We start from the raw sequence: 288,358 nt of genomic DNA on the forward strand, positions 1-288,358 counted from the left end.
GTTTTGCGGGAGAAGAAAAATTGTGCACGCCCCTTTTTTTTTCTCCACTAAATCCAGAAAGCTACCGTATTTCCGATGCATTCCATTCAAGGCAATGGGATCCTTCGGCACCCGGTGGTGTCACAACAGCAATGTGAACCTAGCCTCAGGGTACGTTCACACGCGCAGATTTTTTTAGCGGGTTTTCCGATGCGTATTTGAAAGTGGGCGGGCTCACAGTCCCTACTGACTTCAATGGGGATTGCGGCGGATTTTCCGCAGTGTACATTCCGCCGCTGAAAATCTGCTGTGGACAGCCGAGAAGAGCCCGCCCACTTTCAAATATGCAGCGGAAAACCTGCTAAAAAATCCGCGCGTGTGAACGAACCCTTAGGTATTTAGTCAAGTGGTTTGCAGAAATCTCTAATTCACAGCAAAATGTCATTGTACATGTTGGTCTGGTCCAATAAACGTAACTATTTAATGTCACAGAGTGTTTATCACAGAATGTTTTATAAATTTATCAATGGCTTTTATTTAGCTTGTGGCGAAAAGTTTTAGTTCATTTTTGAACAATTACTTACCGTGTTTCTCCGAAAATAAGACCGGGTCTTATATTAATTTTAGTCACAAAAAACACACTAGGGCTTATTTTCAGGGTAGGGCTTATTTATTTACGGTATGTACATTGAACAACATTTAACGATATTTACCCCCCCATCATCATCATCATGTGATGGGTGCAATCTCTTAATATTTGCAGCCCGGGCATTGCCTAGGTCAGTGGTCTTCAACCTGCGGACCTCCAGATGTTGCAAAACTACAACTCCCAGCATGCCCGGACAGCCAACGGCTGTCCGGGCATGCTGGGAGTTGTAGTTTTGCAACATCTGGAGGTCCGCAAGTTGAAGATCAATGGCCTAGGTCTTATTTTGGGGGTAGGGCTTATATTGCAGCCCACCCCGATAATCCAGCTAGGGCTTATTTTCGGGGTAGGGTGTATTTTTGGGGAAACAGGGTAGTTGTGCAAAAATTAGCATTTTTGATGAAAGCCTTGATGAAATTCCCCCCAAAGTGTAACCACCTCTGGCCAAAATTTGGAGTAATACGTTCAAGAAGAGCTACTGGCATTAAACACCAAAACTCAGTTGTACAATGTAAAATATTTTTATTTGCTTATGCAAAATACAAAAGCAGAAAAAGTTGCAGTTGAATCAACGCATGTACATCTTACAGCCAAAGAACAGTTCCAGTGTAGAGAACATTCTAGAACAGAAACACAAAAAATAAACTGCAGTTGCGTAACGCAATCCAAACAGATACGAAACACTTTCAGAAACCCGGCCACGTTTTAATGCGCAATGTAAAAGACGTTTTGCCAAAGGCACAATAGTAAACAAAAAGTACATATCATGGCAGTCCAGCGATGACAAACCAAATAAAATAAAGCGATATACCATTCTATACATAGTAATTTATACACCTCAGCACAGAAGAAAACAAAATGTAACCAAGTAGTTTCCCGGGGCAACTTTTCTGCCATAAGTGTTTATACATTACAGGTTCTTCCTGGTATTGCGCGTGTGTAGGAGAAACAAGTCAAAAGGATGAAAACGTTTCATGGTTTTATTATGTAAATTTGTGCCATATTTAGGTTTGATGTTTGCAGCTATCCTCAGTACAGGTCATCAGTGTTAGATTAGTAGGGGTTTATCTCCCGGCACCACCACCAACCTATCCTCAGTACAGGACATCAGTATTAGATTAGTAGGGGTTTATCTCCCGGCACCACCACCAACCTATCCTCAGTACAGGCAATCAGTATTAGACCGGCAGGGGTTTATCTCCCGGCACGACCAACCTATGCTCCGGACAGGCCATCAGTATTAGATCGGCAGGGGTTTATCTCCCGGCACCTCCACCAACATATCCTCAGTACAGGCCATCAATGTTAAACCCCTACCAATCTATCTCCCAGCACCGCCAACCTATCCTCAGTACAGGCCATCAGTATGAGATCGGCAGGAGTTTATCTCCCGGTGTGACGAACCTATGCTCATGACAGGTCATGAATATTAGATCGGCAGGGGTTTATCTCCCGGCACCACCAACCTATCCTCAGTACAGGCCATCAGTATTAGATCGGCAGGGGTTTATCTCCCGGCACGACCAACCTATGCTCAGGACAAGCCATGAATATTAGATCGGCAGAGGTTTATCTCCCGGCACCACCAACCTATCCTCAGTACAGGCCATCAGTATTAGATCGGCAGGGGTTTATCTCCCGGCACGACCAACCTATGCTCAGGACAAGCCATGAATATTAGATCGCAGAGGTTTATCTCCCGGCACCACCAACCTATCCTCAGTACAGGCCATCAGTATTAGATCGGCAGGGGTTTATCTCCCGCCACCACCAACCTATGCTCAGGACAGGCCATGAATATTAGATCGGCAGGGGTTTATCTCCCGCCACCACCAACCTATGCTCAGGACAGGCCATGAATATTAGATCGGCAGGGGTTTATCTCCCGGCACGACCAACTTATGATCAGGACAGGCCATGAATATTAGATCAGCAGGGGTTTATTTCCCGGCACCACCACCAAAGATAGGCCATCAAAATTAGATTGACAGGGTATTATCTTATCCGGCACCACCACCACCAACCTATCCTCAGGACAGGCCATCAATACTAGATCAGCAGGGGTTTATCTGCCGGCACCACCACCAATAAGCTGTTTTAAAGGCGCACTTGGGCAAGCGCCATTGTTTTTTCACTGTTCACCGACACTCCTACCAGCATCAGTAGCGGTAGTGCAAGTTACTGCGGTGTTGTCCTGTTCACTTAAATGGGACGACACAATCCGTATGCTGCACTGTTGCTACTAGTAATATGGCGATGCACTGAAGAAAATGTGACGCTTGTATGAGCACCCAGCCCCCTTTCATCGATGAATACCATCCTTTAACTATGGTCCGTCATTATTGGCCGCACCTTCCATTTTTTGAAAAACTCTGTATAACCCCCTCTAAAAGGGGTTGTCCAGGATTAAAAATTCACTGCTTGCTTTTTTGCAGAAACAGCACAGTACAGCAACTCAAGTCCCATTCACTTCAATGGAGCTGAGCTGCAATACCACACACAACCTGTGCACAGGAGTGGCGCTGTTTTTGCAAGTTGGAAGCAGCAGGTTGTTTTTTTGTTTCCTTTTTTTTCCAATCCCAAACAACCCAGTTAACTGGGGTATGTTCACGTGACAGAATTTCCAAGCGGAATTCACCGGAAAAATTCCACTTAGAAATTTCACTGCTTTTAAGTCAATTCTTTCAGGGAATTTCACTTGGAAATGCATTGTCGTCTATGGAGGTGGCGCATTTCTGAGTGGTCCTAGCTCCGGCGAAACATGTCCACCTCTGTTTTCCGGGCAGACATTCTGCAAGTTTTCTGCTTCAGAAATCCTGATTCTGCACTGTGCCGAAATAATTGACTTGCTCGGAAAGGCATTGTCGTCAATGGAGGTGGCGCATTTCTGAGTGGTCCCAGCACTGGCGGAACATTCTCTTTGCGGAATGTCTGCCTGTGTTTTTTGGGCCGACATTCTGCAAATTTTCCACCATGTAAACATACCCTAAATGTTGGCTTAACTTGAACATTGGAGGAGATTTATCGAAACCCGTGTAGAAGAAAAAGTTGACCAGTTGCCCATAGCAACCAATCAGATCGCTTCTTTTATTTTTAAAAAAGCCTCTAAAAAATAAAAGAAGCGATCTGATTGGTTGCTACGGCCAACTGTCCATTGAACCTACTTTTCCGAACCACCAGAAGTAAAAGCTTCATCTGTCCGCACGTGTAACAAAGCGGAAAAAAAACAAAAAAAAAAAAAGGAAAAAAACAAAAACAGTGGTCTGGATCTGTGTAACAGTGAAAATTGACAATCACAGTAAGAAAAATCGGTCACTAATAACCAATAGTTTCCATCGACCTGCTCACCACCCTGAAGATTGGCGCTATTTTATGCTCAGTTTATTTCCCCTGCCAGTTGCCAAACTACAACGCTCGCCGTACCCCCCGTCGGAAAAGCCACAGGTTGGGGAATATGGGGGTAGATGGTAGAAACCGGTCACTATATTTTATATTTTTCATATTTCTAGGGCGAGGTCAGAAATAAATATCGAGTTGGCGGCACAGCTTCATGTGCGCAAAACGGAAATGTACTATAAAAAAGTTACATTACGCTGATATTTACGTAAACGTCACATTTTTATACAAGCGTTGGTATGACGTGTGTCTACGTTTTCCGCCGGTATACTGCATTTCAGTAAATGGTGACAACCAGGAGTTGTCCACGGCAGGTCCGACTCAATTGGGAATGGAGTTCCTGCACTTTTTCCCACATAGCAACCAATTAGATTACTACTTTCATTTTTAAAGAGGCCTGTGAAAATGAAAGAAGCCATCTGATTGGTTGCCATGGGCAATGGTGCCACTCTTCATGTACACCAGAGGGGGGAGATTTATGAAAACCTGTGTAGAGGGAAAGTGGTGCAGTTGCCCATAGCAACCAATCAGATGGCTTCTTTCATTTTCAAAGAGGCATGTGAAAAATGAAAGAAGCTATCTGATTGGTTGCTATGGGCAACTGCACCAGTCTTCGTGTAAACAGGTTTTGATAAATCTCCCCCTCTGGGGGAGATTTATCAAAACCTGTGTACATGAAGACTGCTGTAGTTGCCCATAGCAACCAATCAGATTGTTGCTTTCATTTTTAAAGAGGCCTGGGGGAGGTTTATCAAAACCAACATAAAGACTGGTGCAGTCGCCCATAGCAACCAATCAGATGGCTTCTTTCATTTTTCACATACCTCTTAAAAATTGAAAGAAGCCATCTGATTGGTTGCCATGTGGAAAAAGTGCAAGAACTCTTGATATATTATTTCAGCACGGATTTAGCTAAGAATTTCACGCCAAACTCAAGCAGCGGAGAGGCGCAGTCCCATGTCAACACCAAGAGAGAATCACAGTACAGTGTAAACACGGTACGGGCTCTATACGCGCTTTATCCGTGGAATAATATACACTTTCCAGGGCGATGTAGGTAACAGTGCCCTCATCTGCTCTAGAGATTGGTAGATTACCAGTTTTATAGACGGAGCACCCATTTTTTTTTTTTTACAGTAAAAAAAAAAAAATTTTTTTTAAATGTACGGTAAGTAAAAAAGAATAATAAATAAAAAAAAAAAATACTATGGAAAGGGATAGGTGTTTGCGGTGGCAATAAAAGTGGTGCTTTCTTTTCACAAAAAGCTATTTAGTAACAGACTGCAATAAAGTCGTATGTTCTGAATCCCAGTCGCCAAGTCCGTCTTAGTAACGCACATCTAAGCGGCCCGGGGGGATTCAGAAGAAACCAAAATATGAAATATGCAGTGATTGGGTTTTTTACCTGTCAATGGGGAAAACAGGATATTAAATAAAATAAAAATAATAATAATAATAATGCTAAAAAAAAAAAAAAAAGAAAAAAAAAAAAGACCATGAACAAAACCATATATTACCATATGTAGTATTATGTGCCAGACTGTGTAAATGATACATTGCCTTTGCTTCTAACTAGAGTGCCTCCAGCTGTTGCAAAACTACAACTCCCAGCATGCCTGGACAGCCTTCGACTGTCCAGGCATGCTGGGAGTTGTAGTTTTGCAACAGCTGGAGGCACACTTGTTGGAAGACACTGTCTTAGAAGGAACCTATGACATGGAAATTTGTCACCTTGAAATCCTTTTTGTAAGTAACATGTTATACAGCAGGGGGAGCTGCATATGTTGAGATATATATATATATATATATATATATATATATGTGCTTGTGTGTGTGTGTATATATATATATATATATATATATATATATATATATAAAATGTATAGAGAGAGGTGTGTGTATGTGTGTGAGTATATATACTGTATGTATGTGTGTGTGTATATATATATATATATATATATATATATATATATATATGCACACATACACACACCTCTCTCTCTATACATTATATATATAATGTATCTTTATATATACATTAGAGAGAGATAGAGGTGTATATGTATATATATATATACACACACATACATACAGTATATATTCTCACACACATACACACACATCTCTCTCTCGCTACATATACATATATATACACACACACATACACACACCTCTCTCTAATGTATATATAACTATACATTATAATATGACATAATTATTGACTCTTATATTACCAAAATAATTAATCATTTCAACTCCTCTTGCTATATAACAGAACTATTTCTGCAGAAAGTACTGCATTTTTCAATATGAGAGGTTTACTTTAAAGGGGTTATCTACATTATTTATTTATTTTATTAAATTTTATTAAATTTTTTAACTGCCTCAAGCCCAATAAAAAATAAAACAATCCATACTTACCTGTCTGATCAAGTGCTGATCCTCCATACAAGCTCCGGATGAGAAGCGAATGACACATGACCGGTTTCAGCCAATTAATTGCCACAGGGGTCACATGCTATCCTCCTGGAGTCATGTTGCCCATCACTGAGTGGTGTTGCCAGGAGTCTGAAACATGAGGAAGCCTCTGAAACAGTCATGTGTCATCCGCTTCACGAAAAGACTAAGCCCGGACCGGAGTGAGTATGGATTATTTTATTTTTTTTTATCACTTTTGGGGCCATAAAAAAAAAAAAAAAAATTATAAAAAAATTAAAACATGAATAACCCCTTTGAGTGTCAAATTAATTCCTTTTAGATCCTGTACTACAGGAATTACGGTACATAGAAAAGCCATGACAATACCTGGGATGGCGGGTCGTTAAATAGTGTTTACTCTTATGGTCACACACAATATGTGTGTAGTTTTTTCTTTTTTTTTTTAAGTTTCATGTTGCAATTAATAGTAAAACAGTGAAATATTAATTTACATTGGAAAAAAAAAGAAACCTATTCAAGTTTGCGACGGCCACTTCACGCTTCTGAAGCGGAAAGGACTCGTTCGTGGATTAAAAAGCTTGACATATTGTAATGTAGGTTCACGGTGCTCAGCACAAGCTCGGACGTAGCGGAGCTCGGACGGAGAGCTTAAAACAAAATTAAAATATCAACATAATAAAATAAAAAAAAATTAAAATTATGCAAAATATATTAAAAGGTCCGGTCCCTCCAAAGAGATACAAACACATTATAAAGAGCTTTGATAGCTTAAAGGGGTATTCCAGGAAAAAACTTTTATATATATCTATATCAACTGGCTCCAGAAAGTTAAAACAGATTTGTAAATTACTTCTATTAAAAAAATATGAATCCTTTCAGTACTTATGAGCTTCTGAAGTTAAGGTTGTTCTTTTCTGTCTAAATCCTCTCTGATGACACCTGTCTCGGGAAACACCCAGTTTAAAAGAGGTTTCTATGGGGATTTGCTTCTAAACTGGGCATTTCCCGAGACAGGTGTCATCAGAGAGCACTTAATCAGAAAAGAACAACCATAAAGGGGTACTCCGCCCCTAGACATCTTATCCCCTATCCAAAGGATAGGGGATAAGATGTTAAATCACCGCGGTCCCGCTGCTGTGGACCCCGGGGATCGCCGCTGCAGCACCCCGCTATCATTACTGCGAGATTGCTCTGCACGTAATGACGGGCAATGCAGGGGCCGGAGCATCGTTACGTCATGGCTCCGCCCCCTCATGACATCATGGCCCGCCCCGTCAATACAAGTCTATGGGAGGGGGCGTGAAGGTAGTTACGCCCCCTGCCATAGACTTGCATTAAGGGGACGGGCCGTGATGTCACGAGGGGCGGAGCCATGACGTCACGCTGCTCCGGCCCCTGCATTGCCCGTCATTACGTGCAGAGCAATCTCGCTCTGCGCAGTAATGATAGCAGGGTGCTGCAGCGGCGATCCCCGGGGTCCCCAGCAGCGGGACCGCGGTGATCTAACAACTTATCCCCTATCCTTTGGATAGGGGATAAGATGCCAGGGGCGGAGTACCCCTTTAACATAAGTACTCATAAGTACTGAAAGGATTAAGATTTTTTAATAGAAGTCATTTACAAATCTGTTTAACTTTCTGGAGCCAATATATATATATATAAAAGTTTTTTCTTGGATAACCCCTTTAATATTTAACTCTTTTTTTTTCTTTTTTAGTCTTTCTTTCATACGTCTCTGGAGGAGACTTTCATACAATGAACCATTCACTGTAAGAACAAAGAAAAGACCAGGGCTATTGTTTTTTCCCACCGCTACGGAGCAGACATGTCTTTACTAGTTCTCCCAACACTTCGGATGAAGTCATTTTAAAGGGGTATTCCAGGAAAAAACTTTTTTTATATATATATCAACTGGCTCCAGAAAGTTAAACAGATTTGTAAATGACTTCTATTAAAAAAATCTTAATCCTTTCCGTACTTATGAGCTTCTGAAGTTAAGGTTGTTTTTTTCTGTCTAAATCCTCTCTGATGACACCTGTCTCGGGAACCGCCCAGTTTAGAAGCAAATCCCCATAGCAAACCTCTTCTAAACTGGGCGGTTCCCGAGACAGGTGTCATCAGAGAGGATTTAGACAGAAAAGAAGAACCTTAACTTCAGAAGCTCATAAGTACTGAAAGGATTAAGATTTTTTAATAGAAGTAATTTACAAATCTGTTTAACTTTCTGGAGCCAGTTGATATATATATATATATGTAAGTTTTTTTCCTGGAATACCCCTTTGGCACTCACGGCCTCCACAAAAAGAGCTGGAGATACCGGGACACTCTAGAACAGTGGTCTCCAACCTGCGGACCTCCAGATGTTGCAAAACTACAACTCCCAGCATGCCCGGACAGCCGTTGGCTGTCCGGGCATGCTGGGAGTTGTAGTTTTGCAACATCTGGAGGTCCGCAGGTTGGAGTCCACTGCTCTAAAATATATGAACCTTCTTGGAGGGACCGCACCATATTCTCTTAAAAAAACAAAAAAAAAAACAAAAAGACAATTGTGATATATACAAGTAACAGGCGGACGTTTTTCACCCTCACAGCAAACCCCTAACAAAAGACGTGTCCAGGTGGACAATCAGCATCCTCAGAAAAGACATCTCCTTTCGGGTGTTCTCGAAAATAATTCTGGGGTCATCTGACTGACAACGGAGACAGTTTGGGGCCATGACCATGGCGAGATTGTTGACATCCATCTTTGTTGTGCCCACATTGGAAGGTTGAGAGAAAATCTGTTCAAGGGGAATAGAAAATTACATATTTTTGTTATTATTAAATATTTTTTTATTTTCTTAAAAGTTTTATCTTTTGATAGACAGCAGTGAAATAAAGTCACAAATCCCACCGGGCCATCAATATACACCATATAGGGTCTTTTAATGCAGTATGGATGAAAAGAGAGAAATGCTTGTCTGTTACTCTGCCAGTTACTCTGCTGTTCACCAGCTCATCTTAAAGGGGTATTCTAGTATCAGAAATTTGTATTTACATAAAAATATATCACAAAATGTGCTGGCATCAGTGTGCTTTTGCTTAAAAATACCCGCGACAGGAAGTTGTGTAGTCCTCTCATTGTCAGTGTGGTGTTGTCGCAGCAGTTCCCCCGGCTCCTCCCTCCTAATTGGTTTTTATTTCATATTATTGTATATTATTATTTGGGGGCAGCCATTTTGCCTGAGCGTTTTTTTTAACAGCATTTCGTGATATGCTTTACAGCAAGCCCCATGGACATAGAGGACAATAGAGTGGAGCTGTCCCATTTGCATTGAGAAACGTGTCTGGGAGCGTGCTTGGTGACCTTTAAAGGAGTTCTCCAACTGAAATCTTTTATCCCCCCCGCTGTGCCCGGGCTGTAAAACTATACATAATAAACTTTCACTTACCTGCCTACGATCCCCCGTTGTTCCGATATCGCCACCCGTGCTCCGGTCCCTGTCAGCTTCCTCTTCCTGCGGGTTGGTGACTTCACTCTGCGCTCAGCCTATCAGCGGCCGCGACGGGACATTGCTGCGGCCGCTGATAGGCTGAGCGCAGAGTGAAGTCACTGACCCGCAGGAAGTAGAAGAGACCGGGACCGGAGAACGGGACGGCGATATCGAAACAACGAGGGATCGTAGGAAGGTAAGTGAAAGTTTATTATGTATAGTTTTACAGCCCAGGCACAGCGGGGATTTGACAGAGAGAGGGAGGCTGATCTGTGAGCATCATCTATTGTCTCATCTATCTATCTGATTGTGTCACCTTTCGCTGTACTGATCTCTTTCCAGCGTCCTCCGTCTTATCAAGACAGGACAGGAAGTGTCAGCTTAGTTTTAGCCCTCTGCCTCTCCCTCTCACCCAAGATGTCGCATCATCCTCTGCTCTGTCTCGTAAGGTGTGGCTGGATCTTGCTTTTGAGCTGTAACCCCACCCCCTGAGTGATGTCATTGCTTCTGTCCAACCCCCTACAGCATTCATCACCATCTCCTTGTCATATACATATTTATCTTTATTGGGACATTGAGAGAAGAATGCTACCTTGTGTTTAACAATGCCACAGAGCAGAGGAGCAGACCGTTTATGAATACAGCAGGTGCTGCAAACTCACTGAATGTGTAATAGTCTACTTTGTAGATCAAACTTCTGCAGCAGCTCTGGGTGGAGAACTGGCAGAAGTGCTGTGAAGGGACTGGGATTAAGAACGGAGTAAAAAATGGTGCAATATGGGAATTGTAGTATTAAGTACTGCTTAACCAGAAAGTAGTGAATTGCATACTGCTTAAAGGGATACTCCTCCCCTAGACATCTTATCCCCTATAAGATGTCTGATCGCAGGGGTCCTGCCACTGGGGACCCCCCACGATCTCCCTGCTGCACCCGGGGTTCGTGTAGAGATTCGGGTGCAGCACCGGAGGCTCGTGACGTAACGTTCACACCCCGTTTGTGACATCACGACCGCGCCCCCTCCCATAGACTTGTGGGCATGGTGGTGACCTCATGAGCGGGTGTGGACGTAACATCATGAGCCTCCACCCCACATCGCCAGTCATCCGGCACGAAGCAAAGTTTGCTCCATGCACCGGATGTCTGGGGTGACACAGCCGAGACTGTGGGGGGTCCACAGCGGCGGGAACCCCGCGATCAGGCATCTTATCCAAAGGATAGGGGATAAGATGCCTGATCGCGGGGGTCCCACTGCTGGGGACGCCCACAATCTAGCATGCAGCACCCACCTGTGAGCACTGCAGGAAGTGCTGGAGGCTCCAAGTCTTATACCTCCTAACCACGGGGACGGAGTATTGTGATGTAACGCCCCGCCCCCTCAATGCAAGTCTATGGGAGGGGGCGTGATGAGGACGTCACATGTGGGCGGAGTCGTGACGTCACAATACTCTGTCCCCGTGGTCGGGAGGCATAAGACTTGGAGCCTCCAGCGTTTCCTGCAGTGCTTACAGGTGGGTGCTGCATGCTAGATTGCGGGGGTCCCCAGTGGTGGGACCCCCGCGATCAGACATCTTATCCCCTATCCTTTGGATAGGGGATAAGATGTTTTGTGTCGGAGTACCCCTTTAACCAGAATTTCACCTGATGTTGGAGTACCACTTTAAATCGCAACAAGCAACCCCCAATCCATACAGGCTAGTGATGTATTTGGAAGAGAACTGCAAATGATAGGATCACCTACCTGGAGGAAGTGGATGAGGTAACACAGCACCAGCCGGTTCAGTTCAGGAAGCTGCTGCACAACGGACACTGCTGCATCGGGGTTTTCATAGTTACTAATGCACTGCTTGTAGAATTGTTGCGGGATGAGCGGCTCCTCCAGCTCTCGATACCAAAGCTTCAAAAGGGATGCTAAAGATGTAAAAAATAATATATATATGTAAATGATGTACCATGAACCCATACTGGCTACAGCGGTGGTCTACAAACATGGGGGTTGCAGTTTTGCGCATCTCAAAGTCAACAGTTTGGAGACCACTGGGCTAATGGATGTTAAAGAAGATGTCCAGTGCTAAGTAATTTATCCCCTATCCTGGGACCGACCACTGGGACCACCCGCAATCACCCGTACAGGGACCCGGCTAAGCTGCTGTGTGTGACGTTACGCACACAGCAGGTCAGTTGGTACAAACACTCCCCCTCCATTCATCTCTATGGGAGAGGCGGAGACACAGCGTGTCTCCGCCTCTTCCATAGAGATGAATGGAGGGGGCGTGTCTCAACCACCTGACATGCTGGATACGAAACAAGCTCTAGCAGCGCAGAGCCTGGGCCAAACCGGGGCCCTGTATAGGAGATTGTAGGTGGTCCCAACAATTGGACCCCCGCAATCAGACCTTAATCCCCTTTTCCTGCGGATAGGGGATACATTTCTTAGCACGGGACATCTTCTTTAATCTTTGGCGAGAATAATTTTAAAGTGAACCTGTCACAATGAAAATGCAGTCCGGTCCGCACACACCAAATATAAATAAATAAATATAATAATAATAAAAAAATTATATATATATGGAGAAGAAAAAGCAAATGGAGCGGCACATGGAGCGGTCCGTTAGTAGCAGGGGGTGCAAGCGGAGACAAGCCCAGGTCAGGAGCCCTTACTAGATCCAGACAGCAAACAAAAGCCGCAGCACACCAGGTAAACGTGAAGTGGTTGTTTATTCCAACAAACGGAGCAACGTTTCAGACGCCCGTGCGTCCTTTCTCAAGCATATTTGTTACATATATATGTATATTTGAAGGAACTAGTAATTTAGTCATTAGAATTTCTACTCATTCTGGGTTTTAGAGTCCAGTCTACACACACCAAAAAAAAATAAAAATAAGAAAAGATTAAAGGGGTATTCCAGGAAAAAATTTACTTTTTATATATATATCAACTGGCTACAGAAAGTTAAACAGATTTGTAAATTACTTCCATTAAAAAATCTTAATCCTTCTAACAATTATTAGCTGCTGAAGTTGAGTTGTTCTTTTCTGTCTGACGACAGTGCTCTCTGCTGACATCTCTGTCCGTCTCGGGAACGGAGGTTTGCTATGGGGATTTGCTTCTACTCTGGACAATTCCCGAGACAGGTGTCATCAGAGAGCACTTAGACAGAAAATAACAACTCAACTTCAGCAGCTCATAAGTACTGAAAGGATTAAGATTTTTTTTTTATAGAAGTAATTTACAAATCTGTTTAACTTTCTGGAGCCAGTTGATATATACAAAAAAGTTTTTTCCTGGATAACCCCTTTAGCACACACACACACACACACACACAGTTACATTTCTACTCATTCTGGGTTTTGGAGTCCAGTTTGATTGATAGCCCTTCTCCTATGAGTGAGCAAACAGAGATAACTGTCAATCAGTGAGTAAGACCGCCCACTGGACTCCTAAACCCAGAAGAAGCTGGCATTTAGAGCAATAAATCACAGGTAAAGGCTCATTCACACTACTGAATCTCCATCCAGATGCCATCTGTAGCAGGCGACAGCAAAATCTTAATCCTTCCAGTACTTATCAGCTGCAGTATGCTCCAGAGGAAGTTGTGTAGCTCTTTTCTGTCTGACCGCAGAGCTCTCTGCTGACACCTCTGTCCATGTCAGGAACTGTCCAGAGCAGGATAGGTTTTCTATGGGGATTTGCTCCTACTCTGGACAATTCCTGACACAGACAGAGGTGTCAGCAGAGAGCACTGTGGTCAGACGTTTTAACCAGTGTGCGGCTTCCAGCAATTGTCCGTCTCATATGGACCCTAGTGCGCTGCTGTATCCAGGTTTACTAGATAACATGTAAGTCCCTTGTATCCATAGCACAGATTCCTGAGGCTGCTGTGAACATTCTCCATTTACCACGTATCCTACTCATGCACCGGGAATGGCGCCACCTGTCATCACCATCTCACGTTTCCGTATAAGAATGTACTTGATAACAGCTAGCCTCAACACAAGCATCAAAGAGGATAGGCATTTTTCTGACCTCATTCCATACTATATAAGCCAGTGTTTCCCAAACAGGGTGCCTCCAGCTGTTGTAAAACTACAACTCCCAGCATGCCTGGACAGCCGGAGGCACAGCTGGAGGCACCCTGGTTGGGAAACACTGATTTAATTAGTAAGAAATACAGCTGCAAATAATAGAATACTATTAAGTACTATAAGGGGTACTTGAAACATGTTCTTTTTTTCCCCAAACTGTTTATAATTTATGTAATTTTTTTTATTTCATATTAGTGTATATTATCATTTGGGGGCAGTCATTTTGCCTGAGCATTTTTTTTTTAACAGCATTTTGTGATGTGCTTTACAGCAAGCCCCATGGACATAGGGGACAATAGAGTGGAGCTGCCCCACTGCCCCATTCACATTGAGAAATGTGTCTGGGAGCGTGCTTGGTGACCTTTAAAGGGGTACTCCGACGCTTAGACATCTTATCCCCTATCCAAAGGATAGGGGATAAGATGCCTGATCGCGGGGGTCCCGCCGCTGGGAACCCCCGTGATCTTGCACTCCGCTAAATTCAGTCCCCGGAGCGTGTTCGCTACGGGTCTGATTACTGTTGATCACGGGGCCGGAGCGTTGTGACGTCAAGGCTCCGCCCCGTGTGACGTCACGCTCTACCCCCTCAATGCAAGCCTATGGATAGGGGATAAGATGTCTAAGCGCCGGAGTACCCCTTTAAAGAGGACATTTGACAAGAAGAGGGAGGCTGATCTGTGAGCATCATCTATCGTCTTATCTATCTGCTTGTGTCCCCTTTCGCTGTACTGATCACTTTCCAGCATCCTCCTCCTTATCAAGACAGGCAGGACAGGACGTCTCAGCTTAGTTTTAGCCCTAGTGGCCAAAATGAAAACTGCAAGATTTCAGGATTATTTCAAAATTATAAAAAAAACATCACCAAAAATTAAACAATAGGTAGTTTTAAAATGAAACGGCTACGAAAAATGGGTGTACCTACCAGGAACGGTGGGGTCAGACAGATTGTCTGGGATTCTCCACTGCTCTACCTGCAGCTTCAGAGCGTTTACTTCATCGATATCGCCAGGGACTCTACACCGAAGAAATAAGACAAAAAGACAACTAAATAAAATATGTTCTGCACCAAGTCCATCCAACTACAGTGACCCCTCGACCTACGATGGCCCCGACATACGATCATTTCAACATACGATGGCCTCTCAGAGGCAGCATCAACATACGATGCTTTTGTATGTCGGGGCCATCGCATAAACGGTTATCCGGCAGCGCAGACTGCTTCAGCTGCCACCGGATAGCCGTTTACGGTGCCCCGTGTGGTCCGCTGATGATCACTTACCTGTCCTCGGGGCTCCGGCGCATCCTCTTCGGGATCCCCTGCATCGCCGGCGCTCTCCTTCATAGTCATCACGTCCCTGCGCACGCCGTCCCGTCATCCAATAGGAGCGGCGTGCGTAGCGACGTGATGGCGGCGACGGAGAGCGAGGATGCCGGGGAAGCAGAGGCCTTGCCGGAGCGTCGGGGACACCCCGGGGACGCGGCGACAGCGATGGAAGGCGACATCCAGGGCAGCGGTGACGAGCGGTGACGGTCCGGAGCGGCGGGGACAGGTGAGTACAACTTCCCCTAACCGTGGTCTACAACCTGCAGACCTCCAGATGTTGCAAAACTACAACACCCAGCATGCCCGGACAGCCAACGGCTGTCCGGGCATGCTGGGAGTTGTAGTTTTGCAACATCTGGAGGTCCGCACGTTGAAGACCACTGGTATTGGAGGTTATACTCGTGTGTCCCCGCCGCTCCGGACCGTCACTGCTACCCTGGATGTCGCCTTCCATCGCTGTCGCCGCGTTCCCGACGTGTCCCCGACGCTCCGGCAAAGCCTCTGCTTCCCCGGCATCCTCGCTCTCCGTCGCCGCCATCACGTCGCTACGCACGCCGCTCCTATTGGATGGCGTGCGCAGCGACGTGATGACGACGATGGAGAGCGCCGAAGGGGATCCCGAAGAGGACGCGCCGGAGCCCCGAGGACAGGTAAGTGATCGTGCTGTCCGGGCATGCTGGGTGTTGTAGTTTTGCAACATCTGGAGGTCCGCAGGTTGTAGACCACTGTCCTATACTTTACATTGCACGGATCCCTCAACATGCGATGGTTTCAACAAACGATGGTCCGAGGGACCACTGTATATGGTTGCAGGAAAAAATAAGGCCACGTTCTCGTGGCAGTATTTTCGGTCAGTACTTTGCATTTCTGAGATGAAAACTAGAGAAGAACCCACAGGAAAAAACAAAAACGTGTAATGGGAAGACTTATCTTCTGAAGAGAGAATAGAAACGTAGCGCTCACTAGGTCAGTAGTTGCTTTATATCCTTTTGTAGATACAGAGGGGTCAAAAAAAGTATTTAGTCAGCCACTAATTGTGCAAGTTCTCCCCCTTATAAAGATGAGGCTGTAATTTTCATCATAGGTTATAACCTCAACTATGAGAGACAGAATGAGAAAAAAAATCCATAAAATCACATTGTCTGATTTTTAAAGAATTTATTTGCAAATTATGGTGGAAAATGAGTATTTGGTCAATAACAAAAGTTCATCTCAATACTTTGTGATATCCCCTTTGTTGGCAATGACAGAGGTCACATGTTTTCTGTCTTCACAAGTTTTTCACACACTGTTACTGGCATTTTGGCCTATTCCTCCATGCAGATCTCCTCTAGAGCAGTGATTTTTTGGGGCTGTTGCTGGGCAACTCCCTCCAAAGGTTTTCTATGGGGTTGAGATCTGGAGACTGGCTAGGTCACTCCAGGACCTTGAAATGCTTCTTACGAAGCCACTCCTTCATTGCCCGGGCGGTGTGTTTGGGATCATTGTCATGATGAAAGCCACGTTTCATCTTCAATGCCCTTACTGATGGAAGGAGGTTTTCACTCAGTCTCACGATACATGCTCCCATTCATTCTTTCCTTTACAAAAGGCCCCAAAGCATGATGTTTCCACCCCATGCTTCACAGTAGGTATGGTATTTTTTGGGATGCAACTCAGCATTCTTTCTCCTCCAAACACGACGAGTTGAGTTTTTACCAAAAAGTTCTACTTTGGTTTAATCTGAACATATGACATTCTCCCAATACTCCTCTGGATCATCCAAATGTAGCAAACTTCAGACTGGCCCAGACATGTACTGGCTTAAGCAGGGGGACACATCTGGCACTGCATGATTTGAGTCCCTGGCGGTGTAGTGTGTTACTGATGGTAGCCTTTGTTACTTTGGTCCCAGCTCTCTGCAGGTCATTCACTAGGTCCCCCCGTGTGGTTCTGGGATTTTTGCTCGCCGTTCTTGTGATCATTTTGACACCACGGGGTGAGATCTTGCATGGAGCCCCAGATCAAGGGAGATTATCAGTGTCTTGTATGTCTTCCATTTTCTAATAATTGCTCCCACAGTTGATTTCTTCACACCAAGCTGCTTGCCTATTGCAGATTCAGTCTTCCCAGCCTGGTGCAGGTCTACAATATTGTTTCTGGTGTCCTTCGACAACTCTTTGGTCTTGGCCATAGTGGAGTTTGGAGTGTGACTGTTTGAGGCTGTGGACAGGTGTCAAACAGGAGCCATGAATTCAGGTAACAAGTGGAGGACAGAGGAGACTCTTAAAGAAGAAGTTACAGGTCTGTGAGAGACAGAAATCTTGCTTGTTTGTAGGTGACCAAATACTTATTTTCCACCATAATCTGCAAATAAATTCTTTAAAAATCAGACAATGTGATTTTATGGATTTTTTTTTCTCATTCTGTCTCTCATAGTTGAGGTTATAACCTATGATGAAAATTACAGCCTATCATCTTTTTAAGTGGGAGAACTTGCACAATTGGTGGCTGACTAAATACTTTTTTTGCCCCACTTTACATGCTGTATACAAAACGGAGTGAACTCAACTTGGGCGCTGGGGGGTGGAGGGGTTGAGGTGCCAGGGCGTAACAGAGGCTACAGCTGTTTCATGTGCTCTAAAGCTTTTTCTGGCCACTGAACATGTACTGGGCTTTTATTGTGCAAGAAAAGTAGGCTCAAACTTATCTTCTCAAGAATGGGATACATGGAGGGGGGGTGTTGGCCGCCACGTCTTGCCGCAGCCTGTTCAGGAGATCGTGAGAGGTCCCTGTGGTAGGACCACCCCGTGATCTATAACTTATCCCCTATTCTTCGAATAGAACAGTGTTTCCCAACCTGAGTGCCTCCAGGTGTTGCAAAACTACAACTCCCAGAATGCCTGGGCTGCCAATGGCTGTCCAGGCATGCTGGGAGTTGTAGTTTTGCAACATCTGGAGCCACTCTGGCTGAGAAACACTGGGATAGAGGATACGTTATATTCCACTTCAGTACTCCTTTAAACTTATCTTCTCAAGAACGGTTACAGCTGATTTTACGTGCTGTGATGCTTCTTCTGACCTCAGGGGCTGTGAGAAGCATCACAGCACGTGAAGCAGCTGTAGCCTTTCTTAAGACCATAAATTTAAAAGTGTATTTCTGCATACAAGGCCAGTACGTGTTCAAACAGAAATACACTCTTAACTTATCTTCTCAAGAAAGGCTACAGCTGTTTCACATGCTGTGGTGCTTCTTCCAGCCTCAGAGGCCAGAAGAAGCGTCACAGCATGTGAAACAGCTGTAGCCTTTCTTGAGAAGATAGGTTTAAGAGTGTCTCTTTGTTTTACTTATAAGCACCACCAGAGTCGATTTGGCTTTAAAGGGGTACTCCTGTGGAAACCTTTTTTTTTATTAATTTTTTTTAAATCAACTGGTGCCAGAAAGTTAAACAGATTTGTAAATCACTTCTATTAAAAAATCTTAATCCGTCCAGTACTTTTTAGGGGCTGTATACTAACGAGAAATCTAAAAAAAGAAATGCATTTCCTCTGATGTCATGACCACAGTGCTCTCTTCTGACCTCTGCTGTCCATTTTAGGAACTGTCCAGAGCAGGAGAAAGAAAATCCCCATAGCAAACATATGCTGTTCTGTACAATTCCTAAAATGGACAGCAGAGGTCAGCAGAGAGCACTGTGGTCATGACATCAGAGGAAATGCATTTCTTTTTTTGGATTTCTCTTTAGTATACAGCCCCTAAAAAGTACTGGAAGGATTAAGATTTTTTTTTATAGAAGTGATTTACAAATCTGTTTAACTTTCTGGCACCAGTTGATTTAAAAAAAAAAAAAAAAAGTTTTCCACGGGAGTACCCCTTTAAGTGGCAACACAGAACCTGTATAGTATACGGCATAAATGCAGCGCCAAAGTTTATTGCTTGTATAATGGAAAGATTCGTTCCATCTGTGCTATGGCTTATAAAAACGAAGGCAAAATACTAACAAAAACATTACTACATTAAAAGTCGTCTTGGCATGAAACATACCTGAATATTCCTTCTGTTCTTTCCCCTCCCAGTGCTAACACTTGCAGCGAGAGTTGGGTCTGCACCCAAGGCAGCCGCCGGTCAGGATACACGTCTCGCTGCCTCTCCATAATCTCCTCCAGAGAGCTCCCGAACAGGGAAGGGGTGAGTATAGCTTGTCGAGCTTGCTCTATTTCCTCCAGTGTCGGCTTCCTCAAACCCTAACAATAATAATAATAAAAAATAATAATAGATATTAAAGGGGTATTCCAGGAAAAAACTTTTTTTTATATATATCAACTGGTTCCAGAAAGTTAAACAGATTTGTAAATTACTTCTATTAAAAAATCTTAATCCTTTCAGTACTTATGAACTTCTGAAGTTAAGGTTGTTCTTTTCTGTCTAAGTGCTCTCTGATGCCACCTGTCTCGGGAAACGCCCAGTTTAGAAGCAAATTCCCATAGCAAACCTCTTCTAAACTGGGCGGTTCCCAAGACAGGTGTCATCAGAGACTACTTAAGACAGAAAAGAACAACCTTAACTTCAGAAGCTCATAAGTACTGAAAGGATTAAGATTTTTTAATAGAAGTAATTTACAAATCTGTTTAACTTTCTGGAGCCAGTTGATATATATATATATATATATATATATATATATATATATAAAAAGTTTTTTCCTGGATAACCCCTTTAACCTCCCAGCATGTATAGTGATACAACAGTAAATAGAAATATAAGCAAAAATACAGTAAAAAAGTAAAAATATCCTCGTGCCGTATATACAAGCTGAACTGATGGCTGCTTTATTCAGTATATTTAGACACCATTTTTGCACATCTTAAAGGGGTACTCCCGTGGAAAACTTTTTTTTTTTTTTTTTTAAATCAACTGGTGCCAGAAAGTTAAACAGATTTGTAAATTACTTCTATATAAAAATCTTAATCCTTCCAGTACTTTTTAGGGGCTGTATACTACAGAGGAAATGCTTTTATTTTTGTATTTCTCTTCTGTCACGACCACAGTGCTTTCTGCTGACCTCTGCTGTCCATTATAGGAACTGTCCAGAGCAGGAGAAAATCCCCATAGCAAACATATGCTGCTCTGGACAATTCCTAAAATGGACAGCAGAGGTCAGCAGAGAGCACTGTGGTCGTGACAGAAGAGAAATCCAAAAAGAGAAGCATTTCCTCTGTAGTATATAGCCGCTAAAACGTACGGGAAGGATTAAGATTTTTTAATAGAAGTAATTTACAAATCTGTTTAACTTTCTGGCACCAGTTGATTTGAAAAAAAAAAAAAGGTTTTCCAAGAGAGTACCCCTTTAATGTTTGTATTTGGTGTCCTTAAAGGGGTACTCTGCCCCTAGACATCTTATCCCCTACTTAAAGACGCTCTGTGGCACCCCAGACATCTGGTGCACGGAGTGAAATTCGCTCTGTGCCAGATGACTGGCGAGCAGGGCGGAGGCTCTTGACATCACGGCCACGCCCCCTCAATGCAAGTCTATGGGAGGGGGCGTGACGTCCGTCACGCCCCCTCCCATAGACTTGCATTGAGGGGGCTTGGCCGTGAAGTCACGAGCCTTCAACGCTGCACTCGACGCTCTAAACGAACACCGGGAGCAGGGATATAAGATGGATGGATAGGGGATAAGATGTCTAAGGGTAGAGTACCCCTTTAAGTTCTACCAGTTTCCTATATTGTAGGACCCATAATCGTCAATGTTGAGTACAATCTCTATCCATAGCCAGGACTGCGGGGTATTGTAATCAGCTCATCTTACCTTGTAAAAAGTGGACAACCCCTTTAATGGTTACTGTTTGTTTTGTTTAACTTTCCTCCATGTGATCGTCTCTGTCATTTCTAACATATACTGTATGTAGATCATATTTGACTCTAAAGCTCTAAAGACTTGGCCACCAGGTGTCTCACTTCTCTGCAAACTGCTGTCCACTGCCTGTTGTTAGGGTAAATCTGTCTTTAGTAAGAGTCAGACAAGGAGGGGACACAGGAGGTGGAAGCAGGGCTTAGATAGTGCTGTCAAGGGGGAGAATGAAGTGGCATGAGGAGGAAGGGAGGGGATGAAGTGGCAAAGGGGAGTGATAAAGAGGGGAGGGGGTAATTAAGTGGTGAAGGGGGGGGGTTAAGGTGATAGGTTGGGGGATCGGGGAAGGGTGAAGTGGCACAGCTGGGGATCAAGGGGGAGAATTATGTTACACAGGGGGTGATCAAGGCGGGAGTGATGGAAAAAGACAGGGTTAGAAAGGGGGGGGGGGGGTGAGATGGCACAGGAAGGGGGGGGGGGGGTTGGGTCATATGGGGGTCAAGAGGGGGTGAAGTCACACAACTGGGGATGAAGTGGGAGAATGAAGTGACACGGGGGGGGGGGGGGGACAAGGCACACAGTAAGAGATCAGGGGGTAATGAAATAACACAGTGGGGTGATAAGGGGGGGATGAAATGGCACAAGGGGTGATAAAGTGACATGATGGGGTAAAGAGGGTGATGATAATGACACAGGGTATTCAAGGGGGTGATGAAATGGCACAGGGGGTGATCAAGGGAGGGGTAATGAAATGGTGCAGGTGGCAGCAGCCACATTTGTAATGCTAAAACCGGTATCACGTTGTGCATTATAGGCCTTGCAACGTGAAACGTGCAGTTTGCGGTACAGCAAGGAATGTGTCAAATGTCTTTTTATTTTATTATAGTATTGTATCTTTTTTGTTCTATTCTATCTAAATAAGGTACAGTCATATCCCTGCAGAATAAAAGAGGATACCCAACACCACTGGATCCTTTTCGAGAAACCCCTTTACGGACCAGTAACGTGAGGACACGGAGTAGTAAACACATTGCGCAGTGCAGGGTCTCCTCTCTAATGTGTGTGTATTTTCATCCTCTGGTTTATTTTGCTGGTGACAGACGCACTTCTCCATTTGGCAGGAAATGCTGGGAAACGTGTCCCACCCCCCGCTGTGATTTAATGGTATGTCCTTACATGGGGATGTTAAAATCCACAAACAAACCCCCCCAGCAGAGTAAATCAAATGAACCAAACCGCAGCTCGTGCAGACGGCCGGGGCTCAGCGGAGGTGACTCCAGGAGACAACGTCCCCCGGAACTTCAGTGGAACGTAATATATATATTTACTGAGACTTTTCTGAACAGACTGGAGGCCAAACATTGTGTCCCCATCCAAACAGAATACTTTGTATACACCTATGTGTTAAAGGGCGTCCAATTCAATCTGCATGTAGACCAGTGGTCTCAAACTGTGACCAGCATGCCTGGTCAGCCAAAAGCCTGTCTGCCTTCTCCAAAGGATCTACACCGTCCCTGAAAGGTAAATCAAGGCTTCCCTCTTACTTAGGCACAAATCGTGGTGTGAAAGAGGTCGTATTTGTATGTCCTGCAGGATGTCAGAGTATTTCTCCTAGTCCCATACAAGTAAAATATCTCAATACATACTAATACATGTAGACTCACGCTTACTTTTTGGTAAGACCGGCCGATGTTAAAAATCATGCCCCGGGATACGGAAAACAGCACTGTACAAATGTTTATAAGGCCCTTGTGTTTGGTCCATACAGCACAATATTGGGGGAGATTTATCAAAACCTGTGGAGAGGCAAAATTGCCCAGTTGCCCATAGCAACCAATCAGATCGCTGCTTTCATTTTGTTAAAAATGAAAGAAGAAATCTGATTGGTTGCTATTAGAAATGAGCGAACTCACAGTAAATTCGATTCGTCACGAACTTCTCGGCTCGGCGGTTGCTGACTTTTCCTGCATAAATTAGTTCAGCTTTCAGGTGCTCCCGTGGGCTGGAAAAGGTGGATACAGTCCTCGGAGACTCTTCCTTAGGACTGTATCCACCTTTTCCAGCCCACCGGAGCACCGGAAAGCTGAACTAATTTATGCAGGAAAAGTCAGCAACCGCCGAGCTGAGAAGTTAGTGACGAATCGAATTTACTGTAAGTTCGCTCATCTCTAGTTGCTATGGGCAACTTTTCCTCTGCACAGGTTTTGATAAATCTCCCCCTTTGGGGGAGATTTATCAAAACCTGTGCAGAGGAAAAGTTGCTTAGTTGCCCATAGCAACCAATCAGATCGCTGCTTTCACTTTTGAAAAAGGCCTCTGCAAAATGAAAGCAGCGATCTGATTGGTTGCTATGGGCAACTTTGCCTCTCCACAGGTTTTCATAAACCTCCTACAATAATCCTATTTGAACACACACACATATCCATATATATATATAGCTTTTTTGGTAGGCAGCACTTCCGAAAAAATGAATATGGTGCAAGCAGTCTAGGGGCCCTGGTCTTGGGTCCAATTCATACAAAACATAAAGGATGACCGCAGCACTCAATAGTAGTGAAAATATCAAAAAAGTGGCTTTATTCCAAAAGCAAACAGCAGCGACGTTTCGGTGTTCTCACAACACCATTCTCAAGCTAAATAACAGTGATCACAGCGCAGTATATATAGAGGGTGAAATAAATCAATCATAATTACAAACAATTATAGATATGTAAACATTCATAAAGTGCCAGTGCATACAGTGCATCAAAAAAATATTAGGGGATGTACAATAGTCATCCAGATACAAGTGAGTGATATTAAAAACATTTCTATGCAGATCTTATACATAGGTAAAACAGAGAATGGTATAAAATATAAAAACAGTAAAGTATATAAACAAACAACTTAAATACCATAGGGATTCAGGGCAGGTGTGTGGCGTCACTCACCGAGGAAGCGTGTCCCATGTGTAACAAGTGTAATGGCGGCGAACGCCAGTATAGCGATACAGCCAGTGTCATGGCGACGGACGCCAGTGTGTGTATAAATAAAGTTGTAAAGGAACGGACCAATCACTCAAATGGAACCAGAGCACATGACTATCGATGTAGTATCAGTATGTTGGCCGGAGGCGCATGCGCACCGCTGCAAATCGCATAGCGGTGGCCATCTTACTATAGGGCAATGCTGTATAAAGTGTTGGCAAGGCGCTAGTCGGCGCAGTATCTATGGTAAAGAAACTGTACTATAGTCCCCACTTAGTGGACACTTAGTGGGGACTATAGTACAGTTTCTTTACCATAGATACTGCGCCGACTAGCGCCTTGCCAACACTTTATACAGCATTGCCCTATAGTAAGATGGCCACCGCTATGCGATTTGCAGCGGTGCGCATGCGCCTCCGGCCAACATACTGATACTACATCGATAGTCATGTGCTCTGGTTCCATTTGAGTGATTGGTCCGTTCCTTTACAACTTTATTTATACACACACTGGCGTCCGTCGCCATGACACTGGCTGTATCGCTATACTGGCGTTCGCCGCCATTACACTTGTTACACATGGGACACGCTTCCTCGGTGAGTGACGCCACACACCTGCCCTGAATCCCTATGGTATTTAAGTTGTTTGTTTATATACTTTACTGTTTTTATATTTTATACCATTCTCTGTTTTACCTATGTATAAGATCTGCATAGAAATGTTTTTAATATCACTCACTTGTATCTGGATGACTATTGTACATCCCCTAATATTTTTTTGATGCACTGTATGCACTGGCACTTTATGAATGTTTACATATCTATAATTGTTTGTAATTATGATTGATTTATTTCACCCTCTATATATACTGCGCTGTGATCACTGTTATTTAGCTTGAGAATGGTGTTGTGAGAACACCGAAACGTCGCTGCTGTTTGCTTTTGGAATAAAGCCACTTTTTTGATATTTTCACTACTATTGAGTGCTGCGGTCATCCTTTATGTTTCATATATATATATATATATATATATATATATATATATATATATATATATTCATACATTACCTTAAAAGGGGTACTCCAGTGGAAAACAAATGTTTTCAAATCAACTGGTGCTAGAAAGTTATACAGATTTGTAAATGACTTCTATATAAAAAATCTTAATCCTTCCAGTGCTTATCAGCTGCTAAATACTACAGAGGAAGTTGTGTAGTTCTTTCCAGTCTGACCACAGTGCTCTCTGCTGACACCTCTGTCCATCTCGGGAACTGTCCAGAGCAGGAGAGGTTTGCTATAGGGATTTGCTTCTACTCTGGACAGTTCCTAAATTGGACAGAGGAGTCAGCAGAGAGCACTGTGGTCAGACTGGAAAGAACTACACAACTTCCTGTGAAGCATACAGCAGCTGATAAGTACTGGAAGGATAAAAAATTTTTTAATAGAAGTCATTTACAAATCTGTTTCACTTTCTGGCACCAGTTGATTTGAAAACCTTTGTTTTCCACCGGAGTACCCCTTTAAAGTTCCACAATGGTTGTCATAAATGCACAATAGAAAACCAGCAAACAAAAATCCACCGTTTCTTACCTTCTTTCCTCCAGTAACCGCGACTTTTTGCAGTTTGCGGTAACAATATTTAGCATAGGTGCTGATGGGAAGACCTGCAATGTAAACAGCGATAAGGGCTGTCAATAAAGTTTTTATCAGGTTATAATTAACTAGTAAAATACCCCTAACATTCGGAAGACAGTACTGAGTGCGCAAATAGTACGCCGAATTGCTGCCGGATAATTTTTCGATTTATGTGCGCCATTGTTGCTGCATTTTTGTCTATTGTGTTTTTGCATCCTTGCCTTCCAAGGGTTAAGCTGTAATTAATTTACCATCAGGGGCGGAGCTATAGGGGGTGCAGAGGTAGCAGTCACATCGGGGCCCTGGTGCCTATGGGGTCCCCGAAGCACATCTGCCCCATAAGAGACCAGTTGGAGATTTTGCATCAGGGCTCAAAAGCTACAAGTCACACCTCTGTTTACTATATAATAATAATATAATAATAATAAAATAATATAATAATATAATAATAATAATATAATAAAATAATAATAATATAATAATATAATAATAATAATATAATAATAAAATAATAACAATAATAATAATAATATAAATAATAAAATAATAATATAATAATAATAAAATAATAATATAATAATAATATAATAATAATATAATAATAATATGATAATAATATAATAAAATAATAATAATAATATAATAATAAAATAATAACAATAATAATAATATAATAATAATAAAATAATAATATAATAATAATAAAATAATAATAATAATAATAATATAATAATAATATAATAATAATAATAGAACTATTATTGTGACAACTTTTTTCCCCTCTATGTGGCCGTGTGATGAGCCGTCTTTTTAATTGATACCAGTTTAGGGTAAATATAAACTTTTGATCACCTTTTATTGTTATTTTCTTTTCGGGAGGAGTCAAGGCAACTAAAAAGCAGGAATGTGGGATCATTTTGATATAATATATTATAAAATAATGTGATATTTTAATATCTCAGTCTTTTGCGTAGGGGAGGATACCAGCTCTATAGTTTATTCATTGTGCATTTATTTTTTTATTTTATTCTTATTCTCTTTTAACTTTTTAAAACTTTTGTAACAATTTTTTTTAACTTTATTTTATATATATATATTTTTTAACTACAGTGGTCCCTCAAGTTACAATGTTAATCGGTTCTGGGACGACCATTGTATGTTGAAACCATTGTATGTTGAGACCAGAACTAATTGGTTCTAAAGATCCAAAATGTCATCCAAAAATAGGAAAAAGTGAGAATTAAAGAAAAATAAGTAGATAACGAATAGAGATAAAGCAAATCCTTATATATAAAAGTAATAAAGATCTGCTGGGAGCTGTAATCACTGTCTATGTCAGTGTTTTCCAAACCGGGAGCCTTCAGCTGTTGCAAAACTACAACTCCCAGCATGCCCGGACAGCCAAAGGCTGTCCGGGCATGCTGGGAGTTGTAGTTTTGCAACAGCTGGGGCACCCTGCTTGGGAAACACTGGTCTATGTAGAGGACAGGAGCTTCTTCAGGGTCCTGTACAGTACAGGCAATGTCCTAAAAAGTAACATGGAGTCGCCCTCACCTGGTGTCCAGAGGAGCAGGTAACCCTGGTACAGGTAAAGAGTACAGAACATGTAATACCACCCTGTACTGTAGGGGGCGCTACCAGACACCAGTCAGTGCATACACTTCAGTAATACAGGTAAAGAGTACAGAACATGTAATACCTCCCTGTAATGTAGGGGGCGCTACCAGACACCAGTCAGTGCATACACTTCAGTAATACAGGTAAAGAGTACAGAACATGTAATACCTCCCTGTACTGTAGGAGGCGCTACCAGACACCAGTCAGTGCATGCACTTCAGTAATACAGGTAAAGAGTAGTACAGAACATGTAATACCTTCCTGTACTGTAGGGGGCGCTACCAGACAGCCAGTCAGTGCATGCACTTCAGTAATACAGGTAAAGAGTACAGAACATGTAATACCTCCCTGTACTGTAGGGGGCGCTACCAGACACCAGTCAGTGCATACGCTTCAGTAATACAGGAGTTTTACCAGTGAAATATCCATTCTGATTGGTAAGTTCTTCCAGCTATTGACAAGTTTCACAGATCTGGACTGTCTGTACATTGTATGTTGAGTCTGGTTTCAACTTACAATGGTCCAGAAAAGACCATTGTATGTTGAAACTATTGTATGTTGAGGCCATTGTAAGTTGAGGGATCACTGTATTAGAATAGTTGACCACCAGGGGGCATGGCCACCTTTTTATGCCTTTTCAGATTTTTATGCAGGTCGTGATACCAGAATAAATATTTATATGTATATACATTTATATATTTTTTATTTTGATGTATTGTTTTCATTGTTTTTATTATCATCATTCTTATTTCACTTTTTTGCCTTTTAAAAGTTTCAAAAAGTTATGTAAGTATTTTTTTTTTACTCGATTTTTTATTTTATTTAACCCTGTAAGAATCTGCCCACTAGGGGGCATGACAGCCTTTTATGCCTTTTCAAACTTTTACACGTGTAACACATTTGTTTTTTTCTTTTTTTAAACTACGGTACTTTTAACTTTTTAAAACTTTCAAAACTTTTTTTGTACTTCTTTTATATCCTTTTGAACTTTTATGTAGAATCTTTTATTTTTAACACTGTAAGGATGCATTCCCACTATGCAATTCCCGTGGAATTCCGCGGGCGAAATTACGCATGGTGAACTTTTACATCAGTGTGAATGGGTTTCCACAAGACTTCCGCAGCTGAAATAGTTCCGCACAGAGAATGAACAGGTTCATTCTTTGTTCGGAATTCCGCGAGCACTGCATAACCATCAATGGAGAGGACGCAGTACCGCGAGGTCATACCGCCAACGGTGGCTGCCAGGCTGAATCTCCGCTTGCTGAATTCCATGAGCGGAGATTCAGCGTTCATTCCGTAGTGTGAACGCACCCTAAGGGTCTATTCACACGGCAGAATTCCGCCTCAATTTATAGCCCATAGACTTCTATGGGAATCCACACTCCTATTCACACCTCTGAATTACAGCTTGCAGAATTCCATAGAAGTCCATGGGCTTTAATTTGAGGCAGAATTCCGCAAGCAGAAGTTCTGACATGCCAATAGACCCTTAAAGGGGTACTCCGGTGGAAAACCTTTTTTTTTTTTTTTTAAATCAACTGGTGTCAGAAAGTTAAACATATTTGTAAATGACTTCTATTAAAACATCTTTAACCTTCCAGTACTTTTTAGCAGCTGTATGCTACAGAGGAAATTCTTTTCTTTTTGAATTTATTTTTTGTCTTGTCCACAGTGCTCTCTGCTGACACCTGATGTCCGTATCAGGAACTGTGCAGAGCAGGAGAAAATCCCCATACCAAACCTATGCTGCTCTGGACAGTGCCTGACACGGACAGAGGTGTCAGCAGAGAGCACTGTGGACAAGACAAAAAAGAAATTCAAAAAGAAAATAATTTCCTCTGTTGCATACAGCAGCTAATAAGTACTTGAAGGGTAGAGATTTTTTTAATAGAAGTCATTTACAAATCTGTTTAACTTTCTGGCACCAGTTCATTTAAAAAAATAAATAAAACAATTATAATATTTCCACCGGAGTACCCCTTTAAGGATACACTAGGTGGTTATACCAGTTATGTATATTTTTTTTTCATTGTGAGCTTCTTCTATTTTCCTTTTAGTTATTTCTTTGTTTTCCTCTAAACTTTTTAAAACGTTGACGTAATTCTTTTTTTTTTTTACTCATACTTGACCACTAGGGGGTGTAACCATTAGTACAATACACTGCAATACTTTTATGCTGCAGTAACAGCTCTACTATTACACCGTGTACTATGTATACCAAGTTGGCAGGACTGGTGCAAAGATTTTTGCCATCCTAGACTAAAGCTTCTGACACACTGTAAGAAACCTCCTCCTCATGTAATCTCCTTACTACTGGGGTGACACACTGTAACAGACCTCCTCCTCATGTAATTTCCTTACTACTGGGGTGACACACTGTAACAGACCTCCTCCTCATGTAATTTCCTTACTACTGGGGTGACACACTGTAAGAAACCTCCTCCTCATGTAATCACCTTACTACTGGGGTGACACACTGTAAGAAACCTCCTCCTCATGTAATCACCTTACTACTGGGGTGACACACTGTAACAAACCTCCTCCTCATGTAATCTCCTTACTACTGGGGTGACACACTGTAAGAAACCCCCTCCTCATGTAATCTCCTTACTACTGGGGTGACACACTGTAAGAAACCTCCTCCTCATGTAATCTCCTTACTACTGGGGTGACACACTGTAACAAAACTCCTCTGTAATCTCCTTACTACTGGGGTGACACACTGTAACAAACCTTCTCATGTAATCTCCTTACTACTGGGGTGACACACTGTAACAAACCTCCTCCTCATGTAATCATCTTACTACTGGGTGACACACTGTAATAAACCCCCTCCTCATGTAATCTCCTTACTACTGGGGTGACACACTGTAACAAGCCTCCTCCTCATGTAATCAGCTTACCACTGGGGTGACACACTGTAACAAACCTCCTCACTACTGGGGTGACACACTATAACAAGCCCCCTCCTCATGTAATCTCCTTACTACTGGGGTGACAAACTGTAACAAACCTCCTCCTCATGTAATCTCCTTACTACTGGGGTGACACACTGTAACAAACCTCCTCATGTAATCGCCTCACTACTGGGGTGACACACTGTAACAAACCTCCTCCTCATGTAATCTCCTTACTACTGGGGTGACACACTGTAACAAACCTCATCCTCATGCAATCTCCTCACTACTGGGGTGACACACTGTAACAAGTCCCCTCCTCATGTAATCTCCTTACTACTGGGGTGACACACTGTAACAAACCTCCTCCTCATGTAATCTCCTCACTACTGTGGTGACACACTGTAACAAACCTCCTCCTCATATAATCTCCTTACTACTGGGGTGACACACTGTAACAAACCCACTCCTCAAGCAACAGTGGTTCTGGCTAGGTGGGTGCTTTGGATGAGCAGCGGGTGCTTCAGATGCTGGCTGGTTGCTATCTTTCTTGCAGTGGGCAGAGCGGAGCCCCAATCAAGAGGTCGCTCTAGGCGGCAGCCTAATTGGCCCATAGGCAGAACCAGCCCTGCGAGTTGGCTGCCTCAGGGAACTTCGCTAGGCCCCCAGTTGCCATCTTGGCGCACCCCCAGTAGGTGGCAGTAACGCATGGAGTCCACCAGGGACAAGGATACTCTTTGTAACTGTTCTCTGCTCCAGCTGACTCATGAAAGTCCTGAATAAAAGACAGCCCCCCCCCCCCCCCCCCACACACACCTCTATTATCTCTGAATGCCCATAGAGGGTATATAAAAATATATTTTCTAAACCCGACAACATATAAATCCAATAACACAACGGGGGAGTGCGCAAAAATATTACAGAGAATAAATATTAGAGATGAGCGAACTTACAGTAAATTCGATTCGTCACGAACTTCTCGGCTCGGCAGTTGATGACTTATCCTGCGTAAATTAGTTCAGCTTTCAGGTGCTCCGGTGGGCTGGAAAAGGTGGATACATTCCTAGGAAAGAGTCTCCTAGGACTGTATCCACCTTTTTCAGCCCACCGGAGCACCTGAAAGCTGAACTAATTTACGCAGGAAAAGTCATCAACTGCCGAGCCGAGAAGTTCGTGACGAATCGAATTTACTGTAAGTTCGCTCATCTCTAATAAATATATCCAAACTATAGCAACAACAACAACCATAATATTAGTAAAAGGAAGTGTGACAACCGGTAATTCATTGGGATCTGCTGAATAGGTGTGTCAGCTACTGAAATAGATCCGTAAGGAACATTGGGATGAGCGTTGTGAGCGGACGCAACGAGCTGCTGCATTCCTGCGGGGTGAACTCACCGCCGAGATGCCCTGTGATACTGGGAGAACTGGGACACGGCTGACAACCACCTCAATAGGAAGGTGGTCTCTGGAAAAAAAACAAAAAAAAACAGGAAATATTTGCTTTTAACCGGGATCATGTTTCTGGTCACCATAAATGGCGGCCATGACAACACCAGAAACACAGGGCTACAGGAAGAAGGCCATGCATTTGTGGACGCCACTGTAAATTATACCCAGCGCAGTAAAAACCACAGTGTTATCTCCTAAAGAACGCAGTCGTGACGTATGGCGGGAAAAAAAACAGGAGGAGGGACGATATGTATATTGCGCATATCAGAGTAAAATTTTGCGTAAGACACAATCTTTAATGAAAAAACAAATAGGAAAGGAAATTGTTATTTCGTGGAAACAAGGAAATCCCAAACTAGGCTAAACACGGAATTTGTTTTAATGACTTGTTAATTATTAATTTATTTTTAATATTTGTGATTTCACACAGTCTTTTTGCTCCTGTTTAATGTATACGTAAAAAAAACTAAACATTTATATGTTAACGTATGTAGCAATGTGTATGGTGTTTTTTTTTAAGCAATGTTAAAGGGGTACTCTGCCCCTAGATATCTTATCCAAGATGTCTGATCGCGGAGGTGCCGTCGCTGGGGATCTCCCTGCTGCACCTGGCATTCATTTAGAGCGTCGGGTGCAGCGCCAGAGGCTCGTGACGCCACGGCCACGCCTCCTCAATGCAAATCTATGGGAGGGGGCGTGACGCCCCCTCCCATAGACTTGCATTGAGGGGGCGTGGCCGTGAGGTCACGAGCGGGCTTGACCCCGGTGTCACGAGCCTCCGCCCCCGCATCGCCAGTCATCCAGCACAGAGAGAAGTTCGCGCCGTGCACCGGTTGTCTGGGGTGCCACAGCTGAGATCGCACGGGTCCCTAGTGGTGGGACTCCCCCCCCCTCGATCAGACATTTTATCCCCTATCCTTTTGGATAGGGGATAAGATGTCTAGGGATGGAGTACCCCTTTAACCTAGATTTTTTGTATACAGCAAAATGAAACGGTTGTTGCCGTAAGTTATCGCTCCCGCGGTTCAGATATGACCTGTTCCCCTTTTCATGACATGCACAAATTTTTTAATAAATATGAACACCCCACGATGCAGGTGAGTGACATTCTTCATTGGATAAGCCCTTTCTCCATTTCTGCCCGAAAAAGAACGAAGGAACAATGGGGAAGATTTATCCAAACCTGTCCAGAGGAAAAGTTGCCCATAGCAACCAATCAGATCGCTGCTTTCACTTTTGAAAAGGCCTCTGAAAAATGAAAGTAGCGATCTGATTGGTTGCTATGGGCAACTCAGTAACTTTTCCTCTGCACAGGTTTGGATAAATCTCCCCCCATGTTTTCTGCCAAAGGACTATGGGGGAGATTTATCAAAACCTGTCAAAGGAAAAGTTACTGAGTTGCCCATAGCAACCAATCAGATCGCTGCTTTCATTTTTCAGAGGCCTTTTCAAAAGTGAAAGCAGCAATCTGATTGGTTGCTATGGGCAACTAAGCAGCTTTTTCTATGCACAGGTTTTGATAAATCTCCCCCTATGACTCAGGGGATTACAGAAGGTGGCCATTAAAGGGGTACTCCAGTGGAAAACTTGTTTTTTTTTTTAAATCAACTGGTGCCAGAAAGTTAAACAGATTTGTAAATTATTTCTATTAAAAAATCTTAATCCTTCCAGTACTTATCAGCTACTGAATACTACAGAGGAAATTCTTTTCTTTTTGGAACACAGAGCTCTCTGCTGACATCATGACCACAGTGCTCTCTGCTGACATCTCTGTCCATTTTAGGAACTGTCCAGAGTAGGAGAAAATCCCCATAGCAAACATATGCTGCTCTGGACAGTTCCTAAAATGGACAGAGATGTCAGCAGAGAGCACTGTGCTCGTGATGTCAGCAGAGAGCTCTGTGTTCCACAGAGAAATATTTACAAAGAAAATAATTTCCTCCGTAGTATTCAGCAGCTAATAAGTACTGGAAGGATTAAGATTTTTTTTTAATAGAAGGCATTTACAAATCTGTTTATCTTTCTGGCACCAGTTGATTTAAAAATAAATAAAGTTTTCCACCGGAGTACCCCTTTAACCTATTGACACAAGGCGTTTATAAGTCGCTGGCCTAGGCCTATCTATGGGGAATGTTTGTATGAATATATAAGATATACACGACTGTGGTCAATAGTCATCACATATCTTCAGTGTATGTAATTACATGCAATGTGAATAAGCCGAACCGTCCTGCCAAGCACAGAAAATTCCAGAGGGATTGTACTACACACCCATCCTTTACATACAGCATCTCCGCAGAACCCACGTGACAACAATAAATGTGGGCGACTAAAATTATCAGATGCGCAGGCCAGTTATTCAGGTTCAGAGCTCGTCTAATCCAAAAGTCAGGAATCCCAAATTTGGGATTAGTGAAGAATCATTGCCAGGGCACAGTACGCATACAGCCTAAATCAGGTCACCTACGAGCTTACGAAACATACTGTACATACTCACAATTCAAGAAGAAAGTAGGATGTGTGGTGTCCCGGTACAGGACCTTGTCCTGTCCCTTGTGTTAGGTCCCCTCAGCTAGAGTTCCTCCATCTCCACAGGGCTCTCCTGCAGGGCTGGCCCCTTGGTCGCCTCATATAATTGTGTTTATATGTATATTATTTAATGTATAGGTAAAATTAAAGTATAGGACCTTCCCAGGTCATGTGATCTACAGTTGTGAATGTATGGATGTTTAAGGACCTTCCTGGGTCATGTGATGTACCCAGAGTTCACTGGGTTCAGGACCTACAGGTTTGCCGGCCAATGAGCTTAGTCCAGCCTCCTTAGTATATAAGGGGCTGTAGTCTAAATACTCTCTCTTGGCTCTCTTAGTTCCGGACTATCAAGCAAGAACAAATCAGCATCAATCTCAATTCAACTAGGCCAAAGCCTAAGAATCCAGCAGCCACTAAAACCGTGAGTTACAAAGCTCAACCTACAAATCCTGTGTGACTACTATTCTACTCAAATCTTATAATTAGTAGCACAGTGGCCTATATAAAGCTCATTATTACCAGTCCCAGCAAAGCCTTTGAGGAACCTGCATCCCGGTTACCTCAAGAGAAACTGTTTAATTGTAAAGACTGTTGCATAAAAGTTCAAGTAAAAGTTTCCAGTTATCTCATAAATCCTGCTGTGGACATTCTGTTTATTATCCCTGCCGTTTGTGGGACGGTTGGCGGCAGGACCTTCAATATTAAGCAAACCTCACCCTGGCGTCATGACAATTAAGGGTTAAAGGGGTACTCCCGTGGAAAACTTAAATCAACTGGTGCCAGAAAGTTAAACAGATTTGTAAATCACTTCTATTAAAAAATCTTAATCCTTCCAGTACTTTTTAGGGACTGTATACTAAAGAGAAATCTAAAAAAAGAAATGCATTTCCTCTGATGTCATGACCACAGTGCTCTCTGCTGACCTCTGCTGTCCATTTTAGGAACTGTCCAGAGCAGGAGAAAATCCCCATAGCAAACAGTCTGTTGCTGCGAGGCTGCTCCTCTGCGTCTAGCCTCTGTACGATAATATTGGAAGTTGAATAAAGATTTCTACCAGCAAGAGATCCGGGTGAGTGCATCCTACTCTTGAATTGCGCGCCATTGCCTGTCTATTTAAAGAAGTGCATCCCCAAGAATGCTTCCCAGGTGTTAGTACTGGTGTCGTACATCCTAGAAGGGGCTCATTACGGACTGCAGTGCCGGGCTCACCTGCTTCTCTAGTTTTGGATTCGACATACTGTACATACTTGTATTAGCATTAAATTGTGAGCAAAGAACATTAGTCCACAACTTTTTCTGGTTGCATCCATATAGGAGAGAGCAATGTAAGGGCCCGGCCACTATATTCAATGGGATGTTCACAATGCCAAATTTCCATGGCGGGAAATCTCGTAGGGGAAATTCAAGAATGAAGAAATATAAACATGGTCATTCTTTGGGCAGAATTCTAGTGGACTGCGCTGCCGTCTACGGAGATAGCACATGTCCGCCTAGTCCTACCGCCAATTATTTCGGTGGCGCCTGCTGAAAACAGAATCTCCAACCTGGAATATATCCAGGGCAGAGATTCAGTGTTAAGAGGCCCTTAAAGGAGTACTGCGGTAGACCAGTGTCTGCTGCATAGGCCACCCCCCAACAACAACCAATAGTAAGGGGCGGGTGTGCGTGTCTGAGCCAATCACAGTGCTCCTCATGACTCAGTACTCTTGATCAGCTGTTCAGTCAAACGCGGCTTCAGGGCACTGTTTTTTTCACTACATCGGCTCTGGTCATGCGGGAGATCGCAGGGGGGTCCCAACAGTCGGACCTCCCGCGAGCTGACACGTATTCCCTATCCTTAGTATAAGGGATACATTTTTATATCCTGGAGTACTCCTTTAAAGGGGTTCTCCAGAAATAAAAAATCAGAGCTACTTTCTTCCAAAAACAGCACCACCCCTTGTCTCCAGGCTGTGTGTGGTATACAACTTACATTAACCCTTTGGGGGGTGAAACCCCCTTCTGGGGAAAGAACCCTGTTTCTAGGGTTCTTTCGCCAGAGGGGAGGGTTCACCCTCCAAAGGGTTATTGTAAATGGTATAATTACCCTGGGACTGACAGGGGATGAGTTGAGACTGGTATTACAACTTGTCTCCATTCCCCTGCATGGAACTAAGCTGCAATACCACACACAAAGTGAGGACAGGGGTGGTGCTGTTAACCTCTCTAACCTACCAATGCTCATAAGAGCAAAATCCATCAAACCCAACAATTTGGGCCTGCCGGATAAGGGTATGCTCGCATTTTAGATTTTCGGCATTGAATTTCCTTGAGAAAATTCCGCACAGATTCTAGGTGTAGCAGTCTCCTCCAGAATCCATGTGGACATTAATTGATGTTCCATACCATAGTGCCGTTCCATTCTTTTAATGGAATAAATTCCTCGTCGTAATGTCCGTACACGGAAGTTCCGCACGGTGCACAGATCAATGGGAAGCTGCTGCAAGTAGAACCTGCACTGAATTTACAAGTGTTAGGCCTATCAGGCTGTATTTGTGCGAGGGGCAGGAGTATTTTACACTTCTAGGTGGAATGTTGGGAGTTGTGTATAGGGGGGTGAGGGTATATAACGCCCCGGCACCTACTGGCTGGGCGTACGCGACGTTTTGCGGATCCCTCCCAACCCTCCCTTTTTTCTCAATTAATTTATTGTAGGGCGTACCCTCAGTCGCGGTTATGGGCACAAATCCGACCGCTTTGTTAAGTTTATGTTTTGCATACAGGTAGGTATGTATGCATCGTTGTAATCACAAGCACGAGAGTGGAGCCCCGAGCACAAGGAAATTCTGTAGTGTGAACTTACCCTAAGAACGGCCTGTGGCCTCTCCTGTCCTGTCTCTGTTTTAAAGGACTTTTACACTGTTATTGCCCCATGTAAAAGACCAAGGAATCAACCCTCAAATGAGAAATCATAAAAGGAGTAGTGCCGTGAAACATAACTCATCCCCTATCCAAAAGATAGGAGACAAGTTATAGATCGCAGGGGGTCCGACCGTTGGGACCCCCAGACCTCCCCCTGAGCGATCTCCTGAACGGGACCCCGGCAGTCTGCTTGAAGCAGCCATTTCAACCCCGCAGGGAGCCGCAGCCGACACGCCCCCTCCATGTATCTCTATGGGATGGGGCGTGAAGGGGGCATGTCAGCCGCCGCCCCATAGGGGGTTGGAGCGCCTCCTTTCAGCAGACTGCCTGGGTCCCGTTCAGGAGGTGGCGCCAAAACAGATGTTCTTTCATTGGAAATACAAGTATTTACTAAAACAGGCAGAACAGGAGAGGCGACTGGTTGCTTTAGTGTGTATGATCCCCTCTAGAATGACCCTCGATAGGAAATGTTGGGAAGATGAGCGATGAGGCATTATGGGTTTTACACTAGTTCTTTGTCATCAAAAGAGAGAAATCGTCTGGCAAAAGCTCATTCCCCCTCTCTTCATGGTAGCCCCCATATTAACCCAAAGTCTTAACACATGTGGCATTCCAGGGACATTCCAGCCTCTGTCCTTACTGGTCACCAAGGAGATTACTTGTAAGGATTACTCTAAGAATACTCCGTATGTTCGGGCTTCTAAGCTGTAATGACAAAGCAGCATTTTATGCCCAAAAGAGATTCCGCATTTTTCCCTGTAGTTGCTGCACTGTAGCTGTGTCTCCTAATGGCACATGAGACCATTTTTTAGTTTTGTCTTTCAATATACATGGTAGTTGTGTGGCTATTGTGACCGTGTAAAGATAAGGTCAGGCAACATTTTAGTAATATTTGTAAACTAGCAGAGTACCCGGCATTGCCCAGTCTTCCTACCTAAACCTTGTGGGAGAGGAAAAGCAGCAATGACTCTCTTCTCCTTATATCCAGACCTCCTTACCCCAACCTCCTTATCCCAACCACCTACCCCAACCTCCTTACCCCAACCTCCTTACCCCAACCTCCTTACCCCAACCTCCTTACCCCAACCTCCTTACCCCAACCTCCTTACCCCAACCTCCTTACCCCAACCTCCTAACCCCAACCTCCTTACCCCAACCTCCTTACCCCAACCTCCTTACCCCAACCTCAGGTGGGACTGAGCTGTGATGAAGAGAAATTGTATGAAGAAAATAGAAGGGGACGTGCCTTTGTGGAGTAAGGCTTTTGGGAATGGGTTTGGCTTACAAGCTAGACCCACTCTTCACCCGGAGATGCAAAGCTTGTGGAGTAACATTGGGGCTAAACTGTGGTGGAGAGATTGTGATTAAATGAGCTGTGATGTGGATGTATCAGGCAAAAATTGTGTTTTCAGCCTTTAGCCAAAACAAAAAAAGGACCGAAACTAGAAGGAGCGTGACTTGCAGGAGGGGATAGCTTGCACACCGGACTGACACACTCTCCAGGAATTGCGGAGCTTGTGGAGTAAGGTACTGGAAGTCCCTAAGACTTGCATGGGGCTTTAGATTAAAACCCTGTCCCTCGCAATGGAGGTGAGTTTGGGTTATTTTCCTATATTTTTAGTTGACATAAGTAACATGTGATCAAGTTTCATCAAACTATCTCCAGCCGTTTGAAAGTAATGCTGGAACATACATACATTTACTGTACACGTTAAGTTATATATACTGTACATAGATATCTCCAGAACATATCGCTGTGAAAGTACTGTTGGGTCGGTCACTTTATGTTTGGACATTAAAAGGAGTTTTGCAGTGAAATATAACTTATCCCCTAGGGGATAAGGATAGGGGATAAGTTATAGTTCGCGGGTCCAACCGCTGGGACCCCCCCCCCTTCTTCTGAACGAGGCCCTAGCAGTCTGCCGAAAGCGGCCGTTCCGACCCCCGCAGGAAGCTGCAACCGACACACCCCCTCCATGTATCTCTATGGTCCGCCGCTCCGTGTGGGAGTTCCAGTAGACTGCCAGTAGGGGCCCCCGTTCAGGATAAGGGATCATTTATATTTCACTACAGAGCTCCTTTAAAAACCAGTCTAAAAAAAAAAGTCCATTATGTATCCGACACAAGGACTCCTAATCTTTTGGGACACATAGGGAGCCCTGTTTCTTTAGCTTTTGACCTTCTTTTTCGGGATGAAGGTGCTTTTCACAATGGAGGAGGAAACATAAAACCGCACACAGCAGCACCAACCTCCGCACCTTCCTGTCTAAGGGCCTTGTGCGAACTGTGCCATTGTTTATCTCCGAGCTGTAAATATATACCACACCAAACGGCTGGCCACACAAATATTTACAGAAACCTCCATTGACCACCATACAGAAAATTTGAATGAGGAATCGGGAGTGATCGTTGTAACAATAAGCTATCACTCCCGATCCCGCTTTGGCCCCTAGATTATTTTGTTTTCTACAGGACTGTTTGCTTTTATATTATCAAAACATAAGAAAAAAAAACCCACAACAAATCACTTGAGAAACATCAAAACAGCAAATAAAATAAAAAATGTATAAATAAAAAAAGGCCTTATATATATTGTATTACTGGATTATTTAATACCGATAATCCAGTAATACAATATATATCAGGCCATTTTTTCTTTTCTTTTCTTTTGTCTATCCAGGACCGCTAACTTCCTAACTTTTATTGATGTGTTGTGTTGTGTTGAAACGACTAGGACCGAGCGCATGCAGTTACAAGTTAGTATCAAACAAAAAGAAAACAAAAAACAACACGAACCATACAACATATCAAAGTCCATTCCTGGTCCACACAACATACTAGTCACAGAGCAGGCATGGATTGAACTACATCACCCAGGTGACAGAGATGAACCTTTATGGGCTCCCTCTGTATTTTTTACCTTCTTCCTCATCCGCATTTTGCTTCCTCTTTTTCCGTGATTTCGAGTTCTTCTTCAATTTCAGTTCCTGAGCTTCCTGAATCCGCTGGTGAACTGAAAACAGAAACCATCAGTTTAGCTCCTGAACCACCGTCACCCACCCCGACCGAAACATGAGACCCAAGCGTGACCATCAATCAATTGACGACTACATAGTCTAAGGCCATCGCAACACACCACAATGCCCTCGGTATCTGCCGGCCATGTAAGCATCTCAGGCAGCCTACACAACAGATACAGTTTATCTGTAGAGTTTGTACGCAACTTTTCTGGCATAAAACAAGATACAATATAAGTGGGCAGAGCTTTGCATTGCCCGGCAGATATACTATAATTTACCCAGGAACTAGGAAAATTACAATATATTGGCATCAATTGTGCTTGAAATATATGTCAGCTTATACCCTGCAGGTAGAAGAAAGATGGTACCCAGCACTCACCAGTAATGCACAGGGAAGATTTATTTATGCCATAGTGTAGTACAAGGACGCCTTTCGGCATGGGAGCTTTCCTCAGCTGTCTGCCGTAGGCTCCCACGCCGAAACGCGTCCTTGTACTACACTATGGCATAATAAATCTTCACTGTGCATTACTGGTGAGTGCTGGGTATCATCTTTCTTCTACCTGTGGCTTTTTCCCCACATTGTGCACCACAGCAGATTCCACAGTAGTGCCACGCATTTCAGCGTGGGGGCCTTCCTCAGCTGTTTGCCGCCCAGGCTGAAACGCGTCCTTGTATTACACTGGGACATAATAAATCTTCACTGTGCATTACTGGTGAGTGCTGGGTATCATCTTTCTTCTATCTGTGGCTTTACCCTACCTTGTGCACCACCGCAGATTCCATGGAAGTGCAACGCATTTTGGCATGGGAGCCTTCCTCAGCTGTCTGCCCACGGCAGACAGCTGAGGAAGGCTCCCATGCCGAAACGCGTCTTTGTACTACACTATGGCATAATAAATCTTCATTGTGCATTACTGGTGAGTGCCGGGTATCATGTTTCTTCTACCTGTGGCTTTACCCTACGTTGTGCACCACAGCAGATTCCATGGAAGTGCCACGCATTTCAGCGTGGGAGCCTTCCTCAGCTGTCTGCCTACGGCAGACAGCTAAGAGGGTCTCCCACACCGAAAAGCGTCCTTGTACTACACTATGGCATAATAAATCTTCACTGTGCATTATTGGTGAGTGCCGGGTATCATCTTTCTTCTACCTGTGGCTTTACCCTACCTCGTGCACCACCACAGATTCCACGGAAGTGCTGACATATCCCTATATTGAACTAGCTTATACCCTGCGACTGCTGGCGCATGGACAAAGGAAGCGCCAAATATGATGAGAGTTGCACATTTTAAGGGATTTGGCACATCCTAAACCAGCACTCCCCCCCCCCCCCCCACGCTGTTACATCAACCTTGCAGATGTACCCAAAATGTTACTATCTGTTGTGCCATGTCTGCCAAGATCTTCTAAATCACAGAAGCATGAAGCCTCCACTAGACTGACACACGATGTTTAACTATGGCTGTATACATATAGGACTATATTGGGACAAAGTTTTGCTAAAAGTCATATCCTGTTGGGACTGAAAAAAAAAAAAAGCTATTACTTAAAGGGGTACTCCACTGGAAAACATTTTTTGCTCAATCAACTGGTGACAGAAAGTTAAACAGATTTGTAAATTAATTCTATTTAAAAATCTTAATCCTTCCAGTACTTAGCAGCTGCTGTATGCTCCTCCGGTAGCATTTATTTTCTGTCTGACCACAGTGCTCTCTGCTGACACCTCTGTCCATGTCAGGAACTGTCCAGAGCAGGAAAGGTTTGCTATGGGGATTTACTCCATAAATGGACAGAGGTGTCAGCAGAGAGACCTGTGGTCAGACAGAAAGGAAATTAAAAAAGAAAAGAACTTCCTGTGGAGCACACAGCAGCTGATAAGTACTGAAAGGATTAAGATTTTTAAATAGAAGTAATTTACAAATCTGCTTAACTTTGTGGCACCAGTTGATTTAGAATTTTTTTTTTCCAGTGGAGTGCCCCTTTAACTATAAAAAATCTATACATGCCTAAGTCCCCCACAGCTCCATTTGGTCCCCCAATCTTCTGTCTTCTTCTTAATTTCTAGACCTGCACTCGTTGCAGGACCTGCCAGCTCAGCCAATCAGTGGCCAAGACAGGCCACAGCAAGTGATTGGCTGAGCTGTTGGGTCATGCAACGAGTGCTCGTCTAGGAAGAAGACAGGAGCACTGAGGGACAGGACAGAGATGTGTAACGGGACCAGGGTTGGGTAAGTATAGTTTTTTTCTTCTTCTTTCTAGCCCCAGCAGGATATGAATTTTTGCAAAACACCAAATAATGCCTTTGAAGCGTCCCTGAAATGTATAAAAACGTTTGACATGTTGAAAGTTTTGATCGCTTGGGGAGTGTTGGTCACCAACCGATATCACAGGCTGGCTCATTCAGGTGGAAGGAGATCACGGCCGGATGGGGAGTGAAGTGGGCTACCGCTCGCTTTCCCCAGTGATATCCCAAGATCGTTAGGCATCTAAAGCCTTGGACCACGAGAGATCAAAACTTTAAAAGGGGTATTCCAGGATTTTTTCCCTTCACCCTTTTAGCCCATGAGGCCAAGTTATAAGACAGTGCAATTCTCTTCTGTTACCTCCCAGCATCACTTTGTCCCGTTTTCATGTACAGGACCCACACCCGAAAGTGCTGTAGGGCAAGTCTTTATTTTACTGTTGTCTCTGACCTTTCCCAGCATTCCGTGTGGCCATAGACAATAAGTCACATGGGCTCCAGGGAGCGTGGCTGTGCAGCAGTGGGTGGCTGGATAACATGGTGTAAGGGATTTACCGAAATAATGCTGTTCACCCACTGCAGCACAGGCGCGCTCCCTGGAGACCATGTGACTTATGACCTATGGCCACACGGAATGCTGGGAAAGGTCAGAGACAACAGTAAAATAAAGGCTTGCCCTACAGCACTTCCGGGTGTGGGTCCTGTGCATGAAAACGCGACAAAGTGGAGCAGAGAGTTCTGTGAGCCTTACCTTCTCATCCAGTGCTGGCAACAAAGGTAAGTTATCATACACATAATAATAACAGGTGACACCATGACCTCAAATCCACAAGACACTATGTTAAAACATCACAGCAAAGATCTATAACAAACGACTAAAATCACATTCAGGCACAGGCGGGGTTATAGGTTAGTTTAAATTCCCACAATTCAATATTACACAAAGGCCCTGATTTATCAAAAACATTTGTATTTTCTTTTTTTCCAAAAGAAATTTCTAGTTTGCTTTCCCTTATATTCTTGAATGTGTTTTTCAAATTTCCGGACCATGCGCCAAAAAGCACCTTTTTTTTGCGAAAAAGAAGGACTCCAAAAGCAAGATGGAACATTTAAAGTGATTATCCGGGAAAAAACTTTATATATCAATCAACTGGCTCCAGAAAGTTAAACAGATTTGTAAATTACTTTAATTAAAAAATCTTAATCCTTCCAGTACTTATGAGCTGTTGAAGTTGAGTTGCTCTTCTCTGTCTAAGTGCTCTCTGATGACACCTGTCTCGGGAACTGTCCAGAGTAGAAGAAAATCCCCAAAGCAAACCTCTTCTACTCCGTGCAGTTCCCGAGACAAGCAGAGGTGTCAGCAGAGAGCACTGTTGTCAGACAGAAAAGAACAACTCAACTTCAGCAGCTGATAATTATTGGAAGGATTAAGATTTTTTAATAGAAGAAATTTACAAATCTGTTTACCTTTCTGGAGCCAGTTAATATATATTTATATATATATATATATATATATATATATATATATATATAAAATAGTTTTTTTTCCTGGAAATTGGCGCATGTCTGGTGCACTTTGTTCATAAATAGAGTTAAATACATTTTCCGGTACTTTATTATTTTTTTTACTACAATTTATACGAAATCGCAATAGTAAATGAGGGCCAAAGTGTTAGATTCAAATGACTTATAGATCATGCAAATAAAGTCGGAGTCCCCATTGGTTCACATCACATTAACAATAAAAGAAAATATGCAATTTGATGGTAAACAGATTGTGCACTTTGTGAATCTTGTGGTTGAGTTTTGCATTTGTTCCCCGCACATCATGCTGTATTAGTGCAGGTTTTTTTGTTTTTGTTTATTTGTACCAAACAGCCCTGTATTTATTTGTACAGCTCAGATAATCGACCACGTTATTGTGTTTCAGTACGCAGTATGCAAATGTATTTGTCTGCATGTACATTTTGTTTAAGGGTAACTCTCATTAAAACAAATTTTTGCTATTGCACTAAAACATTTCTAATATACTTTGTTTAAAAAAAAAATGAAGTTTTCTATGTTTTATTTGTGCTTAATAAAGCTCAAGAGCACATTTCCCCCCATCTTATACACAGACTTAGGACCGAAGTCCAAAAACAGGAAGTGCAGCCTGGAGTGCTGAGGGGTGGGGGGGGGGGGGGGGTCCAGCCTCATCCAAACATAGCTCCTCTCACACTAAACTGCCATATGCTGTTGGTTCGACACGCCCCCTCAGCACTCCAGGCTGCACTTCCTGTGTTTGGACTTCGGTCCTAAGTCTGTGTATGAGATAGGGGAAAATGTGCTCTTGAGCTTTTTTTAAGCACAAATAAAACATAGAAAACTTAAAGGGGTTATCCAGGAAAAAACTTTTTTTTTATATATCAACTGGCTCCAGAAAGTTAAACAGATTTGTAAATTACTTCTATTAAAAAATCTTAATCCTTTCAGTACTTATGAGCTTCTGAAGTTTAGGTTGTTCTTTTCTGTCTAAGTAATCTCTGATGACACGTGTCTCGGGAACCGCCCAGTTTAGAAGAGGTTTGCTATGGGAATTTGCTTCTAAACTGGGCGTTTCCCGAGACAGGTGTCATCAGAGAGCACTTAGACAGAAAAGAACAACCTTAACTTCAGAAGCTCATAAGTACTGAAAGGATTAAGATTTTTTAATAGAAGTCATTTACAAATCTGTTTAACTTTCTGGAACCAGTTGATATATAAAATAGAAGACAGGAGAGCACTCACCATTCATCGGAGCTTTATTGAAGCATTCCAGTGGTACCGGGCAGGTACAGTGGTGGAGGCGGGGACGTAACCGAGACAGACTGTTTCACGCTCTCACGCTAGTGAAAGCGTGAAACAGTCTGTCTCGGTTACGTCCCCCGCCTCCACCACTGCACATGCCCGGTACTACTAGAATACTTCAATAAAGCTCCGATAAATGGTGAGTGCTCTACTGTCTTCTATTCATACCTTGTATTGTGAATTCTCCTGAACATTGCACCGCCTTAGTCTTGATAGTGCCGGACCACCCTACTCTCTTCTACCCACTAATGTTAGAATTTTTTTTTGCTAATATATCGCACGGCTCCCCGCCACAGCGGGTGCACGCAGGAGGTATACAGACGCCTTAAAGTGGTACACTGGGAAACATTTTTTTTTTTTTTTTAATCAACTGGTGCCAGAAATGTAAACAAATTTGTACATGACTTTTATTAAAAAAATCTTTCTCCTTCCAGTACTTTTTAGCAGCTGTATGCTCCACAGGAAATTCTTTTCTTTTTTCATTTCTTTTTTGTCTTGTCCACAGTGCTCTCTGCTGACACCTCTGTCCATGTCATTAACTGTCCAGAGCAGCATAAGTTTGCAATGGGGATTTTCTCCTGCTCTGGACAGTTCCTGATACGGACATCAGGTGTCAGCAAAGAGCACTGAGGACAAGACAAAATTTTTTTTTCAAAAAGAAAATAATTTCCTCTTTAGCATACAGCTACTAAAAAGTACTGGAAGGGTAAATATTTTTTAATAGAAATCATTTACAAATCTGTTTGACTTTCTGGCACCAGTTGATTTAAAAAAAATAAAAATAAAAGTTTTTTCACCGGAGTACCTTTTTAACCGACTTATCATGGTCTGGACGGTGATAGTCTCCATCAGTTGCAAGCCCTGCTCATGAATAGGTTGGAGCTTTTGGCGCTAGGATTGCTACGGTATATTACTGGAGCTTGTGACTGTATGGGCCGCGCTCTGCGTGTCTATATGTATTTATGCTGATACTAATCCATACACACCATGGTTAGCCCCTGATGAGGTCACAAACACTTGTGAACCGAAACACGTAGGAAAGGGAGAGGTTTGGTGTGCATTTTATGCGGTGCAGAGTATATTTAAGCACCCCTTTTGGATTACATATTTAACTGTGAATTATTTGGTAATGTGCGTCTATTATTGACATTTGACCGGGAACAGTCATCAATGTTTCCTGATTTTCAGTCAGTCTTTACAGGTGTTAATATTTTATCAAGTTGTATTAAAAGTTAAAGGAGTACTCCGCTGCCAAGCGTTCGGAACAAATTGTTCCGTGATGTCATAGCCCCGCCCCCTCATGACTTCATGCCCCCACCCATAAACTTGCATTGAGGGGGCGGAGGGCGTGACATCATGAGGGGGCGGGGCGTGACGTCACGAGCTCCCGCTGTCGGTCGCCGGCTCCAGCGTTGGGAAGTTTGTTCCAAATGCTGAGCAGCGGAGTACCCCTTTAAGTATTACTTCCCTCCCCCCCTCTTTATTATTGTATGATCTGACTGGAATCTCATTTATATATGGGTGGGTAGACATCTTTATTTTTCCACGCCTTTTCATAATATAGCAACAAATATGCTTTCAAGTATTATACTATTAGCAGCAACAACAACAACAACAATAATAATAAAAAAAAATAATAATAATAAAAAAATAAAAATAAAACTCCATAAGAAAATTAGAACCTTAAAGGGGTACTCCGGTAGAAAACGTATTATTTTTTTCTTTTTTTTTTTTAAATCTACTGATGCCAGAAAGTTAAACAGATTTGTACTGGAAGGATTAAGAATTTTTTATGGAAGTAATTTTCGAATCTGTTTAACTTTTTTGCATCAGTTGATTTAAAAATAAAAAATAAAAAAAGTTTTCCACCGGAGTACCCCTTAAAAAGGAGTCTTTTGAAAAGGCACTGAAAAAGCTCTTCCCGAACCTCTTAGGTGAGTGTTGGTGAATGTCTCCAGTTGGGCTTTGTCCGATTTGCCCACAAACACATACCCAAATTCCAGATGGTGTGGAGGAGAAAGCTATATCCAGAAAGAGAAATGGAGTTCAGTAATTTATTCCAGTCATGCAACGTTTCAACTATACTCCTAACCGTGCTTGATAAAGGCCGGAGGGGTAACTACAGCCGGAACGTTGCATCACTGGAGTCCATCTCTGGTTCTGAGTAAAGCTCTGTCCACCATCTGGAGGGTGTCGGGCAGCTCATTTTTAGGATACGAGCTGCAAACATGGGCAGATAGGTGACAAGGCATGCATGTGGTTGTTGCGATGGCTTTCTCATAACTTATAAAAATCATATTTTTGTCCAGGAGGCGGAGCCAGGTCAAAGAAGTATCTGACAGCTAAGAACAGTATTACCCTGAATGAATATCCGGAAACAAAGTGTTAATCAGCTCATCACCCTCCACAAGTCCTGCCACTGCACTGACAGGAAAGGACCTCAATTCCAGAGAGCACTTAGGTAAGGAAGGAAACAACCAGCGCTGCTTAAGCAGCGCTGGATGTTTCCTCCCTTACCTAAGTACCCTGTATGAATGGGGCAGTCCCTGTCCGCACTGCTGCTCCAACTTTTGGAGACTGCTGAAGATAGACAAAGCCGAAGATAGTCCTCATTTACAGTTTAATGGGGTTTACAAAAAAAAAAGTTATCCCCTATCCACAGGATAGGTGATAACTAGCTGATCGGTGGTAGTCTGACCACTGGAACCTCCACCTATCCCAAAAGCAAAGGACAATTGTCCACCAAGCTAATGAAGCGGAAGCATACATGCTCAGCCACCTCTCCAGTCATTCCCTATGGGGCTTTCAAACATAGCTGAGCTTAGCGCTCGGCAATGTCCAGAAGTCCCATACAGAATAAATAAAAGGGTAGTCAAGCATGTACGCTGCCACTCCATTCACTTGGTGAACATTTGGCCTCCGATCCTCCTCACTGGTGGGGACCCTAGAGGTCAGACACCCCCACCGATCACCTTGGGATATTACTTATAAAGGGGTTAACCAGCCATTAAAGGGGTACTCCGGTGGAAAACTTAACTGAAAGTTAAACAGATTTGTAAATGACTTCTATTAAAAAAATCTTAATCCTTCCAGTACTTTTTAGCTGCTGAATACTACAGAGGAAATTCTTTTTTTTTTTTTTGGAACACAGAGCTCTCTGCTGACATCATGACCACAGTGCTCTCTGCTGACATCTCTGTCCATTTTAAGAACTGTCCAGAGTAGGAGAAAATCCCCCATAACAAATCTCTCCTGCTCTGGACAGTTCCTAAAATAGAATGAGAGGTCAGCAGAGAGCACTGTGGTCGTGATGTCAGCAGAGAGCTCTGTGTTCCAAAAAGAAACTAATTTCCTCTGTGGTATTCAGCAGCTAATAAGTACTGGAAGGATTAAGATTTTTTAATAGAAGTAATTTACAAAGCTGTTTAACTTTCTGGCACCTGTTGATTTATAAAAAAAATAAAATAAGAAAATAAAAGTTTTCCACCGGGAGTACCCCTTTAAAATGTCATGGCCTCTCCTGTTTGGTGGGGGGGATCGGGCATCAATATTTATAGTATGGACAATACTAGCACCATCAAAATCAGAAGAAGACTGGGTCCGTCACATTCCCTTCTTTTATCGCTCTCTCTATATCAATTCATCTCAATGAGCAATGAACAAAAGCCGCAGAGCTCAGACCTTCCGGAATGTTCCCTCCCATATGTTTGCTCCAGATACAACGTTACTGTATCATTACAATGGTTATAAATAGTAAGAGACAATTTGTTGTGTATTCTTATCTAGTCTAGGTTATACCAGCACATATATTACAAGGGGGATGTGCTGCCTGATTATAGAGTCCACTGTCTACCAACAACTAATATTACCACCTGTGGTGCCAGAACATCTGCACCTTTTAATGTTAAAGGGGTACTCCACTGGAAAACTTTTATTTTTTATTTTTTTTAAATCGACTGGTGCCAGAAAGTTAAACAGGTTTGTAAATTAAAGGAATATGGATACCGCTCTCACCAGCTCCGGACACCTCCTGCACCTGTGCTGCGGACTGCCGGAACCGCCTCCGGCAACTCCTTATACTTGAAAGAACTCCGTCCGGCACCAAGGTATGAGGTAAAAAGGCTTGTCTTTATTTATTCCACAGCAGGATACATACAGATAAAGATGTCTGACGCGTTTCGCCCTTTGCAAAGGGCGAAACGCGTCAGACATCTTTATCTGTATGTATCCTGCTGTGGAATAAATAAAGACAAGCCTTTTTACCTCATACCTTGGTGCCGGACGGAGTTCTTTCAGGTTTGTAAATTACTTCTATTAAAAAATCAGGCAGAAATGAAAAGCACTTCCTGTGGATCATAACAGCAGCTGATAAGTACTGGAAGGATTAAGATTTTTTAATAGAAGTAATTTACAAATCTGTTTAACTTTCTAGCACCAGTTGATTTAAAAAAAAAAAAAAAAAAAACTTTTCCGGTAAAGTACCCCCTTAACCCCTTCAGGACCAAGCCCATTTTGGCCTTAAGGCCCGGAGCGTTTTTTGCACATCTGACCACTGTCACTTTAAACATTAATAACTCTGGAATGCTTTCAGTTATCAATCTGATTCCGAGATTGTTTTTTCGTGACATATTCTACTTTAACATAGTGGTAAATTTTTGTCGATACTTGCATCCTTTCTTGGTGAAAAATCCGTAAATTTGATGAAAAATTTGAAAATGTTGCATTTTTCTAACTTTGAAGCTTTCTGCTTGTAAGCAAAATGGATATTACGAATACATTTTTTTGGGTTCACATATACAATGTGTCTACTTTATGTTTGCATCATAAAATTGACGAGTTTTTACTTTTGGAAGACACCAGAGGGCTTCAAAGTTTAGCAGCAATTTTCCGATTTTTCACAAAATTTTCAAACTCGATATTTTTCATGGACCAGTTCAGGTTTGAAGTGGATTTGAAGGGTCTTCATATTAGAAATACCCCATAAATGACCCCATTATAAAAACTGCACCCCCCAAAGTATTCAAAATGACATTCAGTCAGCGTTTTAACCCTTTAGGTGTTTCACAGGAATAGCAGCAAAGTGAAGGAGAAAATTCACAATCTTAATTTTTTACACTCGCATTTTCTTGTAGACCCAATTTTTGAATTTTTACAAGGGGTAAAAGGAGAAAATGTATACTTGTATTTGTAGCCCAATTTCTCTCGAGTAAGCACATACCTCATATGTCTATGGAAAGTGTTCGGCGGGCGCAGTAGAGGGCTCAGAAGGGAAGGAGCGACAAGGGGATTTTGGAGAGTACGTTTTTCTGAAATGGTTTTTGGGGGGCATGTTGCATTTAGGAAGCCCTTATGGTGCCAGAGCAGCAAAAAAAAAAAAAAACACATGGCATACCATTTTGGAAACTAGACCCCTCAGGGAATGTAACATGGGATAAAGTGAGCCTTTATACCCCACAGGTGTTTCACGACTTTTGCAAATGTAAAAAAAAAATTAAAAATTTTACCTAAAATGCTTGCTTTCCCAAAAATGTTACATTTTTAAAAAGGGTAATAGCAGAAAATACCCCTAAAAATTTGAAGCCCAATTTCTCCCGATTCAGAAAACACCCCATATGGGGGTGAAAAGTGCTCTGCTGGCGCACTACAGGTCTCGGAAGAGAAGGAGTCACATTTGGCTTTATGAAAGCAAATTTTGCTCTGGGGGCATGCCGCATTTAGGAAGCCCCTATGGTGCCAGGACAGCAAAAAAAAAAAACCACATGGCATACCATTTTGGAAACTAGACCCCTCAGGGAACGTAACAAGGGGTTAAGTGAACCTTTATACCCCACAGGTGTTTCACGACTTTTGCATATGTAAAAAAAAATATTTTATTTTTTTTACCTAAAATGCTTGTTTTCCCAAAAATTTTACATTTTTAAAAAGGGTAAAAGCAGAAAATACCCCCCAAAATTTGTAACACAATTTCTCCCGAGTACGGCGATACCCCATATGTGACCCTTAACTGTTGCCTTGAAATACGACAGGGCTCCAAAGTGAGAGCGCCATGCGCATTTGAGGCCTGAATTAGGGACTTGCATAGGGGTGGACATTGGGAATCACTGGCGTAGAATTCCCCTAACAGGGTGCCTCCAGCTGTTGCAAAACTCCCAGCATGCCTGGATAGTCAACGGCTGTCCGACAATACTGGGAGTTGTTGTTTTGCAGCAGCTGGAGGCTCCGTTTTGGAAACAGTGGCATACCAGATGCTTTCATTTTTATTGGGGAGGGGGGCTGTGTAGGGGTATGTGTATGTGTAGTGTTTTTTACTTTTTATTTTATTGTGTGTTAGTGTAGTGTTTTTAGGGTACAGTCGCACGGGCGGGGGTTCACAGTAGTTTCTCGCTGGCAGTTTGAGCTGCGGCAGAAAATTTCCCACAGCTCAAACTTGCAGCCAGATACTTGCTGTAAACCTCCGCCCATGTGAGTGTACCCTGTACATTCACATTGGGGGGGGGGGGGGCTCTAATTTTTTCAAAAAGTAAAAATATGTCCATTTTATGATGCCAACATAAAGTGGACATATTGTATTTGTGAATAAAAATGAAATTTATTTGGAATATCCATTTTCCTTACAAGCAGAGAGCTTCAAAGTTAGAAAAATGCTAAATTTTCTAAATTTTCATGAAATTTGGGAATTTTTCACAAAAAAGGGGATGCAAGTAACGACGAAAATTTACCAACAAAATAAAGTAGAATATGTCACGAAAAAACAATCTCAGAATCAGAATATTCGGTAAAAGCATCTTAGAGTTATTAATGCTTAAAGTGACGGTGGTCAGATGTGCAAAAAACCCTCTGGTCCTAAGGTGTAAAATGGCCTGGTCCTTAAGGGGTTAAGGACTAACTCTTTTCTGCATGTAATGCATTGTATATGCTATACAGCCTTCTAGATCCAAGAAGATAAAAGTGAAAACCCGAGGAACACTTACTGTTCTGATCGCTGGCTTCTTCAAGATGTCTGTAGATGTATCCCTCCAAGTAGGACTGAAACTTTGGAGACGGGGAGAAAAACCCCAAACTGATGGCAATAAGTTCCCACCCTAAAGACAGGCTTCTGTAGGTCATGTTATTGGTGGTCTGTCTCACCAGCTGCATGTACAGTTCATCCCGCAAGCCTTGCACCGTCCAACACTTAGTCACCAACACTAAGGCCACCTGGTTTCGGTCTGTCCGGCCCTGACGGTCTCCCATGTAAACCTGGACCAGCTTGAACATCTCACAGGCCTCTTTCTTGATGACTCGATTGCTAGTGATCAGCATGGGCTTCTTGATGGACCCGCCATTCCAAGACAGCATGTTAGAGATGGAGATTCTCCTGCGGAAGATTCCCTGCGTGTGCATATTGAGGTTCTTCGAGGCCCAGTCGGCCATGCTGGTTTGGGAAAGTGGTTTCTTCAGGGTAGTATAAGGAAACTGGTAGCTAGATCCATAGTTTGTCTGCCCCCTACTTTCACACGTAGGATTCCCCTCCAAAGTTCCGCTCTGCAACGAGGAGAAATTAGTTCAATCAGTGTAAGGAATTTATTTTTTTCATATATTTGTACAAAACTTTATTAGCACTAAAAATAGGAGACATACTAGTGACAGGGATGACCCTTATCATTTTGATTACTGATCAATATATATATATTAAGAAATAGACATATATGCTAATATGCTGCAGAAAAAATATTATTTTCCTTATAACCCATATATCAGCTTGCTATTTGCTTGCAACTAAGATGGAGACCTTGGGATGATGCCAGGAGGCCCAAGATGAGACGTCAGAAGACAAAATATTTGAAGAAGATACAGGTTGTATAGAAGGACAGAGACATCTGGGATTTTCCAGTATGAAGAGCGAGAGAGCCGCATAAGGCTAAGTTTCCACTTGGTTTTTCTCCTGGCAGTTTTTGGAAAACTGCCACTGCAGTTTTTGAGCCAAAGCCAGAAATGTATTCAAAAGGAATAGGACATATAAAGGAAGGACTTACACTTCTCCTCCCTTATGGATCCACTTCTGACTTTGGCTCTAAAACTGCAGTGGCAGTTTTCCAAAAACTGCCAGAAAAAAAACAAGTGAAAACTTAGCCTAAGTGAACTCTGGCCAAGAAAGAAATAGATGCTTAAATATGCTAATATATACAGACACAAAGCTCAAATAACCAATCAAAATGTAACATGATGATTTTGACGTGATAACTAACCTCCCTTTTTTGTCAAATGTAAAAATGAATGCGCTTCCAAATAATAAACAGAACTCTCTCTGAGAACTCTCTGATAACACTTGGGAACTCTCTGAGTTTTCTTGCTGAGAAAGAGTTTTATACCAACATTTTGTCTGGTGTATATTACTTTATGTTGACACTCAGCAGTATACAGCAACAGTCACGCACACTTTAAGGCCTAAACAGCAGCCATCCTTGACACCAGCTAAACTAATAGAACCAGACACTAGAAGACAGAATTAGATCAGTGGGGAAACACATATAATGAAATCGTTAATCCCTAACATGATTTCCGAAGTGTTAACGGGAGTGCGAACTCCCATAGAAGTGTATTGGGCTTTAGTGATGAGCGGCATAGGACATATTCGAATTAACAATATTTCGTGAATATATGGACGAATATCCGTCCTATATTCGCGATATTCTCTATGTTCGTTCTCTCTTTTTTTCCATGCGAAAATTCGTAATGAAATTCGCATAGTGCGCATGAGCGATTATATCTTACACCTATAAGAAGGGAGGGATCAGTGTCCTCTGACTGGAAGTGTCGACATTTGCAGATATTTGCATATTTGCATATTCGTGAATATTTGCATATTCGCATATTTGAAAAAAAAATTGCGCTAAAAATTTGCATTTCGAATATTCGCGCTCAACACTATTGGGCTTTAATTTCAGGCGGATTTCTTCCGTGTGAATAGACCCTCAAGGTTTTGCCTTGGCCTCCAGTTCATAATTTTGCAGGTGCTCAAAAGGAACCCATCGGCAACTGGGGACGTGACATCACGCCACGCCCCCTCCATTCATGTCTACGGAACTGGAAATGCAGCAACCGCATAGAATGAGGGTTCTGCAGGGAGATCACGGGGGGTCTCAGCAGCGCGCCCCCCGCGATCAGACATCTTATCCCCTATCCTTTGGATAGGGGATAAAATGTTTTTGCCCGGAATACCCCTTTAACCTTTCAGTCTAACTAGTGTCTGTATTAAGCTGCTCTGTGGTTTGTGTCACCGCATGAAAAAATGTCTTAAGCGTTAAACAAAAGTGTAGAAAACTATTTGAGCGCATAACTAACAAATTCCTCAGTGATTTCCAACCAGTACGGAAAACTATGATGGGGCTCAAGCTTAGCCCTAAGGTTATGTTCACATCAGAAACTGCAGAACATCTCTGACATATGTCAAGAAACCCACAAAGAGCCATTCCAATGTGTACTGCAGTGAGCTCATTCACTTAAAGGGGTATTCCAGTAAAAAAAAATTTTTTTTATATATATCAACTGACTCCAGAAAGTTAAAACAGATATGTAAATTACTTCTATTAAAAAAATATGAATCCTTCCAGTACTTATCAGCTGTTGAAGTTGAGGGGCAGATAGATATAGGGCAAGGGTCTGCATGTATTAAAGGACCCAAACCCTGCCTGTGATAATAAGGATGATAAGGATAAGGAGAATGCCCAATGCAATCCCTACAGGAAGTGTTGTCTTATTATTAGGCTTAGTGGCCAGACTGAAAACATTAAGACTTAAAGGGGTAGTCCAGTGGTGAAAAACGTATCCCCTATCCTAAGGATAGGGGATAAGTTTGAGATCGCGGGGGGTCCGACCGCTGGGGCCCCCTGCGATCTCTCTGTACGGGGGCCAGGCTCTCCGGCCAGATAGCGGGTGTCGACGCCCGCACGAAGCGGCGCCCGACACGCCCCCTCAATACATCTCTATGGCAGAGCCGTAGATTGCCGAAGGCAGCGCTTCGGCTCTGCCATACAGTTGTATTGAGGGGGCGTGTCGGCCGCCGCATCGTCCGGAGGTCGACACGCCCCCTTCCCGCCGGCTGTCGGGGCTCCGTACAGGAGATCGCAGGGGGCCCCAGCGGTCGGACCCCCCGCAATCTCAAACTTAACACCTATCCTAAGGATAGGGGATAAGTTGTTCACCACTGGGTCACCACTGGACTACTCCTTTAATAAAATAAAATAAATCATATTGTGATACATACAATAGACAGAAGATTGTAATTGTAATACCAAATTCCTTTTCCTACAGTTTTTTTTTCCATTTTTTATTTATGTATTTTTTTTACATATGGCTGTAGCTATGCAGGATGAGCATGCAGAAGGCCGGACGGGAAGTCAGACTAAGGAAGTTCTGTACAAAGCCCAGAGAGGCATGGAAGGTCACCGCTGTGAACTCCACGTTATCACGACTGCCACCTCACAAAAGGGACATCTATCACTGTAACGGTTACTGGAGATTCAGCTTGTAGGTAAATAAAGCTTAATAATCAGATTATCCAAAGTTTTGTAAGTAATATACTGTCCATTCATATTTATAAACATGCTGGTAGTGAATGGAAACCATGTGTATATCCAGAACTAAAATAAATAAATAAATACTCTAGGTAAGTAAATTCATAAAAATCAAACAAATACTGTTAAAACTGTTCATTTAAGGAGATCTCCACAACAGAAAAACTTATCCCCTATTCCAAGGACAGGTCAACGGTCGGATCCCCCATGATTTTAAACATTTCCCCTGAAAATCTTTCACAGATAATCCAATCTCTCCTGAGAGGTTTCACTGTATTATTACTGTGTCACACTATCCTAGTGCTTTACGCCCCCTTTAATTTTGACCACATGCCAGTTTTAAAGGATAACTCCGAGATAGAAAAAATGTATCCCCCTATCTTAAGGATATGGGATAAGTGTCAGATCCTGGGGGTTCCGACTGGTAGTGAGAAGAAACATCCATATTTATATTCAGAACTTGAAAATATTAAATAAATAAATACATTTATTTACAGAGAGAAAAAGGAGATCTACGGGATAGAAAAACGTATCCCCTATCCTAAGTGTCAGATCTCAGGGGTCCGACTATTGGAACCCCCACGACCCCCGCCCGATGCCCTGGCTCTCCAACTGGATTGGGCATGTCGACCACTGCAAAAATTGATATCTGACACCCCCCCCCCCTGCATGGAGAGGGCATGTCGGCCATCACTTCTTCCGGTGGTCGACACGTTCCATTTAGAAGGAGAGTTGGGGCGCTGTGCCCAAGATTGAGGGGGGTCCCAACGGTCAGAACCCCCCGAGATCTGACACTTAGGATAAGTTTTTCTATCCCAGAGATCTCCTTTAATGAAAAGTTTTACCAGTATTGTTTGATTTTTATTCATTTACTTTATTTATGAAATTTTTTAATATATTTATTTATTTATTTTTAAAATGCATATAAACATGGTGTCCATCTGACACCTAGGATTGGGGACATGTTTTTTTTTTAACCCCAGAGATCTCTTTCAATGAACAGTTTTACCAGTATTGTTTGATTTTTGTTTATTTATTTTAAAGTTCTGAATATAAATATGGATGTTTCCATTCACTACCAGTCGGAGCCCCCGCGATCTGACACTTATTTCCTATCTTTTAGATAGGAGATGTGCTTTTCTATCCCGGAGATCTCCTTTAATGAAAAGTTTTAACAGTGTTGTTTGATTTTTATTCATTTACTTTATTTATTTAATTTTTTTCAATATATTTATTTATTTATTTATTTAAAAAATGCGTATAAACATGGTTTCCATTTGGCACTTCGGATTGGGGATATGTTTTTTTTTTTTATTTAACCCCAGAGATCTCCTTCAATGAACAGTTTTACCAGTATTGTTTGATTTTTATTTATTTATTTTAAAGTCCTGAATATAAATATGGATGTTTCCATTCACTACCAGTTGGACCCCCGCGATCTGACGCTTATTTCCTATCTTTTAGATAGGAGATGTGTTTTTCTATCCTGGAGATCTCCTTTAATGAAAAGTTTTAACAGTGTTGCTTGATTTTTATTCATTTACTTTATTTATTTAATTTTTTAAAATATATTTATTTCTTTATTTTAAAAATGCGTATAAACATGGTTTCCATCTGACACTTCGGATTGGGGATGCGTTTTTTTTATAATTTTTTTTACACTGGAGATCTCCTTTAATGAACAGTTTTAACAGTATTGTTTGATTTTTGTTTATTTATTTTAAAGTCCTGAATATAAATATGGATGTTTCCATTCACTACCAGTTGGACCCCCGCGATCTGACGCTTATTTCCTATCCTTTAGATAGGCAATACGTTTTTCTATCACAGAGTTCTCCTTTAAAACTGGCTTGTGGTCAAATTTATGTTGGGGGGCGTAGGAAGCTATGATAGGATGACACAGTAATAACACAATAAAAAAAAACTCTCCAAAAGACTGGATTTTCTGTGAAAAATTTTTTGTAGCTCATTGGGTAGGCCAGTATTTCCCAACCCGGGTTCCTCATGCTGCTGTAAACCTACAATTCCCAGCATGCCCGGACAGCCTACGGCTGTCCGGGCATGCTGGGATTTGTAGTTTTACAACAGCTGGAGGCACCTGTTTGGGAAACACTGGAATATGCATTTTTTTGGGAAGACCACCTGCTTACTAGGCCTTTTTCGCGTTATTTTGGGTGGTCATCTCAAAGAGGTTTCACTGTATGTTGAAAGCCTGTGTGACAAACAATGTCATTTTACGGATAACCGGCTTGACTTGCAGATCTTGTAGAGCCAAATCTGACTGTGACCGTATCGTAAACTACGAACACCTGAAGTATTCGGCCCGTCTCTTAAAGGGGTACTCTGGTGTAAAAAATATTTTTTTTTTTGTTTTTGTTTTTATGAACTGGTGCCAGAAAGTTAAACAGATTTGTAAATTACTTCTATTAAAAAAATCTTTATCCTTCCAGTACTTATTAGCAGCTGTATGCTACAGAGGAAATTCTTTGCTTTTTGAATTTCTTTTTTTGTCTTGTCCACAGTGCTCTCTGCTGGCACCTCTGTCCGTGTCAGGAACTGTCCAGAGCAGCAGCTATGAGGATTTCCTCCTGCTCTGGACAGTTCCTGATACGGGCATCAGGTGTCGGCAGAGAGCACTGTGGACAAGACAAAAGAGAAATTCAAAAAGAATACAATTTCCTCTGTAGCATACAGCTGCTAAAAAGTACTGGAAGGATTAAGATTTTTTTTAATAGAAGTAATTTACAAATCTGTTTAACTTTCTGGCATCAGTTGACTAAAAAATATATATAAAAAAATTATATTTTCCACCAGAGTACCCCTTTAAGCAGTGGAAAGTTAATGTCCGCACCTCAGGGGAAAAACAACTGCCCTATGGAACAAACAAGGTCAGCTACGGGACACATGAGACTACGTGTTTCCATCACTAAACACACATTCTAAGACTGACAGCGAACCATGTCCAAAAACGGTTGTATATTATTTACCCTACTGCAGATGGATACACCTGAGCTTTAGGAAACTTTTAACCCTAGAGCTCCACCTGAAAACCCAATTCCATACAGTCCTGTAGACCGGAACTCGTTTTAGGAGCCTATTGGCTTGACTATTGTACAGACAGGGCCACATGAACAATCACTGGATCCCTTATGATCACTTAAAGGGTACCTTTCATCAAAAAACTTTTTATATATTATAGTTTAATGTATGCAGAATAACTTTCCATTCGCATGTTATTAAAAAATGTGCTTCTTTCTATTTAATTTTCCACTTTGAAAAAATGACCACTAGAGGGCTCCCTAGAGGCAAGCAATTTTTATAGATCTAAATCTCAGACTGCAGCCGGGACACAGACAAGCTCAGCTGGCAGCTCTGAATCTTCTCCCCTCGTTTTACAACTGCAAGTGCAGAGAGAAGAAAGATCGGAGCTCAGATAGTAAAATGAATGAGGGCATGCTGTAAGGCAGAGTCAGGAGTATGCCCTGCTGTGCTATGAGCACAGTGCTGGCTCCTGCCTGTCTGATTGACAGGCAGGGAGCAGTGCTGAGCTTGTCTGTGTCTCGGCTGCAGTCTGAGATTTAGAACTCCACATGAGTGTGAAATTTATAAAAAAGGGCTTTTTAGCCAGGACTGGTAGGGAGACCCCAAGTGGAAAATTTTATAGAAAGAAGTATATTTTTTAATAACATGGAATTGAAAAGTTATTCTGCATACATTAATCTATAATATATCAAGAATCTTTTTGATGAAAGGTACCCTTTAAGAGACAATATGAGCCTTTTCAGCTGATTGTCGTCCTGTGTAATAGGCTCCTTAGTCTTAAAGGGGTACTCCGGTGAAAAACTATTTTTTTCAAAACAACTGGCTCCAGAAAGTTAAATAGATTTGTAAATTAATTCTATTAAAAAAAATTAATCCTACCAGTACTTATCAGTTGCTGTAGTTGAGTTGTTCTTTTTAGTCTGACCACAGTGCTTTCTGCTGACACCTCTGTCTGTCTCAGGAACTGTCCAGAGCAGGAGATGTTTGCTATGAGGATTTGCTCCTACTCTGGACAGTCCCTGACACAGACAGAGGAGTCAGCAGAGAGCTCTCTGGTTAGACGGAAAAGAACTACACAACTTCAGCAGCTGATAAGTACTGGTAGGATTAAGATTTTTTTTTTATAGAAGTAATTTACAAATCTGTTTAACTTTCTGGAGCTGGTTGATATGACAAAACATTTTTTCACCGGTATACCCCTTTAAGGGTCCTCGTACACTTTTGTCAAAAGTTGTCCAAACCTACCAACTTCAGCAGGACCGGCTGACTGGGCCTCCCAACTCTCCGCTGACAGAAGATGTCAAAAGAAGGGTCAGGCATGTTGGATTTAAACCACATGAACCATTGGACAAATAAGACCCCGCCTTAGGAGTATGACAGAATACTGAACAGGAAGTGTTGTACACCTGTCAGGTTTTGATGACAACACAGGCCTCGGGCCCTGTAACCTCTAGCAATGTTCCATATAGACTCTAAAGACAGACAAGGACTGGGGGCTGTCAAAATCACATTTTCCTTCATTGCTTGAGTATTTTTTTAGGGATAATAAATGGTTAAATTTGACAGTACCTGGGATACGGTTCTTGTCGATTCCGTTGACAGTAAGCTTATCTGACTCGTGACCTTCTTCTCCATGAAGTCCATCTTCTCGTAAGTCCGTTTCTGTCGTACCACTTCTGGTTGACCAGTTACTTCTCCTTTATATTCTCTCGCCTCTGGTCCAAGTCTATACAAGGACCGGCTGCTTGACGTGAGTTCGTCCCTTGACCCTCGGCCTACTCCTACAGAGTGTTTTAAGGAGTCCGTCTGAAAGCGCACCTTGTTATTGTCTGGGGCAATGTTTTCTATCATGTCCGTGTCCAGGCTAGTCTTGCTGCCCCTTACTGCAGTCGTTCTGCAGACTACTGACCGCATTTCTGCTATTAGTTTTTCATTTAGTGCATTGAGTTCGCTGCTGCTGCCCACCGAGCCAGGCCGAGTCTGAACAGTCCCTTGTCTTCTACCTTTCCGTTTTCTCAAGCTGGGTGAGGGGCCTGTAGAATAACCAGAGTCCTGTTGACTTACCACCGTGGGATAGTCTTGAGGAAGACTATGTTGCCTGTTATGGTGAGCCTCCATGTTTTTAAGAACATTAGCTTCCAAGACTCTCCAAGAATGTTTAAAGCTGTCTTTTAAGGCCAAAGGACCAGGTTGCTGTTTAGGAGGGGCATCAAGAGATCCAGTGGGAGAAATAGGCTGTTTGGAGGACTGGTCAACGTTGACCATGTGCTTTATGTACTCCCTGCCTGCTGGGCTGTATTCCGTAGCAGAAGGGTTCCTCTTGTGTTTGCTTGGATGACCTGGGTAGGGCAGAAGTTTTGGAGTCTGTGAATGACTCTGTAGACTATTGGTTGGAGATACAGGCGGTGAAATTGACTGTACAGTCATGCTTTCAAAGTCCATCTCTGAGGGAGGTTCATCGTAAATCGGGGAATCTAAAGATGGCTCATCATAAATGGGTGGTGGGGAGCCATACCTGGGGGAGGAGGGCTGCAGCGTCCCTGTAGGAGTTCTCTGCGGGGTTTGACATGTGGCCCCATTGGTCATGACGAGACAGAATACACCATTGTCCGTTTTCTTTATTTGCATTGATTGTTTTGTGTCTACTCCAGATTTTGCTTGCATAGAAGTGGGCTGAACATGGGCGTATCCGGCAACTCTGCCTAAAGAATTTTTATGGTTGCCACTTTGGAGGGGTGTACAGGCCGGAGACACTGGGACTTGTCTTAGACTATTCACTTTCACTAGCATGGCTGCCTTGGTTCCAGGAACAGGTTGCCACCTGTAGAAAATAGAACAAAGAAAAATGAGAATTAAATAAGTCAAATAAAAACATTTACAACCCCAGTTAATAAAAATAGCAGCAAAAAAACCTGGCTAAGGCTGGGTTCACACCACGTTTTGTTAAATGCGGCTCCCGTATACGGTTGGGAGGAGGGAGCGGGGCTTAATCGCGGCACCCGCACTCAACCGTATTCGGGAACCGTATTTAATGTATGTCTATGAGCCGACCGGAGTGAACCGCAGCCTCCGGTCGGCTTCGTTTTCGGCCGTATGCGGTTTCCCGACCGCAGGCAAAAACGTGGTCGACCACGTTTTTGCCTGCGGTCAGGAAACCGCATATGGCCGAAAACTAAGCCGACCGGAGGCTGCGGTTCACTCCGGTCGGCTCATAGACATACATTAAATACGGTTCCCGAATACGGCTGAGTGCGGGTGCCGCGATTAAGCCCCGCTCCCTCCTCCCAACCGTATACGGGAGCCGTATTTAACAAAACGTGGTGTGAACCCAGCCTTACATGATTTGCTTGATTTCCAAGACACTTTTAAAACATTTTTGCAACTCGTTCACCAGGGTAAAGGGTTTGCTAAAAAGTGGGCATGGCTAGAGTTTAAAGGTGCGTGCCTTATTTGCACCAAAAATACGCCACTTTTGGCATTAAACTAAGCCAACTACTACATATGTTGTAAACTACACAGTCTAAAAATGCACTCTGGAAGCCGGAAGAAGCACACCTTGCGCAAAACCGCCGGCTGTCACCTCTGAGCGCCCACACACTTCTGTGGTCCTGATCCCCCCGGCTGGTCCGAATAGGAGCTTCGAGTCCCAAACCGAGCGGTGAGTGCCGGATATTCTTTTTTGCTGCTATATACAGTTAATGCTAAGTTCTAGCCTGATCTTACGTCCTAGCACCTCCGTGGACTCATTGTATGTGTTGCGTACCTGCCGCGCTTCTACACGCCATTCCTACCTGTAGATTGATGAGAGTGCATTTCTAGTGGTGCCATCTCGTATCTTCCTACAGACACGTATACAATGAATCACAATCACACAAGGCATGACAGTACAATACACAGGAGAAAAATGAAAGAAGAATCCAGCTCCCCCAAAAATTGTAGAAAAAGTTATAAGTCCAAAATTTTATTAGTCCATATTAAAACCAAAAAAACAAAAACACCCTGTGTGGATAAAACCCCTACGCTTGGCGTAGGGGTTTTATCCACACAGGGTGTTTTTGGTTTTTTGGTTTTAATATGGACTAATTAAATTTTGGACTTTTAACATTTTCTTCAACTTTTTGGGGAGCTGGATTCTTCTTTAATTTTTCTCCTATCTACCGGGGTAACGGCCCGGCTTCATCCTGGCTTCCGAACCAACAACTACAAGTGCCCAGAGACTAAGCAACTACAAACGGTGAGCTGGCTACATTTTTTTTTTACTATAGTACAATACACAGCAAAGGTTCTCTAGAACCTCGAAAACTGCCAAGTGGAAAAAAAACACAGCCCAAAGCAACTTACTAGTAAACTCCTTGGACCTTACCCTTGGTCATATCAGTTGGTATCTTCTTCTGTAAGTTCTGATGCATCATCTCAGCCTCCGGTGGCTTCGCCCTCCATCCATGTGTGAAGGGGCCGGCTGTCTGGCTCACTTTATTAGCTATTGAATGGAGACGGGGGTTGGTTTTACTAATGATCTAAGACAGACAGCCAACCCCTTCATACAGGTCACCAACACCCGGTGAGGGGGAGGAAGCCCTCTGCCACCTGAGGCTATAAAAATGTGTCAAACTTTACAGGAGATGCTCCAAACTTCCAAGACCACATGGCCGTAGGGTGCTCCATTTTAGATTTCAACCCCCTTTAACCAAGTCAATACATGTTCACACATAGTACAAGATCAGAATAACATAATAGTTTTGAGTACCCGGGGACATAAGAGAGAGTTCCTATCCCGAAGGTAATGTTGGCGTTCTGTCGTACTTTAGAAACACAAGGGGAGTTATTTATCAATAATGGTCTTGGATAGATCATTTTAGTTGTTTGTCTGGATGCGTTTTTTTTTTTATGGTGGTGTTGCACCAAATTTATCAAAATTGTCGCAGTGGCCATGATAAATTTCGTGCAGATCCGCACATCCACTCCCAGATGATTTTCTAAATTGGCTTTATTTGTTTTAGTTTTAAGGCAAATTCATGTCTAAGGGTACGTTCACAAGCGCGGACCCACAGTGTATTTTACGCTGCAGATCCGTCGCTGAAGGACCGCTACATGGTTGCTTTACATGTCCCTGCTCGGAGCGGCAATAGGCCGCTATGAGCAGACACACTGTGATGTGCGAGTTGCCGCGCATGTGTGGTGTACTCACACACATCGCGGCTGCTCCCCCTGCTCCATGAGCTAAGCTGAGAGCTGGCGCCACGTGCGAGTGTACTGCGCATGCGCGCTGCGACTCGCACATCGCAGTGTGTCTGCTCGTAGCGGCATATTGCCGCTCCAAGAAGGCACATGTAAAGCCACCATGCAGGGGTCCTTCAGCGGCGGATCTGCAGTGTAAAATATGCAGTGGGTCCGCTCGTGTGAACGTACCCTAAAAGGAGGTCTGCAAAGAAAGTCTCCCTCACACTTGAATAGTGGTTTACCTTGCCGCAGTCCAGGAAAAAACAAAAAACATAAAAAACTTTATTGATCAAGCGATTTTTTTTACCTTTCACCTTTTTTAATTTTATTTTGTTATCATCACTTAGAACTTAGAAAAAAAAAATGCAAAAAAAAAACAACCTTCAAATACCGCAAAAAAAATACTTCAAGTACCGCAAAAAAACAAACAAAAAAAAAACTGCAATGCGCAAAATGTAGACCAAAAAAAGCACAAGAACACAATGATAAATTACCCCCAAGGTTCATTGAACTGATGAGATCAGGAAAAGCTACGGAGAGATTCCTAATGTCAGAAAAGCTCGGAGTCCTTCACACTTGTACCCTTTGTGTATCCGCTGTCAGATTATGGCAACAATGGGATTCTTGTCCTGTTCCCAACTCCATTCTCACACAATCGCCTGGCAGAAGCTGAGCAGGGTGGAACCGCACGAATGTGGACAACAGGAAATAGTAGCCTGATAAATGGAGTTGGGTTTAAGGGTGACAATTGGGCTTTTGTTATGATAAGTTTCTCGTAATGCCACTGACAATGAGACGGCGGGGGTAGGGAATACTGCCGGCTGAAAGGAGAGCAGAAAATAGGTAAAAACAAAAACTTTCTATGTGTTTGGATCCATCGTGTTACGATGAGGTCATAAATGTATATTGGGCACTAATGTAAGCATTTTGGTCTTCATATAGTTACATAGTTCATGAGGTTGAGTCCATCAAGTTCAACCTATAACCCCATGGTGTTGATCCAGAGGAAGGAAAAAAAAGCTCAGTTCCATTGAAGTGAATGGAGCCAAGTTGTAATACCGCACACAACCTGAGCACAGGGATGGTGCTGTTTTTGGAAGAAGTCATCTGTGTTTTTATTTATCCATGGATAACCCCTTTGTGAGATGATCCTCACGAGAGGATAACTCCTAGACACTTAGGCCGTCCGCCCAGGAAAAGGACATCCGGCAGACAGTGGGGCGGGATGTTTTGCCGGCGCTGGGACCGCTCGGAGATGCGCCGTCTCCATAGACGCCAATGCATTTCCGAGCGGATTCTGTAGAAAGAATTGACATGCTAGAATCGGAATTTCTGCGCCAGATGTTTCCTCCGCAGAAATTCCGCCGTGTGCGTGATCACATTGCTCTGGGACTCTAGGAATTTTTCTGCTTGGAAATTCCACCATGTGAACATACCCATACGAAGTATATACAGTGACCCCCGAACTACGATGGCCCCAACATACGATCATTTCAAGATACGATGGCCTCTCAGAGGCAGCATCAACATACGATGCTTTTGTATGTCGGGGCCATCGCATAAACGGCTATCCTCCAGCGCAGACTGCTTCAGCTGCCACCGGATAGCCGTTTACGGTGCCCCGTGTGGTCCGCTGACGATCACTTACCTGTCCTCGGGGCTCCGGCGCGTCCTCTTCGGGATCCCCTGCATCGCCGGCGCTCTCCTTCATAGTCATCACGTCGCCACGCACGCCGTCCCGTCTTCCAATAGGAGCGGCGTGCGTAGTGACGTGATGCGGCGACGGAGGAAGCAGAGATGTCCGGAGCGGCAGGGACACCCTGGGGACGCGGCGACAGTGATGGAGGGCGACATCCAGGGCAGCGGTGATATGCAGTGACGGTCCGGAGCGGCGGGGACAGGTGAGCGTTACGTCCTATACTTTACATTGCACGGATCCCTCAACATACGATGGTTTCAACAAACGATGGTTCATTTGGAACGGATTACCATCGTATGTTGAGGGACCACTGTAATGTCATTTAAAGGGGTATTCCAGGTTTATACATCCTTTGGATAGGGGATATGATGGCAGTGGTCCTGCCGTTGAGGACCCCCACGATCTCGGTGCAGCCCCCATATTCTGTGCCAGGTGCTGCTTCCGAGACAGGGACGCCCCCTCCATTCATGTCTATGGGAGGGGGCGTGACGGCAGTCACGCCCCCTCCCATAGACATGAATGGAGGGGGCGTGGAATGATGTCATGAGGGGGCGCGACCGTGGCGTCTCGGAAACAGAATGCCGGGGGCTGCAAAGAGATCGCGGGGGTCCCCTTTGGATAGGGGATAAGATGTATAAAGTGGGAATACCCCTTTAACAAAAAATTCCCATAAAAATACAATATTTTATTAAGAAAGTGTCAAGCACATTAATCTAATATATATAATACTAGTAGTAAAACTAAAAAAATAGTCAAAAAAAATACTAAAGTAATTAGAAAAACATGAAAAAGGATCACGAGAGCGTTCCATGGCGGCAGAATGATCCTCCGACCCGAGGGTGAGAAATTATATCAGGAAACAGAGAAAGAACAGGAAGATGGAATTAGGGAACTAAGTGGATATTTATAATCCTGCGGCTCCTCCTCGATGGTTTTATCCAATCCGCAGGATTTATCAGACTTTATTGACCGAGCTTTACTTCATCTGTGAATCATTCGAAAAAAGAAAAGTCCCCATTGTTGTCCCTAACAGAAAAGCATTACAGAGATTTACGGGGCCGCTGTGAAGGTCGTGACCTCTGGTCTTCATCCAGTCATCGTGGTCTCTGGTCACATTTTCCACCCAGAAAACTGAATAACACTTTTATTTTCTCCGCGCTTTATATAAAGTACAGGAAACAAAACTAGATGTTGTGAAATGCACCAAGGTTTCTTCAGAATTAAAGGGGTCCTCCGGTGGAAAACTTTTATTTTTATTTTTTTTATTAACTGGTGCCAGAAAGTTAAACAGATTTGTAAATTACTTCTATTTAAAAATCTTAATCCTTCCAGTACTTATTAGCTGCTGAATACTACAGAGGAAATTCTTTTCTTTTTGGAACACCGAGCTCTCTGCTGACATCACGAGCACAGTGCTCTCTGCTGACATCTCTGTCCATTTTGAGAACTGCCCAGAGTAGGAGAAAATCCCCATAGAAAACATATGCTGCTCTGGACAGTTCCTAAAATGGACAGAGATGTCAGCAGAGAGCACTGTGCTCGTGATGTCAGCAGAGAGCTTTGTGTTCCAAAAAGAAAATCATTTCCTCTGTAGTATTCAGCAGCTAATAAGTACTGGAAGGATTAGTTTTTTTTTTTTTTTTTATAGAAGTAATTTACAAATCTGTTTAACTTTCTGGCACCAGTTGATAAAAAAAAATAAAAAAAAAAGTTTTCCACCGGAGTACCCCTTTAACAAGATCTCCACTTCATTGATCCATACACAGTTTTCAGATCTCTGACTATTGGACTCTTCATAACTATAGGCCCGTTATATACAGTTTGTTGGCCCTACACACTTAAGGAAAAAAATATATGTAAAATATCATCAAAAGGAAAATAAATGTTTTTAAATCAGATTTGTAAATTACTTCTATGTAAAAATCTTAATCCTTCCAGTACTTATCAGCTGCTGTATGCTTCAGAGGAAGTTGTGTAGTTTTTTCCAGTCTGACCCCAGTGCTCTCTGCTGCCACCTCTGTCTGTGTCAGGAACTGTCCAGAGCAGGAGAGGTTATAGGGATTTGCTCCTGCTCTGGACAGTTCCTGTCAGACTGTGGACAAACTGGAAAGAACTACGCAACTTCCTCTGTGGTATACAGCAGCTGATAAGTACTGGAAGGATTAAGATTATTACATAACAGTAATTTAAAAAAATCGGTATAACTTTCTGGCACCGGTTAATTTAAAAAAATGTTTTTTTCCCCCCTCTGGAGTACCCTTTATGGTCTATTCCAATGTACAGTATTCTGTGCAGATTTGATGTGCAGGATTTTCTGCCGCAGATTTCAATGTAAACTGAATGACTGAGCGCAGCTTCAAATCCTGCGCATCAAATCTGAATACTGTACGTGTGAATAGACCTACTCCGGTGAAAAACTTTGTCCAGAGCAGGAGAGGTTCGCTATGGGGATTTTCTCCTACTCTGGACAGTTCTTAAAATGGACAGAGATGTCAGCAGAGAGCACTGTGCTCATGATGTCAGCAGAGAGCCCTGTGTTCCAAAAAGAAAATAATTTCCTCTGTAGTATTCAGCAGCTAATAAGTAGTGGAAGGATTAATATTTTAAAATAGAAGTAATTTACAAATCTGTTTAACTTTCTGGAGCCAGTTGATTTAAAAAATAAATAAATAAATAAATAAATGAAAAACATTCACACATAGTTCCATGGTTCAGTCCTTCTTACTCCCATAAGGGCAGCAAAAAAAAACCCAAACCTTCAGAATATAGAGTTAATGGGGGAGATTTACCAAAACGTGTGCAGAGGGAGAGTGGTGCAGTTGCCCATAGCAACCAATCAGATCACTGCTTTCATTTTCCAGAGACCCTTTCAGAAATGAAAGAAGCGATCTGATTGGTTGCTATGGGCAACTGGTCTACTTTTGCCAAAGGTTTGGATAAATCTCCCCCAATATATTGACGTAATGTTTAGTAATTCTGTATTACTCTTCTGCTTATAGGATGTTGCAGCTGACTTTGCTTTGAAGAGTCCTTTGGCGCAGTGCGTGGTTTTTGTCTTTGGAACGTCTTTATGAACGGATATGGAGGGGCAAGCTGTGCATAACTAGCTTGCCCCCTGACTGGTGAGCAGTTAAGGGGTTAAGAAATGTACAGGCAAGGTTTTTTAGCCCCCTCCCCCGCCTGTAAAACTTCCCAGTGGCTACAGTGGTATGTCCCATGGGTAGGGGGGAAGGAGTGCACCAATCAGGGGTGTAATAGTTTCCCGGGCTTTCAGAGGCCCTCCCCTGGGTATTTATAGCTGTGGTGCCTCCCTTCCCCCCTCAATCTGCCCAGGACCCGGAGTTTTGACTGCTGGCTGGTATGTGGCTTCCCCTTATTTATGGCCTGGATGGAGCAGGAGGGTGAGGGCTGGCATGCTCGCTTGTGGCTGAGTTGTCCTCCCCTCCTGTTGCACCCTGGCTGTTGCACCCTGGCGTTGGGTTTGGGAGGCTGGCGGACCTCTCACAGTCCCGCTCTCCTTCCCCCTGTCCTGCCCGTTCCTTTAATCCCCTTCCCTGTCCCGTTCCTTTCATCTCCTGCCCGTTCCGTTAATCTCCTGCCCGTTCCGTTAATCTCCTGCCCGTTCCGTTAATCTCCTGCCCCTTCCTTTCATCCTTTTCTCTGCCCGTTCCTTCAGTCCTCTTACCTGGCCCTGAGCCCCCTTCCCATGCGTGCTCCTTTTGAGCGCGCTTTGCCTCTTTCTCCCGTTACTGTCCCCTCCGCTGCAGTGGCGGCCCCCTGGGTGGCTGCTGCTGTTTTTTTTTTTTTTTTTGCGGGCTTGCGCAAATGGACGTTTATTAACGTCCATTTGCGTGTCCCTAGCTATTATGCGCGATCACAAGTTGAGCGCACATCATAGCCGCGGGGTCCCGGTTGCTATTAGCAACCAGGACCCATGCTAATGCCGGACATCGCCGATCGGGCAGATGTCCAGCATTACCTTTTTGGATGCGGCGATCAAAGTTGATCGCCGCATCTGAATGTGTATGGGAGTCCCGGCTGCTCAGTCGGGCTGATCGGGACCATCGCGATTAATCGCGATGTCCCGATCAGCTGGAACGCAGCAGGAGGGTCACTTACCTGCCTCCTGCGCGTCCGCTCGTGGATTGATTGCTCCAAGCCTGAAATTCAGGCTTGAGCAATCAATCACCGATGACCCAGATCATTGCCATGTTAACACATGGCAAGTGATCTGTGTTAGGTACTGTGTGTGCAGTGTTGTGGCTCCCTATGGGAGCTATAGCATTGCACACACACACACAAAAAAAAAAAAAAAAAAAAAAAAAAAAAAAAAATTATGAAGATCAATTTAACCCTTGCCATTAAACATTGGATCACTACTCCCCCCCCCCCCCCCGTACATAAAAAATAAATAAAAAATAAATAAATAAATAATAAAAAAAAAAATAAATAAATAAATAAATTACTAAATGACTGAATAAATAAAATAAAATGATTAAATAAAATATAAATATCTGTATTACATCAAGCATATACACCTATACGGTATCGCTGCTTGCGTACATGTCCGTACTATTTAAATATATCTTCGATTGCAGTACTCCTTCAATGGCGTACGCGCCAAAAAAAATAAATAAATAAATAAATAAATAAAAATTCATGAATAAATAAATGAATTAAAAAAAAAAAAAAAAAAATGTATAAATAAATAAATACATAAATAAAAAATTATAAATAATAAATTACAATGATATGAAAAAGTACAAACTATATAGATTTCAATGCACATACGCATGTGGTATCAAAGGCCACGTGCGTCAATGTCCGAACTATCAAGTTATACATCCTCATTTGATTGCATGGTTTGCGGTGTAAGCGCAAATTAATAATTACATATATATATTCTACAGTTCCATATAGCGTATTTTGGTCGCTTTTTATACGTAAAAAAATAAAATAAAAAAAGAATAAATAATCACTTTAATTGACACGACAATGGTACCGCTGTAAACTTCAGATCACGGCGCATGGTTCTTGCAGCCACTGCACCCCAAACCCTCTCCGCTGCTGTCCCTCTTCCTGAGTTCTCTGCTGCTGGTTTCCCGGCGCCATTCCGGGCGGCGGCAGAGTACCCGCAACCAGGTGGTCTCCAGCGTGCCTTTTCCCGCGCCTGCGGTGGTGAAGTGGTTCCTCCATCTTTTGTGCCTTCTCCATCTTCTGGACTTAGTGAGCGTTCTGTTGCGGGGGGCAGTGGTGGCTCTATTTTCGTGCCTGCTCTTGGGGTTTTGGCAGGCCAGTTGTCTTCAGCTGGCTAGGCTGGGTTGGTGCCCTCTCCTTCCCTGGTTAGTGTGCTTATGGCTGTTCAGGGTAGTATCCGCCTTTTGTTCCTGTGTGTTTGGTGGGTTTGGGTCTCGGATATAGGTGTATGTCTATGTTGGTCTCTGGTTGTGAGTTGGGTACGTCTCTTCTTGACGGGGTGCTTTGGTGTGGCTGGATGACCGGGTTTTGTGGGCTTAGCTCCTGAGGCTTGTTCCTTATCCTGAATCGGTGGCACCCAGTTACGGTTTTGTTTCTTTTGGTTTTCTCCCCCCTTGGTTTGGTGTTTCTCTCCGTCACTAGTTGTAGTCCCTCTCCGCTGCTCTGTTTGTCCTAGTGTATTGTCTGATGTTTTCTCCTGTTTTGCTCCCGATCTTTGGTAGGCATGGGACTCCTGTATGTCGTGCTGGGTGCTTTAGCTGATGTGGCGGTGGGTAGGTTTTGCTTGGGTTTCAGTTTGTCTTTCCTTGTGGGTTCTTCTGTTTGTGGTGGTTTTTCCAGAGGGGGATTCTCCTGTGCTCTACGCTTGTTGGGGTGTGGTTTGTTGTAGTCTTCCGCATGCCGTGTGGCGTTGGTCTGCAGTTTTCCTGTGTACGGGGAGTGTTTGCATGTTCTCTGTTTTGGTTTCCTCGGGGCTCGCTAGGTGCCCCTGTTCCGGTCCTTGCTGGTTTACTGTATGTTCCGCATGGATTATGGTTCTGGGCGGAGTTTTTTCCTGCAGGTTGTCTCTGGCCACCGAGGGTGTCTGGTATTTGTGCCCCCGCATATGTGCCCCTGGTACGCTATGGGCTGACATTTCGGTTGGTTGGGGTTTTTTCAGGAGTTGGGCAGTGGACTGGCCTGCTTTCAGTTCCCCATTGCAGCGCACGGGGAGCTCGCTCTGTTCTCTGTTGTGGCTGGTTGGGTCGGTTGTTGGTGTGGTGTTTGGTTTTCCAGTGGTGCTGCGGTGGGTTTCTGCCATGCTTGGGGTTTTGTTTGAGCTTTTCCCTTGGTGTTGGTTGTGGGACTTTGGGTGCTTGCTTCGGCAGCTCATGTTTTAGACTTGTAACGTTACTGTGTGGGTGGGCATGGCCCCTGTGCTTGGTTGCGCGCTACTTTTGTGATGCTTTTCTTCTTTTCTGGTGTGTGATTTGAGTGATCAGGGGGCGTGTTTTCTTCCTGTGCTCTGCCTGTTGCATCTAGTGCTTCGCTGTTTGGAGTTACGATTTCTTTCAGGGCTACGCTCCCTGGGGTCGGTATTGGGTGTTGACGTTTTGTCCCGTTTTCTCTGGCTGTAGTTCCGGAGGTTTGCTTGTGCGGCCGGCCCGTGGGTCCTTGGGGAGAGTGGTGTAATTCTTGGTCCGCTTTGGTGGCTCCTGCGGTTTGGTCGCACTCACGGTACGGCGCTTGCGAGTGGTTAGTGTTGGTGTGGAGGCAGGGATGTCTACAGTCGAGGAGGGTCCCGGAGGTTCCAGAGGGTCTGTGGACGGCGGATAAAAACTTAAAAAAAAATAAAAAAATTAAAAATTTTGGTTTCCATACCTGGAATGCCCCTTGATGTAACCTTATAAGGCTCTGATGTTTGATTTACTGTTTCGTTTTAATAGGATGTGATAACGGAAGTTATCTGCTGTGTCACCTCTCCTAGGAGTTTCGAGATTTGGGCAGTGTTCTCAGTGTATCCAAATAACATTCTGAGTATGTGATGCTGGGATCTTCACCTGTTAATGTGAATCACCTATTAAAAAATAAAAATAAAAAAAAAATAAAAAAAAAAAAAAATTTAAAAAAAAAAAATTAAAAAAATAAAAAAGTTGGTTGGCTTTCCCGCTGTGCTGCGATCCAGTGGGGTGCGGTTGCCGCACGGCACATGGCAGGGGGTGATTTTCTTTCTGCTTTGCAGGTGGTGTATACCTTGGGGCTGGGCCCACGAGTGGGTGGCCTTGCTGTCGGCGACCGGTTTTTTCCTATCATTTTTGGGTCGCTTGGTGGCGGCTGCGGGTCGGGTTTTTGGTTTTCGTTTTGCGTAATTTTTCTGATCCGAGATTTTGCGCTAGCTTTTTTCAGGGCTATGTGGTTGGGGCACTTTTTCTTTCTCCTCGTCTCCTTCCATGGGACTTGGGTGTCCGTGTTTTTGGGTGCCTATTTTTTGCGTTTCATGGAAAAAGTTTAAAATAAAAAAAAAAAAAAAAAAAGGCCCGTCGGTCCGAGACTGTTTAGGCGATCCGGGAGACGCAGCTCGTGCTCCATGACTGTTTTGTGAGTTCGGGGTTTGCTCTCTTTTTGTATCGGGGCCGGCGGAGGTGGATGGGGTTTCCGGAGAGGGTAGCGCTGCACGTGGGGCGCGGGCGTTCTGCATGTTATGTTGCTATTTTCGCCCAGTTTGATCTTTCCCATGTGTGTTTTTTGTTTTAAGAGCGGCTTTCCGCAAGGTGGTGCGAGTGCTGCAGCACTCTTCGGTGTATGGGCGAGTCTGAGAGAGAAGTTCACACGGGTTATTTAAAATAAAAAAATAAAAAAAAAAAAAATTAAAAAAATTAAAAATTAACAAAATGGTCCTGGTGGCAGGTACCTCGGATTTCCTGGAGAGGAAATGTGTTGAGCGGATTTCCTGGAGAGGAAATGTGTTGAGCGGATTTCCTGGAGAGGAAATGTGTTGAGCGGATTTCCTGGAGAGGAAATGTGTTGGGCGGATTTCCTGGAGAGGAAATGTTTTGGGTGTGCCGGGGGGCTGAGGTGGCCCCAGGTGTTGGCTATCCAGTTTCTCTTGGGTGGGGGTCGGAGCCCAGTGTAGGGCTAACTGGTCTCCTCCGTGGCGGTAAGAAGACGGTGAAAGCGGGGTCAACCCGGGGTAGACCTCCACACAGGACAGTGTGGCAGCACCTCTCGGGTTGGCAAGAAGCCAATCGGTGTCTTTGTTACAGTTAAATTGTTATTTATATAAGTAATTTTATAAATAAAGCTGTGGCCGATTCCCACCCACGGAAAAGTTAAATTGTTGTTGTATCAGTTATTATTTAATTAATTATTGTAATAAGGGGGAGGGGTAGTTATAGCCTGCTAGGAGCTAATTGTGTCTCAGCAGTCTAGGTCACGCACAAATTCAGCGCTTTTTACCCGTGAGAAAAAGACGGCAGAATTTTACTTTTGCTCAAATACATCTCAGCACATGTTCTGAAGGTCTACAAGTCTGGGCATGATGGTAATACTATGTCCTGCCCGCGCCAGGCTGGCAAGGAAGCTTGGTAGTTTAGTTCTGTAGCGTGAAGAAACAGCTCGTCCTGAAAAAACATATACAGTGGTCCCTTAAAGGAGCAGTGCAGCGAAAAATAACTTATAAAACTTATAGCTTGCGGGGGGTCCGAGCGCTGAGACCCCCCGCGATCTCCTGCAGTCTGCCGGAAGTGGCCATTCCGACCCCTGCAGGAAGCCGCGGCCGACACTCCCCCTCCATGTATCTCTATGGGATGCATGGGGGGGGGGAGGGGTCGGCTGGTTCTCCGTGCAGGGGTCGGCACGCCCCCTTCCAGCAGACTGCCGGGGCCCCAGAAGATCGCAGGGGGTCCCAGCGCTCGGACCCCCCACAATCTATAACTTATTCCCTATCCTTTGGATAGGGGCTAAGTTATTTTTCACTACAGATCTCCTTTAAAGGGGTACTCTGGTGGAAAACTTTTTTTTTCTTAATCAACTGGTGCCAGAAAGTTAAACAGATTTGTAAATTACTTCAATTAAAAAATCTTAATCCTTCCAGTACTTATGAGCTGCTGAATACTACAGAGGAAATTATTTTCTTTTTGGAACACAGTGCTCTCTGCTGACATCATGACCACAGTGCTCTCTGCTGACACCTCTGTCCATTTTAAGAACTGTCCAGAGTAGGAGAAAATCCCCATAGCAAATATATGCTGCTCTGGACAGTTCCTAAAATGGACAGAAATGTCAGCAGAGAGCACTGTGGTCATGATGTCAGCAGAGAGCTCTGTGTTCCAAAAAGAAAAGAATCTTCTCTGTAGTATTCAGCAGCTAATAAGTATTGGAAGGATAAAGATTTTTTAATAGAAGTAATTTACAAATCTGTTTAACTTTCTGGCACCAGTTGATAAAAAAAAAATAAAAAAAAAGTTTTCCACCGGAGTACCCCTTTAAAGGGGTACTCCGTTGCTCAGCATTCGGAACAAAATGTTCCGAACGCTAAGAGCTGGCGCCGGAGTCTCGTGACATCACGCCCTGCCCCCTCATGCCACCCCGCCCCCTCACTATAAGTCTGTGGGAGGGGGCGTGGCGGCCGCCACGTCCCCTCCCATAGACTTACAGTGAGGGAGCTGGGTGTGACGTCACGAGGGGGCCGCACCATGATCTAACGAGCCCCCGGCGCCAGCTCTAAGCATTCAGAACATTTTGTTCCCGAACACTGAGCAACGGAGTACCCCTTTAAGTTACAATATTCACTGGTTCCAGGATGACCAATGTAAGTGGAAACTATTGTATCCTGAGACCCAAAATTCTGTGGAATAGGATCAAGCCCTCAAAATGTCAACCCAAAATAAGAATTAAAAACATTTTAATTAAAGAAAATTCGGAAGATATCTAATACAGCTAAAGCAAATCCTTCTATATAAAAGTAAAATATAGCTGCTATAGGCTATACAACTTTTGGGGCTTCTTCAGGGTCCCATACAGCAGTGGTCCCCAACCCAGTCATCAAGGCTCACCAACATTCTAGGTATTTTTTTTTGGAATAGAACAGGGAACATTCTCAAATCCTGGACTGTTGGTGGCCTTGAGGACTGGGCCCGGGACCTCTGCCATACAGGTCAAACATTGTACCTGAAAAACAAAACTGCCCTCACCTGGTGTCCAAGGGACCAGCCCATCCCGAAACAGGTAAAAGGCAAGGTAGAACATGTAGTAGTGCATTATACTGTAGGGAGGGACGACTAGTCTGCCAATCAGTGCATGCCCTTCAGTCATACGGGTATGCACCCTCTCTGATTGGTCAGATCTTCCAGCCATTCATACATGCCGTGGATCTGGACTGCCTTTGGCATTGTTTGTTTGGTTTCAAGTTACAACCATCGTATGTCGAAAATATATAATAAAAAATATTGTATAACTTGAGGAGTCAATGTATAGAGACGACTCCTCACTCTTCAACATTTTAGTATTGAAATTCACAAAAACAATATAAGACTCTTTGGTCCTAGAATTATGGAAGTTCCTGGATAGACGCTGTATAGGACGTGCGGACTGTGCTGCGTATGCTGTGCAGAGTGTAGCATACGCAGCACAGTCTGCACATTCCACACAGCCTCCCAACGGCCCATATTTTTGTGGATTTCAATACTAATAAACATTACCTTACAGGCTTGAAAGCTGCGGAGTGCAGAGTCTTTATAAAGATTACGGGAAGCTCAGCTGCTCCGATTTATATACTTACCTGTCTCGGCGCTATAACATTCGGTAAACGTCCAGGTCGCCTTCTGCGCACCTTGCTGTGTCTTGTAAATTAAAGGTTACTATGAAACCAGCTTGGACTCCGTCGCTCACTTTATAAACTCTGCTTTCCTAACACACCTCTCCCTCTTACTCTCACTCCCTGGCTTCCAAAATAGGTTGGCCGCAGCTCTCCGGTATGATTTTCCCTACTGCCTGCTCCCCAGGATAGCTCTTCCTGTCATTGTCAGCCTTTAATTACATGTTTTATTATGTTCTGCCTTCAGGAAATAGAGCCCTAGCTGAAAAAAAAAAATGCCGCCCTATTTATAGTTGAGAAAACAAAACTTTCGGAATGCGACATGAGCCTACAGAGACCTTACCGATCGGTATAGACCGAGAAGATTCAGGTGTAACAAGAGATCAGAGACATGATCATGGCCGGTCATAGAGACAAAAAATCCTTACATAGCCAAAGATGCACAGTGAATCTGTGGTATCCTGGTACGGGACCTGGTCCTGTTCCTGTCTAAAGTCCCCTCAGCTAGAGTCCCTCCATTCCACAGGGCTCTCCTGCAGGGCTTGCCCCTTGGTCGCCTCATATAAATATATATTTGTATAGTGTACAAATGTATAGGACCTACCCAGGTCACCTGATATATTATTATGGTTGTACTATTGTTCAAGGACCTTCTAGGGTCATGTGATGTACCCAGAGTTCACTGGGTTCAGGACTTACAGGTTTGCTGATCAATGAGCTTAGTCCAGCCCCCTTATTATATAAAGGGCTGTAGCCACTAAATTAACTCTCTTAGTTCCTGCACTCTCTTAGTGCCGGACTATCAAGCAAGCACAATCAGCATATCTTCATTCATCTCAACTAGGCCAAAGCCTAAAGAACCAGCAGCCACTAAAACCGCGAGTTATAAAGCTCAACCTACAAATCCTGGGTGACTACTATTTCACTCAAATCTTATAATTAGTAGCACAGTGGCCTGCTCAAAGCTAAAGACTATCCGTCCCAGCAAAGCCTGTGAGGAACCTGCATCCCGGTTACCTCGAGAGAGACTGTATACCTGTAAAGACTGTTTGCATAAAAGTTCAAGTAAAAGTTTCCAGTTATCTCATAAAATCTGCTGTGGACATTCCGTTTATTATCCCTGCCGTTTGTGGGACGGTTGGCAGCAGGACCTCCAATACTAAGCAAACCTCACCCTGGCGTCACGACAAGTAAGGGTTAATACCACCAGACCCTGTAATATCATTGCAACACCCCAGACACCACAAATTCCACTATGTATAAGAGTACGCTCTGACCGGGTCACTTTATACGGCTGTAGAGATGGTGGCAATCAAACACGCATATTCAAAACACCAAAAGGCATTACATACAGTATATATTAATACTTTATCCTTATATACACTAATGTTAAAGGGAAACTCCGGTACATTACATCTTATCCCCTATCCACAGCATAGAGGATAAGTGTCTGATTGTGGGGGTTCGACCGCTGGGACCCCCCACTTTCTCCCATCCAGTGCCCCGATGTTCTAAAGCTTTGTTTTCAGAATACCAGCTCTTCTCTAGCTCGGAGAGGCCATGGTCAACATTAAAGGGGTACTCCGCTGCTCAACAAACTGTTCCGAGCACTGGGAGCTCGTGATGTCATAGCCCCGCCCTAGACCTCTTATCTTCAACTTGGGGACCCCCGCGATCTCTGTGCTGCACCCGGCGTTCGTTTACAACCGAAGGCTTGCGACATCACGGCCGAGCCCCGCTCCTGACGTCACGACCACGCCCCCTCAATGCAAGTCTATGGGAGGGGGCGTGACGGCTGTCACGCCCCCTCCCATAGACTTGCATTGAGGGGGGCGGGATGTGACATTATGAGTAGGCGGGGCTATGAAGTCACGAGCTCCAGCGTTTGGAACAGTTTGTTCCAAACGCTGAGCAGCGGAGTACCCCTTTAATCCCTGCACCGAACGGAGGTCGCGCCATGAATAAGTCAAACCCCCTGTAGATAGGGGATAAGATGTAATATACCGGAGTTCCCCTTTAAGTATTGTCATACTATGACACTTCACCATGCACACGATGAACCACCACAACCATTATTAGAATTGTTTTCGCTTTGTTTTCATTTGTGGCTTCTTGTGGTTGACCAAAAATCAGCCATGAAAACCTTCTTTGAAGCCACAATGGTCGTCAGGCGCTCATTCACGGTCCCTTCCACATTTTTACTCCAGTACATTAGCTGAAGCTTAAAGGGGTTATCCGGGAAAAAACTTTTTTTTTTTTAATATATCAACTGGCTCCAGAAAGTTAAACAGATTTGTAAATTACTTCTAATTAAATCTTAATCCTTTCAGTACTTATGAGCTGCTGAAGTTGAGTTGCTCTTTTCTGTCTAAGTGCTCTCTGATGACACCTGTCTCGGGAACTGTCCAGAGTAGAAGCAAATCCCCATAGCAAACCTCTCTTACTCTGTGCAGTTCCTGAGACAAGCAGAGATGTCAGCAGAGAGCACTGTTGCCAGACAGAAAAGAACAACAACTTCAGCAGCTGATAATTATTGTAAGGATTAAGATTTTTTAATAGAAGTAATTTACAAATCTGTATAACCTTCTGGAGTCAGTTGATTATATATATATATATATATATATATATATATATATATATATATATATATATAAAGTTTTTTCCTGGAATACCCCTTTAAGTCTCTTAATCTACCAATAATTGGGAATCATAAACCTCATCAGCTTAGTCCCATATATGCAGCCCCTATACACTTTGGCGGTGTACCGGACGACTGTGTAAGATGTATGTAGGGCCTTGGGGAGGGGAAAGATTTGAGCATATTGAATTTTAGCAGCTCGACCCTAGGTTTTTGAGACAAAAGCAACCCCTAGAGCAGTCTGGCAGAGGCTAACCCCTCCCCTGTCCGTCAAGAACACATGTCCGTCCACATGTATTGGCAGATAGTGATAGAAAGCTATCGTTTGGCAGACAACTATTGAAGGTGTACGGCCTTACGGTAGGTCATATCTTGGTCCCTTCTCTAGTAACACTTCTAAATGTAGCGAAGTATTTTTTAATTGTACACCGTTCCATAAAGTATTTTATAGCATTCATGCCTCATTGTTCACACAGCAGTAAACCAGAATATAATATAGGGTATAAAATCTCTCCATAACTTCTCTTGGCCACATCCTCTGGTACATACTGAAACCTAAGCTGCTGTTTAATTATTTCTATGTTTAGCACTGGATACATTGGCATTAAGGACAGGCTTGAGTGGCTGCCGGGGCCTTCCCAGAATTCGCACCATTCATCAGGAGCCGATGATTTATTTTTAGTGCAGAGAGTCAATATTTCCACTACAATGAATCCTGGTGTCCGCGGTGGACGCGTGTTCGGTGAGGTGCTAACAATTGTGGCCATTACTGGGGGGGTTGGAGGATTGGGGCTGTTGTCCTGATGGTGGTTCGTGGCAACATTCTTGTCTTGGGATCAATTTTACACAGTTGTCATCTCTAGGTTTACAATATCACTGGAGCCGATCTCATAACCAGTATTGGGATTCCAATTAAATAAATCAGGCCCTTTGACGCTCCACCTTACTACTGGGGTGACACACTGTAACAAACCTCCTCCTAATGTAATTTCCTTACTTCTGGGTTGACACACTGCAATAAACCTCCTCCTCATGCAATCACCTCACTACTGGGGTGACACACTGTAACAAACTTCCTCCTCATGTAATCTCCTTACTACTGGGGTGACACACTGTAACAAACCTCCTTCTCATGTAATCTCCTTACTACTGGGGTGACACACTGTAACAACCCCCCTCCTCATGTAATCTCCTTACTACTAGGGTGACACACTGTAACAAACTTCCTCCTCATGTAATCTCCTTACTACTGGGGGGACACACTGTAACAAACCTCCTCCTCATGTAATCTCCTTACTACTGGGGTGACACACTGTAATAAACCTCCTCCTCATGTAATCACCTTACTACTGGGGTGACACACTGTAACAAACCTCCTCCTCATGTAATCACCTTACTACTGGGGTGACACACTGTAATAAACCTCCTCCTCATGTAATCACCTTACTACTGGGGTGACACACTGTAACAAACTTCCTCCTCATGTAATCTCCTTACTACTGGGGTGACACACTGTAACAAACCTCCTCCTCATGTAATCTCCTTACTACTAGGGTGACACACTGTAACAAACCTCCTCCTCATGTAATCTCCTTACTACTGGGGTGACACACTGTAACAAACTTCCTCCTCATGTAATCTCCTTACTACTGGGGTGACACACTGTAACAAACCTCCTCAAGAGTATGCTCTAGGCGGCTGCCTATTTTGCCTATAGGCATAGCAGGCCCTGGAGATAATATAATGGGGGGCTCTTGCAGTCCTATGTAGCTTCCCTTTGCTAGTTCATAACTAGAAGTCAGATGGTATACCATGCATGGAGTTCTATGCTGGCATATGCCCCCCGTAAAATTCAATATTTAATGGGGTATCGGTTACAAGCGAAAATAAGAAAAGCGAATGTAATATATCTTATCAGAGAAAAGTCCTTTTTTTTTTCCCCCTCTTATGAAGCTTCTTTCCCCATCAATGAATCTTTCACTTACAAGATGGACTAGCGGCTCGCAGAGATCACATTACATGCTGCTCTTACAAGTCTATGGAGAGGGAAGATGAGAGGAGTGAGAAAAGAGGGGAGTGAATTTTGAAAGAGACAAACCAATTACAAAGGGGCTTCACATGTTAAAGGGGTACTCCGATGTTCCGGCCCCCTTGTGACATCACATCACTCCCCCTCCATTCATGTCTATGGGAGGGGGTGTGTCGGAGACACACCCCCTCCCATAGACATGAATGGAGGGGGGCGTGGTCATGAAGTCAACAGGGGGGGGCAGCAGCGGGAACCCCTCGATCACCCTTTGGATAGGGAAAACGATGTCTAGCAGCAGAGTCTTCCTTTAACTTATTAGATTTCCCCTCAGGGCTTGATTCACAGTTAGTGCTCTATAATGTCCACCATGCTGCTGCTTCTTTAGATATGTATGGAGAGCAGGATCCCATTCTATGTGTGTGCGCAGTGTATAGAAGCCATTATAGAGGCTATGCTCTACCCACTAACCCACAAACAAAATAACAATGGAGATGCAGCCTGCAGAGTAAAATTTGGTAAAAATAAAATAAATACCATATACAAATGATATAATGACCAGAACTAGTGATACTCCTGATGTACTTACACAGCGCAGCTTATTCCGAAAAAAAAACGTATCTGAGGTGCCAGGTACACTCAAAGTAAAAAGCAAATTATTACCTTAGGAAATGCATATTTTTAGAGCTTTCTTAGCTTTATGGTTGCACTTAGCGGGGGATTTGTCCGTTCCCACATAACATAATTAGTAAAATAACTGAGGTTAAACAGCTGAGGACTCTCTCGTACTGATTAGCAGAACAGGAAATCCAGCTTTTTAAGGTCACCCAGGACCAGGATTAAGTATTCTTAACATTAGCGCTAAGTAAACCCCAAAAGAATTTTCAAGTAAATAAAAAACTAGAAAATTAAAGGTTAAAACTACCATAAAAGGCGCATGTGTTCTGTGAAATAAGAAAAGAATAAGATGGTGGCGGCCGCTGCAAAACGTGTGGATTTTATTGGGATGCAAAGTGTCCTAATGCTTTTACTTTCCTGCTCGTAAAGAACAAATTGTGCATAGACCATACAGGATGTCTACAAGAGAGAGAGAATTAGAGAGTCACTGCGTGTGTGTGTGAGTGAGTGTGTGTGAGAGTGAGGATGTCTAAAAGAGAGAGAGAGAATTAGAGAGTCGCTGCGTGTGTGTGTGAGTGAGTGTGTGTGTGAGTGTGTGTGAGAGTGAGGATGTCTACAAGAGAGAGAGAATTAGAGAGTCACTGCGTGTGTGTGTGCGTGTGTGTGAGAGTGAGGATGTCTAAAAGAGAGAGAGAGAATTAGAGAGTCACTGCGTGTGTGTGTGTGTGAGTGTGTGTGAGAGTGAGGATGTCTACAAGAGAGAGAGAGAATTAGAGAGTCACTGCGTGTGTGAGTGTGTGAGTGTGTGTGAGAGTGAGGATGTCTAAAAGAGAGAGAGAGAATTAGAGAGTCACTGCGTGTGTGTGTGAGTGAGTGAGTGTGTGTGAGAGTGAGGATGTCTACAAGAGAGAGAGAATTAGAGAGTCACTGCGTGTGTGTGTGAGTGAGTGTGTGTGAGAGTGAGGATGTCTACAAGAGAGATAGAGAATTAGAGAGTCGCTGCGTGTGTGTGTGAGTGAGTGTGTGTGAGAGTGAGGATGTCTAAAAGAGAGAGAGAGAATTAGAGAGTCACTGCGTGCGTGTGTGTGTGTGAGTGAGTGTGTGTGAGAGTGAGGATGTCTAAAAGAGAGAGAGAATTAGAGAGTCACTGCGTGTGTGTGTGAGTGTGTGTGAGAGTGAGGATGTCTAAAAGAGAGAGAGAATTAGAGAGTCACTGCGTGTGTGTGTGTGTGTGTGTGAGTGTGTGAGAGTGTGTGTGAGAGTGAGGATGTCTACAAGAGAGAGAGAATTAGAGAGTCGCTGCGTGTGTGTGTGAGTGAGTGTGTGTGAGAGTGAGGATGTCTAAAAGAGAGAGAGAGAATTAGAGAGTCACTGCGTTTGTGTGTGTGAGTGAGTGTGTGTGAGAGTGAGGATGTCTAAAAGAGAGAGAGAATTAGAGAGTCACTGCGTGTGTGTGCGTGTGTGAGTGAGTGTGAGAGTGAGGATGTCTACAAGAGAGAGAGAATTAGAGAGTCACTGTGTGTGTGTGTGAGTGTGTGTGAGAGTGAGGATGTCTAAAAGAGAGAGAGAATTAGAGAGTCACTGCGTGTGTGTGTGAGAGTGAGGATGTCTAAAAGAGAGAGAGAATTAGAGAGTCACTGCGTGTGTGTGTGAGTGAGTGAGTGTGCGTGAGAGTGAGGATGTCTAAAAGAGAGAGAGAATTAGAGAGTCACTGCGTGTGTGTGTGTGTGAGAGTGAGGATGTCTAAAAGAGAGAGAGAGAATTAGAGAGTCACTGCGTGTGTGTGTGAGTGAGTGAGTGTGTGTGAGTGAGGATGTCTAAAAGAGAGAGAATTAGAGAGTCACTGCGTGTGTGTGTGAGTGTGTGTGAGTGAGTGAGTGTATGTGAGTGAGGATGTCTAAGAGAGAGAATTAGAGAGTCACTGCGTGTGTGTGTGTGTGTGTGTGAGTGTGTGTGAGAGTGAGGATGTCTACAAGAGAGAGAGAATTAGAGAATCACTGTGTGTGTGTGTGTGTGTGTGCGTAAGTATGTGAGTATGTGTGTGAGTGTGTATGTGAGTGTATGAGAGAGTGTGTAAAAATGAGAGAGATTGTGTGCATGCAAGTGTGTGAGAAAGTGAGTGGATGCGCGAGAGTGTGTTGTGTACTTTATATGTAAATGTGTGTTTGTGTGAGTGAATGTGTGAGAGTGTGTGAAAGAGACAGAGTGTATGTGAGTGTGGGAAAGTGAGCGTGCGACAGAGTGTGAGTGAGAGAGAAAATCTGATGAAGAGTCCGGTGTATACTAGAAACCCGTCCTGTCTGCTTTTTACAATAAATTATAATATAATTTAACAACCTCCCTTGTTGGAGATTTGACTGGGAGAAGCGCCATAACTTTAGATACTATTTTAAAACAACCAATAAATTTTATTACTGTAGATATATACTGCACAAGACACTGGAAATCCTGCCTATTCTCCTCTGTATTAGAAATCCTGCCTATTCTCCTCTGTATTAGAAATCCTGCCTATTCTCCTCTGTATTAGAAATCCTGCCTATTCTCCTCTGTATTAGAAATCCTGCCTATTCTCCTCTGTATTAGAAATCCTGCCTATTCTCCTCTGTATTAGAAATCCTGCCTATTCTCCTCTGTATTAGAAATCCTGCCTATTCTCCTCTGTATTAGAAATCCTGCCTATTCTCCTCTGTATTAGAAATCCTGCCTATTCTCCTCTGTATTAGAAATCCTGCCTATTCTCCTCTGTATTAGAAATCCTGCCTATTCTCCTCTGTATTAGAAATCCTGCCTATTCTCTGCTGTATTATAAATCCTGCCTATTCTCCTCTGTATTAGAAATTATGCCTATTTTCCTATGTATTAGAAATCCTGCCTATTCTCTACTGTATTAGAAATCCTGCCTATTCTCTACTGTATTAGAAATCCTGCCTATTCTCTACTGTATTAGGAATCCTGCCTATTCTCTACTGTATTAGGAATCCTGCCTATTCTCTACTGTATTAGGAATCCTGCCTATTCTCCTCTGTATTAGAAATCCTGCCTATTCTCCTCTGTATTAGAAATCCTGCCTATTCTCCTCTGTATTAGAAATCCTGCCTATTCTCCTCTGTATTAGAAATCCTGCCTATTCTCCTCTGTATTAGAAATCCTGCCTATTCTCCTCTGTATTAGAAATCCTGCCTATTCTCCTCTGTATTAGAAATCCTGCCTATTCTCCTCTGTATTAAAAATCCTTACTTTTCTCCTCTGTATTAGAAATCCTGCCTATTCTCCTCTGTATTAGAAATCCTGCCTATTCTCCTCTGTATTAGAAATCCTGCCTATTCTCCTCTGTATTAGAAATTATGCCTATTTTCCTATGTATTAGAAATCCTGCCTATTCTCTACTGTATTAGAAATCCTGCCTATTCTCTACTGTATTAGGAATCCTGCCTATTCTCCTCTGTATTAGAAATCCTGCCTATTCTCCTCTGTATTAGAAACCTTGCCTATTACAAACTTGGAAAAAAAAAAGTAATTTAAGGATTAAAACGAAAAAGGAAAAAGCAATGTATTCATCAGCCCAACCAATACATCTAGTATAACAAGTCCCTTGAGATGGGGGGGGGGGGTCACTTACTTTGGCCACACTGACCACTTATACAAAATTGCCTTCCCAGGGTCAAGTGTGAAAAGCCTAATAAATAGGGGGTCAATGGAGGATGGACAGTTCAGTAAATACGTCTTTGCACTCGGCTTCTTCATTGTTTTAGAGAAGTAAAGTCAAATGGACGTCAATGTCAGGCTGCCGTACGAGCTTACAGACTGATACGCCGTATCTCATCCACGTCTCGGACACATGATGGATTAGATACAGTTCACATGTAAATGGAGGCTCTAAGGAAAGAGGCCCGATGTGTATTGCTTCATGCGAATCCCAATTCTATAAACAGGAAGAGGAGAACTGTAAGTCTGTAAACCTATGTACATGATCATTTCCTGCAATACACAACTACTTCGCCTTATGTCTGTGGCCCCGCAGCTCAGCCAAGGGCCCTACATGGAGCAGATGGGCATCATCCATAAGGAATCCATCAGGACTTATGAACCCGCAAACTGTCAACCTGCACCACAGGCTAAAAAAGCTATAAAAAAATATAGCTATAGCTAACAAACAAATATTTGCTATAGCTAAAAAAAAAATATTTGCTATAGCTAAAAAAAAAATATTTGCTATAGCTAAAAAAAAAAAGCTATAAAAAGTTTCTAGAAAATTTTAATTAAGACAAATAAAAAATATTCTGGTCTTTTAGGCAAGTATTAGGCCAGTTTGGCAAATATTTTTTTTCCCCGTTGGGAAGAGGAATATTTAATAACTTTTAACATAGTAATCCCATAAAAGACAACATACAGAACTATCATTCCTAAGTGAAGTCCTCATTTAATTTTGTGCTTTTTTTGTTGTTGTTGTTGTTATTTTTGCATTTGAAAACCTGACCTATAGCCAGTATGGATGTTTAATCCGGCAGTCATACTTTATTGACCGTCATATTGCTGCAAAAAGTTAGGATATGGCCCCTTATGGTGAACTTACAGTATGCGGTCAAACTGCGCCCATCGTTGGTGGCCGAGGGCCGCATCATTTTTGTTGGTGAAACTGCCGCATTACTTGCAAAATCGTGACGCCATTGTCTGCAGACGGGACGAACATGTCGTAGTAACGGCAGGGAACTCTCGCATTTTTAACATTTCCTCATTTAAAGGGGTATTCCGGCTTATCCCCTATCCAAAGGGGTCCCGCCGCTGAGGACCCCCGCGATCTCAGTGCAGCCCCCGGCATTCTGTGCCGGACGCTGCCTCTGAGATGGGGATGTGACGTCACGCTACGTCCCTCCATTCATGTCTATGGGAGGGGGCGTGGCATCTGCCACGCCCCCTCCCATAGACATGAATGGAGGGGGCGTGGCAAAGAATGCCAGGGGCTGAATGTATTATTGCAGCGGGACCCCTGCAATAATACATGTTATCCTCTATCCTTTGGAGAGGGGATAAGATGTATAAAGCCGGAATACCCCTTGAAACCCTAATACGATATTACAGGAATATTACCATCTAAGGAAGTTATCTTCTAGGTGAATTGTTCTCTAGAATGAGAGGAGTGCACCACGCATGTGCAGCCAGTGCTCCATTCATTCTCTATGGGTCTTTTAAACATTGCCGAACACTGAGCTTGGCAATGCTAGGAAGCCACATAGAGAATGGATGGAGCACTGGCCGTGCATGCACAGTGCATTTCTTTCATTCCGGAGACAATTTTCTCCCCGTTCCTATGATTGAAGTATTTTCCTAGCAGACGGGCTCCCACCAATCAGCTTGTCCCCTATTCTGTGGATAGAGATAACGTGTGAAAAAACATCCATCCAGTGTAGCGTAACTTTAGGCTCATCAATAGAGCTTTTTTCTCATTGTAGTAGTTTATGGTCCTATTGTAGTGGTCTATGGTCCTATTGTAGTGGTCTATGGTCATATTGTAGTGGTCTATGGTCATATTGTAGTGGTCTATGGTCATATTGTAGTGGTCTATGGTCATATTGTAGTGGTCTATGGTCATATTGTAGTGGTCTATGGTCATATTGTAGTAGTCTATGGTCACATTGTAGTCGTCTATGGTCATATTGTAGTGGTCTATGGTCACATTGTAGTGGTCTATGGTCGTATTGTAGTGGTCTATGGTCATATTGTAGTAGTCTATGGTCATATTGTAGTAGTCTATGGTCATATTGTAGTAGTCTATGGTCATATTGTAGTGGTCTATGGTCATATTGTAGTGGTCTATGGTCATATTGTAGTGGTCTATGGTCATATTGTAGTAGTCTATGGTCATATTGTAGTAGTCTATGGTCATATTGTAGTAGTCTATGGTCATATTGTAGTGGTCTATGGTCATATTGTAGTAGTCTATGGTCATATTGTAGTGGTCTATGGTCATATTGTAGTAGTCTATGGTCATATTGTAGTAGTCTATGGTCATATTGTAGTGGTCTATGGTCATATTGTAGTGGTCTATGGTCATATTGTAGTAGTCTATGGTCATATTGTAGTGGTCTATGGTCATATTGTAGTGGTCTATGGTCATATTGTAGTAGTCTATGGTCATATTGTAGTGGTCTATGGTCATATTGTAGTAGTCTATGGTCATATTGTAGTAGTCTATGGTCACATTGTAGTCGTCTATGGTCATATTGTAGTGGTGTATGGTCACATTGTAGTGGTCTATGGTCGTATTGTAGTGGTCTATGGTCATATTGTAGTAGCCTATGGTCATATTGTAGTGGTCTATGGTCATATTGTAGTGGTCTATGGTCATATTGTAGTGGTCTATGGTCATATTGTAGTGGTCTATGGTCATATTGTAGTAGTCTATGGTCATATTGTAGTAGTCTATGGTCATATTGTAGTGGTCTATGGTCACATTGTAGTCGTCTATGGTCATATTGTAGTAGTCTATGGTCATATTGTAGTGGTCTATGGTCATATTGTAGTGGTCTATGGTCATATTGCAGTGGTCTGTGGTCACATTGTAGTGGTCTATGGTCATATTGTAGTGGTCTATGGTCATATTGCAGTGGTCTGTGGTCACATTGTAGTGGTCTATGGTCATATTGTAGTCGTCTATGGTCATATTGTAGTCGTTTTTGGTCATATTGGAGTCGTCTATGGTCATTTACATTCAGTTCAGTAGAACCACAGGAGGTGATGTAAATGGCCGTACACAGACTGTCCTCCGGATCGCGCAATTTCAGACGAGCAACTTATATAATGTATAGGGGCCTCCTGACTCTTCTAGGGGCCTCCTGAGGGCAGTTGTTGTATTTCAACAAGCATGATCATTCCTTTCTTAGGGATATAAGCTGCCTTGAATTATTTCTGGCAGCGGCTTTCTCCCCTCTGCTGAACAAGTTATCCTAAAATGTATAATCAGTTATAGGTAGATCTGCTGTACTGGAGTCGATGGAAGCTCTGCAGCATAATTAACAAAAAAATTGTAGAAAAAAAATTCAACTTTTTGTTTTCTCTATTTTATTTTCATTTGTTTAGATATTTTAGTTTTTTTGTTATAAATCACATTTGTATAAATTATTGTTACAATCAATCAGAATCGTCCACATTTGTAGCTGTCTGTATTGTCACAAAGCGATACAATAAATGCCTCCAAGTGATACTTTCAAAAAGATCACATGACACAAGAAGAGGCTCATGTCTAAACAAAACCAGGGGAAAGGTCATGTTCTCCTTTCTGGGAAAATTCAGACACAAAAAGAGCATGCAAACAAAACTTTCTTCTCACATGGCTTCCTCATTTAGTCTTACAACATAAATAAATAAAATAAATACATAAATAAATACATAAACAAAAATAGAAAAGCGCTTTGGGAAATTTTATAAAAACTAAAGTTGGGCAGACTAGTTGCCCCATCTACTAGTCAGGTCCATTGTGAAAGGACACTGTAATACGTCACTGAATAAAGGGGTTTATCCCGGAATAGAAAAACAGATAATTTCTACCAAAAACAGCACCACCCCTGTCCTCAGGTTGTGTGTGGTATTACAGCTTGGCTCCGTTCACTTCAGTGAAACTGAATTGCAATAATGCAAACATCCTGAGGACAGTGGTGGTGCTGTTTTTGAATGGGGCGTGACTGCTAATCTCAGACACTGTACAGGGGTTACTAGGGGTTATCCCAAGATTAAAAGTTATTATTACCTAACCACAGGAGAGAGGATAACTAACAGATTGCTGGGGGTCCAATGGCTGGAACCCCCAATCAATCATCAGAATAGAGATCAATTGTCCTCCCAGTGAATGGAGTACCAGCCCGTACACCTGTTCAATGTCTTGTTAACACAAATAGCTAATCAGCCAATGGCAGCAACTCAATGCATTTCGGCATGTAGATGTGGTCAAGACAACTTACTGAAGTTAAGTGTGATGTCATCATGTCTATAAGGAGAACTGTGTGATGTCATCATGTCTATATGGAGGAACTGTGTGATGTCATCATGTCCATATGGAAGAACTGTGTGATGTCATCATGTCCATATGGAGGAACTGTGTGATGTCATCATGTCCATATGGAAGAACTGTGTGATGTCATCATGTCCATATGGAGGAACTGTGTGATGTCATCATGTCTATATGGAAGAACTGTGTGATGTCATCATGTCCATATGGAGGAACTGTGTGATGTCATCATGTCCATATGGAAGAACTGTGTGATGTCATCATGTCCATATGGAGGAACTGTGTGATGTCATCATGTCTATATGGAAGAACTGTGTGATGTCATCATGTCCATATGGAATAACTGTGTGATGTCATCATGTCCATATAGAGGAACTGAGTGATGTCATCATGTCCATATAAGAGAACTGTGTGATGTCATCATGTCCATATGGAGGAACTGTGTGATGTCATCATGTCCATATGGAGGAACTGAGTGATGTCATCATGTCCATATGGAAGAACTGTGTGATGTCATCACATCCATATGGAAGAACTGTGTGATGTCATCATGTCCATATGGAGCAACTGTGTGATGTCATCATGTCCATATGGATGAACTGTGTGATGTCATCATGTCCATATGGAGGAACTGTGTGATGTCATCATGTCCATATGGAGGAACTGTGTGATGTCATCATGTCCATATGGAGGAACTGTGTGATGTCATCATGTCCATATAGAGGAACTGTGTAATGTCATCATGTCCATATGGAAGAACTGTGTGATGTCATCATGTCCATATGGAGGAACTGTGTGATGTCATCATGTCCATATGAAGGAACTGTGTGATGTCATCATGTCTATATGGAAGAACTGAGTGATGTCATCATGTCCGTATGGAGGAACTGTGTGATGTCATCATGTCCATATGGAGGAACTGTGTGATGTCATCATGTCCATATAGAGGAACTGTGTGATGTCATCATGTCCATATGGAGGAACTGTGTGATGTCATCATGTCCATATGGAAGAACTGTGTGATGTCATCTCCATATGGGGGAACTGTGTGATGTCATCATGTCCATATGGAGGAACTGTCTGATGTCATCATGTCCATATGGAGGAACTGTGTGATGTCATCATGTCCATATGGAGAACTGTGTGATGTCATGTCCATATGGGGGAACTGTGTGATGTCATCATGTCCATATGGAAGAACTGTGTGATGTCATCATATCCATATGGAGGAACTGTGTGATGTCATCATGTCCATATAGAGGAACTGTGTGATGTCATCATGTCCATATGGGGGAACTGTGTGATGTCATCATGTCTATATGGAGGAACTGTGTGATGTCATCATGTCCATATGGAATAACTGTGTGATGTCATCATGTCTATATGGAGGAACTGTGTGATGTCATCATATCTAAATGGAAGAACTGTGTGATGTCATCATGTCTATATGGAGGGACTGTGTGATGTCATCATGTCCATATGGAGAACTGTGTGATGTCATCATATCCATATGGAGGAACTGTGTGATGTCATCATGTCCATATGGAGGAACTGTGTGATGTCATCATGTCCATATGGAGGAACTGTGTGATGTCATCATGTCCATATGGAGGAACTGTGTGATGTCATCATGTATATATGGAGGCCATGAAGAATAAATAAAGTGGCAAGGATTTCATCTGAAATTAATATTATATCCCCAGACCATCTAGTTTTTGGGTAAAACATTCCTTGGTTTGGAACAAATATGGTGGAGAACTGGCACTAAATGCTGTGCTTGACAAAGGGGTTAATGTTAAATATTACAAATGTGATTAAAATAGTAAAATAAAAAAATAATAATGCAAATGTAATAAAATCTACGAAAGGGAAAAAACATGAAAACAAGTATTTGTCACCAGAGGGGTCATTCCATTGCCACCACATGCATTACCACATACACATATGGTCTCCTATCCCAAAAACATAACGTACATTACAGACGAGTCCAAGATGGCATCTCCACCAACAAATAACAGCTGTCGCTTCTGATTCATATTTCTCTTCATACTGAATTACTCAGCGCACCTGCTGCGCGCCTCTGTTAGGACACAGACCGGGGGCTATTTCTGTCCTCATGGTTCCTATCTGCCACCTGTCCTTTAAAGAGTAGATGGCGCACTGGAGTATACTAACAGACGTGACATATAACAAGGGTCGGGTTCACGCGGGGCACAGGGGTCAACGTGTGCCAACTACAGTGACCGGCTTACAAGCTCATGGAAAAGCCTCTTTAAGAAAATCATCCGTTACTACAGGTCATGTTTGTTTACTGGATGGAACAGTAAGAAGAACAGTAAAACGTAATAAAATGAAAAACCCCAAAAGGAAGTGAAAATCTAGCACAGAAAAATCTGGAACTGGTAATACATATGAACCGCTTTATGTTCTTGTATTACAGTTTCTCTTCCTATGTTCCACAAAGTTTCACAAAGTATGTGAATATCTACAATTCATTCCCCCCCCCCCCCCCGATGAAGTCACCTTAACAGGTGACAGAAACATGTTGGGAGTGCCAGGTCTGTGTCACGCTTTTTGAAGATTTATAGCGTGGTATGACCCAAATATCATTTATATGTTGACTTGCAGTTTTGTTGCCCGGACCCAGTATCGTTGATGAGGGTTCAGATTTAAAGGGGTACTCCGCTGCTCAACATTTGGAACAAACTGTTCCGAATGCTGGAGCCGGCGCCGAGAGCTCGTGACATCATAGCCCCGCCTGAGTCAGGACAAGCAAAACTGACTTCACAACAATGCTGCAAGTCAACCTCCTAACAATAATTTTGGGCGTACCACATATAAATCTCCAAATAAGCAGGACACAGACCTGTACTACCGACGTGTTTCTATCACCTAATATACAGTAACTCTACCCCCCCTCACCATAGACTTGCATTGAGGGGGCGTGGCCGTGATTAAGGTCACTGCATGGATCTGACGTGTTTCTGCCACCAGTGACCTCAATCATAGACCATGCGGGGTGAAGGCTTGTGACATCACGGCCACGCCCCCTCAATGCAAGTTTATACTAAACTTGCATTGAGGGGGCGTAGTCGTGATGTCACGAGGTGGGGGCGTGGCTGTGACATCACAAGCTTCCGGCGCTGCACCTGACGCTCTAAAACAAACGCCGGGTGCCGCAGGGAGATGGCAGGGGATAAGATGTCTAGGGGTGGAGTACCCCTTTAACTTAATGACATTAGTTCTTAGAATGTTCAGTCTTCTGGGCAGTCGGCACTGTGGATTGTCTTCTTGTGGGCAATGGGTTAGTGATGGTATCTGAGAAACATCTTGAGAAGTTCCCTCCAGAGTAGACAATGGCGCAGCTGTCTGTCCTCCCCTATGGATGGACTTTACAAAGCAGCTCATGAAAGAATCCATTGTAAGGCGTCCGGGAGATACACTTAGATCTGCTGACTGCACGGAATCCAGCAACAGCTGCTCTATTCAGCCAACGTTTTGTGTCTGCGCCAGCCCAGATAGCCGTGTATTTTGTGTGTGTGCGTACACGAGAACGACGACCACGAATATGCGTCTACGAGTGTGAAAAGCGAAGGCGCTCGACTACACGCCTGCACAGGAGCAAGGACCAGGATGTTTACATGCGGAGTTCCTTTACAATTTCCCCATTCACCGGAGATCAAACCCTTCACTTTTGGCACAATTAAGGTTAGATCTTGCTTGTTTTTCGCTCAGGCTCTTTTCTCTTCGTGCCAAGTGTCGCATTTCACAGTAATAAATGTCCTGCCAAAATGTGCTGCGAGTTGGTCCGTACAGGAAACAACTGTGATGGCAGGAATACCACAGGGACTCTGGTGCGCTCTCTAAAAAAGATCTACGAAGGGTTAGAAATAACAGCCTGGCATTAAAGGGGTACTCAGCCTTAAAACAACTTATCCCCTATCCAAAGGGATAAGATGTCTAATCGCAGGGGGACCTACCACTAGGAACCCCTATAATCTCCGGCGGCGTCTGGACCACAGAAGCATAGAGCTTCCGCGTTCTTGATGTCACGCCACGCCCCCTCCATTCATGTCTATCGGAGGGAGCGTGACAGCTAGTACATAGCCGTCACGCCTCCTCCCATAGACGTGAATGGAGGGGGCGTGTCGGCAGGCATTGCCAGTCATCGGGCACGGAGCGGAGTTCGCTCCGTGCACCGAATGGCAGGGGTGCAGCAGTGGAGACCTCGGCGGGACCCCCGCGACCTAACATTTTATCCCCTATCCAAAGATGTTTACAGCAGAGTACCCCTTTAAAGGAGTACTCCGGTGGAAAACCTTTTTTTTTTTTTTAAATGAACTGGTGCCAGAAAGTTAAACAGATTTGTAAATGACTTCTATTAAAAAAAATCTTAATCCTTTCAGTACTTTTTAGCAGCTGTATGCTACAGAGGAAATTCTTTTCTTTTTGAATTTCTTTTTTTATCTTGTCCACAGTGCTCTCTGCTGACACCTGATGCCCGTATCAGGAACTGTCCAGAGCAGGAGAAAACCCCCATAGCAAACCTATGCTGCTCTGGACAGTTCCTGACACGGACAGAGGTGTCAGCAGGGAGCACTGTGGACAAGACAAAAAAAAGAAATTCAAAAAGAAAATAATTTTCCACCGGAGTACCCCTTTAAGTAATCCTAAATGTCAAGGACATCACAACATTGTTTTTAAAACCTAGCAACAAAAGGTCATTTCCCACTGCTGCCAATGCTCTCTGTTGCCACCTCTGGACAGTTCCTGACACCGGCAGAGGTGTCAGCAGAGAGCACTGTGGTCAGACAGAAAAGAGCTACACAACTTCCTCTGGAGCATACAGCAGCTGATAAGTACTTGAAGGATTAAGATTTTTAAATCAAAGTAATTTTCAAATCTGTATAAACTTTCTGGCACCAGTGGATTTAAAAAAAAAAAAATGTTTTCCACCGGAGTACGCCTTTAAGAAGCAACTATTATGTCAGGGAGGAACATTGGCCACCATCTAAGAGCCTCGGAGAACGAGAAGATACCTATGTTCCTGCAGGAAGTCTTTCAATGGGGTTGGGCAGACAGAAAAGAAAAAAAGAAAAATAAAAAAATTAATTAATTAAAAAAAAAGGTGGAAAGAAGGTTTTTTCCCCTTGAAAACGAAAACACCCCCCAAAAATGAATAAAACGACCTGAAAAGACCTGTTAATCTATCTAAACGGACCTATTAAAATAGAAGTAGGAAGTATAAGCAGGACTTAAAGCCTAGACTAAGGTATTAGATGGCCCGAGCGCCGATTTCGTAGATTGCACAGATCGAGCACCATGCAAGGTCAGAATGATCAGCGGATGAACGAGCGTTCAGCTGATCATCACCTTAATACACAGGGCGATATTGTTTAGATGAACCAATCGGAACCGGTGCCCATGTAACCCAGTGTTTCCCAACCAGGGTGTTTCCGTCTGTTGCAAAACGACAACTCCCACCATGCCCGGACAGCCAACGGCTGTCCGGGCATTGTGGGAGTCGTCGTTTTGCAACAGCCGGAGACATGCTGGTTGGGAAACACTGGGTTAAATGGGCACTGTCACTGGGTTAAATGAACACCGGAGCCCCTACTGCGAAATCGTGCTAAAAACACTACACAATGAAACCAAAATGTGAAGACAGCCGCGAGAGCCTTTACACGGCCCAAGTATTGTACAGGCAGGGTTGCCCAAATGATGGGTGGATTGTTCATACCGCATTCTACTTCCCAAATTTGACAGCCACACATCCCATTATTACGTGATTGAGATATGTAGCCAAGGAACAAGGTTTTTTATATATTGTTTTTACCAACCAATGGTATTGACCTGGTGGGCCAATATTAGCCCAGTGTAATGGGGCCAAACACTTCTCAAAACCTGCCAGGATTGGCCTTCAACTCATCTGTTTGATTTCAACAATACTGACCCTTCTGTTCTCAGGGGATATGGAGCTCTATCACACATAAACCAGGGCCGGATCTGCCTATAGGCCAAATAGGCAGCCGCCTAGAGCACGCTCTTGATTGGGGGTGCAGCTCTGCCCACTGCAACAAGGTTAGCCAGCATCCAAAGCACCTGCCCATCAAGCAAAACCCACCTGTACTATAATAATCAGGATTTATTAGCCTGCTGGGGGAGCTCAGTGCCACCTCCAAGGCAGACGGGGCGATCACTAAGGTAAGGTCCGTCCAACATCCCGACACCATGCACGTCTCAATACGTCGGAAGGAGCCAATGGGCAGGGTCAAGGGGAAACAAAATAAGCTTTCGCCTAGGGTGGCATAAATCCTTGCACCAGGGCTGACATAACATTTTTAGGTAGGTTTCCCCAGTGGAGTGCTATTGGCCTTTGAAGCTCCACACACTGGTAACTGTGAATTCAAGTAGAGAAAACAGACATGGCCGCACATCTACATATTGTATTTTCATCTGATTGCTTCTCTGCATAAATTCAAAAACTAATAGGTTGTTAGTATACATTTTGATCAAAAGGTACAAGCCCACTCGCCACGTCAAGGCCACCCATTTAGAGTGGGTCCCTAACGTCCCTAGCATAAATATATACTTAGCAGGTAGCTACACAATGCCCTTTCATTTCTGGCAACCTCCCAGTCTGACTGGGAGCACATGGCGAGTGAGCTTTTACACCTTGTTCACACTGGTGTGGTGCTGTGCCACGTCCATTGCGTCCATCTCTGTTGGTAGGTGCGACCCAGGGACTGGTTTGAGTGGCATTGGGGCCGCTCTGCTAGTGGGTCGTTCCCCCTGTGGGCACTGGTGTTGCGGCGGTGGTCACCACCCAGTGCTACACCATTTTATGCTAGGGACGTTAGGGACCCACTCTAAATAGGTGGCCTTGACGTGGCGAGTGGGCTTGTACCTTTTCATCAAAAATGTATACTGACAACCTGTTAGTTTTTGAATTTAGAAATTAGATCAAAATACAAAATGTAGATGTGCGACCATGTCTGGTTTCTCTACTTGAATTCACACTGGTAACTGTGATATTGTCAAGTAGATCTCTTACCCCTTTGCCTAGTTCTCAGAAAAGTAAGAAGTAGCTACCGGGAGAGACTTTCTCCCTATTCAGAACCCATGCACAATTGGTCATATGGAAGACATGGAGAAACAGCTGTCGCCAAACAAGTGTTCGGCCGTCAGCTCTCTGAAACATATGGTCAACTTAAGCAGTAACTTCTGAGACATCATTTTTCCAGTAAGATAAAGAGAACCTAAACCTGCATTCGTACATAACACCTCCCTTTTTTTGGGTCACAAAACTTCTTGCTTTCCATTGGAGTCAATGGAAATTTTACACAATTTCACATGTATTTTTCAAGTATACTCTGATGCAATTTCCAAGTAGGAATGTGCATGAAAACCATGTATAATATACAAAACTGTGGCATAAAGACCTATTTTTATTTATTTTTTTACACATCTTCTGAATAGACATAAAAAAATGGTCTGTGCTAATTAACCCCTAGCTTGTAAGCAGACGGCCTGACTTTTAGCTCTGCACTTAGCGTTCTGCCTCGGACATCTAGTGTGGCCTTCTCATTCTTTTGTTTGCGAGACTCTTTTTTCACTCGGGTTACTAAAGACCCAGTGTGGATTCTCTGTTTCAGGCAATGAGGGAAAGTATGAAGAAACAAAAATAAACTCTTCTGGTTTATCGGGGATCGGATGAAGTGCGCTGCCAGTACGCTCCCGGCCGCAGCGCAGTTGGGAAGGCATCAAACATCTGTTAGCCATAAAAGGTGTCATTATCACATCCCATTTGCCAATTTGCTGTGAACAAACTATTTTGTAAGGCCTGTTTGCCAAGGCTTGAAGGCCGCGTTACAGTGCGTGTGTGTGATTTCTGTCACGTATGGCCATAGTGTATGGAGTAGAGAGCCAGGTAACTGAAAGGAGAGGTGCACCATAAGATCACAGTATATTTTCCATTATTTATGTTGAATACCCATAGATTGCTTCGGACAAAGCCTGGTGCAAGGACTTTTGCCACCCTAGGGGAAAGCTAATTTTGCCACCCTTCAACCTCATCCATTGGCTCTTCTCTATGCATGGAGGCGCGCGCGATGTCAGGATAGTGATCACCCTTGTCTGCCTTGGTGGTGGTACTGCGCTCCTCCATCAGGCTGAAAATACAGATTATATAGTTCGGATGGGTGGGGGTTTTGCTTGATGGGCAGGTGCTTCAGATGCTGGCTAACACTATTGCAATGGGCAGAGCGGCACCCCCATCAAGAGGATGCTCTAGGCAGTTGCCTATTTTTCCTATAGGCAGAGCCGGCCATGGCTTTGGCTACGTAATGTCCCACAGACTGGATGTACACAAACAGTAATACACTAGAGAAATACATTATGAGAAGAAGAACTGCAGCTGCTTCAAGAAAACTACACACTCCTTAAAATTTCTTACACGTTCCATACAAGACATGCAGGGTTATGCCCCCAGGAATTTGTAGAAGATAACATTGTACATGTTTAACATCTACATATATCATATACATAAAAAAAATGTCAAGATTTGCTCACCTTGCAGAATCCTTTCGGCTATCAATGCTGTCTCCTCGTCTCTTGCCCCCATCTTTACCATACTCAGAATCTTGCATAAAGAGCTCGATGGGAGCATTGACCCCCTCGCTACTCGTGCTCCCCCGATGAGAGATCCGCTCTTGGCTGGCAAGCGAGCAGAGGCTCGGCTGAGAAGCGCGTTTCACAGCTTGTAATTTGGCCAAGGGCACAATGTCGCATTGCTGGGGCCTGTGCCACACTGTCTGGTGGCTCAACGCGTTGTAATAGTAAAAACGTCCGCTCTGCTGATCGTACAGTTCCCACCACTGGTTCTCATCAGATTGTCGCACGCTCACATCCGGAGGGGGCTCCCAACCACATTCCCCTGTGGTCAGGTTTACGTACATCCGCTCATGGGAGCGTGGCTCAATAATCTCCACCCAGTCCGACCTGCAAAAACAAAAAGAAAACTTATAAATGAAGCAGGTGATCGTGGTTTTCGATATTGGTACCAATACCGGTAACGGTTGGTACCGATTTTATAATTGAGCATTGTAACCAAATAATGGGCAACCAGACATTGCTTTGGATTAAAAACTAGGTTGATTGCAATGGGTAAGGGTGTCCATACACAAGTGATTTTAGATGGGTATAAAGGCAGATTAAGACCACTGGATACCAACTGTTGGCAGCAACCATGGCCGATTTGTTGAGTTGACAATATGATGGGTTGGTTGGTGGTTAGAAAGTTGTTTATAACAATTGAGAGACCGGATCCAGTGGCCATATCCAACTATTGTGGCCTCATAAACATTGACTGCTTTAGCTCAGACAAATATAGGTTAGTATGTAGTCAACTATGCTTCCAATGAGAAGTATGGTGCTCATAATGACAACCTTTTCAGACCAACTATTAACCAGAAACCATACATACCATTCAGAACAAGGTCAACTGGAATAATGGACCCAATGGGTCTTTAGTGGCTAAACAAACACTCCAAACGCACTTTAGACCCAAGCTAGTTAAACTTGCTGATTTTGGCAGGATCAGCCGATACTCTGTGAACGGGGGCCTCCGGACTCTCCCATAAGAAGATACTGGGGGGAGAGAGGAGTTTGGATCTCAACTGCCCAACCCATGTTCTGAGAGAGGCAAGTCACCACTAGAGGTGTTCAACTGCAGCTTTACCCTATTCTCTCCATTGACTACCATCCTAAATGTTTATGTAAACTGGGAGGTCGGGAGAGTTAGCAGTCAGCCGAATGACTCTTCTGTCGACAATTTTTTAAAATGTGCAGCCACCTGAAGGGATTGCGTATTATTCACCTTTTAGACTCAAGCAAGGACATGGAATCTACAGGTGGAATCAGGAACCAACAAATTGGTAGACGAATGGGTATTATTGCTCAGGCACAGAGTGGTGGTGGTGGGGGGGATGGTTCCTAAAATGCCTGGCAAGTGTTGTCAAAGTCAGGGGCATTTAGCAGACGTTGTTCTTTAAAGGGAAACTGGCAGCTGGATCACCCGCACTAAACCCAGTACACAAGGTTATAGTGCGGGTGAACTGGATTAAAATCATGTATTGCTCACCCGGATCGGCGCTGCTGATCCGTGTGAGTAATACACGATTTTAATCTGGTTTACCCGCACTATAACCCTATGTATTGGGTTTAATGCGTGCGAACCAGCTGTCAGTTTCTTTTTAAAAGACGAAGTAATACTGGCTAATACATGTGACCAACATCTAGAGCGTCACAAGGCAGGAGAAGATCCGCGGCTGAAGGGAGCATACCAGGAGCATCTTAGGGGGGGCTGGCAGAGTATTAGGGGGTGTTCACACTGCGGAATCTCCGTCCCTTTGTTAAATTAAATGTGCAACATTAGCTGACACGTTAGATTAACGTTTGCCGAAACTGCCATTTTTGGCAGGATCAGCTAACCATCTAATGTACATGGTGGCCAACTCTACCAAAGTCTCCTCCCGACATCAATGTTGGGAGTTCAACATCCCGATCCTTTTGTACTTAGGATTTGCTCCCTCACCCCATCCAGAATACATGCACGTGAGTGGAAATTCGGAGATGTTAGCCGAACATTCATTTGGCCGATAGTTATCTAAAATACTGGCATAGATTTTAGGTAGAACATGTACCAAATGTGGTGAGAGGCCTGTACTTTGCAATCATTTTGGTGAAATAAATGCCAGTCTAAGTAAATTGCCCCTTAAATGGAACCTGTCATCACTTTCATGCTGCTCGAACCACAAGTCATCAGGGTGGTCCAGGGAGGCTTCACCCTGCCCCACTGGCCATAGGTATCTTCCTATACCTAATTGTGAAGAAACCTATCAATCAAGACTGTTGGGATGGGAAAATGCTGCTGAAGACCACCCAACAACTTCTGGTTTAGGCTACATGAATATAATGACCGGTTTAGGCAAGGCTGGTGCAAGGATTTTTGCCACCCTAGGCAAAAGCTAATTTTACCGCCCTTGACCTGGCCCATTGGCTCTGCCCTTTGACACGCCCCATCTTTCTACTCAGGTGACACTCTGTAGCAAACCTCCTCCTCACGGATGTATGGAGGCACACACAATGTCAGGACCTGCCTGTCTGGTCTTGAGGTGGCACTGAGTTCCTCCAGCAGGCTGAAGAATGCAGATTATAATGGTACTGGGTGGTGCTGGCTGGGCGGGTGCTTCGGATGAGCAGGGGGTTCTTTAGATGCTGGCTGGCTACTGCCTTTCTTGCAGCGGGCAGAGCGGCACCCCCATCAAGAGGGCGCTCTAGGCGGCTGCCTATTTTGCCTATATGGAGAACCGGAACCTGGATTTAGGTGTTTTGTTGTCGTCCCCCATCCTGACACCTAGCGCCTGGCATAATGCCTTGCCAGTCCAAGTTGGTCACAGTCTTTTGGTAGAGTGTTGGCACATAAACCTGACTAATATTGGCGGGAAAAATTACTCTACTATTATTCTACTAAAATAAATGGATAGTAGGGTAGCCCCTTAGAGCTAGACACATGCTATCCTTTTATTTTGTCTACTGCCCTTTGGACTCTCATCACGCGCGTTACCTCTCAAGCACAGACGGCACCGGAGATGGTGTTTGCTCAATTCGTTCATCATTAACTACGATTTCACTCAGGGTCTCCAAACAAACATGAACCCCGACCTTTACTTTCTCTTACCCTGGTTACAACCGGACTAAATGCATCTTTGCACCTGCAATTTCATTTCATAATATCGGTGAATTACGACCAATATGCCGATTTTATCAGTATCCCCAAATACAGATTTATACGAGGGCTTCCCAGCCACACACAGCTTCATATGCGTAGTAGCTTGAACATGGCCACCGACACACCACCGATCATACCTTCTTTTCTGGTCTCAGATTTTACTGCAGCAATGTTGCAAGTAATCACATGTGACACAAAATATTAGTAATATAAGTGAACCAGGCCTTCACTGCCTTAGCATTCGGAACATTTTGTTCCGAACGCTGGGTGCGTGGTGCAGGGGTCGTGACATCATGGCCACACCTCTTGTGATGGCACGCCACGCCCCCTCAATGCAAGTCTATGGGAGGGGGCGTGGAACGCCCCCTCCCATAGACTTGCATTGAGGGGGCGTGGTGTGACATCACGAGGGGCGTTCTGAACGCTAGGTGCGCGCTGCAGGGGTTGTGATGACATGGCCATGCCCCTCATGACATCAAGCCTCGCCCCCTCAATGCAAGTCTATGGGGGGGGGCATGGCAGCCACCCAGCGCACAAAATGTTTCAAACGCTGGGACAGTGGAGTACTCCTTTAAAGGGGTACTGCAACCAAAATGATAAGTAGCTGATCCCAAAAGGGATAAGTAGCTGATCACAGGGGGAGTCTGACCACTGGGACCCCACACGATCTCCGGAACGGGACCCGGCTATGAGGGAGAAGTGTGTGTGCGGTAGACGGCACACGCTCCATTCATTACTATGTGAGCTCCAAAGAGACCCGAGTCCAGCACTCTGCGCTCCCATAGAAATAAATGGAGCGTGTTCCGTCCAGTGGTAGACGACACGCGCTGCTCACAGAGTGGGGGGGGGTTCCAGCAGTCAGACCCTTTGCGATCATGCGTATAGGAAACAAGTAAATTTTGGCTGCAATACCCCTTTAAACCAGATGGAACCGTACGCACATACGGTTCAGTACGGCTCCCATTGACTCCCATGTTGAAAAAAAAAAAAGACGTATACGGTTTCCATATGGTTTTTCACCCGGACCGAAAACCATGGTAGGCTACGATTTTGGGTACGGGAAAAAAACTGACAAAACTGTACAAGATGCAAAACGGACACAACCAGATGCATTGTTTGGCGTACGGTTTTCAATGGAGAGTCAATGCATACGGTTTTCAATACGGTTCCGTGCGGTTTTCACATTGAAAACGTATACGGGAACTGTATTGCAAAAATGTTGGTGTGAACCCAGCCTTAGCAATAACGTAAATTATTATAGCTTCATTTCTTTAGAGCCGATTTAATAAAACAAGAAAGGGCTGTCAAAATAGCGTTATTTCAAGCCGTTTCGGCACTCTTTGAAGCTTTAAATATCTACAAGTATCACTTTGCAATTGTGCGCAAGTTATTACCAAGTTAATGGCTATGCCATCAAAAATAGCTCGGCGGTCTATTATTTCTAGAAATACTTTATGTGGTTTGTTTTCTGGTCAAGACTCATACGAGCCGCCAAAGAAAATACAACAATTATGCAAAATATTAAAAAGCCTCATCTGGATTTAACTTTAGCGCGTGAATTCCAAAAACATTGAGACGTTCAATTCTGGCTTTATTAGAAATCTCTGGAAGGCCTGCCATATGTATAAATATTGCTATACATTGGTCGTTAGATGTGGGATTAGATGTTCGTTCACTATCGTCAAGTATTTAACACTCACGCCATCTGGCAGAACTGTTTAAAGGATTTATTGCTTTTACGCCTTCTATTTCGGTATGGATGGGCATTTAACTCTTTCACTTCTGATTTTGAGATATTGGGAGTGTTCTTTTTCCTCCGATAGACCTCTATGGGGGAGATTTATCCAAACCTGTCCAGGAGAAAAGTTGCCGAGTTGGCCGTAGCAACCAATCAGATCGCTTCTTTCATTTTGCAGAGGCCTTGTTAAAAATGAAAGAAGCGATCTGATTGGTTGCTATGGGCAACTGGGAAATTTGAAAAACATAGGAGAAAAAAACGTTTATACCTATTACACAACTATTTTGGGGAAAAACAACAACACAAAAATTGCATCGTGGAGGACGGTCAGGCAAGAATTATACATAGAGTTAAAAAATACTTGAAAAACTGCACCATTGAGCCATATGGAATGGGAAATGTAAAAGGTGCCCATACATCTTAAGACTTAAATGTAGACCTATCCACTGCCGGAGGGTTCGGCCCGATTGTCTTATCTATACAACCCTTTTGTTCTGGGAGGGATAAGCTGGCATCAATTTTCTGGCAGCAGCTTACCCCTCTCCAAAAAGAACTTGTTAAAGGGGTACTCCACTCCTAGACATCTTATCCCCCATCTGCCGCTGGGGACCCCCGCGATCTCGGCTGTGGCACCCCAAACATCCGGTGCACGGAGCAAACTTCGCTCCGTGCCAGATGACTGGCAGTGGGGGGGCAGAGGCTTGTGACGTCACGGCCATGCCCCCTCAATGCAAGTCTAAGGGAGGGGGTGTGACGCCTTTCATGCCCCCTCCCATAGACTTGCATTGAGGGGATGTGACTGTGATGCCATGAGCGGGCTGTGACTGTGACGTCACGAGCCTCCGGCACTGCACCCGACGCTCTAAACGAACGTTGGGTGCAGTAGGGAGATTGCGGGGGTCTCCAGCGGCGGGACCCCATGATCAGACATGTTATCCCCTATCCTTTGGATAAGGGATAAGATGTCTAGGGGTGGAGTACCTCTTTACTGTTCAGCAGTGCCAAAAGCACATGTATGGGGGGGATCGTGAGAGATAACTGTTGGCTGAAGGATGTTCAGCCCTAAATTTTTTATTGTGTAGGGACAGCTTAAAGGATCTACACTGCTTCTGCTGGATTTAATTTTTGCATTAACAAAAAAAACTCAATAATAACCCCCCCCCCTGGTCCCACACTACAGGCATCACCACCAACTTAGACATATAAGGTCAGTGACTCTGTGTTTGTTACATATACTACAGCCATGGGAATCATGGGTTCGAAACTGAAAAGGGGAACTTCTCAAGAGGGATTTTCCAGGGGAAAACTTTTATTTGAGAAATCCCCCCCCTCCCCCAGTGGCCAGTACAAATGTACCCGGTCCCTGGTCCTCCGCCCTTTTTTCTTCCTTCTGATGATAAACCAACCCTACGGAAACTGCACAACTACCCGCCAAAGCACTGACTCAGAAGCACCAACAGCGGGAAGAAGCGAAGAGGACCAGTGACTGGCCGCCATTGGATGGGTTATTTTTTTTTTTTAATTTCTCTCTTATGTGACACCTGGACCATCTCGTTGGGGACACTCTGGATGCCAGGAATGGCCTCACTGGCAACAATGGGATTGGTTCTGGCATCAGTTTCCCTCTGGGATATTTCTACTTCCCCCGAAAAAAACTTTACAGGATCACCTGATATACAGCGGATTCAAAAAGTCGTCACACCCTATCCCTAGGGGTCTGAATACTTAAGTCAATGTTAATTTTTTTGTTTTTCCTTTTCAATCAATTAGCAAAAATTTGTAAAAGTTCTGTTATCACTTTCTCTTTATGGGACATAGAGGACAGAATGATGGAGGAAAATGTCATTTTCCATTTTTGTTAGGCTGCAGCCAAACAAAGTGTGAAGAAAGTGAAAGTGTCTGAAGACTTTTGTAATGCAATGTACAGGAAGGGGGGCTTAAAGGGGTATTCCGGCCATAGACATCTTATCCCCTATCCAAAAAATAGAGGATAAGAGGTCTGATCGTGAAGGGCCCACCGCTGGGAACCCCCGCGATCTCTGTGCAGCACCTGGAATTCTATGCCGGGCTGCTGCTCCAGTCTCGGAAACCTCTGTGTTTCCTGGGACTGGAGACGTGACGACACGCCCCCTCAATTTATGTCTATGGGAGGGGGCATGACGGCTGTCATGCCCCCTCCCATAGACATGAATAGTGGGGGTGTGGTGTGACGTCACATCTCCAGTCCCGGAAACACAGAGGTTTCCGAGACTGGAGCGGCAGCCTGGCATAGAATGCGGGTGCTGCATGGAGATAGCGGGGGTCCCAGCGGCAGGCCCCCTGCGAATACCCCTTTAATGTATCTACATTCAAAGTCAACTTTTATCAGTGATTTCAATCCCAGCCTGCCCCCTCCATGACACCTGCTATGTTCTTTCTCCTAGACCAGTGGTCCCTAACTCAGTCCTCAAGGTTCTCCAACATTCTGGGCTTTATCATTTACTCCATGGGAATAGAACAAGAGAAAATGTAAACCCTGGAGAACTGGTTTAAGGACCTCTGCATTTACTAAAGGCTTGGAGAGCCAGGGTCAATATAATAAGATGATTAGGGATGAGCAAATCCAATCTGACTAATCCGAATTCGTTACAAATACGAATCGCTTAATTAAACTCCATTTAGTGCGATCCAGGCTCCAGGGCATCTAAAATGGCGGATCCACATGTGAGAACATGGGACAAGGAATTCTAGGAAGGCGGGAACAAGGATCGGCGGGATGACCCTGAATCACATGCAGCCTATGAGCAGCCAGCCACCCCTGTGATGTCACAACCCTATATAATCGGCAGCCATCTTGCGGCCAGTCACATCAGCGTTCTATTACAGAGAGAGGGGGACAGAGAGCAGTGTGCGTGGCACAGAAAAGCTTTTTTACAGCAGTGTTTCACCTCAAGCCCAAATCCAGCCCTGATAGGGAAGGGAGTGAGATTGAGAAAGTGCAATTTTGGGTGTAGTACAGAGCATCTGTGTGCTGCAGCAGTGGTGTGTACAACAACTGAAAAGCTAATAGTAGCCAGCCAGTTAGGGTGAGCAGAGCACTAAAAGTGTATTGTCCTCTATTAAGTGTAAGCTGTGCGTACATCTAAGTGGTGTACCATTTTGTTCCTGTTAAAGTCTTAAGGGCCTACTATTTTAAGCGTAGTGAAGCGTATTGTACTCCCCTCATATACGCACTAAGTATGTCAGGCAGAGAAGTGCCAGGACATGCACAGAGGAGTGGCAGAGGTGTAAATCAGGCAGAGGTTGCAGCAGACTAGGGGCGAGTGGCAGCGAGAGGCCTGAGCTCCTGGTGTCAGCCAGCAGTCGTGTCTCGACCAGCAACCCATCTGCCGTCATCGATTGGTTAACACGGTCATCCACTTCATCACAAGTGACATCTGATACCCCCAGTCAACAGTCGGTGGGTTCCTCAGACACAACCCTCAGTTGGCATGGCCCGGGAGCAGTCCCTGTCCTCCCATTGCCTCTGTCCTATGCTGTTCCCTCCCCCATAGAAGTATCTTATGCTGTGGGTTCAGCTTCACTATTTAGTGAGGACGATCTACTAGAGGACAGTCAGCAGCTACTGCCCAGCCAAGAAGTGGAGGAGACATCTGCCGCTTCCTCCGCTAGGCGAGCAAGTAGTGATGAGGAGAGTGACGTGGGAGGTGGTGCGAGCATTCAGGCTCCTGAAGCAGACACTGTTGGGGAACCTGAGGAGGACATCAGTGACGTGCAGACATAACTCGATGACGATGAAGCCGATCGCACTTGGGAGCTGGGTGCAGAAGGGGCTTCCTTATCATCAGGAGAAGAGGGTTGCAGGTTGCCCATGAGGCAGCAGCTGAGCCAGCAAGGCGGTAGCACAGTTGGCAGTCAGCATGGTGGCAGAAGTGGAAATTCTGGAGCCAAACGTGCGCGGGGTACACCACTTGCTTCACGGCAGCCTACCTCCCTGGGAGGTAGTGGAACAGGTAGTGGAGTCGGCGGCAGTAGCAGTCAATCAGTGCGGACTGTTGGTGGGAAAATCAGCTACTCGGCTTTGTGACAGTTTTTCATCATTTCAATCCGGAGGATGCTCACCTGGCCACAAGATGTGTCGTCAGAAAGTAAAGCGTGGCCAGGGTCCCAATGTTGGCACCATGGCCCTGCATCAACATATGCAGCATTACCATAAAGCGGCCTGGGAGAACCGTGGCTCCGATGTGGTGGTCCAGCCTGCTGCATCACACAGTGGCACGCCGCTCCCTGTTTCAGCCAGCCAAGGCTCCACCACCTCAGCCAAAGGGAGCTGTGTGTCATACCCTCCTTCTGTCTCTCCAGATGCTCCTGCTCCTCCTACTTCAAGTCAGTCATTCCACCAGCAATCCATCGGTGCAGCCATGTCCAAGAGACAACAGTATGCGCACTCTCATACAACGGCGCAGAAGTTGAATGTGCTCCTGTCCAAGTTGCTGGTGCTGCAGTCCCTCCCTTTTCAAGTGGTGGACGCTTCACCTTTCAGAGAACTGATGGCTTGTGGTGAGGTGGAGAGTCCCAAGCTGTCATTTCTTTGCGAAAAAGGTAGTACCAGCCCTGCACAATTTTGTGGAAGAGAACGTGGGCCAGCCCTTGAGCCTGTCTGTGTGTACCAAAGTGCATGGTAGCGCCGACATTGTGGAGCTGTAACTACGGTCAGGGACAATACATGTCCTTTACGGCCCACTGGGTGAATGTGGTTCCTGCACAGCCACAACAGCAACTTGGACAGGTCACGCCGCTTCCGCCTCCACACTCTCAAGCCGTTGATCCTGTGACGGTGTGCGACTCCGCCTCCTCATCCTCCACTGTGTCCTCAGCCTCCACTGCCAAGACAAGTCTCAATGCCCCTCCAGCATACCATGTGGGCAGGGCACGGCGGTGTCACGCTGTTCTTCACAGGGTTTGCCTTGGCAAATGGAGTCACACAGGTGAGGAACTGCTAAAAGTAATTCGTAAAGAAATCAGAGATGATCCAAGCGGATAGGGGGAGTTCCCTGTGTAACTTCAATGTGAACCAGTGGCAGCTCATACGTGACACCTGCCGTTTGCTCAGGCCCTTTGAGGAAGCCACATTATTAGTCAGTCACCAGGATTATGGGATGAACAACGTCATTCCACTGCTTCATTTACTACAACACGTGTTGGAAATGATGGCTGGTCAGGGCACTGGAGACGTGGTGCCTACATCTCACGGCCACATGAGCCCTGTGGGGGCTGAACTGGAAGAGGAGGGGGAGGGGCACAGTGGAGCACAGTTTAGGTTTTGCGAGATGGGCGGTTTTTCTAGTCATCTGACAGGAGAGGAGGAGCAGCCAGAGGAGCTAGAGGGCTATGAGGAAGGTGAGACACAGGACCCAGACACACCGTGGCAGTATGCAGAGGAGATGGAGGCAGGGAGTCCCTCTGAGTCACTTGCACAAATGGCACGATGCATGCTCACTTGCTTGCGTAGTGACAGCCGAATTGTCACCATTTGGCAGCGGGATGACTTCTGGCTCTCCACCTTATTGGACCCTCGCTACTGCCACAACATAGGGACCTTTTTTACATCCACTGAGAGGGAGGACAAACTGACCTACTACAGAGACATCCTACATAGTCAGTGGGCCAATGCCTATCTGCGCCATTGTCCATCCTCTCGCAGGTCTGACTCGGGGGGCACTCTGCGCTCACCTTCCACTGCCATGACTGCTGGGGAGGGGTGGGGTGGCAGGAGCAGTACCAGCTCCAGTCTACAGTAGCTGATGAGTAGCTTTCTTCACCCGCATAGTGAAGTAACTCATCAGCAGCAGGTACACCTGGAGCAAGACCTGAACCAGCAGGTGGTGTAATACTTGGACGTGAACATGCCAAGACACCTTGAAGATCCGCTGGACTTCTGGGCAGCCAAACTGGATTTGTGGCCACACCTATCAGAGTTTGCCCTGGAAAAGCTGTCCTGCCCGGCCAGTAGTGTGCCATCAGAGCGGGTGTTTAGTGCGGCGGGGTCCATAGGAACCCCAAGGAGAACTCGTCTGTCCACGAAAAATGTAGAGACATTTCCAAAAATGGATCAGCCAGGATTTCCACCCACCAATGCCTGATGCATCAGAGTAGATTGAACATGGTGCCACACCAACACTTCACAAATATGGATAGTGCTAAACATGTTTATGATGCTGCTCCCCAGTTACAGAAATTCCTCCCCATCAGACCACAAGTAAGTATTGAGGATATACATAACGTAACTTTTCTTAGGATAAAATATATGGACCCCCAACGAAAGGAAAGGTGTGCAAAAAAACACCATGTTCCACCTACACCACCAAGTATTGATGTGAGGCAAAGGCCTCTAAAAGGTGGAAGGGAACAAGGTATGGTCCATTGTAACTGGTGGGGGTAAAAACTTCCCCTGTAAGGCCCTACTTTTGCATTATTAATTCCCTTCTTGACAATTGTTACTCACCCTAAAAAGGGCGGCCCCACACAGGAACGTCTCCTTATTTCCACCTACAAACACTGCCATTTCCCAGGGTTTTTAGGTGGAAATAGGAAGAGTTTCCTGTGTGGGGCTGCCCTTTTCAGGGCGAGTAACAATTGTCAAGAAGGGAATTTATAGGGCGAGAGTAGGGCCTTACAGGGGAATTTTTTACCCCCACCTGCTACAATGGACAATATGTTGTTCCCTTCCACCTTTTTGAGGAAAATGTTACTTGTGCACACTAACACTTTTACAAAAGAGACTGTTTCTTCTGCCTACCTGCCTCAGCTACTATTCTGATCCTGCCACCTGCCTGATGTCACACATCTGATGCCAAGTTTTCCTTTTTTCACCCACCTTCATCACCGGGTACTAGTATTGCCACCCACTGCCCCACTATGTCACCAGGTCATTTTCAGGACTCCTGATGTTACCCCCAAGCTGTCTCATACTGCCACCATATGTTCTCCTCATGTTGATTCCAGCTCCAGGCTGTCTCATTCTGCCACCATATGTTCTCCTCATGCTGATGCCACCTCCAGGCTGTCTAATTCTGCCACCATATTTTCTCCTCAAGCTGATGAAAGCTCCAGGCTGTCTCATTCTGCCATATGTTCTCCTCATGCTGATGCCAGCTCCAGGCTGTCTCATTCTGCAACTCTATGATCTCCTCATGCTGCCGCCAACTCCAGGCTGTGTCATTCAGCGCCTATATGGTCTCCTCATGCTGCCCCCATCTCCACGCTGTGTCATTCAGTCACTATATGGTCTCCTCATGCTGCCGCCACCTCCACACTGTGTCATTCAGGCACTTTATGGTCTCCTCATGCTATCGCCACCTCCGCGCTGTGTCATTCAGCCACTATATGGTCTTCTCATACTGATGCAACCTCCAGGCTCTGTCATTGTGCCGCTCTGCGGCAGTGATTCTAAATAGTGATGCCTCTGATCTGCATGTCATACTGAATAACAGTATTTCACTGACCCAGCATACATCCTATGCGTGTTACAGCAAGGCAAAGTGTTTTACACCCCTATTGATGCTCTCTGTAGGCCAGAAATAGCTATTCTTAATACAGATTGGCCGCAAATAAATTTGGACTGAGACCCATTTTTTCAGAAAATTCAGCAAATCGTCCGAATCAAATTTTTCAAAAAATTCACTCATCTCTAAAGATGATGTCCCATGGTGCTGGTCAGGAAGTCCCAGCTGGCCATCAATTTGAAGAACAAGTTAGTTATGAGGAAAGGTCAAAGCAATGGATTGCAGCTATAAATCTTATAGGCAATAAAAATTTGTCAATTAGGAAGGACCTCATTTAAACTGTCCATAAGCTCAATGGAAGAAGGATCCCCAGAGGTTTTAATGGATCAAAATGACAGTCGCATATAGTCCTATGGTGTTTCCACTTGTTTCAATGTAAAAACAAAAAGTCAAATTCGCAACGTGGCTTTTTTTTGGGCAAGAAAAAAAAAAATGCTGTGGTCACATGGTAGCTTGAAGACAATAAATACCAAATCCAAATAGTGTTTTTTTTTCTTTGAAATTTTTTCAGTCTTTAGTGTGTTTTGACTCAGTAGCAGTCTGGGAAATGAGGTCGGGATATGAGGACGGGATATGAGGACAGGATATGAGGACGGGATATGAGGTCGGGATATTAGGACAGGATATGAGCATGGGATATGAGGTCGGGATATGTGGACAAGATATTAGGACAGGATATGAGGTCGGGATATGAGGATGAGATATGAGGTCGGGATAGGAGGTCGGGATAGGAGGTCGGGATAGGAGGTCGGGATAGGAGGTCGGGATAGGAGGTCGGGATAGGAGGTCGGGATAGGAGGTCGGGATAGGAGGTCGGGATATGTGGACAAGATAGTAGGACAGGATATGAGGACAGAATATGAGGTTGGGATAGGAGGATGAAATATGAGGTCGGGATATGAGATCGGGATATGAGGACGGGATATGAGGACAAGATATGAGGACAAAGAGCTTCCTCCTATGTTGCTTTTCCTCTCCCACAAGGGTTAGGTAGGTAAAACCAGTCAACACGGGGTCCTCTGCTAGTATCAAATACATCAAAGGCCCAGAGAGGTTTCAAATTCCTTTATTAATATGTTCAACGAAGGGGAGGCTCATTACATTCTAGACTAAGGCCATTGCATTAGCTCATCATGTATCGTAAGCAAATGGTGGTCCAAGTTTTAAGAGCAAATGGAAAGACTCAGATTGCACATGTCTGCTGGCCTCAGAATAGGATTCCTATGAGATCTGGGATAATCCACAGAAAAGATCATTACAAGCCGTTCATAATGTAGGTTAGAAGCCACCAGTTATGTAGAAAGACACAACGCCATGGCCAAATTACAGGAAACAGATAAATGAGATAGGTCTGGTAAGTGGACTCAGGCCGACCTCTTCATTTCAGACTGGAGGCTGCAGAACAGGCTTCTTCAGATCAGCACACACGAGTAAGACCCAAGTATGTCCTTTCTATTCCTATCCTGGCACGGTGGTCAGCCCGACCACGCACAAATACTCCAAGACGATGGAAGTCACAGCCAAAAATCTGTCTCAAAACAAGAACTCGGCTGGAGTCCTAACGTGCAGGCAGCGGCGGCCGTTGTCTAAGGTGGAACAGATGCCCAAGAAATCAATATTTCCATCAGATCCACTGTAAAAAAATCCCACATGTAATAGGATGTAGTTAAAAGTTTAAAGGGTCATCCCTGTTTGTTCTGATTCAGCTGAAAACCAGTCTGCGTATTACAAGAGTTTTCCTGTTTTCACTTGGTTTTAACCTTTTCCTGACCACCTGGGCAGAGAATTGTTAATTATTTGATCGGAATATGATCTATGAGAAAAAACAAAGTTTATGGCTGAGCATAGGCACCTAATGACCAAAAAACATACAGTGGACCTGCGCGAAAAGCTTCTAGGCCCATAAAGGGGTTCGGAGGCAAGCCCATGAGCCAACAGGAGTGGTCAGTATCAATGTTAAAGGGGTATTCCAGGCCAAATCTTTTTTTTTTATATATCAACTGGCTCCGGAAAGTTTAACAGATTTGTAAATGACTTCTATTAAAAAATCTTAATCCTTCCAATAGTTATTAGCTTCTGAAGTTGAGTTGTTGTGTTCTGTCTAACTGCTTTCTGATGACTCACGTCCCGGGAGCTGTGCAGTTCTTATGGGGATATTCTCCCATCATGCACAGCTCCCGGGACGTGACATCATCATTGAGCAGTAAGAAAACTTCAGAAGCTAATAACTATTGGAAGGATTAAGATTTTTTAATAGAAGTAATTTACAAATCTGTTTAACTTTCCGGAGCCAGTTGATATATATAAAAAAAGGTTTTGCCTGGAATACCCCTTTAACCATTAATATACAGCTCAGAAGGAGCCAACCACAGTGTTCTCCAATAAACTTATTGATCCTTAGTTACCTAACTTTAAAGGGGTACTCCGGTGGACCCAAGGCCTAACCACGCACACATGCTTCCCCCAACCAAATCCTGGTAAGCTACAAAAGGGGTGAAGTCTAGTCAGTCCTAGTCAATTCAGCCAAATCTGCCTAAATTCAGTGTGGGTCTGCAGCATTCTGTGCAAATCCACTACAAGTCCCAGTGAGCCTGCACGTTTTTAAAGTCACTGGTCACCTCCTTGGGCCTAACTGAGCTGTAAAGACTATTCCATCTGTCTGCCTCAGTAGAGCTGCTGTTGTTCCGTAACTTGGCATCTGAGTCATTATTTGCCCCGTGTCTCGCCCAGGATCCAGCGGCCATACCTTGGGTGGTACAGAGGTTAACCATGCCCTGGTGTCACGAACACAAAAGGTTAATGCCATCTGCCCCTAGGGTAATAACATCTGCTCTCACCAAACATCACTGTGCACATGGCTGCCGCCGGGTCGTCCTGTATGGCTGCACATACGCAGCGTATTTCCCGCTCTGCAGCGTTAAATTTGCTGCATATACGCTACATGTGACCCCAACCAATCTGTGTAACATGTTTTTTATTGACCACTGGAGTACCCCTTTTAAGGACTACAATCACGCTGTCTGTAAACCACAATGTAGACGGGAATATTCAGACTCATTCTGTTAACCAGATCCTCATGAAGCAGCCATTCCGCTCGCAGGAACAAGGATATCTCTGTTGCCCTTGCTCCGCTGAATAGCACATACCACAGTGGCTGCAGGCTACATTCTACACATACAACCAATCTATATATAGAGTCAATGGAAAATAGTGCAACTCATTTACTCTCTGATAAAAACTTAATGAAGAAAGACTTTTTAAGCCAAGTCAATCCTGACAAGCTGTGTATACAAGACTGAGCCGAGAAATAACATCGAAACGATGGAATGAATGTATGACATTACTTATATACACACACAAACACATATATATATTTATTAGGAAACTTTACAATATTCAAAATGAAGCAATCTGGGGTATAACATTTTTATATTCCCATTTTCAATGTAGAAATACACTGAACTACTCCGCCCCTTGACATCTTATCCCCTATCCAAAGGATCGGGGGGGGTCCCGCCGCTGGGGACCCCCGCGATCTACCTCCTGCACCCGGCATTCGTTTAGAGCACGTGATGTCACGGCCACGCCTCGCTCATGAGGTCACGGCCATGGGGCTATGACATCACGAGCTCCCGGCGCCGGCTCCATCGTTCGCCACACTTTGTTCCAAACGCTCAGCAGCGGAGCACTCCAGAGAAAAAAAATTTATACCGTATTTATCGGCGTATAACACGCACTTTTTAGGCTAAAATTTTTAGCCTAAAGTCTGTGTGCGTGTTATACGCCGATACACCCCAGGAAAGGCAGGGGGAGAAAGGCAGCCGTCGCTGCCCGCTTCTCTCCCCCTGGCTTTCCTGGGGTCTAGAGCCCTGCTGCCGGCCCTTCTCTCCCCCTGGCTATCGGCGCCGCTGCCCGTTCTGTCCCCCTGACTCCTGCCAGGGAGAGAGAAGCGGCGCCGACAGCCAGGGGGAGAGAAGGGGCAGCGGCACCCATTGCCGGCGCCGCTGCCCCGTTGCCTCCCCCCATCCCCGGTGGCATAATTACCTGAGTCCGGTCCGCGCTGCTCCGCTGCTCCAGGCCTCCGTTGTGCGTCCCCGGCGTCATTGCTATGCGCTGAACGGCGCGGCGCTCTGACGTCATGCGCCGTGCATAGCAATGACGCCGGGGACGCACGACGGAGGCCTGGAGCAGCGCGGACCCGACTCAGGTAATTATGCCACCGGGGATGGGGGAGGCAACGGGGCAGCGGCGCCGGCAATGGGTGCCGCTGCCCCTTCTCTCCCCCTGGCTGTCGGCGCCGCTTCTCTCCCCCTGGCTATCGGCGCCGGCACCGATAGTCAGGGGGACAGAACGGGCAGCGGCGCCGATAACCAGGGGGTGAAAAGGGCCGACAGCAGCGCTCTAGACCCCAGGGAAGGCAGGGGGAGAGAAGCGGGCAGCGACGGCCTCTCTCCCCCTGCCTTTCCTGGGGGTATATCGGGGTATACACGCGCACACACGCACCCTCTTTTTTTCATGGATATTTGGGTAAAAAACTTTTTTTACCCAAATATCCGTGGTAAAATGAGGGTGCGTGTTATAGGCCGGTGCGTGGTATACCCCGATAAATACGGTATTTTCAAATCAGCTGTTGCCAGAAAGTTAAACATATTTGTAAATGACTTCTATTTAAAAATCTTAATCCTTCCAGTACTTATCAGCTGCTGTATGCTCCAGGAAGTTGTGTAGTTCTTTCCAGTCTGACCACATTGCTCTCTGCTGACACCTCTGTCCGTGTCAGGAACTGTCCAGAGCAGGAGAGGTTTGCTATGGGGATTTGCTCCTGCTCCGGACAGTTCCTGACACGGACAGAGGTGTCAGCAGAGAGCACTGCGGTCAGACTGGAAAGAACTACACAACTTCCGGTGGAGCATACAGCAGCTGGAAGGGTTAAGATTAATAAAGAGAAGTAATTAACAAATCTGTATTACATTCTGGCACCAGGTGATTTGAAAACATTTATTTTTCTCTGGAGTACTCCTTTAAATAATAAGAATAGCCTAATAAAGTAAATAAATAAAATCAGCTTGGATGTGTCACTTGATAAAGTGATAAATAAAATAAATAAATAAAAAGATTTCCAATCCATCTGCACACGATTGCACCTACTGCGGCTCATTACAAACGTCAAGGAGAGATTAGAAATAAAATAAATTAAAAAGCCACAAATAGCCCAATTTCCTTTCCTTTTCTTCTAGACTTCAGGCCGCTCTCCAACCAGAAGACAAATCAGCGAGACCCTGGGAACGTTTCCAAGATATTAGAAGGCTGCATCCTGCGCCAGGAATGTGCATTTTACAAACAGCTCCGAGGTCCCCCTTCTCTTCCCGCTCCACTTTATATATTTATAAACTTTAGTGGAAGAAGCAGAGAACAAAGAGACGAAAAACCCAACAAACCCCATATAAAGGAAATAATATGAAAATGTATATACAGTTTACTATTGGATTACAGGGAGTCGCTACATAAAGTTACGTCAAATAATTCAAATAATGAACGGATCCTGAACGCAAACTAAACTAAAAATAAAATAAAAATAAAATAAATAAATAAAAATAAACAAATAAACTGTGAAAAGATGAAACGTGTCACTGTGACTTTTAAAGGGGTACTCCGGCCTTAAAGGGGTACTCCGCCCCTAGACATCTTATCCCCTATCCAAAGGATAGTGGATAAGATGTCAGATCGCCGCGGTCCCGCCGCTGGGGACCCCTGGGATCCCCGCTGCGGCACCGCGCTATCATTACAGCACAGAGCGAGTTCGCTCTGCACGTAATGATGGGCGATACAGGGGCCGGAGCATCGTTACGTCACGGCTCCGCCCCTGGTGACGTCACGCTCCCTCCCATACACTTGCATTAAGGGGACGGGCCGTGATGTCATGAGGGGCGGAGCCATGACGTCACGCTGCTCCGTCCCCCGTATCGCCCGTCATTACGCACAGAGCGAACTCGTTCTGTGCTGTAATGATAGCGGGGTGCTGCAGCGGGAATCCAGGGGGTCACCAGCAGCGGGACCGCGGCAATCTGACATCTTATCCCCTTTCCTTTGGATAGGGGATAAGATGTCTAGGGGCGGAGTACCCCTTTAAGACATCTTATCCCCTATCCAAAGGATAGGGAATAAGATGTCTGACCAAGTGAGTCCCGCCGCTGCGGACCCCCCCCACAATCTTACATTCGGCACCCACTTTTCTGAGCTGCACGCCACGCTGCAAGCTCACCGACTGCCGGGTGCCGACCACAGGGCCGGAGTATCGTGACATCACGACTCCGCCCCTGTGTGACGTCACGCCCCACCCCCCGCTATGCAAGTCTATGGGAGGGGCCGGAGTACCCCTTTAAGGTACGCTCCCACGTATCGTATACGCAGCGTATTTTGCGTAGTTTCCTACCTATTGAGGTCAATGGGTAGCAAAATCAGCTGCAGAAAATACGTTGCGTAGGCGCTACATGGGACCGTACCTTAAAGGGGTACTCTGCCCCTAGACATCTTATCCCCTACCAAAGGGGTCGCTACAGAAAGTTACGTCAAATAATTCAAATAATGAACGGATCCTGAATGCAAACTAAACTAAAAATAAATAAATAAAAATAAACAAATAAAAATAAACAAATAAACTGAAAAGATGAAACAGGTCACTGTGACTTTTAAAGGGGTACTCCGGCCCTAAGACATCTTATCCCCTATCCAAAGGATAGGGGATAAGATGTCTGACCGCGGGGGTCCTGCCGCTGGGGACCCCCCGCAATCTTACCGGAGTATTGTGACATCACGACTCCGCCCCCGTGTGACGTCACGCCCCGCCCCCTCAATGCAAGTCTATGGGAGGGGGCGTGACGGTCGTCACGCCCCCTCCCATAGACTTGCATTGAGGGGGCGGGGCGTCACACGGGGGCGGAGTCGTGACGTCACGATCTTCCGTCCCCGTGGTCGGGAGGAATTAGCCCTGAGAGCCTCCAGCGCTTCCGGAAGCAGTTACAGGTGGGTGCCGCATGCTATATTGCGGGGTTCCCCAGTGGCGGGACCCCCCGGCGATCTGACATCTTATCCCCTATCCTTTGGATAGGGGATAAGATGTCTAGGGGCGGAGTACCCCTTTAAAAGTCACAGCAACTTGTTTCATCTTTTCACAGTTTTGTTTATTTTAATGTATTTATTATTTTCTTTATGTCTTTATTAATTCATTTTTTTTTAAGTGTTATTAGTAAATAAAGAAGGAATACAGAAGGGGGCTGAAGACTTATTATTTAGCATCTGTCTGGGGGAGGGGGGGGGTAGAGGTTGGTCGGCAAAAGTCACTTTTAAAAAGGCGAGCAACTTTAAAAACTTTGCTCTGCTGAATAAAGTAACGTCAGTAGATCGTTATGTATCATATGTGGAAATATAAAAGGAATAAGGAATGGCGTGGCCGTCACGTGTACATACTGCTGCTCCATTGGCTGTGTATGGGACTGATACCGAAACCGTGCAAAACTACCTCACTGAGCCAAAAAGTAGCTTTAGCCTTAGAAAAAGAATCACCTCGATTCCCCGAAACACTCGCTATGTAGATTCCAAATTTGCTGTAGACTTTCAAGTAACTATTGTAACAAGTGCTCTAATAAACACAGTAAAATGCTGGTGTGAATCCAGAATAAGACAAGATTTAGAATTTCCTTCAAATCTAAATGGACGCTGTCACTTTAAAAAAAAAAAATGTTGACATGTTGTACAACAGAAAACACAAATAGCCAGCACAACTACATGATATAGGAGTGCATGCTGCTGTGGCAAATGCAAAATATACAAACAAAAAATTGCAGCGGCACATTTCATCAAAAAACATTTTTTAAATATTTTTTTAAAAGGCTCTCAGCGCACTTTTAGATCATGTTTGTATATTTTGCATTTGCCACAGCAGCATGCACTCGTATATCATGTAGTTGTGCTGGCTATTTGTGTTTTTTGTTGTATGCTACTTTGAGGGAATGGCACCCTCTCCAGCCATGCACCCCTCCCCCTTTTCCCAGGAGGGAGTTTAAAGGGGTACTCCGGTGAAAACCTTTTTTCTTTTAAAGTTAAACAGATTTGTAAATTACTTCTATTAAAAAATCTTAATCCTTCCTGTACTTATTAGCTGCTGAATACTATAGAGGAAATGGGCGCCTCCATGGCCGGATGGGGGACATTTTTTGATCAAAAAGTGCGCTGAGAGCCTTTTAAAAAATATTTAAAAAAATGTTTTGATAAAATGTGCCGCTGCAATTTTTTGTTTGTATGTTGTAGAGACATGTCAAAAGATTTAATCGGTTAGGGTCTAAGTGTTTAGACCCCGACCGGTCACTAGAATAAGCTGGGAAAGAGCGAGACAAACTTATAATCTAAGGCTGCATTCACATCCCGTATGTCTCAAAACCGGACCGAAACGTATACAACCATATAGACCTCTGTATAGTTTTAAACCGTATACGGTTTGAAAACGGATCTTCGGCTGTATACGGTTTAATACGTTTTTTTGAAAAAAAAACGGATACGGTTTTATATTTGTCCTTAAATAAATAAAGTTCTTCTCGTTCTATTTGTGGGAAGAACTTTTGACGTGCACTGTGCATGTGCAAACTGCAAAACCGGATTGTGCAAACCGGATGAAACCGTACGCACACACAGTTCCCATTGACCACCATTTAAAATCCAGTATCCAGCATAGCAGATGTATGCTAAGGGCAGCATGGTGGCTCAGTGGTTAGCACTGCTGCCTTGCAGTGCTGGGAACTTGGGTTCAAATCCCACTAAGGACAACAATAAATAAAGCGTTATTATTATTATAATAATAATGTCATCAGAGAGAACTGTGGTCGTGATGTCATCAGAGAGCATTCCAAAAAGAAAAGAATTTCCTCTGTAGCATTCAGCAGCTAATAAGAACAGGAAGTAATTTACAAATATGTTTAACTTTCTGCCACCAGTTGATTTAAAAGAAAAAAAGGTTTTCACAGGAGTACCCCTTTAAATTTAATCTAGAGAAGCGTGTCGCTGTCGGGGCATGCTGGGAGTTGAAGTTTTGCAACATCTGACGGGCCACGGTTTGAGACCACTGCACAAAGGGATGACATAAGAGGGAAGCCTTTATTTACCTTTCAGGGACAGTGTGGATCTTTTGGAGAAGGCAGACAGGCTTTGTGCTTTCAGGGCATGCTGAGTGATGAAGTTTTGCAACATCTGACAGGCCACAGTTTGAGACCACTGCACAAAGGGATGAAATATGAGGGAAGCCTTTATTTACCTTTCAGGGACAGTGTGGATCTTTTAGAGATGGCAGACAGGCTTTATGCTTTGTGCTGTCGGGGCATGCTGGGAGTTGAAGTTTTGCAACATCTGGCGGGCCACAGTTTGAGACCACTGCACAAAGGGATGACATTTGAGGGGAGCCTTGATTAACCCTTCAGGGACAGTGTGAATCCTTTGGAGAAGGCAGACAGGCTTTGTGCTGTCCGGGCATGCTGGGAGTTGAAGTTTTGAAACATTTGTCGGGCCACAGTTTAAGCCCACTGCACAAAGGGATGACATAAGAGGGAAGCCTTGATTTACCTTTCAGGGACAGTGTGAATCCTTTGGAGAAGGCAGACAGGCTTTGGGCTGTCCGGGCATGCTGAGAGTTGAAGTTTTACAACATCTGACAGGCCACAGTTTAAGACCACTGCTATAAATGACCAAGTCCATTGGCTGTAAGTAGCGCCCCCCATTGAGGTGCAGGAGCAATCAGCCCTTTCTTTTCACCAACAAAGCCCATTCAGCTTCCCGTAATGTTGACGTCGAACTTTTTCCCCGACAACGGTCGCTTAGTGTGACGACAACCCACAATACATTGCAAACCTCTTAGGTAATGTTGTTTTGCTAATAGACCGGCTTCCGTATGGTGTTCAATGTTGTCTTTGAACTCAGAATTAGAAAAAAAAAAAAAAAAGGGTGAATCCTGGCACAGGTGGAGCGACAAAGACCACCCCGTCCTACGGCTACATGCACGTATGGCTACATTCGCTCTCATAGTTATTAAACAATATGGCAGACAAAAGAACACAAGGCAGGAGAGGTGTACCTTACAGGCAAGACTCGGCACGCAACGTATGAATAATACAGCCCCAAGGAATTCTACCGCCGAGACAGACAGCACCGAGTTCTCTTATGTGGATCCAATCAGTCATCTCTGCTTCACGTCAATACTTAGACTCTGTTCACACATAACCATTCTGTCCTCCATCAAGACAAACGTCAGGATCAACTTGTTAACCTCAGCTTCATGTAAATACAGTGGTCCCTCAAGTTACAATATTAATCGGTTCTAGGACGACCATTGTATGTTGAAACCATTGTATATTGAGACCATAACTCTATGGAAACCTGTTAGTTGGTTCTGAAGCCCCAAAATGTCATCCAAAAATAGGAAAAGGTCAGGATTATAGAAGAATAAGTAGATAAGTAATATAGATAAAGCAAATCCTTATATATAAAAGTAATAAAGATCTGCTGGGAGCTGTAATCACTGTCTATGGAGAGGACAGGAGCTTCTTCAGGGTCCTGTACAGTACACAGTGTCCTAAAAAAGTAATGGAGTCGCCCCCACCTGGTGTCCAAAGGAGCAGCTAAGCCTGGTACAGGTAAAGAGTACAGAACATGTAATACCTCCCTGTACTGTAGGGGGCGCTACCAGACACCAGTCAGTGCATACACTTCAGTAATACAGGTAAAGAGTACAGAACATGTAATACCTCCCTGTACTGTAGGGGGCGCTACCAGACACCAGTCAGTGCATACACTTCAGTAATACAGGTAAAGAGTACAGAACATGTTATACCTCCCTGTACTGTAGGGGGCGCTACCAGACACCAGTCAGTGCATACACTTCAGTAATACAGGTAAAGAGTACAGAACATGTAATACCTCCCTGTACTGTAGGGGGCACTACCAGACACCAGTCAGTGCATACACTTCAGTAATACAGGTAAAGAGTACAGAACATGTAATACCTCCCTGTACTGTAAGGGGCGCTACCAGACACCAGTCAGTGCATACACTTCAGTAATACAGGTAAAGAGTACAGAACATGTAATACCTCCCTGTACTGTAGGGGAAGCTACCAGACACCAGTCAGTGCATACACTTCAGTAATACAGGTAAAGAGTACAGAACATGTAATACCTCCCTGTACTGTAGGGGGTGCTACCAGACACCAGTCAGTGCATACACTTCAGTAATACAGGTAAAGAATAATACAGAACATGTAATACCTCCCTGTACTGTAGGGGGCACTACCAGACACCAGTCAGTGCATGCACTTCAGTAATACAGGTAAAGAGTACAGAACATGTAATACCTCCCTGTACTGTAGGAGCACTACCAGACACCAGTCAGTTCATACGCTTCAGTAATACAGGTAAAGAGTGCAGAACATGTAATACCTCCCTGTACTGTAGGGGGCGCTACCAGACATCAGTCAGTGCATACACTTCAGTAATACAGGCATGCTGGGAGTTGTAGTTTTGCAACATCTGGAGGTCTGCAGGTTGAAGACCACTGGTGTACATCATTTCCATTGTGGGTCACCTACATTTTATCCGATGTGGTGGGATAGCCTTGGATCTGTAATGTGAATTTAAAGGGGTACTCCGGCGGAAATTATTATTATTTTTTTAATTAAAGGGGTATTCCAGGCAAAACCTTTTTATATATATATATATATATATATATATATATATATGTATATATATCTCAACTGGCTCCGGAAAGTTAAACAGATTTGTAAATTACTTCTATTAAAAAATGTTAATCCTTCCAATAGTTATTAGCTTCTGAAGTTTTTTGTCTAACTGCTCAATGATGATGTCACGTCCCGGGATGCATGATGGGAGAATATCCCCATAGGAACTGCACAGCTTCTGGGACGTGAGTCATCAGAGAGCAGTTAGACAGAAAACAACAACTCAACTTCAGAAGCTAATAACCATTGGAAGGATTAAGATTTTTTAATAGAAGTAATTTACAAGTCTGTTTAACTTTCCGGAGCCAGTTGATATATATAAAAAAAAGTTTTGGCCTGGAATACCCCTTTAACTGGCTCCAGAAAGTTAAACAGATTTGTAAATTACTTCTATTAAAAAATCTTAATCCTTCCAGTACTTATTAGCTGCTGAATACTACAAAGGAAATTATTTCCTTTTTGAAACACAGAGCTCTCTGCTGACTTCACGAGCACAGTGCTCTCTGCTGACATCTCTGTCCATTTTAGGAACTGTCCAGAGCAGCATATGTTTGCTATGGGGATTTTCTCCTACTCTGGACAGTTCCTAAAATGGACAGAGATGTCAGCAGAGAGCACTGTGGTCGTGATGTCAGCAGAGAGCTCTGTGTTCCAAAAAGAAAGTACTAATAAGTACTGGAAGGATTAAGATTTTTAATAGAAGTAATTTACAAATCTGTTTAACTTTCTGGAGCCAGTTGATTTAAAAAACAAAAAAAGTTTTCACTGGAGTACCCCTTTAACCCCTTAAATCTGCAGCAATTCACAGTATCACAATCCCATCCCCACGTAGCAGGAAAGACTTTGCCGCAGCACACACAGGAATTGTCGTGCAGGAATTTGTTTTCGTATTTCCTCTTTTGTAATGTACAAGGGCAAAATGTGAAAATAAATCAGGTCATGTGACCTCTCCTATATAGAGACATTGTGGTCACAGTTCACCACAATTTTACCATGACCAACATGTGACCACAAGTGACCATGAAGTCCATAGGGGTTATGTGACCTGCTCCTCGTCATAGTGATTCAGTCACAAACATCTTTTCCTTAATTTTAGATTATTGTACTTATATTGTTCCATTTTTTGCGCACTAAGGAGTAGAGAGTCACCGCCAAGGCTGCTATTTGACTGCGGCAGTCACGTGACCCTGGAGCGCTAACTAAAGACATCCAATGGGGAACACCGGAGGCAGATCAGGGAAATGGTGTGGGATGGAGGCGGAGGTAAGTAAGGAAGACAGTAATAACTGTGAGACATGGGAGAAGATGAGGGGATTGTAATAACTGACACACAGGGAGAAGAGGAGGGGATTGTAATAACTGACACACAGGGGAGAGATGAGGGGACACTAATGACTGACACATAGGGAGAAGAGGAGGGGATTGTAATAACTAACACACAGGGAGAGATTAGGAAACAGTAATAACTGACATGCAGGGGGGAGCTGCGGAGACAGTAATGACCGACACACAGGGAGAGATGAGGGGACAGTAATGACCGACACACAGGGAGAGATGAGGGGACAGTAATGACTGACACGGGGAGAGCTGAGGGGATAGTAATGACTGACACGGGAAGAGATGAGGGGACAGTAATGACTGTGACACAGGGAGAGATGAGGGGACAGTAATGACTGACACACAGGGAGAGATGAGGGGACACTAATGACTGTGACACAGGGAGAGATGAGGGGACACTAATGACTGTGACACAGGGAGAGATGAGGGGACACTAATGACTGTGACACAGGGAGAGATGAGGGGACACTAATGACTGTGACACGGAGAAATGAGGGGACAGTAATGACTGTGACACAGGGAGAGATGAGGGGACACTAATGACTGTGACACAGGGAGAGATGAGGGGACACTAATGACTGACACAGGGAGAGATGAGGGGACACTAATGACTGTGACACAGGGAGAGATGAGGGGACAGTAATGACTGATACAGGGAGAGATGAGGGGACAGTAATGACTGACACACAGGGAGAGATGAGGGGACACTAATGACTGTGACACAGGGAGAGATGAGGGGACAGTAATGACTGTGACACAGGGAGAGATGAGGGGACAGTAATGACTGACACAGGGAGAGATGAGGGGACACTAATGACTGTGACACAGGGAGAGATGAGGGGACAGTAATGACTGTGACACAGGGAGAGATGAGGGGACAGTAATGACTGTGACACAGGGAGAGATGAGGGGACAGTAATGACTGACACAGGGAGAGATGAGGGGACACTAATGACTGTGACACAGGGAGAGATGAGGGGACAGTAATGACTGTGACACAGGGAGAGATGAGGGGACAGTAATGACTGTGACACAGGGAGAGATGAGGGGACAGTAATGACTGTGACACAGGGAGAGATGAGGGGACAGTAATGAGTAATCATATGACGTCACAATATGTCCCGTTATGTGGCATGCAGCATCTTGGCTCTTAGATTTATATCAAATCTGTCAAGCCCTCCCTTATTATGACATCTGCCGTCAGGGGAGAGGCCCCAATACATAGTAGATCAGTGGTCTTCAACCTGCGGACCTCCAGATGTTGCAAAACTACAACTCCCAGCATGCCCGGACAGCCAACGGCTGTCCGGGCATGCTGGGAGTTGTAGTTTTGCAACATCTGGAGGTCCGCTGGTTGAAGATCACTGTAGTAGATGCTCTGCCGGTCCCACTGGAATCGGACATTTATATATGTGTATGACCCATCTATATGGATGAGATATAAGCTAACATACATGTCGACTATGGTTCATGACATCAGAATGTAGGGACCATGGGACAGATGTATGAAACTGCCTAAAAGAAAAAATGGTGTTTATTGCCCATAGTAACCAATGACAGCTTTTGTTTTGTATTTTGCTCTTGTGATTTGTTGCTATGGGCTTTTGTTGCTATGGGTTTCTCTGTCAGGCACTGGAGCTTATGGGAGGTTAGCTGCAGTACCTCAGCATGGCCACTACACCAAGACCTAGACCTATCACCTATCACAGATCCCTCGGCAGGGACCACTTTGTTGAAGTAAAAAATAAGAAAAAGTAGGGCGACAGATTACGCGTTTCGAGGGAAACACCCTCTTCGTCAGATCTAGAGAGGAGAGCGAACTTACAGTAAATTCGATTCGTCACGAACTTCTCGGCTCGGCAGTTGATGTCTTATTCTGCATAAATTAGTTCAGCTTTCCGGTGCTCCGGTGGGCTGGAAAAGGTGGATACATTACTAGGAAAGAGTCTACTAGGACTGTATCCACCTTTTCCAGCCCACGGGAGCACCTGAAAGCTGAACTAATTTATGCAGGAAAAGTCATCAACTGCCGAGCCGAGAAGTTCGTGACGAATCGAATTTACTGTAAGTTCGCTCCTCTCTAGTCAGATCTATACAACCATGGTACAATGCTGTTTAAATAATGAGAAATTTGGCTTCAAGTGGGCGGAGCCAAAAGGTGCAAACAAAAGTAAACAGGAAGTTACAGCACTTTCAAATATTGCATTTATGAAAGTGTTAACATTTGTGCTGTACTTCCTGTTTACTTTTGTTTGCACCTTTGGCTCCGCCCACTTGAAGCACTTGGCGCCAAATTTCTCATTATTTAAACAGCATTGTACCATGTTTGTATAGATCTGATGAAGAAGGTGTTTTCCTCGAAACGCGTTATCTGTACCCCTACTTTTTATAATTTTTTTTACTTCAATAAAGTGGTCCCTCACTTCTGTCTCCATTGAATTCTTGGGACAAGCATCCGCAGCACCAGGGTTATAGGTCATCTTCCTCCTTTCTTATCTGACTCTTCTCCAGGATTGGAACCTTCCGACCTCCTGGCTCCAACAGCGGATCTCTACAATTGGTACCCTATATATATTAGGGTGACAGGCAGATTTATCCTTTTCTTAAGGTGAGCGGCCATCTACTAGAGGCGTCGGCAGCCCCGACATCTAGTCTTCTCTCTCTTACTTGGGGTAATACACGAGGCACCATCCGTGCGGTCTCTCTTCTCTTTTTCCCCCTCTACTTCACTTTATCAAAGCGTTAAGATATGAAAGCTGAGCTTTGGTTAATATTGACAAATAACTCCATGTTTTCGTTTCAGACAGGTCCATTGTACAGAGTTAAAGGGGCATTCTGGAGCCGAGAAATATGTTACTTGGGGCCCCAATGATAAATAAATAGAATGCATACTTGCCTACCTCCCTCCCTCAGGGATCCCCCTGTAAAGTCTTCCGGTCAGGCTGCTACTTTGGTGATGGAATTGTCTTGTCAGTGACGTCTAGCTGAGCCAATCACTGACTGGGGTGGGACGGCTGGTCATTGGCTGTCACAATAACATCTCGGAAGTGGCAGCTAGAGTGTTCAGCAGGGGACTGGAAGACTTCACAGGGGGAGCGCCAAGGGAGTGAGGTAAGTATGTGTTCTTTTTATTTATCGTCGCAGCCCCAGCAACATATAAAACATTTCAGGATCCTGAAAACCCCCTAATGGTCTATTCACACGTACAGTATTCTGCGCAGATTTGATGCGAAGGATTTTCTGCTGCATATTACAATGTAAACTGAACACAGCTTGAAATCCTGCGCATCAAATCTGCGCAGAATACTGTACGTGTGAATAGACCCTTAAGGCTTCCAGCTTTGTATAATGTGTGCAGCTGGGTGCTGAACAGCTGATTGGTGGAATGAGGGGTTTCAGCACCCTGCTGATTAGATATTGGTGGCCTATTGGCCCATCAGTGATGTGTTCCTGGGCCTGAATGTAGTCAACTAGTGACTGTTTGGGTCATTTATCACATAAGCCGTGTTCAATACACATAAACAATCGGGAAATGACCCAAACGTGGTCACTGGTTGACTACATCAGGACCCAAACGTGGTCACTGGTTGACTACATCAGGACCCAAACGTGGTCACTAGCTGACTACATCAGGACCCAAACTTAGTCACTGGTTGACTACATCAGGACCCAAATGTGGTTACTGATTGACTACATCAGGACCCAAACGTTGTCACTGGTTGACTACATCAGGACCCAAACGTTGTCACTGGTTGACTACATCAGGACCCAAACGTTGTCACTAGTTGACTACATCAGGACCCAAACATTGTCACTGGTTGACTACATCAGGACCCAAACGTTGTCACTGGTTGACTACATCAGGACCCAAACGTTGTCACTAGTTGACTACATCAGGACCCAAACGTGGTCACTAGTTGACTACATCAGGATCCAAACATGGTCACTAGTTGACTACATCAGGACCCAAACGTGGTTACTAGTTGACTACATCAGGACCCAAACGTTGTCACTGGTTGACTACATCAGGACCCAAACGTTGTCACTAGCTGACTACATCAGGACCCAAACGTTGTCACTAGTTGACTACATCAGGACCCAAACGTGGTCACTAGTTGACTACATCAGGATCCAAACATGGTCACTAGTTGACTACATCAGGACCCAAATGTGGTTACTGATTGACTACATCAGGACCCAAACGTTGTCACTGGTTGACTACATCAGGACCCAAACGTTGTCACTAGCTGACTACATCAGGACCCAAACGTTGTCACTAGTTGACTACATCAGGACCCAAACGTGGTCACTAGTTGACTACATCAGGATCCAAACATGGTCACTAGTTGACTACATCAGGACCCAAACGTGGTTACTAGTTGACTACATCAGGACCCAAACGTTGTCACTGGTTGACTACATCAGGACCCAAACGTGGTCACTAGTTGACTACATCAGGACCCAAACGTGGTCACTAGTTGACTACATCAGGACCCAAACATGGTCACTGGTTGACTACATCAGGACCCAAAAGTGGTCACTGGTTGACTACATCAGGCCCAAACGTGGTCACTGGTTGACTACATCAGGACCCAAACGTGGTCACTGGTTGACTACATCAGGACCCAAACGTGGTCACTGGTTGACTACATCAGGACCCAAACGTGGTCACTGGTTGACTACATCAGGACCCAAACGTGGTCACTGGTTGACTACATCAGGACCCAAACGTGGTTACTGGTTGACTAAATCAGGACCCAAACGTTGTCACTGGTTGACTACATTAGAACCCAAACGTTGTCACTGGTTGACTACATCAGGACCCAAACATGGTCACTGGTTGACTACATCAGGACCCAAACGTTGTCACTGGTTGACTACATCAGGACCTAAACGTTGTCACTGGTTGACTACATCAGGACCCAAATGTGGTCACTGGTTGACTACATCAGGTCCCAAACGTGGTCACTAGTTGACGAAGTCAGCGGGGCACATGCATGTATACATCAGCACCCCATTTCCACACCTTGACCACATACACGTGCCAGGGAGAGCATAAGCGTAATGTGAACCCAGCCATTCTGTACAACCAGTCCGACATGTAGGAAGAGTTCTCATTTCATCATATATGGTAAAGTGTAGAGACCTGCTAGAAACACATGGATTCCATCTGTCGTACACTGGTGACAATGCTTAAGGGGAAACAAACCGGACCAGGTAGAACAGAAGAAAAGTAACCACGTTCTCTCAGCCCGGAGCTTCATAGCTCATATGGAAAGCGTGACAATTCCATTTGAGAGATTAGCCCCAGTCTGTTTAACAAGACTCCATACATAGCCGTCCTGAAATCCTGCCTGTTCCTCAGTGAACGCTCCTCTCCTCTGAAGGGTTTTGCAGCTGCTGTTTTTATACAGATCAAATTTAAATCCCACATGGAGGATTCAGCCCCAAAAAGCTGCCAAAAGTACAGATCTCCCCCTCCCCCAAGGCTGTCACGACCCATCAAACGCAGAGGACATGTCCAAAAACATGACGTTTGCGAGTGAAAAGTCATGAAAAGTGGATGAAAAGTCATATTAACGCCATTTCGGTATTGGGCTCTCCACCACGGACCTTATAACGCAATCAAACTGCAAGATAAAGTGACCACGACTGGGTTAATATAATAATGAAAACCGCACCATAAAACCACATCCACACAAAAAGACACCAAACCGAGGTCAGACTGCGACAAACATAACACGTGGCCCCGGGCTCGATAGGGAATCCCTAAACATAAAGTTGTGTCCGGTACCTTCTCCGGATCTTCCGATACTTCGGTCATCACAGACTCGCTGGGTCTAACATTGACCATTATAATACGGTCGTGAAACGACTTTTTCAGCTATATCCTTCAAGTCCTAATCAGTGATAAAAAACAACAACAACAACAACCAAACTGCACAAAGTAAGACGACTGTGCAACACGTTTCACGCCGTTTCCAAAAGTTCCGTGGGATCCAGGTTTTACAGAAAATGTGAATAAAGAGTTGGGCAGCCAAGAAACCGAGCCGCAAAAGTCATTGATAACAGTTGAGGGCCCCAGCCCTGGTCACACAACCCCCTGTAGTGCTTTGTCACACTCACACTCACACTCGTCAACTGGAGACCTGTTCACCAAAGTCACACACACTCACACAGCGCGGTCTGCTTCGCTCTTACCTGTCAGCCATTTTTTTTTATTTATCCGTCTCGCCTCACATGGTCCAGTAGGAAAGTCAACCTGAAGGGAACCCAAAAACTTGGGGACTTGTTGATTGTCACCAGCGCTGCCCGGATCACCGAGCGAATGAGATGACAAAGTAACAAGATAGTGAAGTCCCCCCCTTCCCTGTGACTCAGGCTTCGCTCCCTTCCCAGGCAGGATGTGTAATCTGATTCCACTCCCAGTACATCCTCCCCCATCTAATGGTTTGTAGACAGAGCTGGGACATGCATTACCCTGCACACAGTAGAGGAGGGGGGGGGGGGGGGTTAACCCTTGGCATGCCAGTGGCCCGTCGAACTCTAGACAAAAACTCAACAAGCTCGGTGGCAATTCCTCTTTCGAAAAAAAAGTCCCTTAAAAACGTGATCTACCGATTTTATGTTTCTTAATTCTTCTTTAAAAATTTAATTTCTACGTTATAAGGTTTCATCACTTTTTAATATTTATTTACTTATTTATTTATTTATTTAGTATATTTTATTTACCGTATATACTCGAGTATAAGCCGAGTTTTTCAGCACGATTTTTCATGCTGAAAACGTCCCCCTCGGCTTATACTCGAGTGAACTCTTCATCCCTTCATCAGTGGTCTTCAATCTGCGGACCTCCAGATGTTGCAAAACTACAGCCCGCAACGACCAATCCTCCTCACCGGACGGTCCCTGCAGCATAGATGGCCCGAACCAGCTCACCCTAACTTTCCACCGAGGGGAGGGGGGTACAAAACAAAAGGGGGGGTGGGGGGGTCTGGATAATGACGAAGGACGCAGTGGTCTTCAATCTGCGGACCTCCAGAGGTTTCAAAACTACAACACCCAGGCATGCTGGGAGTTGTAGTTTTGCAACCTCTGGAGGTCCGCAGGTTAAAGACCACTGATGAAGGGATTGACAGGTGGTGATGATGAAGGGGGGGGGGGTGATGACAAAGGCCGCAGTGGTCTTCAACCTGCGGACCTCCAGAGGTTTCAAAACTACAACTCCCAGCATGCCCGGACAGCCGATGGCTGTCCGGGCATGCTGGGAGTTGTAGTTTTGCAACATCTGGAGGTCCGCAGGTTGAAGACTACTGAGAAGGGATTGACAGATGACGGGGGGTCTGGATGATGACGGGGCTCTGGATGATGACAGGGGGGGGATGATGTATTTCCCAATCTAGGCTTATAGTCGAGTCAATTACCTTTCCTGGGTTTTTGGGGTGAAATTAGGGGCCTTGGCTTATATTCGGGTCGGCTTATACTCGAGTATATATGGTATTTATTTTATTTTTATTTAGTTATTTTAAAAACATTTTTTACTTTTTTTTATGCAATGTTGCTAAATAATAGTCGTGTATAGATTGGGGAATAATTCGACAGGTCAGATCAGAATGAACGTTTGGGTTCTACAGCGACGCATTGGGGGTTCATTTACTAAACTGAATACGTTTTTTTTTTTTGGCGAACACTTAGCGCGACATTGCCACGGTACGCCGGAAATCCTCAAAAGTTCCCGCAAAAACCACCAGAGACCCCACCACAAGGGATGTGGTTTTTAAATTAGCATACAAACACCGCATATTGATTTAAGGGGTACTCCGCTGTAGAACTTTTTTTTCTAAACATTGGGGGAGATTTATCATTGCCTTCCTAATATTTATTTATTTTTTATTTATTTTTTGGCTTTAATCCGTTGCACATAAATTTAGCACAGTTAGTTTTGGCGCAAAAATTTGGCGCAAATTCGAAACAGGCACTTTCTGCAAAACGGACTGTGAAACGCAGCGAATCGTTATGGACATAGCAGCGGATGATATTTACCATGTGCGCCTTTTTTTGAAAAAGGCGCACAAAAAGTGCACCAACATAAAAAAATTAATAAATAAAAAAAACACGCAATTTCAGACCACGTCTGCCTTGCCTTAGAAAAGAGAACTCCTACAGCAAGTTCTGATGCCATATTTCATTTTTCGCCGTTTTGATAAATTTGGCGCAATTAAGCCAAAAACACTGCAAAAAAATAAATAAATAAAAGGCAGGAGTAATAACTGGACGCAGCCACACAATGATAAATCTCCCTCATTTATGGTCTTTTTCATCATCATGCGGCACAATGGTCTTGTGTGTAAAATCTGCGCTAAAGTTTCCCAACAAAAGGGTGGAATTTGTAATAAAAAAACATGACACACATAAGAAACCCCACAAACTCGAAACCAGACTCTGAGTAAGTGAGGGCCGTTATTTGCGGCAATTCTGCGATTTCACACTTTTTTTTGCGTATGATACTTGTGGTTTGTAGGGAGAGGATAGTCGATTGTGTGTGAATTTTTTCGAGATCGCGATATTGGGGAATAATGACAAAGCATACACAAGTGCAACAGATCACCTGTAATATCGCAATACGTTTTTTAGACATTGGCGAATATTATCTGCTTAATTTGGCTGTGAAGTTTCTGTTTTGATGGATTATTGCTCCGACCGTGAGTTTAATGACCCGAACTGACGTCATCCTGGGGGTCATTAGACCAAGGGTCGGGCAAAGTGGCTTCGAACGGAATACGAATAGTCTGAAACTATGTGCTGGGCTAGATCACCGCTTGGTTTGCTGGAAGTTGTAGTTTGCAACAGCTGGAGGCACACTAGTTTGGAAAACACTGGGCTAAGGTGTTCTGGGAGGGCGTTCTGAAGAGAAAAATATGGTGGGCGCTAGAAATTCTCGGACAAGTCTACTCTTTTTGCGGACGCTGGAATCAGGATTTCCACTATGAGCACAGCGCAGCCGAATCCCATTGAAATCAATAGGACTCTGCTGCAGCAGAATGTCCGTACGGAATATTCCAGCCGCATTCCGCACCCATAGGCTATGTGCACACAAGGGAATTCTGGCAGAATGTGCGGATGAAAAACTTCCGGCAGACATTTTGTGGACATTCCGTGGACAGCAGGCGCTGCCAGAGCATGCCGGCGCTAGGACCACTCGGAAATGTGCAGTCTTCATAGACGGCAATGCATTTCCGAGAGGATTCTGCAGAAAGAATTGACATGTGGAACGTGGGCGTCAGGGGAAGCCAGAATCGGAATTTCCGTGGCAGATGTATCTGCAGCAGAAAATCTGCCATGTGAGCGCCATAGACAGCAATGCATTTCTGACCGCATTATGCGGAAAGAAATTACATTTCAATTCTTCTTGCGGAGGCTTGAATCGGAATTTCTGTGGTAGAAATTTCGCTGTGTGAACGGTGCAGCAGAATCCCATTGAAAACAATAGGAATCTGCTGCAGTGGAGTTTTCCAGTGGAATTTTTCCTCTGGATTCTGCTCGGAGGAAATTCCGCCGTGTGAATGAGGCCCTAATAATTTTCTTGTGACGTTTATTTTATTTTTATTTTTTTAGGCCAAACATAAGTTCCTAGTCTATTGTAAAATTCTGAAGTGGCAATAGACGTTGTCACAAGGCAGGGACGCGCTCTCTCCCATTCTAAAGGAAAACTCCTGCAGCTCCACCTAGTGGGTGATTCACAGCACAGCATGGTACAAGCATTCATACCCAAATGAGCCGTCTAACAGACTAATGTGGAAGTGTCTTCAAATAACATCTGGCTTTTCAGGACGCTTCTCCAGTAAACTCTGTACATGTGGGGGGTCTCCTATTAACATGGTGATTTAATTAACTTAAGCCTTTATCCCCCAGGGCTACAACTCAGTCAAAAACAGTCAAGTCAGGTTATGGGCACACATTTTTTTTTTTTTTTAGGTCTGTATGTTTAGCTTTAAAAAAAAAAAATATATATATATATATATATAATAATAATAAATATATATCTATATAATATATTTATTTATTTATAATATATATTTATTTCTAAAATTTTTTTTTTTAATCTACTGTATATCTTATAAAGATATATACACATATTTATTAAAAAGTATATCTATTTTATATACACTACAAAAATAGTCAGGTCACGTTGTGGGCAGAGACATTTTTTTTTTTTTTTTTGGTCTGTATTAGAGATGAGCGAACTTACAGTAAATTCGATTCGTCACGAACTTCTCGGCTCGGCGGTTGCTGACTTTTCCTGCATAAATTAGTTCAGCTTTCCGGTGCTCCGGTGGGCTGGAAAAGGTGGATACAGTCCTAGGAAAGAGTCTCCTAGGACTGTATCCACCTTTTCCAGCCCACCGGAGCACCTGAAAGCTGAACTAATTTATGCAGGATAAGTCATCAACTGCCGAGCCGAGAAGTTCGTGACGAATCGAATTTACTGTAAGTTCGCTCATCTCTAGTCTGTATGTTTAGATGAAAAAAAAAAAAATTATATAGAAGTAGATGGGAGTAGCACTACCATTCAATGTAGTGGTTGTAACGGGTGCAAGTGGGCCCAATCGCAGCCCAGGTCATAGGCGGCCGTAGTGAATAGAACAAAGCAAATCTCCCACAGCACTCCGAATTTCAGTGAAACAAGTGAAGTTTTTTCCCCAAACTATATATATAGCTATATGCTATATATATTTTTTTTAATAATTTTTTTTAAGTATATTTATTTTTATAAAAAATAAATAAATAAATAAAATTATATAGACCGTAATACAGGAATTTAGGAGCACTACTGTGGTAGATGTATACAGTGACATTGGCTATCCCTCAACACTGATGTTAAAATTGAGACATTCGCCAGCATATCCTTATATGAAGGACACACCAGAGCCCGCACACCAACGCCAAGGTTTCTCAGATGGCGCGGGACCTAACGCTACCTACCTGTGCGTGATAAGCAAAACCAGGGGCCAGTGGGCAATTACGGCAGCATTAGGCTGACTCACAGCCTCCTCCCATGTACCCTCCAGTGTGGCTGAGCACACATACAATGGGAGGAGGGAGGCAGACTACAAGACCCCTCCAAGTTTGCTGATGTACCGTATATTTCATCCTATAGGACGCACCGGCGTATAAGACGCACCCAATTTATAGGTGCAAAATCTAAAAAAATAAAGATTTTGAACCCAATAGTGGTCTTCAACCTGCAGACCTCCAGATGTTGCATAACTACAACTCCCAGCATGCCCGGACTCTCCGTCGCCGTCATCACGTCGTTACGCACGCCGGCGCACGTACGCGACGACGTGATGACGAGGAAGGAGAGCGCCGGCCATACAGGGGATCCCTGAACGGAGAAGACACCGAGGAGGCAGGTAAGGTCCCTCCCGGTGTCCTGTAAGCACTAACCCGGCTATTCAGTCGGTGAAATCGCGGTGGTCCCGAACAGCCCGACTGAGCAGCCGGGTTAGTGTCACTTTCCCTTCAGACGCGGCGGTCAGCTTTGATCGCCGCGTCTGAAGGGTTAATACAGGGCATCACCGCGATCGGTGATGTCCTGTATTAGCCGCAGGTCCCGGCCGTTGATGGCCGCAGGGACCGCCGCGATAGGGGTGTATTCGCCGTATTAAGACGCACCGACTTTTCCCCCCCAGTTTTGGGGAAGAAAAAGTGCGTCTTATACGGCGAAAAATACGGTAGTTGCTGGCCTCACAGGTGAACCTTAATGCTGCCTAGAAAGTGTTCAAGGTGCATTATGCTGCCTAATGCTGCCGTAATTGCCCACTGGCCCCTGGTTTTGCTTATCACGCACAGGTAGGTTTAGTGTTAGGTCCCGCGCCACTTGAGAAACCTTGGCGTTGGTGTGCGGGCTCCGGTATGTCCTTCATATAAGGATACACTTGCGAATGTCTCAATTTTAACATCAGTGTTGAGGGATAGCCAATGTCATTGTTACATCTACCACAGTAGTGCACCCATATTCCTGTATTATTCTAATTGTTACTCATCCACACTGTCTATCTGGTGTAGGATTCTATTGTGGCACTTGTAGTCCGCTGCAGGCATCCTCCATTGTATGCATGTTTATGCTGGGGATCGCCCCTAGCAACAGACCACAAGGGCAGGATCTGCTCCCCCAGTATATATGCACAACTGCATTTGGGGTTGAGCACCTCCAGCCATTTGAGACCACGTTTTTGTTGTTATATACAAAACAAACGGCTAAAATAAAGGATCTTGCGCTTCATTTTACCGGATGGGAACTACCGGCCGCTTTTCCATTGCGTTCAAAAGAACTTGATAATCAAATAATGTAAATAACCAAAAAAGTTGTCGTTTTGCAACAGCCGGAGACACATTGTTTGGAAAAGACTGCTTTAGTAAGTCGTATTCATCACGGCATCTAATGGGTTATTGGTGGCAGATGTTGATGGCAGCCTGGCCCTCCTGTCTATGAAGGGAGCGCAGCTCCTGTGTCCGCTTTCTAGTCGGAAGTCAAAGTACTTCCTGGCGCAGGTACTTCCAAGTACCAGGACATACATTTACGCCCCATGGGGGAGATTTATCAAAACCTGTGTAGAGGAAAACTTGCCCAGTTGCCCATAGCAACCAATCAGATCGCTTCTTTCATTTTCTCAGAGGCCCTTTCAAAAATGAAAGAAGCAAGCTGATTGGTTGCTATGGGCAACTGGTCAACTTTTCCTCTACACAGGTTTTGATAAATCTCCCTCCATGTCTTTATGGGGTTAATCGTTCCTTTATTCATATAGCACCAACCTATTTTGCAGCGCTGTAAAGAGATTGTTATCCCTCACACAGACCCCAACAGAGCTTACAATCTAAATTCTGACTTTACCTATCAGCATGATTGGGTGGGTGGAAATCAGAAGGACGCCCCCCCCCCCCCCCCCACACACACAGACACACAGACACACACAGGGAGAACATACAAACCCCTTGAAGAGGTGGCATTTATCAAAACCTGTGTAGGGGAAATGTTGACCAGTTGCCCATAGCAACCAATCAGATTGTTTCCTTTTATCTCCCAGAGGCCTTTTTTTTTTTTAAATGAAAGTGATCTGATTGGTTGCTATGGGCAACTGGTCAACATTTCCTCTGCACAGGAAGTTGTGGGGGGGTCCAACCGTGTGGGCCCCCCTGTCGTCTCTACTCACCCGTTCTCGGCACGCTCCCACCCCATAAGACAGGCTTCAGTGATTGCCCGCTCAGGGGGCTGGGGCGTGCGGATGACAGGTGAGTAGCCACACCCTGTATAGGAGTTTGTGGGGGACCCCAGCGGTTGACCCCCCCCTCCCAACCCCACGTGACCCTTATTTTAAGGAGTTGTCTAGGAATAGAAAACCAGAGCTAATTTCTTCCAAAAACAGCGCCACATCTGTCCTCAGGGTATGTGTGGCATTGCAGCTGCACAAAGCGCCGGCCGACACGCCCCTCCACGTACCCCATAGAGATACATGGAGGGGATATGCCGGCCGCGGCTTCCTGCAGGGTCAGACATCAGCTTCCGGCAAACTGTCGGGGCCCCATGTCGGAGATTGCAGGGGGTCCTAGCACTCGGATCTATAACTTATCCCCTATCCTTGGACAGGGTATGAGTTATTTTTCACTAGACTACTCTTTTAGGTGAATGGAGACAAGTTGTAATGCCACACACACCCTGAGGAGAGATGTGGCGCTGTTTTTGGAAGAAATTAGCTCTGGTTTTCTTTTCCTGGACAACAACTTTAAGTTTTTTTCCCCAGAGTCCCCCTTTTAACATGGTTCTTCTTTTTTGTTGGATAGCTAGTGCAATATTTTCCAAACAGGGTGCCTCCAGCTGTTGCAAAACTGCAACTCCCAGCATGCCCAGACAGCCTTCGGCTGTCCGGGCATGCTAGTAGTTGTAGTTTTGCAACAGCTGGAGGCACACTGTTTGGAAAACTCTGATCTAATGTTTACTAAATAATTCACAATGTAACAATTAATTGGTAAACTAATAAAAGACCCCTTATTGTATGTTGATCAAAAAACATTATAAAAACTTTTAAAGGGGTACTCCGGTGGAAAACTTATTTTTATTTTTTATTTTTTTTAAATCAACTGGTGCCAGAAAGTTAAACAGATTTGTATATTACTTCTATTAAAAAAAATCTTAATCCTTCCAGTACTTATTAGCTGCTGAATACTACAGAGGAAATTCTTTTCTTTTTGGAACACAGAGCTCTCTGCTGACATCATGACCACAGTGCTCTCTGCAGACATCACGACCACGGTGCTCTCTGCTGACATCTGCTGTCCATTTTAGGAACTGTCCAGAGTAGGAGAAAATCCCCATAGCAAACATACGCTGCTCTGGTCAGTTCCTAAAATGGACAAAGATGTCAGCAGAGAGCACTGTGGTCGTGATGTCAGCAGAGAGCTCTGTGTTCCAAAAAGTAAAGAATTTCCTCTGTAGTATTCAGCAGCTAATAAGTACTGGAAGGATTAAGATTTTTAATAGAAGTCATTTACAAATCTGTTTAACTTTCTGGCACCAGTTGATTTAAAAAAATAAAAAAAAAAGTTTTCCACCGGAGTACCCCTTTAAGGTTCCTTAATGCATCTATAGTCACAGTGATGCATTTTGCATTCAGTCTGTATAGCGCCCCTATAAGGCAATGTAAGACTAAGGTATTACAATGCTTCTACTTTGCAGTACGCAAACCATTAAACGTTTTCTTTGAGATTTTGTAAGTCCAACAAGAAAGCAACTGGCGTGTGCCTGCAGAATTGCGCCTCTTATTTCGTGCATTGACTTGCGCCAAAATTATCTCCTATATTTTTCCCTATATTTATGTTGTCTGCAATGGTGTCGTCATTTTTCTTGTGCATTTTTCTTGGGGGCGTGGTTAGCAATGGCACTGTTCGGTGTTCCGAATTTCCCACTTGCCCAAAAATATTTGTTTTTGCGCAAATGTCCACAATTCCGCACAAATTTCCTTTAGCAAGTTTCGGGGCGGAAATTTGCAGGGATTTCTATGTTCTTAAAACACAGAATTCTGCTGAAATTCAAAGCCCCATTGACTTCAATAGGATTTCGTTGCGGAATTCAGCAAAATTAAAGACAGGTCTTTAAAGGGGTACTCCGGTGCAAAACATCTTATGCCCTATCAAAAGATTAGGGGATAAGATGTTAGATCGCAGGGATCCCGCCGCTGGGGACCTCCGCTATCTCCAGGCCGGCAGCAGTGGTTTCCGGAACAGTGTTCGTGACGCCACGCCACGCCCCCTCCATTCATGTCTATGTGAGGGGGCGTGACGGCTATTACATAGCCGTCACGCCTCCTCCCATAGACATGATCGGACGGGGCGCTGCGACTGTAGTCGCCATTCTTCCAGCACGGAGTTTGCTCCGTGCACGGATGACCGGGGTGCCACACCGGCAATCCTCTTGATAGAAGATAGGATGTTTTGTGCCAGAGTACCCCTTTAAATCTTACGGATTGCGGCAATTCCACTGTGGAAATTCTGCTGTGTGAATAGGACACCGGACTCCCATTGAAGTCAATGGGCAATACATTTCCAGCAATATTCCTCCGTAGAATTCTGCACAGAAATTCCGCTGTGTAAACATAGCCTTAGGGTCTATTCACACAGAGGAATTCCCGCTTGCGGAATTCCACCTAAAATTAAAGCCTGTAGACTTCTATGGGATTCCGCGCTCCCATTCACACTTCTGAAAGTCCGCCATATGAATAGACCCTGAGGCTAAATTATGAAAAATTCTGAACCGGAGCTTCTGTGCAGTGGAATCCCATTCTGTATCAGAATTTCCGAGCGGAATTTTAAAGCGGAACCCGGCCTAGTAAGGGTTAGGGTCACACGTAACGTATCTGCAGCATATTTTATGCTGCGGATCTGCCGTGACCTGACCCATAGTGTGCCTCCAGCTGTTGACACCCCACCCCTCCAACCCTGGCCTGCTTGCAGCCGTAGTCCGCCGGCCTGGGGCCTGCTAGTCGCCGAGTGCACTCGCAATGTCTGAGTACACTGTGCATGCACCCCGTGACTCACTGGCCCCTGTGTGGCTGCTCGGAGTGGGGGGTTGCTGCTGCGAGCAGGTCAGGGGGCGGGGCGAGGCGGGGCAACAGTTGGAGGCACACTATGGGTCGTGGAATAAACGAAGGTAGGTCCAGCTTCTCAGGCAAAACTGTTAAAATTCAGGCTTTAAAGGGGTGCTCCCGTGGAAAACATATTTTTTTTTTTAAATCAACTGGTGCCAGAAAGTTAAACAGATTTGTAAATCACTTCTATTAAAAAATCTTAATCCTTCCAGTACTTTTTAGGGGCTGTATACTAAAGAGAAATCCAAAAAAGAAATGCATTTCCTCTGATGTCATGACCACAGTGCTCTCTGCTGACCTCTGCTGTCGATTTTAGGAACTGTCCAGAGCAGCATATGTTTGCTATGGAATTTTCTCCTGCTCTGGACAGTTCCTAAAAGAGAGCAGTGGTCAGAAGAGAGCACTGTGGTCATGACATCAGAGGAAATGCATTTCTCTTTTGGATTTCTTTTTAGTATACAGCCCCTAAAAAGTACTGGAAGGATTAAGATTTTTTAATAGAAGTGATTTACAAATCTGAATTTGGGTAGAAAAACAGACATGGTGCACATCTACAATCTTGTACAATGATCTGATTGCTTCTCAGCATAATATCAAAAACTAACAGGTTGTTATTATACATTTTTGATCAAAAAGTACAAGCCCACTCGCCACGTCAAGGCCACCTATTTAGAGTGGGTCCCTAACGTCCCTAGCATAAAATGGCACAGCACCGGGCGGCGACCACCACCGCCGCGACACCAATGCCCACAGGGGGGAACGACCCACCGGCAGAGCGGCCCCAATGCCACTCAAACCAGTCTATGGGCCGCATAGTTTTTTCCTGGAATACCCCTTTTTCCTGGAATACCCCTTTAACCCCTTAACAACCACGGTCGTAAATGCACGTCCTGGTTTGGTGGGACTTCCCGCACCAGGACGTACATTTACGCCCTGTGTATGACCGCGAGCATCGGAAGGGTGCTCGCGTCATACACGGCAGGTTCCGGCTGCTAGCAGCAGCCGGGGACCCGCCGGTAATGGCCGACATCCGCGATCGTGCGGATGTCCGCGATCGCGCGGATGTCCGCCAGTAATCCCTCCGATGCCGTGATCAATACAGATCATGGCATCTGCGGCATTGCGGCACTTTGATTGGATGATCGAATCGCCCGGATCGGATTGGATGATCGGAGCGCTGCCGCGGGGATCCGATCATCCAGCATGAGAGCCGGGGGTCCCCTCACCTGGCTCCGGCCGTCTCCCGGGGTCTTCTGCTCTGGTCTGAGATCGAGCAGACCAGAGCAGAAGATCACCGATAATACTGATCAGAGCTGTGTCCTATGCATAGCACTGCACAGTATTAGCAATCAAACGATTGCTATAGATAGTCCCCTATGGGGACATAAAAAGTGTAAAAAAAAAAGTTTAAAAATGTAAAAAGAAAAAGTAAAAAAAGTGAAAAATCCCCACCCCCAATAAAAATGAAAATTGTCAGTTTTTCCCATTTTATCCCCAAAAAGCGTAAATTTTTTTTTAATAAACATATTTGGTATCGCTGCATGCGTAAATGTCCGAACTATCAAAATATAATGTTAATGATCCCGTACGGTGAATGGCGTAAACGTAAAAAATTTAAAAAGTTCACAAATGCTGCTTTTTTGTCACATTTTATAAAAAAAAAATTTTTATAAAAAATGATCTAAAAGTTTTATATATCCAAATGTGGTATCTAAAAAAAGTACAGATGACAGCGCAAAAAATTAGCCCTCATACCGCCCTATATACGGAAAAATGAAACAGTTATAGGTGGTCAAAATAGGGAGATTTTAGATTACTGATTTTGTACAAAAAGTTTTACATTTTTTTTTAAGCGGTACAAAAATGTAAAAGTATCTAGCCATGGGTATCATTTTAATCGTATTGACCCACAGAATAAAGAAGACGCGTCATTTTTACCGTAAATTGCACAGTGTCAAAACAAAACCCTCCAAAATGTGCAAAATTTTGGTTTTCATTTAAATTTCCTCCCTAAAATTTTTTATTTTTTTGGGGTTCGCCGTACATTTTATAGTAAAATGAGAAGTTTCATTAACAAGTACAATTGGTCACGCAAAAAACAAGCCCTTATATGGGTCTGTACATGGAAATATAAAGGAGTTATGGATTTTAGAAGGCGAGGAGGAAAAAACGAAACCGCAAAAATAAAACTGGCCTGGTCCTTAAAGGGGTAGTCCAGTGGTGAAAAAATTATCCCCTATCCTAAGGATAGGGGATAAGTTTGAGATCGCGGGGGGTCCGACCGCTGGGCCCCCCCTGCGATCTCTCTGTACAGGGCCCCGGCTCACCGGCCAGATAGCGGGTGTCGACCCCCGCACGAAGTGGCGGCCGACACGCCCCCTCAATACATCTCTATGGCAGAGCCGGAGATTGCCGAAGGCAGCGCTTTGGCTCTGCCATAGAGTTGTATTGAGGGGGCGTGTCGGCCGCCGCTTCGTGCGGAGGTCGACACGCCCCCTTCCCGCAAGCTGTCGGGGCACCGTACAGGAGATCGCAGGGGGCCCCAGCAGTCGGAGCCCCCGCAATCTGCAACTTATCCCCTATCCTTAGGATAGGGGATAAGTTGTTCACCACTGAGTCACCATTGGACTACTCCTTTAGGGTACGTTCCCACACGGCGTATTTTGCTGCGTATTTGCTGCGTATTTGGTGCTGCGTATTTTCCTACCCATTGACTTCAACAGAGAAAATAAAATCCGCAGCAGCAAATACGCAGCAAATACGCCGTGTGGGAATGTACCCTTAAGGTGAAAATGGGCTTGGTCATTAAGGGGTTAAATACAACACTTGATTGTTTACTATTAGCAACCGGCAAACCATGAAATGTAGGGTAAATATTCCCCGCTGTTCGCTATGACAAGTATTCCACGCCGTGTCGCCTCTTCTATTGTGTCCGGTGTAGGAAGATGGTGACCGCGCTGCGCTTGTTGCTAGGCAGGCATTGCGGAATGGATCTCCATGAGGCAGTGAAGAAAGCAGCTCGTATACTCTAGAGCAGTGGTCTCCAGCCTGCGGACCTCCAGATGTTGCAAAACTACAACTCCCAGCATGCCCGGACAGCCGTTGGCTGTCCGGGCATGCTGGGAGTTGTAGTTTTGCAACATCTGGAGGTCCGCAGGTTGAAGACCACTGCTCTAGAGTTCAGGCAAAACACGAGGACAAGAGAAGGGTCAGCGCCAGGGATTCCTCTGTCTGTTCTTCATGGAAATCTCATCAAATTGGCCGCGGCTGATTGGGAAATATAACAGCGAATTGAAATGTGACGTGTAACTAGGTCTCCGGCGTTTTTTTTTTTTTAATCCCGGTTCCGCGTGAAACTGAGAACGATTTACTCCGAAGACCAAACCTCTGAAGATACAAAAAGAATTATTAGGAAGATACATTTGTCTGTTTTTTGTCATATATAAACCAAAATATAAGCCCCTTATTTATGTGACCAAAAAGGGAGAGTCCAGCGCTGTGAGGGCAGATAATGGGGGAGATTTATAAGAACCGGTCCAGAGGGAAAAGTTGCCCAGTTGCCCATAGCAACCAATCAGATGGCTGCTTTCATTTTGTTAAAAATGAAAGAAGCCATCTGATTGGTTGCTATGAGAAACCGGACAATTTGTTTCCTCTGCAGGTTTTGATAAATCTCCCTTAAAGGGGTACTCCGGTGGAAAACTTTTTTTTTTTTTTAAATCAACTGGTGCCAGAAAGTTAGACAGATTTGTAAATGACTTCTATTAAAAAAAATCTTAATCCTTCCAGTACTTATTAGCTACTGAATACTACAGAGAAAATTATTTTCTTTTTGGAACACAGAACTCTCTGCTGACATCACTAGCACAGTGCTCTCTGCTGACATCTCTGTCCATTTTAGGAACTGTCCAGAGCAGCATAGGTTTGCTATGGGGATTTTCTCCTTCTCTGGACAGTTCTTAAAATGGACAGAGATGTCAGCAGAGAGCACTGTGCTCATGATGTCAGCAGAGAGCACTGTGGTCATGATGTCAGCAGAGAGCTCTGTGTTCCAAAGAGAAAATTATTTTCCTCTGTAGTATTCAGCAGCTAATCAGTACTGGAAGGATTAAGATTTTTTAACAGAAGTAATTTACAAATCTGTTTAACTTTCTGGCACCAGTTTTAAAAAAAAAAAAGGTTTCCATCAGAGTACCCCTTTAAGGGAGATTTATCAAAACCTGCAGAGGAAAAAAATTGTCCGGTTTCCCATAGCAACCAATCAGATGGCTTCTTTTATTTTTAACAAAATGAAAGCAGCCATCTGATTTGTTGCTATGGGCAACTGGGCAACTTTTCCCTCTGGACCGGTTCTTATAAATCTCCCCCATTATTTGCCCTCACAGCGCTGGACTCTCCCTTGTTGGTCACATAAATAAGTTTTCCACCGGAGTACCCCTTTAATGCATTTGTCTGGCCTAGTGAGTAACATTTAGAAGCAGTATATTTTTTCTGAGATATGACCGGTACGCTTTCACAATTTTCTTTCTGTCGCAATACATGTTGTTCGGTTCAGTCATTGTCATTGAACGTGAACCGTTAATAGATCGTGTGAAACCTTCATACAAGTAGATTAGGGACCTAATGTCTGAGCTCATAAAGGTATCGGGGGGGGGGGGGGTGATAAGTGCAGATTGAACGCACTTTGTCCAGCGCTTGTCCAATACGTATCGGCAGGAGGAGCAATAATAAATATTTGTATTACTGACTTAGAATGATCGGTCTTATTCATTTAGTCCCCGGGTTATTTCAGGTTAGTCCTTTGTAGTCTGGAATGATTCATATGTGAAGTAAATAAACCTCGTATTGAAGACTGAGAGAAGTAGGAGGTGAAGTATTTATAAATAAGTAAGGCTGGGTTCACACTACGTTTTCTCCCATACGGGAGCGCATACGGCAGGGGGGAGCTAAAACCTCGCGCTCCCGTTTGCCTTCGTATGCGCTCCCATATGTAATTCATTTCAATGAGCCGGCCGGAGTGAAACGTTCGGTCCGGTCGGCTCATTTTTGCGCCGTATGCGCTTTTACAACCGGACCTAAAACTGTGGTCAACCACGGTTTGAGGTCCGGTTGTAAAAGCGCATACGGCGCAAAAATGAGCCGACCGGACCGAACGTTTCACTCCGGCCGGCTCATTGAAATGAATGACATACGGGAGCGCATACGAAGGCAAACGGGAGCGCGAGCTTTTAGCTCCCCCCTGCCGTATGCGCTCCCGTATGGGAGAAAACATAGTGTGAACCCAGCCTAACCTGGTTTTACAAGGATATATTGTGTTACATTGAATTTCACTCTAAGTTATTGTAAGATTTAGGGCAGGGTCACAGGGGGGCGCATCCGCATCATATTTGACGCTCCGGATGCAGTGACAGCAGTCTCAGAGGGACTGCAGGGCAAGCTCCCGGCCGCGGCCGGGAGCTTGCCCTGCAGTCCCTCTGTGACTGCCGTTACCGCATCCGCAGCGTCAAATACGATGCGGATGCGCCCCCCTGTGACCCTGCCCTAAATCTTACAACAACTTAGAGTGAAGTTCAATGTAACACAAATGTATCCTTGAAAAACCAAGCTGGTGCTCTTAAAGGGGTTATCCAGAAAAAAACTTTTTTTTTATATATCAACTGGCTCCAGAAAGTTAAACAGATTTGTAAATTATTTCTATTATAAAATTTTTAATCCTTTCAGTACTTATGAGCTGCTGAAGTTGCGTTGTTCTTTTCTGTCTAAGTGCTCTCTGATGACACCTGTCTCGGGAACTGTCCAGAGTAGAAGCAAATCCCCATAGCAAACCTCTTTTACTCCGTGCAGTTCCCGAGACAAGCAGAGATGTCAGCAGAGAGCATTGTTGTCAGACAGAAAACAACAACTCAACTTCAGCAGCTGATAATTATTGGAAGGGTTAAGATTTTTTTTTATAGAAGTAATTTACAAATCTGTTTAACTTTCTGGAGCCAGTTGATATAAAAAAAAAAGTTTTTTCCTTGAATACCCCTTTAAAGGGGTACTCCAGTGGAAAATAAATTTTTTTTTTTAAACTAACTGCTGCCGGAAAGTAAAACAGATTTGTAAATTACTTCTATTTAAAAATCTTCATCCTTCCAGTACTTATCAGCTGCTCTATGCTCCAGAGGAAGTTGTTTGGTTCTTTCCAGTCTGAGCACAGTGCTCTCTGCTGACACCTCTGTCTGTGTCAGGAACTGTCCAGAGCAGAAGCAAATGCCCATAGCCAACCCCTCCTGCTCTGGACAGTTCCTGACACGGACAGAGTTGTCAGCAGAGAGCACTGTGAACGGACTAAACAACTGGAACGAACTAAACAACTTCATCTGGAGCATAGAGCAGCTGATAAGTACTGGAAGGATGAAGATTTTTAAATAGAAGTAATTTACAAATCTGCATAACTTTCTGGCAGCAGTTGATTTAAAAATAAAAAAATAAAAATTGTTTTCCACTGGAGTACCCCTTTAAATTTATCATCTGTCTGCAGGAAATACAGACCCCTACTGGGACCCATACTGGGGGTCCCCTGACTAAGCATCTCGCCTCCACTCCATCCACTCTCTTTAGGAGTACAGCACTCACCATAGAGAGTGAATGGAGCACTCCATTTATCTGGGGGACAAGAGAGCTCCGCTTTCGTCATCAGTGGGGGTCATTCCAGTCCGACTACTTAGGATAACCTATCCTGGTGATAATGTGTAATCACAAGATGACCCCTTTACCAGCTGGTGCAAAGATTTTTGCCACCCTAGGCGAAAGCTCATTTTGGCGCCCCATTGACCCCACCCATTGGCTCCGCCCTTTGACACGCCCCACCTTACTAGTGGGGTGACACACTGTAGCAAACCTCCTTCTCATGGGGCGTTTGGAGGCGCCCGCAATGTCAGGATCTGGCTTTCTGGCCTTGGAGGGGGCACTGCGCTCCTCCAGAAGGCTGAAGAATGCAGATAATTATGGTACCTGGGGGGGGGGGGGGGGGATGTTGCGTTGGTGGTGCGATGGCGGGTGCTTTGGATACTGGCTGGCTACTTTCTTGCGGCGCCCCCATCAAGAGGGCACTCTAGGCGGCTGCCTATTTTGCCTATAGGCAGAACCGGCCCTGAGCACTCTTGGTTCAAGCAGTGATGTACATAAAAGGGTCCCTATAGCAAATATCCATATAGGCCTCCTATTATGGTGTCTGATTTTGCCCCCCCAGGACAGAAGGGTCTGGGGTGTATTTCCCCTTTTGCTTTCCACGACCAATTGGTCATTATCCCCCTCCATTAATTTGCTGATGATGCATTTCCCTAGAGAGAGTAGTTCTGAAGAGTTTCTTACCAAGAGAAGAAAAAAATGGGACTAATCAAGACAGGGACCCCTCTCTACAAGGGCCCCATAGCAGCCTCATGACCTGCCACTATGATACATGTACCCTCTAGGAAATGGAGTTTAGTAGATGAAAAATACTGATGTGATAAATCTTTATGTCAATGGACAGAGGTGTCTGCAGAGAGCACTGTGGTCAGACTGGAAAGAACTACACAACTTCCTCTGCAGCATACAGCAGCTGATAAGTAATGGAAGGGTTACGATTTTTTAATAGAAGAAATATGCAAATCTGTATAACTTTCTGGCACCAGTTGATTTGAAAAAAAAAAAAAAAACGTTTTCCACCGGAGTACCCCTTTAATGTACACGTAGAATGTAGTTTTATGTGGCTCCTTTCCCTGTGGCTATGGTGTGGAGTCTGATCCTGGCCTAAAGGTGCCGCCAAGAGGGCAGTAATTTCTGATGGCGGTCCCGGTCTGCAGCAGATAATCTGCTAACATTGAATTCAATGGATCCGAAGGAATATCTGCAAAACTACCTCTATTGCGGATTTTCTGATGACCCATTGAAGGCAATGGTAGCAAAATCCGCTGCGGATTTTCCGCAGCAAATACGCTGCGGAAATTCCGCAAGTAATCTGCCCGTGTGAACGCACCCTAATACATTTTTATTTGGGTTAGCATGCAAAGCCGTGACTTGGAGCGGAGTTTGCCGTTGGCTGTCCGGGCATGCTGGGAGTTGTAGTTTTGCAACATCTGGAGGTCCGCAGATTGAAGACCACTGGTATAGGAGGTAATACTCACGTGTCCCCGCCGCTCCGGACCCGTCACCGCTGCCCTGGATGTCGCTCCATCGCTGTCGCCGTGTCCCCGTCGCTCCGTAACGTCTCTGCTGCCGGCCGGGTATCCTCGCTCTCCGTCGCCGCCATCACGTCGTTACGCACGCCGACGCACGTACGTGACGACGTGATGACGAGGAAGGAGAGCGCCGGCCATACAGGGGATCCCTGAACGGAGAAGACACCGAGGAGGCAGGTAAGGTCCCTCCCGGTGTCCTGTAAGCACTAACCCGGCTATTCAGTCGGGCTGTTCGGGACCGCCGCGGTGAAATCGCTGAACAGCCGGGTTAGTGTCACTTTCCCTTCAGACGTGGCGGTCAGCTTTGATCGCCGCGTCTGAAGGGTTAATACAGGGCATCACCGCGATCGGTGATGTCCTGTATTAGCCGCGGGTCCCGGCCGTTGATGGCCGCAGGGACCGCCGCGATAGGGGTGTATTCGCCGTATAAGACGCACCAACTTTCCCCCCCCAGTTTTGAGGAAGAAAAAGTGCGTCTTATACGGCGAAAAATACGGTACAATGTACAATAAGTAGTCATAAATTCCATATGGAACTTCCAATTATGACAGATGTTCACATATTTCTTTACCTTTGAAAGTCATATTGGGGCCCATTTTAGGGTCTGCATTACAGCTGCATTCTACATTCTACCGTCATCTACGATTGGCTCAGTAGGACCATAAATATTCTATGTGTCATGACCAGGTTAACCGTGAATTATTATTAGTTAGAATGAATGTGAACTAAAGATAAGGGGGTATTCCAGGAAAAAAATATGTTTTTTTTTATATCAACTGCTCCAGAAAGTTAAACAGATTTGTAAATTACTTCTATTAATTTTTTTTCATCCTTTCAGTACTTATGAGCTGCTGAAGTTGAGTTGTTCTTTTCTGTCTATGTTTAGAAGCAAATCCCCATAGCAAACCTCTTCTACTCTGTGCAGTTCCCGAGACAAGCAGAGATGTCAGCAGAGAGCACTGTTGCCAGACAGAAAAGAACAACTCAACTTCAGCAGCTGATAATTATTGAAAGGATTAAGATTTTTTTTAATAGAAGTAAATTACAAATCTGTTTAACTTTCTGGAGCCAGTTGATACAAAATAAAAAGTATTTTTTTTCTGGAATACCCCTTTAATGTTTCATTCAGGACTCGGAGCAGCTGGAAAACGTCTCCAGTCTGTGAACATCATAAACTTAGTTACAAAGAACTAAGACATTTGTAACTAAGAAATTGAGGACATAATATGATGAATGGAATATATCATTGGATTATTGGTAATAAAAGACAGGCAAAATGTCATATATATAAAATAATAAGAATAATAACTTCTACAGCGCTGTACACTCAAAATCATAGTCCATGACCACGTAATGCCTTACGCCAAATGATGAAACATCTGCAGTTCGGCTTATTTTAACAGTTCAGTTCCAGCGCCAATAGATCGTTTTATGCAGACCACAATTTCAGCGCCATATAATTAAATGTGGAAAAGTCATTTTCACATTAAATTGGCCATAGAAATTCCATGTATTCATAAGTCGTCAAGACTTTCTGCTGCGTGTGGGCACCCAGGTTAGTGAGAACAACCCAAGGCCAGGTGTGGGGCACTTTAAATTGAACACATGCAGGACAATTTCCAGTAATAAAGAGAAAACCAGAAGAAATATTGGTCTTTCCCTTACGTCCTTACAGCAGCACACTAATGGGGATTTCTCTACCTTGTGGAAATGGTTCTAAGGTTGAATCTATATCCCGTAAACCTATAACTGGTCTTCACTGCGCATGTGCAGTGAAGACCAGTTAGGAGCGGCGGGGAGAGGGAGAGCCGGAGGGAGGGGGGATGAATATTCATAAGCGGGCGGCACTGCGGAGTGCCACTAGGCTCCTGAAAACCCCGCCCGTGCCAGTTACAGCCACATTTGCATATATAGGAAAACTAAGATTGCGGGCGAACGGCCAGACGGATCCGGGCAAGGTAGGGATCATATGAATCAGTGTCCCCCGCACGTCAGTACCTGTGGTTAGTGCGGGTATGAACACGTGACAGTTTTCCTTTGAACACGTGACAGTTTTCCTTTAATGGAATGGTGCATATAAGTCACATTACATTATCACATTGGTAGGTAAGAAAGAAAGAGTAATAATATAAGAAAATGCATCAGAGCTGCATTGTTATGTGATTACATTATGAATTCTGTGACATCATTTAACCCTCGAGGTTGGAGCGTTCCCAGACGGTAGATCCTGTAAATCTCTCGCTTTTTTTAGTGCGAAAATCTGGTAATATGGTGATGGAGTTGATTGTGTTGGGGTGTTCTTCTGACCAATGTTGGGAAAGGCTGTCTCCAGCCTGCATATCTGACCACTGCCAGCAGTACCGACAAACAGCGGCTCCCGGAACCTCACTGCAAGGCACCCAAAGTGCATCTCAGAGTTGTGCCTGAAAGAGTTACTCCGCTGCTCAGCATTTGGAACAAAATGTTTCGAATGCTTAGAGCCGCCGCCGGGAGCTTGTGACGTCATAGCCCACCCCTCATGACTTCACACCCCGCCCTCTCAATGCAAGCCTATGGGAGGGGGCGTGACGTCATGAGGGGCGGGGCTATGACACCACGAGCTCCCGATGCTGGCTCTAAGCGTTCGGAACATTTTGTTCCAAACGCTGAGCAGAGAAGTACCCCTTTAACATCGCACAACTCTAAAAGGTGAGCATTTTCTTTGCGACTTGTAAAAAGGTAACGGCACAATCAGGGCGCCACCTCTGTTCCCTCTTTTTTCACTTACTCCCTGCACCATTTATGTATCTTGGGATTATTTAAATACAATTTTCAGATACTGGACTACCCCTTTAAATAAGTGCATAGACCCAGTAGAGCATGAGACAGGTCAAAAGTGGACAATCAAAATAATAAATGGAATGGGTCAAAAGCATTACCCAAAATCAAAATTCAGACTGTAGACACCATATAAATACTTCTAATTTAGTCCCCTAATAAAATTAAAGGGATTATCTAACGTCATTAAAATTCCCAAATAAAACGTGTCTTGGAGACTCACTGATTTGTTTACAAATTCTTGATCCCATCCATGCCCATGTGGCGCCCTTATTTACTTCCAGCACAACTCCGAGTAAGGTGACCCCAACAGTGCTGCTCCGAGGCTTCACGCTACATGTCACATGACTTACATTGCCAATCAATCTTGACATCTATTCCAGTTCAGCTCCGTCCCCAGTCTCTGTGAAAGTATTAGGTGCAAATGGTATTATTGTTCTCTGTAAGAATATGTTCATACAACAAACTCATACAAAAATAAAGGGGTACTCTGCCTTATCCACAGGATAGGGGATAAGATGTCTGATCACGGGGGTCCCGCCGCTGGGGACTCCCGAGATCTCGGCTGCAGCACCCCAGACATCCGGTACATGGAGAGAACTTCGCTCTGTGCCGGATGACTGGCGATGCAGGGCGGAGGATCGTGATGTCAAGGTCACGCCCCGCTCGTGATGTCAAGCCCATGTCCCTGCTTGTCCTCAGTGTACAGAGCCCTGCTTGTCCTCAGTGTATAGAGCCCTGCTTGTCCTCAGTGTACAGAGCCCTGCTTGTCCTCAGTGTAAGGAGTCCTGCTTGTCCTCAGTGTACAGAGCCCTGCTTGTCCTCAGTGTACAGAGCCCTACATGTCCTCAGTGTACAGAGCCCTGCTTGTCGTCAGTGTACAGAGCCCCATTTGCCCTCAGTGCACAGAGCCCTGCTTGTCCTCAGTGTACAGAGCCCTGCTTGTCCTCAGTGTACAGAGCCCTGCTGGTCCTCAGTGTACAGAGCCCTGCTGGTCCTCAGTGTACAGAGCCCTGCTTGTCCTCAGTGTACAGAGCCCTGCTTGTCCTCAGTGTACAGAGCCCTGCTTGTCCTCAGTGTACAGAGCCCTTCTTGTCCTCAGTGTACAGAGCCCTGCTTGTCCTCAGTGTACAGAGCCCTTCTTGTCCTCAGTGTACAGAGCCCTGCTTGTCCTCAGTGCACAGAACCCAGCTTGTCCTCAGTGTACAGAGCCCTGCTTGTCCTCAGTGTACAGAGCCCTGCTTGTCCTCAGTGTACAGGGCCCCGCTTGTCCTCAGTGTACAGAGCCCCGCTTGTCCTCAGTGTACAGAGCCCCGCTTGTCCTCAGTGCACAGAGCCCTGCTTGTCCTCAGTGTACAGAGCCCTGCTTGTCCTCAGTGTACAGAGCCCTACTTGTCCTCAGCGCACAGAGCCCTGCGATCTCCGGCCGACTGTGTTATTCTGCAAGTGGTCGTGGTTGTGGTCTCCCGTAATCCGGCACTGAGAAGAGTTCACTCTGTGCATACAGATTACCGGGGATTTGGGCCGGAGATCGGGTGCGGGTCCCAGCCACCAGACCCCCACGATCTAGTGGCGGAATACCCCTTTAACGTCAGGCTTTCATTTCACTATTCTTAAAAATATTACACAAAAGTGTTTTTACAGGTCTGCAACATAATATATTTATAGAGCAATCACCTCGGGCATCGCCTGTGCCAAAATGTGTTTTATTCCTTTTTATTGTGATGAGGTATATACATTTTGAGTATTTATTTCCAGAATTTTTTATTTTTTTTTTACCTTGAGAAAATTGCCTTAAAAATCTTGTTCTGTAATAGTTTAGTAGTACAGTGTCTACAAGACATCCCAAAACGGCATTGGAAAAATATATATATAAGGGTTCCAGTTACAGAATAGTGAGACAATGAGGTCATACCTTTAAAATCAATCAGTTCGGAGTGGTATGCAGCATTAAACTGCTTCTCGGAGTAATATATAGTGCGCAGCGTTGAGGCTTCTTTTAGGCTTTTTTCGTCCAGGTGGCACGGTGCTTCTATAGTCTTGTCCGCCAAGAATGTAGTAATCATTATTCATAGCCAAGACTGTTACTCATGGCTACTTGTTAAAAAAGAAGCACAGTCCAACATGATAATCTCAGGCTTAAAGGGGTACTCCACCCCTAGACATCTTATCCCCTATCCAAAGGATAGGGGATAAGACGTCTGATCGCGGGGGAGCCGCCGCTGGGGACCCCCACAATATAGCATGCGGCACCCACCTTTTTCTACTCCGAAATCGTTGGAGGGTCTGGGTCCCGACCACCGAAACGGAAGTCCGTGACGTCACGACTCCGCCCCCGTGTTCCGTCACGCTCCGTCACCTCAATGCAAGTCTATGGGAGGGGGCGTCACGCCCCGTCCCCTCAATGCAAGTCTATGGGAGGGGGCGTGACGCCCCCTCCCATAGACTTGCATTGAGGGGACGGGGCGTGACGTCACACGGGGGCGGAGTCGTGACGTCACGGACTTCCGTTCCGGTGGTCGGGACCCAGACCCTCCAGCGCTTTCGGAGCAGAAACAGTTGGGTGCCGCATGCTATATTGCGGGGGTCCCCAGCGGCGGGACCCCCCGCGATCAGACATCGTATCCTCTATCCTTTGGATAGGGGATAAGATGTCTAGGGGTGGAGTACCCCTTTAAGAGGAACTTTTATTATACAAAGATGTTATTGGCTGTAAGGTTGGTGCTAGGACTGTCAGATGTGAGCTCAGATGGTCCTGGTCAGCCAGAAGACATCATCTGTTAGGGATAGTCGGGAGGTCCCCACCAGGGTCGGCTCTGCCTATAGGGAAAATAGGCAGCCGCCTAGAGCGTTCTCTTGATGGGGGCGCCACTCTGCCGGCCACAAGGAAGTTAGACGGCCACTATCTGAACCACTCGCTCAACCAGCTCAGCCAGCACCACCATAACCCCCATCTGATGTGTCACCCCAGCAGGAAGATAATTACATAAGGAGGGGGTTTGTTACAGTGTATCCCCCGGGAGTAAGGAAATTACATGAGGAGGAGGTTTGTTACAGTGTGTCACCCCAGTAATAAGGAGATTACATAAGGAGGAGGTTTGTTACAGTGTGTTATCCCAGTAGTAAGGAGATTACATGAGGAGGTTTGTTACAGTGTGTCACCCCAGTAGTAAGGAGATTACATGTGGAGGAGGATTGTTACAGTGTGTCACCTCAGTAGTAAGGAGATTACATGAGGAGGAGGAGGTTTGTTGCAGTGTGTCACCCCAGTAGTAAGGAGATTACATGAGGAGAAGGTTTGTTACAGTGTGTCACCCCAGTAGTAACGAGAATACATGAGGAGGAGGTTTGTTACAGTGTGTCACCCCAGTAGTAAGGAGATTACATGAGGAGGAGGTCTGTTACAGTGTATCACCCCAGTAGTAACGAGAATACATGAGGAAGAGGTCTGTTACAGTGTGTCACCCCAGTAGTAAGGAGATTACATGAGGAGGAGGTCTGTTACAGTGTGTCACCCCAGTAGTAAGGAGATTACATGAGAAGGAGGTCTATTACAGTGTGTCACCCCAGTATTAAGGAGATTACATGAGGAGGAGGTTTGTTACAGTGTGTCACCCCAGTAGTAAGGAGATTACATGAGGAGGAAGTCTGTTACAGTGTGTCACCCCAGTAGTAAGGAGATTACATGAGGAGGAAGTCTGTTACAGTGTGTCACCCCAGTAGTAAGGAGATTACATGAGGAGGAAGTCTGTTACAGTGTGTCACCCCAGTAGTAAGGAGATTACATGAGGAGGAAGTCTGTTACAGTGTGACACATCAGCAGTAAGGAGATTACATGAGGAGGTTTGTTGCAGTATGTTTCACCCCAGTAGTAATGAGATTACATGAGGAGGAGGTTTGTTACAGTGTGTCACCCCAGTAGTAAGGAGATTACATGAGGAGGAGGTTTGTTACAGTGCGTCACATCAGCAGTAAGGAGATTACATGAGGAGGTTTGTTACAGTGTGTCACCCCAGTAGTAAGGAGATTACATGAGGAGGAGGTTTGTTACAGTGTGTCACCCCAGTAGTAAGGTGATTACATGAGGAGGAGGTTTGTTACAGTGTGTCACCCCAGTAGTAAGGTGATTACATGAGGAGGAGGTCTGTTACAGTGTGTCACATCAGCATTAAGGAGATTACATGAGGAGGTTTGTTGCAGTGTGTTTCACCCCAGTAGTAAGTAGATTACATGAGGAGGTTTGTTACAGTGTGTCACCCCAGTAGTAAGGTGGGGCGTGTCAAAGGGCGGACCAATGGGCAGAGTCAAGGGGGCGGCAAAAATAGTTTCTGCCTAGGGTGGCAAAATTCCTTGCACCAGCCCTGGTCCCCATTTTAGACAGTTTCCCGTTCTTGCTGAAGATGATGGGTTCGGCTGAATTTTGAGTAAAATGTATGAAGACCTTTATATGTTGTACATCTTGGCAAAACATTAACCTTTCTAATATACTTCATAAAAAAAATGTTATCTCCTCTTTATAGAAATTATCGCATATAAAAAAGGACTAACAGAGGTCCCCATAGCATCCAGAACATAATCCTGTCCGGCTATAGCATCATCTTTGTCCCGGCTGAAGCACAGGCTGGGACAAAGTCCAGGAAGTGAGGGTAGGACTAGCTCTCTGTGCTCACTCCTGTCCTATCAGACTGCAGCATGAAAACAGAGAGGAGAGGGTTACAGAGCAGCCTGCAGTAATTGAATAAAGAGACCCAGCACAGCACAGCAGATTCAGGGAGGAAGATGAGTCATGCAGAGTGAGGGCATGAGATGAACATGGCCTCTCTATGGATAAATAGCCAAGTGAGCTACAGAATGAAGATATTTGTGAGAGAAATATAGATGCTAGACACATAAAATTATATGTACAGGATTAGGTACTGAGTAACATATAAAAATCTATCTATCTATCTGTGGAGATTTTTGTGTATGTATTTTTCTTACCTATTTTTCATAATGTGGCAGGTATTGGATAGGCTTCATTTTGTTTACAATTCCACAATAAAGTGGTTTTTGTAATGCAGCCTACATTTCCCATGAATACTCTGGCTCTGGCTGAACTGGTCTCAAAAGTGAGAGCACGCTCAGCCAATCAATGGTGATGTCCCGTCTCAGCCGGTGATTGGCTAAAATGACCATCACTGGGGCTGGGGGGCCAAAGCGGAGATCGTGTGGGGTCCTAGTGGTTGAAACATCCATGATCAGACACTTAAAGGGGTACTCCGGTGCGCCTGCATTCTGAACATTTTGGTTAGAACGCTCAGAGCCGGAGGCCGTGATCGTGATGTCACGGCCATGCCCCCTCGTGACGTCTCATGTTGACCGATGCGCCCCCTCCCAGAGACATGAAGGGAGGGGGCTTAGCGTGACGTCACGAGGAACCCAGCGTTTCTTTAGAACGCGCGATCAGACATCTTATCCCCCTATGGATAGGGAATAAGATGTCTAGCAGCACAGTACTCCCCGGTGCTCCAGCGTTCTGATACTTTTGCCACGCGTGACGTCACGACCACTGCCGCCGGAACCCAGCGTTTGTTTAAAACGCCATGTACTGCATGAGATCGGGGGTGGCCCCAGCAGCAACCCGAGATCAGACATGGGAGGGGAGTAGCCCTTTAAAGGGGTACTCCACAGGAAAACATTTTTTTTTTCACATCTACTGGTGCCAGAAAGTTAAATAGATTTGTAAATTACTTCTATTAAAAAATCTTAATCCTTCCAGTACTTATGAACTGCTGTATGATCCACAGGAAGTTCTTTTCTTTTCAAGTTTCCTTTCTGTCTGACCACAGTGCTCTCTGCTGACACCTCTGTCCATTTTAGGAACTGTCCAGAGTAGGAGCAAATCCCCATAGAAAATCTCTCCTGCTCTGGACAGTTCCTAAAATGGACAGAGGTGTCAGCAGAGAGCACTGTGGTCAGACAGAAAGGAAACTCAAAAACAAAAGAGATTCCAATGGAGCATACAGCAGCTGATAAGTACTGGAAGGATTAAGATTTTTCAATAGAAGTAATTTACAAATCTGTTTAACTTTCTGGCACCAGTTGATTTAAAAAAAATGTTTTAAAGGGGTATTCCAGGAAAAACCTTTTTTTTTTATATATCAACTGGCTCCAGAAAAAATTTGTAAATTACTTCTATTAAAAAATCTTAATCCTTCCAATAATTATCAGCTGCTTAAGTTGAGTTGTTGTTTTCTGTCTGGCAACAGTGCTCTCTGCTGACATCTCTGCTTGTCTCGGGAACTGCACAGAGTAGAAGAGGTTTGCTATGGGGATTTGCTTCTACTCTGGACAGTTCCCGAGACACGTGTCATCAGAGAGCACTTGGACAGAAAAGAACAACTCAACTTCAGCAGCTCATAAGTACTGAAAGGATAAAGATTTTTTAATAGAAGTAACTTACAAATCTGTTTAACTTTCTGGAGCCAGTTGATATATAAAAACAAGTTTTTTCCTGGATAACCACTTTAATCCCTATCCTGTGCATAGGGGATATGTTTTTATTAAAGGGACAACCCCTTTAAAACACGTAAGCAGAACATGCCTGAGATCTGGCCTGCGTACATGGGGCCCGGGACGCAGCCCTTTTTGCCAAGCTTCTCCAGGTGTCAGAAATATGTGAACAAGCCGAGACCATAAAATATTTTTTATTTCAGTTTAAAATTTTCTGGTTCTTGGACCCAAATTCTTTACATTCTCCGAAGTTCCTGGAATGTTGTTAATCTCTTTTACTGACAGGGAAATTGTACAGTAATATGCAGAGTCTATTTTTATGTTTACACAGCGCTGCCTTTCTTTCTAATCTGTAAATTGTTCTGTAGGGAAGAAAGCTGCTCCGACTTGTTTCTCCCACACTTCTTCACCACATTATCATATGTAAGCAGAGCACAAGGCGAGCTGGTTCTTCTGGTAAGTTATTGGCAGCATAAATAAAAAAATAAAAATAAAAATTTACATAATTGCTGGCGAACACGTGAAATATGCGGCATGTGGATCAAACCGCTGCCCTGTAACATGACTCACCGGTATTGTAAAGTCTGCAAAACGTAACAAGCACATTCCTAAAACACATTCACGGGAATAATTAAATCACAAAAAACTCACTCTGCTTTTCTGACCTACATTTACTTAAAGGAGTACTCCGGTGGAAAACATTTTTTTTTTTTAAATCAACTGGTGCCAGAAAGTTAAACAGATTTGTAAATGACTTCTATTAAAAAATATCTTTATCCTTCCAGTACTTATTAGCAGCTGTATGCTACAAAGGAAATTCTTTTCTTTTTGAATTTCTTTTTTTTGTCTCGTCCACAGTGCTCTCTGCTGACACCTGATGCCCTTATCAGGAACTGTCCAGAGCAGGAGGATATCCTTATAGCAAACCTATCCTGCTCGGGGCAGTTCCTGACACGGACAGAGGTGTCAGCAGAGAGCACTGTGGACAAGACAAAAAAGAAATTCAAAAAGCAGAGAATTTCCTCTGTAGCATACAGCTGCTAATAAGTACTGGAAGGACAAAGATTTTTTAATAGAAGTAGTTTACAAATCTGTTTAACTTTCTGGCACCAGTAAAAAAAGAAAAGAAAAAAAAAAGTTTTCCACCGGAGTACCCCTTTAAAGGGGTTATCCACCATAAGGTGATTTTAGTAGTCACCTGTCAGGCAGTAATGGACATGCTTAGGAAGGATCTGTGCTTGTCTTGGGGCTACTTTCTTTTTGTGAAATAGCTATTTCCAGTTGGAGTTCCCTCCCTACAACAACAAGTCCCAGGATTCCTTGTTTGTAAGTGTGAGGTCACTTTTCTTCCACCAACACAGCAGCCACCCTACCCATTGAAACACACCTGTGCTGCCTTCAATGCAATAGACCAGTGTTTTCCAACCAGGGTGCCTCCAGCTGTTGCAAACGTAAATGCTTTGACACTGGGATTCCCAGGATCCCAAAAAACCCTTATAAATTCCCACCTCTAAAATGCAACTTTTATTGTTTTGTTGTATTCTCTCAAAGTGAAATTATATATACAGTGAGTAACACACTATTAAAATCATGGGCCTCAGTGTGTTTTGTATTATTCTGTCATTTAATCACACACAGTAGCAACACTGTTAGTCTCTGATACAGTGAAATGCCCCCTCTACATGTTTCGTCACTTCTGTGTCGTCATCAGGGCATCAACCTGAGCAACCAACCAGCCAAGTATATATGGTGTCAAATGGTCCTTCCCCTCAGGGTATTTAGCCTATCAGATACCACCTGACCATTTGACATCATATATACCTGGCTGGTTGGTTGCTCTGGTTGATGCCCATTTTCCCTCCTGATGACGTCACGGAAGTGCCGAAATATGTAGAGGGGGCATTTCTGCTGTTTTAAAGGGGGTATTCCGGTGGAAAACTTCTATTAAACTTCTATTAAAAAATCTTAATCCTTCCTGTATTTATTAGCTGCTGAATACTACAGAGGAAATGGTTTTCTTTTTTGGAACTCAGAGCTCTCTGCTGAATCTCGAGCACAGTGCTCTCTGCTGACATCTCTGTCCATTTTAAGAACAGTCCAGAGTAGGAGAAAATCCCCATAGCAAACATATGCTGCTCTGGACAGTTCCTAAAATGGACAGAGATGTCAGCAGAGAGCACTGTGCTCGTGATGTCAGCAGAGAACTCTGTGTTCCAAAAAGAAAAGAATTTCCTCTAGTATTCAGCAGCTAATAAGTACTGGAATGATTAAGATTTTTTAATAGAAGTCATTTACAAATCTGTTTAACTTTCTGGCACCATTTGATTAAGAAAAAAAAAAAAAGAAATTCCACCGGAGTACCCCTTTAACTGCTGAGCCCCATGTGTGTACTAAAAAGTGGTGCCAACTGATAATAGTTATTTCACAAAAAGAAAGTAGCCCCAAGACAAGCACATGCCCGTGATTTTAATAGTGTGTTACTCACTGTATATATAATTTCACTTTGAGAGAATATAACAAAACAATAAAAACGTAAAGGGGTACTCCTGCTGATCAGCGTTTGGAACGCTGGAACCGGCGCTGGGAGCTCCTGATGCCATACCCCCTGATGACATCACTCCCCGCCCCCTCAATGCAAGTCTATGGGAGGGGGCGTGACAGTGTCACGCCCCCTCCCGTAGACTTGCATTGAGGGGGCAGGGGCTATGAGGGGCGGGGCTATGACATCACAAGCTCCCGGCGCCGGCTCCAGCGTTCCAAACCCTGATCAGCAGGAGTACCCCTTTACGTTTTAGAGGTGGGAAAACACACTAGCCCTGATGTACTAATAATGGTGAGGCTCTTGTGTATGCCTTGTGATAGATGGGAAAGACTTTGAGGGGCATTTACTAAGGGGTTTAGTAATTTTTTTCTGACTATTTTTGGCGCTAAATTGTCGCAACTGCGCCTACCCTATTTTCCGTGCGACTTTCTCTAGCAAGAGCTAGAAAGTAAAAAAAAAATTTCCCGCTTGATTTACGCTACTCTGCATTTTTGACTTGCAGTGGTCAGGTATTTATTAACTGCGACAGTCGCAGCTGCGCAATAAACAGTCGCAACGGACGTAAAAATTGACTAAATTTACTCCAGCTCCAACATGGAGCAGGAAAAGCTACTGCCGCCCGACAAGGGGGGGGGGATGTCAGTGTCCCCATAAGTGAGGGTAGCGGGGAGGCCGTATGAGGAGCCCGGGCGGCTGCACTGTAATGTCAGCCCAGGCTCCTGCCCTGACAGCCAAAGGCTTTGGCTGTCATGGCATGCTGGGTGTTGTAGTTTTGCAACAGCTGGAGGGCCACAGTTTGCAGACCACTGGGTTGAGGTCTGTAAACTGTAGTCCTCCAGCTGTTACAAAACTAAACAGCTGAAGGGGACCGGCGAAGACGTTCACTTACCCTTCCGAGGCTCCAGCGACGATCTCTGACGGAGATCGTCGCGCGGCAATGTCGTGCGGGGCTGGATCCTACGGAAGTCGGTAAGTGACCCAAGCCCTAAAACAGTATTTCCCAACCAAGGTGCCTCCAGATTTTGCAAGACTACAACTCCCAGCATGCCTGGACAGCCTTTGGCTGTCCAGGCATCCTGGTAGTTGTAGTTTTGCAACATCTGAAGGCACCCTGGTTGGGAAACATTGGCCTAAAACAGTGTTTCCCAACCAGGGTGCCTCCAGATTTTGCAAGACTACAAGTCCCAGGTTGGGAAACACTGTGCCCGGCCTCCGCCCCACCTTACTGTAAGGGCATGCTGGGAGTTGTAGTACTGTAGCTGGGGGCAGGGGACAAGCTTGTCACTTGCCCACACATCTCCTGCACCACACAACTACAACTCTCAGCATGTCCTTACTGTAAGGACATGCTGGCAGTTGTAGTCGTGCGGGGCGGGAGATGTGTGAGCAGGTGATAATAAATGTACTAACCCATTTTTTTTTTTCTTCTCATTTCAGATCCGTGTATCCTGTGGACTCGGATTCGGTGGACTACTTCGATGACCAGCGTTTTTCTTTGTTTGATTTTAATAAAATGGTTAACCAGGGCTTGTGGGGGAGTGTTTTTTGTAATAAAATTTTTTTAAAACCTGTTGTGTTTTTTCCTTTCTTTACTTGACAGGCTTAGTAGTGGAAGCTGTCTTATAGATGGAGTCCATTACTAAGCTGGTGTCACGATTCGGCAGACTGGATGTGGATCCTCTGTGCCAGAGAGGGATAGGCGTGGACCGTGCTAGTGGACCGGTTCTAAGCTGCTACTGGTTTTCACCAGAGCCCGCCGCAAAGCGGGATGGTCTTGCAGCGGCGGTAGCAACCAGGTCGTATCCACTAGCAACGGCTAAACCTCTCTGACTGCTGAAGATAGGCGCGGTACAAGGGAGTAGACAAGAGCAAGGTCGGACGTAGCAGAAGGTCGGGGCAGGCAGCAAGAATCGTAGTCAATAAGGCAATAGCAGGGGGTCAAGTACACAGTATGGACAAACACAGTAACGCTTTCACTAGGCACTAAGGCAACAAGATCCGGCAGGGGAGTGCAGGGGCAGTGATCAGATATAGCCAGGGAGCAGGTGGAAGCCAATTAAGCTAATTGGGCCAGGCACCAATCATTGGTGCACTGGCCCTTTAAGTCTCAGAGAGCTGGCGCGCACGCGCCCTAGAGAGCGGAGCCGCGCGCGCCAGCACATGACAGCAGGGGACCGGGACGGGTAAGTGACTTGGGATGCGATTCGCGAGCGGGCGCGTCCCGCTATGCGAATCGCATCCCCGCCAGCAATGTCAGTGCAGCGTTCCCGGTCAGCGGGTCTGACCGGGGCGCTGCAGGGAGAGAAACGCCGCGAGCGCTTCGGGGAGGAGCAGGGACCCGGAGCGCTCAGCGTAACAGTACTCCCCCCTTAGGTCTCCCCCTCTTTTTGTCGGGAAGTCGCTCCACCTGGGACGAGGACATTGGGAGCGATTGAAGAGTCTCCTTCTGGGGGAAAGTGAAGTCCTGGGCAGACCGGTCAGAAGGAGTGGGAAAGGGGAGGGAGGGCAGAGGGTGAGGCTTGGCACAGTCCTGATAGGCCTTGGGGAGACCAGGCAGCGGAGGGGACACTGAGGCCCGACAGACGGGGCTGGGAGCAGGCGTGAGGCATTTCTTGCGGCAAGCAGGACCCCAATTCTCGATCTCCCCGGTGGTCCAGTCAAGGGTGGGAGAATGGTGCTGGAGCCATGGCAGACCGAGAAGGACTTCAGATGTGCAGCCGGGCAGAACCAAGAATTCAATCTTTTCGAGATGTGGTCCAATGCTCATAAGCAGAGGCACTGTGCGAAAACGCACAGTGCAGTTCAACTTGACTCCGTTGACTGAAGCAATGTAGAGCGGCTTGATGAGACGGATCACCGGGATGCAGTACCTGTCAAGCAAAGAGGCCAGAATAAAATTTCCAGAGGAACCAGAGTCCAAGACGGCCACGGCAGAGAAGGAGGAGTCGGCAGAAGGAGAAATCCGTACGGGCACAGTGAGACATGGAGAAGCAGACTCCGTACCCAGAGACGCCAGGCCCACATGAGCAGGTTGCGTGCGAGCATTTTCCAGACGAGGAGGACGAATCGGGCAATCCACCAAGAAATGTTCGGTACTAGCGCAGTAAAGACATAGATTCTTATTCCTACGGTGAGACCTCTCTTCAATAGTCAGGCGAGACCGATCTACTTGCATAGGCTCCTCGGCGGGAGGCACAGGGGTAGACTGCAAGGGATACCGTGAGAGAGGTGCCCAGGGATTAAGGTCTTTTTCCTGGCGGATTTCCTGGTGTCTTTCCGAAAAACGTATGTCAATGCGGGTGGCCAAATGGATAAGTTCATGCAGACTGGCAGGAATCTCTCGTGCGGCCAGCACATCTTTGATGTTACTGGATAGGCCTTTTTTTAAAGGTCGCGCAGAGAGCCTCGTTGTTCCAAGATAATTCGGGAGCGAGAGTACGAAATCGGATGGCGTACTCGCCTACTGAAGAATTACCCTGGACCAGGTTCAGCAGGGCAGTCTCGGCAGAAGAAGCTCGGGCTGGTTCCTCGAAGACACTGCGAACCTCAGAGAAGAAGGAGTGTACAGTGGCGGTGACAGGGTCATCGGAGTCCCAGAGCGGTGTGGCCCAAGCCAAAGCCTTTCCAGACAGGAGGCTAACCACGAAAGCCACCTTCGACCGTTCAGTAGGAAATTGGTCCGACAACATCTCCAAATGTAGGGAACATTGTGACAGGAAACCTCGGCAGAGTCTAGAGTCCCCATCAAATTTGTCCGGCAGGGACAAGCGGAGGCTAGGAGCGGCCACTCGCTGCGGAAGAGGTGCAGGAGCCGGCGGAGGAGATGGTTGTTGCTGCTGTAGCTGTGACTGAAATTGTGACTGAAGCTGCTGTAGCTGCGACTGGAGTTGCTGTGTCATGGTGGTCAAGTACGACAGCTGGTGATCTTGTTGGGCGATCTGTCGGGCTTGCTGGGCGACCAGCGTAGAGAGGTCAGAGACAACAGGCAGGGGAACCTCAGCGGGATCCATGGCCGGATCTACTGTCACGATTCGGCAGACTGGATGTGGATCCTCTGTGCCAGAGAGGGATAGGCGTGGACCGTGCTAGTGGACCGGTTCTAAGCTGCTACTGGTTTTCACCAGAGCCCGCCGCAAAGCGGGATGGTCTTGCAGCGGCGGTAGCAACCAGGTCGTATCCACTAGCAACGGCTAAACCTCTCTGACTGCTGAAGATAGGCGCGGTACAAGGGAGTAGACAAGAGCAAGGTCGGACGTAGCAGAAGGTCGGGGCAGGCAGCAAGAATCGTAGTCAATAAGGCAATAGCAGGGGGTCAAGTACACAGTATGGACAAACACAGTAACGCTTTCACTAGGCACTAAGGCAACAAGATCCGGCAGGGGAGTGCAGGGGCAGTGATCAGATATAGCCAGGGAGCAGGTGGAAGCCAATTAAGCTAATTGGGCCAGGCACCAATCATTGGTGCACTGGCCCTTTAAGTCTCAGAGAGCTGGCACGCACGCGCCCTAGAGAGCGGAGCCGCGCACGCCAGCACATGACAGCAGGGGACCGGGACGGGTAAGTGACTTGGGATGCGATTCGCGAGCGGGCGCGTCCCGCTATGCGAATCGCATCCCCGCCAGCAATGTCAGTGCAGCGCTCCCGGTCAGCGGGTCTGACCGGGGCGCTGCAGGGAGAGAAACGCCGCGAGCGCTTCGGGGAGGAGCAGGGACCCGGAGCGCTCAGCGTAACAGCTGGGCTTAGCATTAGCCACAAAAACAGCTAGTGCTAACCCCCAATTATTACCCCGGTACCCAACGCCACAGGGGTGGCGGGAAGAGCCGGTACCAACAGGCCCGGAGCCTCAAAAATGGCGCTCCTGGGCCTAGGCGGTAACAGGCTGGTGTTATTTAGGCTGGGGAGGGCCAGTAACAATGGTCCTCGCCCACCCTGGTAACGTTAGGCTGTTACTGTTTGGTTGGTATTTGGCTGAGAGTAAAAATAGGGGGGACTCTATGCGTTTTTTTTTTTAAATAAATAATTAAATATTGAAAAAAAAAACACATAGGGTCCCCCCTATTTTTATTCTCATCCAAATACCAACCAAACAGTAACAGCCTGACGTTACCTGGGGGGGGGGGGGGGGCGAGGACCATTGTTACTGGCCCTCCCCAGCCTAAATAACGCCAGCCTGTTACTGCCTAGGCCCAGGAGCGCCATTTTTGACGCTCCGGGCCTGTTGGTACCGGCTCTTCCCGGCACCCCTGTGGCGTTGGGTACCGGGGTAATAATTGGGGGTTAGCGCTAGCTGTTTTTGTGGCTAACGCTAAGCCCGGCTTAGTAATGGACTCTGTCTGTAAGACAGCTTCCACTATTAAGCCTGTCCAGTAAAGTAAAAAAACAAACAAAAACAAAACAGGTTTAAAAAAAAATTTATTACAAAAAAACACTCCCCCACAAGCCCTCGTTAACCATTTTATTAACATCAAGCAAAGAAAAACGCTGGTCGTCGAAGTAGTCCACCGAATCCGAAGGAGTCCACAGGATACACGGATCTGTAGAAGAAGTAAAAAAAAAAGAGTAAGTACATTTATCGAGAAAAAACAGTGTTAATAAAATGTAATAAACACACATACACTAAACGCCGTTTACCACTATTCTGAGCCATGACTACAATTTAGTTATTGAATTATTTAGATGTGGTGAAAAAGCTAAAAAAAAACTCAAAAACAAAAGTTCCAGAAGGAAACCTAGCAGCCAAACCTATCCAGACAGCAGGAAAAAGGAACAGACTATTTTTTCTACTACATGAAGTAAATTTCCCACTTTTGCCTACGTGTGCCAAATTTATTAATGCCGTGCAACAATTTAGTAAATTTGTCGCACATAGTCAAAAATGAAGTAGAAAAAAAACAGGGTAAAAACCAGACTACATAGTAAAAGATTAGTAAATGCCCCTCTTTGTGATCCATCAATGAAGTAATTCTGTAATGCAGCCTACATTTCCCATATATCCTCTAGCTGAGGGTGTGGCGTTTGATCATTGCACCTGGTCAGCTTATCAGGCTGTTAGTGCTGTTCAATGGAGTTTAGCCTTGTGAACTTATTAGACTCATAAGTAGTTTTGCTGCATTTTTTTATTTAAAGAGCATTTATTTTTAGAGAAATATTGCCATGAGGGGAAAGTGACTTTACCTTAAATCACAACTGAGGTGTTTTATGAAGATTTGAAGTCTTCAGGCTGAATTTCTACTGCATTTTTCTTAAGTTTTTCTGCCATTATTCAAATGACACATGTGTACAGTGATTTGCACAATTGCAGGTAAACAGCACATTTTTGCCATGATTTTGGGAAAAGCAATGTGTGAACACATCCTCAGAGGAGGTGTATAACTACTATATATATCCTGATCCCATAGACATAGCAGCAGCAGTATACACATAGAGCTGGAGGGGAGGCATATAACTAAAATATATCCTGAACCCATAGAGATAGCAGCAGTATACAGATAGAGCTGGAGGAGAGGTATATAACTGCTACATATATCCTGAACCCATAGAGATAGCAGCAGTATACAAATAGAGCTGGATGGGAGGTGTATAACTACTATATATCCTGATCCCATAGAGATAGCAGCAGTATACAGATAAAGCTGGATGGGAGGTGTATAACTACTATATATCCTGATCCCATAAACACAGTAGCAGCAGTATACAGATAGGGCTGGAGGGGAGGTGTATAACTACTATATATCCTGATCCAATAGAGATAGCAGCAGTATACAGATAGAGCTGGAGAGGAAGAGTATAACTACTATATATATCCTGATCCCATAGAGATAGCAGCAGTATACAGATAGAGCTGGAGGGGAGGTGTATAACTACTATATATCCTGATCCAATAGAGATAGCAGCAGTATACAGATAGAGCTGGAGAGGAAGAGTATAACTACTATATATCCTGATCCCATAGAGATAGCAGCAGCAACAGCAGCAGTATACAGATAGAGCTGGAGAAGAGGTGTATAACTACAGCCTTTGGCTGTCCGGGCATCCTGGGAATTGTAGTTTTGCAACAGCTGGAGGCACACTGGTTGGGAAACACTGGTCTATATTGACTATATATAAAGTAATTGCATATATCTTATTTTCCCCCACATTAGGTTGGCAATATAGTTCCCCAACATTAGGTTGTAGTTCCCCCACATTAGGTGCAGTATAGTTCCCCCACATTAGGTTGGCAGTATAGTCCCCCACATTAGGTGCAGTATAGTTCCCCCACATTAGGTTGGCAGTATAGTCCCCCACATTAGGTCCAGTACAGTTACCCCACATTAGGTCCAGTATAGTTCCCCCACATTAGGTCCAGTATAGCTCCCCACATTTGGTGCAGTATAGTTCCCCCACATTAGGTTGGCAGTATAGTTCTCCACATTAGGTGCAGTATAGTTCCCCACATTAGGTGCAGTATAGTTCCCCACATTAGGTCCAGTATAGTTCCCTATATTAGGTTGGCAGTATAGTTCCCCCACATTAGGTGCAGTACAGTTCCCCCACATTAGGTGCAGTATAGTTCCCCACATTAGGTTGGCAGTATAGTTCCCCGACATTAGGTGCAGTACAGTTCCCCCACATTAGGTGCAGTACAGTTCCCCCACATTAGGTGCAGTATAGTTCCCCACAATAGGTGCAGTATAGTCCCCCCCCACATTAGGTCCAGTATAGTTCCCCCACATTAGGTGCAGTATAGTTCCCCCACAGACATACAACCTCCAGCCATTCAGTGTATTACTGAAGGCTGTATGCCTGTGTACTGCCCCACTTCGGTGTTCCGAGCACCACTCCTCTGGTCCGGCTATAGCAGTAGGTCCCGGGACCGGAGGAGCGGTGCTCGGAACACCGAAGGAGATGCACCACTGGTAACACTTACCAAGTTGACAGCGCGCGTCCTCCTCGCTGCTCCGGTCCTCCGTGATTGTTGCTATGCGCTACCTCCTGGCGGTCCCCGCGTTTTTAAAGTAAACGCGGGGCCGCAGGGACTTAATAGAGACATCCCTGTGTCCTGAAAGCAACTTTTGGGATACAGAGATGTCGATGTCCCGCGGCAAAAACACACCGGCGGGTGTTTTTCCCACGGCACACCTTACACTATGTCTCTGCACACTAGTGTGCCGCGGCACAGTGGTTGAAAAACACTGTCCAAGAGAAACGCCCCAACACATGTGGAACTGCTGTACTACCCAACTGGTTCAGCTGTGAAAGCGAGTGTACGGGGTCACTCCACAATGGATCCCTATAGGCTAATGGCTGGTCAGATGACTCTGGTGCCAGGCACCAAGAAACTAGCAGAACTGGAACTGGAACAGGCATGGGAAATAAGTTGGCAAGCATATAACAGAGTTGATTTTCAGTCACAGAAGTAGTGGGAGCCGACGGAGGTCAATGGTCAGGGTCATGCACAGGAGAGTCAGTGTGGTACACAAAGGTCAGGCAGAAGCAACATGGGGTGAACAGGCATAGATAGCAGATCTGGAACACACACTCTTGTTATGGCAGAACCACACTTATTTTTTTTCAGGCACACGTGAGGAAGGAATAGGTGGAGGACAGAGAAGCACAGTGCGTGCACAGCCCCTATGGGCCAACGCAGGAACTGCAGCTATAGAGGATGCTAAAACAACTCGTTTGGCCTGTCCTTCAACAACTCTATTACAGATTCATCTCACAACTCTATGACAACTTTGATTTATGTCTGTTTCCTACTTGCCGCTCCGGCATATAAAACCCATTCCCGCCTTGCAGATATGTCTGAGTTACCATATAGTTATTTACGGAACGAATCCAATAGGTTTTATTGGATAATTAATTCTAGGCTTCGCCCTGTGTAAATAAAATTACTAAATATACATATGAATACCACAACCTGCCGCAAATGATGGACTCCTTTCCTTCATCATCTCACCAGTAAGGTTAAAGGGTTACTCCGCTACCCAGCGTCTGGAACATTGAGTTCCGAACGATGTGTGCGTGCTTCCGTGTTCACGCCCGCCCCCTCGTGACGTCACGCCCCGTCATTTGACGTCGAGTCCCGCCACCCCCAATGCAAGTCTATGGAGGGGGCGTGCCTTTCATTTTGGGGGCAGGTCGTGACATCATGAGGGGGCGGGCGGGAAAAAGGAAGCCCTCACTCAGCGTTCGGAACTCAATGTTCCGGATGCTGGGGAGCGGAGTAACCCTTTAAGAGTGTAGTGCTGTGTTTGAATATAGGTGAGATGAAATCATAGAGTAAAAGGGGTACTCCATTGCTAGACATCTTATCCCCTATACAAAGGATAGGGGATAAGATGTTTGATCATGGGGGGGTCCGGCCTTTGGGGCCCCCCGCGATCTCCGTACAGACACCTGGTGTTCTGGGTTTGGAAGGCAGTGGTCATGATGTCACGCCAGGCCCCCTCCATTCATGTCTATGGGGGGCCTTTCTAGCACCAGTTGATAAAAAAAAAAAAAAAATGTTTTCCAGTGGAGTACCCCTTTAAAATGGAAAGCTGAAAATCCTCATATCCATCTTTCTATCTATCGCCATATAGTCTGCCATTTATTTTTCATCAATGTGTCCCAGGTTGACGTGCACCGCTACAGAGATTCCAGATAGGGAGAAGCCTGCTCCAAAAAATAATCAAATAACCTGAGACCGTACGGGCAGGGGCGTACCTAGAGCATTTGGCACCCGGGGCGGACCCTTTGTTTGGCACCCCCCCCCCTTAATTACACCCCCCTCCCTCCCCCCCCTTTATTTACCCACTCCCCCCCCTTAATTACACCCCCTCCCAGGGGCGGACTGACAACACTCAGGGCCTATGGACCAAAAAAAAGCAAGGGCCCCTACTAGGCTCTGCAGCTCGTCAATCTTCTGCCACGCCCCTATTCCACCCAAATCCCACACACAATAAACTAAAATGTATATATGTAAGAAACACTTTAACATAGGTAAATTTCCATGACCAATAATACTGGTATACAAGGAGTAAATATATACCACCACACAATAACTGGATAATACCGCCATACTATACTGAATAAAACCACTATATACAGACCAGTAAACTATAAAGGATCTGTATACAATATAAGTGATTATATACAGGACCATATGGCGGTAGATATCAGCTGTACACAGGATCTGTATACCATATAAGTGATTACACTTACATTTTGGGACTCACAATTACATCTTTTCTGATCAGCGGCGTCCTCTTTCCTTTTCTTCTCCGTCCAGATAAGACCCCCTTGTGGATCTCTTAACATCTGCAGGAAAAACATGTCAGACTCTGCATATATTCAGTGCCCTCCCCTCCTCTACACAATCTTCCCATCTATAGGCCCACAAACTGTAATAATGCCCTCCTTGGTGTCCTGCACAGTAAAAGGGAAGGTAGGTAGGTAGCCAGGTAAATAGGTAACTAGGTAGGTAGATCAGGAAGCCAGATATGTAGGTAGGTGACAAGTTAGGTAGGTAGGGGGCTAGCTAGGTAGTTAGGCAGCCATGTATGAAGGCCAGGTATGTACATAGTTAGGTAGCTGGGTATGTAAGAAGTTAGGCATCCAGGTACAAAGTTAGGTAGCCCCCCTTCCCTGTAGGTATAGGCAGCAGAGTTAAACCCCCTTCCCAATAGGTATAGGAACAGAGTTAACCCCCTTCTCCTTAGGTATAGGCAGCAGAGTCCCCCCCCCCTTTCCCCGTAGTTATAGGCAGAGTTAAAAAAAAAAAAAACCTCCCCCCCATTTCCCATAGGTGTAGGCAGAGTTAAACCCCTTTTTTCCCATAGGTATAGGCAGATTCCCCCCCCCCCTCTTCCCAATTGGTATAGGCAGAGTTACCCCCCTCTTCCCCATTGGTATAGGCAGAGTTTCCCCCTCTTCCCCATTGGTATAGGCAGTTACCCCCCCCCTTTCCCCATAGGTATAGGCAGAGTTACCTCCCCCCCCCTCTTTCCCATAGGTATATGCAGTTACACCCCCCCCCCCCTCATTCCCATAGGTATATGCAGCAGGGGCGGATCCAGAGTCTAGTCTCGGGAGGGGCACTATTGGAGAATTTTGCGTTGGCGGACAGAAAATAAGGTGTTGCTTAAAGAATTTACAATATTATTAAATGTATCCAGTATAATAATCAAATATACCAATTGCCACAGAATGGGAAAGGGCTAAAGAAGGTTTTACCATTTAAAACTACAGCTCCCAGTATGACCTAAGTAGTGGTGAGGAGATGCTGGGAGTTGTTGTTTCACCCATCATTACTGCAAAACTTACAAGTGACTACAGCTCTGATGGGACAGTCAGGACAATACACAATGATATCAGTGACTACAGGTGATGTCTTCTCTATAGTCTTTCCTTATCTAATTCAGATGGTACATACCGCCTGGTCCAGCTAAATATTCTCGCTGAAGAACTTGACGCCCAGACGGCTCCTCACTGTGTCAGCGGATTCTGATCTTCTATATGAAAAAAGTGTTATTATAATACTGCCAAACATCCTATCCTTTGAATATAATTCTGACACTCTGTACCCTCTGAATATACTACAACTCACTTTACCCTTTTAATATAATACTGCCACACAATGTACCCTCTGAATATAATACTGTCACACACTGTACCAACTGAATATAATACTGCCACACATTGTACCCACTGAATATAATACTGCCACACACTGTACCCTCTGAATATAATACTGCCACACACTGTACCCTCTGAATATAATACTGCCACACACTGTACCCACTGAATATAATACTGCCACACACTGTACGAACTGAATATAATACTATCACACACTGTACCCACTGAATATACTACCACACACTGTACCCTCTGAATATAATACTGCCACACACTGTACCCTCTGAATATAATACTGCCACACACTGTACCCACTGAATATAATACTGCCACACACTGTACCCACTGAATATAATAGTGCCACACACTGTACCCACTGAATATAATACTGCCACACACTGTACCAACTGAATATAATAGTGCCACACACTATACCCACTGAATATAATAGTGCCACACACTATACCAACTGAATATAATAGTGCCACACACTGTACCCACTGAATACAATACTGCCACACACTGTACCCACTGAATATAATACTGCCACATACTGTACCCAATGAATATAATACTGCCACACACTATACCTACTGAATATAATACTGCCACACACTGTACCAACTGAATATAATAGTGCCACACACTGTACCCATTGAATACAATACTGCCACACACTGTACCCACTGAATATAATACTGCCACATACTGTACCCACTGAATATAATATTGCCACACACTGTACCAACTGAATATAAGTGAGGGGCCCAAGACAGAGTGGCATTATAAGTGAGGCGCCCAAGACAGGGGGGCATTATAAGTGAGGACCTGTTATGTGCCCTCACTTATAATGCCCCCTGTCATGAGCCCCTCACATTTAATGCCCCCTGTTATGTGCCCCTAACTTATAATGCCCCCTTCATGTGCCCCTCACATTTAATGCCCCCTGTCATGAGCCCCTCACATTTAATGCCCCCTGTTATGTGCCCCTAACTTATAATGCCCCCTTCATGTGCCCCTCACATTTAATGCCCCCTGTCATGTGCCCCTCACATTTAATGCCCCCTGTTATGTGCCCCTAACTTATAATGCCCCCTTCATGTGCCCCTCACATTTAATGCCCCGTTATGTTCCCCTCACATATAATGCCCCCTGTCCTGCACCCTCAGGGGGCATTTTAAGTAAGGGGCACATGACAGGGGGCATTAAATGTGAGGAGCACATGACGGGGGCATTAAATGTGAGGGGCACATGACAGGGGGGCATTATACGTGAGGAGCCCCCCTGTCATGTGCCCCTCACTTATAATGCCCCCTGTCATGTGCCCCTCACTTATAATGTCCCCCTGTCATGTGCCCCTCACTTATAATGCCCCCTGTCATGTGCCCCTCACTTATAATGCCCCCCTGTCATGTGCCCCTCACTTATAATGTCCCCCTGTCATGTGCCCCTCACTTATAATGCTCCCCTGTCATGTGCCCCTGACTTATAATGCCCCTCTGTCATGTGCCCCTCACTTATAATGCCCCCCTGTCATGTGCCCCTCACTTATAATGCCCCCTGTCTTGGGCCGCTAATATATAATGTGCTTCGACTTATAATGCCCCGTTATGTTCCCCTCACATATAATGCCCCCTGTCCTGCACCCTCAGGGGGCATTTTAAGTAAGGGGCATGTAAAAGGAGGACATTATAAATCAGAGCACATTATTTGTTAGCGGCACATTACAGGGGGGCATTATAAGTGAGGGGCACATGACAGAGGGGCATTATAAGTCAGGGGCACATGACAGGGGAGCATTATAAGTGAGGGGCACATGACAGGGGAGCATTATAAGTCAGGGGCACATGACAGGGGAGCATTATAAGTGAGGGGCACATGACAGGGGGGCATTATAAGTCAGGGGCACATGACAGGGGAGCATTATAAGTGAGGGGCACATGACAGGGGAGCATTATAAGTGAGGGGCACATGACAGGGGAGCATTATAAGTGAGGGGCGCATGACATGGGGGCATTATAAGTCAGCGGCGCATGACAGGGGGGCATTATAAGTCAGGGGCACATGACAGGGGAGCATTATAAGTGAGGGGCACATGACAGGGGAGCATTATAAGTGAGGGGCACATGACAGGGGGGCATTATAAGTCAGCGGCGCATGACAGGGGGGCATTATAAGTGAGGGGCACATGACAGAGGGGCATTATAAGTCAGGGGCACATGACAGGGGGGCATCATAAGTGAGGGGCACATGACAGGGGGGCATCATAAGTGAGGGGCACATGACAGGGGAGCATTATAAGTCAGGGGCACATGACAGGGGGGCATTATAAGTGAGGGGCACTTGACAGGGGGGCATCATAAGTGAGGGGTACATGACAGGGGGTCATTATAAGTGAGGGGCACATGACAGGGGGGGCATTATAAGTGAGGGGTACATGACAGGGGGTCATTATAAGTGAGGGGCACATGACAGGGGGGCATTATAAGTGAGGGGCACATGACAGGGGGGGCATTATAAGTGAGGGGCACATGACAGGGGGGCATTATAAGTGAGGGGCACATGACAGGGGGGGCATTATAAGTGAGGGGCACATGACAGGGGGGGCATTATAAGTGAGGGGCACATGACAGGGGGTCATTATAAGTGAGGGGCACATGACAGGGGGCATTATAAGTGAGGGGCACATAACAGGGGGGCATTATAAGTGAGGGGCACATAACAGGGGGGCATTATAAGTGAGGGGCACATGACAGGGGGGCATTATAAGTGAGGGGCACATGACAGGGGGGCATTATAAGTGAGGGGCACATGACAGGGGGGCATTATAAGTGAGGGGCACATAACGGGGCCCTGTCAGTCTGCCAGAAGTGGCCATTCCAATGTCCCCCGCAGGAAGCTCCGTGCAGGGTTCAGTACCCCCTTCCAGCAGACTGCAGGGGCCCTGTTCAGGAGATTGTAGGGGGTCCTAGTGCTCGGATCCCCCACAATCTATAACTTATCCCCTGTCTCTGCATCTAAATAGGCTGTAAGTAAATGAAAAATATATGCTGGCAGCAGTGGGATAGATAGATAGATATGAGATAGATAGATATGAGATAGATATGAGATAGATATGAGATAGATATGAGATAGAAAGATAGATATGAGATAGATATGAGATAGATATGAGATAGATAGATATGAGATAGAAAGATATATAGGAGATAGATAGATATTAGATAGATATGAGATAGATAGATAGATAGATAGATAGATAGATATGAGATAGATAGATATGAGATAGATAGATAGATAGATATACAGCAACAGGAGAATACAGCAGCACACTGCCAGCACAAGGATATAGGTGAAACATGAACATGCAGTTAAAACATGGAGACTATACAGCTATGGTGTAATAGATGCAAATGTGAAACTATGAAATAGTGAGGCACTTAGCTCGCAAATTTGTCTCCGCCGGCGGTCAAATAGCTTGGACCATCCCACCGCGATAAGGTGGCCTCATTGGGACGGACCCTACACTGTGAATATGCCTCTGTGTGAACAGTTCAGTAAGCATGGCAGGATCTGGAACATCCAAGACACCTTATGTGCTGCTGTATTCTTCTGTTGCTGTATATCTAGCCTAGTAGCGTGCACCTGTAGGCCAGGTCCATATAATAGTTTGGTATCAACTAAAGTGCTGGCTGACTTATTCTTTGTCTAGATAGATAGATAGATAGATAGGAGATAGAAAGATAGATAGATAATAGATAGATAGGTAGATAGATAGATAGGTATGAGATAGATAGATAGATAGATAGATATGAGATAGATAGATAGATAGATAATAGATAGATAGGTAGATAGATAGATAGGTATGAGATAGATAGATAGATATGAGATAGATAGATAGATAGATAATAGATAGATAGGTAGATAGATAGATAGGTATGAGATAGATAGATAGATAGGAGATAGATAATAGATAAATAGATAGGAGATAGATAATAGATAGATAGAAGATAGATAATAGATAGATAGACAGATAGATAGGAGATAGATCATAGATAGATAGGAGATAGATAGATATGAGAGATAGATAGATATGAGATAGATAGATAAAAGATAGATAGATATGAGAGATAGATACAAACACATGCTGGGAGTTGTAGTTTTACTTTAGTTAGAGGCCTCTGCTGGGAAACACTGATAAGAGTTCCCCTTTACCTGTCTCCCGAGGCTGACCCCCCTCCCCAAACTTACTTACCATGAAGGGCAGCATCAGGGTGGGCAGGGGGGGTCTGGAGGCATTGGGTGGGTGTCCGGGCCAGTGGTGGAGGGCAGTAAGCTGAGCCCGGCCTGCAGGAAATACAGAGGAGTGAGAGGGGGAGGGGCTTATCTCTTCCCAGCCCCTGCACAGTGTAATGGCTGCAGACTGAAGAGACCGGAGCATTCACAGCACTGACAGGCAGCCTGCGCGGCCTGCAAAGAATGGTGTCCTGCAGGGAAAGGTGTCCTGCAGAGGATGGTGTCCTGCAGAGGATTGTGTCCTGCAGAGAATGGTGTCCTGCAGAGAATGGTGTCCTGCAGAGAATGGTGACCTGCAGAGAATGGCGTCCTGCAGAGAATGGCGTCCTGCAGAGAATGGCGTCCTGCAGAGAATGGCGTCCTGCAGAGAATGGTGTCCTGCAGAGAATGGTGACCTGCAGAGAATGGCGTCCTGCAGAGAATGGCGTCCTGCAGAGAATGGTGTCCTGCAGAGAATGGTGTCCTGCAGAGAATGGTGTCCTGCAGAGAGGATGGTGTCCTGCAGAGGATGGTGTCCTGCAGAGAATAGTGTCCTGCAGAGAGGATGGTGCCCTGCAGAGAATGGTGACCTGCAGAGAATGGTGACCTGCAGAGAGAATGGTGTCCTGCAGAGAATGGTGTCCTGCAGAGAATGGTGTCCTGCAGAGGATGGTGTTCTGCAGAGGATGGTGTCCTGCAGAGGATGGTGTCCTGCAGAGAATAGTGTCCTGCAGAGAGAATGGTGTCCTGCAGAGAATGGTGTCCTGCAGAGAATGGTGTCCTGCAGAGGATGGTGTTCTGCAGAGGATGGTGTCCTGCAGAGGATGGTGTCCTGCAGAGAATGGTGACCTGCAGAGAATGGTGACCTGCAGAGAATGGTGACCTGCACAGGATGGTGTCCTGCAGAGAATGGTGACCTGCAGAGAATGGTGACCTGCAGAGAATGGTGTCCTGCAGAGAATGGTGTCCCCGGCGGTTCACACGCTGCAGGTGAGGGGACAGTGCAGCCGAGGCTGACAGCTCCCGCTCATCACTAATATAGTATCGGGAGGGGCAGCAATCTGGGGGGGGGGGGGGGTGCAATTGCCCCATTGCCCCCCCTGGATCTGCCACTGATATGCACTTACACCCCCCCTTTCCCATAGGTATATGCAGTTATACTCCCTTTCCCATAGGTATATGCAGTTATACTCCCTTTCCCATAGGTATATGCAGTTACACCCCCTTTCCCATAGGTATATGCAGTTACACGCCCCCCCTCTTTCCCATAGGTATATGCAGTTACACCCCCTTTCCCATAGGTATATGCAGTTACACCCCCTTTCCCATAGGTATATGCAGTTACACCCCCCCTCTTTCCCATAGGTATATGCAGTTACACCCCCCCTTTCCCATAGGTATATGCAGTTACACCCCCCCTTTCCCATAGGTATATGCAGTTACATCCCCCCTTTCCCATAGGTATATGCAGTTACACCCCCCCTTTCCCATAGGTATATGCAGTTACACCCCCCCTTTCCCATAGGTATATGCAGTTACACCCCCCCTTTCCCATAGGTATATGCAGTTACACCCCCCCCTTTCCCATAGGTATATGCAGTTACACCCCCCCTTTCCCATAGGTATATGCAGTTACACCCCCCCTTTCCCATAGGTATATGCAGTTACACCCCCCTTTACCATAGGTATATGCAGTTACACCCCCCCTTTCCCATAGGTATATGCAGTTACACCCCCCCTTTCCCATGGGTATATGCAGTTACACCCCCTCTTTCCCATAGGTATATGCAGTTACACCCCCCCTTTCCCATAGGTATATGCAGTTACACCCCCCCTTTCCCATAGGTATATGCAGTTACACCCCCCCCTTTCCCATAGGTATATGCAGCTACACCCCCCTCTTCCCCATAGGTATATGTAGAGTAACCCCCCCCTCCCCCATAGGTATATATGTAGAGTAACCCCACCTCCTCCCCTATAGGTATATATGTAGAGCAACCCCCCCTCCTCCCCTATAGGTATATATGTAGAGCAACCCCCCCTTCCCCATAGGTATATATGTAGAGTACCCCACCCCTGCTCCCCTATAGGTATATATGTAAAGTAACCCCCCCTTCCCCATAGTTATATGTAGAGTAACCCCCCCTCCCCATAGGTATATGTAGAATAAGCCCCCCCCCCCTCCCCCATTGGTATATGTAGAGTAACCCCCCCCTCCCTCCCCCATAGGTATATGTAGAGTAACCCCCCCTTCCCCCATTGGTATATATGTAGAGTAACCCCCCCTCCCCCATAGGTATATGTAGAGTAAGCCCCCCCCCTCCCCCATTGGTATATGTAGAGTAACCCCCCCCCCTCCCCCATAGGTATATGTAGAGTAACCCCCCCCTTCCCCCATTGGTATATGTGTAGAGTAACCCCCCCTCCCCCATAGGTATATATGTAGAGTAACCCCCCCCTCCCCCATAGGTATATATGTAGAGTAACCCCCCCTCCCCCATAGGTATATATGTAGAGTAACCCCCCCTCCCCCATAGGTATATATGTAGAGTAACCCCCCCTCCCCCATAGGTATATATGTAGAGTAACCCCCCCTCCCCCATAGGTATATATGTAGAGTAACCCCCCCTCCCCCATAGGTATATATGTAGAGTAACCCCCCCCCTCCACCATAGGTATATGTAGAGTAACCCCCCCCCCTCCCCCATAGGTATATATGTAGAGTAACCCCCCCCTCCCCCATAGGTATATATGTAGAGTAACCCCCCCCCCTCCCCCATAGGTGTATATGTAGAGTAACCCCCCCCCCTCCCCCATAGTTATATATGTAGAGTAACCCCCCCTCCCTCCCCCATTGGTATATGTAGAGTAACTCCCCTCCCTCCCCCATAGGTATATGTAGAGTAACCCCCTCCCTCCCCCATAGGTATATGTAGAGTAACCCCCCCTCCCCCATAGGTATATGTAGAGTAACCCCCCCCTCTCCCCTATAGGTATATGTAGAGTAACCCCCCCTCCTCCCCCATAGGTATATGTAGAGTAACCCCCCCCTCCCCCATAGGTATATGTAGAGTAACTCCCCCTCCTCCCCATAGGAATATGTAGAGTAACCCCCCTCCTCCCCTATAGGTATATGTATAGTAACCCACCCCCCTTCCCCATAGGTATATGTAGAGTAACCCCCCCCCCCCTCCCCCACAGGTATATGTAGAGTAACCCCCCCCCCTCCCCCTTAGGTATATGTAGAGTAACTCCCCCTCCTCCCCATAGGAATATGTAGAGTAACCCCCCTCCTCCCCTATAGGTATATTTAGAGTAACCCCCCCCTCCCCCATAGGTATATGTAGAGTAACTCCCCCTCCTCCCCATAGGAATATGTAGAGTAACCCCCCCTCCTCCCCTATAGGTATATGTATAGTAACCCCCCCCTTCCCCATAGGTATATGTAGGGTAACCCCCCCTCCCTCCCCTTCCCCATAGGTACAGGGACGTGCACAGACATTTTGGAGGGCAGGGGCTCAAATAAAAAAAAAAGGCACTATAAAAAATAGCATATTTTTTATAATATTCATTTTTTTTTTTTAAACAAAAATGATACTGATAAAAACTTCAGATCACGGCGCAAAAAATGAGCCCTCATACCGCGCTATATGCCGGAAAATAAAAAACTTTTAGGGGTCAGAAGATGACGATTTTAACCCCTTAAGGACTCAGGGTTTTTCCGTTTTCGCACTTTTGTTTTTTTCCTCCTTACCTTTTAAAAATCATAACCCTTTCAATTTTCCACCTAAAAATCCATATTATGGCTTATTTTTTGCGTCGCCAATTCTACTTTGCAATACAGTCATTTAACCCAAAAATTCACGGCGAAACGGAAAATAAAATCATTGTGTGACAAAATCGAAGAAAAATGCCATTTTGTAACTTTTGGGGGCTTCTGTTTCTACGCAGTGAATATTTCGGTAAAAATGACACCTTATCATTATTCTGTAGGTCCATACGGTTAAAATGATCCCCTACTTATATAGGTTTCATTTTGTCGCACTTCTGGAAAAAATCATAACTACATGAAGGAAAATGTATAGGTTTAAAAATGTCCTATTCTGACCCCTATAACTTTATTTTTCCACGTACAGGGCGGTATTAGGACTCATTTTTTGCGCTGTGATCTGAAGTTTTTAACGGTACAATTTTTGTTTTGATCGGACTTTTTTATCACTTTTTATTCATTTTTTAATGGTATAAAAGGTGACCAAAATACGCTTTTTTGGACTTTGGATTTTTTTTGCGCGTACGCCATTGACCGTACGGTTTAATTAATGATATATTTTTATAGTTCGGACATTTACGCACGCGGCCATACCACATATGTTTTTTTTTTTTATTTACACAGTTTTTTTTTTTATGGGAAAAGGGGGGTGATTCAAACTTTAATTAGGGAAGGGGTTAAATGACCTTTAATAACACTTTTTTAAACTTTTTTTTTGCAGTGTTATAGGTCCCATAGGGACCTATAACACTGCACACACTGATCTCCAATGCTGATCACTGGCGTGTATTAACACGCCTGTGATCAGTGATATCGGCGCTTGACTGCTCCTGCCTGGATCTCAGGCACGGAGCAGTCATTAGTCAATCGGACACCGAGGAGGCAGGTAAGGGCCCTCCCGGTGTCCTGTAAGCTGTTCGGGACGCCGCGATTTCACCGCGGCGGTCCCGAACAGCCCGACTGACTAGCCGGGATACTTTCACTTTTGCTTTAGAAGCGGCGGTCAGCTTTGACCACCGCTTCTAAAGGGTTAATACTGCACATTGCCGCTATCGGCGATGTGTGGCATTAGCCGCGGGTCCCGGCCGTTGAGTGCCGGGACCGATGCGATGTGATGTGGGGTCGCAGCGCGACCCCGCTTCATATCGCGGGAGCCGGCGCAGGACGTAAATATACGTCCTGCGTCGTTAAGGGGTTAAACACGAATTTTGGTGCATGTAGATATAATTTTTTTAAAGAATAAGGAGCTGAGCATCTCCCTGCCAGTGCCAGCGCTATACAAGTGACCCCTGCAGAGAGGTAGCACCTCTATAGAGTGAGCAGACTCACTTTGTCTACCAGTTTTGCAAAAAAAAAAAAAAAGGGCATTAAAGAAGCAAGGGCGAAAAAGGGCAGGGGCTGAAGCCCCCTTTGAACCCTATGTGTGCACGTCCCTGCATAGGTATATGTAGAGTAACCCCCCCCCCTCCTCCCCTATAGGTATATGTATAGTAACCCCCCCTCCTCCCCTATAGGTATATGTAGAGTAACCCCCCCCTTCCCCATAGGTATATGTAGAGTAACCCCCCCTCCCCCATAGGTATATGTAGAGTAACCCCCCCTCCTCCCCTATAGGTATATGTATAGTAAACCCCCCCTTCCCCATAGGTATATATAGAGTAACCCCCCCCTCCCTCCCCTTCCCCTATAGGTATATGTAGAGTAACCCCCCCTCCCTCCCCTTCCCCTATAGGTATATGTAGAGTAACCCCCCCCTCCTCCCCTATAGGTATATGTAGAGTAACCCCCCCTCCTCCCCTATAGGTATATGTATAGTAACCCCCCCTTCCCCATAGGTATATGTAGAGTAACCCCCCCTCCCTCCCCTTCCCCTATAGGTATATGTAGAGTAAACGCCCCCCTCCTCCCCTATAGGTATATGTAGAGTAACCCACCCCCCTCCCCTATAGGTATATGTATAGTAACCCCCCCCCCTTCCCCATAGGAATATGTAGAGTAACCCCCCCTCCTCCCCTATAGGTATATGTAGAGTAAACCCCCCCTTCCCCATAGGTATATCTAGAGTAACCCCCCCCTCCCTCCCCTTCCCCTATAGGTATATGTAGAGTAACCCCCCCTCCCTCCCCTTCCCCTATAGGTATATGTAGAGTAACCCCCCCCCTCCTCCCCTATAGGTATATGTAGAGTAACCCCCCCTCCTCCCCTATAGGTATATGTATAGTAACCCCCCCTTCCCCATAGGTATATGTAGAGTAACCCCCCCCTCCCTCCCCTTCCCCTATAGGTATATGTAGAGTAAACGCCCCCCTCCTTCCCTATAGGTATATGTAGAGTAACCCACCCCCCTCCCCTATAGGTATATGTATAGTAACCCCCCCCCTTCCCCATAGGAATATGTAGAGTAACCCCCCCTCCTCCCCTATAGGTATATGTAGAGTAACCCCCCCTTCCCCATAGGTATATGTAGAGTAACCCCCCTCCCTCCCCTTCCCCTATAGGTATATGTAGAGTAACCCCCCCCCTCCCTCCCCTTCCCCATAGGTATATGTAGAGTAACCCCCCCCTCCCTCCCCTTCCCCTATAGGTATATGTAGAGTAAACGCCTCCCTCCTCCCCTATAGGTATATGTAGAGTAACCCACCCCCCTCCCTCCCCTTCCCCATAGGTATATGTAGAGTAACCCCCCCCTCCCTCCCCTTCCCCATAGGTATATGTAGAGTACAGGTGCAGTACAGGCGCCGCCGGATGAGTGATGTCACCGGCGCCTGTACTGCGTGCTGCGTGGGGGTGGAGGTCACGTCTCCTCTGTGTAGCTGCAGATGCGGCTCACACAGAGGAGACACCTTCTCCTGTATGTGCGTGTATCGTGCATACAGGAGAAGGCACCGCTGTCTGCTGGGGATCTGAGACGAGTGTCCCGGATCCTCAATAGTGGTGGCGGCTGCGGCGGGTCAGTCCGCCCCTGGCACCCCCCTTGTGAGTACACATCGCAGTGATCACCCCTCTCTGATTCCAGCTTGTGTGGTGTAAAGAAGGCTCTAATACTACTATGTGAGACTGGCGTGCGAATTTTCGTATATGCTAATTTTGTTATATGCTAATTTGCGCATATGCAAATTTTCGCATATGTGAAAATAAATCGCGAATATTACAAATATGCAAATTTAGCAAATATATGACGAATATTCGTCCATATCTTCGCCAAATAACGCGAATTCGAATATGGCCTATGCCGCTCAACACTACATATGGTTATGGAAACAAGTATTTCTCTAGCAATCATAATGCCGAATAATTCCATGTATTCTATGAGATCGGCATTATGATTGCTAGAGAAATACTTGTTTCCATAACCATATGTAGTGTTGAGTGGCATAGGCCATATTCAAATTCGCGATATTTCGCAAATATATGGACGAATATTCGTCATAGATTCGCTAAATTTGCATATTCGTAATATTCACGATTTCTTTTTGCATATGCGAAAATTTGCATATGTGCAAATTAGCATATAACAAAATTAGCATATACGAAAATTCGCACGCCAGTCTCACACAGTAGTATTACAGCCTTCTTTACACCACACAAGCTGGAAGCAGAGAGGGATGATCACTGGGATGTGTACTGTGAAAAAACCAATATTCGTAATTGAGAATATATAGTGCTAAATTCGCGAATATGTGATATTCGGGAATAAAATTCGCATTACGAATATTCGCGAGCAACACTAACCATATGTACTTTTACTGCTAGAAAACAATTTTTTACTAGAAATATGGACGGATAGGATAGACAGCCATATGTCCTTTTGTTTACAAATGCATTTAACTGTGTATATCCACTGATGTCTCCATATGTATATAACGTCTAACTGTGTATATCCTCACCACTGATGTCTCCATATGTATATAACGTCTAACTGTGTATATCCACACCACTGATGTCTCCATATGTATATAACGTTAACTGTGTATATCCACTGATGTCTCCATATGTATATAACGTCTAACTGTGTATATCTACACCACTGATGTCTCCATATGTATATAACATTTAACTGTGTATATCCACTGATGTCTCCATATGTATATAACATTTAACTGTGTATATCCACTGATGTCTCTATATGTATATAACGTCTAACTGTGTATATCCACTGATGTCTCCATATGTATATAACGTCTAACTGTGTATATCCACTGATGTCTCCATATGTATATAACGTCTAACTGTGTATATCCACTGATGTCTCCATATGTATATAACGTTTAACTCTGTATATCCTCACCACTGATGTCTCCATATGTATATAACGTCTAACTGTGTATATCCTCACCACTGATGTCTCCATATGTATATAACATTTAACTGTGTATATCCACTGATGTCTCCATATGTATATAACGTTTAACTCTGTATATCCACACCACTGATGTCTCCATATGTATATAACATTTAACTGTGTATATCCACTGATGTCTCCATATGTATATAACGTTTAACTCTGTATATCCTCACCACTGATGTCTCCATATGTATATAACGTCTAACTGTGTATATCCTCACCACTGATGTCTCCATATGTATATAACGTCTAACTGTGTATATCCACTGATGTCTCCATATGTATATAACGTCTAACTGTGTATATCCACTGATGTCTCCATATGTATATAACGTTTAACTGTGTATATCCACTGATGTCTCCATATGTATATAACGTCTAACTGTGTATATCTACACCACTGATGTCTCCATATGTATATAACGTCTAACTGTGTATATCCACTGATGTCTCCATATGTATATAACGTCTAACTGTGTATATCTACACCACTGATGTCTCCATATGTATATAACGTTTAACTGTGTATATCTACACCACTGATGTCTCCATATGTATATAACGTCTAACTGTGTATATCCACTGATGTCTCCATATGTATATAACGTCTAACTGTGTATATCTACACCACTGATGTCTCCATATGTATATAACGTCTAACTGTGTATATCCACTGATGTCTCCATATGTATATAACGTCTAACTGTGTATATCTACACCACTGATGTCTCCATATGTATATAACGTCTAACTGTGTATATCCACTGATGTCTCCATATGTATATAACGTTTAACTGTGTATATCCACTGATGTCTCCATATGTATATAACGTCTAACTGTGTATATCCTCACCACTGATGTCTCCATATGTATATAACGTCTAACTGTGTATATCCACTGATGTCTCCATATGTATATAACGTCTAACTGTGTATATCCTCACCACTGATGTCTCCATATGTATATAACGTCTAACTGTGTATATCCTCACCACTGATGTCTCCATATGTATATAACGTCTAACTGTGTATATCTACACCAGGGCCGGATTAAGAGCATCATGGGCCTGGTGCTGAGAATTTTTCTGGGCCTTTTTATGAAAATATTTACATAATATATAAAATGAAAACGCAAAGCAATTATATTACTCGGCCGCACAAAGATATCAGTGACTACAGCACTGATGGGACACAGTCAGGAGAATACACAGTGACTTAAGTGACTGACAGGCAGGGCTGGACTGGGACCAAAAATAGGCCCGGGCATTTTTAACCTCTTCAGGACATAGGGCGTATGGATACGCCCTGCATCCCGAGTCCTTAAGGACCGAGGGCGTATCCATACGCCCGTGGGAATTCCGGCCCCCACCGCTAGCCGGTTGGGGACCGGAGCCGGATGCCTGCTGAAATCGTTCAGCAGGCATCCCGACATATCGCCCAGGGGGGTCATTATGCCCCCCCATGTCGGCGATCGCCGCAGATCGCTGGACAATTCAGTCCAGCGATCTGCGGCGATTCCGGGTCAATCGGATCTCCAGTGACCCGATGACCCGGAATTACTGGCTGTTCGGGGCCGTCTCTGACGGCCCCGAACAGCCAGAGCCTGCAGGGGTGAGGTGGCACTGGTGCCACCTCACGATCGCCCTGATTCGTCGGCCGGATTACCGGCCGACCAATCAGGGCGCCTGCTGCGGGTGTCACTCCCGCACCCGCTCCGCCCCTCTTCCGGAGGACGTGAGCGGGTGCGGGACGTGCACCCCGGGTGCTGGGGACCCCGATCCCCGGCGCCCCTGTTGGGATCGGGGCCCCAGGAGCAGCTGCGGCGGCGGGACTGACCTGTGCGGCTGGATCGTTGGAGGTGAGTGACAGCCTCCTGCTGTTGCTTAGCAACAGCTCCCAGCATGCAAAAAGGGCATGCTGGGAGCTGTAGTTATGCAACAGCAGGAGGCAGACCACCACAACTCCCAGCATTCCCTTATGGGCATGCTGGGACTTATGGTTTTGCAACAGCTGGAGGCACATTCTTTCTATGGAAAAGTGTACCTTCAGCTGTTGTATAACTACAACTCCCAGCTTGCACAAACAGCTAAAGTGCATGCTGGGAGTTGTAGTGGTGCATCTGCTGGTTGCATAACTACAACTCCCAGCATGCCCGTTGGCTGTCGGTGACTGCTGAGAGTTGTAGTTTTGCAACAGCTGAAGGCACACTGGTTGTGAAACTCTAGAGTTTTTTTTTACCTAACTCAGTGTTTCACGACCGGTGTGCCTCCAGCTGTTGCAAACTACAACTCTCAGCAGTCACCGTACACCATGCACCGTACATGCTGGGAGTTGTAGTTTTGCAACAGCTGGAGGCACACTGGTTGTGAAACACTGAGTTAGGTCACAAACTCAGTGATACATAACCAGTGTGCCTACAGTTGTTGCAAAACTGCAACTCTCAGCAGTCACCGACAGCCAACGGGCATGCTGGGAGTTGTAGTTATGCAACAGCTGGATGTCCCCCCCAATGTGAACGTACAGGGTACACTCACATGGGCGGAGGATTACAGTAAGTATCTGGCTGCAAGTTTGAGCTGCCGCAAACTTTCTGCTGCAGCTCAAATTGCCAGCGAGAAACTACTGTGAACCCCCGCCCGTGCGACTGTACCCTAAAAACACTACACTACACTAACACAAAAAATAAAATAAAAAACACTACGTATACACATACCCCTACACAGCCCCCCTCCCCTCCCCAATAAAAATGAAAAACGTCTGGTACGCCACTGTTTCCAGAACGGAGCCTCCAGCTGTTGCAAAACAACTCCCAGTATTGTCGGACAGCCGTTGACTGTCCAGGCATGCTGGGAGTTTTGCAACAGCTGGAGGCACCCTGTTTGGGAATCACTGGCGTAGAATACCCCTATGTTCACCCCTATGCAATCCCTAATTTAGGCCTCAAATGCGCATGGTGCTCTCACTTTGGAGCCCTGTCGTATTTCAAGGCAACAGTTAAGGGTCACATATGGGGTATCGCCGTACTCGGGAGAAATTGTGTTACAAATTTTGGGGGGTATTTTCTGCTTTTACCCTTTTTAAAAATGTAAAATTTTTGGGAAAACAAGCATTTTAGGTAAAAAAAATTTTTTTTTTTTTACATATGCAAAAGTCGTGAAACACCTGTGGGGTATAAAGGTTCACTTAACCCCTTGTTACGTTCCCCGAGGGGTCTAGTTTCCAAAATGGTATGCCATGTGTGTTTTTTTTGCTGTCCTGGCACCATAGGGGCTTCCTAAATGCGGCATGCCCCCAGAGAAAAATTTGCGTTCAAAAAGCCAAATGTGACTCCTTCTCTTCCGAGACCTGTAGTGCGCCAGCAGAGCACTTTTCACCCCCATATGGGGTGTTTTCTGAATCGGGAGAAATTGGGCTTCAAATTTTTAGGGGTATTTTCTGCTATTACCCTTTTTAAAAATAAAAAATTTTTGGGAAAACAAGCATTTTAGGTAAAATTTTTTTTTTTTTTTTACATTTGCAAAAGTCGTGAAACACCTGTGGGGTATTAAGGTTCACTTTATCCCATGTTACGTTCCCCGAGGGGTCTAGTTTCCAAAATGGTATGCCATGTGGTTTTTTTTTTGCTGTTCTGGCACCATAAGGGCTTCCTAAAGGTAACATGCCCCCCAAAAACCATTTCAGAAAAACGTACTCTCCAAAATCCCCTTGTCGCTCCTTCCCTTCTGAGCCCTCTACTGCGCCCGCCGAACACTTAACATAGACATATGAGGTATGTCCTTACTCGAGAGAAATTGGGCTACAAATACAAGTAAAAATTTTGTCCTTTTACCCCTTGTAAAAATTCAAAAATTGGGTCTACAAGAACATGTGAGTGTAAAAAATGAAGATTGTGAATTTTCTCCTTCACTTTGCTGCTATTCGTGTGAAACACCTAAAGGGTTAAACCGCTGACTTGAATGTCATTTTGAATACTTTGGGGGGTGTAGTTTTTATAATGGGGTCATTTATGGGGTATTTATAATATGAAGACCCTTCAAATCCACTTCAAACCTGAACTGGTCCCTGAAAAATACTGAGTTTGAAAATTTTGTGAAAAATCGGAAAATTGCTGCTGACCGTTGAAGCCCTCTGGTGTCTTCCAAAAGTAACAACTCTTCAATTTTATGATGCAAACATAAAGTAGACATTGTATATGTGAATCCAAAAAAAATGTATTCGTAATATCCATTTTCCTTACAAGCAGAGAGCTTCAAAGTTAGAAAAATGCAAAATTTTCAAATTTTTCATCAAATTTACGGATTTTTCACCAAGAAAGGATGCAAGTATCGACAAAAATTTACCACTATGTTAAAGTAGAATATGTCACGAAAAAACAGTCTCGGAATCAGAATGATAACTAAAAGCATTCCAGAGTTATTAATGTTTAAAGTGACAGTAGTCAGATGTGCAAAAAACGCTCCGGTCCTTAAGGCCAAAATGGGCTCCGTCCTGAAGGGGTTAAATAAGATGCCCATTTTTATGGTGGGGGTCAGACTGCTGGGACCCCCACCAATCCCCTCGGTTCAAGTGGCTCTCCAGCTGTTGCTAAGCTGCTACTCCCATCATGTCTGAAGAGACTCAGGAATTAAGGAAGTTGCCGTTTTGAAACAGCTGCAGAGCCACAGAATGGGGTAAATTGTCACCCATCATCACTACGGAACTTACAAGTGACTCCAGAGCTGATGGGACAGTCAGGAGAACACACAATTATATCAGTGACCTGAGTGATGTCTTCTCTGTTGTCTTTCCTTTCCTTCTTTATCTGGTCCAGACGCCAGGACTTCTTCCAGCTCCATCTTCTCTGCAGAGTCTGATGCCCGGACATCATAGGCTCCTCACATTGTCAGCAGATCTTCATCCTCTATATAATTACAATATTCATAATAACACATTATAATTCTGCCAAATACTGTATCACCTGAATATAATACTGCCACGCAATGTACCCTCTAAATATATTATTGCAACACACTGTACCCCCTGAATATAATACTGCCTACCACTGTACCCTCTAAATATATTATTGCCACACACTGTACCCCCTGAATATAATACTGCCACGCACTGTACCCTCTAAATATATTATTGCCACATACTATACCCCCTTAATATAATACTGCCATACACTGTACCCTCTAAATATATTATTGCCACATACTGTACCCCCTTAATATAATACTGCCATACACTGTACCTCCTGAATAGAATACTGCCACACACTGTACCCTCTAAATATATTAATGCCACACACTCTACCCCTGAATATAATACTGCCACACACTGTACCTTCTAAATATATTATTGCCACACACTGTACCCCCTTAATATAATACTGCCATACACTGTACCTCCTGAATAGAATACTGACACACACTGTACCCCTGAATATAATACTGCCACACACTGTACGTCTAAACATAATACTGCCACACACTGTACCCCCTGCATATAATACTGCCACACACTGTACCCTCTGAATATAATACTGCCACACACTTTACCCCCCGAATATAATACTGCCATACACTGCATACCCTTCATCCCATCTTCTGTCTTATCAACACCCCCACCCCATGCTTGGTTAGCTTATCATCTCAATGCCCCCTCCCCTCCGCCACATCCTCGCTATTCTCATGACTCCATACACCCCACCCATCCTTGGCTCTTCACTCTCGCACTCCATATTATCCCCCCCCCATCCTCAGTCTCATCATTGCAAACCCCACCCCCCATCCTCAGTCTCATCATTGCAACCCCCCCCGCACCTCATCCTCAGACTCCTCATCATCATAATTGAACCCCCCCATCCTCAGTCTCCTCATCATTCCACCCTCATCATCATCATCATCATCATCATCATCATTGCACCCCCCCCCACACCCCATCCTCAGTCTCCTCATCATTCCACCCTCCTCGTCCTCATCATTGCACCCCCCCACACACCCCATCCTCAGTCTTCTCATCATTGCACGCCCCCCAGCTTCCCCTCCTCCTCCTCATTATAATTCCATCCCCCCCCAACATTCCATCCTCAGTCTCCTCATCATTCCACCCTCCTCCTCCTCATCATTGCACCCCACAGCATCCCCTCCTCCTCCTCATCATCGCATTCCCCCCACCCCATCCTCAGTCTCCTCATCATTGCAACCCCCCCCCCCCAGCCCCATCCTCAGTCTCCTCATCAGGGGCGTAGCTAAAGTCTTGTGGGCCCCGATGCAAGGTGTCAACCGCCCCCCCCCCCATATCTTTTCCCACCACCAACCCACCAACAGCCGGCCAACTGTGGGATTCACCCCCAGTACAATAAAACCACAAACTCACCATGTACACATATATGTCACCATAAACATACACAAAGAGGAAAAAATCTTTGTAACGAATATTTTTTTAAATATTTAATCAGTCCCCTACCCCCTTAATCAGTCCCATGTCCCCCTTCACCAGTCCCCTGTCCCCCTTAATCAGATGCAGTATAGCTCCCCACATTAGGTGCAGTATAGCTCTCCACATTAGGTGCAGTATAGCTCTCCACATTAGGTGCAGTATAGCTCCCCACATTAGGTGCAGTACAGTTCGCCCACATTAGGTGCAGTACAGTTCCCCCACATTAGGTGCAGTATAGCTCCCTAACTAGGTGCAGTATAGTTTCCCCACACTAGGTGCAGTATAGTTTCCCCACACTAGGTGCAGTATAGTTCCCCACACTAGGTGCAGTATAGCTCCCCACACTAGGTGCAGTATAGCTCTCCACACTAGGTGCACTATAGCTCTCCACATTAGGTGCACTATAGCTCTCCACATTAGGTGCACTATAGCTCTCCACATTAGGTGCACTATAGCTCTCCACATTAGGTGCACTATAGCTCTCCACATTAGGTGCACTATAGCTCTCCACATTAGGTGCACTATAGCTCTCCACATTAGGTGCACTATAGCTCTCCACATTAGGTGCAGTACAGTTCCCCACATTAGTTGCAGTACAGTTCCCCCACATTAGGTGCAGTACAGTTCCCCCACATTAGGTGCAGTACAGTTCCCCCACATTAGGTGCAGTACAGTTCCCCCACATTAGGTGCAGTACAGTTCCCCCACATTAGGTGCAGTACAGTTCCCCCACATTAGGTGCAGTACAGTTCCCCCACATTAGGTGCAGTACAGTTCCCCCACATTAGGTTCAGTACAGTTCCCCCACATTAGGTGCAGTACAGTTCCCCCACATTAGGTGCAGTACAGTTCCCCCACATTAGGTGCAGTACAGTTCCCCCACATTAGGTGCAGTATAGTTCCCCCACATTAGGTGCAGTATAGTTCCCCCACATTAGGTGCAGTATAGTTCCCCCACATTAGGTACAGTATAGTTCCCCCACATTAGGTGCAGTATAGTTCCCCCACATTAGGTGCAGTATAGTTCCCCCACATTAGGTGCAGTATAGTTCCCCCACATTAGGTGCAGTATAGTTCCCCCACATTAGGTGCAGTATAGTTCCCCCACATTAGATAGGCAGTATGGTTCCCCCACATTAGATAGGCAGTATGGTTCCCCCACATTAGATAGGCAGTATGGTTCCCCCACATTAGATAGGCAGTATGGTTCCCCCACATTAGATAGGCAGTATGGTTCCCCCACATTAGATAGGCAGTATGGTTCCCCCACATTAGATAGGCAGTATAGTTCCCCACATTAGATAGGCAGTATAGTTCCCCACATTAGATAGGCAGTATAGTTCTCCCACATTAGGTGCAGTATAGTTCCCCCACATTAGGTGCAGTATAGTTCCCCCACATTAGGTGCAGTATAGTTCCCCCACATTAGGTGCAGTATAGTTCCCCCACATTAGGTGCAGTATAGTTCCCCCACATTAGATAGGCAGTATAGTTCCCCCACATTAGATAGGCAGTATAGTTCCCCCACATTAGATAGGCAGTATAGTTCCCCCACATTAGATAGGCAGTATAGTTCCCCCACATTAGATAGGCAGTATGGTTCCCCCACATTAGGTGCAGTATAGTTTCCCCACATTAGGTGCAGTATAGTTCCCCCACATTAGGTGCTGTATAGTTCCCCCACATTAGGTGCAGTATAGTTCCCCCACATTAGGTGCAGTATAGTTCCCCCACATTAGGTGCAGTATAGTTCCCCCCACATTAGGTGCAGTATAGTTCCCCCCACATTAGGTGCAGTATAGTTCCCCACATTAGATAGGCAGACAGCCATAGCCCCCCCACATTAGCACAGGCCCCCCCAACATTAGCATAGGTCCCCCCACACAGATTGACACACACACACACAGACAGACGCACACATATACATACACATAGACCGGTGTTTCCCAACCAGGGTGCCTCCAGCAGTTGCAAAACTAAAACTCCCAGCATGCCCAGAGAGCCTTTGGCTGTCTGGGCATGCTGGGAGTTGTAGTTTTGCAACAGCTGGAGGCACCTGGGTTGGCAAACACTGCCCTAGGGCCTAACCCAGTGTTTCCCAACCAGGGAGCCTCCAGCTGTTGCAATAGTACAACTGCCAGCATGCCCGGAGAGCCTTTGGCTGTCTGGGCATGCTGGGAGTTGTAGTTGTTATCGGCGGGGTTGACTCTCACCGGGGGGAGTTGCTATTGGCAACTTAGCTTACCTTACCATGTGCGCGCGTCCTCTTCTTCGCTGCTCCGCTCTGCTGTTGCTATGGGCGCACGCACGGGACGTCAGTGACGTCCCTGTGTGCCCTATCTCCCAGCGGCCCCTGCGTTTTTAAAGTTAACGCGGGGGGCCGCCGCAGAGAGGTAACGAGGCATCTTTGTGTCCCGAAAAGATCTTTCGGGACACAGGGATGTCCAGAATGTGACGGCGGACCCTGCGGGCTGCTTAGTGGCGGCGGACCCGTGCACATTACTGATTCATTAACTTGATGGCGGTGCCGGCCATCATATGATTGTGGCAAGGGGGCCCGCGCCGTTTGCAGGTAATAGTGCTGGCAGCGGTGGGCCCGGGCCGCGCCCGAGGTCTCTGCCTGTTGCTGCAGCATGTAGCGTAGTGTAGTGGCAGGGAGGGGGGCCGCTCCTCAGCGGCCTTTTTGGCGGCTGGCTGGGCCTATTTTACTGTAGGGGCCTGGAGCTGCAGCTCCATCAGCCCCTACGTTAATCCGGCCCTGATCTACACCACTGATGTCTCCATATGTATATAACGTCTAACTGTGTATATCCACTGATGTCTCCATATGTATATAACATTTAACTGTGTATATCCACACCACTGATGTCTCCATATGTATATAACATTTAACTGTGTATATCCACACCACTGATGTCTCCATATGTATATAACGTCTAACTGTGTATATCCTCACCACTGATGTCTCCATATGTATATAACGTTTAACTGTGTATATCCTCACCACTGATGTCTCCATATGTATATAACGTCTAACTGTGTATATCCACTGATGTCTCCATATGTATATAACGTCTAACTGTGTATATCCACTGATGTCTCCATATGTATATAACGTTAACTGTGTATATCCACACCACTGATGTCTCCATATGTATATAACGTCTAAGTGTGTATATCCACTGATGTCTCCATATGTATATAACATTTAACTGTGTATATCCACACCACTGATGTCTCCACTGATGTTGTCAACCCCTTCATACTCTACACCAGGGGTCCTCAAACTTTTTAAACGGGGGGCCAGTTCACGGTCCCTCAGACAGTTGGAGGGCCGGACTATAGATAACAAAACATGAATAAATTCCTATGCACACTTATATATCTTATTAGTGGACTACCACTTTAAGTACACAGCACAGTTCCCCCCACATTAGGTTGGCAGTATAGATCCCCCACATTAGGTTGTAGTTCCCCCACATTAGGGTTGGCAATACAGTTCCCCCACATTAGGGTTGGCAGTACAGTTCCCCCACATTAGGGTTGGCAGTACAGTTCCCCCACATTAGGTGCAGTACAATTCCCCCACATTAGGTTGGCAGTTTAGGTCCCCCACATTAGGTGCAGTACAATTCCCCCACATTAGGTTGGCAGTATAGTCCCCCACATTAGGTAGTAGTTCCCCTAAATTAGGTTGTAGTTCCCCCCCACATTAGGTGCAGTATAGTTCACCCACATTAGGTTGTAGTTCCCCCACATTAGGTGCAATATAGTCCCCCACATTAGGCTTGCAGTATGTTCCCCCACATTAGGTGCAATATAGTCCCCCACATTAGGTGCAGTATAGTTCTCCCACATTAGGTGCAATATAGTCCCCCACATTACGTTGGCAGTATAGTCCCCCCACATTAGGTGCAATATAGTCCCCCACATTAGACTGGCAGTATAGTTCCCCCACATTAGGTTCAATATAGTCCCCCACATTAGGCTGGCAGCATGTTCCCCCACATTAGGTGCAATATAGTCCCCCACATTAGGCTGGCAGTATAGTTCCCCCACATTAGGTGCAATATAGTCCTCCACATTAGGCTGGCAGTATAGTTCCCCCACATTAGGTGCAATATAGTCCCCCACATTAGGCTGGCACTATAGTTCCCCCACATTATGTGCAATATAGTCCCCCACATTACGTTGGCAGTATGTTGGCCCACATTAGGTGCAATATAGTCCCCCACATTAGGCTGGCAGTATAGTTCCCCCACATTAGGTGCAATATAGTCCCCCACATTAGGCTGGCAGTATAGTTCCCCCACATTAGGTGCAATATAATCCCCCACATTAGGCTGGCAGTATAGTTCCCCCACAATAGGTGCAATATAGTGCCCCACATTAGGTGCATTATAGTTCCCCCACATTAGGTGCAATATAGTCCCCCACATTACGTTGGCAGTATGTTCCCCCACATTAGGTGCAGTATAGTCCCCCAAATTACATTGGCGGTATAGTTCCCCCACATTAGGTGCAGTATAGTCCCCCACATTAGGCTGGCAGTATAGTCCCCCAAATTACATTGGCAGTATAGTTCCCACACATTAGGTGCAGTATGTTCCCCCACATTAGGTGCAGTATGTTCCCCCACACTAGGCTGGCAGTATAGTCCCCCAAATTACATTAGGTGCAGTATAGTTCCCCCACATTAGGTGCAGTATAGTCCCCCACACTAGGCTGGCAGCATGTTCCCCCACATTAGGTGCAGTATGTTCCCCCACATTAGGTGCAGTATAGTCCCCCACACTAGGCTGGCCGTATGTTCCCCCACATTAGGTGCAGTATGTTCCCCCACATTAGGTGCAGTATAGTCCCCCACACTAGGCTGGCAGTATGTTTCCCCACATTAGGTGCAGTATGTTCCCCCACATTAGGTGCAGTATGTTCCCCCACATTAGGTGCAGTATAGTTCCCCACATTAGGTGCAGTATGTTCCCCCACATTAGGTGCAGTATAGTTCCCCCACATTAGGTGCAGTATAGTTCCCCCACATTAGGTTGGCAGTATAGTTCCCCCACATTAGGTGCACTATGTTCCCCCACATGAGGCTGGCAGTATAGTCCCCCAAATTACGTTGGCAGTATGTTCCCCCACAGGCATACAGCCTCCAGCTATAAAGTATGGCTAGAGGCTGTATGCCTGTGTACTGCCCCATTTCAGTGTTCCGATCACCGCTCCTCGGGTCCGGCCATAGCAGGACCGGAGGATCGGTGGTCAGAACATCGAAGGGACGCGCCGCTGGTAAACACTTACCTACTACCAGCGCGCGCGTCCTTGCTTCTTCTCCGCTGCTCCGCGCTCGGTTGCCATGGGCGCACGCATGGGACGTCAGGGACGTCGCTGCGTGCGCCTGCTCCCGGCGGTCCCCGCGTTTTTAAAGTAAACGCGGGCCGCAGGGACTTCAGAGGCATCCTTGTGTTCCGAAAGCATCTTTCGGAACACAGGGATGTCCTAAGGCAAAAACACCCGGCGGGCCGGGTAAATGCGCTCCGCGGGCCGCATGTGGCCCGCGGGCCGTAGTTTGAGGACCCCTGCTCTACACCCAAACCATTCAGCATACACATCACGATAAAATCCATAATTTGTTTTACACTACATGATTTTATATTATGTCACATAGCATATTTACCCATTTAAACACAATTAAATTTTACCAAAAGTAAATATGAAAAAAAACTTTTTAACAATCCTTTTTACCTCACACCACACGTATATGTGTGTGTGTGTATATATATATATATGTATGTATGTACGTACGCATATGTGTGTATGAGTGTGCATGTGTGTATATATATACATATATATACACGTTTTTTTAATCATCCACACATTCCACACCTTCTCCTCTACTATGTCTACTATGTCTGACCCTTGGGAAATGTCACACAACATGTCTCTGTCCATTGTTTCCTTTTTTTTTATATATATGTATATATATGTATTGCTCTTAGAACTGTAATTGGACCTGAGGAAGCGATCAGTGGATGCCAAAACGCGTTGTCCCAACTTCACCAATAAAGTATTCATTGTCCTGTGCCACCCGAGTCCTCCTTTTCTGACCACCCACTGGGCAGCGCCTCATCAAAACCGGTTTCTTTCTATTATATATTCTGCCACAACAACCGGACACCATTTTGGCAAATCCGGTACCGGTAAGAGAGCAGCAGCCCATCACCCCGAAGCGCAGCACAGCTCAGCGCAGCCACTTCACAAGGTTGGTATATCACCCAGGTGTGGCACAGGGTACACACCTGGTAGTATACCACATCAAGGAGCGCCCCCTGCTTTTTACCCTTCTTTCAAGCACTACCTGAACGTAGTTACACTGACTTTGGGGACCTCTACACTAGGTACTGGATGCAATACTGTACCGGGACACCACCGTAGTTTAGCATCGCTTCTGGGGCAGAATACACATCTGATGAAGACAGACGGAATGCAAACGGCTCCATGGTACAGACCCACAAGGAGTTCAGATGCGTGTGATTTGGGAACGTGGCTTTGCAGTAAGCGGAGCCCTACGGTCAACGGAGAACCAGCTGCCTGGATAATACTCCTCTTTCGAGCAGGAAGCTTTCCATAACGTATGACAACGCTGCCATCTAGTGGGTCATTTTTGGAAAACCTCAAGAAACAAAAGTGCTCGGTTATAAATATATCTAGATCTTTTCTATCTGTAAATCGTATAGCAGTAATTCCTATAAAAAAATCTGAAAAAGATTATAACACCCACAATATCATATACAAACAAAAAGACATTAGAAACAAGAAATAGCTTTGATTTTTAACCCCCCTAGACATCTTAAAGGGGTATTCCAGAAATTTTTTTTTATTTGACTATGCTGCAGGGGCTGAAAAGTTAGTGTAGTACATAATACAGTGTCTGTACCTGTGTGTGACGGTTTTCTCACAATTCTTATGTGATTTTCACCCCAATATTTATTTTTAACAGCATACAAAGTGACTGTTGTCTCGGATTTTTCCCAGATTGCAATGTGGCTGAGACACTACATCACTAGTCAGCTGATGACAGTGAGCCTGTCTGCTTCAATGGGTGGAGCGGTCGTTTGGTGGGAGAGAGATCAATCTGCAACTAATGCAACAGCTGTAGGCCCCCTGATTGAAAACCACAGGTCTTTTGAATGGATGCAGCTCATTTATGTTTCAATGGGTGGGGTGGCTGATGTGTGGAAGGGAGGAAAATAGAATTATGGGATTTGTAGGCAAAAAAAGAAAACTCAAACAGGAAATACTAGCCACAGTGTTATGGTAATCTCACAACATTGCCATTTAGCCCCAAGACATGCGCAGATCCTTCCTAAGCATGTCCATTACTGTCTGTCAGGTACGTACTAAAATATCCTTATGGTGGAGAACCCCTTTAACCCCTATCCAAAGGAGTGATCTAGGCTGTGGCACCCCAGACATCCATGCCGGATGACTGGCGATGTGGGATGGAGTCTCATGACATCATGGCCATGCCCCGCTCGTGATGTCATGGTCACACCCCCTCAATGCAAGTTTATAGACTTGCATTGAGGGGGCGTGGCCATGACGTCACGAGCGGGGCATGGCCGTGACATCACGAGCCTCCTGTGCTGCACCCGACGCTCTAAACGAACGCCCTGTGCAGCAGGGAGATCATGGGGATCCCCAGCGGTGGGACCCCCACAATCAGACATCTTATTTCCTATTCTTTGGATAGGGGATAAGATGTATAGGGGTGGAGTACCCCTTTAAGGACACAGTCCATTTTCATTTTTGCATTTTTGTCTTTTCCTCCTTATCTGTTACGAGCCATAGCGCTTTTGAGTTTCCACCCACAAACCCACATGAGCACTTGTTGTTTTTTGCGGTAATAAATTGTACTTTGTTATGAAACCTTTCATTTTACCATTAAATTATTATAATTTTTTTACATCCACAATTTAGCAACTTTTGAAAGGGAATTTTGTTTTTTACGCAGTGCACTTTATGGTGTAATTGTGGATCAATACGATGAATATTATACCCACCGTTACGTGCTTTTCTATTACTTTACTACTTTTTAAAAAAGAGTCAAACTTTTTTAACCAGATAAGTATGTTTAAAATGTTCCTATTCTGACCTCTATATTTTTTCTTATTTTCTTAATATACGGATATTGCAACGTGATCTGTAGTTTTTATTGGTATCTTATTTGTTTTGATAGGAATTTTTTTAATCACTTTTTGGAAATTATTTGCTGATATATGATTTTTTACGCTTTTTATGCCCTTCAGTGTACGGGTTCATAAACATTGTATTTTAAAAGTTTGGACAATTCTGCAAATAGCAATATTTTTACTTATTTTATATTTTGTAAAATGGGAAAAGCTGTGATTAAAATTTTTATTAGAGGAGGGGCTTTTATATAACTTTAACAACACTTTTTAACATTTCTTTGATACTTTTATAAGTCCCCAGAGGGGACTATTATATGCATGTCATGTCATTGGATTGCATTTACTGTGCAATGTTATGCTATTGGCTCTTCCAGGCTTTATCACAGGAGTGACACTCCGGTAGCTGGAGGAAGAGTAAGAGAACTCCGGCCACCATTTTAAAGGGGTTCTCCACCATAAGGTGATTTTAGTAGGTACCTGGCAGACAGTAATAGACATGCTTAGGAAGGATCTGCGCTTGTCTTGGGTCTAAATGGCTATGTTGTGAGATTACCATAATACTGTGGATAGCTTTTTGTGAACTGGTATTTCCTGTTTGATTTTTCTTTTGTCACGCCTCCTCCATAGGCTTGCATTGAGGGGCGGAGAATGACGTCACACGGGGGCGGAGCCTTGACGTCACTATGCTCCGTCCCCGTGATCGCTAGTAATCCGGGCCGGAGCGAGCACACTCCAGGGGCTGATTCTAACGGGGTGCGGCGTGGAAGATCAGGGGGGTCCCCAGCGGCGGGAGTACCCCTTTAAATGTCAAGGGGCTCAATTCCCCATTTAAACGCTCATTGTTATATAAAGAGATTGAACTAGACCGAATGGATGTATATTGCATCCAAGAGACGCATCTTAAAGGGGTAGTCCAGTGGTGAAAAACTTATCCCCTATCCTAAGGATAGGGGATAATTTTGAGATCGCGGGGTGGTCTGACCGCTGGGGCCCCCTGCGATCTCTCTGTACAGGGCCCCGGCTCTCCGGCCAGATAACGGGTGTCGACCCCCGCACGAAGCGGCGGCCGACACGCCCCCTCAATACATCTCTATGGCAGAGCCGGAGATTGCCGAAGGCAGCGCTTCGGCTCTGCCATAGAGTTGTATTGAGGGGGGTGTCGGCCGCCGTCTCGTGCGGAGGTCGACACGCCCCCTTCCCCCGGGCTGTCGGGGCTCCGTACAGGAGATCGCAGGGGGCCCCAGCGGTCGGACCCCCCCCGCGATCTGCAACTTATCCCCTATCCTTAGGATAGGGGATAAGTTGCTCACCACTGAGTCACCACTGGACTACTCCTTTAATCAGAGAGATCTTACTCGAATATCTCCCAAATCTATTACAGATATAATATCTTCACCCACGATTTGCAAGAAAGGGGGAGTTTCAATACTTTTGAGAGACTCGGTAGCATTTACAAATCATAAACAAATTATCGATGAGGAAGGGAGATATGTGATCCTGGTTTTCACATTAAATAATATGTTATATACATTAGTCTCCCTGTATAGTCCAAATACAAAGCAACATCAATTTATTAAAATGGTTTTAAAAAAGATCAATAAAGTTAAACAGGGGACTCTTATTATAATGGGGGATTTCGATATGTCAGTCTGGCCATCAATGGATACCACTTCAGCAGGAATTAAGCAAGAACCAACTGTTTATGCAAAAACATTAACCTCTTAAGGACGCAGGGTGTACCTGTACGCCCTGCGCCCGATCCCGGTGTTTAAAGTGGGGTCACGCCGTGACCCCGCATCACACCGGGTCGGTCTCGGCTGCTTTTCACAGCCGGGACCCTGGGCTAATAGCGTGTGGCACCAATCGTTGTGCCACGTGCTATTAACCCTTCAGACGCGGCAATCAAAGTTGATCTCCGCGCTGAAAATTAAAGTAAACGCTTCCCGGCAGCTCAGTCAGGCTGATCGGGACTGTTGCGATAAAATTGCGATGTCCCGATCAGCTAGGACGGGAGCGGAGGCCCCCTTACCTTGCTCCGTCGCATCCGATCGGCGTTTGATTGCTCCGAGCCTGAACTACAGGCTTGAGCAATCAAGCCCCTATTACGCTGATCCATGCAAAGCTATGGCTTTGCATGGATCAGGGTAAAAGATCAGTGTGTGCAGTGTTATAGGTCCCTATGGGAGCTATAACACTGCAAAAAAAAAAAGTCAACAAAGGTCATTTAACCCCTTCCCTAATAAAAGTTTGAATCACCCCCCTTTTCCCCAAAAAAACCCAAAACTGTGTTAATAGAAATAAACATATGTGGTATCGCCACATGCGTAAATGTCCGAACTATAAAAATATATCGTTAATTAAACCGCACGGTCAATGGTGTACGCGCAAAAAAATTCCAAAGTCCAAAATAGCGTACTTTTGGTCACTTTTTATATCATAAAAAAATGAATAAAAAGCAATCAAAAAGTCTGATCAATGTAAATATGGTACCAATAAGAACTTCAGAACACGGCTCAAAAAATGAGCCCTCATACCGGCCTGTACGAGGAAAAATAAAAAAGTTATAGGGGTCAGAAAATGACAATTTTAAACGTCTAAATTTACCTGCATGTAGTTATGATTTTTTTCAGAAGTACGACAAAATCAAACCTATATAAGTAGGGGATCATTTTAATCGTATGGACCTACAGAATAAAGATAAGGTGTCATTTTTACCAAAATATGCACTGCATAGAAACAGAAGCCCCCAAAATTTACAAAATGAAATTTTTTCTTAAATTTTGTCACACAATGAATTTTTTTCCGTTTTGCCGTGGATTTTTTTGTAAAATGACTAATGTCACTGCAAAGTAGAATTGGTGGCGCAAAAAATAAGCCATCAAATGGAATTTTATGTGCAAAATTGAAAGTGCTATGATTTTTAGAAGGTGATGAGGAAAAAATAAAAATGCAAAAACGGAAAAACGCTGAGTCCTTAAAGGGGTATTCCAGGCCAAAACTTTTTTTTATATATCAACTGGCTCCAGAATGTTAAACAGATTTGTAAATTACTTCTATTAAAAAAATCTTAATCCTTCCAATAGTTATTAGCTTCTGAAGTTGAGTTGTTTTCTGTCTAACTGCTCTCTGATGACTCACGTCCCGGGACGTGACATCATCATTGAGCAGTTAGACAGAAAACTTCAGAAGATAATAACTATTGGGAAGATTAAGATTTTTTAATAGAAGTAATTTACAAATCTGTTTAACTTTCTGGAGCCAGTTGATATATATAAAAGTGTTAATATAGGTCATTTAACCCCTTCCCTAATAAAAGTTTGAATCACCCCCCTTTTCCCATAAAAGAAATAAAACAGTGTAAAAAAATAAATAAATAAACATATGTGGTATCGCCACGTGCCTAAATGTCCGAACTATAAAAAATATCATTAATTAAACCGCACGGTCAATGGCGTACACGCAAAAAATTCCAAAGTCCAAAAAAGCGTATTTTGGTCACTTTTTATACCATTAAAAAAATTAATAAAAAGTGATCAAAAAGTCTGATCAAAACAAAAATTGTACCGATAAAAACTTCAGATCACGGCGCAAAAAATGAGTCCTTATACCGCCCTGTACGTGGAAAAATAAAAAAGTTATAGGGGTCAGAAGATGACATTTTTAAACGTATAAATTTTCCTGCATGTAGTTATGATTTTTTCCAGAAGTGCGACAAAATCAAACCTATATAAGTAGGGTATCATTTTAACCGTATGGACCTACAGAATAATGATAAGGTGTAACTTTTACCGAAATATGCATTGCGTAGAAACGGAAGCCCCCAAAATTTACAAAATGGCGTTTTTTTTCCGATTTTGTCGCACAATGATTTTTTTCCGTTTCGCCGTGCATTTTTGGGTAAAATGACTGATGTCACTGCAAAGTAGAATTGGCGACGCAAAAAATAAGCCATAATATGGATTTTTAGGTGGAAAATTGAAAGGGTTATGATTTTTAAAAGGTAAGGAGGAAAAAACGAAAGTGCAAAAACGGAAAAACCCTGAGTCCTTAAGGGGTTAAGGAGTTAAATAAGTATCAACTATTAGACCCATGGCGGGTACAACATCCGACCGAGAGGGATTATACGTTTTTTTCTGCACGTCACCATACATACTCAAGGATAGATTTTTTCCTATTAGAAAGTCAAACTTTACATATGGTTAAAACAACATCTATTGGCACGTTAATATGGTCTGACCATAGTCCTATTTATTTAGAATTAGAAGATCACTTTAAATTTAATAGCGATCATGTGTGGCGACTTAATTCACATATTTTATATCATCAGGATTATTTACCAGCTACAGTAGATGCTTTAAACTCATATTTCTCTATTAATGATAACGGAGAAGTCTCGGAAGCTACTCTGTGGTGTGCCTATAAGGCAACCGTAAGGGGTCATTTCATAAACCAAATATAATTTTTTTTATAAACAATCTAGACAAACTGTAGTGAATATCCAACAACAGCTGGCAGATTTACATATATTGAATAAGCGCCACTATGATTTACAGAGAGCTAGAGAGATATCAAATCTCAACGATAAATTACATAATTTGCAGCTACACAAATTTGAATCAGCAACGCAGCGCCTCCGTTTGTCTAACTATTGGCAGGGTAATAAACCAGGCGCTGTTCTGCCTCAACAAATTAAAACACTGCGAAGTAGAACACGTATCCCCTACATATACAATGACAATAAGGATAAAATTATAGACCCAAAGGTATATCAAATACGTTTGCAGATTTTTATAGTAAATTATACAACTTAAAAGATGATACCTCAACAACACAACCAACCCCTTCTGCCATTTCTTCTTTTCTAAAAAAATTGGAATTACCACAGGTCACTGAGGAGTAACTAGAAGAACTTTCCATGCCGATTAAGCAAACTGAACTACTAGAAGTTATTTCGGCTCTGAAGAGTAAAAAAAACCCTGGTCCAGACGGCTTACCAAGTGAGTATTATAAAACCCATAAACTTCAATTGGCTCCTTACTTGACAAGAACATTAAATGAGATTATGACTAAGGGGATTTTTGAAAAGTCTAATGATTACAATACCCAAATCAGGGAAGCCCCCTGTTAAACCAGAATACTTCAGACCTATAGTCCTTCTAAATACAGACTTAAAAATATACACATCTATTCTAGCCCATAGATTAAATGTAATACTTCCAACATTGATAAAAAAGGATCAAGTTGGATTTGTACGAGGCTGCCAAGTGACGGATGGCACTAGGCAAATGTTGGATGTTCTTTCTGTGATGGAGAAAAGTCAGATGCCTTCTCTGCTTCTTGCATTAGACGCAGAGAAGGCATTCAACAGAGTGAATTGGGATTACATGGCACATGTTTTGGAAAAGTTTGGATTGAAGGGGGATATTTGGAAAGGCAGTGTTGGCCTTATATAAAAATCCATCTGCTTGGGTCTGTGCCTCAGGAATAATGTCCGATGAGTTTACTATCTCTAATGGGACCAGGCAAGGGTGCCCCCTGTCTCCATTGATATTTACATTAGTAATGGAGCCATTGGCGGAGAGCAGCCGAACCTCATCAAGTGTTACTGGGGTACAGATCGGAGAGACAGAACATCGTATTGGGTTATTCGCGGATGATATTATTTTATGTTTAACAGATCCCAAACGTTCCCTAACTGGAATAAGAGAAATTTTGAAAGAATTTAGTACCGTCAGCTACTATAAAGTTAATGTAACTAAATCAACTGCTTTGGGTATAGGACTTCCTCTTCCGTTAAAACAGGACCTGCAAATGCTTTTTCCATATCAATGGGCAGATGATCAAATTGTGTATTTGGGTATTGTCATGACCACCCCTCTATCGAATATATATATATAATTCAAGTGAATTTTGCTGCTTTGACTTCTATGATAAATCAAGCAGTGGCCACATATACAAAACTACCATTATCATGGGCAGGTCGTATAGCTGTAGTGAAAATTACAGTACTGCCTAAAATATTATATTGCTTTCGGAATTTGCCTGTCCCAATTCCCAAACATAAAATTAAAGGATTACAAAGATTAATAATGCAATTGATATGGCGGAGTTGGAGGCCAAGAGTACAGGCAAAGTTATTATGTCTTCCATTAGAGAGAGGTGGAATGGGTTCCCCAGACCTGCTAAGGTATTATTATGCTATAATTTTGGAGCAAATGCAGAATTGGTGGTCTAACAACTCCCTCAAACAGTGGAGGTGGTCTAACAACTCCCTCAAACAGTGGGTAGAAATTGAAAATCATTTGACCCCAGGAGGCTCCCTGAAAGAGATACTTTGGGATCAAAGAATAACTACAAAATTATATAATTCAGATTACCCTACAGTGAAAGCAGCAATTCAAGTTTGGACCTTGCCAGTGGTTAGAGATAAATTGCTACCATTGAATAAAGATGAACTCCCCTTAACTATCATTCAACATTTAATACCAGATTCCAATTATGATGGAGAAAAGAAGGGAAAATTACATATGCAGACTTAAAGGAAGGCAATGATCTCCTTACCTTTGAACAAATTTAGCATAGATTTAACATCCCATCTGTGGATTTTTAGAAATATTTACAGCTGAGACACACGGTCACTACACTCGCCGTACCTCCAATACCTCAAAACTCCCCCTTAAGAACTGTATATTTCAGGCCCATAGCATTGTTAAGGGGAATATCTAAGGTCTATCAAGCCTTGATATCAGAGGATGTACAGCTAACCTTCTGTCAGAGATGGGAGGCAGATCTGGGACGTAACGTATTTTTCGTCCTATAGGACGCACCGGCGTATAAGACGCACCCAATTTTTAGGGGCAAAATCTAAAAAAATTAAGATTTTGAACCCAATAGTGGTCTTCAACCTGCGGACCTCCAGATGTTGCAAAACTACAACTCCCAGCATGCCCGGACAGCCGTTGGCTGTCCGGGCATGCTGGGAGTTGTAGTTTTGCAACATCTGGAGGTGCGCAGATTGAAGACCACTGCATAGGAGGTAATACTCACGTGTCCCCGCCGCTCCGGACCCGTCACCGCTGCCCTGGATGTCGCTCCATCCGCTGTCGCCGTGTCCCCGCCGCTCCGGAACGTCTCTGCTGCCGGCCGGGTATCCTCGCTCTCCGTCGCCGCCATCACGTCGTTACGCACGCCGACGCACGTACGCGACGACGTGATGACGAGGAAGGAGAGCGCCGGCCATACAGAGGATCCCTGAACGGAGAAGACACCGAGGAGGCAGGTAAGGTCCCTCCCGGTGTCCTGTAAGCACTAACCCGGCTATTCAGTCGGGCTGTTCGGGACCGCCGCGGTGAAATCGCAGCGGTCCCGAACAGCCCGACTGAACAGCCGGGTTAGTGTCACTTTCCCTTCAGACCCGGCGGTCAGCTTTGATCGCCGCGTCTGAAGGGTTAATACAAGGCATCACCGCGATCGGTGATGTTCTGTATTAGCCGCGGGTCCCGGCCGTTGATGGCCACAGGGACCGCTGCGATAGGGGTGTATTAGCCGTATAAGACGCACCGACTTTTCCCCCCCCAGTTTTGGGGAAGAAAAAGTGCGTCTTATACGGCAAAAAATATGGTAATTTTTCAGAATCTCAGTGGACTCATGCATTTGCACTAAGTGCGAAAATCTCAAGATGTGCCTCCCACCTTGAAATAGATAGGAAATTATTAAATAGATGGCACTTTTCCCCATGTAGAATAGCTAAAATGTATCCGGGTACATCAGATAGGTGTTGGAGATGTGGGCTGGAGGCTGGAACTTTACTGCATATATGGTGGGAATGTAGGTATATTCAAGGATTGTGGTCTTTAGTTTTTCATACATTGTGTAAAATCATAGGATATATAATCCCGTGGGGTCCAGAAATAGTTTGTTAAATTTGGGAATGGAAGATCTAACATTATCAGATACAACAGTATTGGTTAATTTCTTAACAGTTACAAGAAACAAAATGGCGACAAAATGGAAAAAAATTGATATTCCAGATCTTAAGACCATAATTAGTTCAGTACATGCTAATTGTTATATGGAACGTTCCATAGCATTTGCTGTAATTGCTGTTTTTGTTGTTGTTTCTTTTTCCTTTTTATTTTTTTTTGTGTGCTGTATTTTGTGCAACTGGTTCTGTGTTATGTCTTTGATATGTATATTGGAAATTCTAAATAAATAAATAAAAATAAAAATTTTACTTTTTGGCCAGAATACGGCCAGATACGTTTGGAGAAGAAGGGGAACAGAATTTAATGAAAAGAACCTCTGTCCAACTGTTAAGCATGGGGGTGGATCAATCATGCCTTAGGGTTGTATTGCAGCCAGCAGCACAGGGAACATCTCACGAGTAGATGGAAAAATGAATTAAATAAAATTTCAGCACATTTTGGATGCTAACTTGATGCCATCTGTGAAAAAGCTGAAGTTAAAGAGAGGATGGCTTCTACAAATGGATAATGATCCTAAACACACCTCAAAATCTACGGGAGATTACCTCAAGAGGCATAAACTGAAGGTTTTGCCATGGCCTTCACAATCTCCTGACCTCAACATAATTGAAAATCTATGAATAGACCTTAAAAGAGCAGTGCGTGACAGACAGCCCAGAAATCTCAAAGAACTGGAAGACTTTTGTAAGGAAGAATGGGAAAAGATACCTGAAACAAGAATTGGAAGACTCTTGGCTGGCTACAAAAAGTGTTTACAAGCTGTGATACTTGCCAAAGGGGGCAGCACAAGATATTAACTCTGAAGGGTGCCCAAACTTTTGCAGGCGCCATTTTTTTGTTTTCTGTTATTTTGAAAGTGTAAATGATGGAAATAAAATCAAACTTTTGTTGACATATTATAAGAATGTCTAATCTGTAATTTGATGCCTTTTGGAGATTTTTCCATCTTTCCTTGGCTTCTTTATGCACATTAATACAAATTTTTACCTGGGTGCCCAAACTTTTCATCCCGACTGTACATGTATGACTCTGCTGCCTGGTCCTTGTCGTACAGTGACATACATGTATGTCATGTTTACTGTCTATGAAGCAAGCCCAGGAGCTGTGTTTGCTTCATAGCGGGTAGGTATCAGTTGCTATTACCGCTAATATAGATCATGGTATCTATTGGGAAAATGAGTGTCGCTGGGTCTGGAAAACCTATTGGAGCCTCACAGCGAGCCCCTTACTCACCTCTGTGCACGATCGTTGATCATATTGTACAGTCTGCTGGGCAGACTGTACAAGCAGATTGCCGATAGTACTGATCATTACAATGTTATTACTTAGTACTGAATAGTATATGCAATCTAATGACTGCTATCAATAGTGTAAAAGTGTAAAATAAATAATACAAAAATGTTTTCAAAAATATATAAAAGCCCCTCCCTTAATATAATTTAAATCATTCTTTTTTTCCCATTTTACAAATAAAAAATGTAAAAAGAAAAAAAAACATCAACAACAAATTTGTCATCGCCGCGTGCAGAAATGTCCAATCTATTAAAATATATTGTTTATGATCCTGTACGGTGAAATGCCTAAGCATGAGAATTGCAGATTTTTTGGTGACATTAGATATCAGAAAATAATTATTGATATAATTAGTGATCCCATATAAACAAAGTGATCCCATATAAGCAAAAATGGTACCAATGAAAACTACAGATCACGGCACAAAGAAATGAGCCCCTAATACGGAGAAATATATCCGGAAAAATAAACAGGTTATAGTGGTCAGAAAAGGGCAACTTCAAACATACTCATTTTGTCAAAAAAAGTTTGACCTTATAAAAGTTGAACAAGAATAGAAAAGCCAGGTAAATATGTGTATAGTTTCAATTGTATTAACCAACACATTAAAGAGAACATGCTGGTTTTACCCTAAAGGACATTGTAAAAAGTTGACCCCCCCCAATAAAATTTGCTCCACCCTACGTCCGTCCAACATCCTCTCCCTGTTAGAAAAAAATAAATATATATATACATATATATATATATATATATATATATATTGCTCTGCCAATCATCTTATGGTAAAATTGTTATGCACCAACCGCCGTTAGCTGGTTGGGGACCGGACCGGAATGCCTGCTCAAATCATTCAGCAGGCATCCCGGCACATCGCTGAGGGGGGTCCTGAGACCCCCCCATGTCGGAGATTGCAGAAAATCGCATGTCAATTCAGACATGCGATTTTCTGCTATTCCAGGCTGATCGGGTCTCTGGTGACCCGATCACCCAGAAAATAGGGATGATCGGAGCTGTCAGGGACAGCCCTGATCATCCTGAGGGATAGGAGCGAGGTCAAAGTGCTGCGATCTCCTCCTATCGCCTGCCATTGGTCAGAACTGATTCTGACCAATGGCAGGGCAGGACAGTGAGTTGCCATGGCAACCCCCCGTTCTGCCCACCCCTGGATGTCGAGGGGAACATGGAGAGGAGATGGAGGCCGGTACCTGGAGGAGAAGATGCCTGGGGACCCCGGATCATCGCTGGAGACTGCTGGATCCTGGCTCAGGTAGGGAAACTACAGTTGGGGGGGGGGGGGGGGGGATGAAAGTGAAAGTAAAGTGATCTTTACTGTGGCAACCACTAGGAAGGCCAAACTGCAACTCCCAGCATGCCTTCGGCTGTCTGGGCATGCTGGATGTTGTAGTTTTGCAACATCTGGAGGGTCACAGTTTGGAGACCACTGTTACAGTGGTGCCTAAACGGTAGCCCTCCAGATGTTGCCAAACTACAACTCTCAGCATGCCTAGACAGCCCAGGCATGCTGGGAGTTGTAGTTCTGTAACATCTGTCCCTTCAGATTTTGCAATTTTCATGACATTTTTGAAAATTGCTGCTCTACTTTGAAGCCCTCTAATTTTTTCAAAAAGCAAAAATATGTCCATTTTATGATGCCAACATAAAGTGGACATATTGTATTTGTGAATAAAAATAAAATATATTTGGAATATCCATTTTCCTTACAAGCAGAGAGCTTCAAAGTTAGAAAAATGCTAAATTTTCAAAATTTTCATGAAACTTTGGGATTTTTCACCAAAAAAGGATGCAAGTAACGCCGAAAATTTACCACCAAAATAAAGTAGAATATGTCACGAAAAAACTATCTCAGAATCAGAATATTCGGTAAAAGCGTTTTCGAGTTATTAATTCGTAAAGCGATGATGGTCAGAATTGCGAAAAAGGGCTCAGTCCTTAAGGTGAAAAAGGGCTGCGTGCTTAAGGGGTTAAGAGACCGAATACTGGTTGGCTTCTTAGACTCTCTTTTTATGCTCAATTATTTTCTGCATAGCAGTCTGTAGCTCCTTGTTCCGTAGACTATATATGACAGGGTTAAATAATGGTGTGACAACAATATACAGCAGGGACAGCGATTTCTTAATGTTTGATAGGTCTCCTGTTGCTGGGACCATATAGACAATTATTAGGGTCCCATAGTACATGCACACAACGGTTAAATGAGAACTGCATGTCGAGAAAGCTTTTTTTCTTCCAGATTTAGACGAAATCTTCATGATACTGAGGAAGATCTTGATATAGGAGGCTATGATGACCAGGAAAGGCAGAAGGATGATAGGGAGTGAAAACACGATGATTTCCGTCTGTACAACGGAGACGTCGGAACAGGACAACTTCAAGAAGGGAGCCAAGTCACAGAAGAAGTGGTCGATGACATTGGGGCCGCAGTACTGGAGTGTGGCCACTAGGATGCCAGGAATCAAAGTCAACGCAAAGCCCAATACCCAGGACCCTATGGCTAATAGAAGACGGAGTCGATAGTCCATAATGGAGATATAATGCAACGGGTCACATATGGCCAAATATCGGTCGTAGGACATCACTGTAAGCAGAAAAGATTCTGTGGAAGTCGAACAACCAAAAAGGTAGAACTGGAGAAAGCAATTGACCACCGGCACCGAGATGACGCCCAGTATCCCAATAAGGAGCATGTTCGGTATGATATTGCTGGTGCAGAACACATCGCATAGAGATAAATGGCTGAGGAAGAAATACATAGGCGACTGGAGTCTTCGGCTTGATATTACGAGTATCATAATCAATAGGTTCCCCGATAGTATAAACATATAGATGGCGAGAAATAAGCAGAAGAGGGGGATTTTGAGGCTATCGGGATTCTGAAAGCCAAGAAGCTGGAAAAACAAGATGGATGACTGGTTCCCTGTTGACATAGCCTGGTGCAAACACAAAAAAAAATGTTATTTCAGATGTGGAGTATCCAAGTAAATACTACTCAATTGTCAATGCATAGTGTATAAAATATTCATACCCTCTCAATAAATATTGCTATATGACCTCCCAAATATGTATAAAAAACACAAAAAGAAAAACTGGAGTCATTTAAATCATAATTGTTACGAATTGTATAAATCTTTTTTGTTAAACATTACATTAAAAATGGAAGAATTCCACCCAAAGAGGAATAAAAGAAAAAGAGGCGCCACTCAGGTGTCACAATCACTGCCTATGTTACATAAGCAGTACCGTGTTTCTCCGAAAATAAGACCGGGTCTTATATTAATTTTAGTCCCAAAAAACACACTAGGGCTTATTTTCAGGGTAGGGCTTATTTATTTATGGGGGGAGGGGGCTGCAGGAGTGTGGAGGATGGGGGGCTGTAGCAGTGTGGAGGATGCCGCACCCCCCCCCATCCTCCACACTTCTGCAGCCCCTCATCCTCCACACTCCTGCAGCCCCCCCATCCCCCACACTCCTGCAGCCCCCCATCCTCCACACTGCTACAGCCCCCCAGCCTCCCCGTCCCCCGTCGTCCTCCACACTCCTACAGTGCCCCCAATCCCTCTGCCATAATAAACTACGGTACCTTACACATTTCATCCCCGGCGGAGACCAGCACTTCTCCACCTTCGTCCGTACCGTAGCGTCCGCAACTTGTACTGTACTTGTACTGTACGGGATCTCCTTCTGTTGCCTGTTGCTTAGCAGCCGGGGGCAGGGACATGTCCGTGACGTCGGCTGTGCATACGCACGGATGTTTTAAAGCGACAGCGTCCCTGTCCCGGCTCAATTAGGGTAACTTGCCGCGACCAGCTAAAGGAGGTGAGAGGGGGTGGGGGTCTGGTCTTGACCACGGTCCACCAGTTGATTACCCCTGGCCTAGGCCTAGCCCACCCTGATAATCCTGCTAGGGCTTACTTTCGGGGTAGGGTTTATTTTCGGGGAAACAGGGATCAGAAATAACAGACATATGCATCCCACAAATAGTTAAAATGTTGGTGTGAAATACAAATAATTACATAATAGCAATTACTGCAAAAATATACAAGCACAATACTTCACCATAACAACACTGTCAAAGGGCAGAGGGACACCGGGGCGGCACCACCCTATGCGGCCTTTTCGGCAAACACAAGCAGAGTATCAGAGGTTGGAAACAGAAATAGAATCTGCAGGTCGGTCCAGCGCAGCTTCTCACAGATAGGCGGCTTTATTATATCATACAGATAACACACAGGACATACACGGAGGCGACGCGTTTCGGCCGGTGGCCGGCCGGGTATCCTCGCTCTCCGTCGCCGCCATCACGTTGTTATGCACGCCGACGCACGTACGCGACGACGTGATGACGAGGAAGGAGAACGCCGGCCATACAGGGGATCCCTGAACGGAGAAGACACCGAGGAGGCAGGTAAGGTCCCTCCCGGTGTCCTGTAAGCACTAACCTGGCTATTCAGTCGGTGAAATCGCGGCGGTCCCGAACAGCCCGACTGAACAGCCGGGTTAGTGTCACTTTCCCTTCAGATGTGGCGGTTAGCTTTGATCGCCGCGTCTGAAGGGTTAATACAGGGCATCACCGCGATCGGTGATGTCCTGTATTAGCCGCGGGTCCCGGCCGTTGATGGCCGCAGGGACCGCCGTGATAGGGGTGCATTCGCCGTATAAGACGCAACGACTTTTTCCCCCCAGTTTTGGGGAAGAAAAAGTGCGTCTTATACGGCGAAAAATGCGGTATGTGAGAAGCTGCGCTGGACCCTTCTCTTCTTCTTGTTCTATTTCCTGATCCTGAAGTGTAGCTATAGTAGATGCAAAAATAACAAAACAAAAAAAAAACTAAATTGCTCAGTGCTCTGCCATGACTGCACATTGCAAATGCAAACACTACAACAGTGTAAATTACTTCTATTAAAAAAAATCTTAATCCTTCCAGTACTTATCAGCTGCTGAATACTACAGAGGAAATGGTTTTCTTTTTGGAACACAGAGCTCTCTGCTGACATCATGACCATAGTGCTCTCTGCTGTCATCTCTGTCCATTTTAGAAACTGTCCAGAGCAGCATATGTTTGCTATGGGGATTTTCTCCTACTCTGGACAGTTCTTAAAATGGACAGAGATGTCAGCAGAGAGCTCTGTGTTCCAAAAAGAAAACCATTTCCTCTGTAGTATTCCGTAGCTAATAAGTACTGGAAGGATTAAGAATTTTTAATAGAAGTAATTTACAAATCGGTGCAAAGTAAGATGCAGATTGTCTGGCACTACATACAAATAGATCTGTTTATGTAACAGCCTACGATCTTTCGGCAGGAGTGATGCAGTTCAGGTGGTGCTCTGTCCTAGATAGCACAAGTCGCTTCCAAGAAAGAAAATAAGGATGGCACTCACCAGGGTTCTGCTGTAAAACATTGCTTTTATTCGTGATGCTGTACAAAGTGCATAGTGCAGCTAAATCCGCAGCGGGTGAAGACGCCGGGACCTTTCCCCAGGACGGTGCCACAGCTGTTTCGTAGCTTAGAGCTACTTCATCAGGCTAATTTACAAATATGATTAACTTTCTGGCACCAGTTGATATTAAAAAAAAGGGTATCCGGTTCATACCGGTATACCGCCCAGCACTACGGTGGGGGGCGTGACACGGTGCGGTGGGTCGGAGGGGCGGTCGTGGTGCGGCGGGTCAGGAGTACCCCTTTAAATATATGGAATATTCTACCCATCCACTGTGGTAACATTTCCTCTCTTGGGCCCTAGGCCACCATACAAGGTCCTCTCCAGCACTGGACCCCATTCTATCAAACTCCAACTGCGCATATAGCACCAACATATTCAGTAGTGCTGTAAAGAAAATGTCATCCCTTACATCAGCTTCATGTGCCAAAATGGAACACACAGACATATCACACATGATACTTTAATAATGAGCACATACTGACAAAAGACGTGATACCATTGTTAATACCAGGGTCTTTATTTGTGTCCTAAACAATTCCTTTGCTACTTGGGGTAAGATCTTTCTTGGTCCACCGGACCATGGCTTGGTATCAAGAAATAATACCGTACCCAAATGTTTCACTTATGGAACAGTACTGACCGTCATTTTCAAGGCTTTTGATATCTTTATCAAGTTCTGTTACGCAGGTGACAGTTCTTTGCTGCTCCCCATGGCTCAGTATCTCGCCTGCTCAGTGCATCCACGTGAGAGCAAACAAACTTATTGACTATTTATAAATACAAATTACAATTTAAAAAGCCACAGGTGTGGGAAATTAACCGTTAACCTATGTGTGTGTCACCTTGCGTGTCTGTAACCAGGCCAAAAATTCAAGGGTATGAAAACTTTACATCACGACCATTTGGATTATTTCTGTTATAATTATGATTTAAAATGCTGCTTAAGGACTATGCGATAATAAATGATAACTATCCTTAAAGGGGTACTCCCGTGGAAAACTTTTTTTTTTTTAAATCAACTGGTGCCAGAAAGTTAAACAGATTTGTAAATCACTTCTATTAAAAATTCTTAATCCTTCCAGTACTTTTTAGGGGCTGTATACTAAAGTGAAATCCAAAAAAGAAATGCATGTCCTCTGATGTCACGACCACAATGCTCTCTGCTGACCTCTGCTGTCGATTTTAGGAACTGTCCAGAGCAGCTTATGTTTGCTATGGGGATTTTCTCCTGCTCTGGACAGTTCTGAAAATAGACAGCAGAGGTCAGCAGAGAGCACTGTAGTCATGACATCAGAGGAAATGCATTTCTTTTTTTTGGATTTCTCATTAGTATACAGCCCCTAAAAAGTACTGGAAGGATTAAGATTTTTTAATAGAAGTAATTTACAAATCTGTTTAACTTTCTGGCACCAGTTGATTTAAAAAAAAAAAAAAAAAAAATGTTTTCCACGGGAGTACCCCTTTAATTAAAAGACATTATTTTATTGCATGAATCAGATTTTCAAATTCAAAATTTCCCAATTTTTGCCATGGTATGTAAACTTTTGAATACAACTGTATCTATCCATCTGCCCACAGATAAAAAAGTAAGCGAACCCTTCGGAATTACCTGGACTTCCGCATTGATTAAAAAAATAAAAAATGTAGTCTAAGAGTTCTCACAATTATAGACACACAGTCAAACAAAACTAATACCACTCAACCTGTCATACTGTTTTGGCTTTTACTGCACACATTGGGTAAACATCCACTGTGCAGGGAATAAACAGTAAGTGAACCTCTGAATTTATAATGTTTAGCTCCCATTTAGCTCCCTGACTGCTATGTTGTGTTTCGGCCCTTATCTTGTGAACGAGGCTGCACATGCGCAGTGGTTTTAGACCACGTTGCGTGCGCCATGGAGTTTATACAAGGATATTCCGTACACGTGACAGAGAAGGTCAAAGGAAGGCACTACCAGATCATCCTACGTAGAGTGGGATATGCTCGCGGATCGGCAGTGGGACAAGTGAAGATGCGCATCAGGTGCTAGAAGTTATGAAAAGCGCAAGTGTCATAGAGATTCAAACAAACGAGAAAAAAACCTTCTGCACTCACCACAAAGTAATGGACTATCAGCTCCTAGCTGGAAGGTACCGGTGAACCGGCTCCTGGAACGTCCGTGGGCGCTCAGATACTGAGCGCCCACGGACGTTCCAGGAGCCGGTTCACCGGTACCTTCCAGCTAGCAGATGATACAATGATATTCCACTACTGTCGGTGAGTGATAGCTCCAGGGCCCCCTTTATGAATTATGTCCATGTGAACATTCTTCAGCAATTAATTTTAATATGTGTTTAAATATGCACAGGACACTTTGTATAACACTTTGTATGCACTTCATTGAAATACTGTGATGTGATATAGCACCTTATGTGCACAGGATACAATTTCTGCACATTTATGAGTTTTTATTAGGGATCGACCGATTATCGCTATGGCCGATATTATCAGCCGATAATCACGATTTTGGGCATTATCGGTATCGGCAATTACCTTGCAGATAAGCCGCTAATGCCCCGCCCCCCGCACCGCCCCCACCGCACCGCGATCCCCCCCCCCCCGACCCGCCGCACCGCGACCGCCCCCCCCCCCCGACCCACCGCACCGCGTCGCACCCCCCACGTAGTGCTGGGCGGTATACCGGTATGAACCGGATACCGTTTTTTTTTCTCCCACGGTATGGATTTTTGCCCATACCGCTATACCGGTCGGGCCCCTCCCCCACCCTCCGAGTCAATAAAAAAAATTAAACTTACCCGTAATGGGGGGTGGTCCGGGCCATCCATCCTTCCTGTAGTGTCCGCCGGCATTCCGGGTGGAGGGTGAACCGATATGGGCTGTCCTTCTCCGGGGGTCCTCTTCTCCACTCCAGGCAGGCTCCGGCCTAGTACGCTGCATAGACGCCGCTATGCCGTGACGTCAGGTGCGTCGCTGTGCAGCGGCGTCTATGCAGCATTACTAGGCCGGAGCCTGCCCGTAGTGGAGAAGAGGACCCCCGGAGAAGGACAGCCCGGACCGGTTCACCCTCCACCCGGAATGCCGCCGGACACTACAGGATGGATGGATGGCCCGGACCACCCTCCCCGGACGGTCCCTGCAGCAACTGGGAAGGTGAGTCAGGGTTCTGGGATGGACAGGGGTCTGTATAATATACTATACCTACAGTAGGCCCTCCAGCTGTTGCAAAACTACAACTCCCAGCATGCCCGGACAGCCAACGGCTGTCCGGGCATGCTGGGAGTAGTAGTTTTTCCACAGCTGCAGGCACTCTTAGGCGCGGTGCGGCGCGGCGGGGGGAGCGGTGGAGGTGATAGGTCTCAGGACCCCCGGACAGGCAGGGGGAGAGAAGCGGGTGGCGGCGGCGGTCTATGGCACCGCAAAAGCCACTGCAGTGCATTGATTTAAAGCGCCCGCTTTAAATCAATGATCTGCAGCGGTGTCGCGGGGGGATAAATAGCCGATAACTTATACCGGAATATCGGTATAAGTTATCGGCTATCGGCCCTAAACTCCCCAGATTATTGGTATCGGCCCTAAAAATACGATATCGGTCGATCCCTAGTTTTTATCATTATTATGTAATCTTAATTAATGCACTTTGGTGTTGGTGGAGTTCTCCTATATTATGTGTGTGAGTCACTGATTGTACTGTGCTTGAGAAAGACCAGGGCGAGCTGCTCGAAACGTCGCTTGCTGTGAGACACTTTTTTTGTGTGGAAGAAACACCGAAGTTTTCTCACCTTAATACGTGTGCTGTGGGAAGTTGGGGTCCCTAACCTGGATTCGTATACCTGCGTGCACCACATGCGACTGTTGCATCTAGTTGGGTTGTGCTGTTCTTCTGGAATATTTTCTATTTATCTGTATATCTCACATCTATATATTTATTTATTTAATATCTATCTAGCTCAAATCAACTTTGATCGCCACGTCTGAAGGGTTAACAGCGCGCGGCACAACGATCGATGCCGTGCGCTGTTAGTCCAGGGTCCCGGCTATCGTTAGCAGCCGGGACCGACCCGGTGTGATGCGTGACCCCGTTTTTCACACCGGGACCGGGCCAAGGGCGTACCGGTATGCCCTAAGTCCTTAAGAGGTTAATATCTATCTATCTCATATCTATCTATTTATATATTTACTAGCTGAGTACCCGTTGTTGCCCGGTTTTTCCTTCCTAATCCTTGTTGGGGAGGAAAATCAACAAAGGAGGAAACTTTTGACTTCATATCCCGTCCTCATATATTGTTGTCATATCCCAACCCCATATCCCGTCCTCATACCCCGACCTCCTATCCCATCATCATACCCCGACCTCCTATCCCATCATCATACCCCGACCTCCTATCCCGACCTCCTATCCCGTCCTCCTATCTCGACCTCCTATCCCGTCCTCATATCCTGACCTCCAATCTCGACCTCCTATCCCAACCTCCTATCCCGTCCTCCTATCTCGACCTCCTAACTCGACCTCCTATCCCAACCTCCTATCCCGACCTCCTATCCTGACCTTCCATCCCGTCCTCATATCCCGACCTCCTATCCCGTCCTCCTATCTTAACCTCCTAACTCGACCTCCTATCCCGTCCTCCTATCCCGTCCTCCTATCCCGTCCTCCTATCCCATCCTCCTATCTTGACCTCCTATCCCAACTTCCTATGTCGTCCTCCCATCCCGACCCGTAATATGTGTACCAGGTATTGAAATATCTCCAGCCGTATGGAAGTTATGCGGGAACATACATTTCCAATTGATTTGCATGGGACTTTAAACAAAAACCCAGACCCTCACAAATGGGGGTAGTTAAGGGTTAAATTAACTACCCTATATTTTAAGTGGACATATAAGTAACATGTGACCAAGTATTATCCAAATATCTCCAGCCGTTTGGAAGTTATGCAGTAACATATATTTCCCATAGACTTGTATGGGACTTTAAACATAAGCCCCGCCCCTGGCAAATGGGGGTGAGTAAGGGTTAAATCACCTATCCTATGTTTGTTGGTGACATATAAGTAACATGTGTGCCAAGTTTCATGTTAATATCTTTAGCGTTTGGAAGTTTTTGTGGAACATACATACATATATACATACATATACACACACACACATTGAGTTATATATATATAGATTGAATATCTATCTATCTCATATCTATTTCTCATTTTTATCTATCTTTCTATCTCCTATCTCATATCTATCTATCTCATATCTATCTATCTCATATCTATCTATCTCATATCTATCTATCTATCTATCTCATATCTATCTATCTATCTATCTATCTCATATCTATCCATCTATCTATCTATCTATCTATCTATCTATCTATCTCTATCTATCTCATATCTATCTATCTATCTATCTATCTATCTCATCTATCTATCTATCTCATATCTATCTATCTATCTATCTATCTCATATCTATCTATCTATCTATCTATCTATCTATCTATCTATCTCATATCTATCTATCTCATATCTATCTATCTCATATGTATCTATCTTCTATCTATCTATCTTTCTATCTAATATCTATCTATCTATCTCATATCTATCTGTCTATCTATCTCATATCTATCTATCTTTCTATCTACAAATGATACCGGAAGAAGCAGCACAACTAAAAGTTGCTCAGGTGCCGGGTGCAAGCTGGTATAAGCTCTGGTCCGGAGACTCGAAGTAGATATCCAAAAATGAGTAACTCCAGCAGCACACCAATATAGTGAAAAACAATTGAGAAGTTTATTCACCCCATGTCTTGCGACGTTTCGGCCGTCCAATTACAGCCGAAACGTCGCAAGACTTTGGGTGAATAAACTTCACAATTGTTTTTCACTATATTGGTGTGCTGCTGGAGTTACTCATTTTTGGATATCTTTCTATCTATCTATATCCATCTCATATCTATCTATCTATATCATATCTATCTATCTATCTATCTATCTCATATCTATATATCTATCTCATATCTATCTTATATCTATCTACCTATCTATCTCATATCTATCTATCTCATATCTATCTATCTATCTCATATCTATCTCATATCTATCTATCTATCTATCTATCTATCTCATATCTACCTATCTATCTCATATCTATCTATCTCATATCTATATATCTATCTCATATCTATCTTATATCTATCTACCTATCTATCTCATATCTATCTATCTATCTATCTATCTCATATCTATCTATCTCACATCTATCTATCTATCTCATATCTATCTTCTAATAGGAAAGCAGTACAATCCAATACAGAGTAGGTGATGGTGCACGCAGATGCAGACCTGGGACAGGGGTCCATGTAGTATACAGAAAAGTCCTTCATAAATCCACAACACTCTTAAATTCTGTGAAAAGGTGAAGTTTATTCCATTTACAACAAAAGTGTCACAGCAACGTTTCTGCCAGCTCACCTGGCCTTTATCAAGCTTGAGAACGCTGCATTGTAGCAGCTGAAACGTTGTCATGTGTTTCTGGATGGAATAAACTATTTTTCATCTTAACCACCATTTTGGACCGCCGCAGTTATCTTCTCGTGCTTGTATCTATCTATCTCATATCTATCTATCTATCTCATATCTATCTCTCTATCTATCTCATATCTATCTATATATCTCATATCTATCTATCTCATATCTATCTATCTATCTATCTTCTATCTATCTCATATCTATCTATCTCATATCTATCTATCTATCTATCTATCTATCTATCTATCTCATATCTATCCATCTATCCATCTATCTCATATCTATCTATCTATCTTCTATCTATCTCATATCTATCTATCTATCTTCTATCTATCTCATATCTATCTATCTATCTATCTATCTATCTATCTATCTTCTATCTATCTCATATCTATCTATCTATCTATCTATCTATCTATCTATCTCATATCTATCTATCTATCTATCTCATATCTATCTATCTATCTATCTCATATCTATCTATCTATCTATCTATCTCATATCTATCTATCTATCTATCTATCTATCAATCTATCTATCTCTCTCTCATATCTATCTATATCATATCTATCTATCTATCTATCTATCTATCTCATATCTATCTATCTATCTATCTATCTATATCCTATCTATCTCATATCTATCTATCTATCTATCTATCTATCTATCTCATATCTATCTATCTATCTATCTATCTCATATCTATCTATCTATCTCATATCTATCTATCTATCTATCTATCTATCTCATATCTATCTATCTATCTATCTATCTATCTATCTATCAATCTATCTATCTCTCTCTCATATCTATCTATATCATATCTATCTATCTATCTATCTCATATCTATCTATCTATCTATCTATATCCTATCTATCTCATATCTATCTATCTATCTATCTATCTCATATCTATCTATCTATTTTCTCTTACCCCTTTTATATTTTATATTAGCCAATCTTTTGTTCCATGTTACCATTTGTTTCATATTTCCTCGTTCTTCTACAGGGTGGGCCATTTCTATGGATCCACCTTAATAAAATGGGAATGGTTGGTGATATTAACTTCCTGTTTGTGGCACATTAGTATATGTGAGGGGGGAACTTTTCAAGATGGGTGGTGACCATGGCGGCCATTGTGAAGTCGGCCATTTTTAATCCAACTTTTGTTTTTTCAATAGGAAGAGGGTCATGTGACACATCAAACCTATTGGAAATTTCACAAGAAATACAATGATGTTCTTGGTTTTAACGTAACTTTATTCTTTCATGAGTTATTTACAAGTTTCTGACCACTTATAAAATGTGTTCAATGTGCTGCGCATTGTGTTGGATTGTCAATGCCACCCTCTTCTCTATATACTGCTATATACTACTATATACACCACATGAGAAATGCTAGCACAGGCTTCCAGTATCTGTATACACTGCTATATACTACTATATACACCGCAGGAGAAATGCTAGCACAGGCTTCCAGTATCTGTATACACTGCTATATACTACTATATACACCGCAGGAGAAATGCTAGCACAGGCTTCCAGTATCCGTAAATACTGCTATATACTACTATATACACCGCAGGAGAAATGCTAGCACAGGCTTCCAGTATCCGTATACACTGCTATATACTACTATATACACCGCAGGAGAAATGCTAGCACAGGCTTCCAGTATCCGTATACACTGCTATATACTACTATATACACCGCAGGAGAAATGCTAGTACAGGCTTCCAGTATCCGTATACACTACTATATACTATATACACCGCAGGAGAAATGCTAGCACAGGCTTCCAGTATCCGTATACACTGCTATATACTACTATATACACAGCAGGAGAAATGCTGCACAGGCTTCCAGTATCTGTATACACTGCTATATACTACTATATACACCGCAGGAGAAATGCCAGCACAGGCTTCCAGTATCCGTATACACTGCTATATACACTATATACACCGCAGGAGAAATGCTAGCACAGGCTTCCAGTATCCGTATACACTGCTATATACTACAAAATACACCGAAGGAGAAATGCTAGCACAGGCTTCCAGTATCCGTACACACTGCTATATACTACTATATACATCGCAGGAGAAATGCTAGCACAGGCTTCCAGTATCCGTATACACTGTTATATACTACTATATACACCGCAGGAGAATTGCTAGCACAGGCTTCCAGTATCCGTATACACTGCTATATACTACTATATACACCACAGGAGAAATGCTAGCACAGGCTTCCATTATCCATATACACTGCTATATACTACTATATACACCGCAGGAGAAATGCCAGCACAGGCTTCCAGTATCTGTATACACTGCTATATACTACTATATACACTGCAGGATAAATGCCAGCACAGGCTTCCAGTATCCGTATACACTGCTGTATACTACTATATACACCGCAGGAGAAATGCCAGCACAGGCTTCCAGTATCCGTATACACTGCTATATACTACTATATACACCGCAGGAGAAATGCCAGCACAGGCTTCCAGTATCCATATACACTGCTATATACTACTATATACACCACAGGAGAAATGCCAGCACAGGCTTATAGTATCCGTATACACTGCTATATACTACTATATACACCGCAGGAGAAATGCCAGCACAGGCTTCCAGTATCCGTATACACTGCTATATACTACTATATACACCGCAGGAGAAATGCCAGCACAGGCTTCCAGTATCCGTATACACTGCTATATACTACTATATACACCGCAGGAGAAATAACAGCACAGGCTTCCAGTATCCGTATACACTGCTATATACTACTATATACACCGCAGGAGAAATGCTAGCTCAGGCTTCCATTATCCATATACACTGCTATATACTACTATATACACCGCAGGAGAAATGCTAGCACAGGCTTCCAGTATCCGTATACACTGCTATATACTACTATATACACCACAGGAGAAATGCCAGCACAGGCTTCCAGTATCCGTATACACTGCTATATACTACTATATACACCGCAGGAGAAATGCCAGCACAGGCTTCCAGTATCCGTATACACTGCTATATACTACTATATACACCGCAGGAGAAATAACAGCACAGGCTTCCAGCATCCGTATACACTGCTATATACTACTATATACACCGCAGGAGAAATGCTAGCACAGGCTTCCAGTATCCATATACACTGCTATATACTACTATATACACCGCAGGAGAAATGCTAGCACGGGCTTCCAGTATCTGTATACACTATATACGCCGCAGGAGAAGTGCTAGCACAGGCTTCCAGTATCCGTATACACTGCTATATACTACTATATACACCGCAGGAGAAATGCTAGCACAGGCTTCCAGTATCTGTATACACTGCTATATACTACTATATACACCGCAGGAGAAATGCTAGCACAGGCTTCCAGTATCCGTAGTTTCAGGTGCTGCAGAATGGGCAAAACAAAAATGTGAACAGGACCCTCAGTTTACGCAGAAGATTTTGTTCAGTGATGAGGAAACTTTTATGTGAATGGTGAAGTTAACAAACAAAACCACCGCTATTGGTCTGACACTAACCAGTGGCGTTGCTAGGGTTGGTGTCACCCGGTGCGGTAGAAAATGGTGTCACCCCCATACCTGTCACCCCCATACCTACCCCCCCCCCCCCTCAGTAAGTTTTTAGCCTGTTGTGACAGACACCACTGTTGTAGCGCATTGTGAGAAATTCCAGTATAATAATCAGATATACCAGTTGCCACGGAATGGGAAAGTGTTAAAGAAGTTTTCACCATTGAAATATACAGCTCCCAGAATTACTTAAAGGGGTACTCCACTGGAAAACATTTACTTTTATATCAACTGGTGCCAGAAAGTTAAACAGATTTTTAAATTACTTCTATTTAAAATCTTAATACTTACAGTACTTATAAGCTGGTGTATGCTCCACAGGAAGTTGTGTAGTTCTTTCCAGTCTGACCACAGTGCTATTTGCTGACACCTCTGTCCATGTCAGGAACTGTCCAGAGCAGGATAGGTTTGCTATGGGGATTTGCTCCTACTATGGACAGTTCTTGACATGGACAGAGGTGTCAGCACAGAGCACTGTGGTCAGACAGAAAAGAAATTAAAAAAGAAAATAACTTCCTGTGAATCACTTATACAGCAGCTAATAAGTACTGGAAGGATTAAGATTTTTAAATAGAAGTAATTTACAAATCTGTTTAACTTTGTAGCACCAGCTGATTAAAAAAAATGTTTTCCAGTAGAGTACCCCTTTGAGCAGTGGTGAGGTTATGCTGGGAGTTGTAGTTTCACTGACCTAACTGTAGAACTGACAAGTGACTACAGCTCTGATGTAGAGAGGAGAATGTACAATGGTATCAGTGACTACAGGTGACATCTTCTCTATAGTGAGGAGAATACACAATGATATCTGACTACAGGTGACGTCTTCTCTATAGTGAGGAGAATACACAATGACATCAGTGACTACAGGTGACGTCTTCTCTATAGTGAGGAGAATACACAATGATATCAGTCACTACAGGTGACGTCTTCTCTATAGTGAGGAGAATACACAATGATATCAGTGACTACAGGTGACGTCTTCTCTATAGTGAGGAGAATACACAATGATATCAGTGACTACAGGTGACGTCTTTTCTATAGTGAGGAGAATACACAATGATATCAGTGATTACAGGTGACGTCTTCTCTATAGTCTTCCCTTATCTAATTCAGATGGTACATACCGCCAGGACTTGTTCCAGCTAAAACTTCTCTCTGCAGAATGTGATGTCCAGACGTCTCCTCACTATGTCAGCGCATTCTCATCCTCTATATGAAAACAATTATTATTATAAACCTGAGAGACACTGTATCTTCTAAATATAATACTACTATACACTATACTCTTTGATTATAAACCTTCCATACACTGTACCCTCTGAATATAATACTACCACACACTGTACATTATGAATATAATACCAACACATACTGTACCCTCTGAATATAAATCTGCCACATACTGTACCCCTGAATATAATACCGCCACACACTGTACCCACTGAATATAATACTACCACAAACTGCGCCCTCTGAATATAAATCTGCCACATACTGTACCCTCTGAATATAAATCTGCCACATACTGTACCTCTGAATATAAATCTGTCACATACTGTACCCCTGAATATAAATCTGTCACATACTGTACCCCTGAATATAAATTTGCCACATACTGTACCCCTGAATATAATACCGCCACATACTGTACCCTCTGAATATAATACTACCACCCACTGCGCCTTCTGAATATAATAATTAGAGATGAGCAAACTACAGTAAATTCAACTCGTCACAAACTTCTCTGCTCGGCAGTTGATAACTTTTCCTGCATAAATTAGTTCAGCTTTCAGGTGCTCCCGTGGGCTGGAAAAGGTGGATACAGTCCTAGGAGACTCTTTCCTAGGAATGTATCCACCTTTTCCAGCCCACCGGAGCACCTGAAGGCTGAACTAATTTACGCAGGAAAAGTCATCAACTGCCGAGCCGAGAAGTTTGTGACGAATCGAATTTACTGTAAGTTCGCTCATCTCTAATAATACTACCACAAACTGCGCCCTCTGAATATAATACTACCACAAACTGCGCCCTCTGAATATAATACTACCACAAACTGCGCCCTCTGAATATAACGTTGCCATACAGTGCACCCTCTGAATATAATACCACAACCGCAGTAACACCCCTCAACATCCGTTAGCTGATGCTATTACGACGGGAGGGGGGTATTGGTGGTGTTGCTAGTGGATGATGGGGGTGCTACTACTCGGGGGGTGTTGCTGGAGGATGATGAGGGTGCTACTGGCCATCCCCCCTGGCAGTATCATCCCCATCATCCATCGGCAGGATCATCCTCCTGGCAGGAGCACCGCCATCATCCACCATCAGGATCTGCTGATGGAGGTGCTGCTGGGGGGGGGGGGGGGGGTGTTGCTGGTGGATGATGAGGGTGCTACTGCCAGGGGGGGAGCATGAGGTAGGCAGCAGTTCCCCCACATTAGGTAGGTCGCAGTTTCCCCACATTAGGTAGCATCTATTCCCCACATTAGGCAGCATAGATTCCCCACATTAGGTAGGTCGCAGTTTCCCCACATTAGGTAGCATCTATTCCCCACATTAGGCAGCATAGATTACCCACATTTGGTACCAGTTCCCCCACATTAGGTAGGTACCAGTTACCCCACATTAGGTAGCAATTTCCCCACATTAGGTAGCACAGATTCCCCCACATAAGGTTGCATAGACTCCCCACATAAGGTAGCATAGACTCCCCACACTTGGTAGTAGTTTCCCCACATTAGGCCGCAGGTTCCCTTGCAGGTTCCCCACAATGGGTCAAAGTCTCCCCACAATAGATTGCTGGTTATACCACCACCCCCCCCCCCCCACACACACACAGTCAGAGAGACACACACTCACAGACACACACACACACAGTCACACACACACACACAGAGTCACAGTCACACACACACAGAGTCTCATACACACACAGAGTCACACACACACAGAGTCTCACACACACAAACATAGATAGAGACAGACACACACACTCACCCATCCAGCGCAGCGCTCCTTCTCACCGGGCGCCGTGCGAGTGACGTAACTGACGTCCTCCTGCGCGGCCATACGGTGTGACGTCAGGCCGGCGCAGACGTGGGAGCGGAGGCCGGGCACAATGCTGGTGAAGGTGAGGGGGGTGTGATGATGGACGGGCGCACAGTGCAGGAGAAAGAGGGGGGTTGCTGATGGACGGGCACACACAGCGCGGGGGGGGGGGGGGTTGTGCTGACGGATGGGAGGCCGGTCGGGCACAGATGGGGGAGGTGGTGTCTGTGTAGCTTGGGGGGTGCGGCTACGGAGCGTCTTGGTGTCACCCCATTAGGTTGGTGTCACCCGGTGCGGGCCGCACCCCCCGCACCCGGGTCGCAACGCCACTGACACTAACCCACATTGGAGAGATCCCTCCAAGACTGTTGGAACACAATAATTGATGGCTTGGTGGGGTATATGGGGTACAAAGATAGTGGGGCCATTCTTCATCAATGAAAACCTCAAGGCCACTGGACATGTGAAATTGCTACATGATTGTTACGCCGAGCGCTCCGGGTCCCCGCTCCTCCCCGGAGCGCTCGCAGCGTTCTCTCATTCGCAGCGCCCCGGTCAGACCTGCTGACCGGGTGCGCTGCGATATTACTCCCAGCCGGGATGCGATTCGCGATGCGGGACGCGCCCGCTCGCGATGCGCATCTCGGCTCCCGTACCTGACCCGTTCCCCGTCTGTGTTGTCCTGGCGCGCGCGGCCCCGCTCCTTAGGGCGCGCGCGCGCCGGGTCTCTGCCATTTAAAGGGCCGCTGCGCCACTGATTGACGCAGCAGGCCTAATCAGTATTCTCACCTGTGCACTCCCTACTTATACCTCACTTCCCCTGCACTCCCTCGCCGGATCTTGTTGCCATTGTGCCAGTGAAAGCGTTCCCTTGTGTGTTCCTAGCCTGTGTTCCAGACCTCCTGCCGTTGCCCCTGACTACGATCCTTGCTGCCTGCCCTGACCTTCTGCTACGTCCGACCTTGCTCTTGTCTTCTCCCTTGTACCGCGCCTATCTTCAGCAGTCAGAGAGGTTGAGCCGTTGCTGGTGGATACGACCTGGTTGCTACCGCCGCTGCAAGACCATCCCGCTTTGCGGCGGGCTCTGGTGAATACCAGTAGCAACTTAGAACTGGTCCACCAGCACGGTCCACGCCAATCCCTCTCTGGCACAGAGGATCCACCTCCAGCCAGCCGAGTCGTGACAGTAGATCCGGCCATGGATCCCGCTGAAGTCCCACTGCCAGTTGTCGCCGACCTCACCACGGTGGTCGCCCAGCAGTCGCAACAGATAGCGCAACAAGGTCACCAGCTGTCTCAACTGACCGTGATGCTACAGCAGCTATTACCACAGCTCCAGCAACAATCTCCTCCGCCAGCTCCTGCACCTCCTCCGCAGCGAGTGGCCGCTTCCGGCTTACGATTATCCTTGCCGGATAAATTTGATGGGGACTCTAAGTTTTGCCGTGGCTTTCTTTCGCAATGTTCCCTGCACTTGGAGATGATGTCGGACCAGTTTCCAACTGAAAGGTCTAAGGTGGCTTTCATAGTCAGCCTTCTGTCTGGGAAAGCTCTGTCATGGGCCACACCGCTCTGGGACCGCAATGACCCCGTCACTGCCTCTGTACACTCCTTCTTCACGGAGATCCGAAGTGTCTTTGAGGAACCTGCCCGAGCCTCTTCTACTGAGACTGCCCTGCTGAACCTGGTCCAGGGTAATTCTTCTGTTGGCGAGTACGCCATCCAATTCCGTACTCTTGCCTCCGAATTATCCTGGAATAATGAGGCCCTCTGCGCGACCTTTAAAAAAGGCCTATCCAGCAACATTAAAGATGTGCTGGCCGCACGAGAAATTCCTGCTAACCTGCATGAACTTATTCATCTTGCCACCCGCATTGACATGCGTTTTTCCGAAAGGCGTCAGGAGCTCCGCCAGGATATGGACTTTGTTCGCACGAGGCGGTTTCTCTCCCCGGCTCCTCTCTCCTCTGGTCCTCTGCAATCCGTTCCTGTGCCTCCCGCCGTGGAGGCTATGCAAGTTGACCGGTCTCGCTTGACACCTCACGGAACCTATCCTAATGTGCATCGGACCTCATCACGAAAAAATTGAATTTTTGGTCCTCTCCAACTGCACTTCTGAAATTCTTCTTGGATTACCGTGGCTTCAACGCCATTCCCCAACCCTTGATTGGTCCACAGGAGAAATCAAGAACTGGGGTACTTCTTGTCACAAGGACTGTCTTAAATCGGTGCCCAGTACTCCTTTCCGTGACCCTGTGGTTCCCCCTGTATCCGGTCTTCCTAAGGCTTATATGGACTATTCTGACGTTTTTTTGCAAAAAGCAAGCTGAGACTTTGCCTCCTAACAGGCCTTATGACTGTCCTATTGACCTCCTCCCGGGTACTACCCCACCCCGGGGCAGAATCTATCCTCTGTCTGCTCCAGAGACTCTTGCCATGTCGGAGTACATCCAGGAGAATTTAAAAAAGGGGTTTATCCGCAAGTCCTCCTCTCCTGCCGGAGCTGGATTTTTTTTTGTGTCCATAAAAGATGGCTCCCTACGTCCTTGTATTGATAACCGTGGACTTAATAAAATCACGGTAAAAAACCGCTACCAATTACCTCTTATCTCGGAACTCTTTGATCGCCTTCAAGGTGCCCACATCTTTACCAAACTGGACTTAAGAGGTGCTTATAATCTCATCCGCATCAGGGAGGGGGACGAATGGAAGACCGCATTTAACACCAGAGATGGACACTTTGAGTATCTGGTCATGCCCTTTGGCCTATGCAACGCCCCTGCCGTCTTCCAAGACTTTGTTAATGAAATTTTTCGTGATCTCCTAAATTCCTGTGTTGTGGTTTATCTGGACGATATTCTGATTTTTTCTGCCAACTTAGAAGAACACCGCCAGCATGTCCGCATGGTTCTTCAGAGACTTCGTGACAATCAACTTTATGCCAAAATGGAGAAATGTCTCTTTGAATGTCAATCTCTTCCTTTCCTAGGATACTTGGTCTCTTGCCAGGGACTACAAATGGACCCAGATAAACTCTCTGCCGTCTTAGATTGGCCACGCCCCTCCGGACTCCGTGCTATCCAACATTTTTTGGGGTTCGCCAATTATTACAGACAGTTTATTCCACACTTTTCCACTCTTGTGGCTCCTATCGTGGCTTTAACCAAGAAAAATGCCAATCCCAACTCCTGGTCCCCCCAAGCGGAAGACGCATTTAAACATCTCAAGTCTGCCTTTTCTTCCGCTCCCGTGCTCTCCAGACCTGACCCATCTAAACCCTTCCTATTGGAGGTAGATGCCTCCTCAGTGGGAGCTGGAGCTGTCCTTCTACAAAAAAATTCTTCCGGGCATGCTGTGACTTGTGGGTTTTTTTCTAGGACCTTCTCCCCGGCGGAGAGAAACTATTCCATCGGGGATCGAGAACTACTGGCCATTAAATTGGCGCTTGAGGAATGGAGGCACCTGCTGGAGGGATCAAAATTTCCAGTTATCATATACACTGATCACAAGAATCTCTCCTACCTCCAGTCTGCCCAACGACTGAACCCTCGCCAGGCTAGGTGGTCGTTGTTCTTTGCCCGTTTTAACTTTGAAATCCATTTTCGCCCTGCTGACAAGAACATTAGGGCCGATGCCCTCTCTCGTTCTTCTGATGCCTCTGAAGTAGAGGTCTCTCCGCAACACATCATTCCTCCGGACTGTCTGATCTCCACTTCTCCAGCTTCCATCAGGCAAACTCCTCCAGGGAAGACCTTCGTTTCTCCACGCCAGCGTCTCGGGATTCTCAAATGGGGACACTCCTCCCACCTCGCAGGCCATGTGGGCATCAAAAAATCCTTGCAACTCATCTCTCGATTTTATTGGTGGCCGACTCTGGAGACTGATGTTATTGATTTCGTGCGGGCCTGTACTGTCTGTGCCCGGGATAAGACTCCTCGCCAGAAGCCTGCTGGTCTCCTTCATCCTCTGCCTGTTCCTGAACAGCCTTGGTCACAGATTGGTATGGACTTTATTACGGACTTGCCCTCATCCCGTGGCAACACAGTTGTTTGGGTGGTCGTTGATCGATTTTCCAAGATGGCACATTTTATTCCTCTTCCTGGTCTTCCTTCAGCGCCTCAGTTGGCAAAGCAATTTTTTGTACACATTTTTCGCCTTCACGGTTTGCCCACGCATATCGTCTCAGATAGAGGCGTCCAATTCGTGTCTAAATTCTGGAGGGCCCTCTGTAAACAGCTCAAGATCAAATTAAACTTCTCTTCTTCTTATCATCCCCAATCCAATGGGCAAGTAGAAAGAGTTAATCAGGTCCTGGGTGACTATTTACGGCATTTTGTTTCCTCCCGCCAGGATGACTGGGCAGATCTTCTACCATGGGCCGAATTCTCATACAACTTCAGAGTCTCTGAATCTTCTGCTAAATCCCCATTTTTCGTGGTGTACGGCCGTCACCCTCTTCTCCCCCTCCCTACTCCCTTGCCCTCTGGTTTGCCCGCTGTGGATGAAGTGACTCGTGATCTTTCCACCATATGGAAAGAGACCCAAAATTCTCTTTTACAGGCTTCATCCCGGATGAAAAGATTTGCTGATAAAAAAAGAAGAACTCCCCCCATTTTTGCTCCCGGAGACAAGGTATGGCTCTCCGCTAAATATGTCCGCTTTCGTGTCCCCAGTTACAAACTGGGACCACGCTATCTTGGTCCTTTCAAAATCAAGTGCCAGATCAACCCTGTCTCTTACAAACTCCTTCTTCCTCCTTCTCTCCGTATTCCCAATGCCTTCCATGTCTCTCTCCTTAAACCACTCATCCTTAACCGCTTCTCTCCCAAAGTTGTTTCCCCCACTCCAGTTTCCGGATCTTCTGACGTCTTTTCTGTGAAGGAGATTCTAGCATCCAAAACGGTCAGAGGTAAAAGATTCTTCTTGGTCGACTGGGAGAATTGCGGCCCTGAGGAGAGATCCTGGGAACCTGAGGACAACATCCTGGACAAAAGTCTTATCCTCAGGTTCTCAGGCTCCAAAAAGAGGGGGAGACCCAAGGGGGGGGGTACTGTTACGCCGAGCGCTCCGGGTCCCCGCTCCTCCCCGGAGCGCTCGCAGCGTTCTCTCATTCGCAGCGCCCCGGTCAGACCTGCTGATCGGGTGCGCTGCGATATTACTCCCAGCCGGGATGCGATTCGCGATGCGGGACGCGCCCGCTTGCGATGCGCATCTCGGCTCCCGTACCTGACCCGTTCCCCGTCTGTGTTGTCCCGGCGCGCTCCTTAGGGCGCGCGCGCGCCGGGTCTCTGCCATTTAAAGGGCCGCTGCGCCACTGATTGGCGCAGCAGGCCTAATCAATATTCTCACCTGTGCACTCCCCACTTATACCTCACTTCCCCTGCACTCCCTCGCCGGATCTTGTTGCCATTGTGCCAGTGAAAGCGTTCCCTTGTGTGTTCCTAGCCTGTGTTCCAGACCTCCTGCCGTTGCCCCTGACTACGATCCTTGCTGCCTGCCCTGACCTTCTGCTACGTCCGACCTTGCTCTTGTCTTCTCCCTTGTACCGCGCCTATCTTCAGCAGTCAGAGAGGTTGAGCCGTTGCTGGTGGATACGACCTGGTTGCTACCGCCGCTGCAAGACCATCCCGCTTTGCGGCGGGCTCTGGTGAATACCAGTAGCAACTTAGAACCGGTCCACCAGCACGGTCCACGCCAATCCCTCTCTGGCACAGAGGATCCACCTCCAGCCAGCCGAGTCGTGACAATGATGATGCGTTTCCCTCTTTATGCACTGAAGCTGGAACGTTCCCTGAGCTTTTCCAGCAAGATGGTGACCACCACATTATGGGTGTCAGGTCCGAGCATTCCTAGATGAACAGTTTCCTGGAAAGTGGATTGGTTGTCGTGGGCCAGTTGAATGGCCCCCAAGGTCTCCCGATCTGACCCCCTTAGACTTTTATCTTTGGGGTCATCTGAAGGCGATTGTCTATGCTGTGAAGATACGAGATGTGCAGCACCTGAAACTACGGATACTGGAAGCCTGTGCTAGCATTTCTCCTGCGGTGTATATAGTAGTATATAGCAGTGTATACGAATACTGTAAGCCTGTGCTAGCATTTCTCCTGCGGTGTATATAGTAGTATATAGCAGTGTATATGGATACTGGAAGCCTGTGCTGGCATTTCTCCTGCGGTGTATATAGTAGTATATAGCAGTGTATACGGATACTGGAAGCCTGTGCTAGCATTTCTCCTGTGGTTTATATAGTAGTATATAGCAGTATATACGGATACTGGTAGCCTGTGCTAGCATTTCTCCTGTGGTGTATATAGTAGTGTATACGGATACTGGAAGCCTGTGCTAGCATTTCACCTGCGGTGTATATAGTGTATATAGCAGTGTATACGGATACTGGAAGCCTGTGCTAGCATTTCTCCTGCGGTGTATATAGTAGTATATAGCAGTGTATACAGATACTGGAAGCCTGTGCTAGCATTTCTCCTGCGGTGTATATAGTAGTATATAGCAGTGTATACGGATACTGGAAGCCTGTGCAGCATTTCTCCTGCGGTGTATATAGTAGTATATAGCAGTGTATACGGATACTGGAAGCCTGTGCTAGCATTTCTCCTGTGGTGTATATAGTAGTATATAGCAGTATATACGGATACTGGAAGCCTGTGCTAGCATTTCTCCTGCGGTGTATATAGGAGTATATAGCAGTATATAGAGAAGAGGGTTGCATTGACAATCCAACACAATGCGCAGCACATTGAACACATTTTATAAGTGGTCAGAAACTTGTAAATAACTCATGATAGAATAAAGTTACGTTAAAACCAAGCACATCATTGTTTTTCTTGTGAAATTCTCAATAAGTTTGATGTGTCACATGACCCTCTTCCTATTGAAAAAACAAAAGTTGGATTCAAAATGGCCGACTTCACAATGGCCACCATGGTCACCACCCATCTTGAAAAGTTTCCCCCCTCACATATACTAATGTGCCACAAACAGGAAGTTAATATCACCAACCATTCCCATTTTATTAAGGTGTATCCATAGAAATGGCCCATCCTATACTTACCAAAGTTATGAAAACCACATTTGGGATCTTTGTAAATATATAAACTTAATTTTCTGATGAAACACATTGGCACGTCGTCAATACTTGTGTTCTGAGTCTGATATTTTAAAGGTTGTTTATACAGTTATATTGGCTTTGAGATTTGCTTGGCTGATAATTCCACAAAGACCTCAGGGAATTAAATTATATTTCTAAAAATACTGTTTTACATTGAGCACACCATAGGGACATATATTACAGATAATGAGAGATAAACAGCAAGCCATCACCCTTGGGTGGATTTGTTAAGATTTCACATTTATTCACATATCTATCTATCTATCTCATATCTATCTATCTATCTATCTATCTCATATCTATCTATCAAGCTCATATCTATAATCTCATATCTATCTATCTACCTATCACATATCTATTCTATCTATCTAATATCTATCTATATATTTATTTATTTAATATCTATCTATCTCAAATCTATCTATCTATCTATCTATCTCATATCTATCTATCTATCTCATCTCATATCTATCTATCTATCTATCTATCTCTCTCATATCTATCTCATATCTATCTATCTATCTATCTCTATCTATCCATCTATCTATCTATCTCAGATCTATCTATATTATATCTATCCATCTCATATCTATCTATCTTTCTAATATCTATCTATCTATCTACAGTGCATAGTGAAAGTATTCGGCCCCCTTGAACTTTTCGACCTTTTGCCACATTTCAGGCTTCAAACATAAAGATATAGAACTGTAATTTTTTGTGAAGAGTCAACAACAAGTGGAACACAATCATGAAGTGGAACGAAATTTATTAGATATTTCAAACTTTGTTAACAAATAAAAAACTGAAAAATTGGGAGTGCAAAATGATTCAGCCCCCTTAAGTTAATACTTTGTAGCGCCACCTTTTGCTACGATTACAGCTGTAAGTCGCTTGGGGTATGTCTCTATCAGTTTTGCACATCGAGAGACTGAAATTTTTGCCCATTCCTTCTTGCAAAACAGCTGGAGCTCAGTGAGGTTGGATGGAGAGCATTTGTGAACAGCTGGAGCTCAGTGAGGTTGGATGGAGAGCGTTTGTGAACAGCTGGAGCTCAGTGAGGTTGGATGGAGAGCGTTTGTGAACAGCTGGAGCTCAGTGAGGTTGGGTGGAGAGCGTTTGTGAACAGCTGGAGGTCAGTGAGGTTGGATGGAGAGAATTTGTAAACAGCTGGAGCTCAGTGAGGTTGGATGGAGAGCGTTTGTGAACAGCTGGAGCTCAGTGAGGTTGGATGGAGATGGTTTGTGAACAGCTGGAGCTCAGTGAGGTTGGATGGAGAGTGTTTGTGAACAGCTGGAACTCAGTGAGGTTGGATGGAGAGCGTTTGTGAACAGCTGGAGCTCAGTGAGGTTGGATGGAGAGCGTTTGTGAACAGCTGGAGCTCAGTGAGGTTGGATGGAGAGCGTTTGTGAACAGCTGGAGCTCAGTGAGGTTGGGTGGAGAGCGTTTGTGAACAGCTGGAGGTCAGTGAGGTTGGATGGAGAGAATTTGTAAACAGCTGGAGCTCAGTGAGGTTGGATGGAGAGCATTTGTGAACAGCTGGAGCTCAGTGAGGTTGGATGGAGAGCGTTTGTGAACAGCTGGAGTTCAGTGAGGTTGGGTGGAGAGCGTTTGTGAACAGCTGGAGGTCAGTGAGGTTGGATGGAGAGAATTTGTAAACAGCTGGAGCTCAGTGAGGTTGGATGGAGAGCGTTTGTGAACAGCTGGAGCTCAGTGAGGTTGGATGGAGATGGTTTGTGAACAGCTGGAGCTCAGTGAGGTTGGATGGAGAGTGTTTGTGAACAGCTGGAACTCAGTGAGGTTGGATGGAGAGCGTTTGTGAACAGCTGGAGCTCAGTGAGGTTGGATGGAGAGCGTTTGTGAACAGCTGGAGCTCAGTGAGGTTGGATGGAGAGCGTTTGTGAACAGCTGGAGCTCAGTGAGGTTGGATGGAGAGCATTTGTGAACAGCTGGAGCTCAGTGAGGTTGGATGGAGAGCGTTTGTGAACAGCTGGAGCTCAGTGAGGTTGGATGGAGAGCGTTTGTGAACAGCTGGAGCTCAGTGAGGTTGGATGGAGAGCGTTTGTGAACAGCTGGAGCTCAGTGAGGTTGGATGGAGAGCGTTTGTGAACAGCTGGAGCTCAGTGAGGTTGGATGGAGAGCGTTTGTGAACAGCTGGAGCTCAGTGAGGTTGGATGGAGAGCGTTTGTGAACAGCTGGAGTTCAGTGAGGTTGGATGGAGAGCGTTTGTGAACAGCTGGAGCTCAGAGAGGTTGGATGGAGAGCGTTTTTGAACAGCTGGAGCTCAGTGAGGTTGGATGGAGAGCGTTTGTGAACAGCTGGAGCTCAGTGAGGTTGGATGGAGAGCGTTTGTGAACAGCTGGAGTTCAGTGAGGTTGGATGGAGAGCGTTTGTGAACAGCTGGAGCTCAGAGAGGTTGGATGGAGAGCGTTTGTGAACAGCTGGAGCTCAGTGAGGTTGGATGGAGAGCGTTTGTGAACAGCTGGAGCTCAGTGAAGTTGGATGGAGAGCGTTTGTGAACAGCTGGAGCTCAGTGAGGTTGGATGGAGAGCGTTTGTGAACAGCTGGAGCTCAGTGAGGTTGGATGGAGAGCGTTTGTGAACAGCTGGAGCTCAGTGAAGTTGGATGGAGAGCGTTTGTGAACAGCTGGAGCTCAGTGAGGTTGGATGGAGAGCGTTTGTGAACAGCAGTTTTCAGTTCTTTCCACAGATTCTCGATTGGATTCAGGTCTGGACTTTGACTTGGCCATTCTAACACCTGGATATGTTTATTTGTGAACCATTCCATTGTAGATTTTGCTTTATGTTTTGGATCATTGTCTTGTTGGAAGACAAATCTCCGTCCTAGTCTCAGGTCTTTTGCAGACTCCATCAGGTTTTCTTCCAGAAAGGTATTTGGCTCCATCCATCTTCCCATAAATTTTAACCATCTTCCCTGTCCCTGCTGATGAAAAGCCCAAACCATGATGCTGCCACCACCATGTTTGACAGTGGGGATGGTGTGTTCAGGGGGATGAGCTGTGTTGCTTTTATGCCAAACATAACGTTTTGCATTGTTTCCAAAAAGTGGGATTTTGGGTTCATCTTACCAGAGCACCTTCTTCCACATGTTTGGTGTCTCCCAGGTGGCTTGTGGCAAACTTGAAACAACACTTTTTATGGATATCTTTAAGAAATGGCTTTCTTCTTGCCACTCTTCCATAAAGGCCAGATTTGTGCAGTATACGACTGATTGTTGTCCTATGGACAGAGTCTCCCACCTCAGCTGTAGATCTCTGCAGATCATCCAGAGTGATTATGGGCCTCTTGGCTGCATCTCTGATCTGTCTTCTCCTTGTATGAGCTGAAAGTTTAGAGGGATGGCCAGGTCTTCGTGGATTTGCAGTGGTCTGATACTCCTTCCATTTCAATATTATCGCTTGCACAGTGCTCCTTGGGATGTTTAAAGCTTGGGAAATCTTTTTGTATCCAAATCCGGCTTTAAACTTCTCCACAACAGTATCTCGGACCTGCCTGGTGTGTTCCTTGTTCTTCATGATGCTCTCTGGGCTTTAAACGGACCTCTGAGACTATCACAGTGCAGGTGCATTTATACGGAGACTTGATTACACACAGGTGGATTCTATTTATCATCATTAGTCATTTAGGTCAACATTGGATCATTCAGAGATCCGCACTGAACTTCTGGAGAGAGTTTGCTGCACTGATAGTAAAGGGGCTGAATAATTTTGCACGCCCAATTTTTCCGTTTTTTATTTGTTAAAAAAGTTTGAAATATCCAATAAATTTTGTTCCACTTCATGATTGTGTCCAACTTGTTGTTGATTCTTCACAAAAAATGACAGCTTTATATCTTTATGTTTGAAGCCTAAAATGTGGCAAAAGGTCGAAAAGTTCAAGGGGGCCAAATACTTTCACTATGCACTGTATCTATCTATCTATCTATCTATCTATCTTCTATCTATCTATCTCCTATCTATCTATCTCATATCTATCTCCTATCTATCTATCCATCTCATATCTATCTATCTATCTAGAAACCAATGGTGGAAGCAGCACAGAATAGGCAAAGATGGTGGGTGCTCGTGGATAGTAACCTGGTCCCAGTCGCAGATCAGGCACAGAAATCCAAATACCAAACAAAATTGCTCCAACGGCATTCCAAGTAGTTTAAAGCAAAAACAGTGTTTATTGACCCATGGTCAGCAGTGGATGCGACGTTTCAGCAGCATCTCGCCGCCTTTCTACTTGAGAAAGGCGGCGAGATGCCGCTGAAACGTTGCATCCACTGCTGACCATGGGTCAAGAAACACCGTTTTTGCTTTAAACTACTTGGAGTGCCGTTGGAGCAATTTTTTTTATCTATCTATCTCATATCTATCTATCTCATATCTATCTATCTATCTAATATCTATCTATCTCATATCTATCTTTCTCACATCTATCTATCTCATATCTATCTATCTATCTATCTCATATCTATCTCATATCTATCTATCTATCTATCTCATATCTATCTATCTCATATCTATCTATTTATCTATCTATCTATCTCATATCTATCTATCTATCTCATATCTATCTATCTATCTATCTATCTATTTTCTCTTACCCCTTATATATTTTATATTTGCCAATCTTTTGTTCCATGTTACCATTTGTTTCATATTTCCTTGTTCTTCTACTTACCAAAGTTATGAAAACCACATTTGGGATCTTTGTAAATATATAAACTTAATTTTCTGATGAAACACATTGGCACGTCGTCAATACTTGTGTTCTGAGTCTGATATTTTAAAGGTTGTTTATATAGTATTATTGGCTTTGAGGTTTGCTTGGCTGATAATTCCACAAAGACCTAAAGCATCAGGGAATTCAATTATATTTCTAAAAATACTGTGTTACATTGAGCACACCATAGGGACATATATTACAGATAATGAGAGATAAACAGAAAGCCATCACCCTTGGGTGGATTTTTAAGATTTCACATTTATTCATTACAAAGTTCTACTTAGAATATTTTTTTTCATTCTATTTTACATTACACACACGGTAAAGTTTTAAAGTCTGTAAGAAAGTATCTGTACTTGCAATATTTGAGTTGGGGACCTCAAATGGTACCCCTGTGTGCCCAAACATCATCTGACAGGGAAGAGTAAGGAGGCTTCATACACATTACACAGCTGACTGGTCCATTCATAGTTGTTCGGCTGATTGTTGACTGATGTGTATATGGCGTCTTCAGTCAGCAGCACTTGTGTAATGTAGAATTATTTTTAGTCACCGTTGTGTTTTTTAAAATGGGTACTCCGGCCGTAAGACATCTTATCTCCTATCCAAAGGATAGGGCATAAGATGTCTGATGGCGGGGTCCCACCCCCTCCCATAGATGTCTGATCACGGCCATCACGCCCCTTCCCATAGGCTTGCATTTAGGGGGCATGGAATGACATCACAAGGGGGCGGAGTAGTGATGTCACAATACTACGGCCCCGTAGTCGTGAGTCTTCAGGCACAGAGCGATCATCGCTCTGTGCAGCTGAGACAGGTGGGTGCTGCATCAGAGATTGCGGAAGTCCCAAGCGGCAGGACCCCAGCGATCAGACATCTTATCCTCTATCCTTTGGATAGGGGATAAGATGTCTTAGGCCGGAGAACCCCTTTAATCTCTATCACCCACTAGGCATTTGTTCCATGGCTGGTATGTCCATCTTCATGATTCCCTTGATCCCTGATGGGTAAATTGGACCCTTCCACCCCCTTAAAGGGGTACTCTGTTGTAAAATATACTTTTTTTTAAATCCACTGGTGCCAGAAAGTTAAACTGATTTGTAAATTATTTCTATTAAAAAGTCTTAATCCTTCCAGTACTTATCAGCTGCTGTATGCCCCACAGGAAGTTCTTTTCTTTTTTAATTTCTTTCCAGTCTGACCACAGTGCTCTCTGCTGACACCTCTGTCCATTTTAGGAACTGTCCAGAGCAGGAGAAAATCTCCATAGCAAACTCAGTACAGTTCCTGACATGGACAGAGGTGTCAGCAGAGAGCATTGTGTTCAGAGACCCCCGCGATCTCCCTGCTGCACGTGGCATTCGTTTAGAGCGTCGGGTGCAGCGCCGGAGGCTTGTGACGTCAATGCAAGTCTATGGGAGGGGGTGTGACGGCCTATCCGGGTAACATTCACCCCCGTTGAGACCCACTAATCCCATTTAGGTCATTGGAGTAGATGTCACTTTTTTGATCAAAGGGGTTATTGAATATTATTATCTCAAGGTCCAAATACAGCTTACATCTATGAATTCCAAGCACTGCTCATTATTCATTGTGGACCTTGATTCCCCCTGGTTGAAATTCTATGACCCTGTTATAGATTCGTCTTCTGGAGAGTTAATAAAGTGGGGATCTAGGTGTTTTTCAAATAGAATTTTTATTAATCTGGCTGATCTTGTGGAGGAGAACAAGATTTCCAATATAATCAGGAATCTCAGTAATTTATTTTCTAAGGAGGCCTCGGATGTTCTTCTTCTGCTCTGAGAATATGATCTGCTGCCTGGTACTAAATATCCGAAGGGTGGGACTTTTAATTTCTCTGTACCAGAGACATTAGAGATGAAGAATAACATCCACAAAAGCCTTAAAAAGGGTCACATTTGTCCTTCTTTGTCCACCCATTGGAGCAGGGTTCTTTTTCATTGGCCAGAAGGATGAAGGTTTGGACTCTAATTTTGTTGAGTTCCTTTTATCAATACAAGGACACCCCTGTGTTGGTAAAAGGAACTCAACAAAATTAGAGTCAAGAACCAGTATCCCCTCCCCTAATTTATTCAGTCAAATCTTGGGGGTCCAATGGTTCTCTAAGCTAGATCTAAGAGGAGCCTATAACATTATTAGAGATGAGCAGGGCCGAGCTCTGCAAATCAGGATTCAACCCGAATTTCGGGGCGGCCATGGCTCTCAGAACTTTCAAACATTTCCTGGTTCGGCTTGCACTAACTGGGAAATGTGTGGAATAGTAATTGAAGGGATGAGTAACACATGCCATTTTATCACCCAGAGTAAGCAGGAAGTACTGGGGCAGTGAGAAGATGTCAGCGTAGACCAGCATTCCTTGCAGCTATCACATGTTGACCCCAGGTTATACAATGATTTGCCAGTTTATGTTCCAATCAGCTTCAGAACAATAGGAGACAGCAAAGGGGGTAGGGTTTTAGACACAGTTATAACCCCATGTACTGCCATGCTGCCAGCCCTCTGGAGAGACACAGTAAGAGTAGGAGCATTGCCTTCTGGAAAGTGAGACAGTAAGAAAGCCAGCAGAAGACAGAAAGCCTCCTCATATTATAACCTCCACAGCAGTCTGAACGTAAACCCTATTACAATTCCACAGCAAAGTGAGCACAGCATTAATCTGTGGGCTGATTTCACAGACTTCTCATCCCTACCTGCAGAAGTCTGGTCATGCACTACAGGTCCCAGCCAACAGTGTCACATACAGATATCCTTAAAACTGAGCAAAGCTGTGGACTGGCCTTCATTAGGCTGGGTTCACACTACGATTTAACTATACGACTGGGGGAGCTAAAACCGGACGCTCCCATTCCCAACTGGACCCGGACCATATCTAATTCATTTCAATAAGCTGGCCGGAGTCAAACGGTGACTCCGGTCGACTCATTTTTGCCCCAAATATTGTTTTCTGACCGGACCTAAAACCGTGGTGTACCTACAAGGGAAGGGGGGGGGGGGGGGTTGGTCTGCCTGCTACCTAAGGAGGGGGAAGGGGGGTCTGCCTGCTACACGGAGGGTAGGGGGGGGTCTGCTACCTACAGGGAGGATAGGATGGGCTGCTACCTACAGCGGGGGTCATCTACCTACAGGGGGCATTTATCTACATGGGAACTGCTACCAACAGGGGAGGGGCATCTATCTACAGGGGGACTGCTTGTGCAGGCATGGCAGCTACGAACAGGAGGCCTGCTACCTCCCGGGGAGGCATATAGTGGTTAGGGGTGTGGCTAAGGGTGTGGTTATGGGCGTGGCTTGTCCCGCTTTTCTCTTACCAAAAGTTGGGAGGTATGTTATACTGTAGTACTACAAATTTAAAACTATGTGAACGCAGCATAGCCATCTGAAGCACCTTTATGTATATTTTCAAAGTTTATTGCACACATAGTATTCCTACCTGGTTGTAAGATGACAGTGCAGTTTAAAGTGTGTACTTTAAACACACATTAGCTATGTAAAGTGCCTTTCCCTATGTTTTCTATATTTAATTGCGCACACAGTATTCCTACCTGGTTTTAAGGTAATGAAGGTTAAAGCATGTACATTCAACAGGCCATAGCCATCTAAAGCATATTATTGTATATTTTCTGGTTTTATTAACACACAAAGTATTTCTTTCTGGTTGTAAGATAACAATGCAGTTCAAAGCATGTACATTAAACACTCATTAGCCATCTAAAGCGCCTTTATGTATATTTTCTTGGTATAATCACACACATAGTATTTCTACCTAGTTGTAAGTTAAAGCTGTTTAAATAATGTACATTAAACACACATTACCCATCTAAAGTGCCTTTACGTATATTTTCTTGGTTTAATTGCATATACAATATACCTACCTGGGTGTAAAATTACGCAGTTTAAAGCATTGAGAGTAAAGGTTGACTAGTAGGTGAGTGATAAATCACCCCAAAAAAAAAAAAAAATAAACGTAACATTTTACAACAAAAATAAATAAATTAATAAAAAAAAAAGGAATTGTTGGACGGGGTAGAGGACAGAACACCCCTGCCATGTCCACTGCCACTAAGAATGTTGGTGTCACTACCAGCACCGGTAGAGAAGTGTAACGGATGATCCAATTACGAAAAAAAGGGGAACATCTGAAGGAGCGCAGACCTCTAGATGATGAGTTAAAATGAATGATTTATTTTAAAATATGCAACGCAACATAAAAACAGCGTTTCCAGCCCGTACCGGGCTCTTCCTCAGGCAGTAATAGAAACAGGTAGTTACACGTGTACATTTAAAACAAACTTGTATTTTACTTCCGGGTCCGGTAACAGGGCTGAACCGGAACTGAACCATACAGTCCAAAGTGAAAAATGACACTAATGAGTATAAACAAAAATAAATAATTAGAAAATATATACATAGAGAACGTTCCTAAGCAGGTGGCTATACTGGGTGAAGTGTGTGTAAATGAAATTTCAAACATTATCGATGTCGTTGAGGGACCGGTGGCGCAGGCGCAATGGTATTGGTTTTCTGAGCGGCTGAGAGTCAGATGTAGAGAGACATAGTTGGCGCATGCGCAGCAGTGTGGCGAACACAAAATGCTGGACATGTATGGTGCTTCTATATCTGTAAAGACAGTTGGTAAGTTTCATCCAATTACTTCTTTTACTTCATTTATCCCGTACGGGGACAATGTACGGAGTGTAAACATCCAAAATATTTCAAGTTTCTTCAGCTGTTCAAAACGATTGTTAGCTGTTTTGGGTACAGAGTCAATAGGTTTAATGGTGATGGCGGGATCCATTCCTGGGTGTGAAATGGTGGTGTGTTTAGATAATCCATGTAAGAGAAATTGTCTTTTCATATTTAACCTGTGTTGATTTAATCTCAAATGGAGAGGTCTAGTGGTCCGACCTATATATTGAAGTGAACAGCGGGTGCATTCTATCAGATAGATGACGTAATCTGTAGTACAGTCATGATGATATTTGATCGGGAATGTGTCTCCTGTAGTGGTAGATTTAAAAGTGGTATGACCATGGCATATTTGGGTGCAACATAAGCATCTTGATTTGTAGCACTTATAACTTCCTTTCTTCTTTGATGTTCCAGGGACGGTTTGGTTCTTAGTATGCCGTCTGACCTGGCTTGGTGCTAGTATGGTTTTAAGTGATGCTGATTTCCAATATGTGCATCTCGGTTGTGTAGGGATATTACAGGAGAGAAAGGGGTCTGCACGTAAAATATGCCAGTGCCTGGCTGGTATTGATTTGATCCTACTTGCATCTTTACTGTAAGTCATGATTAAGTTGGTGGAGAACTTATTGTTTGTTTGTATGGTATTATCCTGTGTTTGCTTTCGGACACACTCAAGTTGAGACAAAGATTTTGTACGGTTATAAGCATCATTAAGTACCTGTTCCGGATAGTGTTTTTGCCGGAACCGGTCGTGGAGGATGCGGGATTGGAGTTTGAATTCTTCTTGTTTGGTACAGTTTTTTCTTATTCTTTTATATTGGCTATATGGAATGTTTAGTAACCATTTTTTATGATGGGCACTATGAAAATCCAGATAACTGTTTGTATCCACTTTCTTAAAGAAAGTGGATGTTATAAATGATGAGGTATTGTGGGTAACGTGGATGTCCAAAAAATCAATGCTTTCTCTACTGGATGAAAGCGTAAACTGAATGCCCCATGTGTTCCTGTTTAGATGTTGTAGGAAGGTGGGAATTAGCTCTTCAGGTCCTTTCCATATTAGGAACAGATCATCAATATAGCGGAAATATACAGCTATATGTTCCATAAATGTGGGATTGTCCCAGATGTGATGGGTCTCGAAGGCCCCCATGAATATATTAGCATAAACTGGGGCGACCTTCGAGCCCATCGCTGTCCCATGCTTCTGGTGATAGATAGTTCCATTGTAGGAAAAGTAGTTGTTATGGAGAATAAAGGATAGTGCTTTTATAAGGAAGTCACGATGATTGGTGGAGATGGAGGAATCTTTATGAAGGACGTCCGAGACACATTTTATACCTAAATCATGTTGTATATTAGAGTATAATGAGGTGACGTCACATGTGATAAGGGTGTATTCAGGTTTCCAAGGTTACATGGAGTAGATGTTCAATGAGCTGAGTGGAGTCTCTTAGATAACTGCGAAGACTAGTGACATGGGGTTGTAAAAAGCGATCCAAATAGTGTGCTAAATTGCTATTAGTAGCATTAGTGCAGGCGATAATTGGACAGCCAGGTGGGTGAGTTAGAGATTTGTGTATCTTTGGTAATTGGTAGAAGTAAGGTTTATTGAAATTAGTTTGTAGGATAAATTGTTGTTCGTTTTTAGTTAATATTTTATCTTCTGTGGCAGTACTGATGATAGCTGCCAGATCTTTTTTTATTTTTTCAAAGGGGTCCGTTTTTGTGATAGAGTAGTATTCCGAATCTGAGAGGATCCGTAGGCATTCCTGATCATAGCGATCATAGTCAAGAATGACTAGCCCCCCTCCTTTATCTGCTGGCTTGATTATGATTTGTTTGTTCTCCCGTAGATTTTTTAGGGCTGTACGTTCGGCTTTTGTCAGATTATCGTTTGTTGAATCAGGTTTCTTTGATACCATACTATTGAGATCACTGCTGACCAAATTCTGGAAGGTGTCGATGTAGGATCCTTGTGATTGTAGGGGGTAAAATTTTGATGGAGGTTTTAGTTCTTGGTGTTTTATGTCTTTGTTTGTAGTGACAGTAGAAGGTGAGTTCGGGTTCCGTGGGTATGCAGGGTCTGATGCATCGGGCTGGGTATTGCCTTTTTGCCTCTGTATCTCGAAGTGTCTCATAAGGGTTAATTTACGGATATATTTTTGAAAGTCCACAAAGAGGTCAAATTTATTGCTAGTGGAATTGGGGCAGAATGACAAGCCTTTGTGTAAGAGGCTCGTCTCAGCTGCAGAAAGTACATGTTTGGATAGATTAAAGATATGTACGGGGTGTGCAGTAGATGAGTTTTTTATGTTCTCGGAGGTAAGGCTTTGAGGGTTCTTCCTTTTTTGGCCGCCACGGACTCCTCTTTTCCTCTTTCTTCCTTTTTACTTTTTATGCTCTGTGGGACGAATATGTCCGGAATCTTCACATTTTTCCGCGGGCTCAGCTCTAAAAAATAGGACTGGTGTGAGGTTGTATTGGATCCACTTGTAGTTGGATGATCAGAACTGTCTAGGAGACTAAGTACATGGGTGGGGAGAACTGAATATCCAGCGCCTACAGGAGAGATACTCAGCTCATTGAACATCTACATTGAACATCTACTCCAGTTACCTTGGAAACCTGAATACACCCTTATCACATGTGACGTCACCTCATTATACTCTAATATACAACATGATTTAGGTATCAAATGTGTCTCGGACGTCCTTCATAAAGATTCCTCCATCTAAACCAATCATCGTGACTTTCTTATAAAAGCACTATCCTTTATTCTCCATAACAACTACTTTTCCTACAATGGAACTATCTATCACCAGAAGCATGGGACAGCGATGGGCTCGAAGGTCGCCCCAGTTTATGCTAATATATTCATGGGGGCCTTCGAGACCCATCACATCTGGGACAATCCCACATTTATGGAACATATAGCTGTATATTTCCGCTATATTGATGATCTGTTCCTAATATGGAAAGGACCTGAAGAGCTAATTCCCACCTTCCTACAACATCTAAACAGGAACACATGGGGCATTCAGTTTACGCTTTCATCCAGTAGAGAAAGCATTGATTTTTTGGACATCCACGTTACCCACAATACCTCATCATTTATTACATCCACTTTCTTTAAGAAAGTGGATACAAACAGTTATCTGGATTTTCATAGTGCCCATCATAAAAAATGGTTACTAAACATTCCATATAGCCAATATAAAAGAATAAGAAAAAACTGTACCAAACAAGAAGAATTCAAACTCCAATCCCGCATCCTCCACGACCGGTTCCAGCAAAAACACTATCCGGAACAGGTACTTAATGATGCTTATAACCGTACAAAATCTTTGTCTCAACTTGAGTGTGTCCGAAAGCAAACACAGGATAATACCATACAAACAAACAATAAGTTCTCCACCAACTTAATCATGACTTAGGGTGGGTTCACACTACGTTTTGTCCCATACGGGAGCGCATACGGCAGGGGGGCGCTTTTACAACCGGACCTAAAACCGTGGTTGACCACGGTTTTAGGTCCGGTTGTAAAAGCGCATACGGCGCAAAAATGAGCCGACCGGACCGAACGTTTCACTCCGGTCGGCTCATTGAAATGAATGACATACGGGAGCGCATACGGTGACATACGGGAGCGTGAGATTTTAGCTCCCCCCTGCCGTATGCGCTCCCGTATGGGACAAAACGTAGTGTGAACCCAGCCTTACAGTAAAGATGCAAGTAGGATCAAATCAATACCAGCCAGGCACTGGCATATTTTACGTGCAGACCCCTTTCTCTCCTGTAATATCCCTACACAACCGAGATGCACATATTGAAAATCAGCATCACTTAAAACCATACTAGCACCAAGCCAGGTCAGACGGCATACTAAGAACCAAACCGTCCCTGGAACATCAAAGAAGAAGGGAAGTTATAAGTGCTACAAATCAAGATGCTTATGTTGCACCCAAATATGCCATGGTCATACCACTTTTAAATCTACCACTACAGGAGACACATTCCCGATCAAATATCATCATGACTGTACTACAGATTACGTCATCTATCTGATAGAATGCACCCGCTGTTCACTTCAATATATAGGTCGGACCACTAGACCTCTCCATTTGAGATTAAATCAACACAGGTTAAATATGAAAAGACAATTTCTCTTACATGGATTATCTAAACACACCACCATTTCACACCCAGGAATGGATCCCGCCATCACCATTAAACCTATTGACTCTGTACCCAAAACAGCTAACAATCGTTTTGAACAGCTGAAGAAACTTGAAATATTTTGGATGTTTACACTCCGTACATTGTCCCCGTACGGGCTAAATGAAGTAAAAGAAGTAATTGGATGAAACTTACCAACTGTCTTTACAGATATAGAAGCACCATACATGTCCAGCATTTTGGGTTCGCCACACTGCTGCGCATGCTATGTCTCTCTACATCTGACTCTCAGCCGCTCAGAAAACCAATACCATTGCGCCTGCGCCACCGGTCCCTCAACGACATCGATAATGTTTGAAATTTCATTTACACACACTTCACCCAGTATAGCCACCTGCTTAGGAACGTTCTCTATGTATATATTTTCTAATTATTTATTTTTGTTTATACTCATTAGTGTCATTTTTCACTTTGGACCGTATGGTTCAGTTCCGGTTCAGCCCTGTTACCGGACCCGGAAGTAAAATACAAGTTTGTTTTAAATGTACACGTGTAACTACCTGTTTCTATTACTGCCTGAGGAAGAGCCCAGTACGGGCTGGAAACGCTGTTTTTATGTTGTATTGCATATTTTAAAATAAATCATTCATTTTAACTCAGCCTCTAGAGGTCTGCGCTCCTTCAGATGTTCCCCTTTTTTTCGTAATTGTATCATCCGTTACACTTCTCTATTGATGCACTGGACTCCGCTACCCAGAGCCCAGAGGAATCTGGACGCTGCGACCTCCTTCTCCAAACTCAAAGTGACTGTAGATGTTATGCTCTGAGCATAACACCGTAAGGTAAGGGACCACCCTGCTGGCCCATTTATCACTATCGACACACAAAGTTACCCTATTTACCTGCACGAGGTGCGCACCGTTTTCTTTCTTGTATCCTATCAGCACCGGTACAGATAGCAGCAGCAGCCTGGTGCCTGGTGGTAGTAGTAGCAGTCACGTCACCAAGAAAAAGTTCTCACTACCCTTCAGGGATTGTGTGGTTTCAGAGGATAGTGGCCCCCTTGTGGACTGGTTGACTGGTTTAAGGTCTTTTCAGAAGGAGAAAAAAGATGATGATATGATGGTGGGCCAGCTGCCAGTAGATTCCTCATTGTCTACAGTTATATGGCGAGATAGAAATGTCTGTCCTAGATGCTCTGTTCCATCATTTCTGTCTTTGCTTCCTAAGCAGAAGTAAAGCACTAGCTGTGAGGAAAAGGTGTGTCATGGTCAGCCTTTGGAGCGTGTTGCTGAAGTGGTGTAGGGGGATGCAGTGGCTGAGCATAGCACTAGTGGGAGTGGTGGTGTTAGGCTCGGTGGGAATAACATTTTCAATTTTGCACCTACAGACCCGTATAAGGGCATGTTTTTTGCATCACGAATTGTACTTTCAATTATATCACTTATTTCTTATTTTATAACATAATCTGCAGCAAAACCCAAAAAAAATTATTTGTGGGATCAAATAAAAAAATGCCATTTAGCAACTTTTTAGGGCTTCGGTTTTTACGCAGTGCACTTTTTGGTAAAAATGACACCTTACCCTTATTCTGTAGGTCCATATGGTTATAAGGATACCTAATTTATGTAGGTTTTATTTTATTTTACTACTATTATAACTACATGCGCCAAAATTTGTATTTTTAAAATTGTCATCTTCTGACCCCCTATAACTTTTTTATTTCTCCGCATATGGGCATATGTGAGGGCTCATATTTTGTGCCGTGATCTGTAGTTTGTATTGGTACCATTGTTTGTTTTGATGGGTGTAACATCTGCGCTCCGGCCCGACACGTTGGCCGTGAGCGCTCTCTTGTCATGTCCACGCCCGCATGCAAATCTTAGCCCGTATCTCACCTCCCTGGTCTTCCTGTCCTCGCAGCCCCGGTACGTGTGCCCCCGCCACCTAGGGCGCATGCGCGAGGTCTTACATTTAAAGGGCCAGTACTCATTTAATTAAGTGTTCACACCTGCACCCTGTCTTTAAGTAAAAGCTCCTTTTTTCTAGGCCGGATCTTTGTTGCCTTTGTGCCCTAGAGAAAGCTACTGTGTTTCTGTGTTCCTGATATCTGTGTACCTGATCCTAGTTCCGTTACCTGACCCTGCACCTGTGCCACTTGCTGTCAGGATCCGGGCTGGTAGCTGGTAGCGGAGGCTGGTGGTGGATCCGCTGTGCCAGAGAGGTGATGACGTGGGCCGTACATGGGGAACGGAGTCTAAGGAGTTACTGGTTTTCAAAAGTGAGACACACAGGCCCAGGAGATCCACCACCTGCCGTGACCCGTAACAATGGGAATTATTGATCGCTTTTTATTAATATTTTTATGGTATATGAAGTGACCAAAAAGGCAAAATTTTGGACTTTGGTATTTTTTTACGTGTACCCCATCGACCGTGCTGTTTAGCTAACCTTATATTTTGGACATTTACGCATGTGGCGGTACCACATATTATTATTTTAATTTTTTAGTACATTATTTTATTTAAAAAATGGGAAAAGAGGGGGGGTTTAAAACTTTTAACAGGGAGGGGGTTAGTGAACTTTTATTAATTTATCTTTTTTACACTTTTGTTTATTTTTAGCCTCCACAGGGGGCTGCAATATGCAATCTTCTGATTGTATATACTGATCAATGCTATGCCATAGCATAGCATTGATCAGTGTAACCGGCGCTCTGCTGCTCTAGTCTGCATCGCAGACATGGAGCAGTAGATCGTTGATCGGACGGCGGAGAGGCAGGGGAGGACCCTCTCCTTGTCAGGTAAGCTGATCGGGACATCGCTATTATGTCGCGATAGTCCTGATCAGCTCCGCTGAACTGCCAGGACAGTTACACTTTAATTTCGACTTTGATCGTTGCGTCTAAAGGGTTAATGCCAGGCATCAGCCCGATCGGCATTAGCCGTGGGTCCTGGCTTCCCATAGCAACCGGGACCCACGGGGTTTGACCCGGGGTTTAACCCCGTTAATGGGACCAGGGTATACAAGCACGTCCTTGGCCCTTAACCCCTTAAGGACCCAGGATTTTTCCATTTTTGCATTTTCGTTTTTTCCTCCTTACCTTTAAAAAATCATAACTCTTTACATTTTGCACCTAAAAATCCATATGATGGCTTATTGTTTGCACCACCAATTCTACTTTGTAATGAAATCAGTCATTTTACCCAAAAATCTACGGCAAAACAGAGAAAAAAATCATTGTGAGACAAAATTGAAAAAAACAAAACACCATTTTATAACTTTTGGGGGCTTCCGTTTCTACACAGTACATTTTTTGGTAAAAATGACACCTTATCTTTATTCTGTAGGTCCATATGATTAAAATGATACCTTATATAGGTTTGATTTTGTGGTACTTCTGGAAAAAATCATAACTACATGCAGGAAAATGTATACGTTTAAAATTGTCATATTCTGACTCCTATAACTTTTTTATTTTTCCGCATATGGGGCGGTATGAGGGCTCATTTTTTGCGCCATAATCTGAAGTTTTTAGCGGTACCATTTTTGTATTGATAGGACTTATTGATCGTGATATAAAAAGTGACCAAAAATGCACTATTTTGCACTTTGGAATTTTTTTGCGCGTACGCCATTGACCGTGCGGTTTAATTAACAATATCTTTTTATAATTTGGACATTTCCGCACGCGGCGATACCACATATGCTTATTTTTATTTACACTGTTTTTTTTTTTTATGGGAAAAGGGGGGTGATTCAAACTTTTATTAGGGAAGGTGTTAAATGATCTTTATTCCCTTTTTTCCCCCCCTTTTTTTTTGCAATGTTATAGCTCCCATAGGGACCTATAACACTGCACACACTGATCTTTTACACTGATCATTGTTATCCCATAGGGAGATATAACACTGCACACACTGATCTTTTACATTGATCAGTGGTTTCTCATAAGAAACCACTGATCGATAATTCTGCCTCCTGACTCCTCATGCCTGGATCTCTTTTGTCTTTATGGGCAACATCTCATATTTTTCACAACCACCATTAGTACTGAGAACCTAGGTGGATGCTATCTTCTGAGACATGTGCATAGTCTGGGTTCAATTCCTAAAAAACGAAGAAAAGGCTTAAAGCACCCAGAAAAGTGTCTGACAAGAAATGCTCCACTGGTTCATCTTTTTTGGAGTTTGGCTCTCCACAAAAAAATAGCAGTTGAGGGTGCCATCTGGTGCTATAGCTGTCCATACTATATTGTTTGTCTGGTTAATTTTGTATTGTATAGGTTTTTAGTTTAGTTACAAGTATCTTTCAGAATCCATGTTGTCTTCCAACCTTCTCTTCTGAAAAAATATGGGAATCCATTTGTGTCTTCCAGGAAACTTCCTTCTCCAGTCATTATTCAGAGGAAACTGGAGTATTAGGTCTCTAGGATAATTGATTGCAGGAAGGTCCAGGGGGGGCTTCCAGTATTTGGTACACTAGAGGGGCTAAAGTACATGCATGCTGGGAGATAAAGAAAAAAACTCCATGAGACCCACCTGGACAATCCCTCTCCAGTCTGAGGCCCCTTGTAAAAGGGGGGAGGGGGTACAGTTACAAACTTTTACCTGATTTTGCCCCATCGCTGCCACCAGTTCTCTCTCGGGTGGCCGGCCGCATTCCATATTGTCCTAGTGATGTGCAGGACAAATGTTCTTAACTGTGTGACATGGCTGGCCTAGCTAATGAGAAAGTTTGAGTGCTGTGCCAAAAAGGTCAGTGCTGGTGCTATAACTACTCCGTGTCTTAAGCCTATGCCCGTGATTGTAGATACCTCTTTTCACCAGTTTCAAGTTCCCTGTGATTCCATTTCACTTGACCTGACCTCAGCTTGTGACCTGAACTTGTCTTTGCCTGCTGATTTTGTACTGCGGCCTCCCTTCAAGTTTGACCCTTTTCGGATTCTGATTTTGTACTATACTTTTGATGCTCTGGTTTGTCCCTGACTCCTTGCTTGCAGACAATAAAAATGTTATGCCTACAGATTTGAGTATTTTCTCTCTAGTTTTCTTTCTTTTACCGCTTATGAAATTAAATAATGTAACTTTACAATGTTACATAAAACTTCTATGTATTAAGTTGTATAAAGTTTTATAAAGTTAAGAGGAAACTTTTCCTTGAGTGTAATGGGAATAAAAACCCTCCGGAGATGATCCGGGCCACGCACAGCAATAAAGAATATAAAAGGTAATGACACTATATTGTGGTGCCGCTGCCCAACAAACATTCTGTAAGTATCTCATTCTGTATAGATCAGGGATTGGTTAGGAGGATTTTTATATAATGTTTTATCAGCAAACTGCACATTGTCTAATGATGATCTCTCTAAGGCCGGTATCATACAAGTTTAATACAGATGCATTTGTGATGAAAGTCCCAGCCTGACCATGTGTCTAATGACCAAAAGTGAAAGCTTTATAGATCCTTACTGCGGTATCAGACGGGTCATTAGATGAGCACTCAGGCCAGGACTTGAGGTTGTAATACGGTCGCAAAAATGCATTTGGATAGCACTTGTCCTAAACTGACTTAATGATATAAGAATATTGAAGGGGTCTGACATAGTCAGCAAAAAAATAAGCTTTTTCATAGTATATTAAAGAATTATACAGTTTTTGACTGTACTCCTCATCAATTCCTGTATATGTTTATAAGATCTCTGCTTGCTTTCGTTCAACTGAAACCTTTATGGTTTACTTTGAGGTGGATAACAATCATGTGATGGATACACAGGGGCCCGGCTCATTACAGGACATAACTCTGATAACTGTGCTGTAAGGCTGTGTTCACACTGTATATACCGTGTACATGTAACATATGCACCAAGAAAGTTCCTGGCATTTATGTCAAATATATCCATAGACCCCATTCACACAACAGGAGACAGGAGTGCTGGTTTGGCCTTTTTACTGCTGTATAGAGTAGTGTAATCTTCTGCAATACTCCATAAAGCAGATCCAGGAGATAAACGTAGACGACATGGATTCCTTTGAGCGATGGAGACCACTGCATTGTATCTATCACAGGCATCTGATTTACTTATATGTCAGGATTCTCAGGAATCATTAGACTTTGTGGGTGCATATGTAAACACACAAAAATATATCTGAAATAATCCATCAGAAGGAAACAATGATGTTTCCTATTGCATGACAGCAGCAGAGGTTTTGAAAACTGTGAAGATTTACATGAAAGTATTGTAAAAGTTTTAAGTAAACAATGAGGAACCTTAATTTGGTGAAAATGTTCTATCCCTTTATCTGCTGAACTGTAACCCATCAGAAGATGGCATTTGTCAGGGTATACGCAGGGGAAAAAAGGGAAAAGGCAAATATGTCAGGGATAAATAACAGTGCAATGATAAGCGATTTTACACTCACCATATAGGAGCACAACACCTCGGTAGACGTCTGGTTTTATGATGCTCCGATCTGCAGCCGCAGCTTGTCCGGAATCAGGGACACTGGTCTGGTGGATAATGCTTGGAAAAGTAAAATTGAAGTTCTCAGGCGCTGATCAGATGCAGTAGGTAAGTAAGGATCCAAGGTTATTGTCCAAAAAGCTGATTTGTTAGCACAGACGTAACGCGTTTCCGGTCGGGAATGGACCCTTCGTCAAATCAGCTTTTTGGACAATAACCTTGGGTCCTTACTTACCTACTGCATCTGATCAGCGCCTGAGAACTTCAGTTTTACTTTTCCAAGCCTTTGTCAGGGTGTCATTGACCAAGAAAACACCTCATAACTGGGATGAAGGGACGGCAGGGCTTTGCTTTGTATCCTATTAACCCGATAAGAACACAATCCTAATGGGCTGTGTCCTTAAGGGGTTAATAGAACACAGCCAGGTTGCATTTTACATATTGAACTTAGCCTCAATAGGGTCTACAATCCTTTGTGATCAGTTATTTACATTCAGAAGATAGATAAAGGTGCATATCCCCGGTGATGTTACCATACCGGTGAGAGGGGCTGCACTGATTAATCAATATTATGGATAACAATTTGTGGCGTCACAATGTGAGGTGCAGGGTAGATGTTATAACCCTAGGGGCAGATGGAATTAACCCCTTCTTGTCTTGAAGCCAGGGTGTGGTTTAGCCTTAACCACTCGAAGGTAATACCGCTGGTCTTGGGCTAGGCACGGGGGCAATGAAGACACCGACGCCAAGTTATGGACAAATGGTACCTTTACTGAGGGTAGACAGGGGATACAGTCTATGCAGCACAATATCCCTAGAAGGTAGTGACACAGGGGGACCTCGCAGGCTTGCTGGGACTTGCAGTGCTGGGACTTCACTGGACCTCAGGAACTAAAAGGGAGGGATTGCAGCCCCTCCCCTGGTTATGTAGGGGGGCTGTGCAAGGAGCCCATGGGTCCCTTGAGGGGGTTACCTGGTCACTAGTGCCTCCTGGGTAACAATCATATGGTATAGCTTTAATCACATGGTATAATATTTAAAGGTACATTACACTTTATAAGGGATAACATATGTACATAGGGGATGACACTGTGAGGGGCCCTGGGGACATAGAGGGGCTCTGCCTGACAGGGCAGGAGAAGGGTACTAGGAAACACCATCCTGTACTGGGCCACCACAAATTGATAATGGAAATTATTGTGGATGGTTTTCATTATTGTTTAATTGGTTATTAGGGGGTGTGGTCTCGGTCGTTAGGGGATGTGGCCTGTAACATAATATTCCCACTATTGTTACTACTTTCCCTGCCTTTTAGTCCCTCAGTTTGCCCCTGATTGTTCCCCTCCTGCCGGTCTGTAACATCTGCGGCCTACCTGCAGAACTGAGACCTGGAGTGCAGTCCGGAAGCGGCGCCACCTCCTTGTCCTCAGTGACTCTGGTCACAAGAAGCCTCCGGTCCTGACCTTGTGGGGGCCCCCCTGTTTCGGCCAGAAGCTCTGTTCTCTATCCTGTGCAGTGACAGATCTTCGTGGTGCAGGGAGGAGGACGGCCATCACTAAGGTCTCTGAACTGCTCCTTCAGGTACTGTCCACTCTCTTTTCTTCCCTGTTAACCCTTCAGGTGCTGTCCCTTCACTCTTATCCTCCGTTAACCCTTTAGGTGCTGTCCCTTCTCTTTTCCCCCTGTTAACCCTTCATGATGCGATACCCACTTCCTCCTGTCCTCCAGTTAACCCTTTCCTGGTCACCTAATCCTGTTATTTTTTTAATACAATAAATCGAACCAATAATCGGCCAAATAATCGATTTTACAAATAATTGTTAGCTGCAGTCCTTCAGGTGAGTTATGCCTTTTGTGTGTTCCCCTGGTCACAGCCTGTGGATGTGTAAGTAGTCGCACAGGTTCATCACCTGCATCCGAACTGCTCCTATACTGACTGCCCCTTCATACAGTTCTGTTGCCTGATAACACAATTCATAGAATTATGAATAAATGTGGAGTTCACAAGACATCGGACTGTAATACTCCTTTAATCTACAGCATATTTTGAAGGACGAGCCCAGAATGCAAAATCTGTATCAGGGTCCCCCAACTATCACACATAGTCTGGTTCATATTGGGCAGAGGCAGCTTTTGCGTCCTCTCTGCTGCAACCACAATCCTGGCACCCTTATAGTTACAGCCCTGGTACCTCAGTAGTTATAGCCATTGCACCCCTATGTTTACAGTCCTGGCACCCTTATTGTTAGAGCTCTGGCACCTCTATAGTTTACACCCTGGTACTACTGTAATTACAGCCCTGGCACCCTCATAGCTAGATCCATGGCACCCCTGTAGTTACAGCCCTGATACCTCTATAGTTACAGTCCTGGCACCCTTATAGTTACAGCTCTGACACCCTTATAGTTATACCTCCTACACCCCTATATTTATACGAAGCCACTCCTTCATTGGCCGGGCGGTGTGTTTGGGATCATTGTGATGCTGAAAGACCCAGCCATGATGGAAGGAGGTTTTCACTCAAAATCTCATGATACATGGCCCTATTCATTCTTTCCTATACACGGAGCAGTTGTCCTGGTCCCTTAGTAGAAAAACAGCCCCAAAGCATGATGTTTCCACCCCCATGCTTCACAGTAAGTATGGTGTTTTTGGATGCAACTCAGCATTCTTTCTCCTCCAAGCATGACGAATTGAGTATTTACCAGAAAGTTCTACTTTGGTTTCATCTGACCATATGACATTCTCCCAATACTCTTTTGGATCATCCAAATGCTCTCTAAGCAAACTTCAGACGGGCCCGGACATGTACTAGCTTAAGCAGGGGGACATGTCTGGCACTGCATGATTTTAGTGCCTGGCGGCGTAGTGTGTTACTGATGGTAGCCTTTGTTACTTTGGGCCCAGCTCTCTGCAGGTCATTCTCTAGATCCCCCTGTGTGGTTCTGGGACCGTTCTTGTGATCATTGTGACACCACAGGGTGAGATCTTGCGAGGACCTTAAGATCGAGGGAGATTATCAGTGGTCTTGTATGTCTTCCATTTTCTAATAATTGCTCCCACCGTTGATTTCTTCACACCAAGCTGCTTGCCTATTGCAGATTCAGTCTTCCCAGCCTGGTGCAGGTCTACAATTTTGTTTCTGGTGTCCTTTGACAGCTCTTTGGTCGTGGCCATAGTGGAGTTTGGAGTGTGACTGTTTGAGGTTGTGGACCAGCGTCTTTTATACTGATAAGTTCAAAAATGAGCCATTAATACAGGTAACGAGTGGAGGACAGAGGAGACCCTTAAAGAAGAAGTTACAGGTCTGTGAGAGCCAGAAATCTTACTTATTTGTAAGTGACCAAATACTTATTTTCCACCATAATTTGCAAATAAATTATAAAAAAATCTGACAATGTGATTTTATGGATTTTTTTTCCTCGTTATGTCTCTTATAGTTGAGGTTATAACCTATGAAGAAAATTACAGCCTCTCTCATCTTTTTTTAAGTGGGAGAACTTGCACAATTGGTGGCTGACTAAATACTTTTTTGCCCCACTGAGTATTTAATAATTTTTTATTATGTTTATTCTGGGACATGGTGTGACCAAAAATCTTCAATTTTGGTGCTTGGAATTTTTTGGCGTTTACGCCTTTTACCGTGCAGCATCAAGAAGATCATAATTTAATAGTTCAGACAATTATGCATGTGGCGATATTAAATATGTTTATTATTTTTTTTTACAGTGTTTTATTTGAACAATGGGAAAAAGAGGGAGGGGGATTTGAACTTTTATTAGGTGGGATGTTTTTTTAAATATTTTTATAAACATATTTTTTGGCCCTCCTAGGGGCCTATCATAAGCCATCATTAGATGGCCTGCATAAATCAATGTAGTGCTATTGCATTACATTGATCTATGTTTTCGGCGCTCTATTGCTGAGGGCTACCAAAAGCAATCGGTGATCCCCAGAGCATCGGTAAGGGCGGGTGAGTCCCTGTTCTTTCCCGGCAACCCATCTGCAGCCCGTGATTACATTACGAAGCTGCAGATGGGTCCCCTAGACCCCAGGGATTACCAGCATTTAGTGTTTAAATGCCGTAATCGCTATTGATCATGGCATTTAACCATTTCAATGATGGACGTCGGAGCCAGCTCCAATGTCCATTATTACCGGCAGATGTCAGCTATGACGTGGATCCGACCTACGGTCCCGCATCATGTTCCTCTCACCCAACTCATAACGTACCGGTACGTCATAGGTTGGGAAGGGGTTTAAATTATCTTCTTCTGTCCTTTATAAGTTTTTTTTATTTTTCCATATACAAGGCTGTATGAGAGTCCTTTTTTATCGGTATCATTATTGTTTTAATGGGACTTTTTGATCACATTGTAGAATTTTTGATGTGACCAAAAATCTGCATTTTTGGTGTGTAGTATTTTTTTAGGCTTACGCGATTGACCAATCAGGATCATAAACATTATATTTTAATAGTTTGGACAATTATGCACACAGCGATATGAAATATGTTACTTTTATTTCAATTTTTGGGGAAAACAGAAAAACTGAAATGGAAAAATTTTTTTTTTTTTTTTTTAATGTTTTTATTTTACACTTTTTTTAGTCCCCATAAGGGTGATCTGCTGATATGGATTAGATACTGTGCCCCAAATATGGTTTGAAGGGGGGGGGTGCTGTATCTAATTTATATAGCATAGTATCTAATTCTAATACATATTGGGGGGGGGGCACAGTATCTAATTTATATGGAGAGAGCATAGAATCTAATCTAAAGGGAGGCACTGTCAGTGACTAATCCATACATGGAGGGGGGGGGGCACAATATTACAATATTATGATGTGACCCCCGCATATGGATTAGATAATGACATTGCCCCCCTGTATGGATTAGATACTGAAGATTGCAGCATGTTGAGGTATCAACAGTATCTAATCCATACAGAGGGGCACTTTCAGTATCTAATCCATATGGGGGGGTCGCATTATAATATTGTGCCCCCCCATTTATGGATTAGATACTGACAGTCCCCCTATGTATGGATTAGATACTGATGATTTCAGAATGTTGGGGTATCATCAGTATCTAATCCATACAGGGGGCACTGTCAGTATATAATCCATATAGAGGGGGGTCATATTATGATATTTGTGTCCCTCCATGTATAGATTATAAACTGACAGTGCCCCCCCTGTATGAATTAGATACTGATGATACCTCCCATGCTGCAGCCTGCTTTTATTTGAGTTTGCAGCAGCAGGTCCCCGGTCTTGTCCCCTCGGCTGATCCTATGGTTTACTCTTTTCGGATAAGTAACACCAGTAATGTAAGGGGCCAGAGTATTGTGATGTCACAGCTCCACCCCCTTGTGATGTCACGCCCCACCCCACCCCCTCAATGCAAGCGTATGGGAGGGGGCGCGATGACACAAGGGGACGGAGCCGTGACTTCACAATACTCCGGCCCCTGTATAGTGAGTCATCACACACCAAGAGATCTTCACTCTGTGCAGTTAAAGGGGTTCTCCGGTGCTTACACATCTTTTCCCCTATCCAAAGGATAGGGGATAAGATGCCTGATCACGGGAGTCCCTCCCGCTGGGGGATCATGCACGCGGCACCCCGTTTGTAATCAGTCCCCGGAGCGTGTTCGCTCCGGGACTCATTACAGGCAACCACCGGGCCGGTGGCGTGTGACATCACGCCTCCGCCCCCGTGTGACGTCACGCTCCGCCCCTCAATGCAAGCCTACTGGAGGGGGCGTGACAGCTATCATGCCCCCTCCCGTAGGCTTGCATTGAGGGGCGGAGCGTCATGTCACACGGGGACAGAGGCGTGACGTCACACGGCGCCGGCCTGGTGGTCGCCTGTAATCAGTCCCAGAGCGAACACGCTCTGGGGACTAATTACAAACGGGATGCCGCGTGCATGATCCCAGGGGTCCCCAGCGGCGGGACTCCCGCGATCAGGCATCTTATCCCCTATCCTTTGGATAGGGGAAAAGATGTGTAAGCACCGGAGAACCCCTTTAATGACAAGTGGGTGCTGCAGGACAGATTGCGGGGGTCCCCTGCGGTGGGACCCTGCGATCAGATATCTTATTCCCAACCTTTGGATAGGGGATAAGATGTCTAGGGGCAGAGTACCCCTTTAAGGCTAAAATGGGCTGAGTCCTTAAGGGGTTAAATGGGCATTAAAGCAAAACATTGACAAATTGATTGATAACTTGATACATTTATCTGGAAGACATACTGACCCTAGAGTCAATTTTCAAAGGGATTATCTACTTATCTAACATCTACTTATCTACACTGTGTTAAAATTGTCAGATCTCCCGGTCCCCACTGCGGTCCTCTTCGTCTTACTTTCAATGATGTTTCACTCCCTGAGGAACTGCCCGTTTAGCCCAGTAATTGAGAGGGGGCAGCAAAATATTATCGAAAGAAGAAGAAAAAACTGGACTGCAGCAGTGGTCGGGGGAGCAGGGGAGGTAAGGATGGCATTTTTATAGTAGATGCAAGTATTATATTAGCCCTTTTCATGTCATAAACTGTCCTAATAAAGAAAAACACACATATATCCAGGGCTTGCAGCTCATGCTCGGACTGATTACACCTCTTTAGGGTGATTCAACAAACTTCAGAATTTTTTCATGCAGATTGGACACATACTCAGTTCTGACCCAAGTAGATTGAACCTAAGAGGGAAATTGTTTTTTTTTAAATTTTTTTCTCTTCAGGCCACAGCAGAAGCTACATTAAAAGTAGTTACCATTTTGTTTTACTTTTTGAATTGCTACTCCCCTCAACATTGCTGCCTTAGGCACATGCCTGTAGGTTTTTACCTGGAAATACAGCCCTTTATACACCTTATGGCATATATTTCTAAAATTTGACATTACTTTATGATTTGTTGTAGTCTGACCACACCAATCCTAAAAATGAAAAGGACGCAATACTGCACTGCATCTCCATAACTATTTTTTGCTCTGTCCAGTGATGCCCTGGCCACCCACCCATGTAGGGAACTGTAATGGGACCCATTTAAGTGAATGAGGGCAGCTGCAGCTCTCTGACCAGCATTTGGTTTCGAGCGTTGCTGTTTATTGAAAAAGAAGATGCAGCAGTGAACTTCATTATCAGGAAAAGAGGGATTACCTATAAAGTGGCTATTGACTAGAGATGAGCTAACTTTTGAAAAGATTGACTCGCCGGGCTCGCTGAACTTTTCCGAAATTGTCAGTTCGACTTGGCTTGGTTCAAGTTGAACCGGCAATGAAATAAGCCCCTATGTTTATAAAGTTTTAAAGTGGTTTTAAGCCCCAGCAATGGTGACATGCAGTAACCCATGGTAACTGTTGGTAGATGCCTGCGGTATTAAAATGGGAACTGAGGTATGGGAAGATGCAGTAGTTTTTTGGAAGCGTTCCAAAATGTATCCTCTTTGGGAGTAGCAACAGGTTTTTATTCTGTCAAGTGAAGAAGATGACATGGATTTTTCAAAGGATTAATAAAAATGATCCCTTTTTCAGAATAGCAGCAAGTTTTGAGTCTAGCAAGTGGGGAAGACGGCATGGATTTTTCCAACAGTTCCAAAAGTTATCCCGTTTTGGGAGTAACAACAGGTTTTGAGTCTGGCAAGGGAAGAAAACAGTATGGATTTTTCCAAACGTTCCAAAAATGATACCTTTTTTGGGAGTAACAACAGAATTTGTGTCCCAAAATGAGTAAGTAGAAATAGCTTTTGTATGAAAAGCAAAAAAAATATCCCTTTTTTGGGGATGATGGGTTGCGTATGTGTAGGCTGTAAGGGTAATCATGGATTGTTGTTATTATTAGTATCCAGAGTACAGCAGGAGGTGGCTGACAAGTAGTATCCAGCGTACAGTAGGAGGTGGCGAACTGGAATTAGCCAACATATAGCAGGAGGTGGCAGACTGGTGCTTCTAGTTGTATCTAGCATACAGCAGGAGTTGGCTGACAAGTAGTAGCCAGCGTACATCATGAGGTGACTTACTGTTGTTCTTCCCCTACATCACCTGCGTACCCTTATGCTGACACTTCCACTTCCACTTATGCTGTGAACACATCAGCTCCCCCTCAACTGGTTCCCAACACAATCTCATCATCATCAAACTCATTGTCTGTGCCACTCCTCTCTGCATGAATTTCTTGAGCTCTTTGCTCCCCCTCAGAATAGCCACCATGATGCCTTACAGTATACCCAGCATGCCTATCACCACCAGTCCCGCTAATGCTACGCTCGGCTAATGCTTCCGACTCCACCACCTCGGCGACACACTCCAAAGCTTGGCTGTCCTCACACAACTCTTGGCTAGTGCTAGCCTTCTGCATAGCAGTAGGGGGGAAGCAAAGACAGAGATGAAAAAACAGAGCATCTAGGATGGACATTTCTACTGACTCTGTGACTGTAGATGAGGAGGAATCCACTGACAGCTGACTTACTTTCATATTATCAGACTGTTCTTTCTCCACCTATGACCCACCCAGTCCAGAATAGACATACTCTCCTGTACAAGCAACCAACCTCTGGCAAGTAGTGATAACTTAGGATGGCTGAAGCTGCTGCTAATTTTACCACCAGGCACCTGACTACTGTTGCTGCTATGTGTACTGTGCTGGTACTGCCACCAACAATCTTACTGGCAGAGGACATGGCAGGGGTATTTTGTCCTCTACCCGTCCAACAATTCCTTTACCAGACATATTCTTTGACATTATTTTGATCTTTTTAGGGTGATGTTTCACTCACCTACTAGTCAACTTCAACTTTCAAGGCTTTGAAATGCGTTGTAATCTTACAATCAGGTAGGTGTAAGGCAAGTTTGATTAAACCAAGAATATGAACATACAGTCACTTTACAAGTCTTTTGCATGTTGAATGTTTTTAATTGCACTGCTATGTGTGAGAAGATGAAAGGTATGGTGGTCGATGGACGCTATGTGTCACCAAGGCTCCTGGCTTTGGTGAAGTAAGAGCCGGTATTATTCAGTGTCTGTACTGCGGGGCAGTCTGACATTAAGACTGTAGTATGGCTTTAAGGCCGATCTTACTGGCAGAGGACATGGCAGGGGTATTTTGTCCTCTACTCGTCCAGCAATTCCTTTACCAGACATATTCTTTGACATTATTTTGATCTTTTTAGGGTGATGTTTCACTCACCTACTAGTCAAGTTCAACTTTCAAGGCTTTGAAATGCGTTGTAATCTTACAATCAGGTAGTTGTAAGGCAAGTTTGATTAAACCAAGAATATGAACATACAGTCGCTTTACAAGTCTTTTGCATGTTGAATGTTTTTAATTGCACTGCTATGTGTGAGAAGGTGAAAGGTATGGTGGTCAATGGACGCTATGTGTCACCAAGGCTCCTGGCTTTGGTGAAGTAAGAGCCGGTATTATTCAGTGTCTGTACTGCAGGGCAGTCTAACATTAAGACTGTAGTATGGCTTTAAGGCCATCCGGGATGGCTCTTACTGGGAATTACCAAGTGCAAGATTCCCCACAATCTAGGCCGGCTTTTGTTGGCCAGAAAGCTAGGCTGTTTCACCAGCTGAGGGGGATTTGCTATTTGCAGCTCACAGTGCAAGTAAAGCTGTGTGTGGAGTTCTTTCCTCTGGTTGTTCCTAGAGTGGAAGCTGAATAACCTAGCTGGAGGCTAGGAAAAGTCTTGCTTAGTGCCACATGGCATGAACTGAGGTGTGAATAAACACCAAGGAAATACAGTTGGACTTTGTTATGTTTTCCTTTGTTCTGCGTTAAATACTGTTTTGCTGTTTGCTCAAGTGTGAATAAAACACTTGACTTTGATTTAAAAACACTGTCTCCTTATCTCAATACTGCAACTGCACCTCACTGCAAGAGCAAGTCATCACGTATGTCAAAACCAGGAAAATATAATGCCTGTTTGATATCACCAAGAAGATACAGGTTCACTGGGCTTACAAGGCTAATACGTGTTGATTACACTTCTATTTTAATATCGCTGCTATGTCACAACAGGTAGATATAATGTGTGTTTGATAAAACCAAGAAGATAAACGTTCAGTGGAGGCTAATACATGTGGAATGCACATGTTTTCAACTGTGCTACTATATCACCACTAGGTAGATATAATGTCTGCTTGATAAAACCAAGAATATACACATTCAGTAGCTATACAAGGCTAATACATGTTGGATGCACACATTTTTACTTGCCCTTCTATGTCACAACCAGGTAGATATGAGTGTTTGATAAAACCAAGAATGTACACGTTTAGATGCTTTAAAAAGCTAATGCATGTTGACTGCACATGCTATTAATTGCACTGTTATGTTACAACCGGTAGGTATACTGTGTGCACGATTAATCCCCGAAAATGTAAGTAAAGGCACAATTCTGCAATTATGGTGCTTTAAACATGTATTGCTATCATACAGGTCAGTCACAGCTTTACTTATTCAGCAGCTGTTCAGTTCAGCCTTTGTCTGTCTCTCTTTCTCTCTGTATCTTCCCGTGACTGCAGGCAGCTCAAAAGGCTAGCACTTTCAGCTGTGTAAAAGTCCCTACCCCCTTGCTCTTTCCTATTGCCCTTTGGAGTTGATTGACACATAAACCAGCAAATCATATGATATCCTGGGTAATCATGTGATATGCTGGTCACCCTGACATCATGTCACCGCCCCTGTTCTTTCTGCTTTCTCTAAGCTCCAAAACTCTATGTGTTCCATGTGATATTGCACTATTTTTCCCCGTTCCTGCGATCAAAACCAGGGTGAGTTCAAAAGTTTGGCGATCCGAGCCAAACCTGAATTTTAGGTCGAATCCGGGTTTGCCTGGCTCCGCTTGCCCATCTTTACTACTGACTATAGTTCCAATTTTTTTCAATTTGACAAAATTACTGTGTCTTGAATTTAGCTAAATATCACTTCTCTGTTCCAGTTACATGTCTGGTAATTGTTTACAATGAACCAAACAAGAGTCACAGAATTCATTCTACTCGGTTATGGAAACCTGCACAGCTTTAATATTATATTCTTTATTCTTTTATTGATCATCTTTCTTTTAACAATTATTGGTAACCTTCTTATCATCATCCTTGTTTCGACCGATGCACAGCTCCAGTCCCCCATGTATTTTTTCCTTTGTCATCTTTCCTTTTCTGACCTTATACTGTCCACCAGTATTGTACCCAACATGTTTGATGCTATTCTACTAGGAAGGAAAATAATGACTTATGCCGCATGTGTATCACAGTTATATTTCTACAGTGGTACAATTATTACGGAATGTTATCTACTCTCAGTGATGTCCTATGACCGATACCTGGCCATCTGTAAACCCCTAAGATACTCCAGTATCATGGACTATAAGTTACGTGTTGGTCTTTCAGTATGGCCATGGTTGGTGGGTCTTACTGTTAATCTTTCAGGAGTCCTGCCCGTTGCAAACCTAAATTTTTGCCATGACAATATCATTAACCAATTCTACTGTGACGTCTCTCCGCTCCAGAAGCTTTCTTGCTCAGACACTTCTCATATAGACATAGAAATGTTTCTTTTTTCTATGCCACTTTTTATTTTTCCATGTGGGTTTATCATTGTCACCTATGTGTATATCTTCCTCGCCATATTTAAGATACCATCCACAACTGGAAAACAGAAAACCTTCTCTACCTGCAGTTCTCACCTTATTGTTGTGGGGACATTTTATGGGTCACTAAGCATTAAATACATGATCCCATCTAAAGGACAGTCATTGCTTATTAATAAGATTGTATCCTTACTGCACACAGTCTTTACTCCACTGTTTAATCCTATTATATACAGTCTTAGAAACCAGGACATAAAGATGGCACTTAAAAAAGTTTCTCACCAATAATGAGAACTTTTATTCAATTCTATTACACTGATCATTTTGGCCTAGTGAGGAGCGCCCTGCCCAGGGAATGTAAAAAGTGGATCTTGCGATGCATTCAGCCCCCCCACCTTCTAGCATTTGTTTTTAAAATTAAATTCTGTGGCAGATCCTACTTGTACAAACACTAACTCATAATAATATTTCCTTTTTATACAGGTGGCTAGTAGTGAGGGGGGGATACTTTCCATCAAACCGCCCACCGGAAGTAAAGTGACAGGTGCCCCGCCCCCTGAAACTTCTTGTCAACCCTCCCACCGGAAGTAAAGTGACAGTTACCACGCCGCTTTGTGACATCATGCCACGCCCCTTTGTGACAGCTGTGCCCCCTTTCACCCACAGTCATTGTCCTAATTTCCTAAATGTCTGTGACTGTTTATAGTACCTCCCTGCACAGCTTTACTCCCCCTTTCTCCCACAGCCAGTGACGTAATCTCCTAAGGGGGGGGGTTAATGGGCATAGTAATATGAACATGTCCAGCAGCAGACTGCTTCTACGGCAGCTGTTTTCGCTTCTGTCAATATTCACACAGGAATCGTAGTCACGGTATTCATTTCACATTATATAGAAACTTTTGCTCAGCATGTTAGAACGTGTGAATATATATAAATTTTATATCAGGTTTTCAATAGAGGTCGGCACGGAATGTTATATAAATAATTATATCACATTATATAGAAACAGCTACTTTTTATGGTATATTCACACATGTAGATATAATCTGATAATCCATCATCATAGCTGAATAGTTTGTTAATACAATCTGTGTCTATATCAATGAATAGAGACGTCTCTATGTAAGGGATCTTGAATTATTTTAGTGTGGGATCTAAAACATATCATTTATAGCATCGTACATTGCATAATATTAATACCGCCTTCTAATATAGCGTTCCATGACCCATAAAATTAATACAACACCTAATATTGTGCCCCAATCAGTCATAACATTAATACCACCTCCTAATATGTTTCAGCAGCCATAATATTAATACCACCTTTTAATATACCGTTCCATGACCCATAAAATTAATAACAGTGCCTAATATTGTGTCACAGCAGCTATAATATTAATTCCACGGCCTGGCATTATGTCCCAGCAACCATAATATTAATACCACAGTCTAATATTGTGTCTCTAGGTTGAAGTCTTTTTTTCAAACTTACAAACTATTACCGTATGTTTTTTATATAGTTTTTGCTACATATATCAAACACATTTCATAGAATAAGATGTTTTATTTTGTACATTTGTAAAGTTAAATACCATTTACAGGAATAAAGTAATACTGCCTCTTAATATTGCGCTCCATCAGCCAAAACATAGATACCACCGCCTAATATGTTTCAGCAGGCATAATATTAATACAGCCTCTTAATATTTGGCCCCATCAGCCATAACATGAATACAACACCTAATATTGTTCTACATCAGCAATAACATGAATACCACCGCCTAATATGTTTTAGCAGCCATAATATTAATATCGCCTTCTAATATAGAGATCCATGACCCATAACATTAATAACACTGCCTAATATTGGGGCCCAGCAGCTATAATATTAATGCCACGGCCTGATATTATGTACGATCAACCATAATATTAATACCAATGCCTAATATTGTGTCTCTAGGTTAAAGTCTTTTTTCAAACTTGCCCTTGGAGCATTCTAGGTTTTGTTTTCTTTCTTTGTAAACAACGATATTCTCAAAGTTCACAACTTAGAGTTACAATCATTTTACACCGATCTATAAGCGATTTAGGAACTGTATACATGCCAAAGATTTAGGAAAATATTATCCATAATAATATACAGCGCAACCAGATATTGTTCCAAATGTAAGGAAAATAAATATATCCAAATCAAGCTGTATAAACAGAGCTTTCCAGCAGAAGCAAATTTTTTCTGTACAGAAGCCCCACATTCCACAGAGTAGTGACAATGAGGTACAGGCAGGTTTTTCTATTACACCCTGAAAAACTGTGCAAAACCAGCGTACATAGCCGGATCCCAGAACAGCTGTATAAACAAAGCGTTTTGCAACAGTCAATCCCCCTATTTCTTACAGTAGACACCCCTAAAAGTAACATAGATGTGTATGTAAGGGCTATATCAATGAATAGAGACGCCTCTATGTAAGGGATCTTGAATTATTTTAGTGTGGGATCTAAAGAAGATCATTTATAGTAGCGTAGATTTCATAACTTAAATACCCTACCTAATAGTGTTTCATCAGACATAACATTAATACAGCCTTCTAATGTAGAGATCCATGACCCATAACACTAATATCACCCTCTAATATTGTGTCCCATGAGCTATAATATTAATATCACGGTCTGATATTATGTCTCATCAACCATAATATTAATACAACTGCTTAATATTGTGTCTCTAGGTTTAAGTCTTTTTGCAACCTTACAAACTGTTACAATGTTTCCCTTTGGAGCATTCCGTGTTTTGTTTTGTTTTCTTTCATTGTAATCCATGATATCCTCAAAGTTCAAAACTTACAGTTACAATTATTTTACACCGATCTATAAGTGCTTTAGATACTGTATACATGGCAAAGATTCAGGAAAATATTATCCCCAATAATATACATTGCAAACAGGTATTGTTCCAAATGTAAGGAAAAAAAAAATATACAATCATACAAATATTACTAACATATAAACTAAAAGAAAATACTATATTGATGATGTTCTATAATTATAATACATAAATCTGTTTATTATTATCAGTGACAGTAATAATAACAGGACAAGTATGAACAGAGTAAATACCAGAGTAGGTGTATTTTAGGCTTCTTAGTCAAAGTATTTACATGAACAGGTCCCCTTTATTTAATATAAAGTTTAATTTTATACAATAAAAGGGTAGCTAGAGAACGCAAGTAAGTAACATAGACAAAATAAATCTGTGGCAATTATTAATATTATGTATGATGAAACACTATAAGGTAGGGTATTAAAGTTATGCAATCTACGCTTCTATAAATGATCTTCTTTAGATCCCACACTATAATAATTCAAGATCCCTTACATAGAGGCGTCTTTATTCATTGATATAGCCCCTACATACACATCTATGTTACTTTTAGGGGTGTCTACTGTGAGAAATAGGGGGAATTGACTGTTGCAAAACGCTTTGTTTATACAGCTGTTCTGGGATGCGGCTATGTATGCTGGTTTTGCACAGTTTTTAAGGGTGTAATAGAAAAACCTGCCAGTACCTCGTTGTCACTACTCTGTGGAATTTGGGGCTTCTGTACAGAAAAAAATGTTAATACAGCTTGATTTGGATATATTTATTTTCCTTACATTTGGAACAATATCTGGTTGGTTTGTACAGGGTGGGTCATTTATATGGATACACCTTAATAAAATGGGAAAGGTTGGTGATATTAACTTCCTGTTTGTGGGACTTTAGTATATGTGAGGGGGAAACTTTTCAAGATGGGTGGTGACCATGGAGGCCATTTTGAAGTCGGACATTTTGAATCCAACTTTTGTTTCCTCAATAGGGAGAGGGTCATGTGACACATCAAACCTATTGGAAATTTCACAAGAAAAACAATGGTGTGCTTGGTTTTAACGTAACTTTATTCTTTCATGAGTTAATTACAAGTTTCTGACCACTTATAAAATGTGTTCAATGTGCTGCCCATTGTGTTGGATTGTCAATGCAACCCTCTTCTCCCACTCTTCACACACTGATAGCAACATCGCAGGAGAAATGCCAGCACAGGCTTCCAGTAGTTTCAGGTGCTGCACATCTCGTATCTTCACAGCATAGACAATTGCCTTCAGATGACCCCAAAGATAAAAATCTAAGGGGGTCAGATCGGGAGACCTTGGGGGCCATTCAACTGGCCCACGACGACCAATCCACTTTCCAGGAAACTGTTCACCTAGGAATGCTTGGACCTGATACCCATAATGTGGTGGTCACCATCTTGCTGGAAAAACTCAGGGAACGTGCCAGCTTCAGTGCATAAAGACGGAAACACATCATTATGTAGCAATGTCGCATATCCAGTGGCCTTGAGGTTTCCATTGATGAAGAATGGCCCCACTATCTTTGTACCCCATATACCACACCATACCCTCAATTTTTGTGTTCCAACAGTCTTGGAGGGATCTATCCAAGTTGGATTAGTGTCAGACCAAAGCGGTGGTTTTGTTTGTTAACTTCACCATTCACATAAAAGTTTCCTCATCACTGAACAAAATCTTCTGCGTAAACTGAGGGCCCTGTTCCAATTTTTGTTTTGCCCACTCTGCAGCACCTGAAACTACAGATACTGGAAGCCTGTGCTAGCATTTCTCCTGCGGTGTTGCTATCAGTGTGTGAAGAGTGGGAGAAGAGGGTTGCATTGACAATCCAACACAATGGGCAGCACATTGAACACATTTTGTAAGTGATCAGAAACTTGTAAATAACTCATGAAAGAATAAAGTTACGTTAAATTTTGGGGCTAGCGCTAAGCCCCAATTATTACCCTGGTACCCACCGCCACAGAGTAGTAATGGCTTAGTAATGGATTCCGTCAATACGACCGGCTTCCACTACTAAGCCTGAAAATTCAATAAAAAAAAACACAACACATTGGAAAAATTATTTTATTTTAATAAAAACACTCCCCCACAGCCCTCGTTAACCATTTTATTAAAAGCAAAAAAATTAAACCACCGTAATCCATCGAATCCGCCGTAATCCTCTGCATACACGGATCTGAAACGAGAAGAAAAAAAACACAAAAAATTGGTTATGACATTTTTGGCGCTGTCCGCTGGGGAGAGAACCCATGATGCAATGTCTACCCAAACAGGGAGCCACCAATTGGTGCAAAACTACAACTCCCAGCATGCCCAGACAGCCTTTGGCTGTCTGGGCATGCTGGGAGTTGTAGTTTAGCAACAGCTGGAGTCTCCCTGTCTGGGTAGACACTGGCAGAAGGGTCTGTTCCCATTATCCAAAACGGACAATGTGAACAGAGCTTCAGACTAGCCTGAATCCCGTCTGTAGCTCCGCTCCCTAATGATGTCATACACTGACCTGCCCGGTACTCGAGGGAAGTAAGCGGACTTCGTCTTCTGTATACACTATATACAGCTATCTATAGATAGCTGTATATTGTGTATACCGCCCAAAGGGTTAACCTACACTGTCCAGCAGTGTAAGTTAACTCTTTCCTTGCTGGGCTTGCGCATAGCGCACAGCTCAGTAACGGGTTAAGTGAGCCAGCAATGTGTATACTGTATAAACATTGCAGGCTCACTGTAAGTTCTTGCTGGGCAGTAGATATACGATGTATACCTACGGCTCAGCGTCAGCTGTTCTCCTGGCTCTGTAGCCTTGAGAACAGCTGATCCCGACATTCACATCAGGAGGATTGCAGCGGGTGTCAGGAGGAGTGGCATCCGATGGGATCTATCCCTTACTGCAGGTACTACTACTCCCAACATGGAGCACACTCTGCTCCATGCTGGGAGCTATAGTACCTGCATTAATAGACATACTGCAGCGAGCGTAACTTCTGACACCCACTGCGATCTGTCTATTAATGCAGGTACTACAGCTCCCAGCATGGAGCAGAGTGTGTTCCATGTTGGGAGTAGTAGTACTTGTAGTTAAGGAAAGATCACTGCGGGTATCACTCCTGACGCCCGCTGTGATACTCCTGTATAATGTATGGATGCAGCGGCCGCTCTCCTATGGTCCCCTGCAGGGCCATATATATGCACATATTCCTATTTCTCACAGAGAGCTGTGATTGGCTGGAACCATTTGGCCAATCACAGCTCTGCGGGAAATATGAATCTGTATATATACGTGAGTGCAGGGGACCATAGAAGAGCGACCGCCACATCTATACAAGAGGATCGCAAGGTACTCCGGCGATCTGTCAATTAGTACAGGTAACTACTACTCCCATCATGGAACAGTGTGTTCCATGCTGGGAGTAGTGGTACTACCTAAAAAATGTAATAAAAAAAAAGGGAAAAACACGCACATACTACATATTTATTATTGTCGGCTACATTTTTAGTGCTTTACCCGCTCACATAAATTGATCCCTGTTTAAAAATTTATAAACATTTCATAATAAAAAAGATGCATTTCGTTAGATACAATTTTTTCCATCACCACTGTATCTTTTTTATTATTATTTTTTATGGTACCCTACGAAATTGTAATTAAAAAGGTATCTCCATAATTTTTTAGCATCGCTAAAGTCCAAAAAAAGAATAAAAAGATTTACCCAAATGTACCCGAATACCAAATGTATCCGAAAGAAAATAAAAACCCGAATACCGAATGTATCCGAAAAATAAAACCAAACACCCAAATACCAAATGTATCCGAAAAATCAAAACCGAAAATATTACCGAACCGAAAATTTTATCCAAAACGAAAAAACGAAATGAAAAATTTCCTTGTGCACAAGTCTAGTATTAATATTATGCAATGTACGATGCTATAAATGAAATGTTTTAGATCCCACACTAAAATAATTTAAGATCCCTTACATAGAGGCGTTTCTATTCATTGCTATAGACACAGATTATATCTACATGTGTGAATATACCATAAAAAGTATCTGTTTCTATATAATGTGATATCATTATTTATATAACATTCCGTTATAATAATGTGTAATGAATATATATAATGTGAAATGAATACCGTGACTATGATTCCTGTGTGAATATTGACAGAAGCGAGAACAGCTGCCGTAGAAGCAGTCTGCTGCTGGACATGTTCATATTACTATTCCCATTCACCCCCCCCTTAGGAGATTACGTCACTGGCTGTGGGAGAAAGGGGGAGTAAAGCTGTGCAGGGAGGAGGGTCGTAAGACATGTCCGAACATGTTTATATAGTACTATAAACAGTCACAGACATTTAAGAGATTAGGACAATGACTGTGCTTGAAAGGGGGCGCAGCTGTGCAGGGAGGGGGGCGTGACATGATGTCACAAAGGGTTACCACAACTGTCACTTCCAGTGGGAGGGTTGATGAGAAGTTTCAGGGGGCGGGGCACATGTCACTTTACTTCCGGTGGGCGGTTTGACGAAAAGTATCCCCCCCCCCTCACTACCGTGGCTTACTACCATCCACCTAACAAAATAGTCATCAAAATGTGGTACACAATTCACATGTACCCTTTAAGGCTGCAGACATCAGCACTACAACTCTCATCAGAGGTTCAAGGGGTTATCCAGCAGGAGTAGGGGTTTACATCTAAGCCCATTACACATATTATAAAAAACAAAACAAAAAAACTTTAATTACTTCCAGTGTTCCCGTTGGGACATCGTGATTGGCTGAGCGGTAGTATGACACTGTGGGCCCCGACGCACAAGCGTCACGATTTCTGGGAGGAAGATTATTGCAGCCGGGACTGGAGCGGGACACTGGAGCCACCGCAGGAACACTGGAGCTAAGTCAAGATTTGTTTGCTTTTATAACAATTGCAATGGGCAAAGATGTAAAAAAACCAAAACCCTCCTGCTGGATATCCCCTTTCAGGTTACTCCAAGCCTCAGTTTACAGAATGAGTAAAACTTAGTTTTAAAGCCCAGTTACAAGCTGCCTTCAGGACATGAACTGATTTTGGGCTACACTGAAAACCTGGACTGGCCAGGATAGGAATGAAAGTCCCCACTTCCAACCTGCCTTTCATTCCATTAAAATCCAGGCCCCCAAAAAATGTACTTTGCCAAAGGTTTCCTAACAGCTATGATCTGCTTTACACTATTCTGGATTTCACATATGTCACCTAGCTTTCTTTGGATGAGATTTGCCCTTCCTGAAACCTAGTAGATACATATGAGAGGTACCTTGGGGAAATATAGTGATCCCTAATCACCATTCATGTCACTGTCTCCCCTGCTTATTATAAGAGATGAGTAAATCTCCCAAGATGTTTTAAGTGTCCGATTTGGTGAATTCTTATTAGATTCATATCCCAATTCAGATTTAGAAGCTGTGTACAGGAGCAGGGACTCTTGTCAACGGCAAGTGTCCCTACTCCTGTACAACGCTCTAGTGTTGGGCCAAATGAAAAGCGCCCAGCCCAGGGAATGTAATAAGTGGAATACGGTAAACAACATCGCCACTTTCCTCTGAGCCACTCAGTGGACAGGGACAGGGAGGAAATGGATCTGAAACTAATTTAAAAAAAATTCACATTGTATTAAATCATTTGCAGAATTCAGACTGAATCTAATTTGCGCTAAAAGGAATTGCTATATGTAACTTTGTTAGTATAGTTCTATTAAAACTGTTTTGTGTCCAAAATTTTTTTCCCCATATTTAACTAGTTTTCATTGAGTAAGAACAGAGAATAACAGAAAGGAAACAAAAAGGAAAAGAAAAGGGTGGAGGAGAGGAACAATAAGCGGCATACAAACAAATGCCTGAAATCCTGATGGGGCAAGTTATGAAATAACATACAAATAATCAAAAATTCAAGGACCGATGCAAGTACAGACTACTAAGAACTGCACCACCACACAAACAGGCCTAGATACAGTGTAGAAAACAACAGGTCCTGAGTAAACCAGGAGAATAAAGGAAAACGAACAGGACAGAGAACACTACACAGGACTAAACAGGTACATAGCCCAGCAGAACACCACAGGGAAACAGTAAAGACCAAGGAGTGGTGCCACAGACCACATTTGGGGTGTCAACCTCACACCTGAAAGGAACAAGATACAGAGTAGGGATTAGGGAGGAAGTGGAGAAGGTATGACACTCACATAGAGCCAAGAGCCTAAGGCCTACTGTATCCATATAAGCAAGCCAAGACCTTCAAATTGTAAAGTGCTGAGTGAAGCGGGATTGAAAGTCAACTAGGATCTCCTTCACGCAATGGAGTTGCAAGACATCCTCATGCCATTCTTCAAGGGTAGGAGGTCAGCTATACTTTAATTTATAAGGAATAACTGTATAGGCTGCAACTAGCGGAAAGCGCAATAAGCTACAGGAAAGCAATTTTAAGGCACTTCTCCTGTAACCTTAAAGATGCAGGAATACAGATGTGGGAGGTGGGAATCCCCGCAGGGGTTTCCTTTACCTTCCAGTGAAAATCCGACTTAGGAACTGTAGCACTGCAACGGCATGATGACACAAGAGTCGGGTGTAGAATAGTAGTACTTTTTATTAATACTCATAAATGTTACGTTATGCGCTCCGGCCACACACGCTGGCCGTGAGCGCATGGTCGCCTTACCTTCTGCTGCCGACGGGGCTGGGACTCGCATCGGGGGACGCGCCCCAGTCCGTCACTCTCTGGATGTTTCTCCTGCCTCTGCCTCTCTGCTCCTGTACCCGTGTCCCCGTCCCCTAGGGCGCTCCTGTGCCAGAGCTTTAAGATTTAAAGGGCCAGTACACTCATTAGTGCAACCCACCTGTGGCTCATTTATAAATTCCTTCACCCTCCTCAGTTCTCTGCCGGATATTTGTTGCCTTGTGCCTTTGAGAAAGCGCTCCTCTGTATTGCCTTACCGTTTATCAGATCTCTTGCTCTTGTGACTTGACCTTGCTCCTCTGCCGCCTGCCTACTGAACTCCTGCTACGTCCTGACTACGCTACTGTGCTGCCTGCCCTGACCTTCTGATATCCAGACTACGAGCTGCCTTATCCCTCCTGTGCCTCCTTGCATCTCCTCAGCCGCCTATGTGGTCAAGCCGTGCCAGGGGTAGCGACCTGGGTGCCGCCTGCCGCAGCAAGTCGATCCCGCTTTGCGGCAGGCACTGGTGAAAACCAGCGGCACCTTAGACTCCGCTCCCTGGTTCGGTCCGAGTCATCTGCCACACAGGTCCAGCAGATCCACATCCACCGGGGTTCCTGTCTTCAGAAACGTGAGTGTTACAGTAAGATCCGGCCATGGATCCCGCTAAGGTACCCCTGCCTGAAGTTGCAGATCTTTCCTCGTTGTGATACGTCAGTCGCAGCAGTTGGCCCGACAGGCGCAGCAATTTTCTCAACTTTCAGCCATGATGCAACAGCTTTTGGCCTTGCAACAGCAGCAGGTACCAAAATCTGGCCCACTCCCACCTCCAGCCCCTGCAGTGTCTTCTGGCTCCCAGCTGCTCCTGCCTTTGCCTTCCAAGTATGATGGGAATTCCAAGTCGTGCAGAGGCTTTGTTACACAGTTCTCCATGCATCTGGAGTTCATGTCTGAACTGTTTCCGACAGAACGTAGTAAGGTGGCCTTTGTCATTAGTCTACTGTCCGGAAAAGCCCTGGCTTTGGCTACACCCCTTTGGGACCGTTGTCATCCAGTATCCTTCAATTTGTCGGCATTCGGCATGATGTGCGTTTTGCCGAGAGACAGGAGGAATTGCGCTTTGAGAGGGAATCTGCTCGTCTGACACCCATGTTTCAACATCCACCTCTTCAGTCTCTTGTGCCTCTTGCCGAAGAGGTTATTCAAGGAGATCGTTCTCGTCTTACGCAACAGGAGAGGTCATGACGACGCAATGAGAATTTGTCTTTGTACTGTGCTAGCCGGGAGCACTTTTTCAAGGACTGTACAGTTTGCCCGCACCTAGGGTACGTGGGAGAGGCGTCCCTGGGTGCGAATACTACCTCTCCACGCTTAAAGGGGTTATCCAGGAAAATGTATATATATATATATATATAAACTGGTTCTAGAAAGTTAAACAGATTTGTAAATTACTTCTATTAATATTATTGAAAGGATTAAGATTTTTTAATAGAAGTAATTTACAAATCTGTTTAACTTTCTGGAGCCAGTTGATATACAAAAAAAAGTTTTTTCCTGGATAACCCCTTTAACTATTCCTGTACAAGTCTTCGCTTCAGCCAAGTCTTCCTTCAGCACTACAGCATTTTTGGACTCCGGATCTGCAGGTGACTTTATTGATGCAGCTTTAGTCCACAAGTATCACCTTTCCTTACTCAGCTTGCCAAGCCCTTGTTCATCTCCTCTGTTAATGGACAAAATTTGGACTGTAAGGTTCACTTCCGTACTAAATCTCTCATCATGCAAGCAGGAGTATTGCATAAAGAAAAAATTGAATTCTATGTTCTGCCACACTTCTGAGATTCTTCTTGGCCTTCCTTGGCTCTGCAACTGGATTGGAGAACTGGAGAAATAATTTGCTGTAGACAATCCTGTCAACATTTTTGCCTCCAACCTGTTCTGTGTAAGGCTGGGTTCACACTACGTTTTCTCCCATACGGCTCATTTTTGCGCTGTATGCGCTTTTACAACCGGACCTAAAACCGTGGTTGACCACAGTTTTAGGTCCGGTTGTAAAAGCGTATACGGCGCAAAAATGAGCCGACCGGACCGAACGTTTCACTCCGGTCGGCTCATTGAAATGAATGACATACGGGAGCGCATACGGTGACATACGGGAGCGCGAGCTTTTAGCTCCCCCCTGCCGTATGCGCTCCCGTATGGGGGAAAACGTAGTGTGAACCCAGCCTAAAGTTGTTTCTCATCTTCACTTTGATTTTGCTACTGTGCCGCCTGCCCTGACCTTCTGCTATCCAGACTATGAGTTGCTTTATCCCTCCAGTGGTCGAGCCGTGCCAGGGGTAACGACCTGGGTGCCGCCTGCAGCAGCAAGTCCATCATGCTTTGTGGCGGGCTCTGGTGAAAACCAGCGGCACCTTAGACTCTGCTCCCTGGTACGGAACAAGTCATCTGCCACACAGGTCCAGCGGATCCACATCCACCGGGGTTCCTGTCTTCAGAAACATGAGTGTTACAATAGAAAGTAACATACAGGGTTGGACTACGTGTTTCGGAGGGGCTCTCTCCTTCCTCAGGTCCAGGTTACAGTGTGTAGGTAAAGCATCTTATATATACACTTACATGAATACATTTACATATTACACATTTGAATTTTGGCGGGTTTGAAGGCCATTGGAGGCTGAGTGTGACGTCAGCCTCCAGGGTCTGTAGTACAGGTCCTATTTGGGGTATAGGAATGAATAGGCTTGGTCTTTAACATTGTGATTTTTTTGCCGATTGCGGTCTATGGGGATATTGCAACAAAAAGGGCAGAAAGGTAAACAGCAGGATCCTGGTAGTATCATGCATAAGAGACGCCGGGGTGGGTTCGAATCCCAGACTCAGATTTAATATTGTGGTTATTCTTTACTTGTCATAGACATATGTGGGTCAATTGGTAATTAAGAAAGTGTTTGAACCGTGAGAACTAGGTCAACTGGACACCATATATGGGCAACTAGGTTAATGGGAACAGGAAGGATTGTATAAAGTGTAATGTAGTATCAATGGAGGCTTGTGTGTTATGAATAGAGGGATTGTAAATAGCACATTTCGCCAGTAGGTGGCAACAAAGCATTACATAATAGCGGGAGAAGTTATAATGTATAGAGTTAAGTTGGACAACCAGTTTTTTTGCGATGGTTAGGTGCTTGTCTGGATAATGCTGTTATAGTAACAATACTAATAAAATTAAAGTAAAATTAAAACTGAGAGACTAAGACTAAATGATTAAAAAAAATAATATATATATAAAAAGAATTAGTCAGCCAGCACTTTAGTTGATACCAAACTAATATATAGACCTGGCCTACAGGTGCACGCTACTAGGCTAGATATACAGCAACAGAAGAATACAGCAGCACACTGCCAGCACAAGGATATAGGTGAAACATGAACATGCAGATAAAACATGGAGAGCTATACAGCTATGGTGTAATAGATGCAAATGTGAAACTATGAAATAGTGAGGCACTTAGCTCGCAAATTTGTCTCCGCCGGCGGTCAAATAGCTTGTGCTGGCAGTGTGCTGCTGCATTCTTCTGTTGCTGTATATCTAGCCTAGTAGCGTGCACCTGTAGGCCAGGTCCATATAATAGTTTGGTATCAACTAAAGTGCTGGCTGACTTATTCTTTGTCTGTATTGCACATACGGGGGAGTGGCTACCTCCATGTTGGCCTTGCACCCCACCCACCTCTATCAGGTGTGTATATAAGGTGTCTTGGATGTTCCAGATCCTGCCATGCTTACTGAATTGTTCACACAGAGGCATATACACAGTGTAGGGTCCGTCCCAATGAGGCCACCTTATCGCGGTGGGACGGTCCAAGCTATTTGACCGCCGGCGGAGACAAATTTGCGAGCTAAGTGCCTCACTATTTCATAGTTTCACATTTGCATCCATTACACCATAGCTGTATAGTCTCCATGTTTTAACTGCATTTTCATGTTTCACCTATATCCTTGTGCTGGCAGTGTGCTGCTGTATTCTCCTGTTTCTGTATATATATATATATATATATATATATATATATATATATATATAAAAGAGAATAATTAATCATTTTTTATATTATGTAGGAGTGGTTGTGGCATTAGAGAATGGCAATAGTGTTAGATTAGGATAGGACGGTTCATCGGATTATCTCTGTGGCTTCGTTAAGCCCTTGCGGTTGTAGTGTATCGAGGCAAAATATCCAGAACATTTCCCTTTTGGTGAGGGTGTCGAATCTTTTGGGAATGTGATTGGGGACATGATCAACAGGGCAAATAGTGAAGGGGTCTTCATCAGCTGGGTGCTGCCCGGTACAGTGTCTTGAGATACTGTGAAGTAAAAATTTCTTTTTAATGTTGTTTCTATGTTTGTTAAGACGACAGTGCAGTTCCTGTTTCGTCCTCCCCACATACTGCTTCTTTCATTTGCAGGTGATCAGATATATAATGAAGCTGGATTTGCAGTTGAAGAAGTTTCTGATTGGGAATTCTTCGCCGTTGGTGGTGCTTTTAAAGGTTTTTTGATTGTGTGTTATGTTCTTACAGAACAGACTAGTGCTCCCGCATTTATATGTTCCTTTTACGGTAGAGTACTGGTATTGTTCTTGGGTTTGTTCTGTTGCTTCAATTTGCTTGGGGCCAACATGTTTCATAGGGTTGGTGCTCTTCTGAAGGTTATGTTGGGTTTGTCCGGACGAATGGGTTTCAGTACTGGGTCAGTTTGTAGTATGTACTAATGTTTACTGAGTGTTGTGCGGATTGCTTTATGTGCACAGTTGTACGTGGTGATGGAGTTCAAACGGATGTTTTCTGTTGCGTCGATGGACACGGTTTGTGTTTCCTTTGGTTTGAGGCAGTTGTCTTGAGTGAGTATCTTTTTAAAAGGGGTTCCTGGTATCCTTTTGCTTTGAATTTATTCTGTAGGGTTTTGGCTTATTGTTACGCCGAGCGCTCCGGGTCCCTGCTCCTCCCCGGAGCGCTCGTGGCGTTCTCCTCTCTGCAGCGCCCCGGTCAGACCCGCTGACCGGGAGCGCTGCACTGACATTCACGATGGGGATGCGATTCGCATAGCGGAACGCGCCCGCTCGCGAATCGCATCCCAAGCCACTTACCCGTTCCGGTCCCCGGATGTCATGTTCTGCCGCGCGCGGCTCCGCTCTCTAGGGCGCGCGCGCCAGCTATCTAAGATTTAAAGGGCCAGTGCACCAGTGATTGGTGCCTGGCCCAATCAGTCTAATTAGCTTCCACCTGCTCCCTGTCCATATAACCTCACTTCCCCTTCCCTTCCTTGCTGGATCTTGTTGCCTTGTGCCAGAGAAAGCGTTTAGTGTTGTCCAAAGCCTGTGTTCCAGACCTTCTGCTATTGCTATTGACTACGAACCTTGCCGCCTGCCCCGACCTTCTGCTACGTCTGACCTTGCCTCTGCCTCTTCCTTCTGTCCCACGCCTTCTCAGCAGTCAGCGAGGTTGAGCAGTTGCCGGTGGATACGACCTGGTTGCTACCGCCGCAGCAAGACCATCCCGCTTTGCGGCGGGCTCTGGTGAAAACCAGTAGCAACCCTAGAACCGGTCCACCAACACGGTCCACGCCAATCCCTCACTGACACAGAGGATCCACATCCAGCCTGCCGAATCGTAACACTTATTGTTCGAAAGTTTTGTTCCTGGTACAGTTTTTTCGGATTCGCTTGTACTGACAGAATGGTACGTTTGTGCACCATTTGTTGTAGTGTCCCCTGTCGAATGACAAGTAGCTGTTTGAATCTACTTTCTTGAAATGAGTTGCAGTGATTATTTCTCAACTTTCATTGCTGATCTCGAGGTCAAGGAATTCTATTTTCTCGTTGGAATGATTAGATGTAAGTTTAATCCCCCTGTCATTGTGGTTGATGTTCTCCACAAAAAGTTGGATAAGGTATGGGGGCCCTTTCCATATAATGAAGATGTCATCTATGTAGCATCGGTAGATGACCACATGATCTTTGTACAGTGTCTGGGCTGTAATTCATTTTTCTTCAAAGGCCCCCATAACCAAGTTAGCATAAGATGGCGCCACCCGGGTGTCCATCGTGGTACCGCAGGTCTGGTGCCGTCATATCTGAAGTAATTGTTGGTGAAAATGGTCCAGAGGCAATCGAGAAGGAATTCATTTTGATTGTGGTGTCCTTTTGTAGGGTGTTTCTGATGCAGTCTAGGCCGATATTGTGTTTTGATGTTTGAGTGCAGTGACATCTAATATGATGAATCTGAAGTCTTCTTCCCATTTCAGGGGACGTAGAATTTGGATCAAGTCATCTGAGCTCTTTAACCCCTTAAGGACCAAGGACGTACCGGTACGTCCTTGGTCCTGCTCTCCTGATATAACGCGGGGTTACACAGTAACCCCGCATCATATCACGGCGGGCCCGGCGTCATAGTGAAGCCGGGACCCGCCTCTAATAGCGCGCAGCGCCGATCGCGGCGCCGCACACTATTAACCCTTTAGCCGCGCGCTCAGAGCTGAGCCGCGCGGCTAAAACCGAAAGCGAAATCGCGGCATCCCGAACAGCTTACAGGACAGCGGGAGGGCCCCTACCTGCCTCCTTGCTGTCCGATCGCCGAATGACTGCTCAGTGCCCGAGATCCCGGCATGAGCAGTCATGCGGTAGATTTGTCGATCACTGGTTTCCTATGAGAAACCAGTGATCAATGATGAAGATCAGTGTGTGCAGTGTTATAGGTCCCTATGGGACCTTTAACACTGGAAAAAAAAAGGGAAAAAAAAAGTGAATGAATATCATTTAACCCCCCCCTATTAAAAGTTTGAATCACCCCCCTTTTCCAATAAAAAAAAAAACACAGTGTAAATAAAAATAAACATATATGGTGTCACCGCGTGCGGAAATGTCCGAATTATAAAAATATATCATTAATTAAACCGCTCGGTCAATGGCGTGCACGCAAAGAAATTCCAAAGTCCAAAATAGTGCATTTTTGGTCACTTTTTATATCATCTAAAAATGAATAAAAAGTCCTATCAATGCAAAAATGGTACCGTTAAAAACTTCAGATCACGGCGCAAAAATTGAGCCCTCATACTGCCCCATACACGGAAAAATAAAAAAGTTATAGGGGTCAGAAGATGACAATTTTAAACGTATTAATTTTCCTGCATGTAGTTATGATTTTTTCCAGAAGTCCGACAAAATCAAACCTATATAATTAGGGTATCATTTTAATCGTATGGACCTACAGAATAAAGATAAGGTGTCATTTATACCGAAAAATGTACTACGTAGAAACGGAAGCCCCCAAAAGTTACAAAACAGCGTTTTTTTTTCAATTTTGTCGCACAATAATTTTTTTTTTCGTTTCACCGTAGATTTTTGGGAAAAATGACTGACGTCATTACAAAGTAGAATTGGTGGCGCAAAAAATAAGCCATCATATGGATTTTTAGGTGCAAAATTGAAAGAGTTATGATTTTTTAAAGGCAAGGAGCAAAAAACGAAAACGAAAAAAACCCCGGTCCTTAAGGGGTTAAATAGCTGGGGAGTAGTTTGACGTAATCCTGAAGAATGAGGTCTAGGTAATATGATATTTGAGATGTGTGGCTGTTTATGCCGGAAATGATTGGGCGACCGGGTGGGTTTGTAGCGTTTTATGAACTTTCGGTAGGTGGTAGTAGAGTGGTAAAGATGGGTTATTGATGAGTAGGAAGCGCTTCTCATTTTTGCTGATGGTGTTCTGACTTAGTGCCTGGTCCAACATGTGTTGTAGTTTATGTTGTAGTGGTGGAAAAGGGTTGTAGTCCAATTTGCGGTAGTGTTCGGGGTTGTTCAAAATGTTAAGTGCTTCTTTATGGTAGTCTTGGTAGTCTGGGAAGACGAGTCCTCCACCTTTATACGCGGGTCTTGTCATATACAATGGCTAAAATATGTATCCATGTTGCATAGTGATTATTTGTCATTCATTACTGGTGATATATGTCCTGCAAAATGTCCATCGGTATGCACAACTTTTAATTCCATTACCCTTATCTGTGTTAGTTTAACACTCCAATACAGGAATATGGGTGCACTACTGTGGTAGATGTAAACAGTGACATTGGCTATCCCTCAACACTGATGTTAAAATTGAGACATTTGCCAGTATATCCTTACATGAAGGACATACCAGAGCCTGCACACCAACGCCAAGGTTTCTCAACTGGCGCGGGACCTAACACTAACCTACCTGTGCTTGATAAGCAAAACAGGGGCCAGTGGGCAATTACAGCAGCATTAGGCCGATTTACAGCCTCCTTCCAGGTACCTATAAACCTACCAAAAAATATTTCTACCCTTGATAATCAAATAAATACTGGTGCAAAGTGACAATCAATAATGAATCATCTTTATTACAGAGATAATAATACAAAAACTGAAAACCCCATTTTCCCATTAGCCCATAAAAACATATACATATAAGACAATATTAAAACAATGGATGGAGGAAAATCCTGGCAAACATTATATCACAATGATTATGAAAAACACCCTCAAAAATTTATGTTTGTAAAGCTGCATAAGTATATATAGGAGTTACTATAGCACTAAGCCTCCAATAAATATAATAGGGTGTATATCCAATGATGCAAGTAATTATGCTACTATATGTGCAAAGAAGATTTTATCTAGCACCAATAATATAAATGATTATAATAAATATAGCAATATATGTATAGGGTCTAGTGCAAAATAACAGCATCTCAAGGTACAAGTCCTAGTCCATAGATCATATTGTCAATAATGCAGCATATGAATAGGGCAAAGTGCAATATAAAGCATAGCAGCATCTACAATGGTATGATAACCAGCAGCAATAGAAAGTGAACCATACTGCAGGAAAGAGGGCACAAAAACAAGTCGGAGTCTTGCATAAGGAGAACTTATCTTTCTATGTACTTCCTCATTGTACTTTTCCTCTCTTGCTTGGCCTACTGTGGTTGCAACTCCATGGCTTGCAGCTGGATTGGTAAACTGGAGAAGTTCTTAGTTGGGGACCGCATTGCAAAAACCCCTGTATTCAAATACGTTTGTCTAAGTTGGAACCATCTTCTTGTCCTCTGCCCGGTTTGCCTTCATTCCTTCAGGACTTTGCTGATGTGAAAAGTGAAAAACAAGCTGAAGTCTTACCCCCACATCATCCCTATGAATGTCCTATTGATTTACTGCCCTGCTCCACACCTCCCCGGGGCAGAATCTACCCTTTGTCGGTCCCTGAAACTCCTGAGCTGCCCTGGACCGACATAGCAATGGATTTTATTACTGACCTTCCTTCTTCTGGGAGCAATACGGTCATCTTGTTGTGGACCGATTTTCTAAAATGGCTCATTTTGTGCCCTTGCCAGGTTTACCATCTGCACCTTAGCTTGCCAGGCTTTTCCTTTGTCATATCTTCCATCTCAATGGATTGCCTACTCATATCCTCTCTGACTGGGGAGTCCAGTTTGTCTCCAAATTCTGGAGGGCCCTCTGCTCACGTCTCCAGTTAAATTGGACTTATCCTCAGCTTACCATCCTCAATCCAATGGTCAGGTCAAAAGGGTGAACCAGGTCCTGGGGGTCTATCTTTGCCATTTTATCTCTGCTCGCCAAGACGACTGGGCCGACTTACTACCCTGAGCTGAGTTTTCCTACAACCATAGGAATTCTGAATCCACTGGGACTTCACCCTTTTTTGTGGTCTATGGGCTTCATCCTCATCCTCCTCTTCCCTTGTCTTCTTCTTCTTCCGGAGTTCCTATGGCTGACAAACTAGTGTGGAATTTTGCTTCCATCTGGCAGAAGACTCGTCACTCCCTTCTATATGCCACGACCCGCATGAAGTCGCAAGCAGACAAGAAAAGACGCCTTCCTCCCGATCTCTCTCCGGGGGACAAAGTAAGGTTATCTTCCAAAAAATCTGCTTTAAGGTACCCTCTTATGAACTGGGTCGATGCTATTTGGGTCCCTATAAAGTAAAAAAAACGACTTAATCCTGTGGCTTATTCCTTCCATCTACCCTCCTGTCTCCGGATCTCGAATTCCTTCCATGTCTCCCTCTTAAAGCCTGTCCTCCCCAATCGTTTTCTCAAAAGGACATCTCGCCTTCCCCCATCTCTGATACCTCATATTTTTGTTGTTAAGGAAATCCTGGACTCCAAGCTGGGAAATGCTTCTTTCTTGTGGATTGGGAAGGATTCGGTCCGGAGGAGAGGTCTTGGGAACCGCACGACAATATCCTGGACCAGGGCCTTCTCCAAAAATTTCTGAACGGCAAAAGGGGGAGGGTACTGTCACACTTCGCGCTCCGGCCGCATGCACCGGCCACAAGTGCATTGTTCCTGTGTACCCGGCTGCCGGCTAGGATGGGATTCGCATTGCGGGACGTGCCTGCATTCGAATCCCAGCCTGTCACTCACCACACTCTGCTGCCACCACTGTGTCTCAGCTCCGGCGCGCATGTCTCCGTCTCCGAGGGCGCGTGTGCGCCCCGGAGCTCTTAAATTTAAAGGGCCAGTATGCCCATAATTAGTTGTACGCCTGACCCTACTCTATAAAGTCCCTGCACCTCCCAGAATTCCCTGCGGGATCTTCAGTGCCCCTAGCCTGAGATTAAGCGTTCCATATTGCCTGTTTGCCTTACACGTGTATCCAGACCTTCCCGCTACGTTATTTGGCTGCGCACCTTTGCCGCCTGCCTTGACCTTCTACTATGTTTGACTACGCTACTGCCTTATCCTTTGGTACCTCGCCTTGCCCAGCTACCTGTGTGGTCGAGCCGTGTCGGGGGTAGCGACCTGGGTGTCGCCTGCCGCAGCAAGCCCATCTTGCCTTGCAGCAGGCTCTGGTGATGACCAGCTGCACCTTAGACTCTGCTCCCCGATTCATCAGCCATACAGCTCCGTAACAACAATCAACAAAACTACCGTATTTATTGGCGTATAACACACACTTTTAAAACTTAAATTTAAAGTAAAAAGTCTGCCTGCGTGTTATACGCCGATAAGTCTTCTGGTCACTGATTTAAAGCGACCGCAGCAGCGGCTGCTTGTTAAGTATTAACAGCACGGCCGCGGCCACTTTAAATCAGTGACCAGCGGCGTCTCCTCCCCACACTGTCACTTGTTTTCTCCCGCACTATCCACAGGTACTGGTGGATAGTGCGGGAGACGCTGATTAAAATAAGCCCTACCTTGCCCGGATCTTCGCTACCTTTTAATCAGCGTCTCCCGCACTATCCACCAGTACCTGTGGATCGTGCGGGAGAAAACAAGTGAGTTTTACTTTTCATTTTCCCTACCTCCCCCCTCCCTCATCATTCCCCCTTTTCCCAGCTTTTCATAGTTTTGTTATTTTCCATACTTGGCTGCACTTCGGCAGGTCAGGTGGCGGGTCTTGTGGGTTGCGGTCAGTGAAGCAGATGAGTGACGTCCTCTGCCGTCTTCTCTGTGCGGCCTCAGTGACGTCACTTTTCATTTCCTGTAGTCGCTGCCGAAAAGTGACATCCATGATGCCGCACAGAGAAGCCGGGAGAGGATGTCACTCATCTGCTTCACTGATCCCACATCCCGCAAGACAGCTGAAGCGCAGACAAGTAAGGAAAGGGGAAGAGTGGTCTTCAACCTGCAGACCTCCAGATGTTGCAAAACTACAACTCCCAGCACGCCTGGACAGCAGTTGGCTGTCCGGGCATGCTGGGAGTTGTAGTTTTGCAACATCTGGAGGTCCGCAGGTTGAAGACCACTAGTAGGAGGAACATGATGGGGGGATGATGAGACGGGGAAATGATGAGGGGGGGGGGAATGATGGGGGGATGAGACGGGGAAATGATGAGGGGGGAATGATGGGGGGATGATGAGACAGGGAGGGGGGATGATGAGGGGGGAATGATGGGGGACATGATGAGACAGGGAGAAATGATGAGGGGGGAATGATGGGGGGCATGATGAGACAGGGGGAAATGATTAGGGGGGGAATGATGGGGGGCATGATGAGACAAGGTGGGGGATGATGAGACAGGGGGAAATGATGGTGGGGGAGGCACTAAATGCTTAATGTCTGTATGGCTAGTGGTGGTCTATGACAGGGGGAAATGATGAAACATGGGGGGATGATGAGACATGGGGGTGGTAATGAGAGGGGTAAATGTGACACAGGGACTGATAAAAGGGAAGGAATGATGTGGCACTGGAGGGGACAGGACCAAACTGAGGTGCAGAAGAAAAGGAAGTTGGGGGGATGATGTGGCATTTAGTCCAAGTCATTTATTTTACATTTTATTTTTTTTACTTAAATTACCCTGTTAAAATGGGGGTGCGTGTTATACGTCAATAAATACGGTATATAGTCCATAACAAATGCAGAAATCTGAACGGGATAGTTCATTTTACTTCTTATGAAGTGAAATACAGTGGTCCCTCAACATATGATATTAATTGGTTTCAGGAGAACCATCATATGTTGAAACCATCATATGTCGAGTACATATGTCTATGTAAAAATGGTAATTGGTTCTGGGGCCTCGGAACCATTGTATGTTGAATACATGTCTCTATGGGAAACTGCTAATTGGTTCTGGGATGACCATTGTATGTGGAGTGTATGGGGAGGGTTTAACAAACCAGGGTGCCTCCAGCTGTTGCACAACTACAACTCCCAGCATGCATGTACAGCCATTGACTGTCTGGGCATGCTGGGAGTTATAGTTTTGCAACAGCTGGAGGCCCACTGATAGGGAAACATTGATGTATGGGGTGTATAGTGTGTATATGTATTGTATGTGATGTGTGACATCGCATACAGTACTGTACAGTTCTTTAAATACCTTCAGGGGGGACAGAATGTCCTCCATTACCATCCTGCCGACTACAGCTCTATAGGAAAGGAAGGGGAGGGCAGCCAGCAGCTCATTGGATGCCTGCAGCAAGATGCTGCAGGCTATTGGCTATGGCTGCACTGGGGGGCGGGGCTTTCACGGAGCTCACAGTGGAAGCCTGTATGAGTTAGCAGGACAGCATGTGAGTAACAGGAGGCAGAACGGGGCACACGGGGCACATTAAACAACTATCTGTCAGTTGCTGTGTCACGATGCCGGCTGGCAGGAGGTGGATCCTCTGTGCCAGAGAGGGATGGCGAGGACCGTGCTAGTGGACCGGTTCTAAGTCACTACTGGTTTTCACCAGAGCCCGCCGCAAAGCGGGA

General features: G+C 44.4%; 3 protein-coding genes and 1 long non-coding RNA gene across 5 annotated transcripts; 2 read left to right on the top strand and 2 right to left on the bottom strand.

Annotated features, from left to right (window-relative positions):
* Positions 1-8,900: 8,900 nt before the first annotated feature.
* LOC130296461 (rho GTPase-activating protein 39-like) lies at positions 8,901-130,372 on the bottom strand. The gene is made up of 10 exons (XM_056548000.1): positions 130,222-130,372; positions 98,405-98,833; positions 60,429-61,680; positions 52,233-52,785; positions 40,091-40,183; positions 25,724-25,797; positions 19,366-19,565; positions 14,940-15,031; positions 11,673-11,842; positions 8,901-9,240 (listed from the first exon to the last, which is right to left on the bottom strand). Exons 1-10 carry the CDS (start codon positions 130,230-130,232, stop codon positions 9,046-9,048), a joined length of 3,069 nt encoding a protein of 1,022 aa, XP_056403975.1. The 5' UTR covers positions 130,233-130,372; the 3' UTR covers positions 8,901-9,045.
* On the top strand, positions 22,424-68,837 carry LOC130296466 (uncharacterized). Of its 2 annotated transcripts, none has more exons than XR_008849220.1 (4): positions 22,424-22,690; positions 35,211-35,338; positions 55,604-55,774; positions 68,778-68,837. It is a non-coding gene; the product is annotated as an uncharacterized LOC130296466 (long non-coding RNA). The 2 variants fall into 2 exon arrangements; XR_008849219.1 differs by lacking the exons at positions 55,604-55,774; positions 68,778-68,837 and adding exons at positions 38,583-38,760; positions 47,571-47,978.
* Positions 130,373-210,109: 79,737 nt separating the features above from the next.
* LOC130296923 (olfactory receptor 11A1-like) lies at positions 210,110-211,204 on the bottom strand. The gene has a single exon (XM_056548988.1). The coding sequence runs from the start codon at positions 211,043-211,045 to the stop codon at positions 210,110-210,112; it is 936 nt and encodes a 311-aa protein (XP_056404963.1). The 5' UTR covers positions 211,046-211,204.
* Positions 211,205-264,916: 53,712 nt separating this feature from the next.
* LOC130296924 (olfactory receptor 6C3-like) lies at positions 264,917-265,834 on the top strand (the record flags this gene model as incomplete). The annotated part of the gene is made up of 1 exon (XM_056548990.1): positions 264,917-265,834. A coding segment is annotated over one exon (918 nt), but the record flags the coding sequence as incomplete, so codon positions are not given.
* Between the last annotated feature and the right edge of the window lie 22,524 nt (positions 265,835-288,358).

This window comes from Hyla sarda, chromosome 12, assembly GCF_029499605.1.
Source record: "Hyla sarda isolate aHylSar1 chromosome 12, aHylSar1.hap1, whole genome shotgun sequence".
In the NCBI taxonomy this organism is placed as follows: Eukaryota; Metazoa; Chordata; class Amphibia; order Anura; family Hylidae; genus Hyla; species Hyla sarda.

Coding starts and splice junctions, on each gene's coding strand:
- LOC130296923 (XM_056548988.1), bottom strand. CDS start 211,045: ATGTCAACAGGGAACCAGTCATCCATCTTGTTTTTCCAGCTTCTTGGC.
- LOC130296461 (XM_056548000.1), bottom strand. Junction 19,566..25,723: donor CGGTTACTGGAGGAAAGAAG/GTAAGAAACGGT, acceptor TATTATTGTTAG/GGTTTGAGGAAGCCGACACT. Junction 15,032..19,365: donor AGAACAGAAGGAATATTCAG/GTATGTTTCATG, acceptor TCTTCGGTGTAG/AGTCCCTGGCGATATCGATG.